At 37.9% G+C, this 263,226-nt stretch overlaps 2 protein-coding genes across 10 annotated transcripts; one reads left to right on the forward strand and one right to left on the reverse strand.

Moving 5' to 3' along the window:
• Positions 1–27,632: 27,632 nt before the first annotated feature.
• Positions 27,633–118,520, reverse strand: CLCA2 (chloride channel accessory 2; the record flags this gene model as incomplete). Its single annotated transcript, XM_081258907.1, has 28 exons — positions 27,633–28,260; positions 29,103–29,342; positions 31,960–32,130; positions 33,173–33,434; positions 33,996–34,211; positions 36,593–36,699; positions 38,520–38,694; positions 41,937–42,164; positions 42,724–42,942; positions 54,165–54,342; positions 58,350–58,455; positions 61,084–61,231; positions 61,402–61,542; positions 65,986–66,183; positions 81,524–81,954; positions 89,883–90,116; positions 93,641–93,811; positions 96,910–97,180; positions 99,420–99,644; positions 101,637–101,743; positions 102,562–102,739; positions 103,843–104,073; positions 107,455–107,682; positions 110,136–110,295; positions 111,307–111,415; positions 114,063–114,213; positions 117,317–117,454; positions 118,335–118,520. 28 exons carry the CDS (start codon positions 118,518–118,520, stop codon positions 27,872–27,874), a joined length of 5,598 nt encoding a protein of 1,865 aa, XP_081115033.1. The 3' UTR covers positions 27,633–27,871.
• A 5,651-nt stretch (positions 118,521–124,171) lies between these two features.
• Positions 124,172–180,870, forward strand: ODF2L (outer dense fiber of sperm tails 2 like). 9 transcript variants are annotated; one of them, XM_081225965.1, is made up of 18 exons: positions 124,172–124,443; positions 142,723–142,789; positions 150,480–150,652; positions 152,798–152,930; positions 153,606–153,731; positions 155,301–155,360; positions 155,488–155,559; positions 156,108–156,224; positions 160,411–160,596; positions 163,277–163,386; positions 164,444–164,579; positions 169,490–169,600; positions 170,888–170,992; positions 172,879–173,037; positions 175,028–175,113; positions 175,196–175,358; positions 177,702–177,827; positions 180,298–180,870. In XM_081225965.1, exons 3-18 carry the CDS (start codon positions 150,540–150,542, stop codon positions 180,424–180,426), a joined length of 1,932 nt encoding a protein of 643 aa, XP_081082091.1. In that variant the 5' UTR covers positions 124,172–124,443; positions 142,723–142,789; positions 150,480–150,539; the 3' UTR covers positions 180,427–180,870. The 9 variants fall into 9 exon arrangements, with proteins under 9 accessions (XP_081082091.1, XP_081082090.1, XP_081082089.1 ...); XM_081225964.1 differs by having other exon boundaries at positions 142,723–142,785; XM_081225963.1 differs by lacking the exon at positions 142,723–142,789.
• Positions 180,871–263,226: the final 82,356 nt, after the last annotated feature.

Raw genomic sequence — 263,226 nt, forward strand, 5'->3', positions numbered from 1 at the left:
CAGAGGTGTTAATATAGCATGATGTCTACATCATGCTATGGGTAGCTATATTTTGCCTGGTTGGTTACACATTGGGGTATGGTAGTGGACACTGTTAGTGCTCTACCCCCCCTTCCTCATATCTCTTTACTATTCCTGTATACTTCTTCTCTTTGTGTCAGGGGACTTTCTCAGTGGCTCACACTGGCAACTCTTCTCTGGAGGATAGCACTCAGGCTACATGAGCTGCTTTGTCTGTTTATGCAAAGAGCCAGTGGTAGCTTACATCGTACCAGGTGGTCCTTAGTCAATGACTGACAAGTGTAAGGATGTGAAATCTTAGTGCCTTTGCTTCAGGTTGGGACAAGTTCTGAAGAGTAACTTATACATTAGAGCTCCCTGTGGGAATCAACCTGAAACAACCACCAAGGGACTCCACCTGTAATCAACACCCCACTTGGCTTCTTTTCTTTCCTTGTTCTGGTTTCTCTCCTCCCTTGCCATTTTTTCTTTGAGAACTTCCTTAATAAATTGCTTGTGCATAAATCCTTGTCTCAGGGTTTGCTTTTGGTGAATCCATTCTAAGATACAGTGTCATGTCTTAAATTCTCAAATAATATTTATTAAGTGCTTACTATATGCCAAGCACTATGTGACATTCTTTAAATCTATTAACTCATTGAATCCTCACAAGAACCCCATGAGTAGATACCATTTCTCATTTTACAAATGAGAAAACTGAGCCTTAATAGCTTCCTCAAAGTCACCCTGCCAGTAAGGGTCAGAACCAAGCTGAAACCCTGGTCTGACTCCAAGCCATATTCATAACCCCTATGCTGTACTCCTCGAGGACACATCATTTCACCTGGTAAGGAAGCCAACTCATAGTCAACCCCACCATCTGTGGAAGAATACAAAAACAAATGATAAAAATTCTAGTGCAAAAACCAAATTATCACATATTTTACAATTTTCTTTTCCTAATCAAGAAGATCTAGATTTCTGTAACTGGGGAGAGCAAGAAATCTTGTATGGACAAAAAATATTATATAGCATGTCATATAGTCTTTAGACTAGTCCCTTGAATATTTATGGAGTATGCTTTGCGATAAGCTCAGAAGAGAAAAAAGTGCTTTCCCTTAAGGAATCCACAGTTTAGTGAAGGAGACTGACCTATGAAGGTCTATAATACAACCTGATAAATGCTGTAATAAAAGTATATGATAGCAAGGAGGAAGGAGCAAAGAATTCTGGGTCAGGATTTGAGATGGAGTTAGGGAATGACTCATTTAACATGAGTCTTAAAGAATGGATAGGATTTTAATGTTTTATTTTATCTCATTTTAATTTAATTTAATTTTACTTTATTATTTTACAGTGGAAGAATGAATACCAGAATTTTGTTTGAAATAGAGACCAAAATCACAGAGGTAGAAAATAGCCTATATCTCTACTTCTAATTAAAATTCTAATACAAAGACCTAGATCCCATGTACTTGCTCTGGTGGAAAGAGCAGTAGTGCTTTTTCTCTGATTGACTGAGAGTCTCTTTAAAATGACACAGAATTATTTTACAATTAGAATATTCACTTTCAAGCAGTGATCACTTATATTCATAGCTATTCACAGCTATATAAAACGTGGTTCTGAAATGGAGGTTTCAAAATTTCAAATGTTTCTAATATGGAGATGTGAACTTGGACAAATTAATGGCCACGCTAGGTAAAAGAGAGTGATTTCCAACCTGTGGATTAAGACCCTCAGGGACTCAAGTTTATTGAAATGGGCGTTCAAATTCATATGCATATATGCATTCCTTTTCCAAGTTACAGACACTAGAGCTCTTATCTGGTGGGGCAGTGATAAGACAAAGCGGTTAAAAATATAAGGGTTTGGAGTTTTACTGTCGGAGTTCAAACTCCAGCTGTATCATTAAGTGGATGAACTTGGTTAAACTACTTGACCTCTCTGTGCCTCAATTTCCTCATCAGTTGAGTGAGGATAATAATAAACCTGCCTTGAAGAATAGTTATGACTTAAATGAATTAAATATATATACATATGGGACATTTAGCACACTGACACATGGTAAAAATATATTAGTTATTATTATGTATGTGAGTTGGGAAAGCACATCACTGACATTCTTTTGACATTAAAATAATAATCTTACTGGACTATTTCTGAAAAAGTTGGGGATCACTAGTCTACAGTAGATCCTTGCCTATTCAAAGAAGCTTATCTCAGTGGATTACCAGGTACTTTGCTCCTCCTTCCGTTCCCTTTCCTGCTAGCTTTTTTGTCCCTACTTCACACATTAGTATCTATAGCCTATATGTATTCATTAGAAGTGTTTTCAGTTATAAAACTTAATAATAGTGGCTTAACAGAATATGGATTTATCTGTCTTACTAGGCAGTCACTGGTGTAGTGGCTTACTGGTGGCATAAAGGACACAGGCTCTTTCTAAATTTCTTCTCTACCAACTTTGGATGTGTGACTTTTTACTCGTGATCGTGAGAGGTTGCTGCACCTACAGATCCCATATTTATGCTGTAAGTAGAGGAATGTGGTAGCCCCTACACTATCTGCTCTTGTATCAGAAAAGCAAAAGTTTTACCAGAAGTCCCTGAGATTTCAGTTTCCACCTAATTTGCCAGATGCTCTGATTGTGTGTACATCATGCTATTAAAAATGTGGATATGGACTACCTGTATTGACATCACCTGGCAGCTTGTTAGAAACTGCAGAATCTCAGGCACTATCCCAGACCTACTGAATCAGAATCTGCTTTTAAACAAGATTTCCAGAAGACACATGTGCACATTAAATTTTTTTAAACATCTTTACTGGAGTATAATTGCTTTACAGTGGTGTGTTAGTTTCTGCTGTATCACAAAGTGAATCAGCTATACATATACATATATCCCCATATCACCCCTCTTGCGTCTCCCTCCCACCCTCCCTATCTGACCCCTCTAGGTGGTCACAAAGCACGGAGCTGATCTCCCTGTGCTATGAGGCTGCTTCCCACTAGCTATCTATTTTAAATTTGTTAGTGTATATATGTCCATGCTACTCTCTCACTTCATCCCAGCTTACCCTTCCCCCTCCTCTAAATTTTGAGAAACACTAGTTTTCATCATATTAACCATAGTTAACACATTTTGACTCTATGTATATGACTTGGATGCAAATACATTATTATTAATTACCTCTCTGATAAAGATGTCGGCCCTGGCACTCACATAATCCTTCATGCTAAACCTAGTTTCTTTGTGAGACATTTACACCTTTGTATTTCCTTGGTCGGCATGGCCTTGGTTCCTGGTACAGAGTCAGATTTTCCATTAATGTCTTATTAGGCTTTTAAATATTCTTGTAAAACCTGCTCAGATGCTTCCCTTGTCCCTGCCACCTGGGGAAGTGATTGTTGGGAGGGGAGGTTTCTCGTTCAGTGAACTACTTGCTCAACTAATTATTGGTTGCGTTGCTTGTTTTTCTTCTTTTTACTTCTTCAGAGTTATTATTGAGCTCCTTATTTAGTGAGATGTGTAGTTTTGTGCATTGGGTTTTTCCTCTATATAAAGTGCAAAAATTTAACCTGTTCCTGTATATTTTGAAATATTTTATTCAGAAAGTTGTCAAAGAACAGATCAATTTTAATTTTCTTTTAGGAAAAGTGCTTTTCACTTTTATTGACATGAGTCAATAAAATATCTGTTTCATTCCTTTTTAAAAGTAAACTTCCTTGGGATGGTGATTAAAGGGAATATATCTGTAAGGGAAAAAACTTCATAAAGTTATGATGACAACAGCATAATACAAAATGTTTTAAAATTTGCCCCAAGATTTTTGAAAAATGCAGTTTGTAAGTAATATGTTTCTTCAGTAACATGCTGGTGACTCTTGGGTAGGGTTGCCTGAAGAGCTGGATAAACAGAATGAAGGTATAAGCAGAATAGGTCAAAATGAACTCTACATAGAGGACAAATACTAATTTAGAGTTAACACAGTAGGAAAAAAATTTGTGTATTAGCCACAAAATTTCAACTATTTCAGCACCTCTATATCATTATGCATAAATGCAGAGAATATTATCCTGTAGGAAGTGTCTCTCATCTATGTTTTCAAAGAAATTTCCCTTCAATTTAGGGCTCAAGAATAGTATGAGATATAGACAGGATTTAGAGAGACCAGAAAGATAAATGCTGGTCAAGAAACTCGAGGAACTTCACAATGAGACATCACTTCACACCCATTGGGATAGCTATCATCAAAAAAACAGAAAATAACTGTTGGCGAAGAGGTGGAGGAATTGGGACCCTTGTGCATTGCCAGTGGGAATGAAAAAAGGTACAGTTGCTATGGAAAGCAGTATGATGGCTCCTCAAAAAAATTAAGCATAGGATTGTCATGAGATCTTGCAATTCTACTTCTAGGTATATACCAAAGAGAATTGAGAGCAGGCACTGGAACAGATATTTGTAAACCCATGTTCATAGCAGCATGACTCACAATAGCCAAAAGTGGAAGCGACTCAAGTATCCTTCAATGGATGAATGGCTAAACAAAATGTGGTATATCCATACATCCGGCTTTAAAAAGGGAAGCAATTTTCACATGTGCCACAACAAGGATGAACCTTGAAAACATTATGCTAAGTGAAATAAACCAGTCACAAAAGGACAAGTACTGACTGAGTCCACTTATGTGAGGTATCTAGAATAGTCAAATTCATAGATTGGTGATTGCCAAGTCCTGGGGGAGACTGGAGGGGAAATCATTGTTTAATGGGTATGGAGTTTCAGTTTGGGAAGATGAAAAAGTGCTGGATATGGATAGTGGTGATAGTTGCACAACAATGTGCATGTACTTAATATAGCAGAACCATATACCTAAAGTGGTTAAAACTGTAAATTTCACATTATGTATATTTTACCACAATAAAAAATCAGGAACTTAAGAGGATGAAAGTTTAACATCTTTCTATTATTTTACATGTTTAAATTAATAACTTTAGCACTTAGCACAGTATTCTTTCCTTTATTAGGTAGCTTGACTGAAACTGGGGTTGCCTGTAGTTCAACAAACATTTGTTCAGTCCCTACTGGCTATAAACCCTCACTGTGGTAGGCCTTAGGGATATAAAAACAAATTAAATATAGTCCTTTGCTTTAGTGAAGGCACAGATTAGCATGGGAGACAGACATGGAGATCGATGATTGCAATTTATTTCAATGCAATACCTAACAGAAATATATATGACATTGTGGTTGAGAGCATAGGTTCTACAACCAGACTTCCTGAGTTTGAATTCTGGGTTGATCGCTTTTACCAGTAGTATGATCTTAAACAGTTTGCTAAATCTGTTTGCGTCTCTGTTTCACCTTCTGTAGAATAGGAATAATAATGATTCTTGGCTCATAGTTGTTGTGAAGATTAAATGAGTTCATATTATAAAGCACCTAAAATGGTGCCTGGAACATGGTGAATTCTTTTTATATTTATCCAGCTTTGGCATCATGTAAAGAGCAGTAGTAGTAGTGGAATATAAGGCAGATATTTTGTCTTTTTATTCACTGCTAAATATCCAGTACCAGGAAATTATCTGACACATAGTAAGTGCTTAAGAAATGTTTTTTTATTTTACAAATGAGGAAAGTGAGGCTCAGAAATAGTACAGGGAAGAGAGTTTGAGGCTGATGGGGTAGGTGATTAGAGAAAACTTCAAGAGGAAGCAATGCCTCAGTAGGGCTTTGTCCGATGACTGTTTTCCTGATAACAATGGTGGGGAGTGGGGCAGGCATTCCTGACAGGGGAAACAGTATGGTAGCCATGCAGGTGAACTAGCACTGACTGTCTGGGGAACAATGATAAGTCTGGTGTTGTCAGATTATGAAGGATAAGGTGAGGAATGGCCTGAGAGGATGCTGGAAAAATAGAAAAGTTTATTTTTGAAATTTATTTAGTTATTACTATATACCTGGTACTATAACATGTGTCAGCATAGCAACCACAACACAGTTCTAGTGTTCAGGAGCTTATGTGAAAGACCTGAAAATGCCATAAAACAAGGATTAGACTTTATGGAGTCAACTGTGGAGTTGCCGAAGAACCTTGAAAAGCTTTTAAGAAAAGACATGACCTAGATAGACTGTACAGATGGATAGAACTCTGGTAGCATATAGAGGATAAACTGGGAAGGGGCTGGAGGGCTCCTGCTGCTGGTGTTGCTTGGAAGACAACTAGTGATCAAGTTCTGTTCTAATCCAGACAAGAGAGTATACTGCCGAAACTAAGGTGGTATTGGTAGGAATAGAGAGGAAGGATATGAATTTAAGAGGGAATACAAGATATAGTCTCTAGAACTTGGTGACTGAGGGTGAAAAGAGAGAGAGAAAATCAGATGACTCCCAGTTTTCTGACTTGGCTATCTTGGTGGAGAGTTGAATTCCCATTCATTCAAGGAAGAAAATAAGAAAAAGAGAAAAAGTGGGTTGGGGAATGGGAAGCAGAAAGAAATTTAGTAATTCAGTTTTGGACAAATTGAGTTTGAGGTGTCAAAGAACATCTAGATAGAAAAGACCTGTAAAGAACTACACACACACCCCACAGATACATAAATGTGTGTGTGTGTGTGTGCGTGCACACATGCATACCTTGGTACTTGGAGAGAGCTCTTAGAATCAGAGATCTGGGAGTAATAAGCTTATAGCATAGAATACATATCTTTTAAAATCAAATCACTCTTGTCCCACTGTGTTAGTTTCCTCTTTCTGTTGTAAGAAATTGCTTCAAGCTTAGTGATTTAAAACCACACAAATTCATTTTCTTATGATTCTGGAAGTCAGAAGTCTGAGGTGGGTCAGTTGGGCTAAGGTGTCGACAGGGTTGGTTTCTTCTGGAGGCTCTAGGGGAGAAGCTCTTTCCTTGCCTTTTCTGGTTTCTAGAGGCCACCTGCATTCCTTGGCTCTTAACCTCTTCCTCTATCTTCAAAGCCATAAATATATTATCTACAAGTCTTTCTCTCTGTCTCTCTGTTTCTGACTTCTGTTTCCATCATCACATCTTCTCTGACTCTCCTGCCTTCCTGTTTCCCTTACAAGGACCATTTTTATTACACTGGACACACCTGAAAACCAGGATAATCTCTCCACCTCAAGGTCCTTAAGTAAATCACAACTGCAAAGTCCCTTTTGCCATGGAAGGTAACACATTCACAGTTGTGAGCACTAGGACATGGACATAGTTGGGAGGCAATTATTCTGTCTTCCACATTCACTTTTACTTGTAGAGTTTAAATTCAAATTCAGTTTATTCACTTTTGGTGTTTAAATGCCTCTGCAATTTGTCATGACTGTTGCCTCCCTAGCTCTCCAAAATTGATCTGATTTTGTCCCACCTCAAGTAAGGCCAAAAAACCTTCCTTGACCTCTGGTCCAAACAAATATCTCTCCTCTGAACTCCTACACTGCTTCCATTTGTCGTATTCATTTGTATTAATCATTCACTCATGTGAAGTCTCTGTTCCATTAAAGAGAAATTTACCTCAGATTGACTTAAGGAATTAAGTGGAATTTATTGACTCAGGGAATCCAAAAAAGGACTAGACAAGAAATTATGGGAAGGTCAAGATGCAGCTAGTTTTCAGGAAGAGCCAAAACCAAGGACTTGAACATTTTGTCTCCTTCCTTTGTTTCTAATTCTCTCAGAGACACTTTCATTCTCTCCTATGGAGGATGATCTTGTCCATATGGCAAAAAACAGGGCCAAGAACAGGAACCATGTTTTATACTTTAAGGCTTTTCTCATCAGACACACAAACCAAGACAGACTTAAGAGAAGAAATGTTGCTTAAACTCCCTTCAAGTGTTGTGAAAAGACACAGAAGAGTCAAGATGCTGGAAGAGGAGGATGTGGAATTTGTCTCTCCTCACAAGTATATCAAGTATATACATCTACAAATGGAACAATTCTCACATAGCACTTGCTGAATATTAGTGGAAGACTTGAGACACCGAAAAGGACAGGAAAAATCCCCACCCAACTGGGTAGGATGAAAGAAAGAAAAAAGAAAACAGGAATTAAAAAAGGGACCAACTCTAGAGGAAAGCTGAAGGTATCCATCTTGACACCAAAACCCAGCTCTACCCAACTGCCTACAGGCTCCAGTGCTGCACACTTCACACCAAACAACCAGCAAGAAAGGAACACAGCCCCACCCATCAGCCGACAGGCTGCCTAAATTCATAATAAGCTCACAGAGACCCCAAAGCACACCACCTGACATGGCCCTACCCTTCAGAGGGAAAAGACTTTGGTAAAGAACTCAGAGTAATATAGTAAAGATGATCCAAGATCTCGGAAACAGAATGGAGGCATGGATTGAGAAGATACAAGAAATGTTTAACAGAGACCTAGAAAAACTAAAGAACAAACAATCATTGATTGTTCACATTAACATTGATTGTTCACATTAACACTGATTGTTTACATTCACAATAACTGAAATGAAAAATATACTAGAAGGAATCAATAGCAGAATAACTGAGGCAGAAGAACAGATAAGTGAGCTGGAAGATAGAATGCTGGAAATAACTGCCACAGAGCAGAATAAAGAAAAAAAGAATGAAAAGAATTGAAGACAGTCTCAGAGACGTCTGGGACAATATTTAACACACAAACATTCGAATTATAGGGGTCCCAGAAGAAGAAGAGAGAGAGGGGATCTGAGAAAATATTTGAAGAGATTATAGCCCAAAACTTCCCTCACATGGGAAAGGAAATAGTCATGCAAGGCCAGGAAGTGCAGAGAGTCCCATACAGGGTAAACCCAAGGAGAAACATGCTGAGACACATATTAATCAAACTAACAAAAATTAAATACCAAGAAAAATATTAAAAGCAGCAAGGAAAAAAAACAGCAACTAATAACATACAAGGGAATTCCCATAAGGTTATCAGCTGATTTTTCAGCAGAAACTTTGCAGGCCAGAAGGGAGTGTCAGGATACATTTAGAGTGATGAAAGGGAAAACCTACAACCAAAATTACTCTACCCAGCAGGGATCTCATTCCTTTTCTTGAGAGAGAAATCAAAAGCTTTACTGACAAGCAAAAACTAAGAGAATTAAGTACCACCAAACAGCTTTACAACAAAGGCAAAAGGAACTTCTCCAGTCGGGAAACACAAGGCAAGAAAAAGACCTACAAAAACAAACCCAAAACAATTAAGAAAATGGTAAGAGGGACATACATATCAATAATTACCTTAAATGTATATGCTCCAACTAAAAGACAGAGACTAGCTGAATGGATACAAAAAACAAGGCCAGTATATTTGCTGTGTACAAGAGAGCCACTTTGGAACTAGGGACACATACAGACAGAAAGTGAGGGGATGGAAAAATATATTCCATGCAAATGGAAATCAAAAGAAAGCTAGAGGAGCAATACTTATATCAGACAATACTTATAACAGACTTTAAAATGAAGACTGTTACAAGAGGCAAGGAAGGACACTACATAATGATCAAGGGATCATTCCAAGAAGAAGATAAAACAATTGTAAATATTTATGCACCCAACATAGGAGCACCTCAATATATAAGGCAAATGCTAACGGCCATTAAAGGGGAAATCGACAGTAACACAATAATAGTGGGGGATTTTAGCATTCCACTTACGCCAATGGATAGATCATCCAGACAGAAAATTAATAAGGAAACACAAGCCTTAAATGACATATTAGACCAGATAGACTTAATTAATATTTATAGGACAATCCATCTGAAAATAGCAGAGTACACTTTCTTCTCAAGTGCACATGGAACATTCTCCAGGATAGATAACATCTTGGGTCACAAATCGAGCCTCAGAAAATTTGAGAAAATTGAAATCATACCAAGCATCTTTTCCGACCACAACACTATGAGATTAGAAATCAATTACAGGAAAAAAGCTGTAGAAAACACAAGCACAAGGAGGCTGAATAATATGCTACTAATTAACCAGGAGACCACTGAAGAAATCAAAGAGGAAGTTTTAAAAAAGACCTAAAAACAAATGACAGTGAAAACACGATGACCCAAAACCTATGGGATGAAGCAAAAGCAGTTCAAAGAGGGAAGTTTAGAGCAATTCAATCTCACCTCAAGAAACAAGCAAAATCTCAAATAAACAATCTAACCTTACACCTAAAGTAACCAGAGAAAGAAGAACAAACAAAACCCAAAGTCAGTAGAAGGAAAGAAATCATAAAGATCAGAGCAGAAATAAATAAAATAGAAATGAAGAAAACAATAGCAAAGATCAATGAAACTAAAAGCTGGTTCTTTGAGAAGATAAACAAAACTGACAACCCTATAGCCAGACTCATCAAGAAAAAAAGGGAGAGGAAATCAAATCAATAAAATTAGAAATGAAAAAGGAGAAGTTACAACTGACACTGCAGAAATACAAAGGATCATAAGAGACTACTACAAGCAACTATATGCCAATAAAATGGACAACTGGAAGAAATGGACAAATTCTTAGAAAAGTAAAACCTTGAATACTGAACCAGAAGAACTAGAAAATATGAACAGGCCACTCACAAGTAATGAAATTGAAACTGGGATTAAAAGTCTTCCAAAAAACAAAAGTCTAGAACCAGATGGCTTCACAGGAAAATTCTATCAAACATTTAGAGAAGAGCTAACACTGTTAGCTCTTGTTGACAAAATTCAACATCCATTTATGATAAAAAGTCTCCAGAAAGTGGGCATAGAAAGAATCTACCTCAATATAATAAAGGTCATATATGACAAACCCACAGCAAACATCATTCTCAATGGTGAAAAACTGAAAACATTCCCTCTAAGATTGGGAACAAGACAAAGGTGTTCACTCTTGCCACCATTCTTCAACATACTTGTGGAAGTCCTAGCCCCAGCAATCAGAAAAGAATAAGAAATAAAAGGAATACAGATTGGAATAGAAGAAGTAAAACTGTCCCTGTTTGCATATGACATAACACTGTACATAGAAAATCCTAAAGATGCCGCCAGAAAACTACTAGGGCTAATCAATGAATTTGGTAAAGTTTCAGGATACAAAATTAATGCACAGAAATCTTTTGCATTCCTATACACTAACAATGAAAGATCAGAAAGAGAAATCAAGGAAACAATCCCATTTACCATCACAACAAAAAGAATAAAATGCCTAGGAATAAGCCTACCTATGGAGGCAAAAGACCTGTACTCAGAAGACTATAAGACACTGATGAAAGAAATCAAAGATGATATAAACAGATGGAAAAATATACCATGTTCTTGGATTGGTAGAATCAACATTGTGAAAATGACTATACTACCCAAAGCAATCTACAGTTCAATGCAATCCTTATCATATTACCAATGGCATTTTTTACAGAACTAGAACAAAAATTTTACAATTTGTATGGAAACACAAAAGACCCTGAATAGTCAAAGCAATCTTGAGAAACAAAAACGGAGGTGGAGGAATCAGGCTCCTTGACTTCAAACTACACTACAAAGCTACAGTAATCAAGCCAGTATGGTACTAGCACAAAAACAGAAATATAGATCAATGGTACAGGATAGGAAGCCCAGAGATAAACCCACACACCTATGGTCACCTAATCTATGACAAGGGAGGTAAGAATATACAATGGAGAAAAGACAGCCTCTTCATTAAGTAGTCTTGGGAAAACTGGACAGCTACATGTAAAAGAATGAAATTAGAACACTCCCTAACACCATACACAAAAATAAACTCAAAATGGATTCAAGACCTAAATGTAAGGCCAGACACAATAAAACTCTTAGAGGAAAACATAGGAAGAACACTCTTCGACATAAATCACAGCAAGATCTTTTTTGATCCACCTCATAGAGTAATGGAAATAAAAACAAAAATAAACAAATGGGACCTAATGAAACTTCAAAGCTTTTGCACAACAAAGGAAACCATAAACAAGACTAAAAGACAGCCCTCAGAATGGGAGAAAATATTTGCAAACGAATCAACGGACAAAGGATTAATCTCCAAAATATATAAACAGCTGATGCAGCTCAATATTAAAGAAACAAACAACCCAATCCAAAAATGTGCAGAAGACGTAAGTAGACATTTCTCCAAAGAAGACATACAGATGGCCAAGAAACACATGAAACACTGCTCAACATCACTAATTATTAGAGAAATGCAAATCAAAACTACAATGAGGTATCACCTTACACCAGTTAGAATGGGCATCATCAGAAAATCTACAAACAACAAATTCTGGAGAGGGTGTGGAGGAAAGGGAACCCTCTTGCACTGTTGGTGGGAGTGTAAATTGGTACAGCCACTATGGAGAACAGTATGGAGGTTCCTTAAAAAACTAAATATAGAACTACCATATGACCCAGCAATCCCACTACTGGGCATATACCCAGAGAAAACCATAATTCAAAAAGACACATGCAACCCCAGTGTTCATTGCAGTACTATTTACAATAGCCAGGTCATGGAAGCAACCTAAATGCCCTCTGACAGACAAATGGATAAAGAAGATGTGGTGCATGTACACAATGGAATATTACTCAGCCATAAAAAGGAGTGAAATTGAGTCATTTGTTGACACGTGGTTGGATCTAGAGACTGTCATACAGAGTGAAGTCAGAAAGAGAAAAACAAATATCGTATATTAACACATGTATGTGGAACCTAGAAAAATGGTACAGATGAGCTGGTTTGCAGAGCAGAATTTGAGACAGAGATGTAGAGAACAAACATATGAACACCAAGGGGGGAAAGCTGCGGGGGGGTGGGGATGGAGGTGTGCTGAATGGTGCGATTTGGATTGACATGTATACACTGATGTGTATAAAATTGATGACTAATAAGAACCTGCTGTATGAGAAAATAAGTAAAATTTAAAAATTAAATAAAAACTAATACTAAACTTTCTTTGGGTTATTTGTATGGAAATATGTTAATATAAATGTTTCAGACATTACATGAAATTCCTAAAAATCTTAAATGTTCTGGTATAATGTTATAAGTCATAATTCTAGTTAGTACTTTAAAATGTATATCTCAGAAATAACTAAATTTCCTCATCAGTTGCATTATTATGAACTTTCATCAAATCTTTAACGGGTAATTTTTAAGTGTTTTGTCATTTACAGACAGTTCTGGGTGCACTCTGATGCTTTTGCAAAAATGTTCCTATAAAAGGGTTTCATCTTCAAGGAATTCATGGAGAAGACTCTGACAAGTGCAGGTTTCTGGTAACTGACTATACTGCTGAACTGAATGAATAAGCATTTTCAGAACTCTAATGGAAAACTGATGAATTCATAAAAGTGCTAACAAAAGATAAAAATGAAAAAAAAATTATTGGCATGGGACTGAGTGAACTGATGAGGATGATTATAATCTTTGTGACTTTCTGTTTGAATAAAATAAATAAATAAATAAATAAAAATAGAACTACCATATGACCCAGCAATCCCACTACTGGGCATATACCCTGAGAAAACCAAAATTCAGAAAAGAGTCATGTACACCAATGTTCATTGCAGCACTATTTACAATAGCCAGGACATGGAAGCAACCTAAGTGTCCATCGACAGATGAATGGATAAAGAAGATGTGGCAATACATACAATGGAATATTACTCAGCCATAAAAAGGAATGAAATTGTGTCATTTGCAGAAACTTTGATGGACCTAGAACTATCATACAGAGTGAAGTAAGTCAGAAAGAGAAACACAAATATTATATATTAAATGCATATTTGTAGAATCTAGAACAATGGTATTGATGATATTTTTGCAGAACAGAAATAGAGACTCAGACGTAGAGAACAAACATATGGATACCAAGGGGGAAAGAGAGGGTTGGCATGAATTGGGAGATTGGGATTGACATACATACACTATTATGTGTAAAAGAGATAACTAATGAGAACTTGCTTTATAGCACAGGGGACTCTACTTTGTGCTCTGTGGTGACCTAAATGGGAAGGAAATCCAAAAAAAGAGGGGATATATGTATATGTATGGTTGATTCACTTTGCTGTACAGCAGAAACTGACACAGCAGTGTAAAGCAACTATACTCCAATTTAAAAAAAGAGTTTTGAAAAGGCATATAATGTTTCAACTGCATGTTTAAGAACCTATTATTTGCTCTAGGAAGATGTTTTTGTTATTTGACCTAATCTAAAGGGATACCAATAATACTGATCCTCTATTAACTCACCTAACTCCTTATCTATCAGCAAATATCCTTGATTTCTACTTCACAAAGAAAGCAGAGGCTACTAGATGTGAACACCCTCAAACACTCTTTATACCTATAAATATATCTTTATCTGGACTGTCGCTTTCCTCAAGCCTCAGAAAACACTGATAATTACTTTTCTGAAGGCTGATCTCCATGCGTTTGTGCTATCCTCCAGTCTCCCCCAGTACCTTAATGATGCATTATTTGTCCTGTCTCTTTTATGTTTCTTACTCCCTACTGTCTTCCTGCTCCTCTCTACTCCCTCTCATCAGCATTTGAAAGTGACACAAATCTTTCTCATCCTAAAAAAGAAAACACAGTAACTTGAGTAGGAACAATTTGGTGTACTTAATCTTACTTGACCTCTTGATAATATTTGATGTTGCTATTAATTCACTCTTTTTTGAAATTGCCTCCTTTCTTGGTTTACATGACATACTCCTGTTTATATTTGCAAATATCTGGCTATTCCTTCTCAATCTGGTTCACAATGCCCCTTTCTTTATCCCTCACTTACATTTTGGTTTTTCTCAAGAGCTAGTTCTTGGCTCCTTCTCTTCTCCCTCTGTGTGTTCAGCTGGTGATCTCACTCACACACATGGCTTCAGTTATTCTCTATATGCTGATGATGATCAACTTCACAGGTAGCCCAGACTTTTCAACAACAGCCATAGGTACAAGAAACAACGGAAAACTATTTTCAAAGTATTAAGAGAAAAATATTAAACCTAGTATTTAAAATTATCGCTTAAATATAAGGTGAAAAATATAATGTCAGGACTACTAGGTCTCAGATCACCTGATACACACTGTAAAAATACTCTTGAAGGAAATTCTCCAGCAAGAAGCAAAATAAATAAAGTCAGTGAGAACTAAATGTGAGTAAATAATTTAGTAAAATTTCTTGTCTAAGCAAGCAATGAGCAACAACAACAAAAATCTATCAATTCATAATTTAAATGCTAGGAAATACCAACATGAAGGAGGTTGGTATTGGAGTCCAGAGAGACACAAGAGCCTGCTAAGGCATTTCTGTTGGAAGTAAAGGGGAGAGGGGACTATAAATATTGCTTTCCTATTACTGTAGGAAATAAATACATAAATAATAAATATGAAAATGGGTCTTAATTAGTTGAAATAACCACCAGAAGACTAAAATCATAATATGTGATTTTCAAACCAGAAGAGTAAAATTCAGTTTATCTAATGGAAGTTAGTAAAGGAGGGGAAGAGAAGAAACAAAAACAATATGTAAAATAGAAAATATGAAGGAAGATGGTAGAAATAATTCGTAACAAATAAACCTATGTGAATTCATTAAACTCACTTTTGGTAAGACAGGGAATCTCAGCTTCGATTTTGAAAAGATGTAATAATATGCTATTCATAGAGATACACTTAAAATGATAATGTTATAACCATTGCAAAATTATCTATGTGTAAAAGAAAATGTAAGAAAGGTAGGATATTTGTAACAGGTAATGAAAAAGACAAAATCAGTTGATCCTGAATGATTTTATTTTACATCATTATAACTTTCTGTGGTAGCTCACTAGCTCAGAGATTGCAATCTCTGTCCTAACAGAACCCCTTGTCTTTACCCTAATTCCACCCAATATATTCTGCACTGATTTTTCTCAATAAAACATGATCTTGTCCTGCTGCAGCTTTTTTACTATCATTTCCCAATTGCCTGCAGGCTAAAGTCCAGGATCTTTGGCATTTTCTTCAAAACCTCCCTCTGAGGCTTAGCTACTTCCTCATTACTTTCTTAATCCTCAATTTCTTGCCCTCTCCTCTTCTGGCTTTGAATATACAGAAATGTATATTTTATTTTTTATTTTTTATCCTTTTATGTTTTTATTTTATTCTTTATGCTCCCATAATTACATGATACCATATCACATCACATTAAATTACTTTGTCTCCCTGACTAAATTGTAAACCCCTGGAAGAGCAGGGACCATGAAGTTCCAGACTCCAGCAAGATGCCTGTCATACACTACAAATTGTGCTCAATGAATAAATGAATCCGAGTCAACAAATATTATATTCCAAGAGCTAGACAGTGTTAGACTCAGACCAATAAGCAAGAAAAAAATTTAGGAATTAGGTTCTTGTATAAACGTTACAATGAATGTTTCTTTTTCTTCAGCTCAAAAAAGATAATTATTTTCTAAAGTATTAATTATAATGTATGAATATTTTAAACAGCACTCTTGTTGCATGTGACAGAAAACCAACTCACATACGTTAGTTAAATATTTATTTGTTTGTTTGTTTGTTTGAAGGATATTGGGCATATCTCACATAGCACTGCAAAGGTGAGGTAGCCCTAAGAGAACTCAGAACCAGCTCTACTGCAGATTATCCAGGAACCAATACAGAATCAGTTTTGCTGGCAACTTTGTATACCTAGATCAGATTCTGAAAATATCTGGGGGATGATTTCCTAAAGTCTGAGATGGTCCCAAGGTGAAAACACCCTGTTTGGCAGATGCATTAGGCTGCTATATAGGCTGTTTGGGGAGAACCAGTCTCAGCCAATCTGATATTCCTTGTTATTATTTGTATGGGTGTATGGTAGCCTTGATTGTCTGGCATCAATCAGGAATTAATACTGTCATGGAACTTTCCAGATAACTGAAGCCTAACTCATTTAGTTTGAAAACTTAATTTTAACTCTTCATGCTTATCTTTCTAAAAGAGAATATATTAAATAGAATGTATTGAGGATAACTTGGGTAATGTAATGAGGCATGAGTGAATGCAGGTGGCAAGAGTCTTTATGGATGCCCGCCAGTGGGCACCAGCATCATATACTCCAATCTTTATCCAAAGGGACAAATTTTTATTAAGGCGCACAAATATTTTCACAGAAGGGAAGTGCCAGATTTAAATTTTTTTAGTAATCAATTCCAGATAAATTAATACAGTAATCAGTTATAGGGAAAGGGAGAGAAGAAAGCTCATATGCTTGTTGTCCTCCCTGAGTGTTTTTTGGGCTTGCTTCTCTGTGACATCTCCTATTTCATATTAGAATCAGTTTAATTGCACGCTTCGTATCATCATTCTGTAAATCAACTTTGAGCTCTTCTCTGGAGACCAATACAAGGTACTTGGAAATTTGCTAATCTCTGTAGAGGTGTGTGTATTGGCCCCCGAAGGCACTGCTGAGATGTTGTGCATATGCTGCAGAAATGTATATTCTCCATTTTCCTCATTTCTGGCTCTTTTCTGCCTTCCCAGGGCCCATTCTTTGTTGCCATTTTTTTTTCTTTTGGCTGCCCTGTGTGCCATGTGGGATCTTAGTTCCCCGACCAGGAATTGAACCCACGTCCCCTGCAGTGGAAGTGTGAAGTCTTAACCGCTGGACCAACAGGGAAGTCCCTTTGTTGCCATTTTGAGTTTCTGGCATCACCTTTCTTTTTTTGTTTCTCAACATGTTTTGGCATTTGTATTATGTAGATTTTTTTTCTAATATGTAAAAATCTTTATTTCTGATTATAAATAAGTGTTTATTGTAAAAAGAAATTGGAACACATTAAAGGTTTAAAGAAGGAAACTTTAATCACCTATTACTATTTGAATATGTGTGTGTGTGTGTGTGTGTGTGTGTGTGTGTATAACCATGCTGTGTAGTCAATTTTTCAATTTTGTAAACATTTAAAAATGGTAGGTATTATAAGCATTCTACCACAGAACTGTTTTGGAGGCTTCTCTGCGGTCGCAGTGGTTAAGAATCCGCCTGCCAATGCAGGGGACATGGGTTCCAGCCCCGGTCCGGGAAGATCCCACATGCCGCGGAGCAACTAAGCCTGTGTGCCAGAATTACTGAGCCTGCGCTCTAGAGCCCATGAGCCACAACTACTGAAGCCTGTGTGCCCAGAGCCCGTGCTCTGCAACAGAAGAAGTCACCGCAGTGAGAAGCCCGCACACCACAACGAAGACACAACACAGCCAAAAATAAATAAATAAATAAATAAATGTGTGTGTGTGTGTGTGTGTGTGTGTGTGTGTATATATATATATATATATATATATATATATATATATATAAAATTAAAAAAAACTGTTTTGGAATGAGAATGAAGATGGAGATGATGAGATAACTAATACTGACTTCGTGATTCTTCTGTTCCAGGCCCTCTTCTAACCACTCTTCTTATATTCATTCAGTTAATCTTCACATCAATCCTATGATGCCTTCATTTTATACTACAGGTAAAGTAGCTGTAGTACAGAGAGTAACTTGGCCAATGTTCCGTAACTAGTGAGAGGATATGTATTTTTAAAGCCTTTTCTTATATCAAGAAATATTTCAGAAGCCCAAATGATTGAGTAAATTTTCATCACACGAATACAACATAATTTACTATTATTGTTAGACATTGATATTATTTCCCATTTGGGTATCTTTCAGAGGATGCTGCTGTGAATAACTTGGTTGGCAATTTTATTTATTTCCTTATGATAGATACTGTTTGTAAACTGATGTGTTAAGGGGAGAAAAAAATTTTTGGCTCTTGACATTGCCAATTGCTTTCTAGAATGTCACTGCCCATTTATGAAATGGTATATGAGAGTTCATGAAATGGTATATGAGAGTATATACCTCATTACACTTTACAAATAATATACATATAAACACTATATATATATATATATTTTTATTTAGTAGCAAGGATTTTATTGTTGTTGTTGTCATTGTTGTTACCAGTCGACGGGGTTGCTCACAGCACTTCTCTACCCTCATTCTCAGATGAGGAAATTGAGTGAACCCTAGTGCTTACGATCTTCTGTTTGTTACCCTTGGTTACCTTTGTTACTGTTTATTATTCAGGACCACTGATTCACTACCAGGTATGCATATTTGATACCTGTTTCCACATAGATCCAATTCTATCCAGTAGTGAAACAGCAAGAAAACTAACTAGACAACTAGGTCATGCTATGCTAGCAAATTTGATCCACATACTAACCAGCATTAAAACAAAAATCAAAACAAACAAGCAAGCTAGGCAATAAACTCTGTACTTTGGTAGCAAATTTGATTGACACTCAATTCCAAAGTTAATAGCCGTGTTGAGAATAGTCCCTTCTAACCGTTTAGTGAGTCAGCAGGGTTTTCCCCTTATTTCCTGGTTCCTGGCCTTACTGTATGTGTAGATAAGGAAGGTATATAGGACATTGAATTAAATATAAAATGTTTCCTGCATATGGAACCTTGGCTACATGATGAAAAAAATTAGGTCTAAAATGGGAGCCTTTAAAAATTATTTTCTGGAAAGTAAAAGGTAAGAAAAACTGGTTAATGTGGGATATTAGTTATGAACTGGTTAATGTGGGATTTTAGTTATGTCTGATAAGTGAAAATGCTATTAAAGTCCCCTGTACTATTATTCTAAAAATATTTATTGATTGCCTTGTCTGGATCACTTGGCTTAGTTCCACCTGCCTGCAAGTAAACCTCACTAATATAGCGGTGGATCTATATATAGAGAGAGATAGATGGTTCAAAGTAGCAAAACTTCCTGGGTTCACCACAGCTGACATCATACTCAATGGTGAAAAGTTGAAAGCATTTCCTCTAAGACCAGGAACAAGACAAGGATGCCCACTCTTGCCACTTTTATTCAACATAGTTTTGGAAGTTGTAGCCACAGCAATCAGAGAAGAAAAAGAAATAAAAGGAATCCAAATTGGAAAAGAAAAGTAAAACTGTCACTGTTTGCAGATGACATGATGCTATATGTAGAAAATCCTAAAGACATTACCAGAAAACTACTAAAGTGCATCAGTGAATTTGGTAAAGTTTCTGGATACAAAATTAATATACAGAAATCTGTTGCATTTGTATACACTAACAATGAAAGATCAAAAAGAGAAATTAAGGAAACAATCCCATTTACCATTGCAGAACAGTATGGAGGTTCCTTAAAAAACTGAAAATACAGTTACCATATGATCCTTCAATCCCACTCCTGGGCATATATCTGGAGGAAAACATAACTCAAAAAGATATATGCACCCCCAATGTTCATAGCAACACTATTTACAATAGCCAAGACATGGAAGCCACCTGAATGTCCATAGAGAGATGAATGGATAAAGAAGTTGTGGTATATATATGCAATGGAATATTACTCAGCCATAAAAAAGAATAAAATAATGCCATTTGGATGGACCTAGAGATTATCACATTAAGTGAAGTAAGTCAGACAAAGTCAGAGAAAGACAAATATCATATGATATCACTTATAGGTGGAATCTAAAAAAGTGATATAAATGAACTTATTTACAAAACAGAAATAGACTCACAGACATAGAAAACAGATTTATGCATACCCAAGGGGATAGTGGGGATGGGGGGAAGATAAATTAGGAGTTTCAGGTTAACATATACACACTAATATATAAAAAACAGATAAACAAGGACCAACTATATAGCACAGGGAGCTACGTTCAATATCTTGTAATAACCTATAGTGGAAAAGAATCTGAAAAAGGATACATATTTTTATATATATATAAATATGTATGTATTCAGTTATATATATTTCTGAATCACTTTGCTGTACACCCTCAAACTAACACAACATTGTAAATTAACTATACTTCAATGAAAAAGGTCACACAGTATTAAAGTAGTAAATGTGAATATGAATAAACTTTAGATTTTCCCTATTTTGTGGACAAAAAAAAACACAGAAAAGAAACAACAACAACAACAGAAACCTTCCTGAGTTCAAAATTCTGACTCTATCACTAGCCAGCTGTGTGACCTTACTAAATTTGTTGGCCCCTCTTTGCTTCAGCTTTCTCATTTGTAAACTGTAAATAATAATATTACCAACCTCAAAGGGGTTCTGTGAAATAAAAATAATATAGCAGAAATTCTCAGAGCAGTATCTGACACTTAGTAAGAGCTAAGTAAGTGCTAGCTATTCTTATTATTAGTATCAGATAATAATAAATATTATTGTTATTATTATTATTATATGTATTCTAATTATTACTGCAAGGAAAAGTTGCTTGCAACTTCTCTCTTAATCAGGCTGTTTTTTGAATAGCACGAGTATAATTGCAGCTGTGTTTCTAGAGCCAACCTGACAAAGAATCAACTTGGAAATGCTTCTTGGCTATGGGAAAAAGAATACCTGAAAATCTGAGGCTTGTACACTACTGGCCCAGTTCATGTAGCTGGGCTTCTGTTCTCCAGATTGATCTCCAGATTTTGACTAACTCTGGTTTAAATACTGCTTAAGTCACTTACCAACTAAGATTTCAGGCAAATTACTTAACTCTGAGCCTTAGTTGCTCATCTGTACTGCCTTTCAATATGACATCCTTTCCCTTTAGAGGGCCTTGCTCTTGCCCTTTTCTGGCTGTGCCTTTCCTAGGGCTAGCTTCATGGGCGTGAGACCTGTGTAGTCATATATGGCCATGCACTCAGAAAAGTTCTATGCTTGATTTAATGCTCTGCTGTAGCTGTCTTAAAATTCTTAATTTTTGTCTTTGAACTTATGTTTTGTAAGTAGCGTCTGATGGAACAAATGGATCATGCATTTAAGCAAAAGAGATACATGCAATATGTGTGTCCACCATTTCTTGCCACTCCATTTGTATATAGCATTCATGATGTCCATGAGCAAAAATTCAGGTGAGCTCACAAAGCGTTGGATTTCAGCAAGACTCAAAGTGAGTATAAGGTAAACACGTTATGTCTATGACTAAGTAGATGGTGCCCTGACAGCCTGAAGAGGCTGTGCTTTCAGTTTAATCCAGAACTTTGAATGCAGAAAGAAGGCAGTGACATTCCAAGAAACACAAACAACCAAGAAACTGTAGCATATCCTTTCTTATTCATGTTATTTCCCTTTGTTAACCAACTACTTATATTGATAAATGATGACAGAATGAAAGGGGAAAATAGAACAACCCATAGTTCCTTTTCCTTTCAGTCCTTCCTTACTCACCAGTGAGCCAAAGGTAGAGAGCGTATGGCAAGCAAGATGTGAGATAAAAACACTTGAGTTAATTTTGTGCAGTGTTTTAACTATTTTGGCAAGAGTGAAATGCATATGTATGTATGAATTATAAAGTACAAATTGTGTAGTCCACATACATGTTAAATGCTCTTATATGTGCATTTAGAACCAGCATTGCACAATATAAAGATGAATGGTAAAAGTCACATGAATACTTTACAATTGTAATTTTTAGAATTTAGAACAGCTTTAAATAGCGAATAAAATTACCATGACAAGCCAAGAAAGGTTATGGAAGAAAGGAAAAACTTTATATTTTAGTAGCTTTAATAATAAAGTTTTACTGCTACTTAAACAAGGGGTCCTGCATTTCCATTTTGCACTTGGTCCTCCAAATTACGTAGCTCATCCTTTCTGTGGAGCAAGGAGTCCACAGGGCCAAGAGATTGTGCCCATCCAGTGAGTAACCCCCTTCCCCCTCCCCTTCTAGAACACACTACACATGCCTGAACTCTGAAAATCCCTGATAAATAACCAATCTTTCTGCCATGGTCTGCATGGGCCAGAACTAACTTGGGTGCAAGGGTCAGTTTTTCCCAGGGCAGACTGCATCCAATGTGTGTGCATTTTCAGTCTTGAGAGAAGAATGAATGACAGCTGTTGATGTGCTGTGTGGGTTGAGAGGGCCATACCCTTTTACGTGAGGTCCCTCAAGGTGAGGATTGGAGTTGGGGAGGGTAGGAACAAAAAAGGGTTCTCCATCGCCCATCTGTTCCTGAGCTGCCATGTTCTAGCATGACATTGAGAGGGGTCTAAGAATTTTAAATTTGAATCTGACCTTTCATGTCATAATGAAAGTGTATTTGTCAAGATAGGAGATAAACACATTTAATAGATTGCTAGCCTGATTTATATTTGCATATTTAGAGACTTGGTATGTGGATATCCATTTATACTTTTGCCTTCGCCTTCTCAAATATTGTGGGGGTGGGGTCTGGATGTAAATATGTAAAGCACTTTGTGCCTGACATTTAGTAAAAACCCAGTAAATGGTGGCTATTATCATTATCAGATAATATACCAAATAATGATGTTAATAATGTAACATCATTCTCTTCTTGGAAAAGCCCTACTCACCTGTGCCTGCCCTTACAACTCTTCTTTACCACCCAGTAGGTGGAGTGATAGTGGTAGTGGTAGTATTCTGCTTTCCAACCCCTAGGTACTAAGGCCTTGCTCGAAATAGACTGATTGCCTAGATCCTTAACGTGCTGCCTCAGTTCCCACAGTCATGCCCTGTGAGTAGGATTAGCTGAGGCCCAGTGCCTACCTGAATCATGCATGAGCTTGTTATGCCCTCTGCAGTTTGAACTGCGCTGTCCATTCTGCAGCTCCTCATATGTTTTGTCTTTTTTCCTAATGAATTTGGAATTACTTTGAAATTTAGGAAAATATTTATCTCTGTGATAGTTAAAATAGGCTAAGAAGAACCACTTAACATTTCCCTTTTTGCACTGGACGCTGGGAACCAAGTAAAATAGATTTTTCTCAATTACTATAACTATGAATTGCTTAGGCTTTCTAATTCAATGATTTTCCTGTCCTCATTATTTAGTTCTTACCTGGATTGTCATCTTTGTTTCTGTGACATTTTATTATAAGCCTCCTTGAACACTGTTTTGTTGTTTAATCTTCTCTTTCTTTGTTTTAATGAATCATTCTAACAAACACGCTTTGGAAAGCATGTTATTTGGAAATATTTTGGCATTTCTTCAAAAGTCTAAAATGTAGAATTGTTTTGGGGCAGGTGGAATCCATTGACGTCATATGTCAGGTAGTTTTTTTAGGCATAATTTTTAAAAACATAGTGCTTATATTCTCTCTCTCTCTCTCTCATTCTTTTGCTGGTATTGATATCAACAGAATATCAGTGAGTGAATGAAAAGAATTAGATCCCTAGAATCACCCCAGAGTGCATCTGGCAGTAGATTTTGCCAAACATGTAATATGTAGTAGTATTTGGAGAAACAGAGATTTGATTAAGGTCATTTTGCTTCTTTTCTTTTGCTTGGTTTTCCCTCTTTATTTTGTACTTATTGCCAGACATCATGAAAGTGGAAGCATCACTTCCTCTGGCAGACACTACATGTGAATTAGCTACAAAACCATGGATTCTTAAAATAGATGCTTCCGCTAAAATAGTGCCTACATACTGTGTATGTTAATTGTCTACTTGCTTGTTTACATGCTGATCAGCTATAAAATTCTTGAGAGCAAAAACCGTACCTGGCTTGCTTACCCATTTTATACTTGTCATCTAACAGAGTGCTTAGGATACAATGTAGGTACTTTAAAATATATGTTGAATGGATAAATGACAGTCTCAAGCACACAGACAATATGCTTATTGCAAAGCTAGGGATTTTCAGAGAAGGTGTGATGAGAAGATAATTCAATAAGGGAGTTGAAGGGGTTGTCAAGGGAGGACTTGAAGTGACACACCAAGATATTTAGGGGCTGAATAGAGAAGAAGATAATGGACTAGGTAAAAAGAGGCAATCAAAGGATGAGAGGTCATCATAAAATTATAAAGCCAGTTCCATGGGGTAGTAAGTAAACAACTCAGAGGATGTGTGACTAGACTAAGATATGAGATTTTAAGATTTCATAGGTAGAGCTGTTCTAGGTCATTACTTTGTCTAGATTGTGTCCTTGGAAGTATTAGGTCAAACCATATGGAATTGCCAATATTCTCCCATTTTTTAATTTATGATCTAGTCCAGTAGTTTGTTAACATTTAATGGAGATGGGGTGAAGATCAAGGAATTTTGAAGCTAATATATTGATTGACTCATTCATATAGACTCTGATACCAGGCAGAGTGATTTTAGGAGGTAAGGAGGAAAGAGTGTTGTAACTCAAGGGTCTGTCTTGGGTGAGACTGATAGATCACAGTGAAACCAAAGGATGAAGGATGGCATAGATCAATGACGAAGGATGGAGGCTTAAAAAATGATACAGTAAGAGTAATGGCCTAGTTTGGAAGTTGCAAAGGGGAGCTTGGAGAATACTTCTCTCAATCAACCCCTGATACTTGGGTATTGGGAGAAGGAGCAACCTCTCATAGAGAAAAGGGAGTCCTCCAATAAGAGTTCAGGCTCAGTTAAGTAAAGGAGACAGAGAAGACATTCACAGAGGAAGCAGGATAAAGCTGTGGTTCCAGAGGAGAAAGTCTAGGAAGGACACAGGCCTTTATTTGAAAATCCTAAGAGACCAATGCCTAGAATATATTCATCACATTTACCCACCTACTTAATTCACCGATCAGAAACTAAAAAAAAAAAAAAAAAAAAAAAAAAAAACAACTAAGGTCATTGTAGGGTAATGATGGCATAAAGCAAGATTTTGGTTTATTTTTATCACGTATGACAATGCATATCCATTTTGCAACAAGTTGCTTTTTAATCCAGAACACATAGGAATGTTTTCCTCACTGTTCTCTATTTAGTCTTACCTACATGCTGACATTTACCTCTTTTCCTTGAAGTATCATCATACATTCCTATGCAGTTCCCCACTGTATCCCAAGGTGCATCCCATTAAATTCACCCAAATGGGAAATTACCGTCTCAACGAGTGACTTCTTAGAAATTTTCCAGGCTAAACTGATGGCAACCATATTCTGTGGGGCTGAATTGGAGGCCTCAGACTCATTTGTCCACATGGGGCAGGTGAATGGCCCTCTAGTCAAGCATATGTCCTAGTTTCATTTCATAACTTCAAGAGAAAGACTACAAGCTGATCCTCTGTCCATTTGGTTGACAAAGCACCTGGATGTGTCCTCAATAAACAATACTGAATTTTAGGATATCACTGTCTTCCTTGCCTCAGAACTCTCTGCTGTTCTATTATAACAAACATACATAAGAAAAACTAGTCTTTCTTAGACTAAAGGACATACAATCCATTCATTTCAAATTTTGTCTTTGGAGCAAACTCAAGAGCTATTTGCTAGTTTTATATTGTTTGGGCCCCTGTATAATAGTCTTTCCTGAACAATGCCAGAGTGTATTGTAACACCACAGTGAAGTGTAATTACACTGAAAGATGTGATCAGTGCTATATTAAACTTGTTGTGATTATTATATGGGTGTTCCTGAGGCTACTGTCCTTAACACCACAGTATCCTAATTTATTGAGGATCTGTAGATGAAACTTCACATGGGTCTCAACTAGAAAAAGCCATGCTCCTCCTGACCCTATGGTTTGTTTTTCACTTTAGACTCTGTAAATCTTTGATGTGTGACCTGCCGATAGCAATTGAACAGGACATTATATTTGGCCTTGGATATGCTGAAGCTTCCTCTAGTTTTTATTATATATTTACTTCACTCCATTTCTTTATTTTCTTAGTTTTTAAACACATTTATTGTATGTATCTCTAAGGTGCCTCAAATCCTATTTTGAAATCTTTGAATCTTCCTTTAAGGAAAATCTATAAGTAAAGAAATAAATTTGGAGTCTATGTAGAAACAGTCTTCTAGATATTTTGTATTCAGTCAGAGAGTCACCCACACTTTAAACTCATTATGCTAATGAACTGAGAACTTGAAACAACTTTCACAAGAGTACTTGCCCTTGGAGGCACTGGAATGTGTGATTAGTCCTTGATGGGAACTGCCGTACTGCTAAGTCTATATGTCCTTTTTCCTTTTTCTTCTCCTTCCCCTTTCATCTGTCATGACCATAGCCTCTTCCACTTTTATTTAGTCCTTCATGAACTCCTCAAAACCTTCCTCCTCCTGATACTTCTCAAGCATAACACTGATTTATCCTCAAATGTTCTTTATTACCTATAAGAAAAAGGCCAAATCTTGCTCATCTTTTTGTACTCAGGGTCTAGCATAAGCCTGGAATATAGTAGTCATCTAATGAACATTTACTGAATGAACCGAATTGCATTACATAAGGTAATGCATATAAGGCATTAGTAGAGCACTTGGCACAAAATACAAAATAAATGTTTATTTCTCAATCACTTTCCTTCACACCTGGCCTGAACCTACTTTCCTACTTCATGTCCCACCACTGTGGCTTTAGGCATCATCAACTCTTGTAACTGCATGCATATTACATACATTTCTATGCCTATGGAGCCCTTACCATGCTGTTATTTCTTTCTACAATGCAATCCCTTTCTTAAATGCATCATCTTTGCCCAAATCTAGTGAAAAGAAAACATAATTCTGGTGATGTTGGTCCAAATCTCCTCTATAACAAGCCATGCCTTTTATATTTAAATAGTTTGACCTGGTTGGGCCTTTCTGGCATCTTTCACATAGAATTACATGTTCTTTTATAACTGGTGAAGTTCCTTAAATCAAATTAAAACATACTTCCATTTATTGATGCAAGCACCCCTACTTTCTACTACTCAAAATCATTAATAAATGAGCAATAATTAAACTTTTGGATTTGACTAAGTAGTTTTTATACATATGTATCTGGTTGTTTAGCATTTTATTTCATTAAATTGCCTCATACAGGAAGTCTAAAATACATTTTATAAATTTTTATAATCAGAAAAAAGATGGATGATTTGTTTATTTTGGGGAAAACTCAGCCCAAGGCTACTGATAGCTGTAATTCCCCTAGCCACTTCCACATAATTTTTAAAATGTGAATGCCAGGAATGGTGCTGTTGATATTAATATCAGGACAAGGAAGAGAAGGACTAGGTGTCTCTGGAGGAGTCTCTGGGGGAATAAACAAAGATACTTGTGCAATGTTAGAGATTTCTGACTTCAGGTTGACCTTATCAACAGCCTGTACAGCAATGAAGAGATCTGTGCCATTTGTAAAAGTGATGTTTTCTGGTTTAAACACAAAGACTTCCTCTGAGTTGGCCTCCTTTGGGATGAGGTCAGTGGTGTTCACTTGAAGTGAATCATTGAACTTGTCTCTGAGATCAAGAATATTTGTGCTTATTCCAATGATGTACTTGTGAGCTTAAAAAAGAAAGAGAGAAAAAGGATGTGACTTGTAATTCTCAAGCCTTAAAGAAGTTTTTAAAAATCTGTTAGAAACAATATCACCATCTCATAAAATACCAATAAATAAATGTAATTGACGGTCCATATTTATAAGCATTAGTATCTTCTTTTTACATCCTTATTTTTATATCCCGACAGAGAGATAAATGTAAAACTGGATCAGGCTTGACTTAAATAAAGCTTAGGTCAGTATTTCTGGACATAGCACCTGACTGAGAGAGGAGGTTAATTACTGCTTATTATTTTATTATTTGTGATTCTCAAACTTGACTGTACATACACATCATCCAGGGATCTTAAAATGCAGATTCTGTTTCAGTAGGTCTGGGGTGGGTCCCAAGGTTCCACATTTCTAACAAGCATTCATGTGATGCCCATGCTGCAGTCCACAGACCATACTTTAAGAGGAAAAATCTGGTAGAACCTGAGATTTCTTCCAAAGGACAGCTCTGCTCCATAGATATCTATGATCTTTTCCCCATTCTCTCCAGGAGTCATTACTAAAAACGAGGTTTATTAAAGCAGCAAGCAAGATTGGCAAGATTGCCAAGCAAACGGCTTGGCAAGATTTCAGAAAAAAACTGAGGATTGCCTGTTCCTGGTTGAAACATCTTACACCCCTTTGGGCCAGTTTTTCAGATTCTAAACTTCTCATGTTTAAAAATCTTAAGCTTTCATTTCAGAGGATGTTCAAGATCCCTCCACATGCATCACAACACGCCTGCCTGCCTCACGTCCTCTGCCCCTCTGCTTGGCTGCTAAACTCTTTTACAGGGCCCACACCACATTCAGCTTACCTCTTCCATGATCATAATCATCCCCAGGAGCCGTCCAAGTCAGATTAATGAGACTGTACCCTTGGATTTTTGCCTTCAGGTCAGTGATTTTACAAGGTGGAAAGAGATCAGGTATGGGAGCATTTGGAACATCGGAGGCCACAAATGAACCTCCCGAGGACGTTCTGCTGAAACACACTTGCTTGCCTTGAAGATCATCCTTATTAATTTCAGGTCTCGGTGGATTCCATTTTACTTGACCTGCATTTAAAAATTCCTCAGTGCAAGGTAAACAACACCATGAAATGGCTATACTTCCCTCTTTTTTATTGTATTACCCTCTTTCTACTCTTTCCTTCTTTCCTCCCACACACAAAACTTACTTTAACCATTTGTTGTAAAGCTCCCAAATCAGGTTGCATCAGATGGAAAAAAAGCAAAGAGAGAATCACAGTTCTTTTTGTTTTTTTTTTTGGCTGCATTGGGTCTTCGTTGCTGTGCATGGGCTCTCTCTATTTGTGGTGAGCGGGGGTTACTCTTCATTCTGGCGCACGGGCTTCTCCTTGTGGTGGCTTCTCTTGTTGTGGAGTGTGGGCTCTAGGCACACGGGCTTCAGTAGCTGTGGCATGCAGGCTCAGTAGTTGTGGCTCACGGGTCTAGAGTGCAGGCTCAGTAGTTGTGACATACAGGCTTCATTGCTCTGTGGTGTGTGGGATCTTCCCGGACCAGGGCTTGAACCCATGTCCCCCTGCATTGGCAGGCGGATTCTCAACCACTGCGCCACCAGGGAAATCCCAGAATCACAGTTCTTTATCTCACATATATTTATTTCCTGGATATTTAGTGGAATAGCTTTCATAATTTATTTTTTTGCAAATATACTTGTCCTGGAATTGTTTTTTCCCCACCTTTTTGCTATCCTACACTAACCTGCCACAAGGTCAGTTTAAATACTACCTCTGCTTTAAACCTTCTCAGACTTCCTCAAGCAATATCTTCCACCTGGGGGTTTCATTATCTTTCCTATTTATTTCTTAATCAATTATCTGGGCCTTCAAGAATTGCCTTGCTTAATAATTCTGTGCATATTTCTCTTTTTTCTCCATGTTTGTGTTTTGTCTTTCTTATTAGATTGTAGTTTCTCACAAAATGTTTTATGTTAGGGGTTCTACAATTGTGTGCTTCTGAAAGACTTGATTTTCTCAATGAATGCATGGAAATCTAGTTCATGTAGCAATCCCAATTTGCTTCACATTCTTGTTGAAAGGTTGTATAAAAGTCATCCTGAAATTCTAAAACTACCCTGGCCTGCTCAATCAGTGGAGTTCTCAGGCTCTCTTTTCAATAAAAATATTCTGGAATACCTTAACATGGCATTACTCTGGTTTTACTTTCTCATAAACTCTTCTTCTTTAACCCTTATAATCTTTTGTCTGTACAGACAGATTGATCTTTATACCCATTAATCTGGTCTTGGGCAAAGATGAAATGAATACTTTAGCAGGTTCAAGATTAATTCAATTCACCAGTAAAGACTGTCTCTCTTGGTATCAAGGCTCATCAAGGTATAGGGGGAAGAGCATAGCTTCCCAGTGCCAAGTCAGATGCTATCAGTGTTAGTAATGTGGACCAATAACCTCTCTAGCCTGTTTCTCCATCTGTAAAATGGGATAATTAGGAGAATGAGCTATATTAATGTACGTGTAACACTGAGCATAATGCTAGATATAGCAACTATACCAGTCTTCTCCTGACTTCTCTCTCTAACTCAACAAAAAGGGCAAGTGAGAATAAAATAAGCTGAAATATGTAAAAGAGCTTTGGAAGCAATGGTGTCTTTTAAAGCATTTTTTCCTATTATCACTTTTGCATGATGACACACCACATGTCCCAGAATCCTCCCTTTACTTATCACACACTCAAGTAAAGAGGACAGTGTGAAGCTTCTTAGAAGAGCTTCTCTTACTACACACCAGCACTAGGACAAGACCTGTCCAGGACAGAATGGAGATTGATGGAAAACAAGTCCTGGAACCCATCAGGACTCAGTCTTGGACCTGATTCCAGCTCTAGTCCAGGACAAGTGTTCATAACTAAGATTGGTGTGGGACTGTCTGTTCCTTGGAGCGTAATTTTTCCACTTGCTTACACGTGGGCTCAGTATGCTATCTGTTATTAGGTTCATCTACTATTCTCCCTAGTCTGAGTAGGAGAAGAGAGGAGGAAAAGGAGACAGTGGGCTTATGGTGATACTGATGCAGATAACAAGCCCCAAATTGTTATTTTTTGATTCTGTGGAAATGCCTATATCAGTAGAAAGAGCTTTATTATGAAATGTGTTAAGATTTATTTAAAATAATAACAAACATTTATTGAACACTTCTTATTTACCAGCAATAGCTTATTAGATGTATTTTCTTGGTTATTCCTCATAACCATCCCATGAGGTAGTTACCATTATTACCTATTTTACAAGTGAGGCAAATGAAGCACAAGAGATGACCTAAAATACTTTATTTGGTTGAATCCTGGAATTTGAACCAGGGCGGTCAAAATCTACGTTCAGTCTAGTGGTTTTCAACTGGGGGCTATGTTATTACCTAGAGGACAGTGAATGATGTCTGGAGACATTTTTAATTGTCATGACTGTGGGGGCCACTTCTGATATCTAGTGAATAGAGGCTGGAAATGCTGCTAAACATCCTACAATGCACAGGACTGCCCTTCACAACAAAGAATTATGTGGCCAAAATGTCAATAGTTACCAAGGTTGAGAAACCCTGATTTAATTTTGTACCATTCTCTCCACAGGTTTAGTGGTTTTCACTTGATTCCAAGCCTTTTACTCAAGCCAAGGATGTTATTATAGATGACTTACCATTCTCGATCCAGCCAGGTATATACATGGCTCCAGTCTGCTGGGTTATCCCCTTCTGAGTGGCTGTATTGACACCTCCCAGAGCCCACACTTTTACACTGTATCTACCATTTGTATCGTAAGCTGTAAAATACCTTGAATAGACACCATCATCCTTAGTAGCATCGGCACCTTGACAGGGAAATGAAGGAATTAATGAATATCCTAAAGGTAACTGGGCACTTGTATATTTCCAACTCATATGTGGATTAAATTTTTTTAAAGCAAAGATAATCCAGTGTTATCTCCAAGAGAGTTTAGGATTTGACTACGTTAAGGATGAGGTATACTTCTTTTCCGTGTGTGTGTGTGTGTGTGTAATTTCATATGTGTACATCTTGTCTTCCTGAATTGTTGTCTTTTTTTTTGAATTCAGAGATCAATCATGTGCCTCTGTTACATCCAACATAGCACAAGGTAACTACTCAGTATGTATCTGTTGAACTGAATTCAATTACTATATGTTACTGGTGAGAAAAAAAAGTTATATGATTTTTTTTTAATTTATGGCTTTCGCCAGAGTAGATTTAGGTGGGAAATTCATTTACAGAATTTGTTTTAATAAGGTTACTTGTTTCACAGTAGTCAAGTTCCTTCTAAAAATAAATGTAGAATTTTCTTTTTCTCTCCCTGTTTGACTTCTTAAATATAAAAATAATAGGTAGAATTTTCCCTTTGGGTGCAGGATAATATAGAATCTACATAGATATGGGGGTCACATATAACTATACTTTAATCCAACTCTGCTGCTTTTTAAATGTGAAAGCCTGTTTCTTCATCTGTAATGTAGGGATAATATCTCCAGAGTGTGTGGTGAAGATAAAAAATGAAGATCTATCTATCTATCTATCCATCTGTCTAATCTTCACACAAACTCCTAACACAAAATATCTATAATTTTCCTTCTTCATTTTTTGGGGGGTGTGGAATACCCACTGACAGCTCCCTAGAGTCTGAGACTTCGGGGCTTTACAAAAGCTAAAGGTAGTCCCTTCCTCATGTTTTCCAACAATTTGAAATATAGGAATTGTGGGGTGGCAGAAAGCTCCCCCAACCAGAATCCCAGTGCTGGACTCCCTGCTTCTAACTGTCCTCACCACAACATGCCCTCCTGCTGTTCCCTGCTTGCTTCTTGGAAAAGAAAGATATATTCTTCAATTTCTTGGGTGGTTACCTGCTCCGTTGTCCAATAATTCCAAAGTAACTGTTTTTCCATTCACTGATTCTATCAGGGCTGTGACCTTGGCCCTGAGAATTGGCAAGGCTCCTTGGTGAATCTTTGCATAAACTACCATAGGGCTAGGGAATTTGCCTGTGTCTTTGTTCATTTTAGAGGTCACTGTGACTGGAGGCAAGGTACCACTTGATGCACGGGAGGTGACAGTCAAAGTCAGGGTTTGTGACCTTGCTTGTAGGCTGTATTTCCAAAAGCCGACCTAGGCAAAAATAAAATGGAGACATTTCCACTTAATAACTTTAAGTGACACAGACCTGACTTCAATGCCACCTATAGGAAGAGCCCGTCTAATACAAGTACATTACAAGTATATCTAAGAAGATTTTTGATACTCTCTCAGCCATGGGAAACTTTGGTATGTTTGGACTAACTACATGGTTCTATTGCCAAGAAAATCCTAGTTGGAAAAATGCGGTCTGAAAGTTGTGTCCTTACTATAGCCTTGGTTTCTCAAGAGCAGGATCAAATCAATAGATTCCTGGGGTAGAGGAAATAGTTTTCATGATGCCAAAGCCCTAGCTGCTGTGTAATTTGAAGGTTCTCCTTTTAGTACCTGGAGAAAATATCACCAACTTCCTTTTTCTTGACTTGCTGTCATACTGAGTGATTTCCACTGGATGGAGAGTTTTCCTTGTTCTCTCTTTCATTCAATACTGACTCTTTTTTTAGCACCCACCCTCATTTAAAAAGCTACAATTATTCTGTAAAAATTTTATATTATCTTATCAAATTGTGAAAAGGAAAAAAGATGGGTCCATACCTTGGCAATGCCTGGGATTTGGAGGCTGGCCATTTTGATGTGTGTGTCCACTAAAAAGCCATCTTGTTTCTTTCCACTGGGATCCCAGAGAAGGATTTGGGGTGTGTCAGTTGTCCAGGTGATGAGAAACAAAGTGTCTTTCCCCACAGTACTGTCCACAATCACCGTGCCATTCAACCACTGACTGTTCTGGAGGGTTAATCCCCTGCTCTCAAGCTGTTAAGAAAAACAACTCTTTACTTTCTGGAGAATACAACTCCCATCACACAGTCTCTTCCATTCTGTCTCCAACTCTCAGTCATCCCATTAAAAAGCCTTCAGTGATGCCTGAGTCCTTGGTTTGATATTTAGGACCTATTATGATCCAATTTTAAATTACTTTTCAAGCCTTAGCTTCCATAATATTGATTTCTATATCCAAACCAGACCACTTCCCCATATGATCCTCATGAATCCCTGACTCTCTGACTATCATACTCTCTGCTTTTCCTGGAAGTCTATACATTCATATCCATTTGTCTAAGCCTTACCTACCCTTCAAAATTCAATTCAAAAGTCACTTTCTCCATGAAGCTTTCTCTGATGTCCATCTCACTGTGGAGAATAATCTCTCCCTCCTTTGATCTCCCATAAAATCTTGTTTCTATCAATCCTTTGATGTCCTCACATTTGTGTTTTGCTTTATACCTACTGGTGTACACAGCTCATCTCACTACTAGACTATAAACCCTTAAGGAGACTAACTAGGACTTATTTTTGCCCACATATGGATTGTTTGAATTGCAAATAACTAATTCGTGGGTCAATTATTACTGCAGTCCTTGTGAAGATAAATGAAATAAATCAATGGCCAAGGCTGATTCGTTGTCTGAAGTAGAATGAAGGAGCTGTGGAGCAGGGGTTGAGGTAGGGTAGGGCTAACCAGACTTTGTAGAAATGTTATTTTTGAGGATTATCTCCTAGATAATTATTTATGGTCCTTAAATTGATATCCATTAGAAGATAGGGTGGCCTGGTCATGGAACCAGACTTTCTAGTTTTGTATGTAGATTATGATCTGGGATGTGAAGAAAGCTAGGGGCCCTTAGATATGATTCTTATGGAAGGTGGGTAAATGAGTCCTGCTCATGTCTCTATCTTTCTCCCTTTTTGGTTTCTTAAATATAAAAATAATAGGCAGAAACTGCCTGGCTGTAAACTTGCCCTTTCATCACTTTAATTACTTTTCTAAGACACATTCCTCCCACGTCCAAACCGGGCTCTTGGGTTTAATATTCTAAATCTGAACTAGGATAACCCAAACGAGTATAATTGCTGTCTTCTTTGACTGAATAAATGCTGCATCGATAGACTAGAAAGCCTATTGTTTTGAAATCTGTCATTATTTGGCTTTTTAAATTCTTTTTATTGGAGTATAGTTGATTTACAATGTTGTGTTAGTTTCAGATGTACAGCAAAGTGAATCAGTTATACATATACATATATCCACTCTTTTTAAGATTCTTTTCCCATATAGGCTATTAAAGAGTACTGAGTAGAGTTCCCTGTGCTATATATTAGGTCATTATTTGGCTTTGACACTACATTATTCCTTTACTTTTTTCTTTTTTTTTTCTGTGGTACATGGGCCTCTCACTGTTGTGGCCTCTCCCATTGTGGAGCACAGGCTCGGTACGCACAGGCTCAGTGGCCATGGCTCACAGGCCTAGCCGCTCTGCGGCATGTGGGATCCTCCCGGACCAGGGCACAAACCCATGTCCCCTGCATCGGCAGGCGGACTCTCAACCACTGCGCCACCAGGGAAGCCCCCTTTACTTTTATTCACAATAAAAGTTACAACTTACACAAGTGTGGTGCTGATTGTTCATTCTCTCTAGTTTAAAGATTCATGTGAAAAACTTTTACAACTATTAGAGAAGAGCATTAAAAAATATATTTGTCCTTTTTTTATTGTCCCAAGAGTTTTGAAAGAAAATTTAGTTTTCTTGAAATTTTAGAAGCAGAAGGGCCTGTAGAAGTTTTCTGGTTCATCTCTGGCTGAGAAGCTGAAGCTCACAGAAGTAAAGTTCTTTGCCCGTGGTCACAGTTAATGGCAGACCCATGAACAGGATCCAGGTGTCTGGACTGACAACATGGGCTTTTCACAGTACAAATCACTTTCCATCCATTATATGAAAATCTTGGCAAATATCAGGGATTTGAGGTAATGGAAAAATAGACTAAGTAGTCCCTGAACAGTTGTCCCAGAAAATTTATACTGAGATGATCTACTCTGAAGAAAATTCTGAGCCAATTACATTGCTATGGGTGCTTGTTAACAGATGTTAAAAAAGAAGTCCTGGACCCACTATATTTTATGTTGATGGTTTCTAAGAGGAAGTCACTTAGTATTGTTTCCAAACAAGAAACACTAATTGCCTTGTTTAAATGAATAGTGTTGCATTTTAGGAATAATGTCTAATATCAGGCTGAAATGTCTATTTTAATTTTAATTCATTACTAGAAGAATGTAGAACTTAAAACTTTTAACCATTAAACTCCCCATCTTGGCTATGGTTATTTATAAACATGAAAAACCAAGGAGGAAGAACTCTGACCTGAATGGAATGCTGGGAGACAGCTCCATTTCCTGATGAAAGGGCCCCAAAAGCATCCATGAGGCCATTGTTCTGAACCTCATCTGAAGCATATGTCTGTAAACCTCCTAAAATGCAATTACATTATCAGAAGTTATTTTCTAGAAAGCAAGTATTTGCAACATTTTAGATATTGTAAAGATAACAAAATACATATTATACTGTTTTATTAAAGTACTAATAGATTAACATTAAATATGTGTCCAGATTAACTCAGAAGCTGATACTAACTTTTAATCCTGTTAAATAATAACTTCAGCAACATAGTCATTTGGCCACTTCAGCTCTCTGCAAAGCAGTCAAGAATCTCCGACAGACCAAAACTAGTAATATAAATCTCGTGTTTTAAAGGTCATGCACTTTCATATGAGTCATTAAACCTTACTGCAAGTGTATTGATTTATTCTTATTTTAGACATAATCTTAGCAAGCTTGACTTTCAAGTTTTCTCCTAAATCAGAAAAGATGTGTATGTTACAACAGTAAGAAATAACAACTGAGAGAGGACAGTTATAGAAAAGTATTATGTGTAGTAAACAGGAGATGATATACAAGGCCATGTAGTCTTGAGCTATTTAGAATAGGTGTAACTGAGATAGTTGATATGAAAGCACTTTTAAACTGTTAATGACATCCAAAATCTAAGGAGAGTATTTTGGTCATCCTACTGGTACTTCACCCAGATCCCCTTATCTAGGCTACTGCATCTCTCACCAGCTGCTCTAAGTGTTAGATTAATGGCATATAGCTGCCTCCTATTCAAGAAAATTTCTTTACCTAATGGGGCCACCCTAGCTAAAGACATAACATGCCCCCTTACCCCTGCTCTGCCCTGACAGTCTATAACCACTGACTGATGGACACAGTGGTACAAAAGGTCAGCCTTCTCTTTCAATATTGTACCAAATCTGTGATGCAATCCCAGATCCAGAGCCCCCTGTGGCACTAGGCTTCAGCTAGCCTCTAATTTCACATCTGTGCTTAGCTTCTTCCCCTGCCTGATCTTACTCCCTACTCTCTCTTTCTCCTGAGAGCTCTCCCTCTATAAATCACATGCACTTAAATCCTTTTCTCAGGCTCTGCTTCTAGGAAACCCAGCCTAAGACAGGTAGTATTAGGAGCAAACAGTCCTGTCATTTTATCTGGCTTAGATGGCAACTCAGCATAATAATTGATATCCATAATGCTGGCTCTAATTTTAAAAAAATTAAAAAAAATAAAAACCCACTCTGCTGAAGAAACCAGGTTCAGATGGGATATATTTTAACTGTATGTGTATGGAAGGTAGAAGCATAATATATGAATGTTTTACAAAGAAACTGCATTATATTCTATATTTTCAGGGTGACCTTCTGTTTGGTTCAGCAGGCCCTTTGCCCTTCCCCTGCTATTTCTTGTTCAAGCCCCAATTCAGGTGTCACCTTCCTGTACACTCCTTCTTCCCCAGATAAAATCTAGGCTCCCTTCTTTGTACTCATTGTACCCTCTATTACTAATAGAGCACTTGTATCATAGGATTATATAGTTAGTGGCTTGTCGTCTGTGTCCCCTGGGTCTCTTGGCCAGCTGCCAACTGGAAGTGAGTGGTTCCTGGCTAACTGATTAGATTCTTACCAATCCTTATAAAGTGTCTGGGAAGAGAGTCCCAAGTTCTCCCTAGGGTGCTGTGCTGGTCCCATCTTCTCCAGACTGCCCTAATCCTAGAACCAAGGCTTTAAAATAAATGAGTGGAGTCAGTTCTAAAAGTCATTTGTGGTAAGGGCAGCTAGTTAGTCAATAAGATAACCCCATTTCTCCCTACCCCACCCTTCCCCTACTCCCCAGTGCACTGGAGCTCACAGTCCAGTGGAAGAGAAAATACAGTAGGACTTAGCAGGTCATCCTTCACCTGTCATTTTAGACAGCTCCTCTAGTTCCTTTGCTGCAGACGGCCCTAGGGCGACTGTATGGATGATGACTCCACTTTGTTTCACCTCATTAAAGCATAAGCTTATAGTGTTGTCCTCCCCATCGGTCAGTAACACAATTTCAGATCCATCTGTTGCGTATTTCCTCCTAATCACCTAAGGACATAATTCAGGCATGAGATGTCATACTCAGGGTAGCCAAAGTGTTTGGGAAAACTGCAATTAAAGGGAATGAGAAGAGAAATTCCAGAGGGAATAAACAAAAGTGTCTAGGAATGGTCAAATAGCTATCTGTCTTGCAATGATACAAGACCATGGAACTTGACAATGGTCTTTTCTCTTGGTTAACCTGTTGCAGAGAAGGCTCAATAAGGTGGGATGCAGGGCAGTTCCAGGGATGGACAGCACTAAGCAGAAAAGAAGGTTTTTCTAGTTTCTTTCACATGATCTCTCCTTGACAGGCTTTCAGAGGTTCCCAGATGCCTTCAGAAACTACCCTCACTTAATGGGGATAATACTGAGGACTAATATATTACTATAATAATATTAGACTTGGGGCAGATTTAAGCTTGTGTGATATTCACCAGTCTTACCATAAGCTGTTTATGGCTGGCCTTGGTTCTGATTGGTCAGTCCCCAGATCACATGGGTTATTAAAAATTTTAATATCCCTCTGATTAAAGCAAAACATTTTGTTCCTATTAATCCCCAGTTCCTAGTTGTCCTATGACACCTATGTCCCAACTATTCCTGGGAGACACAGTTTATAGCTTTTTACATGGTATAGAGAGCATACGCCTTATGCCAATGTTGGATAAGATTATGATAGAAGGAAAATTAGATAAAATAATAATGTTTATGAAGAGGAAGGCAAGAGTTCACTCTTCCCTTAAAAAAAGTGGAAGGGAGACCCAGAAATAGAGGAAACAAGTAATCAAACCTAAGTAACTCCCCTCTCGGGACCAGACTCTCAGGAAGGGAAGGCTCTCTTAAGTAGGTTGAAAGGGAAGCTGAGATCAGAGGAGACTTCCACCCCACTTCTTTTGAGAGGGGGCTGCCCCACAAGGGAAGAGAGCAGAACTCTGATTGCTGCCGTGTGAAGAATTCTGGAGCCCAGGAGGCTGTCAACTGTGGCTGTAGCCTCAGTCTGACCAAGCTGCAGGGCCTGAGAGGCCAGAGAAAGGGCTCAATTTGGATTCCCTTGTCCCATTCCCCATCGCTGCTATGTGTCATGGAAAACATGCAGAAATCTCCATGTATCCATACGGGAAATGGATGGCAGCTGACTTGAGAGCTGGCAGGCAAGAAGATAGTTTATCTTGCCATAGAGGCTGAGGGGTGTACAGCCTCCCAAGGGTTGGATGCAGGACATGGGGGTGCTCAGGGATCTGCTCCAACAGTGAGAGCTAGAGTGTGGTGAGTCAGTTGGGGAAGACCAATGGGCCATGATCAAGCTAAGAAAACAAGCAAAGCCCAATGGCCACAGCTCAACGGATACCCCTGCCAGACCTGACCAGGGTCCTGCCCCAGGGACTAGTGGGGAAATTGAGACAGTGCAGGATCCAAGGCCCTTTACCTTGTCACCCTGAAGTCACACACAAGCTCCTCCCACCCCATACCCGGGCTCTGTTGGACATGAGGAGCACCTAAATTCCAACTGTGTTCCTCACATACTCTCTCACACCATCGGAGTGGAAAATATAGAACCAGAAGTTCCCTCTTCACCACCAGGCCATCTGGCATTAGTCATTCCCCTCAGGTTTTGTATAGCAGGAGTTTAGTACGACATGTCAGTTTCCCTCCCTTACTTGCTTCTTTAATCAAAGCATGGGTGAATGGCAGAAGCAAGAGAACCCAAGTGCACACAGGCATCTGGAGAAGGGTTTTGCAGCTGACTGCATACACAATAAAAACCACTTTTAGGGAACTGACCTTCAAAGTGGAAAAAAAGGGCCAGAGGGACAGACAGACTGCATAAGGGAATTGTTGAGTCCGCTGTCAACATGAAACAGTGTGAGCTGAAAACTAAATGTTCCTGCTGCTGCTTGGAAATCAGGAACAGCCCCATTGATGTGTTACGCCCCAAGCAGACAGAGGGCAGACTTTCCCAAGACACTGCCTAGATTCTGAGACCTTAGACTAGCCAGGTTCCTTCAGCCTCTTATTCTTTATTTCATGGATCTAAATAGCCTCTAAATAAATATAGAATATTCTATTCTATATTTGGAGCATTTAAGCATCAGGTGTAATCAAAGAACTCAATTTAATTTTTTTTGAGAACCTCCTATAGAAAAGATATTGTGCCAGCAACCTGGGAAGTTAAAAGGTAATTCCTATCTCTGAAGAAGTTTTGTTTGAGCAAAGAACATGACAGGAAATAAGACAGAAGAGTCAAAAGTCATAAGAGATGTTTAAAAAAAATAGAAAAATGTTCTTAGGATTCAGAAGGAGGAACTCTATACAGTTGAAACGATCAGGAAAGATGTCAATAAGTAGTAGTGTCTATGATGATGTATGAAGAATGAGTGTGATTTGAGGTACAAAGGTACTCTAGATGGGGAGCTGGCCTGGCAAAGGTGTGGAAGCTGGCTGGCAAGGGCAGGGGATCTAATTTGCTTAAACATAGAATACCTGGGAGAGACTCCTGAGTACTTGAGCCTGGAAAGGTAGGTAGGGGCTATATTATAAAAGAACTTAAATATTAGAGAAATTTTACTTAGTTTTGTTGAAAATGGGGAGAGATTGATGTCTAAGTAGAGGGATGACATGATTGGATGATCAGATGGGATCTTTGGATACACCCCCAATACAATTAGAGTTACAGTTCCTAAGGCCTCCTATTTCAATAAATAAACCTTTTTTTCCCAAAAAGGAGGTCCTGTATACCCAGAAGTTTGGAATGTTAATCTACCTCAATATTTAACCATAACTCAGAGTTCACTTTTTTCTTCATAGAAGATAACCTCTTAGATCCCTGTGTACCTTTCTTCATAGCAGTCATTAGCGTATGATTATACACTTATTTATGTGACTATGTAGTTAATGAATCTCCCCCCACTAAGATTATAAGCTCCACGACAACAGGTGTAGTATGTTTGGCCCTCGTGGTATTCTTAATGTGTATCACAGTGCCCAGCATGTAGAAGTAACACCACGAATGTTTCAAATGCATGCAGAAAAGCATGAATGCACAGATGCAGAAAAACACAAAAGCATGAATGAATTAGTTAACAATAGCTTTGGGGGCCTATGTTGTTGCATCATTTGAACGGTTGCTCTGCAATTGGTTGTCTAATTCAACTAGACACTAGGCATGCATGGAAACACTGGAAAGGGGAATTTCTTAGGAGACATAAATTGTAAACATTGGCAAACTATGGTAGGGCAACTTGTCTCACAGTAAATGCTGATTGAATCCCAGAGCAGATGGACGTTCCTCCTGATGCCGCTGTGGGTAAGCTTCTGGTAAGTGTGTCTCTTTCAGTGGCACTGTTTATCTGTACAAGTTCACTTTTTACATAGGCAGCACTGTCAAATGTCACCATCCCAACCCAGGACCCTTGCTCAACCGTCTGCAGAAGGAAAAGTTTGCCTGCTTGATTCAGTCGTTTAAGGCGGTCACCAATCTGAATGGAGAAGCAGAAGAAAAGCAGTCAGGTTGGGTTTAGATGGGCAGACTAAAAACAGAACAAGCTAGAGGGAATTTGGAAATGGCTGCCTCATTGTAGAGTAAATGACAATAAGCTTACTCAAGGCATATCCTTCTATGGAGGAAATTTTCTCCTTTATATTTAGTAGTATCTTTGGATAGGATTATTTTGTATAAATAGCCCTAAAAGATAAAGCCGAATTTGGCTTTAGTTCAATCATTAGTTCAATACTCTAGTGATAGTTCTATAAACATACATACGGTCAGTGAAACATAAAAAATGTTAATTCTATATAATTCATCAGATCTTTGCTCACAAATTGAAGGCTAATTTAATTTGGCAAATGAGACACTTGATGCTGAATTTTTGTTGAATAAAGTTGAGGTGGTGGGCAATTCTGATGGAAATGTTTTTCCTGTAACCGTTCTGATCCTTGGGGTTGTGTTTATTCCCAGCCAGCTCCAAGTTGTGGTCCAGATCATATCATATACAAATGTGACACTACCATCCAGAAGCCAAGACTCAATGAACGTACCGTCATGCTTCCAGACTTATCAAGGACTAAACACACAATTCTTTGTCCAATCTGCAACAATGAGAAGGTGGGCTTGGGTGGCTGTGTTGTCATAGGAGTGGTTTTCTTAAAGTCCTCCGAATCTTGGATCACTTCCCATGTGCTTCGGAGATTGCATTTTTTGTTTTGCTGGTTTGGGGCTTTTTTATTGTGGTTTTTTTCTGTACAGAATTCAACCACCTGAAATTGTCAATAAAATGATATAGATAACAGTAAACTACTTGTTAAAATCTTTAATAATTTGATTAAAATATTTTAAATGCAGATTTACATTTATGTGCCCCCCTCCCCAGACTGCCTTGTTACCCCATAACCTTGGCTCAATCCCACAATCACTGCAGAGCACTGCTGGGAAAATCATAGAGATAATTCAGAGTTTCTATCTCAAAACAAGTCTTTGACCTCAGGGGACTTTTAGTGCTCCTCAGCAATCATCTATTTACCTGCTCTTGGCTTCCCTCCTACTTCTCAAATTTGCCATTTTAAGCAATTGCCACTATCTTTAAGCCACCTACATTTCAACATTTCTCTCCTGGTACCATTTTCTCTCTCCATCCTTTTACTTCCTGCTCACTTCCTTACTTCCCACTGACTTACAAACACCTTGCGTTCCAACTTTCAATACTCAACATTCCAGCTCTCTCCAAAATCCACTTGGATGTCCCATAGGATCCTTAAACTTCAGGTTTTCATAATTGAACTCATCACCTTTCCTCTGACTCTGCTCCTCCCCAACACCAAGTATTTCATAACTTGGTGTCACCACTATCTATTCAGTCACCTAAATAGGAAACTGAGAGTTTTCCTACCTTCTTCCCTCTATGAAATAATAAGATCAATACATTTCTCTCTCTCTCTCTCCAGTTCATCATCTTTTCTCCTTTACCAATGGAATCTCCATCATTCAAGCCCTAATGGTCCCTCCCTCAGATTATCTGACTTTTCCATCTTGCTCCCTCTTTAATTGGTCCACTCCACAGCTGCCAGGTACATATTCCTTCTTATTCCTGTACTTAAGATCCTTCTGTGGCTCATCATTGCTCACACACTACAATCCAGACTACTTCACATAGCTAATAGCAATCTCCATGATTTGCGTTTTCACTTTACTCACAATCTTTGCTCTGGCTGTGCATTCCAAGTCTCTAATTTCCCCCACTGTAGCCTATAAGCGCTCAAACTTGCCAGACTGTTTTATATCTCTGTGTCTTTGCTCATGATTCCCACTTTGTCAAGGAGCTCTTCCTCTGTCTTCTGCATTGTGAACTCTACCTTCATGTTTCAGCCAAAAGGTTATTTTCAAAATGTTTTCCCATTTCATACCCTTCCCCTAAAGAATTTCCACTCAACCTTGTGGCCTCACAGACCCTATAAGAAATTTCAGTAAGGCTCCTTTAACATTGTAGTGTACTTATTGGGATGAAAATCCATCTATGACAGAACCCTGACTCATTAAATTTGCTTCCTCAAAACTTAGCCCTATGTCTGATAGACAAAAAAAGCTCAATATGTTTGTTGTTTTTTTAGTAACCTTTACCAATCTGTACATCAGTGTTTCTTTAAATCTACAAAATGGCAGTAGTTGTTATGCAAGAATTATATGAGAACGTATGCAATAAGGACAATACTAACACAGCCAATAAATGATAGTGTCTTCCCCTTTCTTAAGTTTATATCCCTAGCATTTGGGAGATTTAAAAAAGAGGCACAGTATACAAAGAAGGTGTAACCTAGCTCCTCCTCTCGGTGATTTTACAGTATTATCATTCAATTAAAAATCCTAAATATCGGGCTTCCCTGGTGGCGCAGTGGTTGAGAGTCTGCCTGCCGATGCTAGGGGACATGGGTTCGTGCCCCGGTCCAGGAAGATCCCACATGCCGTGGAGCGGCTGGGCCCATGAGCCATGGCCGCTGAGCCTGCGTGTCCGGAGCCTGTGCTCCGCAACGCGAGAGGCCACAACAGTGAAAGGCCCGCGTACCGAAAAAAAAAAAAAAATCCTAAATATCTGGGAGTCAAGTAATTCAGAAAGTAATCATTAGCTGTAAAACACTTATTTTTCTCTTTATTTGCATTTTTCAGATGGTTTTGGTAGTGTTTCCGTATTATCATTATAGCTACTTTTTAGGAAGGGAACCTGGAAAACTTTTGTGTAAACCCCAAGCAGAGGCTCCCAAACATGACTGTGCAGGAAATTAAACTGGTTAATTTAAAACAATCTCAGAGAGACCTTCAAGGTGGCAGAGGATTAAGACGCAGAGATCAACTTCCTCCCCACAGATACATCAGAAATACATCTACATGTGGAACAACTCCTACAGAACACCTACTGAATTCTGGCAGAAGACCTCAGACTTCCCAAAAGGCAAGAAACTCCTCATGTACCTGGGTAGGGCAACACAAACAAACAAACAAACAAAACCCCAGAGATAACAGAATAGGGACAGGATCTACACCTCTGGGAGGGAGCTGTGAAGGAGGAAAAGTTTCCACACACCAGGAAGCCCCCTAGAGGGCGGAGACTGCGGGTGGCGGAGGGGGGAAGCTTTGGAGCTACGGAGGAGAGCGCAGCAACAGGGGTGCGGAGGGCAAAGCGGAGAGATTCCTGCACAGAGGATCGGTGCCGACCAGCACTCACCAGCCCGAGTGGCTTGTCTGCTCACCCACCGGGGCAGGTGAGGGCTGGGAGCTGAGGCTCCAGCTTCAGCTAACCAGGAAGGAGTCCAGGAACAACTTTGGACCTGCCTAAGATGCAAGAGACCATTGTTTCAGGGTGTGCGAGGAGAGGGGATTTGGAGCACTGCCTAAACGAGCTCCAGAGACGGGCACAAGCCACGGCTATCAGCGCGGACCCCAGAGACAAGCATGAAACGCTAAGGCTGCTGCTACAGACATCAAGAAGCCTGTGTGCAAGCACAGGTCAGTATCCACACCTCCCCTCCCAGGAGGCTGTGCAGCCTACCACTGCCAGGGTCCCATGATCTAGGGACAACTTCCCCAGAAGAACACATGGCATGCCTCAAGCTGTTGCAACATCATGCTGGCCTCTGCCGCCGCAGGCTCGTGCTGCATTCTGTACCCCTCCCCCCACCCCCGGCCTGAGTGAGCCAGAGTCCCCTAATCAGCCACTACTTTAACCATCTCCTGTCTGGGCGAAGAACAGATGCCCTCCAGCGACCTACACACAGAGGCAGGGCCTAAACCAAAGCTGAAGCCCAGGAGCTGTGAGAACGAAGAAGAGAAAGGGAAAATTCTCCCAGCAGCCTCAGGAGCAGTGGATTAAATCTCCACAATCAACTTGATGTACCCTGCATCTCCGGAATACCGGAATAGGCAATAAATCATTCCAAAATTGACGCAGTGGATTTTGGGAGCAACTGTAGACTTGGGGTTTGCTTCTGCATCTAATTTGTTTCTGGTTTTATGTTTATCTTAGTTTAGTATTTATAGTTTATTATCATTGGTAGATTTGTTTGATTTGGTTGCTCTCTTCCTTTTTTTATATATAGATATATATTTTTTTCTTCTTTTCTTCTGAGTGTGTATGTGTATGCTTCTGTGATTTTGTCTGTATAGCTTTGCTTTTACCATTTGTTCTAGGGTTCTCTCTGTCTGTTTTTTGTTTGTTTGTTTGTTTTTGTATAGTTTTTAGCACTTGTTGTCATTGGCGGATTTGTTTTTTGGTTTGGTGGCTCTCTTCTTTCTTTCATTCTTTTTTTATATTTTTAAATTTCTTTATTTTTCATAATTAAAAAAATTTTTTTTATTTTAATAACTTCATTTTACTTATTTCTTTTTCTCTCTCTCTTTCTTTCTTTCTTTCTTTTTTTCTCCCTTTTCTTCTGAGCCATGTGGCTCACAGGAGCTAGATGCTCTGGCTGGGTGTCAGACATGTGTCTGTGATGTGGCAGAGCCGAGTTCAGAACATTTGCCCACCAGAGACCTCCTGGCTCCATGTAACATCAAACAGCGAAAGCTCTCCCAGAGATCTCCATCTCAACGCTAAGACCCAGCTCCACTCAACGACCAGCAAACTACAGTGCTGGACACCCTATGCCAAACAACTAGCAAGACAGGAAAACAACCCCACCCATTAGCAGAGAGGCTGCCTAAAATCATAATAAGGTCACAGACACCCCAAAACACACCACAGGATGTGATCCTGCCCACCAGCAAGACAAGATCCAGCCTCATCCACCAGAACACAGGCACTAGTCCCCTCCACCAGGAAGCCTACACAACCCATTGAACAAACCTTAGCCACTGGGGGCAAACACCAAAAACACCAGGAACTACGAACCTTCAGACTGAAAAAGGAGAACCCAAACACAGTAAGTTAAGCAAAATGAGAAGACAGAAAAACACACAGCAGATGAAGGAGCAAGGTAAAAATTCACCAGACCAAACAAATGAAGAGGAAATAGGCAGTCTACCTGAAAAAGAATTCAGGGTAATGATAGTAAAGGTGATCCAAAATCTTGGAAATAGAATGGAGAAAATACAAGAAACATTTAACAAGGACCTAGAAGAACTAAACAGCAAACAAACAATGATGAACAACACAATAAATGAAATTAAAAATTCTCTAGAAGGAATCAATAGCAGAATAACTGAGGCAGAGGAACAGATAAGTGACCTGGAAGATAAAATAGAGTAAAGAAAGAACAGAGCAGAAAAAAGAAAAAAGAATGAAAAGAATTGAGGACAGTCTCAGAGACCTCTGGCACAACATTAAACACAACAACATTCGAATTATAGGGGCCTCAGAAGAATAAGAAGAAAAGAAAAGGACTGAGAAAATATTTGAAGAGATTATAGTTGAAAACTTCCCTAATATGGGAAAGGAAATACTCAATCAAGTCCAGGAAATGTAGAAAGTCCCATACAGGATAAATCCAAGGAGAAATGCACCAAGACACATATTACTCAAACTACAAAAAATTAAATACAAAGAAAACATATTAAAAGTAGCAAGGGAAAAACAACAAATAAAATACAAGGGAATCCCCATAAGGTTAACAGTTGATCTTTAGCAGAAACTCTGCAAGCGAGAAAGGAGTGGCAGGACCTATTTAAAGTGATGAAACGGAAAATCCTACAACCAAGATTACTCTACCCAGCAAGGATCCATTCAGATTAGATGGAGAAATTTAATCTTTACAGACAAGCAAAAGCTAAGAGAATTCAGCACCACCAAGCCAGCTCCAAAACAAAGTTCAAAGGAACTTCTCTAGGCAGGAAAACAAGAGAAGAAAAAGACCAACAAAAACAATTAAGAAAATGGTAATAGGAACACACATACAGATAATTCCCTTGAATGTAAATGGATTAAATGTTCCAACCAAAAGACATAGACTGGCTGAATGGATACAAAAACAAGACCTGCATATATGCTGTCTACAAGAGACCCACTTCAGACCTAGGGCCACATACAGACTGAAACTGAGGGGATGGAAAAAGATATTCCATGCAAATGGAAATCAAAAGAAAGCTGGAATAGCAATTCTCATATCAGACAACACAGACCTTAAAATTAAGACTATCACAAGAGACAAAGAAAGACACTACATAATGATCAAGGGATCAATCCAAGGAGAAGATATAACAATTGTAAATATTTATGCACCCAAAATAGGAGCACCTCAATACATAAGGCAAATGCTAACAGCCATAAAAGGGAAATTGACAGTAACACAATCATAGTAGGGGACTGTAGTACACCACTTTCACCAATGGACAGATCATCCGAAATGAAAATAAATAAGGAAACACAATCTTCAAATGATACATTAAACAAGGTGGACTTAATTGATATTTATAAGATATACCGTCCAAAAACAACAGAATACACTTTCTTCTCTTGTGCTCATGGAATATTCTGCAGGGTAGATCATATTTTGGGTCACAAATTAAACCTTGGAAAATTTAAGAATATTAAAATCATATCAAGTATCTTTTCCAACCACAACGCTATGAGACTAGATATGGATTGCAGGAAAAAATCTGTAAAAAATGCAAACACAAAGAGACTAAACAATACACTACTAAATAACCAAGAGATCACTGAGGAAATCAAACAGGAAATCAAAAAATACTTAGAAACAAGTGACAATGAAAACACGACAACCCAAAACCTGTGGGACGCAGCAAAAGCAGTTCTAAGAGGGAAGTTTATAGCAATACACTCCTACATCAAGAAACAAGAAACATCTCAAATAAACAACCTAAACTTACAACTAAAGCAATTAGAGAAAGGACAACAAAAAACCCCAAAGTTAGCAGAAGGAAAGAAATCATAAAGAACATGTCAGAAATAAATAAAAAAGAAATGAAGTAAACAATAGCAAAGATCAATAAAACTATAAGCTTGTTCTTTGAGAAGATAAACAAAATTGATAAACCATTAGCCAGACTCATCAAGAAAAAAAAAGGGAGAAGACTCAAATTAATAGAATTAGAAATGAAAAAGGAAAAGTAACAACTGACACTGCAGAAATACAAAGGATCATGAGAGATTACTACAAGCAAATATATGCCAATAAAATGGACAACCAGTAAGAAATGGACAAATTCTTAGAAAAGCACAACCTTCTGAGACTGAACCAGGAAGAAATAGAAATATAAACAGTCCAATCACAAGCACTGAAATTGAGACTGTGAGTAAAATCTTCCAACAAACAAAAGCCCATGAGCAGATGGCTTCACAGGCGAATTCTATAAAACATTTAGAGAGGAGCTAACACGTATCCTTCTCAAACTCTTCTAAAATATAGCAGAGGGAGGAACACTCCCAAACTCATTCTACGAGGCCACCATCACCCTGATACCAAAACCAGACAATGATGTCACAAAAGAAGAAAACTGCAGGCCACTATCACTGATGAACATAGATGCAAAAATCCTCAACAAAATACTAGCAAACAGGGGGCTTCCCTGGTGGCGCAGTGGTTGAGAGTCCGCCTGCCGATGCAGGGGACACGGGTTCGTGCCCCGGTCTGGGAAGATCCCACATGCCGTGGAGCGGCTGGGCCCGTGAGCCATGGCCGCTGAGCCTGCGCGTCCGGAGCCTGTGCTCCACAACGGGAGAGGCCACAACAGTGAGAGGCCCGCGTACCGCAAAAAAAAAAAAAAAAAAAATACTAGCAAACAAAATCCAACAGCACATTAAAAGGATCATACACCATGATCAAGTGGGGTTTATCCCAGGAATGCAAGGATTCTTCAATATATGCAAATCAATCATATTACCAAATGGAAGGAGAAAAACCATCTGTTCATCTCAATAGATGCAGAAAAAGCTTTCGACAAAATTCAATACCCATTTATGGTAAAAACCCTCCAGAAAGTAGGCATAGAGGGAACTTACCTCAACATAATAAAGGCCATATATGATAAACCCACAGCCAACATGGGTCTCAATGGTGAAAACCTGAAACCATTTCCTCTAAGATCAGGAACAAGACAAGGTGTCCACTCTCACCACTATTAATCAACATAGTTTTGGAAATTTTAGTCCCGGCAATCAGAGAAGAAAAGGAAATAAAAGGAATCCAAATCAGAAAAGGAGAGGTAAAGCTCTCACTGTTTGCAGATGACATGATACTATACATAGAGAACCCTAAAGATGCTACCAGAAAACTACTAGTGCTAATCAATGTATTTGGTAAAGTAGCAGGATACAAAACTAATGCACAGAAATCTCTTGCAGTTCTATACACTAATGATGAAAAATCTGAAAGAGAAATTTAAAAAACACTCCCATTTACCATTGCAACAGAAAGAATAAAATACCTAGGAATAAACCTTCCTAAGGAGACAAAAGACCTGTATGCAGAAAACTATAAGACACTGATGAAGGAAGTTAAAATGATACAAACAGATGGAGAGATATACCATGTTCTTGGATTGGAAGAATCAACATTGTGAAAATGACTATACTACACAAAGCAATCTACAGATTCAGTGCAATCCCTATACAATTACCAATGGAATTTTTCACAGAATTAGAACAAAAAATTTTACAATTTGTATGGAAATACAAAAGACCCTGAATAGCCAAAGCAATCTTGAGAAAGAAAAACGGAGCTGGAGGAATCAGGCTCCTGGACTTCAGACTGTATTACAAAGCTACAGTAATCATGACACTATGGTACTGGCACAAAAACAGAAATATAGATCAATGGAACAGGATAGAAAGCCCAGAGATAAACCCCCACCCACATGGTCACCTTATTTTTGATAAAGGAGGCAAGAAAATACAATGGAGAAAAGACAGCCTCTTCAATAAGTGGTGCTGGGAAAACTGGACAGCTACATGTAAAAGAATGAAATTAGAACACTCCCTGACACCATACACAAAAATAAACTCAAAATGGATTAAAGACCTAAATGTAAGGCCAGACACTATCAAACTCTTAGAGGAAAACATAGAAAGAACACTCTTTGACATAAATCACAGCAAGATCCTTTTTGACCCACCTCCTATAGAAATGGAAATAAAAGCAAAAATAAACAAATGGGACCTAATGAAACTTCAAAGCTTTTGCACAGCAAAAGAAACCATAAACAAGATGAAAAGGCAGCCCTCAGAATGGGAGAAAATATTTGCAAATGATGCAACTGACAAAGGATTAATCTCCAAAATTTACAAGCAGCTCATGCAGCTCAAAATCAAAAAATGAAAAAATCCAATCCAAAAATGGGCAGAAGACTTAAACAGACATTTCTCCAAAGAAGATATACAGATTTCCAACAAACACATGAAAGAACGCTCAACATCACTAATTATTAGAGAAATGAAAATAAAAACTACAATGAGGTAGCACCTCACACCAGTCAGAATGGCCATCATCAAGAAGTCTACAAATAATAAATGCTGGAGAGGGTGTGGAGAAAAGGGAACCCTCTTGCACTGTTGGTGGGAATGTAAATTGATATAGCCACTATGAAAAACAGTATGGAGGTTCCTTTAAAAACTAAAAATTGAACTACCACACGACCCAGCATTCCCACTACTGGGCACATACCCAGAGAAAACCATAATTCAAAAAGAGTCATGTACCACAATGTTCACTGCAGCTCTATTTACAATAACCAGGACATGGAAGCAACCTAAGTGTCCATCGACAGATGAATGGATAAAGAAGATGTGGCACATATATACAATGGAATATTACTCAGCCATAAAAAGAACCGAAATTGAGTTATTTGTACTGAGGTGGATGGACCTAGAGTCTGTCATACAGAGTGAAGTAAATCAGAAGGAGAAGAACAAATACCGTATGCTAACACATATATATGGAATAAAAAAAATTGTTCTTAAGAACCTAGGGGCAGGACAGGAATAAAGACGCAGATGTAGAGAATGGACTTGAGGACACGGGGAGAGGGAAGGGTAAGCTGGGACGAAGTGGGAGAGTCCATGGACATATATATACTACCAAATCTAAAATAAATAGCTATGTGAAGCAGCCACATAGCACAGGGAGATCAGCTAGGTGCTTTGTGACCACCTAGAGGGGTGGGATAGGGAGTGTGGGAGGGAGATGTAAGAGGGTGGAGATATGGGGATATATGTATATGTATAGTTGATTCACTTTTCACCTTGTTATAAAGCAGAAACTAACACACCACTGTAAAGCAATTATACTCCAATAAAGATGTTAAAAAAAAATCTGGTTCCCCTCTTGGAAGTTTCTGAATTATCCTGGAAATAGACTGCAAAGCCAGACTGAAGGATGGACCTAGAGAACCACGATGTATCACATTTTCTAAAATTATGCTATAGTGTTATAGACAGAGTCTTGCAAGTTACTTCGCTCTTACTCTGAAAGGAAAATATAATTTTATGAAAGAGACTGGAAGATAAGAGGCACTCCCTACTAAAGTATATTAACTGATTCATTTATCTTAGTTTGTGCAAATTTGCTGATGTATATGTTTGACATTAATAAAGGTAGTTTGTCAAGTTTATTTTATGACCAGTTGGTCATTTAAAAAATCATTGAGGGCTTCCCTGGTGGCACAGTGGTTGAGAGTCCGCCTGCCGATGCAAGGGACACGGGTTCGTGCCCCAGTCCGGGAGTATCCCACGTGCCACGGTGCGGCTGGGCCCGTGAGCCATGGCCGCTGGGCCTGTGTGTCCGGAGCCTGTGCTTCGCAACGGGAGGGACCCCAACAGTGAGAGGCCCACGTACCGCAAAAAAAAAAAAAAATCATTGAGAAATTCAGTCTCCATCTTACAATGGTTCAACTTATGATTTTTTTGACTTTATTGTGGTGCAAAAGCAGTGCACATTCAATAGAAACCATACTTCGAATTTTGAATTTTGATCTTTTCCTGGGCTAGTGGTATGCGGTATGATACTCTCTGATGATGCTGGCTATCGGCAACGAGCCAAACATAGCTTCTAGTCAACCACAGGATCATGAGGGTAAATAACCAATATCCTCACAACCATTCTGTTTTTCACTTCTGTACGGTATTTAATAAATTACATGACATATTGAACACTTTATTATGCAATAGACTCTGTGTTAGATGATTTTACCCAATTAAAAACTAATGTAAGTGTTCTGAGCACGTGTAAGGCAGGCTAGGCTAAGCTATGATGTTTCATAGGTGAGGTATAGTAAATGCATTTTCAACTTGAGATATTTTCAACTTACAATGGGCGGGAGGAAGATCTGTATTTTAAAACTACTTAAAGCTATTAAAACTATGTACAAACTCCCTAAAGGCACCAACACTCTTAAAAAGATAGAAAATTTTAGTTAACAACCAAAAGCAAATATGCAGGCCGAAAAGAAATCTCTGAAAGTTAAATTAAAGGCTACTGATCATGTTCTTATTACTAATAAAAAGAAGTGCCTGGGGCTCCCCTGGTGGCGCAGTGGTTGAGAGTCTGCCTGCCGATGCAGGGGACACGGGTTCGTGCCCGGGTCCGGGAAGATCCCACATGCCGCGGAGCAGCTGGGCCCGTGGGCCGTGGCCGCTGAGCTTGCGCGTCCGGAGCCTGTGCTCCGCAACGGGAGAGGCCACAACAGTAAGAGGCCCGCGTACCAAAAAAAAAAAAAGAAGTGCCTGTTCCCCCTGGATAAATTTCTTGTTTAACTAATTCTTGTGCTTGTCTGCCTTTAAGGATATTTGAAGTAGTTCTAAGCCCTTAAACTAAAAGCTAGTGGGAGGGAGATGATGGAGGAGCAAAAAATGGACCTAAGGAAGGGGTCTGAGGAAGATAGGACTTTATCCCTGATTTTGTTCTCCCGGCTTGTCCCACAGAGATCAGCTGCTCACTGATGACTTCCTAACATTTGACCTTTTCTTGCAGCATCTGGGATAAAAACCTCACTAAATTCATAAGTGTCAAGAAAAAAAGAAAAACAAAAGGAACAAGGCACTTACAGAACGAATACTTTGTGAATACATTATGGAAGCCTTCTCAGTCTGAACTTCATCAGGTATGAACTCACATCCTTTTTCGTACAGTCCTGTTACTCTGTCGGATTTGCATAATTGGGTGACACAGCTTCCTCCTTGACACTTCTGTAGTACATTCCTACCAGTAATAGTTGCCGGACATCTGAAAATATATTAAGGTTAGATGTTTAGGTGTAGGTGATATAATTTAGAAGTGTTGGACTCTGTGGTCAGGTTCTACAGATGGCTTTGTGTACGATTTCCTTTCATAATTCAAGAAATAAACACATCCCCTTAAATAGCAAAATTATTAAATTCTCATTAGAGTAATTTCTGTTTGCCAGAAAGTATCTGAGGGGCTCCCCAAATGATATCAGAATGTGTTTCTATGCAGCAGAAAAACTAAGGCTGGCTTACAGCTACTGTTAAGAATTAATAAGGACCAAAGTCCTAAGGCATTTCCTAATCTAGTCCCCTTGTCCCTGGAAAATCAGGAGCCCTCTTTTGTTTATCTTAAAAATTTTGCTGACATTTTTTGTTTGTTTGTTTTGATCTAACTAGTTTACATCATACAGTTTTTGCATAGTTCTTGTGTGTTCATAGGTATATTAGATTTTTCTTTACACGCTTGTGACTTTTGTCACTATTATAAACGGAGTACTTTTCACCCACATCTTATTTTATGAGTATATAAATAATATATGAACACTATAGGAAATTTGGAAAATAGCAAAAAAGTATAAAGAAGAAAAAAAAATCATGTCCCACTGTCAGAGATAAACTACTGTTAGCATATTGAAGCATTTCTTTCTCTATGTATAAGCATAACATTCTACGTATAGCTTTGCTTCTTGACCTTAAAAAACTTAGTGTTTTAGTACATTTAAATTGTATTGTTATAATTCATAATATTCTTTCAAAATGTGATTTTAATAATTTCATATTTTGATACTACAACATGAATTAAGCCTAATTTACTTCATTTTGTTCTCCCCCCCCAAATTTTTCAGTGCTAAAAATAAAACTTCCATGAATAAATAAAATGTCACATAAAATTTTGACCCTGTTTCCAAGTTTGCTGCATGACTGACTCCCAGAATAAATGCTCAGACCCAGAAGTTTGAACATTTTAAAACCTGTTGATAAGGCTCATTCTATCATTTCCTTTAAAATGGATTGTTAAACATGAAATTACTGGAGCAAGAAATAGAAAAAATTTTTAGAGATTTGATATGTGTCACCAATTTTTTTTCCAGAAAAGTTATGCTGGTTTATTCCTCTAATAACCATCTACGGGATCACTCATCCCACTGACAGTCACTTACTAGGTAATAAACGATTCTCATCTTTGTCAAATTTGCACCCCTTTGATTACTAGTAAGTCTGAACAGTTTTACATTTTTACTGGACATTTTTATTTCTTCCTTTGTAAATTATTCTTCTCCTGCGTCTATTTTTCTATTAAGGTGTTATTGTTTTCCTACTACTGGTTTTCAAAAGTTCTTTATGTGTTATAATACTAAGTTTTTAAAAGCCTTTTTTTTAATTTTTGCAAATATCCTTTTCTGTTTCTTATTTTTTAATTTAGCTTATGTTTGACTTGTATGCAACAAAATTTTTAATTTATATGTAGCCAAATTTATTATTATTTTAGCTATGTCTTTTTCCAATTCTTGAATGTATAGAAAGACCTTCACCATATAGAAGTTTGATATGTATTAATGTTCTTCTAGTTTTCATTACAGTTTTATTTTTTATATTTAATGAGTCTATCCAATTGAAAGAGAGTCTGTTAATTTTTTCCCCCCACATAGTTAAAAATTGTCCTGACATCTTAAGAAATATTGTCTTTCCTTGTAGATTTATAATTCTAGCTGTATTAAATAGTAAATTATTGTGTAAGTGTCTGTCAGTTCACATTGTTTTAATTAACATAGGTTTATTGTATATTTAAAATTCAATGAGAAAAATTTCCTTTATACCTATTCTTTTTCAAAAACGTTCTCAGGTACTATCTACTGAATAAACTCTGGGACTTTAAAATGAGGTAAAAATAGAAGTACTTTTGATTAGAATTTTATAAAACCTATATATTAATTGGGGTTGGATTTACATATTCCATGAATTGAAAATCTCTTGTTTAATCTTGATTTTCGTTTAAATCCTTTAGAAGGATTTTATGCTATGGTTTTCTTCAAATATAACTTTAACATTTCTTAGAGTTTTCTTCAAATATCTCTGCTTGCCTTATTGACTTCCCTTATCAATTTTAATTTCTATTTTTTCCCTTAGGCTTTCTAAGTGGGCCACATATCATCTGCCTAGAAGCAATTTTCTCTCTCCCTTCTAGTAGCCCCCCCTCTTTTAACCTCCCCAACATGTTATTGCATTGGCTACAACTTTCTAAATAAGATTAGATAACTGCTAACAGTGTCCACTCTTATCTTAATCCTGGGAATGCCTAGTGATTCCCTATTAAATATGAGGTAGGCAGTTGGTTTTCAATTGATGTTCTGCATCATATTAAGGAAGCCTTCTATTGTGGGCAGTACTGTCATTTTTGTAATTGTTTCTAGGCCTTAAAAGTAATTTAAAAATTTGGTAGATAAGCAATAAATGCTATTTGTATGTCATAATAAGATTTATTGTTAAGAGGACATGTCAGTTTTGCAAATGTTATCTGTGGAAGGATGAACATGCTGTATATGTAGATATTTCTGGAATATCCCTAGGAAGGAATAGGTACTAGTCAGCTTTTCTCTCAAGGAGATATACAGTGTCTGTCTGGAAGCTTAACAAGAAGTGGGAAAGGCAGATATCAGGGCTGAATGGTATTTGTGGGCTGAGATTTGAGAGGTCCATCCAACATATGATCATGTCAGGGAAGTGGCCCTGGGGAGTGGTCTCTGGGGTGCGGAGGGAACAAGCCAATCAGATAGGCTGTGTACGGCTCTGGGAGGCACTTAGTGTCTTTTTATACCTAAAGTGACATAAGAGTGAGGGAAAATGTCATGGTAGTGGACCAAGCTGAGAGAATTTGAATGTAATAAAGAAAGGGGAAAATGGAGAGCAGCAATGTTCCTGTGGGAGGAAGGGGAAGCCAAGGCTGAGCTCTGAGCCCAGTGCAGCTTCCCTTGGAAACTGTGGTGAATAAAGACAGTAACCAAACCAAACCTGAGTGCGTCTCCTTAAACAGCCATCAGGGGAGTAGAACTGGAAGCAAAAGTGAAGAGGCGTGTTGTGTCAGCTCTAGTCTTTAAAAAGAGGTGGTTGTTTTTAACTGAGGCATAAATGTGCAAGCTTATCAAATTCCTTTTCAGATTCTGTTGGAATAATCATTTAATTTTATTCTTTTACTTGATATACTATATTAATTACTTACCTAATATCATAGCATTTTCAGACTTCTGGAAGACATCCTTCTTGGCCTTAGTGTGTTTGTTATTCCCTTAATTATGCCAGGTGTAACTTACTTTCCTTTTATTTAAAACCTTTTTAGAAAGCTGTATCTACAGAATTCTTTTTCATGCCATCTGTCAGGTTTTAGTATCTGAATTATGCTAGCTCTCTAAAATAAATTGGGAAGTTCCCTTTTATGTTTGTACTAAAGCAGTTTGTTCTCTGAAACTTTTGATTGCAAGAACTCACCCATAAAATCACAGCAGCAGAGGTACTTTCTAAGTGTTCAGTTTGCTTCCTATTGACACCATACAAGGTTTTATTCAAATTGGGAGAAGTTTTCTGTTTTGTTTTAATATTTGGACTGTCTTCCAGCTAAATTCCACAGTCTCTCCCAGGCCCATTCAAACTGACATAGTTCACACAGATAGTATTCTACCCTCAAGGCACTGAAGCTTTGTTTTTGTCACTGATTATGATACAGGAAGATGGACATACTGAACATAGCACCTGTGGATTTCTTCTAGTTGTACACACACACACACACACAAAGAGGCAAATGATTTGTAGCTGCAGAGTAGAGAATTCAACTAATTAAGACACTTGTAAAGTGAACAAAAGTAGTAGTTCTATGGGAATCTGAAAAAGACTGCACTAAGAGTGAGAGAAAGAAAATAAGACAAAAGACTGACATTTTTAAAGTAATCAATTCAAGACAAAATTGTTTGCAATTTAAAATAGTTTGTGAAAAGTTAATCAAAATATACATACATTACTGGTTTTTTTCTTTTATTGGATAAGTAGAATTTCTGGTCATTATCATACTCATCAAATACTCCCCATCGTAGATGAGCCCATTCATGGACAAATACCCTTCCTGTGAAAAAGTATTTTAAACACCTGATTACAATAAGAATGGTAAAATTACCCTCTTAAACTAAGAGAAAGTAATTCTTCTGAATGTTATTACGCTTTTCTATGTTTTTATTTTAAATTAAAGTTTCGATTTCCTTAGAAGGAACAATCTGATACAACAATTGCCCATTTCTATAAAATATGACTATTTATTTTGGATTATCAAGTGTCAATTAGGCACCTAGTAAGTGCAAGGCAGCTATTCATACAATGATAAAACAATTGCCCTGTCCTCACATAGCTCATGGTCTAGCAGATGACACACATCATTTTAGATAACTATAATCCTTAGGGGTGCAAGTATAATGATGGAGGTCAACACAGACTGACCTATAGGGCAGCCAGGGCAGCATCTCCAATAGGTCCTTCTCCCTAATGACTCATATGTGGACAAACCTCAAGCCCTGCCTACTCCACATCTGCCTCTTTTTTCTTTGACCTATTCTCATCTTTCCAGTCTCATTGCCAGTTACTTCTGAACTACTGCAACACTCACTCAACTGGCCTCCATGTCTCCAGTCTTCAATGACTCCACTATGTTGCTCAGGGTTAAGTCCAACTTTTCAATATGCGTACAAGGTCCCTGATGATTCAGGCCCTATTCCTCTCTGCAGCCATATTTCTTGCTCTTCTCCACCCACTTCCAAAACTCCATAATGACAATGAATTCTTTTTTTTTTTTTTTTTTTTTTTTTTTCTTTTTTTTTTTGCGGTATGCGGGCCTCTCACTGTTGTGGCCTCTCCCGTTGCGGAGCACAGGCTCCGGATGCGCAGGCCCAGCGGCCATGGCTCACGGGCCCAGCCGCTCCGCGGCATATGGGATCCTCCCAGACCGGGGCACGAACCCGTATCCCCTGCATCGGCAGGCGGACTCTCAACCACTGCGCCACCAGGGAGGCCCTGACAATGAATTCTTGAACTCCTTTTACTTTCTAGAGCCACATCATGCTCTTGCTCATCTCTGGTCATTTTTACATAATTTTCCTCGACTTGGAATACTCTCTCCCTATCTCTGATTGAATAACTCCTATTCTTCTTTCAAAATTAGGCTTATATCCACCTAGAAGCCTTCTCTGACATCCTCAAACTAGTCCAGGTACCCCTCCTTATCACTTTCATTATATTCCATTATGGCGTTTATCGTGTTATATTGTCATTGCTTCTTACTTGCCAGTCTCTCACTACAGACTCTTGTCTCCATGAGAACAGGTACCATGACTTCTTCACTGTCATGTCTTGGCACATACTGTCTAGAACTTAATAGATACTTAGTATTTGTTAAATTTGGATGAATGTTAGTGACTTATGTACAGCTCAGTTTTTCTGGAATGTAAATTCCCAGGTAGGCTGACTTTGGAAGGTGAAGTGAGGAGGTGCATGCTAAGTAACCCTAGTATCTCACATTAAGGATTTTAGATTGTTCTCAGTGCTAGGGAACAACTGATGGTCTCTTAAAGGTAAGGGAAGATTGTGAAGTAGCAGGCGTGGAGTCATAGTACAGAAAGGAGAGAGTATAAAGGAATGACATTGTATATGGTGACCTTGATGGCTGGAGTGGGCCCAAGAGTGGGTTGGAGCAGCTAAGTAAATCAGTTCAATACATATTTATTGAGCTATACATTGGCAATTTTCTGTTTGTGTTATGGAGGTGTAAAAGAACAACAAAGAGGTGTTTTTGTTGGACACTTCTTTCTGATAAGGTCTGTAAAAGTGCTCTAGGGTATTTAGGGGTGGGGCATGCAGGCACCAAGCGCTATTTTGTTTGCTTGTTTGTTTTCTCTGCCTTGCCTATTTAAATGAAGAAAATCAAATTTGTTCTAATCTTTTCAAAATGGTAAAGAAACCTCGTACAAGTTATTAGTTAACCTAATTAGTTAATACTGATCACACTTGATTATACTTGGAAAGTATACATATTATATATATGCCATTGCTGGTTTCTTTTAATCTTTTCTCCAAAGATTGCTCTATTTGGCTCATATGTGAATGCTAAATGATATTTTGTGAAGGAAAATTTGATTTTTTCTTTAGTCACATATGTTTGAGAGCTGAACAGCGAGGATATTCTGTCTGATACTCAAAATGAGGTCCAAGGTCAGGCAGTATCAGCATCACCTAGGAGCTTGTTAAAATGCAGATTCTTGAGTCCTACCACACACCTACTGAGTCAGAATCATTTTAACAATCCGTTTATAGTATGAACACACATTGAAGTCTGAAAACGTTATGCATCTCTGCCATCTGGTAGCCACTACCTGAATTGCAGGCAGGAGGTTTAATTTGTTCAGGTGTCTCCCCACAGAGCAGTAGAAACCCAACATTACATATTAAACTATTTTAGAGTTATTATCTGATACTAATCTGAAAATTAAAAATATTATATTTACACATATATATATGAAGAATATGAAGAAAATAAATTTCTAACTGAGAAATGCACTATTTGGCATCTGTTTTACATGAAAGAAACATACTATAATAGTCTATTTTATGTTCTTACTCAGAAAGATAATGCTATTGTTGATCCATTTGCAACATAAAATTATTACATTATGAGAAATATAGCAGAATATTTCATTTCTACCCATACCTTGTGATCCATATTGAAGCAACTTTTTTCCTGCTAGGAACCCAGGAGTCAGATAAATTTTATTACCCTTTTCTCCACAGCCTCCCATATGCTCAGTATAGGGTCCATCGTTACCTGTTGGGTTAGGTTCAGCAACCAGAACATCAGCCTGAAATTTAAGAAAAAGTTTTCGTCATTACAAAATTTCAGCAAATGAATTGACCTTACTTCACACCAGCATATTCTGAAACAATTTTATTTGATTCTAGAATATTTTGATGAAAAAAATCTGAGTCACAAAAGAAAACCAAATTTGAAAAAAGAGCTTGATATTCTCACATTTTTGTAGGTCTCAAGTTTGGGTTTCACATAGTCAGGTTTTGTGCTCCAATTTTGAGGAATCAAAATGGCAACATTTTTGAAATAGAATCTTTTTTCTGTAGCTTCAAACAGATATGGAGATGCCTCGGTCACCATATCCTGGTCGGGGGAGGGGGAAACATAAACAAGAGCATTTAATGACAGAAAAAAAGATGAAATTACCAATTATTCAAATTTACATCTGTATCTCACATTTCCTAAAACTAGCTATTTATCAAGCTTGGAAGAGGAGGTTATTTTGTTAATAATAATAGCTAGCCTTTTTTGAGAGTTTTTACCGCATGTTCTATGTCACAGTGTAATGGTTGACAGTGAAGACTCCAGAAGCAGACACTAATCCCAGCTTATGGTGGGACATCAGAAATTTCCTTGAGGGAGTTCCCTGGCAGTCCAGTGGTTAGGACTCGGTGCTTTCACTGCTGGGCCCTGGGTTCGGTCCCCGGTTGTGGAACTAGAATCTCACAAGCCTCGTGGTGTGGCCAAAAAAAAAGAAAGAAAAGAAATTTCCTTGATCCCTCCTGAGCCTCAGTTTCCTCATTTATAAAATGGAAAATATTACAGTGACCAGCTCATAAGGTTGTTGTGAGGATCAAATGAAGTCAAGAAAGCATTTGAAACCATGTTTACTTAGCACAAGTGCTTATCAAATATTAGCTCTTAGTTTCATTTTATATGATCCTTTGAGGATCAGTGAACCTTTAAGGGAGAAACTGAGAACTAGAGAGTATTAGTCTCAATATCTCTCACCAAGTAGTTAGTGGAGAGAAACTCAAATTAAAATGAATACAACTTCAACACCTGCTGACTCCTGTAATAATTTGGGGGCTAACTAAATGTTATGATAGTACTTGTTTTTAGTATATCACTAAGTGTTAGATATAAGGAAGTGGCATAGGTAGATAATCTCTTTTCACATTATGCCTAAATTTATTTCTCTAAAACAAAAGAGCTGTAGCATTAAATTATAAATGCCTCTGCAGATTCCCTGAGATGCATCATGACAAGATAGTATTGATAGAAAGGGTATTACAAGATATTTATTATAGAAAGGGAAATAGAGTCTATTAGGGCTGAAAATCATTGAGAAACACAAAAGTGAGTGTAGACAAAGGGAAGAAGAGGCCTGAAGACTGAGCTCCAGGAGCCCCAGTATTCAGAATTGGGAAGAGGAAGAGCCAGCAAAGGAAACTGAGAAGGAGCAGCTGGTGCACGGGAAGGAAATCAGAAGGCATAGGGTGAGAGTGTTTCAGGAAGGAGAGAGTGATCATCCGAGTTGAATGCTGCTGAGCAATCAAGGAAGATGAGGACTCAGAAATGAGCAATGAATTTGGCAACCTGAGTAAACCATTTTGTGGAATGGAGACAACAGCTCCATATGAGTGAATTCAAGAGGGTGGGAGGTGAGGAAGCAGAGGTAGTGAAAACAGACAGCGGGTCAAGAAGTTTTTCTGCAAATTAAAAGGAAATTGAGAAATGAAGCAGTAGATGAAGGAAGACTACAGGGCAAGGGAGTTTGTTTTTTAAATGGTAACTATTATATGTATATGCTAATGGAAAAATAACCCTGATAATGCAAGAGAAAAAAGGGATCATTGCTGGAGGAAAGTGCTTGCTGGAATAGACCAGAGTGACTAGGCTCCGATGTCTAGGAGGTTGGCCTTAGGAGCAGAAACAGTTCATCACTGTGTGGGGAAATAGTACTTGGGTACTGATGCAGGGGTGAATCCTGCTCTGTTACTTGCTAATGGGTTAAACTTGCGGAATTTATTTTGTCTCTCTGAGCTTCAGTTTCCAACCTTTCACATGGTGATAATAATGGTTGCCTTGCTAGTTTTATAAAAGCTCTCCAAATGATTTGCATTTCCTTCCAAAAAAAAGCCAGATTTTAAATAATTGCTAGGAGAATTTAACATTTTATAATTTTTTAAATAAAAATACTGAGCCAATATCACCAGAAAGTTGAAAAGTAGGTATAAAACTTCCTATGTTAGAGTATTATATTACAATTTGACTTGTGAAATGTAAATTTTCAGTGTCTCCTAGGAAGACGACTAAGCAGCATGAAAAGTCTTCTATGTTTTAACAGAAACATTAATAATGAATGTTTGCTTTGGCATCTGTTCCATATTTTGAGAAAGTGACCTCATATCCAAAAAGACACTTAAGCTTTTGGGGTTTGAAGAATATTGAGGATGAAGTTTATAGGATGGGCTGGTAATTCCTTAAGGATAGGGATAGTATATTGTTCACCACTGGATTCCTGGTACCTGAAATAATGTAAATGCTCTGTAAATATTTGTTGGATTAAGGAACAAATGAATGAGTGAAGAGGTTATAATGAGGGGCAAACTGTCCAGGAGCACCAAGACCAAAGATGACTCGGCTCCCATACATTGAGGAGGCCCCAAACGACTCCTGTTGTTTATCTTTCTTGTGTGGTGTGTGTGTGTGTGAGAGAGAGAGAGAGAGAGAGAAAACACTTCTCCCTGATTCTCACTCCCTCATCTTATGACCTGTGCTCCCACTGCTTATGCAATACTGATGAGAGTGTAGTCTCCCTGGATGGAACTGCTGCAGTGCCACCCACCGGTATTGTAGGTGGAGAGACATTCGGACTGCCCTGCTGAAGCAAGTACAATATTTAAGAGCTGACTTAGAGGCTTCTGCTCACACAGGGACACCAGGGGAGAGTCTCCCCAGAAAGCAGAGACTGAGGGATGACCAGGAAAGTGGCAAAACCCACAGCGAGGTCCCTCGACTGCAGGTCTGGAACATCAAATAGGGACTCGCTTTTATTAACTACTCAGTTAGGGACTCTGAGCACACTATTGCCCTTAAAAGTGCTCCTGTGACAAAGAAACATGGAAACCAACCTCTCTCATACCCAACTCACTTAGGACTCATACCAAAAAACCAATTTGATAATTGTAGGGAGAAGTATATTTCTCAGGAGGAACCCCCCAAAGAGAGTGAGGTGAAAGTCCTTTTGCTTTTGCTCTAAAGCACCATATAAATCCAAATTACCATTGTCCTTAGAGATGCTAATGTGCTCCTTCCCACATGTCCCTGAGCACAACTGACTGTCCAGCCGGAGACAGAAACATACTGGTCACATTTTCCTCCAACACTTTCCTAGTCTCTTGATCCAAGTGGCTATTCCATTTTTTTCTGATGCCATTCCTAAGTTTAGAAGCAAAGACTCACCCAAGTTTTCTGATTGTTAAGAAATTTCAGAAGGCATGAATTTCCCTTTCACTGATGGCAGTAATATCTGATGGTCTTCTGGTTTAAGCAGGTGAACTTCCTCTCCCCCTCAACTGCTGTACTTCTCCAGCCCCAAACTCCTCTTGGTGGTAGAGATGGTTCTCTCCCCAAACTCCATCTTTCTGGGTTTGCTCCTGTTCAGAGCAAGGAACCTTTCGAGGAGACCCTTCGGGCCCTTGCACTATTAACTTCTGAGCTCACACTCAGGAACTTTGCCCAGAAACAAGTCTCAGTCCCTTTGGCTTGGTGAGGAATGATGAGCCCTTTCTATCTGGGATTAAAAGTAGACCTGGGGACTGATGACTTGCCTACCATTTATTGAGCTCTTACTGTGTACCAGGCACTCTGCATGCATTTTTAAAGTTTTTCTAAGTTTTTGAGATTATTTTAGACTTAATAGATTACATGCAAAAGATGTACAGAGTTCCCATATACCTTTCACCTAGCTTCCCTTTTATGCATGCATTGTTAATCCTCACAAAGCCCTGTGAGGAAGATACTTATTATTATCCCCATTTTATAGACCAGTACTTCTGTTCATTATGCAGTACCACCTCTGGGCGTGCTACAGCCGCTTTCCAGGGTGGTCTTTTATAAGATATTTCCCTCTTATTCTTTGCTGTTTGTTGTTGTACAAAACCTCTCTAATCCCTCTATCTTACAACAGTTAGATGCCTCTGCCTGGAGAGGAAGAGTCCTCTTCCCTAATTTTTCCTTCCCCTACAGAAAAAGCAACAAGTGAAGTGATGCTGCTCAGCAGCCCCGAGAGGACACTTTGCATTGGGGCTGGGAAAATGCAGGGTTTCCTCACACTGTAAGGGTCAGGCTTGTTCTTAAGTTAGAGATTTGCATCTTGGACTCCTATATTAGAATTGCAGAGAAGCAGGTTACAATTAGGAGGATAAAAGGAGACTCTGATATGAGCCAGTGGTAAAATCAGGCAAAGGAATTACCCTCTGTGCATCTCACAATATCTGCCAAATGTAGTTGGCTCTGCTTTGGTTGCAGAACTAAATAATTTTCAATGAGATCATTTATTAAGTGCCAACAATATATCAAGCTCTGAATTATGTGCATTGCATTTATTGTCTCATCTCTCAGAAGAATCATAATGGTTGTGTTATTATTTCCATTTTATAGCTGAAGAAATGAAGACACGGGTATAAAAAAAAACTTGCCAGTGTCACGCAACTGGAATTAGAGAACTCACGTTTCCTCTATCACAATATTATGCTTAATTTTTCAAAAAAGCATGGTTAATTACCATTTAGGACTTACCTTTATTTGTTGAATGAGTGTTTCATCTTCTGGCACATTAGGGTCAACTGCAATGACAATGCCTTCATAGCCATTATTATTCAGCTGAATGAGTGAATCACTCAGGACCCCTTCCAGAAGGTGAAGGACCAAGATGAAAACTGAATTCTTAAATGACCCCATTGTTGTACATCTCCCTTTGAGTTCTTTCTTTGGAAAATGTTAGTTGTGGAGGCATCTTTCTTTACCCCTATATATATGGATATATAAACGCCCATTTTTCCAAGTTATCAGAGGTGGTTTATCACAGGACTTTAACCCCTTGACCCCAAATTGTTTCACTATTGGATTTGTCACCACTATGAGGAATGGTAAATATAGCTATCATTATGATAACTATAATTTCATCTCAAATTTTGTGTACTCTTAAATATTTTATTTTGAAAAGTATATTAGCCTTGCCTTCAACTTTGCCATTTCCTGGGAGCAAGGGTGGGGAGCCACATGTGGTTCCCTGGAAGGACTCACAGCTGACAAGCAGCTTTGCCATTGAAAGATGTTTACTTCTTACAAATGTTTGTCCAGCCAGGGACAATGACCCACCCAACTCCACCCTCTAACCCCTGCCTGCCCAGTGGAGGCCTGACTGTTCTGCGTATTCAGTATGCATTCATTAAGTATAAACGGTATATCCAGTTATCCCTCATGGTTGTCTTTATTTTTATCATCTTCGATCTTTATGTAACCTCAGCACCTCTCGTTACTCCCTTAGACAATCTACTTGCACCGAAACATTAGCAAGCCACATTAGATATTATTGAATATTCTATAATGAAAAAATAAAATTTATATTTCACTGTGCAAGGGCAACTCCCTCAAGTTTCCTCATCAAACCTCTATTTCACTATTCCATAGCTTCTACTGCCCAGTAAAATTCAAATTAGCATTCAATTATTTTACTGAAATTAAATGTCTCTCGAAACATGAATAGTGGACTGCCAGCTACTGAATAGATTCTTTTAAGTTTGCCAAATCTCAGATGAAAACTCAAATTGGCCTACCAATTCAAATTGGTCCTATATTCAAATTAGTTGAAATATCCCTTCATCCCATAACTTCATTTGATCTTCACACAGCGGTAAGCATCAATTTCATCTTGCCTGTCTTTGACACTCACTCATAAAAATTAAATTGGTACTTGTTGCTAATAATCAGTACTTATTGCTTAAGTATGTAATCTTTAATCAATCAAAAGTGAAGCATTGGAATAGAGTGGAAGTACCTAATGATAAAATAGTTGTCCAGATAATCTAAATATACTTTTATTTATTCAATTCTTATTGAATAAATATATGCATTTATTATACATATGTCATAAAAAAATTTACATTTTAAAATATCTCATACCCCACACCCCACTATATGTGTCTCTCCTGGGTTCCCTAGAAAAGAGAGCCTAAGACAAGCTTATGTGAAAATGATTTGCAAGCTTAATCTCAGAACAGTGAGAGTGAGAAAAAGGGGAAATGATTCAGGAAAGGGAAGCAATGAAAGGTGCTTACTAAGCTGGCTCTGGAATAGTAAACAGACCCAGCAGGCCACCCTGCAGGTGCACCTGTCCTGCTTTCTGGGATGTCTCCTAATGGGCTATAGGAGGAAGGAAAAGTGTTTGGCCCCTTCTCATCTCCTACAGGTGATCCCCTGCAGGTGATCACCCTTCTGGCTGTGTCACCCAGCCCATTCAGCAGCTTCTTAGAAAGAAAATCCTATGCCCTGTGGTGTATAAAGAGCCAAAGATTCCAGGTGGTGCCTGTTGACCTCTGGCAGTAGAACCACTTGGGCCTACAAGGAGTAGGTAGTGACTGAGGAGGAGCAAGTGCCCACTGGGTCAGGTGGACAGGTGGGGCCAAACAACCCTGAGGAGCTTCAATAAGATGAGTCCAATACAATTTACTTCTTGAACTGCTCAGATCCACTCACGTCCTTTCATTCTATCTAGCTCCAATATTATAAGTTAAGACTGGAATTGGGGGCAGGGGCACAAGCTGTCTCACTTTTTCCCTGAGAGAGGGTACAAGCCCTCTCATAGAATCATTCATAGAATCTCCTTCGAAGTGCTGGCCAATTGCAATCTCCTAAAATACCCAAAGCGACAGAGTTATTGAAATAAATCACAGTGCCTGCTGCTATAGCTGGTCTCAAGGCCATTATAGATACCTTCTTCCTTCATCACCAATTTCCCTCATTTTTAGCCAGCATTTTGACTGATCTGTGTTTGTTTGTTTGTTTTTTTGCCTGTTGGTATAACCCAACCTTTCCTTACTAAGGGGTCTGAACCTTTAGTTGCCTTGCCCTTGCTGGGCTGTGTCTGGTGCATGTGCCTATGACAGAGGTCACTGGTATGACAGATCAAGATTAGGTGCCTCCTTATATTTTGTGTGGCCTTCCCTGCTGGCTGGGCCTTGGCTGCTCCCTCAATGGAGAGTCCTTGTTGCTGCCTCGGTCGCCTCATCTCCTAACACCACTGGCTCTTTGCTTCCCCAGGGAGAGGGCGGAGTTTAGCATGGCCTCCACTGGACAGGGTGTGGTGGCAGCCGCACTCTCTCTGGTGCCCAAGTTCAACCTAAACAGATTCACAGAGGCTTTGGCTCACATAAAGCATCACCCCATGGCACCTGGGATCCAACTTTGTCAGAGGCAGTGCAGATGGGCCAAATGACACAAACCAGAGGTGCAGGGAGTTAGCACCCTGAGAGACAAACTTTCACCAAAGTTTGTATTTCCAACATCCCAGAAGTCTTTGTTGTGTTCCCTTCTAGTCAAAAACCTCCAAATGATAATTGTGATACTGAACTCCATCACCACGCTGATTAATTTTACCTGTTTGTGTACTTTATATAAACAGAAATATAAGTATGCCCTCTTGTGTTTGGCTACTTTCACGTAACATTTTCTGCATGAAATTCAGCCATGTTGTTGTGTGTAGCAGTAATATGTTCTTTTTCCATTGTATTTCTTTGTAAAAATATACCACAATTTACTTACTGCTTTTGATGAACATTTGGATTATTTCCTGTTTGGGGCTATTTAAAATAACACTGCCATAGACATGAGCATTGACTTCAGTTGGGTACATACCAAGAGTGGAATTGCTGGGTCAAAGGGTATACGTATGTCTAGCCATAGTCGATCGGCCAAATACTTTTCAAAATTGTTGTATTGATCCACATTTCTACCAGTACAGGTACTGCTGCTCTTTACAATTTTATCCACTCTGCATGGGGTATAATCATATAGTACTGTGATTTTAATTTGCATTTTCCCTGATGACCAATTTTGTTATACACCTTTTCATATAATTACTGGTCATTTGGATATCCTCTGTTATGAAGTGCCTGTCCAAGTCTTTTTGCCCAATTTTTAATCAGGTTAGTATTTTCCTTGTTGATCTAGAGGAATTCTTTATATGTTCTGGGTATTGAGTTCTTTATTGGATGTATGTATTGCAAATATCTTTTCCCAGTAGGTGGCTTGCCTTAATGGGTCTCTTGGATGAACAGAGGTTCTTAACTTTAATGGAATTCAATTTAATTTTTTATTTTATGGGTAACGTTTTTGGGGTCATATTTAAGACAGCTTTCCCAAGTTCGTGAAGATGTTATACAATATTCTATTCTAGAGCTTTATTGTCTTATCTTTCACAATTAGGTTTGTGATCTATCTCAAATTATTTTTGTGTGTATAGTGTGAGGTAAAATTCAAGATTTTTCTTTTGTTTTCCTCTCTGGATAGCAATACAAGCAGATCATTTATTGAAAGGACCATCATTTCCCCCCACTGAAATACAGTTGTGCTTTTGTTGTGAATGAGGTGACTGCAAGTGTGCAGGTCTGTTTCTGGACTCTATTCTGTTCTATTGGTCTATATGACCAGGCTTACCTCAATACCATATTGTCTTAGTTACTGCTGGTTTGTAAGTCTTGATGTCTGGTAGTGTAAACACTCCAGATTTGTTTTTCTTCAAGATTATTTTGGCTATTTTTAGTCCTTTGCATTTAAATATAAAATTTAGGATCATCTTGGAAATTCTACCAGAAAAAAACTCCTGGATTTGACCAGATTGCATTAAATTTATACACTCATTGTAATACATTAGCTAAATGACACACCCATCAGTGCCATGACAGTTCTGAGGCCAACCATAAAAGGCCAAAAAGTGAGCGGTGGCCCAGCTCCTGGAAATCTCCACCCCTTCTCCAAAATAGTTGGAATAATCCTCCACTCATTAGCCTATGAAATTACCCAGCCCGTAAAAACTAACCACCTCATATTTTGGGGCCTCTTGCCTTCTGAGATAGCCCACACTCTGTCGGTAGAGTGTATTTATTTCTCCCAAGGTCATTCTTGCCTTTTTGAGATGGACTGAATTCTATGGAATGTGTATCTCTCTAAGTAAGTCCATTTCTTACCTAAAAAAAAAAAATTTATACATCAGTTTGGAAAGAATTGACCTCCTTATAATTGACCTCTTTATATATTGAGTCTTTCAATCCATGAACCTGGCATATCTCTTCATTTTAAGTTTATTTACTTGATCTCAACCATGTTTTATAGTTTTAAGGGTAAAAGTCTTTTGCACCTTTCATTAAATTTATTTCCATGGTTTTTAAAAGTTTGGGGGTGCTATTATAAATGGTATTTTTATAAAATTTCATTTTCTGATTGTTTATTGCTGGCATATAGAAATATATTAGATTTTTATGTACTGACCTTTCATCCATGGATCTTGCTAAATTCATTTATTTCAGGTAGTTTGTAGATTATTTTGGATTTTGTGTTTATAATTATGTCATCTGTGAATAATAACATGTTTACTTCTTCCTTTCCAATTTTATATCTTTTATTTTGTTTCCTTCTCTTATTACACTAGCTAGGACCCCCCAGTACAATGTTGAATACAGGTGGAAAGAATGGGTGTCTTTTTTCTTGTTCCCAATTCCAAGTGAAAAAGCATCCTATATTTGGCCATTAAGTATGATATTATCTAGAGATATTTTGTAGATATCTTTATCAGACTAAGAAAGTCTCTTTGTATTCCTAGTTTGCTAAGAGTTTTCTTTTTTAAAAATCATAAATAGGTTTTGAATTTTATCAAGTGCTTTTTATGCATCTCTTGAGATTACCATGTGATTCTTTTCTTTATTCTGTTAATATGGGGAATTACATTGATTGAGTTTTCAATGTTAAATCCCCCTTACATTCCTAGAATAAATTCTTGAATTTATTTATTTATGGGCTATATAAAAAGAAGTGTGTTGCTTAATTTCCAGACACTTGGGGAGTCTCTAGTTAATCTATTATAGATTTCTAGTTTAATTGCACTAGAGTCAGAAAGCATACTCTGAGATTTAAATCATTTGAAATTGGTTGAGTCTTATTTTTTGCCTCAGCTTATGGTCTATTTTCGTAAAACGTTCCATGTGCTTTCAAGGAAAATATTTACTCTGTAGTTGTTGGGTTACAGTGTTTTATATATATTAGGCCAAGTTAGTTAATCATGTTATTCAAATTGTCTCTTTTCTTACCAATTTCTTGGCTGCTTGTTCTTTTAGTTGCTGAGAGAGTTGTATTAAAATCTCCAATTATATTTGTGAATTTGTCTATTTCTTTTTCTTTTATTCAGTTCTATCAACTTCTGCTTTATGTATTTTAAAGCTATGTTCTTGGTGCAGGCAAATTTAGGATTGTTATAGAATTATCATCACAAAATGTCTTTTCTATCTCTAATAATACCTCTTGCATCAAATCTACTTTCATTGATATTAGCTATGGTATACTGGTATTTTGAATATTGAAAAATTAAAAAAAAACAAATATAACACAGGTAGCACAATGCCTGACACATGGAATTTATTCAGTAAAGTATCTTACCTTTACACTTCTTCTTCACTCCCACTTACCCAAACCTTAGCCTTGAAGGGAAAAATTGGAGAGGAGCCAACAAGATGGAGAAAGCCAGGGTTTTGCATTAGATGGCATCAAGTAAGAATGACCAAGGTATATTTGTAGGATATTGATGTTTAAGAGGTAGTTTTAAGTTCTCTGCCATGTAATACTTCAATATGACTCCGGTTTCCACCCCCTAGTTCATTACCTCCTTTAGTAATGATAATAAGGCCATAAGGAAACAGGTAATCATACATTTCTGATATTACATATACAAAGAACAACTCACACAGGTGCATAAGAGTATATGTACAAGGGTAATATAATTTGTCCCTCAAAGCATACTTTATAATAGCAGGAAGTAGAACTATCCAAATGTCCATTAATAAAGGAATAAATAAGCTTATTTGTTTAACATCTATTTTGTTTATCACTTCTTACTTAAACCGCTGTAGTTTTAATAATAGCATGTATTACTTTTGTAATTGAAATAAATTTATACATAAAACTAAAATATTGGACTAAAGACTATCATTTGGAAATCCTAACATGTCAGTATTGGAGTGGTAGTTCTGTCTTTTCTACTCTTAATTTCTAATCTAGTTTTTCTTTACTCTTCCATTTCACACTCTTCTTTTTCTTTTGTCTTCTTCATGCTCTTGCTTCTTTTTTCCTATACTGGTGTGATGTAAGGTTATACCACTTTTTTAAATGTTCCTTTTGGATGTTTACTAATTTATATTGCTTCCATTTCACAAGCCAAGGATATCTTTCTATGGAAAGCAATTGCCCACTGTACTGAATAGCTTCCTCCTTCTTGTGCCCTCGAGACAAGTGTTCCCAGAAAGCAGCTTTTCGGTAAGACTTAGCAGCATGTAGCTTAGAGGGAGTGGGAAATAAAATTGGCCACCATCTGGGTCACTCTCCACCCATCCAGGGTATCATCTTGCTGATAAGAGCTGTGTAGTCTAAGTGCAGGAGGGATTTATGGAAGGATGCATTTCTTTTGACCTTTGGGGACCAGCTCTAATTACCTCCATGCATATGAGCTTCTGTTTCTGTGCCTTTGAGTACTTGTCTCTCTATCATCATGTACTCTATAATTGTATCCCTAACTTTCATATCTTATTCTCTCTTTGTGCCTGAGCTGTGCTTTTTCTACTTCCTATGGTAAATGCAAACTAAATCAGATTCTCATTTCTTCACAGCCCACTATTTATCTCACTTGCCCTCTGCTTCTATTCCCTGTTTCCCTGTATTTTACATTCACAGATCGTAACACAGATCTTAACATATAATGCAACATCCTCCCACCTTTATATCCATTCCTCTTCTTTATTTTTTATCAGTTAGATTTTCTACCAGCCTTATGAATTCAGTCCTCTAAGATAGACCATCTTCACTTTATTTAAACTATTTTTTTTTCTATTCTTTTTGTCTTCTATACTTCATTTAAATCTGGTTCAGTTTTGTTCCCCCTTTCCCCTTCACTAAGGCCACTTTTTCTTGTATTCAGGTGTCAAATGTCCTATGAATGATGCCTTTCTCTTCCTCCCTATAAGGCAAGGTTTCTCAATCTTGGCACTATTGACATTTTTGGCTAATTCTTTGTTGTGGGGGCTGTCTGGTGCCAGGTAGGATGTTTAGCAGCATCCCTGGCCTCTACCCACTAGATCATACCCCAAACTATGATAATCAAAGTAGCCTGCTGACATTGCCAAATGTCCCCTGAGAGAGTAAAATTACTCCTGGTCTAGAACCATTGCTTGCTAAAAGGGAAAGATACGATAAATTCATTCATAGTGTTTCTTTTGATGTAACATGTAAATGCAATAAAATGAACAGATCAAGTGCAAATAGGTAAATGAATTTTGACAAAGGTATACATACCCAGTCAACCACTATTGCAATCAATCCCTATAGCATTTTCATTGCTCCAGAAAGCTTTCCAGTGAATGCTCACACGTTTGCTCTGAGACAACCACTATTATGATTTCTATATCCAGAGATTAGTATTGTTCTTGAACTTTTAATAAATGGAATCATACAGTCTGTGCTCTTTTGAGTCTGACTTCTTTAGCTCAACATAATGCTTTTGAGATTTCAGGTATGCTGTTGCATGTATTAGTTGTTCATTTCTTTTTGTTGCTGGGTGGTGTGCCATTGTGGATTCACACAAATAGCAAAATTTTGTTTTATCCATTCTTTTAATAGAAACATTTTTTTTTTACAGCTTGGGGCTATTGTGAATAAAGTGGCTATAAAATTTTTTTTTTTTTTCGATACGTGGGCTTCTCACCGCTGTGGCCTCTCCCGTTGCGGAGCACAGGCTCCGGACGCGCAGGCTCAGCGGCCACGGCTCACAGGCCCAGCCGCTCCGTGGCACGTGGGATCCTCCCGGACCGGGGCACGAACCCGCGTCCCCTGCATCGGCAGGCGGACTCTCAACCACTGCGCCACCAGGGAAGCCCAGCTATAAAAATTCTTGAGCAAGCCTTTTGGTGGACATATCTTTTCATTTCTCTTGAAGTGGAATTACTGGGTCAAGGTTTAGATATATGCATAACTTTTAAGAAACTGCCAGGCAGTATTCCAAAGTTGTTGCACACTCACCAATATAAAAAAATTATAGCTGCTTCACATCCTTGTCAACATTTCTTAGTGCCAATATATAATTTAGTTGTTCTAGTGGGAATGAAGATGTATTTCATTTATAGGTATGATTTTCAATTTGTTGATTACTGATGGTGTTGATTGCTTTTTTATAAATTGAAGTATAGTTGATTTACAATATTAGTTTCAGGTGTTGATTGCGTTTGTATGTGTTTATTGGCTATTTATATATTCTCTTTTGTCAAGTGTGTAAGTCCTTTGCCCATTTTTTGGGGTTCTTTGTCTTTTTATTACTGATTTATAACATTTTTATATGTTCTGAATATAACTTCTTTGTTAGATATATTTGTTGTGAATATTTTCTTCCACTGTAGCTAAACTTTTTATTATTTATTAATGGTGCCCTTTGATTAGCACAGATATTTAGTTTTGATGCAGTCCAACTTATTACTTTCTCTTATGCTTAGTGTTTTCTCTGTTCTAAGAAATCTTTCTACACTATAGTTGTAAATATATTTTCTTTTATTTTTTCTAGAAGTTTATATATTAACTCATATTTATATCTATGATCCATCATGAATTTATATTTTTACAAGGTAGGAGTAAAATTGCTTTCCCAAACATGTGTCTAGTCATTCCAACATCATTTATTTTAAAAAAAACCTCTTCTTTACCCATTGACTTGACTCTACCCATTGATTTGCACATACCTTTATGGAAAATCTATTGACCATATGTGTGTCAGTCTATTTCTGGACTCTGTATACTGGGATGTGTTTTATGCCTAGCATAAACATGAGCACTTAAAAATGATATGTATTCTGCACTAGTTGCTTGTAGTATTTTTAAATGTCAAGGTCAAATTGGTTTATAATGTTGTTCACATATTCTCCATTCTTACTGAATTTTTCTGTCTAGTTACTCTACGATTGACAGTGGGAGATTTAAATCTCCAAGTTTACTTGTTGATTTGTCTATTTCTCCCTTAATTCTGGCAGTTTTTGTTTCTGGTATTTTGAAGCTCTATTAATAGCTACATGCACATTTAAGATTGCTATATCTTCTTGATGAAATTTTTTATTATGTTGAAATGATTCCTCTTTTTCTCGCCTTTTTCAAGGTCTATTCTGTCCTATAATAATATACTAACACCAGCTTTTTTATGCTTGGTGTTTGCATGATATACCACTTTCCCTTTTCCCACTTTCAATTTCTATGTATTTATATTTAAAGTTCATCTGTTGTAAATTCCATATAGTTGGGTCTTGCTTTATTATCAAGTCTGAAAATCTCTTTTTAGTTGAAGAGTTTAGTCCATTTATATTTAATATAATTACTAATTTAGCTGCTTTAAGTCTACCATCTTGCTATATGCTTTTTGTATTCCCCTCTGTTCTTTGTTCCTTGCTCTTATCTTCTTTTGTATTAATTAGGTAGTCTTAATGTTCCATTTTATCACATTTATTAGCCTTTTAGATATACCCTTCCCTATTACTAATAGGTGCCAAAAGGGGTTATAATATGCATCCTTAATTTATGTCTACCTTGAATTACTATCATATGTATGATGTAAGTACCTTTAAACAGGATAATTCCATTTGTCACCTTTCTTTCCATTCTGCTCTTATTGTCATATATCTTACTTCTTTATGTTATTTATGCCATAATACATTGTTTTTATTTTTGCTTTAAATAATTTATTGTTTTTTAAAGGCATTAAATAAAGAAAACCAATAATGTATTATATTTACCTAAATATTTATCATTTCCAGTGATCTTCCTTTCATGCTGTAGATCTGTATTTACACCAGACATCATTTTCCTTCAGCTTAAAGACATTTCTTTGGTACTTCTTGCTGGTGAAAATTATTTCAGCTTTTATTTATCTGCCTACATTTTTAAAGATATCTTTGCTCAATATAGAGTTCTGTGTTGGTTTCTTCTAACACTCTCTCATTTTATTGTTTTCTGGCCTCAATTGTTTCTGATGAGTAGTTAGTCATCTTTCCTATGGTATACCTAGGTGTTATTTTCTTTGTATAGATCCTATTTTAGGTTCACTGAGCATTTTATTTTATTTTTTTTATTTATTTATTTTTTTTGCGGTACGCGGGCCTCTCACCGCTGTGGCCCCTCCCGCCGCGGAGCACAGGCCCCGGACACGCAGGCCCAGCAGCCATGGCTCACGGGCCCAGCCGCTCCGCGGCATGTGGGATCCTCCCAGACCGGGGCACGAACCCACGTCCCCTGCATCGGCAGGCGGACTCCCAACCACTGCGCCACCAGGGAAGCCCCACTGAGCATTTTAGACCTGTGGGTTGGTAGTTTAAATCAAATTTGGAAAAATTTCATCCAATATTTCTTTGAATATTTTTATGCCTTATCGTCCCTCCCTCTACTTCTGGGAATCATTTACATGTAATGTCACACAGGTCATTTGGGCTTTTTCTTTTCTTTTAATGAAATGCTTCTGTTTAGATGCTTTCTATTTTCATATCTTCAAGTCATATGATCCTTTCTTCTGTAGTACCAGTCTGTTGTTGTTATCCATTACAAATTTTTTTACATACATTGTATTTTTCAATTTTTAGGATTCTCACTTGCTTCATTTTAAAGACTTTCACATCTTTCCTGAACTTCTTCCTCTATTCATCACTTATATTTATCTTTTCCTGTAATTTCTTTATCTTATTTATAATGTTATTATAAACTAATTATCTGCTAATTCCAAATATGGATCATCTTTTATTGACAGATTTTTATTCTTATTAATTATGGGACACATTTCCTGCTTGTCAGCATGTCTATTAATGTTTTATTATATAGTGGATGATACGTTGTAGAGGCTTTGTATTATGTTATCTTTCTCTGAGTTATGTTCTAGCAATAGTTTAATTATTGGTGAATATAATCTTGATTCTCTAGAGACTTGGTTTTAGACTTTTTCAGAGAAGATCTATTTCAGTTTTGCCCTTGGTTCTAGGGCATAACACTTAGTCTGTGGGTATGATACTTATCCCTAATCTGGAGTTTCAATGGAAACACAAACACCCCCTCTAACTTGGGTGAGGTTGTATTTTGGTGCAACCAATTTTAATCTTTGATTTAGAAAATGAAATCACAATACCAATAGATATGTAACAAAATGTTCACAGGAGAATTATTCATTATATCCCAAATTGGCTATTACTCAAAAGCCTATCAATACTAGAAAGGATGAATATATTGGTATAGCCAAGCAATGGAATATTATACAGCAATAAAAAATAAGATCTACTGGTATACAAAATGTGGATGAATATCATTAATGTAATGTTGAATGAAAGGAACCAGACACAAGAGAATACATACCAGGCTTCCCTGGTGGCACAGTGGTTGAGAGTCCACCTGCCGATGCAGGGGACACGGGTTCGTGCCCCGGTCCGGGAAGATCCCACATGCCACAGAGCGGCTGGGCCCATGAGCCATGGCCACTGAACCTGCGCGTCTGGAGCCTGTGCTCCGCAACGGGAGAGGCCGCAACAGTGAGAGGCCCGCATACCGCAAAAAAAAAAAAAAGAAAAAAATAATACATACCAAATGATTGAATTTTTCTGAAGTTCAAAACAAGCAAAAACTAAGCCATGGTGCTAGAAAGTCATTCTGTGGTAAACATTGGGGAGGAGATACTTGCAGGAAGAGGTTAAGATATAAGTTTCTGAGATTCTGGAAATATTCTTTCTTGATTTTGGTGTAATTACCAGAGAATGTTCACTTGTGATAATTTATTGATCTGTACACTTACAGTTTGTGCATGTCTGTATATATGTTATACTTCAATAAAAAAATTTAAAACCAAAAAAAAAAAAAAACTTGGGTGAGGTTGAAGCTTAAATTTTCTCTCCTCAGGACTGGGCAGTTGCTGAACTCTCTGTTCAGCTCTTTTAGGTGCTAAGCTCTTATTTTCCATTAAATTCCTTTGCAGTTTAGGACTCATCCAAGGATTGAGAGGATGCAGATTTGGGAACTTCCCTCTTGTAGTTACTTCCTTCCTTGGATTTCCTCCCTCAATATTCCACTGCTTTAGCAACCCAGAACTCTTACTTCTGGCTTTTCAACCCAGTAAGACAGCTGCTTTCTGCTTGAGCTCTTTCCAGATGCTCTGAGCAAACTGGTAATGCCTTATGGGGGAAAAGCTGGTTAAATGTGGATCTCACCTAGATTGCTTTCCTTTTTTCAAGGGTCATAACTCCTCCAGGTTCTAACTGCTTTTCTTGGTGTCCAGTGCCTTCAAAGAGCTGTGTTTTATATTTTTTCCAGAGTTATTACCATTATCAGCAAGAAGATTAGTTTGATATGAGCAACTCTGCTATTAGTGCAATTGGATTGATCACATTGTTTTAAATAAATGATATAGTTAGGAACCAACTCTTCCAAAATAATTACATTATAGCAGAAGACAAAGCCTAAAGCAAATAAAATAATTTTTGGTAGACTTTCTAGTACTAACATGCAGGTGCAAACATACTTTTGGAGCAGTCAGCATTGCAAACATAAACAGCAATCTGCTCAGTGAATTCGTCTCCTAAAAATCTTCTCTCTCCCACTGAGATTTAACTTTCTTTTACTATCCATAAAAAGAATCGGGTAAAAATGGAAAGGATATTGTCCTCAATTTTCAGAACAAATTTCTATATACTGATAACAACAACCATCCTGGCATGTGAAGGTAATAATAGTACTTGCCTGTGTCACCTTCAATCCCTAGACTTCTCTTTCCTCTACCAGATAACTGAGCATCTGTCTCATATTTTTTCCTCCTCTTGCAATCTTGGATCAAATCTTCAGTGATGTCACTATTCATGTGGTATTCCACTAGTGACCAATGCTTCACAGTTCCTCGTTCTCTTTGACTCAACTCTTGTCTATTTCTATTCCTTATCATTTGTTCAGGATCAATGTCACCTCCTTTCCAGTGGCTCCGTTCTATTGACGATTTCTGGGGTCTCAAAATCAGTTATCTTCCCACATTTACCACATATTTCTTGTTGTCTAATGCTTCAATCCCTCACAATCACTGAAGCTTGTTTACCCTATTCACTTGATGAGATCACCCTTTCAACTCTGCTATAATATATTTTAGTTTAACATCCTTAACTTTAACATCCTTAATCTCAGTCTTACCTCTTCCAATTTACTGATTTCTGGACTTAAAGCCATTTGTTCATTTCTATACTGACAAAATTGGAGGAAAAGAAAAAAAAAAAGCCCTGTTCCTTCAGCCTAGACCTGTTCTCCTGCTTATTAACCTTGAAGATTTAAATATTTCTAGGCATAATCCCTGGCATCTTTCCACACCTTCTTAAATAGACAAGAGTGAAGGAGCATTATGACAACCTGACTCTACTCCTATATACTCTGCCTTTAGCCAGCACAACACTTTAGATTACTCTGTTAATCCTCTATTTTCCTGTCTATAAAATGAGGAAAACATCTGAAGACTTAAAGCCCACCACATCCCATCTCAGTATTTTACCAGCCCATTGAAGCTACAGAGAAGCAGATCCCATGCTACCAGGCTCAGTGGCAGTAGAGAGAGGAGGGACTGACTGCCAAGTGGGGACTTGAAGTTCCAATCTGTGAAAATTTAGGCACTACCAGACTCAGCATGTTACAGGCCAGACCTGGGATGTAGTATGAACAACAAGGAGGCAGCCTAGGTAGATGTATTTGCTGGTCATTTTACTCCCCAGCACTGCTCTGAGTCTCTTCCTCAAGGTTTCATGCCCTCTTTTCATTCTTATTCCAACTCCCCACAATTCCCTCCCCACCCCACCAAAACTTAATCTAATTGTCATTCTTAGTTGGTCCTAGTTATAAAGCAGTTCTATTCCACATTGTTGTTTGTATTTACCCAATAAAGTTTTAAGTTCCGTAATATGAAAAGCATGTGATTTTATTACTCAGTAATCTTTAAAAAAATAAGATCAAAATTAAATAAAAGATAATTTTTATTTCCTTGTAACATGTGCTTGCCTCTCTCTAGTCACCCTCCACCCCTGTAAGTTAACACCTGTAGGTAAATCACCCTTTGTGGGAAAAGGATTCCTGGAGTCTTATTTAAACAAAAAAAAACAGAATCAGTTAAAAATTTCCAAAGGTCAGCCTCTCCCTGTGACCTCTTCCTTGTTTGAATTATATAGCCTATGTATTGATATGTGTTAAAATAAGCTCAGAACTATGTCTTTCATTCTTTACCTAAAGTCTTATGAGAACTATAACCATTTTCCTTGAATACCACCCAAGGCAAATAACTTGGAAAGCTGCTTTGATGAGAGTAGAAAGTTATAAACAATAAATTCAATAGGCCTCTGTTATAAAACCAGTATCAGGGGACAAGGATAATACCTACATTTTAAGGTTAAGTCTTATAGTGAACCAACATCTCTTTGTGCATTATCAGTGGGATCTATCTGTAATATAGTTAACCAAATGGAAAGAGGTAAAGAACTTTACAATAGGCACTTCATATGTAAAATACAGCTTGATCTTTAGTCATTAACAAGCAACCTGTTCTGAACAGATAAAGGGAAATTAAAAATTAATCATAGCAACTAAACAATTGCTTCACATAGATAGTTATACTATATAATTCAGGCCTAACATCCTTTTCTCTACTTGGGCTATTTTTTGTCTTCAATAAGACAAGCTTTTATTGACTCTGATTCAATTTTGCCATTGCCTTTGCCTTTAAACACATTACCTTAGAGAATAACTTTTATTTTTTTGTCCATAGCCAAAGCTTAAAAGTTTTCTAATTCCCTTCTGCCTCCATTAGTGTTATAAAAGATTTTTTTGTCTATTTACCATGTAAAAATCTGATCTATACTACACAAAACTCAAAGCATTTTTAATAATCTGATGTTAATTTGACTTTATTGGCTTGTTCTTGTAAAGTGCAAAAGCCATGGGTCTTATATTTAAGAAGGAAAGTACTCTGCACATTTGTTCATAATAATTTTGTTTCATTCTCTTTCTTGTCTGCTCTCTTTTTCCTGTTTAAAACATGGTGTGTTACAGCTATGATGAGGCAAATGATTCCTATAAAACCCATTGCTGTCAAAACTCCTTTCAATATAAGATAATCTCTGGCAAATACAGGAGTATAATTTGGGGGAATCAACAGAGATGCCTGAGCAACATTAGATACAGCAGACTTTAAGGAGTTCCTATCTACTGCTCGTATTGCCACATAAATTCTGTGACTTTTTTGTGTCTCTCCATCAGGTTGATGTTCAGGTCCATTTGTGAAAAGCTCTGATGAGAATGTAAATATCTCCTTGGTACCAGCTTGTTGAGGATTTAACTTTGATGTATTCACTAAAATGGCATTGTTAAAGTCATCTTGAATATTCTGTAGACTTTTACTCACTCTTATTTCATAGCTGTTGGCTGAAATTAAAAAAATACAAATGGGAAGTTAAGTGATTTTGAGTAAGCTTTCTAGTTTATTAGAAATGGCTTAATGACAAGAGCAACAAAAAAGTCAAAATACCTATGAATAAACAAAGCAAGAAATATGAAAGTGAAAAAGACTTTAAGACACTACATAAGAACTCATACTAAAACCTGAATAAGAGGAAAGTTTTATTATGTCTTTGAAGAGCAAGATTCAACACAATAAAGATGTTATTTTTCCCTAAGTTATTTTGTAAATTTTACATGATTTTATTAAAAGTGCCTCTAGTTTCTATTTTAACAAGCTTATTGTAAAGTTTCAACAGAAAATAAATAAGCAAGATTAGCCATATAATGTTAAAAAATAACAAATTTTTAGTGGAAGGACTGACTTTATCAGATGTAAAAACACTGTAATGCTTCAGTAACTGAAAAACTGCAGTACTGGTGCATGAATAGATTCATGTATAAAAGTAGACCAAAATACATTTAGGAATTTAGTGTATGATAGAGGTAGAACCCAAATTAATAGGAGAAAGTACAAATTTCTTGATAATGGTGTTATGAAAATTGGGTAAAAAGCTGGAAAAAATAGGATCCATACTGCAAACCTTTATTCTTCAGGATAAACTCCAAAGTAAATAAAAAGTTTGATGTAAAAAAAACTATTAAGTAGTAGGAACCAATGAATGAATTTCTTTATAAACTTGAAGTGGAAAAGGACCCTCTAATTAAGACTCAAAATTCACAAGGATAAACATAAAAATCCATAAATTTATATACATAAAATGAAAATTTTCTACATGGGGAAAATCTCCTAAGCAAAATATAAACATATATGTTAAGTAACTTAAGTCAAAGATAAAGTTTAGTTCTGGTAATGGTTGAGTGGCTTCTATTGGACTAACTCACCAGCAGGTAACAAGTATAAACTCTGAAGAAAGAAAGGGCAATAAAAACAAACAGGAACCAGAGGAGTTACAACTCATAAAAGAAGAGAACCAGGTTGGGACTGATTCATGTTTATACAGTTTTTCCTCCAAGGGCACTTTCCACTTCAGTACAGATAGCTGGAACTGATACAGAAAGCCACTATCTTCTTGGTTTTAAAAATCAGAGGACTGAGTGTGGGATTTCCAAGTGGTTAAAAATTGAGGGAGCCAGAGAGGGATGAGCCCCAACTCTGTGTATTAACTTCTCTCAAATCATTGGAAGACCTCTGAATTGTACATGTCTGGGTGAAAAATCAAGGGCTCAAGGGAAAAACAACAGCTAGACAGCTGAAAAGTGGAGCAGAGTTTTATGCCAGTGCCCACCACAAGGGAGATATAGAGTTTGGAGTGTGAGTCTTGCCACATCAGAGGAGCTTGGTAAATATCTTGAGATGTCCATTAAAACACTAGAAAAGCTGTGCCTTAGGAAAAAAGATTGTGTCCCAGAATTAAGGGATATGCCCTAGGATTAAGAGCAAAACTGAAATAGACAAACTCTAGACAAAAGTAAAACAAAGTCTCCTCAAATTCCACGTGATCCAAGGTAACTACTAGAAAATTTCAAAACTCTTCAGGGGAATATAACAAAGTCCAGAGTCTATAATTTACTACCACATGTCCAATATACAATAAAAAGTTACTAGACATGTGAAGAAACAGAAAATGTGATATATAGTCAAGAAAAATATCAGCAAATTAAAACAGTCACAAATGACTGAGGTTTGAAATTAATAGACAAGGACCTTAAAATAACCATGATGAGTATGTTAATGGTCTACACACAAGACAAGCTGGATATAGTGAATGAAGAGATGGAAAGTTTGAGGAGAGATATGGAAACTTTAAAAAGGAAGCAAATGGAAATCCTAGAATTGAAAAAGAAATGCAATGAAAAAAATTCATTTGAGAGGATTAATAGCAGATTGGACACAATGGAAGAAAGAATTTGTAACCTTGAAGACAGGTCCATTAAAATCATCCAAACGGGAACTTCCTTGGTGGCTCAGTGGTTAAGAATCTACCTGCCAATTCTGGGGACACAGGTTCAGGCCCTTGTCTGGGAATTTCCCACATGCCTCAGAGCAAATGCGCCCATGCGCCACAACTACTGAGCCTGCGCTCTAGAGCCCGTGAGCCATAACTACTGAAGCCCACATGCCACAACTACTGAAGCCCGTGTACCTGAAGCCTGTGCTCTACAACAAGAGAGGCCACCACAATGAGAAGCCCACTCACCACAATGAAGAGTAGCCCCTGCTCGCTGCAACTAGAGAGAGCCTGTGCACAACAATAAAGACCCAATGCAGCCAAAAATAAATTAATTAATAAATTAATTTTTTGAAAATTAAAAAAAATCATCCAAACTGAAGGGCTAAAAAAAAGGTAGAAAAATTAAACAGAATCTCAATGACCCTTAAGATCCACTGATATATCCACTTAGTGTGTGTGTATGATGATATGATATGATATGATATACTATACTATACTGTACTATAATACTATATAATATAAATATTACCCAGGAAGAAAAGAAGAATAAAACTAGAGCAGACATTTTTTGAAGATGTATCAGCTGAAAATATTCTAAATTTGATTAAAAGAACACTCCACAGACTCAAAGAGTTCAGTGATCCCCAACAGAATAAGCATCAGAAAAGCACACTGAGTCACATCATGGTCAATCTGCTAAACACCAAAGATAAAGAAAAATAACTTAAAGCAGCCAGAAGGGGAAAAAGACACTTTATACTCAGAAAAACAACAGTAAGAATGATAGCTAACATCAGAAAAAAATTGGGGCCAGAGCACAATGAAATGATATATTTAAAGTGCTGAAAGAAACACTTGTTGCCCTAGAATTCTACACCTAGTGAAACTGTGTTTTAAAAATTAAGGGACATGTTTCAGAAAAATTAATATTGAGAGGATTTGTTACTCAAAGACCTCAACTACAAAGGAAATGATGCTAGATAAAAATTCTGACCTCCAGGAAGAAAAGAAGAGGACTAGATATGGTGACTATACTATACAGGTAACTAAAAAGGATAATTATTTTCCTCTTTAAAATTTCTTTAAAAGACAATTGATTGTTTAAAACAAAAGCCATAACAATGCAATGTGGGGCTTGTAACAAACGTAGAGGTAAAATATATGACAGCAAGACCACAAAGGATGGCATAAGGGTAAATGGAATTATACTTTTGAAAGATTCTCACATTATATGTGAAGAGGTATAACATTAATTCAAGGCAGATTGTGATAAATTAAGAAAAATGCATGTTACAGAACTGCAAAATTTGGAGTAGATGAGGACAGAATTTTGTTTTGATTTTCCTTATACTGTTTTGAACCTTTAAAATTATGGCAAAATACGTATAACATAAAATTTACCATTTTTTAAAGTGTATAGTTCAGTAGTGTTAAGTACATTCATATTGTTGTGCTGCTGTGAGCTTTCAAACTGTATTAATGTATTATCAGCTCAAAAACAAAATTATTGGTAACAAATAATTGCTAGATGCAAAAAGAAAGCCACCTGTAGTACTAACCCACTCTAATAATATCATAATTCGTATCTAAAATGGCTAAAAATAGATTCAACAATGAACAGAGCAGCTCCAAAGGAGGATTTTGTTCTCAGGAATAAAAACCATGAGACATTCTGAGTTTTAATTAAAAAATGAAAATATTCTAGTGACTAGGTTTTGAGCATTTTCCAAATCTATAATAAGTTTTAATAATGAGACTATTTCTATTCCTGAGTAGTAATTAGAGTAAAGCACCCTTAAAGAAGGTTGTCAAAACAAAATAACCTTCATATTCAAATTTATCAATCAGCCAATTTCCTCTGAGTGAACCCACTTGAGTTGCTTTCTACTGTGGTTCAAATATGATGGGACAGATATGGATGAGAAGCTAGGCTGACCATCTGCTCTACACTCACAATGGAACATGTTCATTGTTCCTATGTCCCTTGTTCTCTATGGAGGAAGCCCTCCCCACGGGGCTCTCCCAGAGTCGTCTCCTGGATAATGAAACAATATTCCATAAGCCTTAGCATTTACAAAGATTTTCTACATACATAGCTCTCCCTCTGTGAAGTTGACCATCCCATGTTAAAATAAAAGAGCCTGGGACTCAGGAGGTTAAATGTGATGTCCGTGGTCAAGTTAGGAAGCTGTAGTGCGGGAAATGAACTCATTTCTTCTAACTCCAAATGTCATATACTTCCTACTGTGAACAACTATTAAAAATGATGCAGGACAACTGTGTAACTACAAAGACTCCAAACTAATTCAGCTCATACATTCATGAAAGGTTTCCTTCCATTTACAACAGTTGTAGTCTTCCCCTTCTCCCTGTGAAAAAGAAAATGGGCTGGTTCTGCATCTTTGACCTCTTAGCTATATCTCTAGTTTTGACCTCTACCTCTATACTCCCAGTATATTTCAGCCATGAACGTAGCTCTAAGGCCCTGGGCAAGACACTTAACCTCTCAGGGCCATTCCCTTACATTTAAAACAAGGGAGTCAGACTAGTGTATCTTTAAGACCCCTTCAGGCTCCAAAATGTTATAAATGCTGATATTTACTGAGCACTTAGTATGGACCAGACACTGTTTTAATCCCTCTCTGTGCCTTTTCTCATTCAATTCTCTCAACAACCCTCTGAGATGGGTACTCTTACTATCTGCTTTTGCAGATTAGAAACCAGAAGTTTAGAGAAATTAAGTAACTTGCCTAAGTTACACAGATAAAACGTGGTCTGTCTGATTCCAGAGCTTAATACCCTAACACTATGCTCTACAGCCTTCTACTAGGCTACCCTGTCTCCTATTTCCTATTTCCCAATAATTGCTACTTTTCCAGTTACCAAGGTTTACACTTTCCTTAGCATCTTTATCAATAAATTTCTAGTATGGAAAGCCCTGGGCTTGGATTGAGGACATGCAGAGGGAATCAAAGACTTGACCCCATCTTTACCAGTGGGAACAGTTCCCACTTCCTCTCTTCATTTGACATCCAAACCATCCCCTAAGGATTATTATAGATTTCTCCTACATTGAGCCTTCTTCCATCCAAGAAGCATAACTGAGGGTTGGGGGTGGGGGAAATGGGAAAAAATTGCTGTCATTGAACAGCTTTTTCAGAAGCAAATTTTCAACAATTTGTAAAGATAATATGTTCAATGACAGTTGTATAACATGATGAAAAGATATCAGAGGAAATAGTGTGAAAGTCAGGCTGTTAGACACGTAGGGAAGCTACTGAGTGCAAGGAAGGAGGCTCAAGATTGGTGCTTTTTGTGGTCTGTCACTACTCCAAAGGCTCTGCCCAGGCCCCTGGCATTAGAAACTGGCCTTTGCTCTGCTTCCACCCACTCTACAACCTTTTAATACCTGTAGCTCCCAATGTCTGAATTATACAAATGGCATTGTGTAATACATAAAATAGTTTTTTGGCCATTTTATGCCTTTTCTCTCTCAGCCTAGGATTATAAGTTCTTGGAGTGTGATACCATCTTAAATTACTTTTATATAATGTTTAGCACTGTGCTGGGCACATAATAGTTCCTTAGTAAATAATATATCTTCACTTTAATTTCTGGAGAAAACACAAAGGAAATTAACTTTATAGGAGAAATACAGATCATGCCTGGTACTCAGTTTTAACAGTTATTTTACCCACACTCTTAATGAAAACCTAAGGAAATAACCCATTTCCATAATGCCTTGTCTAAATACATTCCCAAACATAATAATGATCTGGTAATATTTTGCTTATTCCATATACTTTGTCATCTTTTACAGTATATTGTATATGGTGAAGAGTTGGTACTGGATATATATATCGATATGCTTGTGCATATATGAGATGTTCATTTATTGCTAATAAGGTTTTTAAGAATAGTCAAATTTTTCATAATTGTAAAGCCAGAGACATACCCTTATTGTTTCTAACTCTGGCCATAGAGGATAGTATAACACCTTCCTAGACAACAATTTGTAAAAAAAAGAGGTGATGAAAGCACATGTTTATGAGTTAAACAGACACCTACTTGCTAGTTGGTATACTCATAGCTAATTGGTCAGTTTTGCCATTGCTGGGTCATCAAGTCAATTATGACTGAGTGATGTCAGCAACTTAATACACACCCAGCCATCCCCCACCTCCCAATCTTTTGTCACTTGAGGTTTCACATTATAGCAAGCTTGATCTGTTTCAGTCATCCTGCTCATAAGGGCCATTTATGTGAATGTATGAAATCCTCTTTTCCTTTCTAAAACCCTTTGTAATACCAATTCTAAACTAAAGTCCCATTTGGTTGTATTTCTTCTTTTCAAGCCATTCATAACCACTGATACTTCACATTCACTTTGTTTCTACTCTTCATTCAGTGTTGTAGTTGAAACCACCAGAGCTCTTGAAAAAAACAGTTCCCAGTAGTAATGGGAGTCTGAGCTTGTGTTTGTCTCTTTTAACACACAACTGTGCTTCTGAGGCAGTGAGGAAAGAGGAAAAATACTGGGTGGCTGGCACCATGCTTACTTTTACATAAAGATGGGAATGAGTATTGGTGGCTCCTTACTTCAAATAAGAAGCTAGAGAACTCTCTAACAATGCAAACCAGGAGCCCAGAAAACTTACTGGGCCCACTTTCTCTTCCATTTTTTATTTTATATGTCATCTCAGTTCATCTTTACAATACTTTATGAAATAGATAGTTTTAGTCCTATTTTCCACATACGCAACTGAGGGTAATAGAGTTTAAGCAACCTGCCAAAGATTAAACAGCTGGACTTATAGCCAGAGTGGGAACTACTTTTTTTCTAAAGTTAAGTTACAGCTGTTTCCATTATACAAGTGATATGCCCATCCCACAGTTTCAATCATTTCACATCTCCAAACTTTAAATTAGGAAAATCCTTAATTTAGAATGTAAAATGTTTCACTTCCTTCCTATCTGGCAAGAAGAGATAGATTGTGATAACAGAATTTTAAGACAAAACTACAATATTGACTGTTTCTCAGCAGTGCATAATTATTTGTAATTAAGATGTCTTCTGGAGAGAGTAGTAAACAGAACTATAAGCCAAAAAAAGATGATCCAAGTTGAAAGCAAGACTGGGAAAGGCCCATGGTGGTCACTGTTATTGACCAATATTGATGAATTAGCTCTCAATAGAGAAGGTTGGTTCCTACAGAAATCTTAATCAGACGCATCAGGAAATAAACCATTTAATGTGTAATCAATGATAATCATGTTCTGGTAATGGCAAAGATGTTGGAAAGGTTATTCTTTTAGAAAACTTTTTCTGTTGAGTTGCTGTGGGGATCAAGAGATGAGGTAGGTGGAAGCCTGAAGGCTGGCATAAAAGCATTAGAAAAAGGAAAGTAGCAAAGGAACTCATCAATGCCCAAGCAAGGGGTAGAAAGCTTCAAATCAGGGAACTGGTCCCAGCCTCCCTAACAAAAATGATGACCAGAAGTAGGAGAGGACAATGCACCAAGTATTTCATGACTTATGGGAATTATTCCCTTAAACTTGACTTGTAAGCCCTTGAATAAACACCATCTAATCTTCAGAAAACTAATCACCTTCAGTATTTGAAAGTCCATGCTCTGTAAAGCAGAACCCATTGCTTCTGACTAGACCACTGTTACACGTGGTATTTATGTTTCCAACAAAGGTTTCTGTATTAGTGTCAGTCAGTTTACCAGGGCCTCGTCAATCCTGGGGGAGCTGATACATTCTCTTCCTAGACTCCAGGATACATGGCCTTATCAGCAACTCAAAGCTTTCCATACAATCCTCTACAGCTTTGTCATCTGTAAGCCCTCAAAGCTACTTTTTACCCAACTAACCCCTGACATAGTTATTGGAAATGCCACCTTGTAGAAAAATAGGTAATGAAAGCAAGAAACCTACCCTGGCCCTGATCAAAGTCTTCTCCAGGTGCTGTCCAAGATAAAGTCACCTCTTCTTCTGCTTTTACAGCTTCCAGGTCAATAATTTTGCATGGCGGAAACACATCAGGATGTGGGCCAGCTGGAATGCCCAGCACAAAAAAACAACCCCCTGAGCTTATTCGGCTAAAGCCCCACTTTTGCTCTTCCTCTCTCCTGCCCACCGATTTTCTTGGGGCATTCATCTGAATATTACCTGTGATACCAAAGAAAAGAATAGCCAAAACAACAAATTACCATCTCCTGAATAGCTTGTTTTTGCAGATTATTGAGAGACATTTTAAGACTTTTTTTCCTTTGCTACATCTTTAGAATAACAGTTTGTTTATTCAACAATTCATTCATCCATTCATTCATTCCATAAATATTTTTAGGGCATATGCTATGCCAGCAATCACAGACAAAACAGTATTGCTCATGGAATTTACAGTCATATTTATAAACATATATTTATAAATTGTAATAAATGTAAGAAGGAGAAAAGGAAGGGTACTATGAATGTAAATAACACAGTAATATAATTTAGAGTGGTATTAAGGAAGTAACATTTAACAATTTCCTAAAGGATGAATAGAAGTCAGCCAGATAAAGAGTGGAGGTTAAGAATATCCCCGGCAGAGGGAAGAGGTTGTGTAAAAACTTCTGAAGTGTGGAGAAGAGCTTTGCAAATTAGAAAAATTTAATTAAAGCAAGGAGGAGAATAGTTTGAGATGACACAGGAGAGAGAAGTTCAAGTAGGACCTCGTGGGCCATTGTAGTGGTTTTAGAGTTTAATCTTAAACGTGCTGTGGGGAAGCAGGGCAGTGACATGATCACATTTGCTCTCTGACAGGTCACTCTGGCTGCTCTCAGTGGAGAATGGATTCTAGCACAGGAAGCAATGAGGCCACTGCAACAGTCCAGATAGGAGAAGATGGTAGCTTGGGTTGGGTGATAGCAGTGGAGAGGAGGCTAGTAGGCATTTCGAGATGCATTTTGGAGAGAAAATCAGCAAAAGCTGGTGATGGATTTGAATATGGAATGATGAAGAAGGGAAAGATGGTGAACAAAAAGAATAGCTCCCAGGTTCCTAAAATGAGCAAATGGGAAGAGAAACAGGCTATGGGGAGGAGACTAACTATTTAAGTTACAAGGTTTGTGATTCCTATAAAACATCTAATTGACGATGTCAAGGAGCCAGTTAGATATGGATTTTAAGCTCAAAGAAGAGGTTTTAGCTAGATTTAATAATTTTGAACCTATGAATTAGGAAGTTATAGGCATATAGATGTTATTAAAGCCATATAGGTTGGGCCTCCCTGGTGGCGCAGTGGTTGAGAGTCCGCCTGCCGATGCAGGGGATACGGGTTCGTGCCCCGGTCTGGGAGGATCCCACATGCCGCGGAGCGGCTGGGCCCGTGAGCCATGGCCGCTGGGCCTGCGCGTCTAGAGCCTGTGCTCCGCAACGGGAGAGGCCACAGCAGTGAGAGGCCCACATACCGCAAAAAGAAAAAAAAAAAAAAAAAAAAAAAAAAAAAGCCATATAGGTTAATGAGATTACCTAATAAGAATTTCAGCTATAAAAATAAAAAGTATTTACTAAGTGCTTGCTATGTGTCAGGCACTTTTTAAAGTACCTTATATTATCAACTATTTAATTTTTCAGCAATGCTATGAGGAGAGTACAATTATTGTCCCCATTTTTACAGATGATGAAACTGAAGCACACAGAGGCTAAGTAACTTGCTCAAAGTCACACAGCTAGTAAATGGAGGAACTAGGTTTCAAACCCAGGTAACGTGGCTCCAGATAGAAGAGTGAGAAGAGAAGGTTAAGACTAAACTTTGATAATTGCCGACACTTAGAGGCTTGGTAGAAAAGAGAACCTGGAAAAAGAGCCTGAGAATAAAAATTCCAGAGAATAAGAGGTAAGCAGGAGAGTGTGTTATCATAGAAACCAGGAAATGGCAAAGGAGAAATCAATCAGCTGTGTCAGGTACTGCTGAGATCAGGTAAAATGAGGACTGATATGTGTCCTTTGGATATAAGAGCAGGTAGTCATTGGTGACTAAGGCCAGAGAAATTCCAGTGGAGTGATGTAGGTGGAGGTCTGACTGCAGTGAACAGAGTAGTAAACTGGAGGTGAGAAGGTATAGTCGGCAGATTTAGATTTAATTTCAAGGAACTGGATGACAGGGAGTAGACAGGTGGACAGTAGCTTAAGGGGGAGCCACCAAAATTTCTTTTAATATGGGAAGTAATAAATCATGCTTGAATGCTCTTCAGAGGACATGCAAGGGAGAGCTCTCAAGGACCCTTGATAAGCAGGCTGGGTAGCATCCAGAGCAGATCCAACAGAGGTACTAGGGAGGAGAGGAAGGAAGTAGATGCTGCTGTGCCTAGAGATTTGGTGGTGTGAAAACAGAGCAGCTCACATTTTTCAATGCAGTGTACTCTCAAGGTCATCACCTGAAAATGAGCTGATAAATGAATGTTATGTGAGGTAGTCATGCCTAGGGAAATCTAAAATTTTCTTTCTGTGCTATCAAGGGCCTATATGAAGTACACAGATAAAAGCAGAGTTGGATATGACTTTTCTATTCTCAGTGTACACTTGATGTTGATATTTGCATCTTTTAAATTCATGGCTTTAAAAAAGATACTAGATCAGTGAGTAGCCTGTAAGCTCCTTGATAGGAATCAAGTCTTATTCTACCTGGTATCCCAAGTTCTTAGGACTAAACCTATCACCAAGGAGGCCTTCAAAAATGTTTGATGTATAAATGAAAGAGGGAATATCTACTTAGAATTGAAGTATTACATCTAGATACAAAATCATATCTTTGTAGTAAAACTGTGTTACCTTGCAAATTGATTTACATTGGTTTTGAAATAATCCAAATTATTTTAAATATAGGTGAGAGTAAATTGTGTTCTAGGCAACATTAAAAATATCAGGAGATGCAAATCCACTATAGCATCTTAATTGTTTTCTACTGAAAAGTACATATAGTACAAAAATATAGAATCATGTTATGGTATGGTCCAAATGATTAGTTATAGCTGCTAAAATACATGAAAAATATTCGTAAAGATTCTGCAGTTTTGCAAATAAGAATGATTCGAAACATTTTTTGAAATTATATTTAAACACTACAGCATATTTCTGTTTGTTATACTTTAACCACTGCTTCCCATCAGGAACTATTATAATAATGGTGTTTAAAAAATATGTGTATCTTCTATGTATTTGGCACTTTTATCTTGAAGGAAGACAGAACATCTTCAGGAAGCCCTCAGTTTCCTGTAATATCCACACACATATTTTTTCAGGAACTCATTTCCTGTGTGGATTATTTGGGCTATTTGCTTCCTTCTTTAAACTGCTAACAACTTTTTGCCTCTTGCTCTTTCTTCTGTAGAGGACGTACAGGCGCTGGAACTAAGAAAACTCAATAAATCTCTTTGCCTGGTAGTAATTCTAATGAAACAGTCACAAGAAAGAGGTCAAAATAATGACTAAAATGAAGGTAGGAGAAATCTGTGGGAATTACCTACTACCTTCCTTTTATCTACTATCATGAATCACTGAGGATTAAAGAGATAATCAACAAATTATGCATTGATTTATATAAAAGAGTTTTGAGATTCACCTCTCCCTCTGATACATACACACACACACTCATCAGAAATATAGACATTAAATAATGTTATTCAAATAACAGTTTTAATGATTCTTACCATTTGTTATGTAACCTGGTATGTACATAGCATGACTTCCTGGAATAGTGTGGGCTAGGGCACTTATGCTGGGAGAATGATTGACATGCACTTTCAAGCTATATCTACCATTTACAGCAAAGGAGAAAAAATACCTCGAGTAAATTCCATCATTTTTTATAACATCAGCACCTGTTAATATAAAAAAACCTCAATGTCAATACTTATCACAGTTGATTACTAATATTTAATTAAATCATTAAAAATAAGATTTATTCCCCTTGTTCTTCTAATTTTAGCATATGCTGTCATGCTCATAGCTACTTTTGATATTATCAGGTGATTAAAATTCCAATGGCTCCATAATTTCTCCTTGTGATTCCTTAACCTCTGAAAAATTATTTTCTAAAGCTGAATGAGTTGTACCTGCTTCAGTGCTAATAAAGCATTTAATAATCACCTTTAGCGCTCTCCTTCCTATCACTGAAAATAATACTAGGTTTTCATAGAAACCAAGCACATTCTTAAGCCTATTTATAGTCACACATCCTTTTGAAATAAAAGCTACTCTGCTCCCAGTGAATAAATATATACGTACATATACATACTTTCATGCAATTTCAAGGGGTTTATGAACACCCTGAAGCCCTGATGAAAAAAAAAAAACTTTGGTAGTTGATATAATAGTGTGAAATTAATTTCCTCATTAGAGGATACGTGGATTGTTCTAGATTCGAAGGTGCTCACTGACTTGGAGTTTGACAGGCTTTGGTTCTGTCCACTTCAGGAGGATGTGCCTTGCTTCAGGAGGCATTCTAAAAGCTTGCCTAGTGCTAGACTTCTTTCCTTTTGCATTGGTCCTCAGAGAGTCATTCAGTTCCAAACCAAGCCCATGACTGAATGGCAGCAAGGCCTAGATTCCAGGGCACCCATGGGAGATGCAGCTTAGCCCAAGTGCAGATCACATTCACTCTTCAAGTGCAGGTGGCCACATGGGGCAAGCAGCTTGTCCTATTCTAGGGTCAATTCACTTCTCACACCTCACACCCAGCCCTGTTCTCTAGCATTGCATCATTACTAAAGTGCTCTAGAATCCTCACTAGAGAGGCAGGTCTGCTCCTTAACATGAGAAAAATAGGAGTATATTTTATTAAAATAAAAAACACTAAGCACCTTATGATCACAGTAGTTTTAGAAACCTTTTTTATCTACTGGAAAGAAATCAGATCTTGATATTTAGTGGTTTAATGATTAATAAGGTCTATCTTTGTTGAGAAATGATAAAGGAAAATCTCTTCCTGCCACAGTTAGCATTGCCACCTCTTTTAATCATTGAGTCAGAAAGAAATGGGAAAGAACACTGGCTTGAGTGTCAGGGGATTTGTTTTAAGGTCTGGATCTGCCACTTAGTAGCTGTGAAACAATCCCTCTGTGCCTCAGTTTTCTCATCTATAAAATGGGGATAACATCTCACAGGGTGGTTGTGATGATTATTTGAGAGTGTGCATGAGAAAGTATATTTAAAATTATAAAATATTTTACAAGTATAAATTTTATTATTGTTCATTAATTTTATTAGCAGATAAGTACTATTTCCATTATAAACATAATAAGTATTAGACAACTATGTGCATGTGTGTTAAGTACGGGGGAAAAAATCTAAATTTACACTTCGGTGTTTAAACAACCTTTTCATTGTTTCTTTCATCAGGGTATAAATTTTGACATCAAACAAACTGAATGGTTCCAGGGAATAAATATAAAAGCCTATTGAGGTGCTCTTTCCTAAGACAGCAGGATCTGTTCCCAGGCCAGCCCACAGGCTGGGGCTAGGGAGGAACATTCTGCAAAGTGTATTTTTGGACTATATACAAAAAGTGAAAGGTGTGGCCAGGGATAAGCAATCAGAGTCTGAGAAGTTTGTTTGGACCCATTCCAGTAGGCAAAATAAAAGGACTTCTCTAGTATCCTCTGAGGTGGACTTGAACTAAAATCCTTTAAATGAACTTTTGTTTCATAAATGTCATACAAGATTGCCATGGCAAGATACTAATGGGTTGCCAAACATAAGACTCTTTTTTTTAAAACTTTTAATTTGTTTATTATTATAATTGCTTATACTTAATTGGTATATACATTTATTTCTTTAATCTATTTATTATTCTCTACAAACAATGCATTGCCTCATAGCCTACACGTAGGGCAGACCACATTAAAGCACCGCAGAACAAAATTCTGCCTGAAGTTATGGGCTCAGGAGAATCACAGCAAAATAACCTACAGAGATTTTTCACATAAATTGTCTTGTTTTAAACAAACGTAAGACTCTTAAAAAATTTTTATCTTTGAAACAACAAAGGGAAGGAATATGATTTTACTGGTAGATCAAACATTGGGGCTGCCAACATAAACTCTGAAGTCTATTGTCATTCTGAGAATTTAGTTTAGGAAAAGAACAGAACAGAAAATATAAAACAATAAAGGAGCTTGTTTTTAAAAGTTAAAACAAGTTAGTCAGAAAGAGTCCAAGTGCTGCTCTTTGCCCAGATTGATGCTGTGGTATCTGTGAGGTATGATGATGAAGTTCTGAGCTCTCTCTGTGCAGAATGAGTGCTTTGAAGTAGGGTTTTGTTTTATTTTACTTTGTTTTCCCAGTGGTGAGGAAATCTCTATCCTGATTCCACTAAGCTTGCGGCTTGGTCTTCTCGTGACCAAATAACACATGTAAAAGGCCATGGCTCTGCTCTCTCATCAACCCAGCTACTTGGCTAAAGAACAGTCTATGGTCAACTCAATTTCCAACTTTCTCTTTAACAGCCGGGCAAAAGAAGAAGAAATGGATTAACTGTCATTGCATCTCCCTTTTTGGGTTTTCATTTGTTATTTTAATTGTCCAATATGATTATTTCAGTGAATAGGAAAGCTGGTGAATCCTAAAGGAATGTGGACATGCCTGTTCCCAAGTGGCCTTACTGAGTGTGGTCAGTGTCACTGGACGAGTGGAAGCCAAGACCTAAGTGTTGGGCGACTTCCTCCCTCCATTCTGCTCATGCACAGCCACTCTCCACAAGGAGACTCTCTTTTCCCAAGTTCACATTTGCTTTCCCTGAACAGGTGGAGACCTGTAGCTACTTAGTATGTCAGTGAGTCCATGAGAATTTGAGAATCTCATAAGATTGGGTGAGAAAAATAATTGAATTGGAAGAATTTTAAAGATAAACTTAATATTGATACTGCAGCATCAGAACAGCTCTTGAGAACATGAAACATTACATGATATTCCTTGTTACCTGCTCCATCATCAAAAAGTTTCAGCGTAACAGGATCTGCAGTCTCTGACTCAATTGTAGCAGTTACAGTGGCATTGAGAATGGGATAAAACCCCTTTCTCACAATTGCATAAATTGTCACAGGATGGGGAAAATGGGTGCTGTCTCTTTCCACAAAGGCTTCCACAGTGGCAGGGGGCACGGCTGAGCGGGAGGCACCAGAGGTCACTGTCACTTTCAAGGCTTGAGGAGAATGATGGGTATTGTTCAGTGTGTAGGTCCATAGCCCGGGCTGCAAAACAAAGACTTCGTTTGTCAAGTGTGAAGAAAAAGATCAACCCTCATTTTAAAGTGTAAACTTAACTTCGTAGGGTTTTTTGTTCTTGTTTTGTTGATATTGCATTTTCTAAAATACTACAAAAGAATGTCAGGAAGAGTAATGTTGGTTAAGAGATAACTAAATTCTGTATTTACATGGCTTTCACTGTACAACCCACTTTCACTGTTAGGTAACTCTTTAGGGAATTAGACCCTGAATTTATTTTGGGGGAAGGACACATCTTGATTCACATTTTTAGAGGATAACAATGTGTCCAGCTTCAAAGTACTTGGCAAATATTAATCTGAGCCCCTTCACCCTACAGGAGGTTCAACGTTTTTATACCTTTTATATAATGGAGAAAATTACAGCAAATTAAGTGGGCAATTATGATTTATGTCGATAACCTGGAATAAAAGGCAACAGTATCCTTCCTTCCCTCCACTTCTTTCAATACTCCCATGCCCAGAAATCTCAAGCACAAAACCCACATACACTATTAGGGACCAAGAAAAGGAACACTATTTTAAATAGATCAGGATTGCACAATGTCTATGTTGAGCAATTTATAGAAGTATTGCTGAATGCCATTTTCCTTATCTGTCTGGGCTGCCTGGGGGAAACCTGCAAACGAATGTCTGAAAGAAAAAAGCTTAAACTACAATGTAGCAGAAATTTGTTCTTTTGATAAAAGTGTACATAAGTATTCCTTTTTTCGGAACTCCTGTTGCTGCTCCTTCTTAAATCCTGGAAGTAGCAGGAGGAACACAATCAAGCAGGATGAAGAAGAGAGAAATCAGTGGGTTAAGGTTTGACTCTGGAAAGTTAAGATGCCACACCCTATCCAGTCTTCTTCTTGGGATTCATGTGCTTTACCATTTTCCAGTGAAGTCACAATTCAAGCATCAAGATTATCTACCTATCTGGGTTTTTTCTGTTTGGTTTTGCTTTGTTTTTTGTAATCATAACATTAGTAACAGACACGTGGTAGAAACCTCCACGTGAAAATTCCTCTGTGGGTGTAAGAAGTATTTTGATACAGGGTACCTAATCCAGACAAAGAGGTCAGGCAAAAGCAGCAAGAAGTAGGTAAAGTGTTCCTGGTCCTTGTGCACAGGTGTGAAAAGAACATGATGCGTTTGGAGAAAAGTTAAGTAGGGGCAGAGCACAGGGTGTTTGGGAGAAGGGTTAGGAGATAAGTTTGGGGTTGGGGAGTGAGAGGTACAAACTAGGGTGTAAGATAGGCTTAAGGATGTATTGTACAACATGGGGAATGTAGCCAATCTTTTGTAAAAACTATAAATGGAAAGTAACCTTTAAAAATTATATAAAAATAAAGCTTTTCTAAATTAAAAAATAATTTTTAAAAAGAGCTAAGTTTGGGCAGAAGCCAGAATATGAAGGGCTTAGTATATACTAATAACCCCATGGATTTTATCCTGAGACCATCAAAGAGTTTTGAGTAGGAGAGAGGTTTGATCAGATTTGTGCTTCAGAAGGATCACTCTGATAAAGGTGTTTGAAGAGAAGGATGCTAGGCCAGAGGAAGAAAGGCCAAGCAGAGGATATCAACAGTGATGGTGGGGGGAGGGAGGGCCAACAGACCTGAAGAGGGATTGCATTCAGGCAAAGCACAGCCTTCCTGTGTAGTTTCTTCTGTCCAGAATGTTATTCACACCTCTGGCCCCTTAGGCCTCCACATTTACATTTTGATGTCTTCACTTCCTGGAAGCATTCTCCTTCCCCCAAGCCTGCACATGCCTCCTGTGTGCTCTGAGTACCCTGTTCTTATTCTTATTATGGCACTTTATTGTAAAGCACCTAGAACAAGACCCTGCACATAGTAGGTGCTCAAAAACATATATATTGCATGTATTTATATTATAAATTCTAAGTAGAGGGTTTTTTCTAAGTATTCGATATAGATTTTGTAAAGAAGGAAGTAAGCAAAAAGAAATTATTTGTACTACATAAATACTAATTTCCACTGTTGAAGTGAGAAGGCTTTGGTGTCCATTATTTAAAGTTTTGAACATACCTTAGTAGTTCCTCTTAAATTTTGAACATTCAAAAAATCCCTCATAAATTTAAAGTAAAATTTTGATATATCAGAATAGGATTTCCTTTACACAATGCATTTAATTCTGTGATCCATTTGAAAGTCATGTAGTTGACTAAATGTTGTCATTATGAACAAGCTTACAATACCTACCTTAGCAGTTCCTGGAATCCAGAGGCGAGCAGTCCGAAAAGCTAGATTGGTGGTAAAATCATCTGTGTAGTATTTTCTTCCATTAGGATCAAATAATACAATCTCAGGGGGACCACTGGTCTGCCATGTGACTAGAAAGGTAGTGTCATTGCCCACACTGTGATCCACAGTCACAGTGTTTTTCAGTTGATGGTGAGGTTTAACATATTCACCTATACTTTCAAGCTGTTCGAGAGAATAGACATGTGAAAGTTTCTAGCATATGCATAATCATTCCATTTTTCCTTTATTTTTACGACAAATAAAAATGAATCGGCAAAAATAAAAAAAACTATTTAACTTGGACATGTCCTATATTTACACAAATTATTTTTCATGTAAAAGTACTTTGCTTAAGCAAAGTGTTATAAGTACAGTAAATATAAAATGTTTTGTTATAGCTAGTACATGTCACTTCATTAATCTTTATCAAGAGATTTTAGCTGTTCTCATACTTCTCTCTTATCCAAATCAACATTAACCTCAGAGCAGAAATTAAAACAAGCTTTTTTTTTTGACATTTTTTTGTGAATGTGCTCTAATTAATTTGTGTATAATCTGTCCAGATACCTTTATGTATTTTAATAAGAAATCAGACATTGGGTTTCAGCAGGGTTTAGTACATTAAAAAAATCATTTAGTCATGATTTAAGCTGTGTGCACTTAAATAAGCTGTGTGTGCACTTGTGTGTGTGTGTGTGTGTGTGTAACATGCACAAAGTGCAAACAGATGCCGGGCACTGTGCTAAATGCTTTATATGTATTATCTAACCCAATCCTTATGAAAAGCCTCTGAGATAAGTGCTATTGTTACCCACATTTCCCAGATGAAATGACAGGCTTAGGGAAGTAAGCTGTCCAAGGTCACATAGCAAAGAGGTGAAACAGTCATAGAGCCCAGGCTGGCTGACACCAGAACCCCTGCGTTCAATCGCTGTGTATTCACAAAGAATACCAGTCTATAAATAACTTTGAAAAATCATATTTATTAAATAAAACATTAGCAACACTGTAAAATTGCTCAGACTTGTAAAGAATGTAAAATTCTGTTGGTGGATGACAGCAAAGACATTGTGGATTATTTGTTCAACTCAATTGAACAAGTGTCCGTGGACTGCTGATTACTGTGCCACGTTCCATGCCGGGCTCTGAGCTGTTGAAGGGGATTAGATGTAGTTTCTGCCCACAGTCTAGAGGGGCTAATGACATGCAAATAACTGGGGAGAGGTGGCCAAGTCTGGGAACCAATTTGAGTCATATGAATAATGTTTTGCTAAATTTGTTTTACTTTTTTAAACATTTCTTTTTATTTCACATTATTAAAGAGAAAATCAAAGGTAGAAAGATTATTCAGAAGAGCCAATTGTAGTCTAATCTAAAATATACATTATCATTTAAAATTCACCTTTTTCCACTTCTAATGACAGAATAGTGGTTATTGACTTTACTCTGTACATATAATTTTCATGTTAAATATTTTCTAAGAATAATTTACTGATTTCATTGCTCCCATCAAGCCATTAACTTGGCAGGTTCACTTACCATCTGTGAGGAAACAGCAGGTGAAATTTTATTCAAAACATTATTCAGTTATATTCAAAATATATTTAAAGTACTTTGAAAGAAAAAAAAATTGGCCCTTTGGAAAAAATGGCTTGATTAAAGGAAGATTTTGTGAGCAAAATCAAATAAATTGTGGTAGTTGGAGAGATCTTTAGGAATTTCTAGAATTGAATGAAATGGTTGATACTTTTTATATGAGGGAGGAGCTTCAAGGAAGTTTTTAAAGAAGCAAAGTAAAGTGGATTCTGATTGATGGCTAGTTTGAACTAAAACTAAAGCCACTGATTCTTATTTTAATTCTGGGCCTTACCTCTACCCCATGTCCCACCCCCAACCCCATTTTGAGCCACAAGGAAGGAGCAAACTCTTCTATAGACCTTGAAAAGCTGAAGTAGCAATTACAGAAAATGACTCCTAGGGCTGAGAAGTAGACATCAGGTAAAGATGAAGCCTGGTTCTGGTGATGTCAAGAAGCTCAGTAAAAAGCCTTCTTTTAATGTAACAAGGACTGTTACATATTCAAAGAAGGTTAATGAGACAGCACAATTCATCTATTTTCCTTGCTCCCCCTCCCCTCTCCCCTATCTGTAAATATAATATTGAGGAAATTCTGACCTGAATATGTTGTTGAAAAATGTCTCCGGTTCCAGAGGAAATTCTACTGAAAGCATCAAGCATGCTATTGGAGTTGGATTTATCTGGAACAAAGAACTTTAAACCTCCTGAAATACACAATTGGGATGCTAGCTATAAAATGTATAAAGTAAAACAAAAGATAAAATGATAGGCCTTTTCTAACAAACTTCCTTTGTTTAAGAGGGTGAGTTTGGGGAAAGTAGGAGCTGTGCTTGACTTGCTTGGCATGGCATCCTATAAGACCACATGGTGAGCAGGCACCCCAAGGCAGGTGGTTTTCTTTGTTCTATTCATGGCTGTAATTGTAGGGTCTAGAGCTCTACCCAGTATGCGATAAAAACTCAATAAATATTTAATTAAGGTAATTCCTAGACAATCTAGGTTAATTGCTACCCATTTATATTGCTATATATTTACATTTACATTCTGAAAACATTATTTTCAAACATAATTCAATAAAACCTAGCTTTCAGTTTTCAAGTTAGCATATGCATTTTTTATTCAATGTGAGGAATATAAGATAAAATTATTCTGTGCCTCATTTAGAACAAAAAAAGATATGTGTGTAATCTTGTATGTCTCCTTATCATAGAAGTTAGTGCATTTAAACATACTTTTATCTTCATGATTATACATGCTCAGGCTGGTTTAACAAAGAAGTAATAATAATATTTTCATTAGATGTATATAATTGGCACTTTCTAAGGAAAGTATAAAAAAGTCAGCAAATTTTTGACAGAATTTAGCAATGATTTTTTTTGTGTGTTTTTTCTTAAGAAAACTGTTTATAGTTTTTTCAATTAAGCCATGTATTCTGTTGACATAATCTGAGTTTCATGGTGGTTCTTTGAATATTCAAGTCGAAAGGAAATGCTCTAAAATATGTTGCTAGAAATTTACCTACCTGTAAGATGTGATAATTCCTCCAGGTTTTTGACCGCAGATGAACCCAGGGCAATGGTATGAATAGTTGAACCACTGTTGAGCACAGTGAGGAAGCAGTTGGTGATGTGCTCATCATCTCCACTGGTCACTAGTATCATCACAGAGCCGAAGGCTTTTCCATTCAGTTTTTCAACCATCTGAACACAGGGTATCATTCATTTGGAAGGAAATGTGATTCAGATTGCCTTATTGAGCAGGAGAATTCACTCTCATTCCAAATTCCCCACCAGGGGTCATATTCCTCTTCCAGGTCCTTTGTAACTTCCCACAGTCTCCATGACCATCTCCACTCAGTCCTCACCTCACCCCATCACAGCACTTGTCACCCTACATGCCATTGCCTGCTTACTCATGGATAGGGCTTCTTCCTGTTCAAGTCACTATGAGATACCCCTAGCTTAGAATAGTGTCTATCATAGAGGATGTGGGAGAACATTATTATGTGAGATCCTTGCTTCTGAGATCCAATAAGTGGCCAATAAAAGGACCTAGAGCAGTGGTTCTCAACCTTGGCTATACATTGGAATTGGATGAGAACTTAAAAAATTTTTAATGGCCAGCTCACACCCAAGATCAATTAAATCAGAATCTCTGGGGGTGAGATGCAGGCACTGGAATTTTTGAATCCCCAGCTGATTTCAATGGGCAGCCAATGTTGAGAAACACTTGGCTGTAGGCAGTAACAATTGCAATTGTGTTCTGCCTGCTACCAGATGTTTAACACATGGCTGTATCCTCAATGTCGAATCCAAACTTATGCTGATTTAGGTGAACTCTGTTATTCTTGAAATACCTCTGACCTTAACTGATACTCATATGTTTGAGGTCTAGTATGACTATAGGCAGGAGGCCAGACATGCTGATTTTGATTGGAAAACCCAAGGGTAACAACAGCCACAGATGGAACAGTCCCAGATGGATAGGGACAGTGTTAGAAATCTTTCTGATGATGCTGAAGTCCCCCAGCCTTGATCATTGTATTCACTTATTTACTCATTCCTTCAAGAAATTTTTCTTAAGCAACTATTACATGCCCTTTACTAGACACAGGGGATTCAGTGGTGAGAAAGTCGTGGTCCCTGACCTTAAAGATAATCCATCATTACTTTCCTATACTTGAGACTCATGACCATATTGTAACAGATTGCCCCAATTCAGAAGCAACCTCAGATACAAAGTGAGGGAAAGGAAAGTGATGGGAAAGGAAAGTGATGGTGAGGCTTGGGGTGCTCTACTGTACCTCAAATCCCTTCCTCAGCCCTGAGCAGATGCTGGTTTCTGCTTCAGCTGACACAGTGGCAGGCAGATAGGAAACCAGCAGCTTTCGGTCATCATCATTGTTAATTTGGTGCAGCTGGGCTCTGATTGTCCCTTTGCTATTAAAACTAGCAATGCCCACAAAGGTATGAATTTCAACAATCTGTGTCAAGTAAAATTCTGCTGCTTGTTGCAGTTGAAGGAGTCTGTCGGCCTATGTTGCAGAAAGGAAAAAAGAAAGGTAACAACATTTGGTTGGTAGACAAAAGTATAACTAAGTAACTCAATTAGCAAATATCTCTGTTAATTCTTTAGAGATGTCAACCTGTGATTTTTTGAGTTGTAAAGATTGACACTATGCTAGAATATTGTTTGATTAAATGCAGGCTCAAAAATGAATGCTTTTCGGAGTGGGGGGTATTGGTTTGGAACTCTGCCCCTAAGAAGCTGTTCATGATTTACCATTCCATAAGAACACATACATCCACCATTTCTCTCCTACCTGATTCAAAGATCTGTAGAAACAATAGAGACTTGGTTTGTAATTGCTTCTTTTAAAATTCATCCTGGGTAAGAGAAACATTGCAAAGATCTTATGGTAGAGAGGAACAGCAGTCAGGCATCTATCCTGGCACTACTCTCTGTTATCATGTTTATCTTAGGCTGGGCATTCCATCTGTAAAGTGAGGGTAATAATAATCTTTCTTACTTGCTAAAATAGAATTACCATGAGGATCAACTGAGATATGTATATAACAATAGTTACACCTTGCATAAGTATAAAGTAATGTTAGTGACCATGTTTGGGTAGGTGATACTAGTGATGAATTCATTAGGGTCACTTGTTTTGAAGGCTGTGGGAGCAGCAAGCTGAGCTTCAATGACCACCTGTTCAGTGATGATTGTGGTCTCTATCTCCAACCTAGACATCTCCCTTAACATCTGGACCTGCATTTCACACTGCTTAGGAAATACCACCAATTTAACCTCTCACAGGTATCTCAAACTCTATACACTTTGAATTCATTGCCCCCCTTCCCAAATATTGTTTCTCTTACAATATTGAGAGGTAACTTGGTAGAGTGGATAAAACAAGGACTTTGAATCCTGCCTTCAACTTTTACTAGTAATGTGACCATAGAGAAATTACTTATCTCTTTTAGCTTCAGTTTTCTCATCTGCAAAATGGGTACATAGTAAGTACTTAGTAAATACTAAGTATTGCTAACATCATGGTCATGACCTCTACTCCTAACTAGTGAAGCCAGAAACCTGGAACTCTCTTTTATTACTCCTGTGTTACCAGCCTCCATATCCTTGAACAGGTCATATCAATACATCTTAAATTTCTCTCAAATTCATACCATCATTCCTTTCATCACTCATTTTCATCTTATCTGTCATTTTTCTAGCCCAAGCCATTGTTACTTATATCCATACCAATTGATGTACTTCCCCTGAAAAAATTCTACTAATTTTGCCTCTCAGCCACCTGCATACACTCTCTTCACTGGAATGCCTTGCCTCACCTCACCCAACTGGCAAATATCTACTTAGGCTTCAAGACTCAACTCCAAGTTCATCCTCTCAGTGAAGTCTTCCTCAACCACTCTCCTATAACCCAGATGCTGCCAATGCCTCCACAGCAATTCACACCTCTGTGGAGCCTTGTCACATTGTATTGTGTTTATTCACATGTTTGTGTTGTCTCCCTCATGAGATTGTGAGCATTTCAAAGCAGACTCTATTCTGTCATCTCTGTATCCCCCAAGCCAGCACAGTATAGGCACCTGATAAATGAATGGATGGTCATGATGGTTCAGTGACACTATTGGCAGGAAAAGGGAGAGAAGTTTTCTTTGCCATGAGCTTGCTACTTTAGGCTTATTTCTCTTCTACTTCTCTCAGGTCTTCTTTCAAGTACAACTGTCTTTCCCTTTCACTCCATCTGTTCTTGCTCAACAGAGGCAGATAGTCAATATAAATTACTCTGAGATCATATTTGAAGATCATACCCTAGTCAACTGCAGGGAGGCAAGATTACAAAATTATCTAGATGCTGAATGTGTTAGTGATATTCCTCATATTTTAGAGACAAGCCAAAAAAGGCAAATTTTCCAGGACTACTGATCCAGAGAATACAAGAGGATAAACTCTCCCCTAGGACAAGTACTATAATAAAATAACAGTTGCCACTTATAAACCAAAAACTTCATATTCAGTATCCCATTTTCCCTTTCAACAACACCATGAAGTAGTTAGTGGTGCGCTGGTAAAAGTTTAAAAACTGGCTTTCTGGTAAAAAGAGAGAGAGGGAGAACCCTGGATTTGTTGCAATTTCTATGGGGTAAATATTCTCACTGTGGCTGATTTAAGCTGTCAACCTGACATCGCTGAGTGCAAAGTTGGGAAGAGATATGTAGGAGCAGAGTCATAGAGATGATAGACCAGAAATAACCTCAGGAGCCCAGATCGGGGATCAGCAGACATTTTCTATAAAGGATCCGATAGTAAATATTTTAGGCTTGGTGGGACATATATTGTCTTTTACAACTACTCAACTCTGCTATTTAAGTACTGAAGCAGCCATAGATAATATGTAAATAAATGAGCATTGCTCTCTCCCAATAAAATTTTACTTATGAATGCTAAAATTTTAATTTCATATAATTTTCATGTGTCCTGAAATTTTATTATTCTCTTGATTTTTTTCTAAACCCATTCTTAATTTTCAGGCTATACAAAAGCAGGTAGTTACTGACTCTGGGCATAGATAATAGTAAGAATAGTAGAAAAATAATTAGGAAGTAATGAGTTTTGAGCATTTATTATGCTTATTTCAATATATTTTATTTAATTATAACTCTACATAGTTTATTTTTTAATAATGGCTATATTTACAACTGGCCTGCAAATTTCCTGAAAATTTAACAATTGATTCCTGTGAGCCAGTATGAACTGGCTCTGTCACAACAATGAAATAGGTATAGTTATCTCTGTTTTACAGATGAAAAAACTCAGAGAGGTTATTTGCTCTTGATTACACAGACAGTAAATGAAGGAGGCAGGACTTAAAGCACATCTGCTTGATTCCAGAGACTAAACCTCTAATTACTGTCTAAGAATTCTGGAGCTTTGGAGAATGGGTTTCTAGAAGGCTGCCAGATTGCCAGATGAGTGAGATATGTTTCTCTGTACACAGTGACATAGAAAATACACACATAATGGATATGCACACTCACTGCAAACTCAGTCTATTGCCTCGGCCATGGTTGTTTACCACTGAGTGGAATGTGGTCAGAAAGGAGCCTTCCTCTACATGTCAGAGTTTTGGAAAGGGTTTTGGTTGGAAAAGGTTGCAATTAGTAGCAATAGTGAAGGCTGGGAATTACCTGTGGATTTCATTTATCTGCGTTATCTCAATATCTGGGCCATATTCTGAATTTGTTTCTCTCATACCCAAGAAAAGATAATGCCCATGACTATTCCAAACGTTTGGCCTCACCCTTCCCTTCCCTTACCCTCTGAAAAGAAAAAGAATTAAAAACTGATAGAAAAAAGTGATGGTTTACAACTATTTTGCTTCAAATGTTACCTTTGCCATCTTGCTGGACACATCCAGCACTAAACAGACCACTTTGTCGCCAGCCTGTAGGAGAGAGAATGTGGGAGGAGGCGGAAGCTCAGTCCCTTTCATGGGAAAACTGTTATTAAAGTCATCAGAGTCTGTGATTACATCCCACGTACTTCTGAGGCTGCACATTTGGTTCTGCAGGTTTGGAGCCTCTTGGGTGTGGGTACTTGCATTACAGAATTCAACCACCTCGAAAAAGAATAAAATAAAAGTACTCAGAAAATAATCAGAAAATAAAAGTACTCCTCTCATACTAGACATACTTCTCATTCTCAAACAACTAAAGGTAAGAGGAAAGGTGAGCTGAAACATGAGAAATCAGAAGTGCTACAGCTATGTCCTTCTTTACTTCAAGAATGCCATTGAATTTACAGATAAACCTTGGCACCCTTTGCTTGAAACTCTGGCACCCATGTGGTACTGAGGTCAACCTCTATTAAAGTTTTTTTGCACTTAGCTAACAGAGAGTAGACCGTGTATAAATATCTTAGGCTTTAAAAAAATAAAACAAACTCTCATCTTCCTTAGCATGATAATGTGTTAAAGAAAACACCCCAGGAGATGTTATCTTGATCAGCCTATTCCTTAGAATCATATTTAATAACCACTGCACCTTTATCTATTGATCAATAAACCTATATTGAGCTAGTTCAAATATTGACCCCTGTAAGACTAGGATAAGGAGAAAACCAACTTAAATCTATTTCCTGATCTTTCTCCCCATTTGGAGATATAGCCATAATTCATACAATAAAACCTAGGCAGCACCTCTTTTAAAGGCATGATTCGCATTGCCAAGTAATGTGTTATCTACTTCCCAGTGGCTATATTCCTATGAACAGTAGATGCTTCCTGCTAACAGAGCTATGGAAGCTTAGAGGTAAAAGAAATCTTACAGATTCTCTAGCCCCAACTCTAATTTCTTAGAAAAGGAAGCTGAAGCTTCAAAAAGTTAATAATTGCATAAGAACATGAGTTTCTTAGTAGGATGGGGAGATATGATAGAACCTGTTTTGTTGTTGTTGTTTGTATGTTTGTTTTTAACTCTTTTCTTTATATTTCATGACTATGGTTAGGAGATGGTAAAAGTTTTCTGACTGGATATTAATGAGTAGGTGTTTCAAATGACCACAAAGATAGTACCTAGCCACAAACAATGTGGATGAAATAACATGGAATTAGCTTGGCTTCAGATATTAAAGCTGTAAATTAAATTAAAACCATAATGAATTGGACAAGAAATATGAAAAAGCACCTTAAAGTTACAGAATGACTCTTAGCCTTGACTAAAACCAGACTGAAGAAAAAAACTATCTAAAAAAAGTATGTGTCAATCCAAGGAACATTGGGTTAGTCATAGAAACAGAAAACTTCACAGAGACACTGCCCACAGTGTTCCCAGCTCAATGGAGAGGACGTGACCCACAGATGTGATGAAGCTGGAAAAATGTATCAGGTTATGAAGGCTGATGTGACTAAATCTCTGCATCTCCTAACTCCCTCCTTTCTGACTCCACATTCTCAAAATAAGCCTCTGGGTAGAATTTGGCTGTTCCGTGCTGCTTCTGTCAGAGAGAAAATGAACTGGCTAGAGAATGCGAGTGTCAGATCTCCATGACAGAGTACTCTTTTTAAATAATTTTAAAAATGTGTTCTGGATTCCTACTCAAGTCTCTTGTCAGTTAACGTGGAATACTGACAAGATTGAGTTTCTGAGCCTGCAAAGCTAAGGGTTAGTTGACTTCCCTTGGTAACACCTGTCTTTTCTTTTTAAGTTCTAGAATATGCAAAACAAGGGAAAGAGAATTAGAGAATTCCATTAAAATAAGAGTGGTTTGCTACCTTAAATGAAGAAATATAATCACACGTTACATCCCTGTCATTAACCCGGTACACTTTCCTGTGAAAGGATATAGGAGCACCACCATACGAGCAATTTATTTTGAAGACTCCAGGTTTCCCCTTGTTAAATCACCTTCCCTGGAGAGCAAATAATCACTTTTCTAAAGGAAACAATTTTTACTGATCAGCTTGGACTGTCGAGGGGGGGCGCTGAGTTTTTTTTAATCTGTAAAGTAAAAACTAGATGAACTGTAAGGTTCCCCAGGCTCCAAAACGTAGTGAATCTTTTTTCTTTTCTTTTTTTTTTTTTTACCACATCGGATCTTAGTTGTGGCATGCGGGATCTTTCATTGCAGCGCACAGGCTTCTCTTTCTCTAGTTGTGGCATGCAGGTTTTCTCTCTTTAGTTATGGTCCGTGGGCTCCAGAGCACATGAGCTCTGTAGTTTGCAGCACACGGGCTCTCTAGTTGAGGCACGCGGGCTCAGTAATTGTGGCATGCAGGCTTCTCATTGCGGTGGGCTCTCTTGTTGCAGAGCACGGGCTCTAGGAGCGTGGGCTTCAGTAGTTGTGGTGCACGGGCTTAGTTGCCCCTCGGCATGTGGGATCTTAGTTCCCCGACCAGGGATTGAACCCTCCTCTCCTGCATTGGAAGATGGATTCTTTACCACTGGACCACCAGGGAAGTCCCAAATGTAGTGAATCTTAATTGTCTTTTTGTTTAAATACTTAAAACATACCAGTCTATCTTGGGAAAAGATGGAATCTTGTAAGAGTTTGTTATTCTAAGGCCATACTTACAGAAGGTAAACTTTGCATGAACATTATCGATGCAGTTGCATTTTGGGTGCTATTGTATATAAACATGCATCCTTCTTTGAAAATCTTGCTAATAATACAGTTTTCTTGGGGGCAAGGGCCTCTTTCACACAAGAAAATGCCTGTGATGTCAGATGAACACCTAAAATAGGAAGAGACATTGGGTCTGTTTTAGAAATGCTTATGTTTCTTTCTTATTGGCTCATAAAATAATTTGTTTCTAGGATCGTAGATTGCTAGATACACAGAAGACATTTGAAAAACTATTAAGAAAGGTCATTAATTTACAAATGCACTCCACTTGATTTTAAAGCATTTGATTTTGATGAGAGGCTCTGTATTGCCAAGGGCTTTACCAGCTGAACAGGGTCAAAGCAAAAGTCACCGAGAAATCAACATGAACTTTTGGAGGACCGAGGAAAGTCATGAGTGGTGGTATCCTGAACTAGGGCTCCTTTGAGTTCATTGCCATTGGACATCAGAGGAAAAAGAGAATGAACATCTAATGATGATATTTAAAAGGATTCCTTCCTATATAAGCAGCCTCAAATGCTGTCAATGGGATAAAAAACCATCTAAATTTTGGGAGAAGAATCAGTCAATAGCTACCAAAATTACAGCTAAAATTACCCTATGACCTGGTAATTCTTGGAAGCTATTCAATAGATATACAGATCTGCCTGCATATAATGGAAATAACTTATTTATAGCATTATGACTTGTAGTAATAACAAAATATGGTGAACAACTCATTTGTTCAACAATAAGGGACTGGTTTAAAAATTATGGTATATCCATACAATGGAACACTATGCAATTAAAAGAAAAAAGAGTGAGGAAAAATATATATTCATATTTATTGGGATTTTCCTGAAGAAACACAGAAAAAATAAATGAGAAACTAATAAAAATGGTGATCTAGAGGGGATGAAAGGGAACAGGGTGAAGAGAGTGGTGGGAGTATGCTATATAAGAGTATAACATTTTATATTGTTTTGGCATTTGACCACATAAATATTTACCAATTTTTTAAAAAATCCAATAAAAATTTTAAACTGAAAACTGTCAGTTAAGTTTTGCAGCCATTATAAACTCTATTTTAGAGTAAAAAAAAGTAAACAGTGAATTTTAAACATGCAAAAAAACCACTAACCTTGTTACTTTAATTTGATTTTGCCCATTTATGTAGAAAGGTTTCTCATTATTATATTCATCAAACACACCCCAACGGAGATGAGCCCATTCATGAACAAACACTCTGCCTGTGGAAGAGAGAGTTTTTGTTTTGAGTTCCTAAACTTTCAGCAATAGACCTTGCTAATCAGTGAATACGTAACATCACCTGACTATATATACTCATTCCGAAGGGTTGACGTGCAATTCTTCCTTCCACTTTCCTCTTCCCCACCCCGTTCCCATCTCCTTCTGCTTTACCCCCACCATCGTAAAAGAGGCAGTGTGAAAATATGTTTAGTCCTGGAAGTGCAGACCAGTGATTTACCTGTTGCATATCTTTTTGAAATTAGTGAGGAGTCTCACATTCTCTCATTTCCCTAAGGAAGCTGCCTAAGGGTTTCTATTTAGCTTTATACATGTCCATAAGTTCAGGATTCTGGGAAAGGAAAAGAAGCATATGGACTGAATGTTCAATTCAATGGACTGAATGTGTATGTCCCCCCAAAATTCATATGTTGAAATCCTGACCCACAATGTGAAGGTGTTAGGAGATGAGGCCTTTGGGAGTGATTATTAGATCATGAGGATGGAGCCTTCATAAATGGGATGAGTGCCCTTATAAAAAGACCCCAGAGAGTTTCCTTCTTTCTGTCATGTGAGGACACAGTGAGAAGATGGCTGTCTATGAACCAGGAAGTGGGCCTTCACAGACACCAATTTGGTTGGTGCCTTGACCTTGGACTTCCAGTTCCCAGAACTGTGAGAAAGTTCTGTTGTGCATAAGCCTCCCAGTCTATGATATTTTGTTATAGTAACCCAAATGGACTAAGACACCAAACCAGCAAATAAAGCTTTCCTATTCTTCAGTTTGTGTTATCCAGGCATGCCTGCAACTTTTTTTCCTGTAGATAATTCTCCTGTCTACAGCAATGATTGAAACCCTGGGGCCAGGGAGGGAAGAAGGAGCAAAAAGGATCATAGAACCTCCTCACCAGCTTGGGTGCTCCTTTCTCTTTCATTTTATTCCTGATTCTCCATGTTTATCTTCAACTCTTAGCTCATGAAAATCCTCATTGTCAGCACCAAATTCTTTACAAGTTTATCTCTACCTCTCTAAATCTTGTATTTTCTTCAATGTTCAGCTAAAAACTGACTTCTCCCCAATAGAAATTTTCCAGATTAATTCCCCACCCCAAGTACACTTTTCTTTCTGAATTCTTTTAAGATCTGGGACCCCAGGAAATGTTTGCTGAGTTGACTCAGGCTATGGCATATTATGCAATTTTTGGACCTTGGAACATAGGAAGGAGGGGAACAGTCTAAGCCGAAAGTGCTAAGGAAAAGTTTCTGCCTGCTCATGGAATTTAGAAGTGCTGGTGAAGTGATATATTTGTGCAGAGATTATCAGCACCTCAGAGTTACCAGGAAAAAAAGCCATTTTTATAAAGTTTTATAAAGTGTTTTATGAAGTGTGTTTTATAGAGTGTGTGGCTCCACTTCCTGCTAGTTATTCAGAGGATAATAAAATCTATTTAGATTTAAATGGGGGTAAAAGTGAAAACATCATTTGAAAGGCACTGCTGTACATTAAAATAAAAAAAAATATTAAGAATTGGATAGTTAGCCCTTGACCTACTCATTTTTTCTCACCACAGTTTGTTTCTCAGATCTCATCCACTAAATGCCAATCTCCAAACCTATGATGCTGGCTTCACTGTCAAACTCTAGTCACCCTTCTTCCACCACAGGCTGGGTCTTTCCACCAGCATAGTCCACTTTCTTCACAATCACTTGCCTAAATCCAGACTTGTGGATTTTCCCTTTAAACTGGTCCCAAACCTGGTGTGTTCCTTAATGCTGCCCCCCCCCAAACACACACTCCTTGAGTTTCACTATGAAGCAGTTCTGACCTCTGTTTCAAACTTTTCCCCCTCTGGAATATCTCTCATTACTTAGAGTTGTTAGGATTAAGTTGAAAAGCAAATAGCACAGCACTTGGCACATAGAAAATTCTCTTGTTCTTGTTACTCTCTTTCTTGTCCTTCCCATCTCACTGCCTTCAATCTTACTCAAGTCTCATTGCCTCATACCTGGACTTCTAGTTATTCTCCTGATATCCAGTTTCTCCCTCATTGATCTGAGGGAGTCAGATTATCCTCACAGCCAGATTCAGCTTCTGAAAACCCTGCTTGGATGGTTTCACTCCTATGTTTATAAACCTTAAGTTGTGACTTGCTAATTTGGGCATTTGAGGCTCTCCATAACCTACCCCATGTGCATTTCAGCATTTTCTCCCACTATTCACTTCCCACAGTCTTTCTGCACCAGCAGTGGGGTCTACTGTGCCCATCTCTCAAATATGCCCTGGATTCTTCTGCTGCCACGGTTTTATTCATACTTTTCCCACTCTTCTCTCCCTTCTTTCCATTTATCAAAATTATATTCAACCTTAAGATCCTCTTCTTTGTGAGGACTTTTCTGACCACCTTTAGCTCAAAATGCTCTCCCTCTTCACTGAATTCTTATAGCATGCCCTATCTAGGCCACTAATCTGGTGCTTAACCCTTTCTGGCTCACTTTGTCCCTCATCTTTTCATGGGCACGTGGCCTATCTCCTCATCCCAATGGTAAGTCCTTGGCAGGTTTCAGGTTCTCTGAGTCCCTTTTAGCATTAAGCACAGAATACTGTAAATAGTGCTGTCCATTGTCTATTTCTTGATTGGTCAAACTTACCTCGTGATCCATAGCCAGCTGTTAAGTCATCATTTAGTAGAAAGTCAGGTGTGAAATGAATGTATTTTCCCTCTTTTCCACACCCTCTGTATTGCAAGGTATATGGATCATCTCCATGTGCCCCATACCAGTCAGTCACTATGACATTTGCCTAAATTAAAAGAAATGCCTTGTAATACTCTACATCTCGACTGTAATGTTGGTGACATAAATATCTACATTTGTTAAAACACTTTGAAGTGTACATTTAAGATATGTGTCCATTTTACTGTATGGATTGTATCCCAATTTTAAAACAGATTAAAAAAATAGGGCTTCCCTGGTGGCGCAGTGGTTGAGAGTCCGCCTGCCGATGCAGGAGACACGGGTTCGTGCCCCAGTCCGGGAAGATCCCACATGCCGCGGAGCGGCTGGGCCCGTGAGCCATGGCTGCTGAGCCTGCGCGTCCGGAGCCTTTGCTTCGCAACGGGAGAGACCACAACAATGAGAGGCCCACATACCGCAAAAAATAAATAAATAAATAAATAAATAAATAAATAAATAAATAAATAAATAAATGCCTTTAGATGGAGTTTAAAATGCATTCACAACTAAATATCAACAAAACTATCTGTCACTTTCAAAAGTGTATATATTTTAAAAGCTTATCAAATTTCCATGGAGCTTCATCACTTTCTTTCGACCTTCCCATTTTCCAGGTTAAGATTTTCTCAAAAGTCAACACTGTAAAATTCTGACATTATAAATCACGATAAAACGTAATTAAAAAGTCTGAAGAAATTTTAAGAGCATTTACACATCATTCAGAGCTGTACTGTAAAATGTTATAGCCTTTTGTGAACAACTTTCTGTGGGTTCTTTCATCAGTGCAAGACAATAAGATATGTTTCTTTTAAGCCTTGTCCTTTTATTCCCATAACCAATCAGATCAGCAAAACAATTATTCTATTGAAGTTATATTTCATACTGTACCCTTACCATTTCAATTACTATTTATAAAACACAATATTTTAAGTCAGAAGCTAAAGTAAATATCTATTTAAATAACCATCTAGAGAACACAGTTTTATATACAACATTGTTCCTTTTATTTTGAGGAAGAAAGATAATATGTTGTCTCAAGACTTGCCCTTAGAAGTTAAGTATGTTGTTAACTTTTTTTTAAGTTGATTATGGAACAATAGATCTAATATGATCTTATAAATATTTATATAACGATCACTATCTGTACTACATGTGTACTGGTGTGTGCGTGGGGGGTGGTGGTGCACACACCGCTGAGGAATAGTGGAAGGTAATATTTTCTTTTTATTGTCCTTATTTCTACATTGTCTTTTTGCAACAAGCATGAATTATTTTTATAATAATTAGCATTATTTTTTAGAAAGATAAGAATTCAAGCCAAGGGCTTTGCAAGGCAACACCTGTGAAAAGGGCTACAGACATCATGCCCTTGAATAGTCTTCACTTAGACAAAACCTCATTTCTATGTCTGGAAAATTGTCCTGAAACAAAAAGGAAAGAGTACACTGCATGTGATAGAATACTCAGGCTGTTTGGAGTTATATACTACCTTACAGACCATAGTAATACAGCTCTTATGTACGTTTTTCCTCCCCCTCCCCCTCTCCCCTGCATCCCACCTACATTAGACTGTAGAGTCACAAGGAGAGGAACTATCTTGCTTTTCCTTGTGTCCTCTGCCATGCCTAGCATGGTTCCTGTATGTAATGATCATTTGCTAAGTGTTTGCTTGATTGACATTATGAGGTTAAAAGAGTTGGTATCTAGCAGATACATGAACAGCCTTCAGTGACTCTTTCCTTTAATCTTTCTGTTCAGTCATTTTTGCTTTAGCTATTTATTTCTTTCTTCTCCACTAGGATGAGGAGTAGCACCTGGTTTTGGTGTTGGTTATCTCCAAGACTTTTTGTCCCACTAAAGGCCAGATTGATTAATGACAACTATGTAAGGTGACTAGAGACAGTATAGCTTAGAGCAAAGAGCATAGGTTTTGGAATCAAAGAGGCATGAATTCAAATTGCTCTTTAATTTACCAGCTGTTTGACTTTGGATAAAATCCTTACCATATTTGAGCCTCAGTTTCCTAATTTGCGATAATAGCAACTAATTTTAGGTGTCTGAGAATTAAGCAATATATGCAGAATGCCTAGCATTTAGTTGAAGTTTAATAAACAATAGCTCTGTTCCCAGTTTATCCCAGTTCGTCTATCACTCTATCTCCATGCCCAAGCATCAAATGCTTTCACCTGGTCATAAATCAGATAGTTTTAAGGACCCCTTTAACTTCTTCAGGACACTGGGGTGCCTTTGAGATTGCTATATCATTCAATAACTTCAAAGGAGATCTAAGAATTAAAACAATCTTAGGAAAATTCATACCAAGTGACACTAATAAGGAAAAGGGGAAACTACCACAGTCCCAGCCCTTCTATTCGAGCTGTAATTACAGATCTTGAACCCTCTCCATTGCTGAAGCCCTGAGCTATATTCTCAATGCCTCTGCTCCTGCCCTTTCTGGTAGCTGCTAGGACTCTTGCTCACAGTAATTTCAAACAGTCATTTGCCAAATTTATTTAACATTTATTTATAGCATGCATACCAGTATGTGCCAGACATTATCATGGATGCTTAATTATAATCTACAGCTATGAGAGTCCTTTGAAGGTTCTTTTTTTGGTTGGAAAAAAAAAAGGTAGCCATGCCTCTCTTCCCTGCTTTCTGCCTTGCTTCTTATCAACATACTCCTCAAAAACAGTGTCCTGGACTTGGGCTAATGTGAAATTCTGCTAATTTGCACTCTTGCAGGACAAGAAAGTCATATTTTTACATGCATGGGTGGCTTAGGTTTCTGTCTGTACATGTATGTTTACTGTCTCTGACAGGGTGGAAAATGAGGATAGTCATAATTGAAATTATTCCCTTTACAGCTCATACTCAGTAGAATAAAACTAGTTCTTGGTCCTTAACCAAAAATTTCAGAAAGGACTCTGTAAGTTACATAGTAAAGAGATCTTCTGAGGGGCCGCTTGGGCAATGGCATTTTGCTTAATTTTTACTCCATAATTTTCACTCATTTATTACATTTCCATACATTTTGCGCAAACACTCTTTTCAATAATATTGTTTGAGTATTAATATTAATTTGTTTTTGTCTAAGTTCTCACTTTTAAAGTTTGAACACATTATATTTTTTTCTTGAGTTAAGCACATTTAATGAAATCTTGAATTACCTTTTCATATGATTCTTGTTTTACTTTGCTGTAATTATTAGCTTTCCATGTGGCAGGTATTAAAATCTTTATATTTCTGAAAAACACTCTTCTCTTGGTAGCATTGAATAAGTAATAAGAAGCTTCAGTTATCATTTCCTGTAACCAAATAAAAGAAAAGCTTATTTTATCACTTGTAAATTCTTAATGTTTTGGTTTTCTGGTTATACTTGAATAAGCAGTAATAAAAATAATGAAGGTATTTTGAAGGAGCCCATTTCTTTTAGAGACAGTATTAGATTTTTGGGAAAACCTAGGAGCAAAATAAATAAACTTCAAATGGTTATCTGGAAGAGATTTTAGGATAATAATTGTGTGTCAGGGTTTGCCTATATAATTTTCCAAATTTTGTGAAACACTTTTAAGCTTTTACCGAACAAATTCTTTTCACGTCATGCCTTTCCAAGACCACACCTTACGACAATGCTAATTTCACTAAAGCAATACCAAAAGGAGACTCAAGTAATGGAGCTATGGGCCTGCCTTACCATATCAAGGTGAAAATAGTCAACTGCTTTACAGAACATTCAGGTGAAAAGAAAGAATGTTGCTCTTTGGCACTCCATTCAAACTCTCACTCTTTCTGTCTGAGAATTCCCATCCTCAGGATGGAATCCAACAACATAATTTTAATAGGCATAATCATGCTTATTCATCAGTCAAACATCTGGTCTTTGTTGCCACAGTGAATTATTTTTTAAGTTGCTACCACAAAAACAGCCATGTAGTTAAACACAAAAGCTAAAATTAGTAGTAACCAACAACAACAAATAAAAGAGGGCTAGATCAACAGTCTGTGAGCTGAGACTACACAGAATTAGGTGAACGAACTGGCTTGGCTGTTAATTATAATTTTTGTTGCTATTTTTGAGAAACATCATTTTCCTTACTGCTCAAATACAAACCAGGCAACTCCTTAAAGAAGGCTACAGGTCTGCTCGAATAAGCTAATGGTTTTGACTCCATACTTGCCACTCACCTTAATGTTTGGGATGAGGTTCTGATCCTCGGATACCTGAGGATTGATTGCAACAAGTAATCCATTATACCCATTTTCGTGAAGCTGCACTCCAGCTCCCAGGAATAGGAGTTCTGGACCTAAGACCACCAGGAGAGTCACAAACTTCAGGCTGCAAACAGGACCTGCACTGTCCCCATGGGTCATGTTGCAGAAAACTGTCTGCTTTACTCACACTGGTCCTGCTGGGCACATGGTGCCAAGCTGTCAATGGCGGAACAGGTAGTTTCTTCCTGAACTTGGAAGGGCTTAGAGCTTGTGATGAAGGAGGTGACTTCTTGGCAAAATCTGGGGTGGATCTTTCAGAGACCTGTCCCTACAAGTCTTTTTTCTCTGGGCGATGCCACACTTGCCTGTTCTGTGGCTGAGCTTCCTCCTGAATCATGGTTTGGCAAGAAATCTTCCACCCCTTACTCATTTTATGTCTTCTCAAATGGAAATAAGACAAAAGGAGCTTAAAAGAGGGAAGCCTGGCTGGCTGGGCTGAAAATCAGAGAATCTGGGTTTTTCCATCCACTTGCAGTAGAAGCACAGAAATATAGAAATACTTGACAACCTCCTCCATCATTCAGAGGAATTCCTTCCCTACTGCACTCTTCATTTTTTGTTTGATGTAAGATTCCTTTGTCTGCTTATTTTGAAGATTTGGAAATCCATCCTGCAGCCCTGTCCCTGGGGCCTTGCATCAGGTAGTCTGGGAGAGCTCTCAGCTGATGGCTGGTGGGGGGAAGGTATCAGATATCCCCCAGAGAGGGCCAAGCGCCAGGAACTTGGATGCCTGTGCAGAGGACACAGAGGCCTCTCCTTCTGTCCTTGCTGCCTTTTCTCTCTTGATCAAGGAAAAGGATGAATTTCTCTTTCAGCACCTCTCTCCTGAGAGCAAGGCTATGCCTCCATCAATCTTCCACTTCCGGGCTTCCCTGGTGGTGCAGGGCCTGCCAGTGCAAGGGACACGTGTTCGATCCCTGGTCTGGGAAGACCCACATGCCGCAGAGCAGCTAAGTCCATGTGCCACAACTACTGAGCCTGCACTCCAGAGCCCGTGAGCCACAACTACTGAAGCCTGCGTGCCTAGAGTCAGTGCTCCACAACAAGAGAAGCCACTGCAGTGAGAAGCCTGTGCACTGAAAAGAAGAGTAGCTCCCGCTCGCCACAACTAGAGAAAGCCCGTGTGCAGCAACGAAGACCCTATGCGGCCAAAGATTAAAAACAAAACAACTTACATTTCTGCAGTAACTATCACAGGATCTGGAATATGGTGGGCCTCACAAATATTTTATGAGTGATTAATAATATTACCCAATAATTATATAATGCTTTAGAGCTTACCAATGAACCCACCTAAATGTCAGTTCCCAGATACAGGTATAATTTTTTTATTTCTATTTTTCAATGAAGACACTGAGTCTCAGAAAGATTATGAAAATTAGCCAGAGGGGGAAGGTGCTAACTTTTATTGTGTGCTGGGTTTTATCCTTCCTATCTTATGGGTGACAAAACTAAGGCTCAGAAAATCTAAGTAACTTGTTCAAGGCTGTGTGAGTATTGTCATAGGGCTAGAATGAAACCAACTGATTCCAAGTCCCATTGTTTTTCAATGTATCATGTCTCTCATGTTCTCAAGAAACTAGAAATGAAGTGTTAAGAGCTGAAATGTTGAGGGATATTGAAGGGAATTTTCCTCTTACTGTCCTTCTGTTTGGAACCTTTTCTCCCACTGCTTCTAACCTGTTTTCCTTCAAATTCCTGTTCTGTCCTGGAAGCCTGAGCTGAGCTCCCTACCTAGTTCAAATCCCCTCTTTCATGCTTTCAGTGCATCAGATACTTCTCCTTTGAAGCATGATCATGCCTACAATGTCACATTCATGTTGTGTAATTGGTTGTCTCCTTCACGCTGAAGGGCTTATGTGAGAAGGACCCTGTCTGTTTTTATCACTACCCTCCCAGCACCTAGATCAGTAAACACTCAATAAATATTTGTTGAATGAATGAATGAACAGAATCAGGAAGTCAATTAAAGCAGATTACGAAGAATCCCTGGATTATAGTGTGAAAATGATCTCCCCAACTTTGAAAGTATCAGTTCTAGAAGGTATCTCTTCTGCTCTTGAAGGAAGTTGCTTGGGTTTTGGTTGTTCCCCTGGGGGTGTTGGAGAATAGAATATCGCTGGTCACCATGTGACTGCCAGAGTTGCTCATGCTACAGCTCAGAGGTCAACTTATTCCCAGCCCTGGGTTTTTTCCCCTAGTTCATGCTGTGTCTACAGAGTGGAAGCTCCAAGGCGTGGCAACTCCAAAGGCTTTGCCTGGAACTGTGACTCATTGGACAGAACAATGCACTTTATTTTCAGCTTTCCTTGGCAGTTTATTTTCTTATGCTAATCTCTTGTGCTTTTAAGAAAAACATTCCCATCAGCTAAGCAATATACTAAAAAATTAAACTCATAAGCCACACCAGGAGAGTAGCTTTTCACCACAATCAGAGATGTTTCTTCTTGCCACCGTGCACACTTATATAAGTTAACTGGCTGAGGGGGCCACTGAGGACTGACATCCAGCTCTCTCTCTACTTGTTCTTGTCAACAGTTACAATGGCTCCCTTAGAATGTGGGGTAGAGAGTGCATGCAGCTTTATAAAGAACAGCCATAAATGAACAGTCTTGTCCAACTTCACTTGGGTTAAAACCTGAACAGGCACAGTCGGGCTTTGCTCACCCTGGGCTGAGAGTTCAGGCATGACATCCATCCCTGTCTATCTACTTTTTGGTTCCTTGGTTCTGGAACCTAATCCCTGGGTCTGGCCACTTGGCTGGACTCCACCTGTCTTTACAGATTCCCGGACACTGACCCATTTTTTCACTATGTCTTGGGAGTCATATTCACTCCTGAAAGCCCTTTCCTACCACTTCTGTTCTGACCTACCCTGAGAACCCTTTCTGCTCTCAGTAACCAGGCCTGGGGTCAGGCTAGCTGAGGATCTCTTCTTCCTGCCTTCTCTTCGGTCAGGCTGACCCTACAGGAGACAAAACTAAAAAGCTGGTGAAAACTGACTTAACTAAATAACTTAAAGGCATTCCTGAGCAGAGTGTCCACTTCTGATAGAGTGTGAGACTTTGTCAAAAAACCCACCTTATCCTTTCGCTCAAAAAAACTCACTGCTTCTGCCTATAGATTTTATGATATCTGAAAAATGAAACATACGTAAAGTGAAGAAATATGGGAATACAATGTTCAAGCATTTATTTCAATATTATATAAATTCTAGGAATCTGGTCTGTTTTTATCTGCTTTCAAGAAAGTAAGAGTTATTCAATTTCAGTAACTGAAGAATCTAAAGCACATCTTTGTTCATTGTCTGAATCTGCAGTTCAACCTGAACCCAGAAGGCCTCTTTATTTTTTTTTTTTTTCATGGAGTCTGTAGGTAGAGACCCAAAATCAAAGTGAGTTAAACATGCAGTTGGTGTCAGAGAATCAGGAGATTTGACATCTTGAGGAGTCCAAGAAAGTTCTGGATTATTTTCTTTCAGGCTTTTATTTCAACACATCAGCAAACCCATTTAGAAGAGGAAAGTATAATCCAGTGTGTGGCTTGGCTGCAAAGCTGATGGGCCACTTTCGTTTTGCAATGTTTATGAAATAAATCAAAATAGAAGGTTAAAAAAAATTGTAGGCTAAGAATTTGAATAAAATATAGAGCTTGCTAAGGACCCAGATGGCACATTTTATACCTCCCTTATCCCATTTTCTTTATAGTTATACTCATTTTCAAGGCAAAGGAGTGAAGTGGATGGTGCAGATAGGGTCTGGGAAGTCATTTGTGTTTGGTGAGTCACCACCATGCCAAAGCATTGAGCGCTTACACTTCGTTTCTAGTTTCTTGAATTCTCCCTCTGCAGTCTTTCATCTCCGGGATTTTGCTAATAAGCCTTCTCCCCACCCTCATGGTGGCAATAGCAAAGATGACTTTGTGCACCAGAGAAACCTCCAAAATTTGCCAAAATGAATGGAAATGTTGTAAAGAGATGTATGGGGAAATGTTGTAAAGAGATGAAAATAGCCAGAGAGACTCAGAAAACAAGAAACAGAAGTAGAAGTATAAAATCTTGACTCTGTTTCCCTTTCTGTTTTCTTCCTGCTCTGGTTCTGTCCTCAGTACCTCTCTGAGGCCCAGGGCTCTGCCAGATTGCCTGGCTTCCTCCATTCCCACAAACAGGGGGCAGCAGGTTTTTTGGTTTTCCTTCTCTCCTTATGCCGCTTCTACTAGTCCATTTAACCCCGCCAGCCCTGCAAAGAACAGGAAGCAACTCCAATTAGATCTGGCAATTGGGGGGATTAGGGCTCCCCCTTCTGTTTTTGGGGTGTAGGTACATGGGGCTCTGAATTCCCAGACAAAACTCTCAGCAAACAGAATTAGCCTGCAGGGACCTCCTTCTAGACGACAGCAAAAACTACTTAGCATAGTGCTTTTCAAACTTAAATATCCCTAAGAATCACCTGTTCAAATGCAGATTCCGACTCTAGAGGTCAAGGTAAGGCCCATATTCTGCACTCTTATCAAGCTCCCACGTGATGCTGAGGCTGCTGGCCTTTGAGCCACGCTTGGAGCAGGTTTTATATCAAGAGCTCCGGGGGAATATCCACGGATTTACTTCATGATTACAGCCTTCACACTAGAAAAAGGCAGTCTATGTAGTCCTTAAATATATTTTTAAATTTTCTTATGGGAAAGGCCTGTGTTTTCTTCAGAACTCAAGAAAAAAAATATTGCATTAATTATGGATTTTACAGTGACACCATTGTTTATTCTTTGGAAAGAAACAACTACAGAGTACAGAGTTAAAAACAAAAACAACAACACCTATAAATGGGTTTTAGATTCTCAAAAGCCATAATCATCTCTCTATTATTAAAGCCCTTGCCTCAAATTCAATCTGTTTTCTTTTTGGTCATTGTGTGAGTCATTATAAGATTGTTTTAATGACCTCCGATAGATATCTAGCCTCAAGCAGTAACTCCCAAGAAGGTACCTTATTTAAACAAGGAACTGCTTCCTTAACTTTTATTTCTCTCTTTTTTCCCTTGCTCATTTATTCATTCATTCATTTATTCACTCAAAAATAAGATTGTATCAAATGTATCTCAATAAGCCTGTTGAAAACATAAACTGTGTTTCTACTAGATGTCAGGCACTGTTCTAAGTGCTGGATGTAAAATGAATGAAATGGACTAAGTCCCTGTCTGCAGGGAGTTTACACTAGAGGAGAGAGAGAGACAACAAACAAATATAATGGGATACCTAGTGAAAGTGTTATGAAGAATAAGAAATCCAGTAAAGGGGAAGAGGCAATGAGAGAGGTTTGTTATTTTGTATCAGGTAGTTGGGCAAAGCCTCACAGGTAATATTGTCAGGAGTGAGGGAAGGAACCATTCGACCACTTGAGAGAGAAGTAGTGCAGGCCGACAGATGGGCAAGTGGGAAGGCCCTGAGGCTGGAGGATGCTTGGAGTGAAATGAACACAGGAGAGAGCAGTGAGAGATGCTGTGAACTGGAGGGAGCTGTGCCTAGAACACAGATCACATAGGCTTTGCAACTGTAAAATTTAAGAAACAGAAACCTCAATTAAATAAAGTTTGGAGACCAGAAGGGGGAGCTCTCATGTCCTGAGATGATAGCTGAGCCCAACAGGAAAAGGAAAGACTGCTCTTCTTTTTATGAGGACTCAGCCAATGAACAGCCATGGATTCTGGGTTTACTCTAACTTTCCCAACTTCCCTTTCCTCTCTACAAAGTCTCTCTTTCCCTTACTGTGGGGGACTTGCACGTGACTCACCATGGTTGGAGATCCCAAGTTGTAATTCTCTGCCAATCCCAAATCAACCCATCTTTTTTGGAGAAATACCTGGCAGTCTATTTGGTCAACCAGAGCTCGTGGGAAACCTGGAGTTTACCCATGAAAGGGAAAATCAGTGGTGGATGTGGAGGAGTGACGTGATCTGACTTTCACATGTTTTGTGAGGAGGCCAAAGGTGGAAGCAGCAGCCAGCAAGGGGGTTATTGCTGAATGCAGGTGAGATGGACAGAGCCCAGACAACAATTTCACTTGTCTTCTTTTAGCCTTCCTTCAGCTTTCTAGGAGTCTCCTTTTCCCTCTCCATTGAATATTTTTGCTAGAAGGTAAAATAAAAGCCCTTCAGCTAATAAGCTTATCAAGAGAGGAATTAAGGAATACTTCATTGCCCAGAAGTGACGAGCATGATGCTAACTGCCAACAGAAGAGATAAAATGAGAAACAATGACCTGAAAACAATCTGAGATCTGTAGTTACCTGTAGTTAAATGACATAAAGATATACTCCAAGTTTATAACATAAGGCTATGGTTCTTGATGCTTTCTCCATAAGTGCTCTGTAAATGGTAGCTATAGTTGTTATTATCAATATAATTCTCAGTTATTGTCAGCTGGAGTCCCCTTACTCCTCAGAGCCCTATATGTAATTGGTTGTATCTATGTCAATTTCATGGCTTGTGGAAGATCAAGTCCCCCTCCTAGACATCTGCAACTGCTTGGACACTTCTTTTTTTTTTAACATCTTTATTGGAGTATAATTGACTTGCAATGCTGTGTTAGTTTCTGCTGTATAACAAAGTGAATCAGCTATACATATAAATACATCCCCACATCTCCTCCCTCTTGCGTCTCCCTCCCACCCTCCCTATCCCACCCCTCTAGAAGGACACAAAGCACCAAGCGGATCTCCCTGTGCTATGCAGCTCCTTCCCACTAGCTATGTGTTTTACGTTTGGTAGTGTATATATGTCCATGCCACTCTCTCGCTTCGTCCCAGCTTACCCTTCCCCTCCCCGTGTCCTCAAGTCCATTCTCTATGTCGGCATCTTTATTCCTGTCCTGCCCCTAGGTTCTTCAGAACCTTTTTTTTAGATTCCATATATATGTGTTAGCATACGATATTTGTTTTTCTCTTTCTGACTTACTTCACTCTGTATGACAGACTCTAGGTCCTACCACCTCACTACAAATAACTCAATTTTGTTTCGTTTTCTTCCTAGGCTGAGTAATATTCCACTGTATATATGTGCTACATCTTCTTTATCCATTCATCTGTCAGTGGACACTTAGGTTGCTTCCATGTGCTGGCTATTGTGACTAGTGCTGCAGTGAACATTGTGGTACATGTTTTGGGTTTTTTTTTTTTGTTATTTATTTATTTATTTTTATTTTTGGCTGCATTGGGTCTTCGTTTCTGTGTGAGGGCTTTCTCTAGTTGCAGCAAGCGGGGGCCACTCTTCATCATGGTGCACGGGCCTCTCACTATCGCGGCCTCTCTTGTTGCGGAGCACAGGCTCCAGACACGCAGGCTCAGTAGTTGTGGCTCACAGGCCTAGTTGCTCCACGGCATGTGGGATCTTCCCAGACCAGGTCTTGAACCCATGTCCCCTGCATTGGCAGGCAGATTCTCAACCACTGTGCCACCAGGAAAGCCCCCATGTCTCTTTTTGAATTATGGTTTTCTCTGGGTATATGCCCAGTAGTGGGATTAGTAGGTCATATGGTAATTCTATTTTTAGTTTTTTAAGGAACCTCCATACTGTTTTCCATAGTGGCTGTATCAATGTACATTCCCAACAACAGTGCAAGAGGGTTCCCTTCTCTCCACACCCTCTCCAGCATTTGTTGTTTGTAGATTTTTTGATGATGGCCATTCTGACTGGTGTGAGGTGATACCTCATTGTAGTTTTGATTTGCATTTCTCTAATGATTAGAGATGTTGAGCATCCTTTCATGTGTTTCTTGGCAATCTGTATATCTTCTTTGGAGAAGTGTCTATTTAGTCTTCTGCCCATTTTTGGATTGGGTTGTTTGTTTTTTTTGATATTGAGCTGCATGAGCTGCTTGTGAATTTGGAGATTAATCCTTTGTTTTCAAATATTTTCTCCCATTCAGAGGGTTGTCTTTTCGTCGTCTTTATGGTTTCCTCTGCTGTGCAAAAGCTTTTAAGTTACATTAGGTCCCATTTGTTTATTTTTGTTTTTATTTCCATTTTTCTAGGACGTGGGTCAAAAAGGATCTTGCTATGATTTATGTCATAGAGTGTTCTGCCTATGTTTTCTTCTAAGAATTTTACAGTGTCTAGCTGTACATTTAGGTCTTTAATCCATTTTGAGTTTATTTTTGTGTATGGTGTTAGGGAGTGTTCTAATTTCATCCTTTTACATTTAGCTGTCCAGTTTTCCCAACACCACTTATTGAAGAAGCTGTCTTTTTTACATTGTATATTCTTGCCTCCTTTTATCAAAAATAAGATGACCATATGTGCGTGGGTTTATCTCTGGGCTTTCTATCCTGTTCCACAGATCTATATTTCTGTTTTTGTGCCAGTACCATACTGTCTTGATTACTGTAGCTTTGTAGTATAGTCTGAAGTCCAGGAGCCTGATTCCTCAGCTCTGTTTTTCTTTCTCAAGATTGCTTTGGCTATTCGGGGTCTTTTGTGTTTCCATACAAATGGTGAAATTTTTGGTTCTAGTTCTGTGAAAAATGCCATTGTAGTTTGATAGGGATTGCATTGAATCTAGCTTGCTTTGGGTAGAATAGTCATTTTCACAATGTTGATTCTTCCAATCCAAGAACATGGTATAGCTCTCCATCTGTTTGTATCATCTTTAATTTCTTTCATCAGTGTCTTATAGTTTTCTGCATACAGGTCTTTTGTCTCCTTAGGTAGGTTTATTCCTAGGTATTTTATTAGTTTTGTTGCAGTGGTAAATGGGAGGGTTTTATTGATTTCTCTTTCAGATTTTTCATCATTAGTGTATAGGAATGCAGAAATTTCTGTGCATTAATTTTGTATCCTGCTACTTTACCAAATTCATTGATTAGCTCTAGTAGTTTTCTGGTAGCATCTTTAGGACTCTCTATGTATAGTATCATGTCATCTGCAAACAGGGACAGCTATACTTCTTCTTTTCCAATTTGGATTCCTTTTATTTCTTTTTCTTTTCTGATTGCTGTGGCTAAAACTTCCAAAAATATGTTGAATAATAGTGGTGAGACTGGACAACCTTGTCTTCTTCCTGATCTTAGAGGAAATGCTATCAGTTTTTCACCATTGAGAATGATGTTGGCTGTGGGTTTGTTGTATATGGCCTTCATTATGTTGGGGTAGGTTCCCTCTATGCCCACTTTCTGGAGAGTTTTTATCATAAGTGGTATTGAGTTTTGTCGAAAGCTTTTTCTGCATCTATTGAGATGATCATATGGCTTTTTTCCTTCAGTTTGTTAATATGGTTTATCACATTGATTGATTTGCGTATATTGAAGAATCCTTGCATTCCTGGGATAAACCCCACTTGATTATGGTGTATGATCCTTTTAATGTGTTGCTGGATTCTGTTTGCTAGTACTTTGTTGAGGATTTTTGTGTCTATGTTCGTCGGTGATATTGGCCTGTAGTTTTCTTTCTTTGTGACATCTTTGTCTGGTTTTGGTATTAGGGTGATGGTGGCCTCGTAGAATGAGTTTGGGAATGTTACTCCCTGTGCTATATTTTGGAAGAGTTTGAGAAGCATAGATGTTAGCTCTTCTCTAAATGTTTGATAGAATTCGCCCATGAAGCCATCTGGTCCTGAGCTTTTGTGTGTTGGAAGATTTGGGGTTTTTTTTGGTGGTACGCGGGCCTCTCACCGTTGTGGCCTCTCTGCTGTGGAGCACAGGCTCTGGACGCGCAGGCTCAGCAGCCATGGCTCATGGGCCCAGCCACTCCGCAGCATGTGGGATCTTCCTGGACCGGGGCACGAACCCGTGTCCCCTGCATCGGCAGGCAGACTCTCAACCACTGCGCCACCAGGAAAGCCCTGTTGGAAGATTTTTAATCACAGTCTCAATCTCAGTGCTTGAGATTGGTCTGTTTATATTTTCTATTTCTTCCTTGTTCAGTCTAGGAAGGTTGTGCATTTCTAAGAATTTGTCCATTTCTTACAGGTTGTCCATTTTATTGGCATATTGTTGCTTGTAGTAATCTCTCATGATCCTTTGTATTTCTGCAGTGTCCGTTGTTACTTCTCCTTTTTCATTTCTATTTCTATTGATCTGAGTCTTCTCCCTTTTTTTCTTGATGAGGCTGGCTAATGTTTTATCAATTTTGTTTATCTTCTCAAAGAACCAGCTTTTAGTTTTATTGATCTTTGCTATTGTTTCCTTCATTTCTTTTTCTTTTATTTCTGATCTGATCTTTATGATTTCTTTCCTTCTGATAACTTTGGGTTTTTTTGGTTCTTCTTTCTCTAATTATTTGAGGTGTAAGTTTAGGTTGTTTATTTGAGATGTTTCTTGTTTCCTGAGGTAGGATTGTATTGCTGTAAACTTCCCTGTTAGAACTGCTTTTGCTGTGTCCCATAGGTTTTGGGTCATCGTGTTTTTGTTGTCATTCGTTTCTAGGTATTTTTTGTTTTCCTCTTTGCTTTCCTCAGTGATCTCTTGGTTATTTGTTAGTGTATTGTTTAGCCTCCATGTGTTTGTATTTGTAACAGTTTTTTCCCTATAATTGATATCTAGACTTAGAGCGTTGTGGTCAGAAAAGATACTTGATATGATTGCAATTTTCTTAAATTTACCGAGGCTTGATTTGTGACCCAAGATATGATCTATCCTGGAGAATGTTCCATGAGTACTTGAGAAGAAAGTGTATTCTGTTGTTTTTGGATGGAATGTCCTATAAATATCCATTAAGTACATCTTGTTTAATGTATCATTTAAAGCTTGTGTTTCCTTATTTATTTTCATTTTGGATGATCTGTCCATTGGTGAAAGTGGGGTGTTAAAGTCCCCTGCTATGATTGTGTTACTGTCAATTTCCCTTTTATGGCTGTTAGCATTTGCCTTATGTATTGAGGTGCTTCTATGTTGGGTGCATAAATATTTAAAATTGTTATATCTTCTTCTTGGATTGATCCCTTGATCATTATGTAGTGTCCTTGTTTGTCTCTTGTAATAGTCTTTATTTTAAAGTCTATTTTGTCTGAGATGAGAATTGCTACCCCAGCTCTCTTTTGATTTCCATTTGCATGGAATCTCTTTTTCCAACCCCTCACTTTCAGTCTGTATGTTTCCCTAGGTCTGAAGTGAGTCTCTTGTAGACAGCATATATATGCAATTTGTTTTTTAATCCATTCAGCCAGTTTATGGCTTTTGTTTGGAGCATTTAATGCATTTCCATTTAATGTAGTTATTGATATGTATGTTCCTATTACCATTTTGTTAATTGTTTTGAGTTTGTTACTGTAGGTATTTTCCTTCTTTTGTGTTTCCTGCCTAGAGAAATTCCTTTAGCATTTGTTGTAAACCTGGTTTGGTGGTGCTGAATTCTCTTAGCTTTTGCTTGTCTGTAAAGGCTTTAATTTCTCTGTCGAATCTGAATGAGATCCTTACTGGGTAGAGTAATCTTGGTTGTAGGTTTTTCCTTTTGATCACTTTAAATAGGTCCTGCCACTCCCTTCTGGCTTGCAGAGTATCTGCTGAACGATCAGCTGTTAACCTTATTGGGATTCCCTTGTGTGTAATTTGTTGCTTTTCCCTTGCTGCTTTTAATATTTTTTCTTTCTATTTAATTTATGATAGTTAGATTAATATGTGTTTTGGTGTGTTTCACCTTGGATTTATCCTATATGGGACTCTCTGCACTTCCTGGATTTGATTGATTATTTCCTTTCCCATATTAGGGAAGATTTCAACTATACTCTCTTCAAATATTTTCTCAGTCCCTTTCTTTTTCTCTTCTTCCCTGGGACCCCTATAATTCAAATGTTGGTGCATTTAATGTTGTCCCAGAGGTCTCTGAGTCTGTCCTCAATTCTTTTCATTCTTTTTTCTTTATTCTTCTCTGTGGTAGTTATTTCCACTATTTTATCTTCCAGGTCACTTACATTTTCTTCTGCCTCAGTTATTCTGCTATTGATTCCTTCTAGAGAACTTTTCATTTCATTTATTGTGTTGTTCATCATTGTTTGTTTGCTCTTTATTTCTTCTAGTTACTTGTTGAATGTTTCTTGTATTTTCTCCATTCTATTTTCAAGATTTTGGATCATTTTTGCTATCATTACTCTGAATTCTTTTTCAGGTAGACTGCGTACTTCCTCTTCATTTGTTTTGTCTGGTGGGTTTTAACCTTGATCCTTCATCTGCTGCATATATCTCTGTCCTCTCATTTTGTTTAACTTAATGTGTTTGGCATCTCCTTTTCACAGGCTGCAGGTTTGTAGTTCCCATTGTTTATTGTGTCTGCCCCTAGTGGTTAAGGTTGGTTCAGTGGGTTGTGTAGGCTTCCTGGTAGAGGGGACTGGTTCCTCTGTTCTGGTGGATGAGCCTGGATCTGTGTTTCTGGTGGACAGGACCATGTCTGGTGGTGTGTTTTGGGTTGTCTGTGACCTTATTATGATTTCAGGCAGCCTCTCTGCTAATGGGTGAGGTTGTGTTCCTGTCTTGCTAGTTGTTTGGCATAGGGTGTCCAGCACTGTAGCTTGCTGTTTGTTGAGTGTGGCTGGGTCTTCACATTGAAATGGAGATCTCTGGGAGATCTTTCACCATGTGATATTATGTGGAGCCAGGAGGTCTCTGGTGGACCAATGTCCTGAACTTGGCTCTCCCACCTCAGAGGCTCAGGCCTGACACCTGGCGAGATCACTAAGACCCTGTCAGCCACACGGCTTCCCCAGCTCCTATCCACCTATAGGATACATAGAGGACTCGCAAGGCTGTGGATCCTCATGCATCAGCTGCTTGTTGTGTTCTCTGCTGACCAGGGGAATTTCCATTTCAGGAGTCTGGTGATCATGGTGTCCCTTTAAAAATAATGGAAAGTAATTTGTTGGCAGTGCATGTAAGGGCAGGCTGAAGCTGCTCTGGCTTGAGATGATCGGAAATTGCACCAAGATGGAGACAACTCTTGACTTCTTAAAACTCCTTTTTCCTAGATCCACACATGTTGCTTCTGTGCTTCACATTGTTCAAATGTAGTGTTTCTGAGTTTTCCAAAGAAATATGTATGTGTTGTGTTTGGAGCAATTTAAATTTTATTGAAGAGTTCATGGGGAAGCTAAGGAAGTATTTATGTCACAGAAAAAATAAAACAAAGCTTTTACATCACTGAAGGCATCAGCATTTTAAAAATAATTTTCTACAGCTATGGAGCAACCTGGTGCTCAAGTTGCCTCAGCCTCTTTCTATTATGAGGGATCTTCATCTGTCTTCCTTTCTCTCTTTTTCTTACTTTCAAAAGGAAAACCAACTAATCAGTAGAAACAAAATCCCTGCCTGGCCTCATACAGAGCCATTGCCCTGCTCCTCTGAATCCTCAGGACCATCCAGAAACCAGGTACAGTGGGAAGATTAGGAGGGCTCCCCTTCAACCACAGACATTTATAGTGTTCTCCCCATGAGGGATTCAGGGCAATAAGAATTTTTAAACACAATTATGGCTTAGGCACTTATCTTTCTGGATGGCTTCAGAGTTCATCCCATATCCCACAATTCCTACAACCTACCTTGATCCACGTTTCCATGAATAACCTCCCATTGTAATTATTTCAAGAGTTTTGGCCATGGCTTGCTTGAAAATTCCAATGAAGACCCTGCTTAAACTGAGATCTCATTTCTTTATTTCTTATTGCTTACTAATTCTTTTTGTGTCTCCCATATGACTACTGTCTTCTCTGCCTTTTTCTATTCTTCTCCAAAAAGGCTAGGGATTAACTTTTTAAAAAAATTAGTAGTATGTATCTTTTACTACATAGCCGTTTTAATTTTTTTTCTCTATTAGAAAATAATGGGGTCTTTTTGACTAGGGATTCTTTAGAGTCATACAACTATGAAAAGAGGAAAAATCAACCAATTCTTTAATATAATCCTATAATTGGTCACTAAAATACAGTAATTTTAAGAACAAAATGTACAATAGATGATACATTTTTAGCTAAGATCAAATGCTCATATTATAAAAATATTAAGAATATTTTTCAAGCAATGGTTATAAGAAACACACATTTTTTAAAAGAAACTATTCAGGAAGGATTTCATCTGTTTTAACCAAGAATAAGAGAATTTCTCTAGTGTCGTTGTTTATCTTAAATGTCATTATATCACATACACATTTTATTTCCATGTGGATGAGTTATCACGATATAGATTATAGCAATGAGTCACACATTGTAGATTGCTTATTAAGCAGGGGATCAGCCAAAATATTAAAATTCCAGAGTCTACGAATATGTTAAAATTTTCTCTTACTTCTGTTTTCAATTATAAATTTTTATTGGCATTCTCCTTTAATCCTGTATTGCAATAATTATGTAGAAGCAGTAGTTAAATGGTTAAGTGATTGGGCTTTGAAGCTAGGCTTTCTGAATTCCAGTAAAAAGCTTTGCTTTTTACTGGCTGCATGGCCTTAGGTAAGTCATTAAACATCTCCGTGCCTCAGTTTCTACATCCGTAAAATTTGAGTAGTACATGTAGTGATTAAAACTGTGTCTAGGTCAGAGTAAGAGTTTAATAAATATTAATCCATATTAATTATGGCCTTTCTCTGGTGTGTGGCACCTGCTTGGGCACTGTTAGTTGCCTACCCAATAGTTAGCCTCCTTCTCTTTCTTGCTGGCCAAACCTGTCTTCCACCTACGACAGAGGTCAGAAATGTCTGATGCTCATTTTTCCAATCCTCCCTCATACTGGGGCACTATGTAACCCGACCCTAGCTGATAATCTAAGGAGTAGTCTCGTAGCAGGAGAGAGATGAAGGAGAAGGAGGTGATGGTGTGCGGATCATTCACAGAAAAGATTTTCCTCCCTGAAAAAAAGAGAAATGTCTAAGAAAAGCCTACCCCTCTTTCCTATAAGAGTGCCAGAGGCTGAGGGAGTCTCTGTGATCATTAGATGGAAGGTGAGGAGGTCAGCCAAAAAGTGAAGGGTAGTAAAACTGAAAGGTAGAAAGAGCCTGTGTCGCTGATGACACTGGTGACAGCCGAGCCAATGAGGGAGTACCAAACTCCAGACTTCTTACTGTGTAAACTCTGATTCTTTAAGCAACCATTAGTTAGGTATCCAGTTACTTCCCACCAAAACTCTTGCAAGTGCTAAATGTACTTTAGAAAATAGCACTGGCATTTCTAAAAAGTGCCAGTCAATGTTTGAAAACATGTACAGTAAGTGGTTTAGTTTATAAATGTATGATATTTTGATGAACGAAGTAATATTATTTATATTTCCTTGGCAAAATTTTGACCAAGCAATTTTCTTTTCTGTACAAAAGGATCATGCTTAGCTTAAATAAGCTAACAATGGGAAGACCTATTAAAAAATGCCCATCCAAAGCAGATAAGCCTAAAATAAAATAATTTTTTTTTTTTTTTTTTGCGGTACGCGGGCCTTTCACTGTTGTGGCCTCTCCCGTTGTGGAGCACAGGCTCCGGACGTGCAGGCTCAGCAGCCATGGCTCACGGGCCCAGCCGCTCCACGGCATGTGGGATCTTCCCGGACCGGGGCACGAACCTGTGTCCCCTGCATCGGCAGGCAGACTCTCAACCACTATGCCACCAGGAAGCCCCTAAAATAATTTTTTAAAAAGCAAACAGCGAAGCTAGTCCTTTAGCTTTCTTAAGCTTTTCTTAAAATGTATACTAACCATAATATGCTAACTATGCCAATTTCATATTTGTATCCCTGAATTATTAATCTTTTGTCTCCACATTCTATCTTCTTATGAATATTTTTCTTCATATTTGACACCTGAGGATCCTTTATTTTCTGAGTGTTCTTGAAATAGTTAACTAACTTTCTAATTTGTAGTTATATTAGTAGATTTTTAAATGATACAAAAATAATAAAATAGTGTCTGTACTCTCTATGACCACATCTTTATGCCAGACTTCAATTGCTTACATTTATTCTTAAAGCCTTTAATACCTAATCAGAGCCAAAGAATAATATATTTTAAAAAGGAAATTTCATGCTTTTGCATCATTTTCCCTTGGTCAGCCAAAGAAATGCTGATGTTCAGAGGATAGAATATTGAGCTTAAAATATAAGAATAAGCAGTGTTATTTTCTGAATGATATCAAAATAAACTTCTGATTTAAAAATTGGCTATGGAATACAATATATTAAATGTTCCATACATGAACTAATTTTCTGTAGTGTATGCTGAAACTTGGGCCAAATTTGACAGTGTTAACTGGTCAAACATTCTGGATTTTTGCAGGTTATGGTAATTACTGGAGTCATTCATAGCTTAGAGGGAAAAGTAGACTAACATATGCTATTACCTTTTTTTAAAAGAAAGTTCATGTTTGAAGTCTCCAACTTCTGTGGACAATATCTGGATGAAAAGCAATAATCAGATCCAGCAAACTCACTCCTTGGTATTTACCCAAAGGAGTTGAAAACTTATGTCCACATAAAAACCTGCACATGGAAGTTTAGAGTAGCTTTATTCATAACTGGCAAAACTTGGAAGCAACTGAGATGTTCTTCAGTAGGTGAATGTATAAATAATCTATGGTACATTCAGACAATGGAATATTATTCAACACTAAAAAGAAATGAGCTATCAAGCCATGAAAAAACATGGAGGAAACTTAAAGGCATATTACAAAATGAAAGAAACCAATCTGAAAAGGCTATATACTGTATGATTCTAAATATATAAAAAGGCAAAACTGTGGAGACAGTAAAAAGATGAGTGGTTGCTAAGGGTTTGGAGGTGGGGATGAATAAGGCAGAGTAGAGGGGATTTTTAGGGCAGTGAAAATACTCTGTATGGTACTATAATGGTGAATACATGTCATATATTTGTCCAAACCCATAGAATGCACAACACCAAGAGTGAAACCTAATATAAGCTATGGACTCTGGGTGATAATGATGTGTCAATCTAGGTTCATCAGTTGTCACAAATGTTTCATCTCGTAGGAGATGTTGCTGATGGAAGAGTCTATGCATGTATGGGGCAGAAAATATACAGTATATCTCTGTTCCTTCCTCTTAATTTTGCTATGAACCTAAAATGCTTTAAAAAAATAAAGCCTTTTTAAAAAAAGAGAGAGATAATCATTCTAATTTTATATCATGTGCTTTGCACCTTAAAATAATCATCGTTTACTAATACTTACCAATTATAGGACACAACGATTTATCAGAGACAGGGCTATGTGTTCTACAAATATGACCTCAATCATCATAACAATCCTATCAGATAAGTATAATTACTCTTTAAGTTTTTTAAAAGAAAACAAGGATTAGAGAAGTAAAGTAATTTACCCAAGACTCGTAGCTAGAAAACATGAATACAGATTGGTATGGTTCCAAAGCCCTTGCTGCTAACCACTATGTTACTTTAACAACCCATTTCAACTTCACCTCATGCTTATTCCCAGCCTGATCTCCAATGGTGTAGTTAGTGCAGAACTGGGGTAGCTGCCTTTCTAAATGGTTTCTGGTAAGGACCTCCTTTCAACAACAGGTACCATGTTGCCCCAAACTACAGACTAAATAATTGTGTTCTCCCCAAGTTCATATTTAAGAACCTTAATCCTCAATGTGATGGTATTTGGAGATGGAGCCTTTGGGATGTAATTAGGTCATGAGGGTGGACCCCTTATTATGGGGTTAGTGCCCTCATAAAAAGAGACACGAGAGAGCTTGCTTCCTCCTTCTCTCTCTTGTATGTGAGGATATAGCAAAAAGGTATCCATCTGGAAACTAAGAAGAGGGTCCTCATGAGGAATCAAATCAGCTGGCATCTTGATCTTGGACTTCCCAGCCTCCAGATCTGTGGGTAATAACATTCTGTTGTTTAAATCACCCAGTCGATGGTATTTTTGTTATAGCAACCCAAACTGACTAAGATGCCAATTAGATACAACTGGATAACTGTATATAACAAAGTTAACCTTGACTCCTACTTCATTCCTTACAAAAAAGTGAATTCAAGATGGATCATGTATTTAAATATAAAAGCTTAGAATCATAAAGCTTTTAGAAGAGAACATATATCTTTACAAATGTGGAGTTGTAAAGCACAAAACCATAAAAGGAAAAATATTGATAACCTAGGTGGTATCAAAATTTTTAAAATTCTGCTCATCAAAAGATACCATTAAGAAAATGAATAGCCAAGATACCGACTGGGAGGAAATATTCATATTATATTTTATAAAAATACAAAAATAAAGAACTCCTACAGATCAATAATAAAAAGATAACCCAATACAAATTTGGGCAAAAGACTTGAATAACACTTCACAAAAGATATACATATGGCCCATAACTATTAAAAAGGTGCTCAACAAAATTGTTAGTTATCAGGGAAATGCAAATTAAAATTACAGTGAGATGCCACTTCACACCCACTAAAACAGTTAAAATAAAAAGGTTGCCATAATAAATGATGGCAAGGATGTGAGGCAATTGGAACCCTAATACATTGCTGGTACAAGCACTTTGAAGATGGATATGACATTTTCTTACAAACTTAAAGATATATATATCCCATGACCCAGCATTTCCACTTCTAGGTAAACAAATGAAAAAATATGTTTATAAAATGCCTTTTACAAGAATGTTTGTATCAGCCGCATTCATAATAACCAAAAAATGCAAACTACCAAAATATCAACAGGAGAAGTGATAAATTGTGATATATTCATATAACTGAATACTACTCAGAAATAAAAGGGAACAAAGTACTAAAATATGGAACATGACTGAATCTAAAAGTCATATATATATTGAGTGAAAGAAGCTAGACCCAAAATTAATTAGAATGTATGATTGCATTTATATGAAGATCAAGAATAGGCAAATTAACCTCTAGTGACAGAAAATAGAAAGTGGTTATCTTGGTGTGCACGTATGTGTGTGAGAGGGGGTAAAGGTAGTTTTGGCTGATGGACTGGAAAGGAATACAAATAAACTTTCTAGGTTGATGTAAATGTTCTGTATCTTTGTTTTAGGTAGTGGCTTCATGGGTGAATATAACTGTCAAAACTCATATTCTAAACATTTAATATTTGTGCACTTTATTGAATGTAAATTATAACAATTTAAAAGCAGCCTGTAGTGATCAGGAAATAAGTAGTTATTGAAGGCAAACCTTTGATGAGAATGGCAGAAATGAAGAATACAAAGACTGTGGGGTGGGTTTGCTCTTTACTACTGTATTAAGAGGCTCAAAGAAAAATGTGATGAGCTCAGAGGTCAGGAGAGCTTCTATGATTGCCTTAAAAACATACCTCTAGGGCTTCCCTGGTGGCGCAGTGGTTGAGAGTCCGCCTGCCGATGCAGGGGACACGGGTTCGTGTCCTGGTCCGGGAAGATCCCACATGGCGCGGAGCGGCTGGGCCCGTGAGCCATGGCCGCTGAGCCTGCGTGTCCAGAGCCTGTGCTCCGCAACGGGAGAGGCCACAACAGTGAGAGGCCCGCGTCTATAGGTTGCTAGGATGACATATCTAAATCAAATATTAATGCTGTGAAGAGCTGACTTACAAGGTAAGTTGAATAAACAGACTGACTAGGTGAAAAGATAAGGCAATGACTGAGAAGGAGCTGGATCTTGAGAATTGTCAGTGAAGCTGTTTGAGTAGACTTAGATAATTCTATCATCTTGATAGACAGACCCTAGAGAGCTTTTTGCTTTCTGAAAAACTCCTCCTTACCTGTCTTATAAGGCTGGTCTTGTCTTCTTTGAAGATTCTGAAATAACTTTATCTGAGGAATTTACCTTATCATAACTCACTGTTTTCATTTCTGTATACCTCTAGACCAGCACCATCCAGTAGAAATATAATGTGAGCCACATATGTAATTTAAAATTTTCTAGTAGCCACATTAAAGATAGTAAAAAAAGTTAAAATTAAATTTTAATAATATATCGTATTTAACTCAATATATTCAAAATACTATCATTTCAACATGTATTCAATATAAAAATTATTAAGGTATTCTACATTCCTTTTTCATATGCAACATCAGTGTGTATTTTGCACTTAAAGTGTATCTCAGTTTGAACTAGTCACATTTTAAGTGTTCAATAGCCATAGGTGGCTAGTGACCTCTGTAGTCTCCATATCGTAACAGGGTTTCTTAATATCATCACTATCGACATTTAGACTGAATAATTCTTTTTATGTGTGGGCTGTCCTGTGCATTGTAGGCTGTTTAGCAGCATCCTTGGCCTCTACCCACTAGATGCTGGTAGTACCCCCCACACACGTGCTTCCAGTTTTGACTCCAAAAAAGAATGTCAAGAGCCACTGGTATAGATCTACAGAGTTGGTAGATGTTCCTACACAGTATATTATGCCCCAGTATATTCCAGGGCATAAGTAAAAAGTCTGGCCTAGGAAGCTTTCACACTAAAAAATAGGCAAGATTTTGCTTATTCATATTGGCAGAAACCTATGGAATATGATAATGAATTCCAAGGGTGTTAGAACAGGCATGAAAGAATATAATTTTTGTTGAGGCAAAAATTTTTAATGTGGATATACTTATCAGAGGCCTTGGATTCATCATGCTTGCCTGAGCATCTGGGAGTTGTTCTAAAGGTTTTCTTAGTTGGTTGGTTGAAACCTGGACTCAGTGGTGGCCTGCACTAAATAAAGTTGAGATGCTAGAAATCTCTCAATACATTTTAGAGGATTGATTTAAAAGACTTAGGGAGATAGGATGCTTGGAATGGATTTATCATTCCAGTCACCTATTCATTAGGTCAGTTATTCATCATGACCCAGTCACCTATGTCCAAATATGTCCTGAGAAGGCCCAGAAGACCTTCTCTTCACTAATGTATGAGAAAATAGTGAGGAGGAGAATGCCAAAATCCTTTGAAAGTACTGTAGCTTCTGTCCTCTAAGCACAGGGATGAAATTAGGAGATTATGCCATTGAATGGGATCCCCAATTCCCTAGTGGACATAATAGGATCCAAAAGTGGCAGAGACCAAATGACTGCATTTAACCATCAGAGATGAGGTAGTTGTGGTTACCATAATGGGCAGGAGCGCTAGAGTAGTAATCATAGTCATTTGACTAAGAGGGATCTTTAACAGTGGATTATTGATCATGATATCCCTACAATGAAATGGATGGACAATCTGCTAGGATCCTAATTGATCTGTATAATGAAAAGTTGATAGATCTGATAAAGAGAGACCTGAACTTCATTACCTTAGTGGAGACCTACAATATCTTGTCATTGGCTTCTTAACTCATGGCTATTAAAATAGGAACACCAGTTGGTAGCCCCTAGAACTGTCTTTTCTACAAGAAATAGTAAGCCAAAGCAACACCATATAGCTGGGGAAATTCTAATGATCAGTGCCACCATCAAAGACTCAAAAAATGCAGGGTGATGAGTCTCATCACACTAGCATTTAACCTGCCATTTGGCCTGTGTAGAAGATGAATGGGTCGCCTATGATGAATGGGTCTACATCTAGATGTAGTCTTTTTATTAGGTGAATAAGCACAATTCTTAACACCTAACATTCAGATATCACTCTAAAAAATGTCTTTTATTCATTCTAATATGCATGAAGCAACTGAAGTTATTCACTTTCATTTGGAAGTGAGAGAATGGGGGAGAATTTATTGCTTTATGTAAGGGCTTTGTTAATTCTTTAGCTCCCTGTCATAATTTAGTGTGCATGAACAGTGATGATTTCCTCACCTTATGGGACATCACTTTTGTCTACTACATTTATGATACTGTGCTGATAGGATCTAATGATCAAGAAATAGCACATATCATAGATGCCTTGTATAATAAATTGTCTTTCCCATAGATGCTATGGACCTTGACACTATCCCATTCAGAGGTGGAATGTTTTACTCTTTCCCTCAGATTTGGGCTGACTCTCTATTTTATTTTAGATAACAAAATGCAGCATAAGTGATTCTGTGTAACTTCTGTGGCCATAGAGCTGCAGCTTCTGCATTTGTTGCTTGGAACACTTACTCTTGGGATGAAGCTGCCATGAAAAAAGCTCAGTTCGGTCACACGGAGAGCCAATAGATAGAATGGAAGAGGTCCTGGCTTCCCGAGTGAACCCACCAAGTCACCAGACATAAATAAAGTCATCTTGGTTAGTCCAACTTCAGCAGCAATATGGTTTCAACTTGGTGAGAGACCCCAGCTATTGCCACATGAACCAAAAGAACCACCCAGCTGAACCCTGCCTGAACTTCTGAAAGAAGTTCAGAACAAATAAAACAGTTTTTGTTTCAATCCACTAAGTTCGATAAAATAACAAAAGGAAACTAAAACATACTGGAAAGAACACATGCAAGGGCTTCCCTGGTGGCGCAGTGGTTGAGAGTTCGCCTGCCGATGCAGGGGACACGGGTTCGTGCCCCGGTCCGGGAAGATCCCACATGCCGTCCGCGGCTGGGCCCGTGAGCCATGGCTGCTGAGCCTGCGCGTCCAGAGACTGTGCTCCGCAACGAAAAAAAAAAAAGAACACATGCAATTCAGAGTGGGAAAATGACAATTCAGGGTTCTGCTACCTTACTAAAATTTCTTGGGCCAGTGGTCTGGGATATATTAGGTTACCCCCTCAATATTAAAGTTGTTTCAACTTGCATCCCCTTGGATCACGATATTGGCTAGGGTCACTTACACAGCTGCATTCAGGGAACAAGGCTGTGCCTTGAAAGTCAACTGGCTCACAGGTCTAGTACCTCAGGTGAGTGGCTCAAACAGCTGGGATCTGGATGGGTTTCCCTCTACAGCAGGGTAATTGGATTTCTTACATGGTCCCTGGTTTCCAAGAGAGGAAAGCAGAACCTGCTAGGTCTCTCAAGGCCTAGGCCTGGAACTGGTCTAGGATCACTTTCACTACATTCTATTGTTCAAATTCAAGAGGAGGGGAAACAGACTCCACTTGTGATGTGTATACAGGGATGAGAAGAATTGTTTGTATGCCATTTTGGAAACAGTTTATTACACCACCAAACTTTTTTAAATTGCTTTTTTATTTTGCTAAGTATTGCTATTCATCCTGTATCTTTTAACTTTTTATTTCATTGTTTGCAATTTTTACATTATAACATACATTTGTTGTCATGAAGAAGAAAAACACAATTTTCATGCAACACTGCATTGTTGCATCTTACATACAAATGTCCCACTAATGAGTTTAATGATTATTAGGCACTTGATATTTTAAATGCTTTATATCGGAAGTTTGCACACCATGTCCTGTGGGCCAAACCTATCCTGGTACTTATTTTTGTAAATAAAGTTTTACTGGAGCACAGGGACTTCCTGTGGCATAGTGGTTAAGAATCTGCCTGCCAATGCAGGGGACACGGGTTTGAGCCCTGGTCTGGGAAGATCCCACACGTCACGGAGCAACTAAGCCCGTGTACCACAACTATTGAGCCTGTGCTCTAGAGCCTGTGAGCCACAACTACTGAGGCAGCATGGCCTAATTACTGAAGACCACACGCCTCCAGCCCATGCTCCGCAACAAGAGAAGCCACTGCAATGAGAAGCCCACGCACTGCAACAGAGTAGCCCCTGCTCACGGCAACTAGAGAAAGCCTGCACACAGCAAAGACGACCCAATGCAGCCAAAAATAAATAAATTTATTTTTAAAAAAAGTTTTATTGGAGCACAGCCAAGCCATGTATTTATGTATCCTCTATGGCATCTTTTAAACAACAGTGGCAGAGTTAAGTATGACAGAGGCTGTATAACCCACAGAATTTAAAATATTTACTGTGTGACCCTTTATAGAAAAAGTATGCTGGTCTCTTCTTTAAATTATGCAGAAATCCTTGGTGGAACGTTTCACAGGTGGTCAAGTGTTTAAAGATATTTGGGGAAATTGGGGGTTTTGAATGGGCTGGAATGAACTGTTATTTTCCCATTTATGTAAAACTGGAATAAGGGATCTTTCTATCCAAAAGTTCACTATCCAACAAGATTTCAGCAACAGATTAGATTTAGAGGATGAGGGATGCCGTATGTACTTTACCTGGACAATTCAGTTAAATAAGTCAATTTGAGAATCTTATGTAATCATTTTGAGATTTTGTGAATGTTTCCTCTTGAATGTCTTACACAGGTGGTAACTTATAATACCAATGCAATTTAATTAAAATAAGTATTTTTCTTAACAGCAGCCTAACTTCTGTGTACAATTATTTTTCTAATTATGGCAAGTTAGCAAGTTTAGCTAGAATCCCAGCTTAGTGCTAGAAAAATCCCAAGAATTATGTTCCTTGCCCCCAACTCTACCTGTCCTCTTCCTCTTTTCTTTTCTTTTTTTTTTTGCAGATGAGAGGACTAGCCCAGAGAAGCTAGTTGACTTGCCGAAGGTTATGATGCATCAGTGAGAGAGTATGTACGTAAATCCCCAGTTCCCAGTGCTTATTAACATTTGCATATATGGAAGCTAATGTGTTGGGGAACTTTTTTTTTTTTTCACACACACACTGTATTTTATTTTTACAAGAGATAAATAAACTGGTTGGGGAACTTTTTGCTGGACAATCATATAGCTGGGGGAGGGGGGGCGGCGGGGGGGGAAGCATTGCTGGAATTATCAGTAGAAAATATTCTTTAGTGAAACCAATAAGACGTATGCCATGGTTAAACTGCTCAGTTGATAGTGCCTCTATTTGTGAACCTAATGTGATAGCCTACGATTTTGAACGTTAGGTTGAGGCGTTGGATAACTTTTTTTTTTTTACTTTTCCAAATAGAATCTGGCCTTGTTCCGTTTATAAACCATACCAGCTGGCTGTAGCACAGATACAAATAATTTGTGACCTGAAAGATTCCTTCGAGATCACCGTCCGGCTCCCTCATTTAACAGGAGAAAATAGGCCCAGGGAATGATCTCAGATAAACAGATTTTAGCTGTTTACATTTATAACGAGCTTTCTTCCAACGTGGTTGCCTTGGCTTTTTCAAATCTCCTCCTTTAAAAAGCAAAAGCAGGACACTTGCAGGCCAAGTGTCAGAAAATTTGGAATCCATCGGCCTTATTTCCCTTTCTGGTTGAACTCAGGATTTTTTGGTAACTACACACAAATGCTACCCTTCTCGGAAAACAAACGGTCGCGGGGTCGGGGGAGTTCACTGGGAGAACCAACAGAGAGACAAAGCTCCTCTCCCGGGCTCCTCCCCCTCACTCCTGCCAATAGCAGCAGACGCCGGCGCTCGCTTTCCCGAGCTCGGCCAATTGGCTGCGCCGCTGCGAGCCCGACGGAAGGGGCGGGGCGGCCGTTGCCAGAGAAGCCACTTGCTGGTTACCAACTCCGCTTTGTCCCGCTTGCACCTTGTTGGGCATTCTGCCACCGCGAGCCGTTCTAGGAGTTCGCCTGCTTCCCGCGTCGAGTCCTTGCCTTCCTTCCTAGCTTTCACCCACTGCACTGCCCCCCGCGTCCCGCTCCGTTCTAGCCGACCCAGGGCTGGAGAACACAGGTATGCTCACGGGCGGCTTGCGCTAACATTCACCGAGCGTCAGCCTTGGCGGCCCCGGCGGACCCCTTTCACAGCGGAGCGGCGGCGGGCTGACGTCACGGCGACGTACTGACGCAGCGGTAGGGACGTCGGCGTGCTTTTGAAGCGGGAAGCAAGCTTCCTCGGCTGGAATTGCCGAGGGTCAGTTACCGCGGGCAGCTCTGGGGGCGGGGCGGTGGCCACGGTGGGTCACGGAAGTGAGAGGCCCTCGCGTCCACCCAAAACTGACCTCAGCCGCTTTCTGCGTACACCGTCCTCTACCCCCAGACAGCCTGGGCTTGGGAAAGGCAGCGAGGAAGTGTGTGGTCCCTGGGACAGCAGGGCAGATCTTAGCCGAGGTGGGCTTGTCCAGGACGGAGCCCTGACCCGGCCGGCCCCGGGCACTGCATCGTTTCTTACCGAAATAGTGCTCTCTTACGTATACGGCTGGTTTTTAAATGCCCACCATATAATGTGCCAGACTCTGGTAAGCTCCGGGGCTCCTTAAGTAAAGAATACTCCAGGCCTCGGGAAATAATTGGTTCTCCAGGGTCCTAGAGTGCAGCCTCTACTCCTTTAAGTGTGTGGTTTGGGCAGGTCACTAACGTTACTGCCTTCAGCTTCCTTATCTGTAAAATGAGGAGGATAAGTCACTTTAGAGTGGTTGTAATAAAAGAGACTATGTTAACCAGTGCCAGGTTTTGAGTAGGTGGTCAGTAAGTGGTGCTTGTTTAGTGAGGAAACCATAGCCAGACTTCGGCTGGTGTTGGGGATAAAGTCTATTGCAGAGACGAAGTTTCCCTATCACCTCACACATAGTAAGGTTTCAGGTGTTTGTGAACGAATGAGGTTCTTGGAGTAGTTTTAAGCACCACTTGGTTAGTTATGGTTAAAGGAATAGACTGCGGTAAGCTTGTCGACTTTTAAAATGTGTTTGATACCTTTCTGCTTTAATAAGATTGTCACGGCAATGTTTGTCTTGGCCCTTAACAACCAGGTATCCATTTTTTGCTTCTCATTTTCTTCTAATTTCACAATTGATGTGTATTAATAGGATAGTTTTTGCATCTCAAACACCCAGAGGTATGAGAAAATGGCTTTGTTTATATTGCTACTAATCACTGCTTAGTTTGTGCAAGTGACCGAGACCCAAGGATCTGGGTATAGCAACGAGGTTGACAGAACATCTATCCCCTTGGGCACAGTTCTGTTGGAAGTCAGTAATTGTTCTCCTGGGCTCTGGTTTAGTAGAACTCAGTCAATTTTTGACTACATTGAAAATGACTTGTAATAATTCTGCAAAGAATAGATTTTGAAAGGATTGGTTTGAAGTTAAGAGTTGGTTCTATACAGACAACTCAGGCCTGCAAGTAATTTCGGGAATGGTGATTGACTCAGGACGATTTTTTTTTTTTTAAGATGAAAAAAATTAAAGAGAAGGCCTGGTGGGAAAGCAGCCCCAACAGAGTGACCAAAGGGGTCCTAAATTAAACAAACAAAACCCCCCACCTGTTTCTACTTCATTCTGTTCAAACCTCACGACAGCTTTGGCTGGCAAAGCTTCTTCTCATTTTGTAGGAGAGAGAACCAAAGGGCTATTGAAGCTAAGGGTTGTCTGTGTCAGGTGGCTCATAAGGACTGTGAACTGATGAATCTGGCCCAGTGTTCTTTCTTTTTTATATGCTGCCTCTGGGTCATCAGGAACGGTTAAATTATGTTCAGTCTATCTGTACTCTGAGAAGGAAGAAATAATACATACTTTTAAAAGATTTTCTTCAAACTGGTCTAATTTAATTTTTGTATTTAAAGGGGTAAGTAATCATTTCCTGCAACTTAGATGTGGAGCAATCCATTCAGATGGTCATGGGTAAATGAGGGGTTACATTTGATCATTTCTTTCCATACTGATCTCTTGCTATTCCTGTATTCTAATTCCTTCATTGTTTTTCATGTTTTTTTTTTAAATCATCAGTGGCAACAACTTTTGATTTCTTCAAAAATTTTTGTTGGAAAAGAATGTTGGAATTTCATCTCTCTTGAGACCCTAATAACCTGATCACTGCTTCTCCTCTCGTCTCCTCCATATGCCTAGTCCAATTTCCAAAACACCACTGTACTTACCTTTTAAAGATGCACTTCTGATCTGTCATTCTCCTGCTTAAAATTATTTAATGGTCTGTCTTAACCTTTAGGAAAAAATTCAAGCTCTTGAGCTTGGTATACAGTGTCTACTTTCATGTGTCCAGTCTCATCTTTTGCCACGTGCCCTTTCAAATCATGTTCCGTCATGATTCCTTGTTTTTGCTGGTACTTTACCCTCTATCCGGAATGCCTGTTTTCTGTTCCCTTTTGCCAAGCTCAAACTTGTTCTGCTGGGCTCTACTGAGGATCCACCTTTGGGAAGTCTCCCAGGATCCTGCCAGTTGCTTTCGCGGAACCTGATGAGTCCCCATCATAGTCTTTAGCACACTGGATTTTAGTGTTCTGCTCACTGCTCTCTCTTTAGACTTGTAGTCTGTGCCTTCAAGGAGCTCAATCTTATTCATCCTTCATTTCCTTGTACAGAACAATTTTCTTTTCTTTTTCTTTTTTTTTTTTTTTTTTTTTTTTTTGCGGTACGTGGGCCTCTCACTGTTGTGGCCTCTCCCGTTGTGGAGCACAGGCTCCGGACGCGCAGGCTCAGCGACCATGGCTCACGGACCCAGCCGCTCCGCGGCATATGGGATCTTCCCGGACCGGGGCACGAACTCGTGTCCCCTGCATCGGCAGGCGGACTCTCAACCACTGCGCCACCAGGGAAGCCCTTCTTTTTTTTTTTTTTAAATATAAACTGAATTTATGAGAGTGCTAAAACACTCTTATAAAAGGGAAGTTTGTATGTTACTTTCAGCTGTGTAGATTCTTATATTTATATTTCAGTACCTGATGGCTTTCAGATCAAAACTGAGTTCCACCACTTTCTTACTTGTAATCTTGGTCAAGCTGTTTTGTAAAACTTGGTTTCTTCAATGGGTAGCCTTTGGATGATAATAGCAACAGTGTAGGTTTTTGGTCAGTGAATGCTGTTAATAAATGGCAGCATGTCCTCATGCTGTCCTCGTGTTGAAGGGAAGGAAAATGTTTTATGTTTATCTGATAAAGGATACTGACTATTTGGGGTTAGACAATGTTCTGAACATCTTTGGTCCTGTCTTCTTGATAATTGGGTTCTCTGTGGGGCTTCATCTCAAAAGTGTTTCAGTTTGAACAATAAATTATTTGGTGACCCTAACTTGTATATTGGAACCTAACCTATGCCTCTCACTGATTAATTTTTGAGGGTAGATGGTGATGGGTATATTTGCCCTCACAGATTTAGTAGCAAGTTTAAAGAAGAACTAAAATATTACCATTTATGGAGCAATTACATTATAAACTGTATGATTCTGAGAATATTATTAAATGTTTAGGATTCTTGGTGGGCTGGAGCAGTCAGAGGAACATTTTGAGAAGGAGGGAGGACTTGGGCCTTGAAAGTATGTATGTATCCTTTATTTACAAATCAGTCACTCTTCCTGTCAACCTTTTCCCCTGTATTATCCAATCTGCAACCCTTTTATTTTTAAATTCCTTTATTCATTGGACAGAAGCATTAGCTAATTACTTTTCAAAGTTAATCTCTCTATATCAGAAAATGTTTTTTCCAGTTTTGATAGCCTTTACTGATAAGATCAGTTTTCCACTTCTGGTTATTTTTACTCTGCCTACTTCCAAATTCCGTAAACCTTTTTTTTTTTTTCACTATGGAGTCCAAAAAGGCATACAATTACTTCTCTAGTAAACTTTTGACTAGTGTTTAGAGTAGTGTGGGAAATTAGCAACATTCCTGTATCTACTTGATATTCTTTGCTGAATATTTCATAGTGAATTTTTCAGTATAAGCTGTGTGCTTTTGTTTGAAGCCAGTGGGAACTAGTTTTCCAAGGATTAGTGTTTGGCAAAACAAATTGAAATCTGCAAGATTCATATGCTAGTCTCTTTAGAGAGATTAGTTTTGAATACATACTTGGAGCTGGTTACTTTATGTAGAACAATCTAGGTGCTGCGGAAGGTCATGGACTGTGATCTTTCTTTTCTCTTACCATGGCCAGCATCATGGTCCCTGAACAGCCATCCCTCAAATGCTTGTTGCTGGCCAAAACGGAACATAGCGAAGTGAGTGTAGCTGGATCAGCATAAACCCATGACCACACCTGGAAGAAGCTTTAAGTACATGCCTTTTGGGTAGGGGACTGATAAAGTCATTTCTATATAGGAAATTTAATTCTTTAAACATTAAAAATATTTTAAATTGCTATTCTTTAGGGATTTGATCATTAAGTATGTGTGCAGAATATGTGTCTTTGTTTCACCACTAACAAGTTATACAAAAGTATAATACATTTGTAAATTGGCAGTTTATTCTACATAATTGAAAACATTTTCTGTGAAATGTCTGCTTTTCCTCTCAAGAATACATTTGGTCTCCCAAAATTATAGCATTTTTTATAAAGGCAGGATTTTTTTTGCTAAAGAAAATTATTACATCGTTCAGCACACATATGTTTTTGGTTAAAGTATTGCCACAACACAAAAATAGTGGAGTACCTTGGAACCTCTCAACAATATTTATCCTATATTCATTTCTAGATTGTGAGAATATGATAGTTGATAATTTCTATGCAAATATTTGAGACATACCCAGTTCTCTGTTTCACGTTTTGAGAAATCAGTAATGAAGATAACATTTTAGAATGTTGGGCTAAAAGTCATTCTAAAAATCCCTATTTTTATAATATGTTAGTTTTATTTGTTTACCCTTTAAGATAAGATACAATTACTTATGTTGTATGATTTTATCATGTGACAAAACTTATAGAAAAATTATATAAGTAGCTGCCAATAGCCCACAAAGCCAAGCAAGAACTCATTTAAAGTACTGATACCAAACTGAATCTTACCTCATAAAATGTTTTCAATAAATTGAAGATCTCTACCCTCTTACACTGATTTGTGAACTTTTATTTTAAATATATGAACTATTTTTCTTTTAATGATCCCTGAAAAGGTAAGTAGAAAAGCAGCAGTCTTTATTCATCTTATTCATTAATTGCTCTAAGCCTTGAGTCCTCTCCTTGAAATATTGCTTAGCTTTTACAAGGCTTATAGGTGCTGAGGATTCCAATAAATAAGACATTCTTTTTTGAGATTCCATTGTACAGAGAGATGAATATTTAAACAAGTGAATGGACAAAAGATAAGTACCAAAACTGGACAAATGAGTAGATGATAATTTTCTTGATGGCAGTGACTTATCCAAGCATATTCTTCTTCACCTTTAGGTTTGGTTTTTCATTTGATTTTGCGTATCCATATGTTTTTAATTTTTCTGGGCTACCAATAGCTCAAAATGTTGTTATGTCCTAATAACAGATGCGTGTTTGCAGCATTCAGGTAGATCATCTTAGACTATGTGTATCTTATTCAACATTTCCATTTTGACGTGAGTTGCTAGTATTGAAAAAATATGAGGATGCTTTTCACTGGCCTGTATCCTAAATATTTATCTTTCTGGTATATAGAACCTTTGGACAAAAAAAATAGATAAATTTTTACAGACAGGAAAGGATTTCTGAATTGCTAATTAAATATAGTGAATAATTTTCAACCTTTAATTTCACGTCTACTTAAAGTATTGAAAATTCTTGAACATATGTATGTTACGATACAGGTAAATAAAAATAAATTACAAAGAGGTAAAATGTCTCTGAAAAAAATGCGGAGAACCTTAAATATGACATTTGATTTTGTATAAACAAAGTCAGGGAGACACATTTCCATATATTAGATTTGAAAAAATACAGCCTTAATGATTGCCAAAGCACTAACTCATTACTTAAAATGGAATCGTTTTGAAGAAATTCATAAATATTCACATTTTAAAAATGACATCTCCAAGTTTGAGAGAAAACAATTAGATTATTTAGTAAAACTTAGAAGTAATGCCATCTGTCCATTCATTATCACCAAAGAATATCCTAGATTGAGGTTTTTTTAAAAATATTTAATTATAGGAATAAATGAATTTAATATTGAAAAGTCTACTTTAAAAAAACAACTAATCTTCTTTGTAGCTATTGTTGCCAAATACTTTCAAAAGTATCTTAAATTTTTACTGTTACAGGCATGAATAACATACATTTCCTATTGGATAAATCTAATGCAACAGAGAATGATAGTTATTCTGTGGTTTTTATATCCATTTTCTAGTCCAATTGGATTAGGATATTATTATAATACTTCAAGAAATAGACTAATAATTTCTACATTCTTGTGAGTATGTAGAAAATAGTGGGCCTTTTGGAAACTGTATGGAAGTTGGCAATCGTTGAATGATTATGCTATGCAATTTTTATACTATTTTGAATTAGTATCACAATGAGTAGCAGTTATAATTTCAAGTGTGAAATATTATTCTTTTACAGATCTTTAGGATTTTTATCTTATTGGGTAATAGCAGGAAAAAAGAATCTACTGAAATGATGTTTAATAATTAAAATATTTCCTAGATTTCAGCTTATGTGGAGAACTTGTTGTGGAAGCCACCTGTAAATCCATTTACCAAATTTATGGAGAAGCCTACAAATGATGGAAGTCATTCAGAAGAACTCTTTTCCCATTTTAAAAGTATACCAGAGAAAGAACATTTACCACGGCATGCCAGTGAAAGTCATCTCAGCTGGTATTCTCAACAATAGCAGGGGATAGCTTAATTTTTTGATTTCAGGGTTTCATGTTTTGTCCATACTGTAAATTATTTTAATCAAACACAGCATTCTTTCAAGAATATCATCTAACAGCCTAGTAATTTATATTTATTTAATCTGATTACAGATGTACTCATTTAGCAGAATTTGCCTAGTTATTTTGGAACTTAAATGAAAACAATTAAAAATTAAAACCTTACCTATAAAAAATTTTGTAAAGTATATATCTTTTTTTTTTTTTTTTTTTTTTTTTTTTTTTTGTGGTATGCGGGCCTCTCACTGTTGTGGCCTCTCCCGTTGCGGAGCACAGGCTCCGGACGCGCAGGCCCAGCGGCCACGGCTCACGGGCCCAGCCGCTCCGCGGCATATGGGATCCTCCCAGACCGGGGCACGAACCCGTATCCCCTGCATCGGCAGGCGGACTCTCAACCACTGCGCCACCAGGGAGGCCCAAGTATATATCTTTTTAACTAATGTAAATGAAAATATAAATACTATGGAATATTGGAAATATAGTTAATGAGTACTAATTCACTGTCTTTTGGGATATTGCTATCTAACAAATACCTGTCATATTTTGCTTCTTTAGTATGGAGAGTGCGCTTGTTATTTGTATGACTCATTGCTCCCAAAAATGACAGTCTTAAAATACCATGCTTGTTGCTATGGATACTATAGTCCAACTTCTAGTTTAGCTTAAATGAAAATGATGTTTGGTCATATATAATCATTCTTGACTTTGTATACATGGTTTTTAATAATGATAACTGTCTTTTGTAGCAACCATCTTCATTGGGCCCATCATTTTAAGACATCTTAAGTGGTGCTTAAGAATACAGTCTACTTCTTAGAGACATAGCCTCTAAGATGCCATTCATGTTGCTGAGCCATTACATTATGTTCCATAAAAGAAAAAAGGTGTCAATTAAAGAAAGACACAATGCTTTCTTATTGCTTGGAATTTTATTTATAAATATTGAAAAAGCTCCTTCAAACTTATACATAGATTTTTAGTCCAAATAACTCTGCGCTTATATAAAAATAAAATGTGAATGAAATAAAGTAGGTAAGGTATTCTCAAAACTTCTTTATACTCAAAGCCCAACTCTTATGAGTCACTTTTTGACTCAGAGTTATCCTTGCTATTAAGAGTATTGGTGATATGTACTGGTATTTCTTAGGAGCATCTATAACTGAAATGAAATTTATTGGTGATGGGCTCTTACAACATACAGCAAGCCTACCTTGGGGTCTTGCTTCTAGAATGTTGCTAAACATTCCTACTTCAACAACTCCTCCAATCCCTCTCTATGACCCTTTGTTGTTACGGGTTAAAAAAGTGCTGTACCCCATCTCTGGGATATTCTTCAAAACATTGGATTCTCATTCTGTAAGTTCTGGACCTGTACAGGAAAGACAGCTCAGGACTGCTTCCAGACTGACAGAGATTGTAAGAAGCATCCCAATTTCGGGATGTAAAAATGTGAGCCCCCGTACCCAAAAATGTATCTTACAGTGATACACAGTAATGTCTGTGTAAAATGTAATCAAGAAAGCAAATATTATCACTTTTGTTTTGAATGATAATAATGTTTTATAAAGCCAAATGTGAAGGATTTTTAGATAATTGGAGAGGTTTAGTTTTTTGTGTTCCATTTGTTTAGCTTACACATTTTTCTGGAGGAATTTTTTTTGTGAAAAACAATAAGGTTCAAGAAAGCATTTTGGAATAAGGTCTAGGAAGACAAATCTTTTGGCTTTGGAGTAAGGGAGAAGGAAGGGAAGAAAAAAAGACACGAACACATTCACACAAATCATTTTACAAACCGGAGAAGAGATGTTCAATAATTATCAAATAGCACAGGAGTACATTGCTGTTGGTAGTCTTTGTGTTTTACATATCTTAACATTTTAAAAACTGTCTTTCCATGTATAGTTAAGTGTAGAAAAAATATGGAAGTACAGAAAAAATTCATTTTCAGTGACAATTTACTGTTATATTTTGCAGAGCAATTTATGGAACTGTAGTATTTAATCATGTTATGCTCTGTTTGCATTAAAAGCATAACTAGCTTATGTAACAGCTTTAACTTAAATTTTATTTGTGCATATCTAATTAGCCTAAAGCAAGACATCCTAACTGAGAAGACCAAATTGGAAGCAACATTTAAGGAAGCCGAGTTAGCAACTTGTTCTGTAGAATTACTTTTGCCATTATTTAAGGACACCATTGAAGAGATTAGTTTTGAAAATGTGAGTACTTGCCGAGTGAATGTGTAATAAAATGAGAAGCTAGGATAATACTCAGAATGCATTAACTGAGGTCTCATATCTGTAGTAGTTATGCTCACATACTGGTATTTAATATAAAAAATGCAGGTTTATTAGTGTTCTTCATTCCTATGTCATTAATTGCAATTCTTTTCCTCAAAGATAATCTCAGGCATGTATTTGATGAGACGCTAAGCTAGAAAGCACCTTGGTGCTTGCCTTACCTGAGTTGAACTAGAGTCAGCTTTTCTCAAGAGTGAATTTAAAATATTCTTCATTCTCACTCTTCACTTTCACTCTTGAGAGATGAAATATATTTTCTATAGTATTGTGTGGAATAGAAACCTCCATTCTAAAAGTTCAGTGTACTAAAGTTTGAGTTAAGGACAAAAAAATAGATTGTATTCTATTAGTTTTATTAAAATAAATGCCTGAAATACTTTAGGGTTTAAGCCCTTATTTTGATTTCATTTTACTTTAGAGCCATGTAACATATACTATTTACTGCTGAAAAACCTGGCATATCTTACTACTACTATGTGCAAAAGAATGATTTTATTACTAGGAAAAAGTATTCTTTGATAATAGTAGTATTATATTTTAGAGTGTCTTAATGCTATATCTTAAAATGTGTATGTGCTTCTTATATTTTGTCAGACTGATCTTTCTGCATCCAATTTGAAGATTTCTAAACAGAAGGAAATATTAAGAAAAGAATTAGACACTTTTAAACATTTAAAACAAACTTTAGAACATCTTCTTAGAAAGACAGAACACCAACAAGTAAGAAATACTAAGCACTATTTTAATAGTGATATTTCTCACTTGAAGGGTATATTATTTCTTGAACTGTAGAAATTAAAATATTGGTATATTTGAAATGGAAATGATTCTTTTTGTTTGAAATGGCAATCATTAACCCCCACTTTCAATGTTTCATAAATAGTTTTACATGAAAGCATATTTTTATAGAAAATATATTTTTATTTTCAATCTCAAAAACTTTCATTATTTGTTATATACTTCATTTCAGTTGATTACAATAAAATACTCTTAGAATTTAAGCCCTTGTGTACATTGTATTTATACATTCATATATTCCTTTTTTAACAGTTTCACCGAGATGTAATTCACATACCATACAGTTCACCGGTTTAAAGTATGCAATTCAGTGATTTTTAGTATATTCACAGAATTGTGTAGCCATCACCACTATCAACCTTAGAGCATTTTCTTCACTACAAAAAGAAACCCATTGCCCTTTAGAATTTTACTTCCCATCCCCACTACCCCCTCTTTAGTCCATTATCTACTTTTTCTCTATCTATGGATTTGCTGATTTCAGATATTTCATATAAATGAAGTCATACGTATGTATGACCCTCAAAATGAATAAACATTTTTCGTTCTCATTTAAAATATCTACATGGAATTCTGTTATTGATTTGCTGTAATTCTTTTTTTTTAAATTTTTATTTTATTTATTTATTTTTGGCTGTGTTGGGTCTTCGTTTCTGTGCGAGGGCTTTCTCTAGTTGCGGCAAGCAGGGGCCACTCTTCATCGTGGTGTGTGGGCCTCTCACTATCGTGGCCTCTCTTGTTGCGGAGCACAGGCTCCAGACGCGCAAGCTCAGTAGTTGTGGCTCACGGGTCCAGTTGCTCCACGGCATGTGGGATCTTCCCAGACCAGGGCTCGAACCCGTGTCCCTTGCATTAGCAGGCAGATTCTCAACTACTGTGCCACCAGGGAAGCCCCCTGCTGTAATTCTTTAAAACATTTCTTTTTGCTAGACTTTAGGCTGTTTATAATTTTTACCTGTTTACAATCAGCATTGTGAGCCTCCTTTGTATACAAGATTTTTATTTCATTGGCTTGTACTTTATGAGGCATTATTTAGAAATTAATTTAGTAAATTAACTGATTTCATAAATTGTGGATAAAAATTGATTTGGGGGGCTTCCCTGGTGGCGCAGTGGTTGAGGGTCCGCCTGCTGATGCAGGGGACACGAGTTCGTGCCCCGGTCTGGGAGGATCCCACATGCCGCGGAGCGGCTGGGCCCGTGAGCCATGGCCGCTGAGCCTGGGCGTCCGGAGCCTGTGCTCCGCAACGGGAGAGGCCACAACGGTGAGAGGCCCGCGTACCGCAAAAAAAAAAAAAAAAATTTGGAACACTTAAGCAAAAATCTTTCTGATGGTTAACTTTTTAAAAAACTGAAGTATGCATAGTAGTTGTCCATATGCATAGTAGTTGTCCATATTAATTTCTTAAGTGATGCTTATTCCATTTTCTACTTTTTTATGTAGAGAAATATAGTTTGTGAACACTGATTTACAACTTCTTTTTTCCACAGAGAGGGGACAGTTTATCCACCTTGTTAGAGAAGCTAGCTGATAATGAAAGTGAAAACACTGTAAGTCTTTTTAGACTTGGTGTCTATTTTTTTGAAATTTTTTATTTGTATGCTGGTTGGTTTTATAAAATTAGCCAGCATTATCCAAGTTGTGATATTTCTAACTTTTACATTATATTTGCTGAAGAATCTTAAGACGAAGGTACTTGAAAAGGAGACCTATATCCAAGAACTTTCTTGTTTGTTTCAGAATGAAAAGGTAAGCAAATTTTGAGCTAATTCATCAAATTTTCTTAATATTGACTCCCTCTTTCTCTTCTTTCCATCCGGGCCCCCATATCCTCATAAATACATATAGAAATATTTTTAGATTATTTGGATATTTTTACAAGTTTTATGCATCAAATATAATATCTTAATTTTTTAGAGTTTTTTTTTTCTTCTTAGATTTTTGTGGTATTTCATTCAGGGTACTTGGCCTAAGTCAGGGACCTATGTATAAATATATATTTCAATTTTAGTATAAGTTAAGGAATTTCTGTGTTTGTAGGAGCATTTTAGACATACCCATAATTTTACTTAGAAGGACAGACAGGAACTTTTAAAAAGATAATTAGGAGTTATTAAATAAAAAAGGGGAGGAGAAAACATCCCCCTGGTTTTATATAAAATCCATTTGTAATTGGGGAAGTGTTGTACTTTGCTCTTTAGCAACTTTTTAGATCACGTCTAAGTACCGTAAAGTTCAATATTGTGAAGAAATACATCAAATAACACATTTTTGCTTTGTTTTGTTTTCTCTTATAGGCAAATGCTTTGAAAGCAAGCCGTTTGTCACAATCAGTAAAAGTAGTACATGAACGACTACAGTTCCAAATTCATAAAAAGGAAGCAGAGAATGATAAATTAAAAGAACACATAAAGGTTATAAATATTCACCCATTTTTATAGTTTAATTGATAAAAGTAATGGACAACAATAAAGTCTTAATTTTGGAATTTAGTGGTTTTGAAAATTCAATTTAAGTGTTGCCATGGGAAGTACATATTTGAGGTAAATCTTAAGATTTCTGGTTTGTCTAAAGATTTGGCTCCAAATACCAATATAAAAAAATAAAATGCTGTGACTTTTTAGTACCAACCTGGGAAAGATTTATAAAGCTCGAATTACTTTAAAAATCTCTCCTATTATCAGTTAATTTATATGTATTTGGAAAATTTGTTAAATATAAAACAGAAAATTAAAATACTGAAACCATTAATATTTGGTATATAGTATTTAGTCTTTTATGCATCTATACATATACATACATACTCTCACACGTACTTAGTAAGCAGACAATATACTAATGGTAATAACGTTAAGATCAGTTAACCTAGTCTTGGTGTTTAGATAATTGAGTAACCTCCTTGTTACACAGTTTAGCAGGATAATTAAGAGGAATTTTCTGGTTTAAACTGAGCAGTTTAAATATTCTTGTGGAAGTCTCACAGTCACTTTGAGATGAGAGTTTGAGGTTGCTGTGGTATGACACAAGCTAACTGGATCTACTGTCGTTATTTTTGCCAACGGAAAAGAAGCAGTGTTCTTGCTTTTGGAAGAAGTGTGTAAAGACAAACCTCACTGAGCGTGAGGACTTCTGTGTTAAATTTCTGTTTGCTTTTATCCTCCTGAATCACGGCAGATGTCTGCAGTCCAGGCACATGTTTCAAGACTGCATATGGGGGGGTTGTTTATTTTTTCTTCAATGGCAAAAAGCTTTTGCCCATCAAAGGGACATTAAGCAGGCTTATGTGGGATATAAATTTTGTCTTTTGTCTGCCTACAGGTGCTTTTAAGCACTTTCCCCCAAAGATTCCCTGTGTTTTTTGCATCGGTGTCCTAGGGCACTGCAGATGAACTAGAGTTGAAATTGCCTTGCTCTCTCATGGTAAATACAAGAGAATACATGTAATTTAACATCTCAGATCATATACTTCAGTTTATCTTACTTACACAATTTTTAATTTTGTCCTCAAATAGCAGTTGGGGAAGTTCTTGAAAATACTTTCTTCAGTTTAAAAATAAAATATTAAATAACTTTTTAAAGTTAAGTTTAACAGTTCCTTTTTAGATAATTAGGAGAGTGAATATAAGGCTAAAATCCTAAGTTTTGCCATGATATTCACCTGTCTAATACTTTGAGTTCACATCCCCTTACAAAATGCTACTGTTTAGAAATGATTAGAAGAAGTTGCGTTAGGTCATGGATTTTTTTTACATTCTTTCTAACACACAGTTTTGGAATTTATTTAGGTTTAACAAGTTGTTTTTTTTTTCTTTAAGACTACAAACACAATGAACGAATTCAGTTTAACAATATAAATTTCATTTTTTTAGTATTGTTGATGACTCAAAAATTGTATTGCGTCTTTTAAATTTTTTAATTACATTATAATTCTCTGAGAACTACCCCAAAGGTACTTTGAACTCATTTTTCTTCCTAGATCTTTAAACTATAGTAATTAGAGTTAGAATATTTTCACATTTTAGAAGAGACAGAGAATAATTATCTTTATAATATGCTGCAAATATAAGTCTTTGGAAATAGGAAAAGGCAAATAGTTGACTCTAAATATACATCCATTCACTTGGCAAATGACTGTGAAGGGGTTATTTTGAAACTATAAAAATAATTTGATAGTTTTAGCACACTTCCTAATAGTGTTCAGGCATGGGATTTGATCAATCTAGTGGGAAAGTCTTGACTGGAACCTTGTTCAAAAAAATTTATTGCACCTTTAGTGATAAAGGATTTTTAACTGAAAGCGTAGCTGTTATTCATGATGTGATGATGACACCCTGCGGTTTTGTAGAGGAATGACAGGTGTATTTCTTGGGTTGGTGGAGAGGGTTCTTCGCTTCTCTTAAGTAGATTTTTTATACTTATTTAAAATGTTTTCCCCAACTACGTATTAAAACGTTTTGTGGGACTTTTTAGTTTAGATAGATTTTTAAAGACGATTTAGGAATGTTTTGCTTCTTCTCGTAGTCCACCAAGTTACTTTTCAAAGAGATCAAGTCTTTAGATCTTGTTTAAGATGTACTTTTAAAAAAATTTATTTACTTTTATTTTTTAACATCTTTATTGGAGTATAATTGCTTTACAGTGCTGTGTTAGTTTCTGCTTTATAATAAAGTGAATCAGCTATACATATACATGTATCCCCGTATCTCCTCCCTCTTGCGTCTCCCTCCCACCCTCCCTATCCCACCCTTCTAGGAGGACACAAAGCACCGAGCTGATCTCCCTGTGCTATGCGGCTGCTTCCCACTAGCTATGTGTTTTACATTTGGTAGTGTATGTATGTCCATGCCACTCTCTCACTTCGTCCCAGCGTACCCTTCCCCCGCCCCATGTCAAGTCCATTCTCTACATCTGCATCTTTATTCCTGTCCTGCCCCTAGGTTCTTCAGAACCTTTTTTTTTTTTAGATTCCATATATATGTGTTAGCGTACGGTATTTGTTTTTCTCTTTCTGACTTACTTCACTCTGTATGACAGACTCTAGGTCCATCCACCTCACTACAAATAACTCAATTTTGTTTCTTTTTATGGTTGAGTAATATTCCATTGTATATATGTGCCACATCTTCTTTATCCATTCATCTAAGTGTCGATGGACACTTAGGTTGCTTCCATGTCCTGGCTATTGTCAATAGTGCTGCAGTGAACATTGGGGTACATGTATCTTTTCAAATTATGGTGTTCACAGGGCATATGCCCAGTAGTGGGATTGCTGGGTCGTATGGTAGTTCTATTTTTAGTTTTTTAAGGAACCTCCATACTGTTGTCCATAGTGGCTGTATCAATTTACATTTCCACCAACAGTGCGAGAGGGTTCCCTTTTCTCCACACCCTCTACAGCATTTATTGTTTGTAGATTTTTTGAGGATGGCCTTCTGACTGGTGTGAGGTGATACTTCATTGTAGTTTTGATTTGCATGTACTTCTTAATCTCAAGTTTAGTGGAAATTAAGCATACTTATTGTTGATCAAAAAGTAGAAAAGCTCCATCTTTTACTGAGTCCTTTAATTTTTTTTATTAAAGTGTCCAAGGAATGGAAGACTAAAACTTAAATTCTGTAATAATTTTACATTCTTTTCAGAATTACACAACTTTCAAAAAATGTAAAAGCATTAAAATCTTAAGTCTTTAAGTTCTTAGATAGTTAGTACTCAAATACTTTTAAATAGGAAGTCTTAAGATAATTTGAAGTGAAAACATGAGAGTTATCACACTAAATCATATCCATCTTTCACCCAACCTAATGTTCTGTGTCTAGTTATATCCTCAAGAAATATGTAAGGAAACAGTCATGTCAATTAACACTATCAAATTCAATGGATAGAAACATGCCCTCAAACATCTTTTTACCCTTTTTTTAATCCTAACTTTTATAATCCCAACTCTTATTGAACCCTGTGTGGTTTTAGAATAATAACTTCCACAAACTTACTACTTATTAGGCAAAGTAGTACTTTTATTGTCCTTGATGTAACTCAGATGTCAAAGCATGCTCCTTAATTCTAGTAAATTAAAATTTGGTAAATAAGTTTATGTTTATCTCATCTATACTCTTCATGATCTATAGATTTTGATCATATATCCTTTAAGCATTTATTATTTTAACTAAAGAGTCCTAATATATTTGGGGAGCTACTGATTCCTTTGAGTTTTATGTACCTGTTGTTTGAATTGTCTCCAACTAAATTATGTTTTTTCGATTTGCAGTAACTAGTACTATGTATAATCTAGATGGGAAATTTTTTAAAATTCTAGTTAATCAAAGTTTTAAGGAAATTAGTGTTTTTACCATAATCACCAATATTAGTATCTTTAGTAAGAGTAGTATTAGTTTTATATAGGTTTATACTTTATAAATTTGCATTCTATAACTGGTTACAAATAAACTGGTGAAATCACCTTTCTTCACTGTTTTGCTTTTTATTAATCTTATGATTAATCCTTTTGATAAATTCTGTGTGGAAGATTTTTACATATTTTAACAATGTTTATGTAAACGTTGGCGTTCTAAAATAATTTAATTACTGCTAATATTTTTTTAGAGCTTAGAAACCAAAATATCAGAATGGAAATTGCAATTGAAGAAGAGTACGCATGAGGCTGTAATGATGAAAGAATCAAGTAGGCAAAAAGCTATAGCTCTAAAAAAGGCATCTAAAATTTACAAACAAAGGATTAAACATTTTACTGGAAACACGGAAAACCTTACTTCCCAAATTAGAGAGCAGGTAAGTTATATACATTCTTCCTTAAAGAATTGTTTTATGTCCTTAGTTTATGTAGTTAACCTCATAATGCTTAATATAATAATTTTGTTAGAAAAACTTTACTCATACATTTTTGCTTTAGCCTTTATTTTGAAAGATTACATAAAATGACAGATTTGCTTATTGAAGTATATCAGCATTTCCTTGGGGCTTTATTTAAAGGATATGTTAAGTCCCAAAGCATCTGTGGCCAATTAAGGGTAACACCACTTCAGTGCTAATAGCATATTAACATTGAATTAAAGCACATTAACATAATATTAAAGGCTCCTAGAAGGCCTTCAGAAAAAATAAAGCAGTGTCAAGGAGGGTATTGAATTCAGAGTTTTCCACCACTTATTTAACCACAGAACTCTTGTTTTACCCACAAAGCAACTCTTGGAACTGGTTCTGAGGAATACCAGATTGGGAAATGCTGTTTTATGTTATTAGACCGTATGACTTTATTCAGTAATTCTCTTCACTTAAACTCCGTAATGCATTTAAATCTACTTGCTGACGTAAACCCACCATGTGAAAGTTATCTTTGGGTGTATTAACAAAGTTGAAAAATGGACTTAGTGTTTTGTTGTTTTTGATGAATTATATTTATTCAATTACCAGTTCATAAAATATTTACTCTTTTTAATGTCTCACTGGTGTCCTACCTCTTAAGAACTTACGCTATGGCTTGTAGAATTATCAGAGGCTTTTAGAAATGAAAACAGACTTGCATAAATGCTGTATAAACAAAACAATCTAATATTTTATAAGCTCAACTGTTAACATTTTAAAACTCTTAATATTTAAACTATATTCAGAAGAATTTAATTAGATGAAAGAATTGAGCATTAAGTGCAAAATCTATAAGGCTGTAGGCCTAGTTGAATGCCTGAAAATATTCTTGAGTGGTAAAAACTGAGTCATTAACATTCTTGGGATTTTCCTGTTTAACTAGCACCATGTCACCCATGTCCCAGACTATAGTATAGGAAGACTTCTCCATTTGTTAACCTTGTGACTTTGGGTAAGCTACTTAACCTCTCTAAGCTTCAGTTTCCTTATTGATAAAATAGGGAATAATAATACTGCCTGTCTCATATGATTATAAAGAGGAATAAAGGAGAAAATATATGTCAAAGCACAGTGCCTGGCCAGACTACATTTTTGCCATATTGGCCTCCTTTCTATTCCTCTAATACATGGAGTGTGTTTGTTTCATTGTTTTGTGCTGTTGCCTGTGGCTGTAATGTTCTTCTCAGGCTCAATAATAGCTGATTCTTTTAAAAATCATTCTGGTATCTTTTTACTTGACATCTCTTCAGAGGGGTCTTCCTTGACTACTCCTTTAGAAGTAGTCCCACAACAATTAATTGCATCAATGTCTTAAATTTTCTTCTTAGCCCTTATTTTATAGGTAAAATTTCTAAATATCTTAATTTATATTCTAATATAATTGCCCAACTTACACTTTATAATGCATATTAATATTCATTTACATACAATATAAAAACAGAAAACTAGTCTTTTTTCAATATATTAAAAATATTGCTTTAAAAATATAAACAAAAAATGTCTTGCACATAATAGATGCTGAATAAATACTTGTTCAGTGAGTGCATAAATGATGGAAGGAAAGAAGGAAACACCCAATAAATGTTAACTGTTCATATCACTACTTCTGAGTCTTCTGATTAATAATTATTGGCACTGTTGTCATTCTAGTGAATTTGTTTTTCTGTAGACTGTAGAGAAGGAGTACAATGGCTACAGCTCTCTAGGTGGATTTGTAAAGAGTAGATTCATTTGACAGTTATTTATTGAGAATCTGCTTTATGCCAGGCACTGTTCAAGACCCTAGCAATGAACAAAACAGACAAAAATTTCTACCTCTGGTAGTTCACATTCAAAGTGGATAACCAACCACTACCACTCTTACTTTCTTGCTGACAGTACTAGTGTTTGAAAGCCAATGGGGTGACCTTACAAAACAGCTTGGCGTAGAACTACCATATGACCCAGCAATTTCATTCCTGGGTATTTATCCAAAAAAAACTGAAAACACTAATTCAAAAAGATATATGCACCCTAATGTTCATAGCAGCATTATTTATAATTACCAAGATATGGAAGCAACCTAAGTGTCCATCAACAGATGAATGGATAGAGAAGATGTGTGGTGTGTGTGTATATACACATACACACACACACACATACATACACACACACACACACGGGTGACTGTTACTCAGCCATAAAAAAAATGAACTTTTGCCATTTGCAACAACATGGATAGACTTGGAGGGTATTATGCTACGTGAAATAAGTCAGACAGAGAAAGACAAATAAGAGTTAAGTAAATATAAAGGGAATTATCTTCAGTAATTATGAAACATTGTTTGAAAATAGTTCCATCAACATCCTTAATATGTTAAGTTGGAACTGCCACTATGTGCATATAAAGTAATAGTATTATCAAGTCATTATTAAAATTTACTTTAAAGTTTTCCTGTGTTCAGATTTGTACACTGAAATTTTCTGTAACAAAAGTTCCATACTTTATAGGATGAGTGTTTCCTTGTTTATAATGTATTTGTTTTTAGGACCCTGGACAAAACCAGTGTTATAAAATTACAAGATGAGTACTTTATGTATGTTTTAGGAAGCCAAGTTGTCTGAAACAGTTTCAGCTTCCAACGTCTGGAAAAGTCATTATGAGAAAATTGTAATAGAAAAAACTGAATTGGAAGTTCAGATCGAAACAATGAAAAAGTAAGAAAAAAAATTTAGAGCCTTTTTACTGTTTTATAAGAAGTGTTTTCTGTTCTTTCCAACTTGAGTAGTTTGTATTTTGGTTCTTATGGATTACATGTGGTAAAGCTGTTTTCTATATGATCTGCTATTTTTGCTATTTATAATTTATAAACTTTTCTTAGTCTACTTTAAAAATACAATAAAAATGATTACCCATTAAAACTGCATTGGTGTTCACAAGTTATTGTTCCTTAAAGCGTCTTACATGCATAACAAAGAAAAATTAAAAATGCACATATTTTACAAATATATGCATTTACATATATTTATATATATTTATATATGTAGTATAATATATTTTTTTATATATAAGCAGATTTTTTAAAATGTTTTTAACAACAACATCAGCAACAACAGCAATTGTTAAAATTAATTTATTTTATTTTATTTTTTTGTTTGCACCGGGTCTTAGTTGTGGTGGGTGGGCCTCTTAGTTGCAGCATGCATGTGGGATCTAGTTCCCTGACCAGGGATCAACCCCAGGCCCCCTGCATTGGGAGCATGGAGTCTTAAACACTGCGCCACCAGGGAAGTAAAAATACTTATATTCTATGCTTTGTAATTTATTATTAAGCTAACAATAAATAACTATATATTTGTTTTTGAATGTTTTACTTTCTGTATATTTTCTTCAGTTTTATCATTGAAAACTAGTGTATATGATTTGCTTCTAAAGATTATTTATTGCCTCACTTGATCCTTTTATTTAACCTTTTCCCTGAAATTGTGTGTATGTGTGTGCACATGTGTGAATGATAGAAAGACAGACCTACCTGTGGATCATAGCTTAGATGTTCTACTGACTAGCAAAGAGAATGTTGTGTAATTTTTCATTGACACCATCAATGGATGATTATTTCTAATCAGTTACTCAGGTAGTAGTAGTAACCTTATATATAGATTACGGCTTCCTATTTTCTTTGCTGTATGAGTTCTATTAACTTTTGAAACTACCCTACAAAAATAATTTCAGAAACACACTGTTTGAATGAAAATTTCTGTGACTTTTATAAAGGCAAATTATTAATCTTTTGGAAGACCTGAAGAAAATGGAAGACCATGGAAAAAATTCATGTGAAGAAATTCTTAGAAAAGTTCACTCAGTTGAACATGAAAATGAAACTCTGAATCTTGAGAATACAAAACTAAAGGTACTATGTGTATGTGTGTATGTATATATGTATAGTATAATGACAACTTAGTCTACTTAGTAGAAGTAACTTGAAATAACAGCAAGTTTAGAGTAGTGCTCTTGTATCATTTTTTCCTTTATGTTTCTCAGAGTTTTAGAATATCATTATAATAAGTAGCTTCTAAAACTATATCTATATATCTGTATGTACACATATATGCACACATACTCATATAGAGATATTTAGATGTTTATAGTTGTATATACAAATACATGTGAAGGTTGTTTTCAGCAGTACTAAGATTTATGAAGTTGAATAACTGTCTCTTTGTCTCAACCTAAAAAAGTTTATTTACTCTCCAATTTTAGCAGTTAGGTGAATCATCCAAAATTACATTAACTTTAATGCATAAGATTATTTCTAGGTGTCACGGTTATGATAGGATATAACCTCAGGCATGGTCCGTTTGAAACCAGAAAGTATGTTCTTGGCTGCTTCATAACCGGAAAGAATTTTCCAACTTAGTCAAATCCAAGGGATGATTGGTTTTTATGTGTACCCAGAGTAAAGATGGGGAAGAAGCTTTTATGCATTCTGAGGAAAAGGGTATTTGAGTTCCTAGCCATAGATACATGTAACCTGATGAGACTTGACTAAAGATGATGGCATCATTTTCAGTTCCTTAATACTCTTTTTGGAGGACAGTAAATAGAAGACAGAAAAGAATCTGTTTATGGAAAAGAAGGCCAGAATTGGCAGTTCAAAACCAGTATGGCATCAGAGAACCTAGCTACTTTTTAGCTCTCTACTCTGCCATTCAAATGGCTGATGTGGCTCCATCCATTATAGCCAAGATTCAAATAACAGGATGGAGGGAAACGAAAGAAGAATTCTCTCCCCATTTTTCCCCATCTCCTCCTCTTTAGAGAGACTTCCTGAAAGTTCCATACCAGTCGACTCTTCTTATTTAGGTGTATGGCCCCACCTAGTTACAGGGGAGACTAGAGAATGTAGCCTTCAAGTTATCCTGAACGCGAGCCAAATACGAATACTCCTTATTTCCTGCAACTTGTTTATGTTTTCCTCTATTCCTGTAGTTTTACTGTTCTTACAGTTTGGAATGCGTTCTTTCTCAGTATATAAACCCTACCTTTCCTTTAAAGTTCAGTTTAAATGCTGCTTCCTCCCAAAGTCTTCTCAATTAGGATGAATCTTTCCTCATAAACTCCCATCTTTGTATGCACAGGATAATCAGGGGAGGTGTGACATATAGTTAGCTCTTATTCAATATTTATTGAATTAATTCTTTAAATATTTTATTCTAGAAGAGGAAGCAATTTTATTTATTATGTTTATTTTCTTAACTTCCTTAATATCCTTCAGAGAGGGAATTAGAAGGATATTTCATTAATTTTAAGTCTGGTTTTTAATTACATGGTAATGGAATTAATTTTAAATTACATATAAAAATCATTGAGTTAAAGTTTACATATTATATTTTATAAATAATTCAAAAACATGTATTTTTAACATATTCTCTGAATTTTGTTTAAGGAAAAACATCTAGGTATATTTGGCCTATGTTATGTACAATGTAAAATTGTCTAGATGTTGTATTTTGTTACTTTCAATTATTTTAGATTTTAGTTTCAAATGAAGGATATACTAGCTGATACTGTTTCTAGGGCCCCAGTGACCTCCTGTATTAAAAACAACAAAAGTTATTTGGAAGGTTACAAAGTTCTATTTGTTCATTATAGAAAGTTTGAAAAACAGAAAAGCACAAAAGGAAAAATTTAAAAATCACCTATAATCTTACAACTGAAAGATAAGTAAAGTTACTCTTTTAGCATATATATAATTTGGGGGATTTTGGACTATTTCCAGTTTTGTTTTGTTTTTTGCTATTATAATATAAATAAAAATGTGGATACTTTTAGTCTTTTTGCATATATATTTTCTTAGGATAAATTTCTGCAAGTGAAATTATATGGTCAAAAGGAAGACCCATTCTTAATGTTAGTTTTATATATTTCCAGATCACCCATCGTGAATGGGTCCCTATACTTTTTCCAGTACTAGGCAATTTTAAAACAAATCTCTCCAAATTTGATAAGTGATCTTATCTAGTTTTGGGGATTTAAATACCATCTATATCCTGGGGGCTCTCAAATTTATATCTCTAGCCTAGACCTTGCCCCTGAATTCCAGACATGTATTCTACTGCTTACTTGAAATCTCCACTTGAATATTTCATAGGTGTCTCAAAGTTATCATGTCCAAAATAGAGTTCCTATATTCCCCAATATGGTTCATCCTACAGTTTTCCTTGTCTCAGTTAACGGCAGTCATCCTTTCTGTTACTTGACTCCTTTCTCTCACACCTGCTTCCAGTTTGTCAGCAGATCTACTTCAAATATATCCAGAATTTGACCACTTCTCACCAGCATCACTGTCATCCTGGTTCAAGCCACCATCATGTCTCGTTGTTATAGTGACTTCCTACCTCTTCTCTTTGCTTCTGCCCTTGCCCCTGCGCCTGCAGTCAGCATTCAGCGTAGCAGTAAAGTAGTTCCTATAAAAATGTAATTCAGGGGCTTCCCTGGTGGCGCAGTGGTTGAGAGTCTGCCTGCCAATGCAGGGGACATGGGTTCGAGCCCTGGTCTGGGAAGATCCCACATGCCGCGGAGCAACTGGGCCCGTGAGCCACAATTACTGAGCCTGCGCGTCTGGAGCCTGTGCTCCGCAACAAGAGGAGCCAAAATAGTGAGAGGCCCGCGCACCGCAATGAAGAGTGGCCCCCGCTTGCCACAACTAGAGAAAGCCCTCGCACAGAAACAAAGACCCAACACAGCCATAAATAAATTAATTAAATAAATTAAAAAAAAAAAAAAAAAAAAATGTAATTCAGACCATGTCACTGCTCTGCTCAAAACCCTTCAGTGATACCTTGATTAATAGAGTAAATATCTACAAGGCATTATAGTATCTGGCTTTCCATTACCTCTCTGACCTCATATCCTTCCACGCTTCCCTTTGTTTTCTTGCTTTCTGCCACATTGGCCTTCTTGCTTTTTCCCCTAACTGGCCAGGCTTTCTCCCACCATTGCCTTTCTCTACAGGAATCCTCTTCTCTCAAAGAGCCATACTTACTTTTGGTGTTTACTCCAAAGTCCCTTTCTCAGGAGGCTTCCCTGGCCCATTCGCAACTTGTCCTTACTGTCTTGCTTTTGTGTATGATATATTTTACTTCTTGTTTTTTGTCTATATACCCCTTATTTGTGTCTGTCTATACGTGGAGTACATTAAGCTCACAATGGAAGGGATTTTTGCTTCTTATGTTCACTACTAGAAGACTATCCATTGCATAGAGCATTTTTTAATAACTAGTAAGTATATTTTTTCATGTATTTGTTGATCATTTACATTTCTGCCTTCTGGAATTACCTACTCATTATCCTTTACATGTCTTTTTTCCTAATTATTATATTAGACCTCTCTCTGTATTAAGGGTATTAATCTTTTGTCATAATCTTTTACTTTTTCACATTTTGTTAGGCTCTTTAGTTTTTTGAGGGGCTATGAAATTTTGGAGGTATATGTACATGTACATATGTATGTATATATATGCATGTGTGTGTTTGTATGTGTGTGTGTGTATATTATAACTTTTTTTCCTTTTCGGCTTCTGTTGGGAGTCTCACATTTCTGCACATCTGACTGCCTGTGATCCAGATACAGACTGTCTTTTCAAGGATGTTTGTATAGTGAACATCCTTGGAAGATAACAATGTTTCCTTCTGTGAAAAGGCATGCTTACTGTCTGTTATAAGAGATTTGGGTTCCCTAAACTCAGAGTTGCTTCTCTATACATCCCACCACATGTACAGGTGTCATCTGGCCCTCTTGGTGTTGCTCTTTGGGAAGTGGGGCTTTGGAAACGAACACAAATGCTAATATCTGGCTACTGCTATTGCTTTGAGTAATAAAGAAATTAAGACTCTGACCCAGGAGTTTTGTGTCTTCTGCTAGCATGCATGAAACTGTGCTAGGCTAACTGGTAAACTTGGAGGATAAAATCTCAGACTCTTACAGTTCATGATATCATCTTTTGATTTTATGCTTAGTTAGGTTTTTGCTATCCTAAAATCAAATCAAATTTTACCTGGATCTTCTGTGAAAAAATTTAAGCTTAACTTTTAAATATTTAATACATTAAAATAAATATATAATTGTTTAATATAAAAATCATGTTTGCTGAAGGCAAATAGTTAAATCTGCTTTTTTCCTAATAAATAGTTGTCTTATTACCATTATATAGTGATCCATATTTTTCCCATTTATTCAAAAACCCAACCTTTGTCATACACTAAATATAATCTTAGTGTATTTTTCTTTTTCTATTCCATAGACCTCTATATTATTATGTTAGTATCTTAATAATTTTAGTTCTTTATACATTTTAATATCTAATAAGTACTGAGATTCTCTACTTAGTATCTTTTAAAATGTTTATTAGTCTCTTTATTTTTCCATATGAATTTTAAATTAATTTTATCATATTCCTCTTCCCCTTAACTGTTATACTTTTGGTTGTAATTACAGTAAAGTTTATTGATTTGGAAAAAACTGATATGTCAAGAGTATTGAGTCCTCCCTTCTAGGAACATGGTCTTTCTATTTTCCAAGTCTTTTTCGTCAGTAAATTTTTAAAGTTTAAAAATAGGTCTTGAATAAGTCTTATTAAGGTTGCTCATAAATCTTACTAACTTCCTGAAATTCCTAATTTTAGATGGTAATTATATGCAATCAGAAATAATTAATTTATTAGCTTCGTTGATAAATGAGTTATGTTTTTTAATGCTATAGCACTGGAGTACAAATGAATTCTAATGATTTATAAAATCTATTTATATATTCCTTAATAGACTACACTAGCTGCTTTGAAGGACGAGATTGCCTCTGTTGAAAATGAGCTCTTAGAATTGCAAGAGGTAGAAAAACAACAGAAAACCCTTATTGAAGTTTATAAAACTCAGGTGATCATTGCATTTATTTTAATGTTTGTTAAATTTGGTAGATAATTTAAAACACTGCATTTGTTTATGATCTGAAAAAGCAGAACTGAAGAAAGGTAGAGTTATTATTTGTGATAAAATATGATATATCCCAAATATTTCTTAAGGTCCCAAATACTTTTATAAAATGATGATTCTGCTGATTCCTGATTTAAATATCCTGTGTTTATATTGGTTATTCCTAAAAGTATATCTAAAATTAATTACATAGGTGTAATGTGAACCTATAATAGTCCTGTTAGTTAATTTTGGTTATATTTGTCATCTTGTATTTTTAATGGTATTGATTTAGAATAATGAATCCCTTCAAGGATCATTAAAGCACAATATTTCCTCTTTCCAAATAAGTAAAGTATAATTCAGATTTACTCACATGAAAGACCTGGAAAAGAACAGATGACAATATGTATGGAATAGAGAGTGTGTTAATTGGTAATTTATAGAAAAGCTTAAGTATTGGAAAGTTTAAGAAAAACTTCATTTGAAAGATGGGACTTATGTAGGTCCTTGAGTGATGGGTAACAAACTGTCAATAAAGAGCTTGATTTTCTTGGAAGAGAGTGTTTGAATTGAAGAATAATGAACTAAAGGTTAAAACTTAAGGAGGGGCATAATGTAGGTAAGTAGGAAGCGCTCCATCCCAATGGTTTAGATAGAAAATTGGAGTTGAGACATCCAGTTAGGATATTTCAGTAATCCCAGCTGGAGGTAAGAATGGAGGCTGTGATGGACTGTGCAATGTGTTATTGGGAATGTCATCTGGGTCTTCCAGCTGTTTGTTTTGGTTTAATCCCCCATCAAGAATATTGTAGATGAGTTACCATATTCTTGACTCTGGGCCTTGTATAAAGTGCTCAGATATTTTTTGAGCAGATTTTCATTCGGAGTGTGAAATAATTGGTTTGGGAGCTAGTTTGGACCAGAGACTGATTCTTTAAAGTGACATGTACCTGCAAATGAGGATCTCTCTCTAATATTCAGAGCTCAGGTGAAGATTCTAGAAGTATTGATGGGAAAAGACAGGTAAATCATAAAAGGATTGTGGATTAGAATACAGCACTGAGTGATTCCTGTATTTAAAGAAGGAATAACATTAGATAAACATACTGAGAGTATTAATAGGAAAATGATAATGGGTTTAAAATTGAAATTTTAAAATTGAAATTCAATTTTTTAGCTTTTTATTTCATACAGTGGTCCTAATAATAAAATAATGCATCTTACTCTAATAATATTTTTTATTTTCAGATACAGAAGTTGCAAGAAGCAGCTGAAATGGTGGAAAGCAGATGTGAAAGTTTGCTACAAGAGAATAACCTAATAACAAAAAACAAAAATAAGAAATTAAAGAAGGTAAGTTTAACATTTTAAACAATAAAATAATGTTTTATGTATGTTTTGTACTTTATGAATTTTATATAAATTCTTTAATTTTGGTCATTTTCTTTAGTTTAGACCTAGAAATTATCTGTTCTCGATTTCTGTGGCAGTTTGTTTTCTAAGGACATGATGTTTCATCCAGGCTTGAAATGTTTGTTTGTGTGAATGTTTTTTTTTACTTTTTCCTAAATATTTGGAAAATAACATAAATGTTTAATTTTTCTGATACAAGATCAGACTTAAGAAGCAGAAAAAATGTTTATTTATCACTGAGCTTCATGCAAAGTTGAATACCTTTCATTTTTAATCTTACCTTTTTATTCTGGTAGTAAATCTTTTGTGTAAAAAAGCAAAGTAATTACTCTTTGCTAAATGCTTTTATGGAAGAAAAATAACATTAAAAAACCCAACATCATTTACTTTTTTTTTTCATCCTACTGCAAAAGAATGAGGGGAAGTTCAGTGTTGGCAAGTTATGATGTTTTTGTGAATATTTTTAAGTTTTTAAATGAAACTGCATCCCTTTTTGGGTCTTTTCACATTGTTTTGGTAAGGAAGCAGCAAAAGTTGTAGGACGCTGACTCCCCTGACTCCCGGCTGGGGACATCATGGGATGTTACTGGTCAGTTCCAACTGAGTGTAATAAGGTGACTGTCTCTGGGTTGTCCCCACATCTTGGAATTGAGAAGTCTGAGTGAGGCACCAATGTGAAGAAGAGGTCAGCCAGAGCAGATATTCTGCTGGTTAAAAGAGATAAAGGTAGCCTATTAAATGTGCAACTTAGAATTATCAATACTTTTCACCTATTTTTAGCAGAGCAGATAAGAAATCATTTCATACCTCTTGATCAGTTTTTCTCATGAGACATACCAATGCAAATGTCTCCTCTTTTGTAGGCAGCACTCTAAATAAATGTGTATTTAAAAAACCTTTTCAAAAGACCAATGGGACAGGAGCCTGTGGTTTTCAAATACTGTGAAGTCACAATGTCTTCTTACTGATACTAAACCAGACAAGCCATTATTTTTTTTTTTTCTAATGAAATGCTTCCTTTTTCTTCCCTACTGTTTTAAATCTCCTGGTTTTCTCATGTGCTCTTACATGTTTGGGGACCCAGAGGTAGGCTTTGTTCTACTTTTATCTTTTGTGATCAAGAATGCCAGATGTTGCACAGCAGCTCTGTGTGTTCCCTGTCTCAGGGAAAGAGTCTAGCTCTTGTTTTCCCTCCCTATGAACATCCTAAGTGCCCTATGTCTTGTTATTTTTTCTTAATTAGCAGTACAAGCATTTTTTTAGGGCTGCTTCTTGTGACATCTCCACAAAAGTGCTGCAGTGAAGAATTGCAGCAGCCAGAGATTAATATAGATACAGTTAGATTTGTTCTTAGTAACATAGTAACATTAATGATCAAATTATAATCTACTGAGTACTGATGATATTAGCTATTTTGAATTTATATACAGTAAACCCACTGATTTGGACTAAGCTGAGCACAGCAAGGCTGCTTTAATTGAAATATCCGAGTTACCAGATCGAATGACAAAAAGTCTAAAGTTACTTTAGACTGATGGCTGGACAGCAGAAAACTACCATACCAGCTTTCTTAGTAATATCTATACTTGAATATAAATGACAGGATTCAAAAAAGTTTACTTTCCTAAGTAATTTAAACAGTCTCCCTGCAAGCTAATATTACCATATTCGTTTATTCAGCAAACTTTTTGGAAACTAATCTTTTTTAAAAAACTATTATACCTAAAACATTTACTATATTACAAGCATATCTAGTATTTAAGATAGTAAAAACATTAATGCTGAATGTGTGATCTTGCACTTATTTCCCTAATGCTACAACTCAGGTGAGAGGCCAGATGGAGTCTCATCTGAAGGAGTTAGAGCACGACCGCGATTCCTTGACGGCAGCAGAACAGAGGCTTCACGAGTGTCAGGAGAGTCTGCAGCACCACAAGGGGAAATGTGCAGACCAAGCACACGTCATTAGGGAGCTTCAGGGCCAGGTGTCCAACCATCATTTTGATTTTTGCTAGATGTGTTAAATGCTTTGGAATAATTTCACCAGTTGAGGGCACTCATGTCAGGGGGTGATTATTTTACTCACATCTAAGTAAGTTGATAAAAGGTCAGTTTCATGCAAATACTATATTATTTTCAAGCTATTTTTTAAAAAATTGGTAGTTAAAATTGCTGATTTAGTTTATTCATACAAATCTGTATTTAGACATTTGAGGACATAGTAATAGCATGAGCGAAGGAACAAAGCTATGTTTACATGTATATTTTTTTAATGTTAGGATAAGGTAAATTATTGTAATTTACCTTACAAAAATTAGCATTTATTTCAATTAGAATTATGTACCAAGTTTATTTGTATTATTCTCAATTATTTTTTTCAACATATACTTTTCTTACTCCATCAGAAGAGAGATCGTGGGTGCCATACAGCCATCTCCTAACTCAATGCCTAACACATAGTAAACACTTAATAAATATTTTTTAAATTAATTATTATTATTATTATTATTATTTTTTTTTTTTTTTTGCAGTACGCGGGCCTCTCACTGTTGTGGCCTCTCCCGTTGCGGAGCACAGGCTCTGGACGCGCAGGCTCAGCGGCCATGGCTCACAGGCCTAGCCGCTCCGCGGCATGTGGGATCTTCCCGGACCGGGGCACGAACCCGCGTTCCCTGCATCGGCAGGCAGACTCTCAACCACTGCACCACCAGGGAAGCCCTAATTAATTATTTTTCAAAGAAACATGTCCAAAGGTGGTGGCAAGTCTTTTTCTTTATTTGCAGAATAATTTTAGGAAGGATTCCCTGTCTATCTTTCAAATGTAATCTGGATTTAATATTGAAATGCATCCTCTTTTTAAAAACAGGCAAACAAAACTTTGCTGAGTTTAAGTTCCTGAAAAGAGATCTTTCTAGGAAAATGTCAAATCACATAGATAACCTAAATTACTAATTGAAATTGTGAGAAAAATTCTATTTTTTTTCAAAACGTCATATGCTAACACATATATATGGAATTTAAGAAAAAAAAATGTCATGAAGAGCCTAGGGGTAAGACAGGAATAAAGATACAGACCTACTAGAGAATGGACTTGAGGATATGGGGAGGGGGAAAGGGTAAGCTGTGACAAAGTGAGAGAGTAGCATGGACATATATACACTACAAAACGTAAAGTAGATAGCTAGTGGGAAGCAGCCGCATAGCACAGGGAGATCAGCTCGGTGGTTTGTGACCACCTAGAGGGGTGGGATAGGGAGGGTGGGAAGGAGGGAGACACAAGAGGGAAGAGATATGGGACCGTATGTATATGTATAACTGATTCACTTTGTTATAAAGCAGAAACACACCATTGTAAAGCAATTATACTCCAATAAAGATGTAAAAATAAATAAATAATAATAATAATAAAATAAATAAAATAAATTGCATAGGAGATTTAAAAAAAAACTATTTAAATATAGCTTTTGAAGCAATGGGAAGAATATTCTGTCTCGGCATAGGCAGGTGTGTCTTTGGTTGATTTGCTTATCTATTTTATTTTGCTTCTCACAAATATGGTTTGTACTCAGAGTTACAACTTCACAGATATTCAATTATCAATCACTATCTGTAAGAGAAACAGAAAACTGTAAGAGTAACCCTAAGTATCCAACAATAGGAGATTACTGTTTAAAATCTTCACATTTACTTAATAAATGTTCTTTTTCAATAAAACATTACTCAGAATGTTTTAATTGCCATCTTTCAGTAAAATTTTTCGTAGATTTTCTGTGAAGCAGCATAGTTTTTTAAAAATTAGCCAGAAATTTAAGAACTTGTGTTTTAACAATATAATATTTCTTGGTGTCTCTCTGTATAGGAGTAATAATATTTATACTTTCTTCTTTTTTATAATTGTTCTAATAATAAACTATATAGATTTCTTTGGAAGTTGATTATAAAGAAAATAACCAAGAAAACTTTTTTCTCCTTTAGTTTGATGAAAATCATGATCTTCTGACAAAGCTTTCTCTGGAAGAGGAAAATTATCTTATTCAGCTAAAATATGAAAACCTTAAACAGTAAGTATTAAATTGACTTAAAGTTGGTGTTACCTTTTTTTCTACACACTATAATTTAAAAATATATGTCTTCTGTAAAAAGAAAATTAGAACAGATGGATGCAGAAAATAAAGAGCTTGAAAAGAAGCTGGCAAACCAAGAAGGATGTCTTAAGCATACCAATCTTGAGTTTAAAGAGAAATCTGCAGAATATAGAGCATTGGCCAGACAGCTGGAAGCTGCTTTAGAAGAAGGAAGACAAAAGGTACAGATGGCCTTTATTCAGAAACTTTTAAATTAGTTTACCAAAGAGTCATCTTTTGAAACAGACAATATCTCATCTTGCCAAACCTACAGTTATTGTTTTTATCCTGATGACAGGGTGAAGGGAGCAATTACATTTTTGTTTTTTACTTGCTTTTCCCTTTTGGAGCTAAACAGATAGATTACTGGTCCAGAGTTACTTCACTAAATAAATGATGATGTGGCAGGGTAAAGGGCAGAGATGGAAAACACTTTAAAGTAGTCCCCCCTCTTTTTTTTTTAAATGAAACCACAACAAATATGCAAATTATTGAACCTTTTGGTTTTGATCAGGATTCAGTGAGCTATAAAGCTCAACTCCCTTTTCTTTTGGCAAATGTTGTTGTATAAATAAATACAGACAAGAATTAATTTCCGGTTAAATCCATCTGGATAACATTTAATAAATATCTCACTGTCTGTCAAGCATTCTGCTAGTGCTTATGATGCAAAGATGAATAAGACCTGGCCTCAGCTCTCAGGACACTCACAGTCCAGTAGGGAGATAACATGTGAACAAACAAATGTCATCCAGCAAGTAGGTGCTACAATGCAGGGAAGATACAAGGTACACCGAGGGCGTGTGATTAGTTCATTCTGGAGAGGAGGGGAAAATGATTCAGGAAGATCTCAAAGAAGAGGTAAATTTATCAAGTGATTTGAAAATGTAATCTTGAAAGACACGAGGTGGGCTTTGGAATCCACAAGAAGTAGATTTGAATTCTGGTTCTGACACATTATACCCTGACCCAGGGCAAGCTACTTTCTAAACTTTAGTTTTTTAATTGATAAAATGGGGATAATGAATTTCCTCATAGGATTGAATGACGCCAAAAGGAGATTGTCTATACCCTGATAACTCTCAGAAGTGTATCTCCATCCCAGACTTTTCTCTATCCTGACATCTAAATTCATATATTCTGCTACTTATTTGACATCTCCACTTAACATAGGCATCTCAAACTTAACATGTCCAGCACCAAATTTTGAATCTATCTCTCTAGACTCTCTTCCACCCATGGTCTTTCCCAAGCCTGTTAAAGGCAGTTCCACAAGGGTGAGATAACATCTGATATGCTTGAAATGTGGCTCTTAAATCGTGCGTGTCATATAGATATATTTTGATTTTTTTTTAACTCCAGGAAAGCAATTTAAATTGACTTTGAAAGACACATCATTGAATGAAAGCTAAGTAGTAAAATGTACTGCCAATGATAGAAGTGTAATCCAGATTTCTCAGTCCCAACCTTTGGGAGGAAAATAAGAAGTGACTTTATCCTGGGTTCAGACTAAATGGACTTTGGAAATGCTAGATGCTCTCAGATTCCTTCTCACAAGAGTTCAGTCCCCAGAGATGTGTCTGCTCTCTCCTTTCTTTCCTGCTACAATGGAATATGGGGTTGTCTTTAGTTCCTGCCATATGAGGAGTGCCATCACTGCACTGTCACCATTGTCTACACTGCTGGACGTTGTAAAGGACACAGATACTTGTCCTGAGGGCCCTTTCTCCCACAGCTTCAAATCCTGCTATCCTCTCAATTGCCCTTGGAATTTGTGCACAAGAAATCTTTGTAAATAACTATAATAACTTAGAACTTAGTCCATGGGAGTGAGATTAGAGGACAATCCTTCCTACTAGCTCCTTGCTCCTGAACTAGTCCCTGCGTCCACTGTCATTCTTATGGATCCAACCCAGTATTCCTGCAAATAGGCTCCCAAGTATCTGAATCCTTGGATGAATGTAGCTAAGCTAGACTTTCTGCTAAAATAAGCCATCAGAGAAATATGAAAACTCAAATTCAGAACATTTTGGAAGTGAATGAATGAAAAACCAATCTCGTGTGTGTGTGTGTGTGTGTGTGTGTGGTGTAAATATCACCTACCCTGCTCCCAATTCTGTCCATCCAAGTCTGTAATCAGTGTTGGTTGTGGACTTTATATGTCCCACCACCACTCCAGACACCATGGTAAATATAAATACTATAAAACATGGCAATTGGTCTCAGCAGGTTATAGAAATATAGTATTGGGGAAAACCTACCAACGTCACAGAGCAGTGCAAATACGTATACCTCTTCCACTTCAAGCTAATTTTTCAGGTACTTACACAGCAAAGGGGAGAATACATGCTTACACTATGCGTTTCTCAAGATAGAACATCTTTAAACACTTTCTAATTAAATTGTCTAATATCCAAATAATACCTATTTGGAAAGAAGAGATACAGTATAACTATGTCAAGGCTTTAAATCATATCTTAAAGAAAGCACATTTAGTTTTTTTATTCTTTTAATTAAAATTACAGGTTTCTGAAGAAATAGAGAAAACGTCATCTAGAGAAAGGGCTTTACAAGTTAAAATATTAGAACTGGAAACTGAGCTTAGAAAGAAAAATGAAGAACAAAACCAACTTGTTTGCAAAATGAACAGTGTAAGTATTAGTATGGCTTAATATATTTTCATTAAAAATAAGTTAGCATTTAACATTCTTACCATGGAGTTTAGTTATAAACAATTAAAATACAAAGTGAGGGGAATCAAGGCTATTGCTTTACTGATAGTATTAAAAATAACAAATAATATAAATCATAAAAAATTAAAATGTCAGCATTTGGGCAAAGAATTATTATCCTGCATCCTTGGTAGCATCTATTACATTTCCCCCGAAGTCTCATCAGGCCCTTTCCCTGCATGTTACTTTTACATGACAAATGCTTAATGAAAGTTACAGATATCATTGACTTATTTTCTTTCTAATATGAATTTTTCAGTTTTTAAGATAAACACTATTATTATGAGTTAGATTTTGATATGTCTTAAATAATGCATATTATATTTTAGAAAGTTATAAGTTGGTGTTAAGTAAACATTTTATATCTGCATGTGAAGTGGATGCTTTGGTCCACTCAGCCATGAGATGAGAATACCAAATTGGCTGTGTTTAATTAGTCTTCTAATGTTTTTTCCTAACTATTCATGAAACAGTCAGATGACATAAACTGTGAAAGCTGGCACTAGTTGTGACTGAATTACTTGAAAACTATCTACTTAACAGTGACACAGGAAATAATACTTTATTTTTTCCAGGAGCCAGACTCCATGAAAACTATTTTTTCATTCCCAAGCATCTAAATCATTGAAAACCTGAAAGGTTCAAACGTTAAATGAGTTTTGACGTGCAATATTTTAATTTTATTGCCATCAAAAGTTCCTTGGCAATAATCAGAACAAAACATTTCTCATCTTTAATTTAGCACAGGCCTTCCCTTTATTTCAAAACTCTTTTTTTTAACTCACTGTCAGACTTTCTGTTGTAAAATATGTGTGATATTCTTTGTGTAATTGAAACTTCTGAAAAAATAAAATAAGTATATTAAGATGAGGTGTGTTTGCTATAATATTCCCAGTACTTGGGAATATTAAAGCTGCTAAAATAGGTAGATTTAAGATCTGATGTTTTGTTAAACCTGATCATTTTTACAGTAGTAAAAAACTAGAATTCTAACCATAGATTTAGACATTGCTGAAAAATGGGTTTATGAGTTTTTTCCCTTCCAGGGGCAGTTTAGTTGGCAATTCAGTATTCGTTTTGTATACAAGCCTTAGCTCCATCTGAACTGTAAGCACCCTGAGAGGCTGTCTCATAGTTAATTGTATGCTGGTGTCTTCTAGGGTGCCCTGCCCACAGTGGCAGGCCTCTACAGATTTTTCTGCCCAGGTGCTCCGGGGGAGGGCGGAGTGCTTGCACAGACCCAAGGGTGACCCTCAGCAGCTTACCTCAGATCAAGAAGCCTGAAATGTCTTTGGAGTCTTATATATTATACTAAAATCCATGTACATTTTGCATTCTACCTTACAATATGTGTGTTTGTATTAATATTTTTCCCTCCCAAGTTGTTGAGTAAAATCAATGTTCCTCAAAGATTCACTATATTCATTCTGTGACTTTGTGTAGCTCAGCCTAGCAAGTTGTTTCATACCACCCACCACACTTCCCCTGGGGGCATCACTCAGTTTCAGAAGGTATCGGGTGTCACTGAACACCTGATAGGAAGAATATAAAAGATTTTTCTTCTCAAGGTGCCTACATTTTAGTTGGAAGCTAGATGATATTTGCAGCCTGTCTATCTAAAGTATTTTCAGTGAACAGATCTCTTGGGAATTTATATGCAGCTGAATATTTTTAAAATACAATACATTTAAAATTTTTTCCTCAAAGAATACCTATGATATTGAGTTCATTTTATTTTTTAAAAGATTCTAAAAATAAAATATTCATATTATCAAAACTAGAATTCTATCAGTTTTTAAGATAGCAAAAGTCATTCTTTTAGGCAAAGAAAATGGCAAAAACTCGTATTAAAATATGTCATGTTAAATGTAATAGAAATTAATTGTGACAGTTTTAAGTAAAATCCATTTGAGTTAATCATGTTACATATGTAATAATTAGGGGCTAAATGAAGGTGTATTACAACAAACTCACAGTAGAGATCAACCATGTATGTGCTTTATTCTAGATTTTAAAGAAAAGTGAGCTCTAAGTTAATTATCAACACATCAGATGTTAGGATTCTTTCTTTAAAAAAATTTAAAACCATGTATTCAATTATTGTGTATATAAATTTTTTTTTTTTTTTTTTTGCGGTATGCGGGCCTCTCACTGTTGTGGCCTCTCCCGTTGCGAGGCACAGGCTCAGCGGCCATGGCTCACGGGCCCAGCCGCTCCACAGCATGTGGGATTTTCCCATACCGGGGCACGAACCTGTGTCCCCTGCATCGGCAGGCGGACTCTCAACCACTGTGCCACCAGGGAAGCCCTGTGTATATAAATTTTATATTATGACTATCCTTTGATATGAATGTCATTATTAATTATCTTTATTTCTTTTTTTATTTAGAAAGCACAACATCAGGAAGTATGTTTGAAAGAAATACAACATAGTCTTGAAAAGTCGGAGAATCAAAATGAGAGTATTAAGAATTATTTACAGTTTCTTAAAACTTCTTATGTAACAATGTTTGGATAAATTGTTGGATTTATTTTCTATAAGCAATAGGTTTTTACTATGAGTCTAAAAAGTAATTAGATAAAAATTAAATATACTATCTGTTGCTATATTTTATGGGTGTTACTATTAGGGTTTTTATGTAAAGATTTTTGAAACATAATTTATTATCCAATTGAAACTTTAAAACAAGATACATGTTAGTATTCCTTTTTTGCTGGATAATCTTCACTTAGCTCTAGATTAATATCTATTTAATTTATTTTGGTTTTTGGAATATTTTACACACAGAAAAGAAGCCAGAATCATTCTTTGTGACTGTAGCAACCATTCAAGTGAATTTGTAATAAACCTAGGCCAATTATGAGCCAAATACATGATTTTAAATAATGTATATAATTGTTTTACATAATGGTGCTGTATATTTATATATTAATATAATAAAGGAAAATATTCTGGATATTATTTTTAATAGTGATATAATTGCTTACTTTCTAAAGATACCAAAGGTCTCAGTGTACTTAATATTGTTTCAAATATGCTGAGATGCCATTATAATTTCTGTGAGGTTTTAAATATAGAATTTTAAGTCATGGCTACTAAATGCCAACTGACGGTAACAGGTGAAAATATGTTGGCATGCATTATTTCTTTATAAAGAATAGGCATTTAGGCTTTCCTATAAATTCATCGTCTCTTTTGTTCTTCATCTTATGTTAGTGATTGTCTGATATTATTAGTGTAGACATTCTGAAACCCCTGAGTTAAGTGAAAGATTAAAGGGGAATAACTTGTCCCACCCCTACCCATGGCCAACTCACATGGGATGATCAAAATAAACACTCTTAATCCCAGGAAGCTTTAGAATAAGGTGTTTGTTATTGGGATGACGTAGAAGAGCTACCAAGAACATGTTCTCTGTAACCTCCTACCCTATGTGTCAAGGCAGGATACTCTAAAAGGGGATGGATGTAATTGACAAGGGATCAAGTAGTAGTGACTCCTCTCAGAGAAAGGCTTGAGAGCTGTTTATTCAAAGAACACTCAGGTCTCAAAAGATTGTTCAAAGAGGCAAGTTGTGTACTACACAGTCCAGCCTGTGAACAGAGCTCAGTCCCCCCAAGGTGTTTTATCCACTTCTGACCAGAAATGGGGGCCTGCTTATCTCTGGTCCCCTCACTCCTAAGACTGCCATATCACCTGCAGGGGCTTACTTCCCTGTGACCTAACTGCTTCATAGTATTTTTCTTAAAATAGCAAAATACAGTAATTTCAGAAATTGGCCACATTTTTTTCCCAACAATTGTCAACAATATTAGAGTTGGCTTTTAATTTTAAATCATAGTACTTGTGGTACTAAAACACATGCTTGACCCTTGTGGTCCTTTCTTCATCTCCGAAGGCAAAGACAGCCTTAGGAAATACTCACGTGAAAGAAAACTAAGGTTCTTGAGTATTTCCCACTAGACTGTGAACTCTTTAAGGGCAGAACTGTATCTTATTTATGATTCTGTTTCAGCCACCACATAATACCTGATATGGATACTCAGTTGATGTTTGTGATTAGGTAGATAGATGGGTGTTAAAAGAGGGAGGTATTCATATTCCTGTCTTAGATATGACAAAATGTAAGCATAGAGGGATTAACTTCTGTGGCTGTGATATAAAACTCTTTGGGTTTTAAAGTTGGCATTTGAACTCAAGCCTTCTGACTCCAAAATTAAAGTTCTATGTACAATACTTTTTTCCTGTTGTAAGCAGTGACAGCGGCAGTAGCCCAGCAGCAGCATTGCTGTTATTTATTGAGTACTAGTCTGTGCCAAAGTTCTGAGTGTAGTACATGTATTAATTCACTTAATCTTTATGTCTGATGAGAAAGGTGCTATTAATTACATTTACTCTTCAGGAAACCAAAACACAGAAAAGTTAAGTAACTTGCACAAGGTCACACAGCTGGTAAGTAGCAGGCATCCAGAGTCTCTGCTGTTAACTATGACCATACTACCTTCATGTATATTTCATAAATAAAGGTAATGGTTTCTTTTAACAATCATGCATTGCTTCATCTATGAATACTTTCTCTTTTTTGTATTTTTATTTTTATCAAAGTAATTTGTGCATATGGCGTTTAAAAATTGGTCCCCACAATATTTCAGCTGGACTGTGGAAGGAAAAGACTTACTGCAAAGTCCCTAAGGTTAGTACTCAGATGCTAGTGACACAGAATAACAAAGGAAGTTTGTTGGAGCCAGGAGAACTGTAACAATCTCTGTGCTTAATGTTTCCATGTGAAACATTAAGCACAGACATTCTGCTCTTCTGGCCTGTGAACCAAACTCAGCATCAGGGAGGTTCAGAGTCAGTCCCCTGGAGTCCCCAAGTAGTGTTTGCTTCCAACTTCCCATCATCCCAGAAAACCCTTGTTCCCACAGTACTAACAGGCTGGCAGGATCTTCCTTTTATGCTTGATACTCAGGGCCTCATGACTTTCTTAAGTTCTAAAAGTTTCCTTCCATTATTTATGGGATTATTACCTCTCCACATGTTCCTTTCCTCTTCGTTGATTTATCTCCTGGATCTGACCTCCACGCAGCTTACCTTTTCCCTCAGGGTATCTGTCACTGGGTTTCTTGTGAGATATTTCTTCCACCTAATTTTTCTAACCACTTACATGGTTCTCAAGGGCAGTCATTCTCTTTTTCTGTTGGGTACTGAATTTCTAAATAAGAAGTCATGATTGATTTTTAGTTCCTAAAAGTGTTGGGGTATTTTTTGTTTTTCAGCACTGTAATTCCATTCTATTTTCATTAAAATTCTCTTGTTTCTTCCATTGGTTCTACCTCAGTAGGCATCTCCTGTTTCTATTGTGTTGGCCATCTTTCTTTCGAGAGCCGTAAATGAGTTTTAATTTTCCTCGCCTGCTCATGGTTGTGTTTCCCTCAGTACCTGCCAGCAGCCTGCCTTGCACATTTCTGGGGCAGTATCAAACTAAGTGGTGAAAGGCATGATGGCTTCAATACTCATGGGCCTGAAACCTCTTACTCTCCGCTGCGATGCTGTGAGCAGCCATTCTGCTCCCAGACTTTTTCAGTCACAAGTATCAGTGTTTTTCCAACTACCAGTAATGGAAGCACTTTACTCCACTGAAGAGTCTCCTTCTAGGTTTTCTGGGGTCAGCAAGTTTGTTGCAGAAACAAGTGAAGTTCACGTTGGAGGGGAATCACAGGCAGCATCTGTACCTGGAACAATGTGCAGCACTTTAAAGAATGAATTCAGTCTATATCTACTGGCCTGAGATTTGTGCATGATTTTTATTTTTAGGGTAAAAAAAGTCACAGAATTTTGTATTAGGTATGATTCCCTTTTTGTAATCAAAACAAGCATCTCTCCATTTGTGTATATAAGTTCACATATGTTGGTATGGGCATGGAAGAAGGCGTAGAAAAGCCTACATGCCTTGGTAAGGGTGGAGGAAATAGTAGTAACTTTTCACTTATTCTGATGAGATTATATTTCAATTGTTTTTTCTAGTCAGATAATAATTTAAAGGTTGAAGGACAGGCATGGTAGGTATAGAGTGGAAGAAGAGTAGGCTTGGTGAGAGGTTATGGCCTGAGAATGGAATACTGGAATTTGATTTTCAGAGGTGGAGTAATTTGGGACAAGGAAAAAGTGGAGAGAATCCTGCTTGAGGAGGAGCTGGAGGTCACTGGAGTCCAGGATGTTGAGCTGAGAAGCCTTGGGTGTGAAGCTTTCTGGGATACGGAAGGCGTTGGGTAGAGCTGAAGGACAAGCATCCTGGTTAAATGTGAGTGGATGAGTAATGACTCAGGGAGGAATGAAGGCTTGAAACTCTTATCAGTGGTTTCTGATTGCACTTAGAATAAAATCCAGAGTCCTCAACATGACCCTCAAGGCCCTGCATGTCCTGGCCCTCACATTCATGGCCTCAAGGCCTTGTCCCCCTCCTCAACCTATCAGACAACTCTCCTCACCCACTTGCCCAACTGCACTTGGTTTCCTTGAAAACTGAGTTCATTCTGTCCTTTTCTCATCCTGAAATGTTCTCTGTCACTCTTGGCCTGACTAAATCCTACTGATTCTCTTGTATACCTTCTTATTCTTTTCTTTCATAATTGACAATTATTTGTGTAATTATGTTTCATATTTGTCTTACTAGATTTTAACCCTTATGAGGATTTACTGTTCTATAACCTATAGCTAACACAGTGCCTAGCACGTAACAGGCACTTAAGTACATATTTGTCAGATGGATAGATAGATGATGGGTTAGTGATATTGCCACTAGATCTGATATTCAAAGTAGGGAGAGGGGATTTGCCTACTAAAGGGAAATTATATGGAATCTGGGAGAATGAGTAGCTTTCATTCCTGAGGGCTGCAAGGGAAGCAGTTTCCTAGGTGAGGGGTCAGGTTTCTGTTCAGGCAGAGGTAGAGACTGAAGAGATGTAGGGTGTAGAGACCTTGTTTATAATCAGATATGCTTTCCAGAGGCCACAGTGGAAAATGGGAGGGAGCTGGTATTGGGAGTCGGGAAGGTATTCAATAGAATGGGTTCACTTATAGCTGTTTGCTTCAGATAATTTAACTGGAATTTCTCTCTTTTTTTCTTGTCTAAGAATTAATAAAAAATCCCATATTTGTCTTCTTTTCCTTTGATGCTACTGAATTGGGAAATTGATTAAATCCCAAGTGTAACTTAGTAGTTTTGATTTATTTAACATTACAACTAGTTGCAATACTTTCAGATACACACACACGCAGATGCACGCACAAACATTTAAAAATAATATTTTCCTTGAAATTTAAGATTTCCTTAAAATCTTAAAGTTTAGTCTTATTTTTAAAAATAACTTTAGTATCTTCTTTTTTTCTTATATAGGCATAGTTTGGGGTGGGCACTGGAGGGAAGAACTGTTAGGAGCCCTTATATCTAGAGCCCTTTATATCTAGTTTGTTATTAGTAGATAAAGTTAATATTGACAATTGATTATGGCTAAAACTATAAAAAGTAAACCTGTGATTAGCTATCATACATTATTTGATTAGAAACATTTTAATTATATACTGTGAATGCTTTTGGCAAGCTTAAAGTTTATTTTTTGCAGCTTTTTTGTAAAATAGATATCTTTCCCTATCATTTTAAAAAAAAGAACTAACTAAAGAGGACGTCTAAACCCAAGGTGGTAAGGCATGTGTAAATGGTCCTTAAGAAAAAATAATGATTTCATTTTAATAATTAACCTTCTTGAATAATAAAATAATAAAACTTCTTGAGTTACCTGAATGTAATACTACCTAAAAACTTTTTTATTTTTAAAAGATTTGCTTTCACTTCTACAGATAAGCACACTTAATTACCTTAAAACTTTATAAAATTTCATTTCTACAGATAAGCACACTTAATTACCTTAAAACTTTATAAATTTTCATTTCTATGCTAGAAGTCAATCTTGGCTTTTACTATTTTGAACTTATCTTACTTGAAAAAATGTATTTTAACCTTTCTGATAGTATCCATGAAGTTGAAAACTATCAGAAGTTGAAGCATCTTAAGAAACAGGAATTGTAATTTCAAATGATCTGATTCATGCTAAAACTCCAAGCATAACACTTGAGGGTAAAACAGACGCAAAGATTTCTATACTTTCTTTTTCCTGCCCAACATATAGAGAGCTGTTACAAATTAATAAAATATAAAGGTCCATCAGATAAAATGGCCAAAGGTTAAAAACAGACAACTCATAAAAGAAGAATTACTAATGACCAATAAACATTTTTACAAGATGTTGAGATTTATTAGTAAAGAATTGTAAATGAAAATTAATCTTTGTTCCCTACAGTAATTTAAAAGAGGTAATCCTAGTATTGACAAGATAGGGTAAAATGAGAATGATCACACTACCAATAAACTTACTGTCCCATTACCTCTGGATACATCATAATATATTAATTATTGTTGGATAGTTGTTTCCATGTTTCTGCAGTGAATATCATCAAGTACAATTCGTTGTCTTGTTAGCCTGTTTACCACCTCAGTTTCTCCTCTGTTCTCTCTGCATGTTACATATATTTTTTAATATTTATTTTTTTATTTTATTTATTTGGTTGCGCTGGGTCTTAGTTGCAGCACGTGGGCTCCTTAGTTGTGGCAGGTGGGCTCCCTAGTTGTGCTTGTGGGCTCCTTAGTTGTGGCATGTGAACTCTTAGTTGTGGCATGCATGTGGGATCTAGTTCCCAGACCAGGGGTCGAACCCCGGGCCCCCTGCATTGGGAGTGCGTAGTCTTATCCACTGTGCCACCAGGGAAGTTCCCATATTTTTTTCTCTTCCAGGGGAACACATAGTTTACATTGTATGGTGTGCAGTGTGGTTTGGCTTTGAAATAGCTGGGGTAAAGTTATCATTTGCAATGGGAAAATGATTGAAGCAAAATAATATGTATGGTTGAGTTTTACACTTATTTGTAATTTTATTAACTTTTTAAATTCTAAGTCTGTGGAGAACTTTTTTAGTATTTTACAATTGATAATTGCAGGTTCTCTCTACAGTTCTCAGAAAACCTCTTGCTTTATTAAAAATGTAAGCTTATGTCTAGTCACAAATGTTTTATTTAATTTATAAATAATTGAACCAATAATAAATTGAGAGTTTACTGTGATAGCTGATGATGTGCAAGATTATTAGAATGTATTCACACATTAGAGTTTAATTGATTCAATGTGATGTCCTTTTATGGGATGATAAATATGTAAAGAGAGCAATAGCCTATGATTATGGCATTAATTCCTGCTATAAGTAGATTATAATGAGACAGTAATTCGCTGTAAATGCTCAGTTGGGGGTAACTGGAATGGCTAGGACAACAAGATTCCCTAAGCTGATTTACAGTCACGGGGTTGGTGCTGATGGTGGGAGCATTATAAATGATGGGCTGCTATGTGTATGTTAGTTGTGAGCATTAGCCAAGCAGAACTATGTTTAATGAATCTAGGCCATAGGAAATAATGAAGACTTTGGCCTCTATAGGCTGCAATAACTTCCTAATAAATAGTTCAGAAATAGATTAGCAAACCCCAAATCGTTAAAGGCAAAAGGATCCAGTTATGATTCTCTGTCCAACTACTAATAATGAGGCAATTCTGTAACCATTTACTTCAGTTAATGATTTTGGGTTCCCAAGTAAAGGGAGACATTTTTACTAAAAGAAATGAATAAGTTACCTATCATATGTTATTGATTAATGGATTGATAAGAGTAAAGAATGAGGTGTATGGTAAGATGGAGCACATTTAATGTTTAATGATTATTAAGGCAATGGGAGAGAGTATAAAATGGAGTTTCTTAACGCTAGTTCCCAATTAATTTAAGTATTTGTATCTATCAGTATAAGTTTTGTAGTTTTCTTCAAACTGCTTACACATATTTCCCTGTAAAATTATTTCTAAGTATTTGGAGTTTTTGTGTAGCTATTAAGAATTGTTAGCTTCTAACTACTGACAAATAGTATATACGAATACTATTAGTAATAATTTTTATATTGTTTTTAGTCACATTACTAATTAATTCTGTTAGTTTTCCAGCTGATGCTCTTGCCTTTTCTAAATAGGCAGTATAAGATTGTAATTAACAGTATTACTATTTAACACTGTACTTTTGTTAAGTATCATTTGTGTTTAAAATGTCTTTTTACAAATGACTTATTTATATCAGGATACAGACAAAATCCACACATTGTATTTGGTGGGCATGTCTCCTAAGTCTATAACAGTTTCCCTTCCTTTATTTTTCATTTATTTATGGAACATTTGCATTTATTTATGGAATACATTGGGTCATTTGCCCTAGAGAATTTCTTACAGTCTGTACTTGGCTGATTATATCCTCATGACATTATTTAACATGTTTCTCCATCTCCTGTCTTTCCTGTAAACCAGTAGCTAGGTCCAAAATCTTGATTGAATTCAGCTTTCAGTCTTTTTGGCAAGAGCACTTCATTGGTGGTGCTGTATGCTTTCAATTGCATCACATTAGGAGCAATGTAATATCTGGTTGTTCTACTATTATTAACATTAAAATGGATCAGTGGATTCAGATGATGTCAGACTGATTCATTCATTAAAAAAGAATTACATCAACTTTTTATCGAATGCTTTTAAGCAGCCATTGATGATCACTGACAAGTCCGTTATTTTATTAGAAAATCTTAATATGGTGATTTTCTAATTTTATTATTATTATGCATTTATTCGTTACACCTTTTCTATTAAAAAAATACTTTATCTCATCAACTGTTTAATTATCCTGACACAGAAAGCTGAAATGCTTGATTCAAGTTTTAGAATAATGAGTGAGTGCCTAGCAGCCTCCAAAAGTGACAAATAAGGTTTTGGGTTCTTCAGTATATTCTTACAGACAGATTATATATGTATATATATGTCTATTTTAACCCATTGCAGTAATTTATTTTTATTCTGTTTAAGTAATGAAAGACTCTAACGCTTTCAATTTATATCTGGCCATTTCCTGTACTAGTGAGTGAGGTGTGTAGGTGTGTGTGTGTGTGCCTGGTTTGCATTTTTTGGCTTGTTTGTATTTTTCTTATTTCATATATGTGTTCTTAAAGATTTCCGTGCTTTCATTTTTATATTAGAGTAAAAATATGGTCTTTGTAATTTCTGCTGTTGGGAATTCATTAAGTATCTTTTTTACTTCATTATTAATTTTCTAAATCTTCCTTATTTTGTCCATTTTATCTGTCATAGAGTAATGCTGATGTACACTAAAGTCTTCTACTGCATATGTACTTCTGTCCATTTTTCCTTCTGCATGAAATATTTTTGTTCTATGTAATTTAATGTTGTTATTTGGATATTATCTACGCCTGTTAAATGATGGCTAAGGCCATTCACTTTCTAATCCTTTCAGGATAGCCACAAGGTTGATGACTTATGTCTTTATTACAAATTATACTATTTAAATAGGTTTCATTGTCTTATTTTATTCTTTTTTTGCCTTGAATTATAATTAGATGGTATAAATATGTACCTCTGCATACTTTTTTCTTCATATTTGTCTGATAAATTGTGCCTATTCTATTGGTTTTATTTTGTTTCAGTGACTTTTCATGGAAACAAGGAATTTGCTACTTTTCCCGTCCTCTCCCCTTCTCAATCCTTGATAATTTAGTCCGGGATTGTAAACTCCATCATTTATTGGTCTTATAATAGTGCAATATAAAATTACTTTAAAAATAAAACTTAATGTTGTAAAATAATCAGTTAAATTAATTTTTTTATCTTTAACTGACTTCGTAGGGTCCACACCTAGCCTGGAAACCCTGAGTCTCGTAATAAAAGCATGTTAATGAGACTTCAAAATTACTATGAAAAAGGTGAGGAAAATGCTCTTTCCTTTTGTTAACAGGTAAACTGTTAGTAAGAAGGAATTTGGGGTTTCTTTATTTTTAGGATAGATTTAAAAAAAAAACTGTAACATAAAATAACATGTAATCATTTCAGTTTTTCTGTTTGTTCTTAAGATAATTCTAGATCTAGGTTGGGCCTTACTGTTTTGAAACTTGTTCTTATATATGAAGATCCTTTTCAAGTTTCAGTCAAGGTAATTCTTTTTTTTTTTTTTTTTTTTATTTACTTTTGGCTGTGTTGGGTCTTCGTTTCTGTGCAAGGGCTTTCTCTAGTTGTGGCAAGCAGGGGCCACTCTTCATCGCGGTGCGCGGGCCTCTCACTATCGTGGCCTCTCTTGTTGCAGAGCACAGGCTCCAGACGCGCAGGCTCAGTAGTTGTGGCTCACGGGCCTAGTTGCACTGCGGCATGTGGGATCTTCCCAGACCAGGGCTCGAACCCGTGTCCCCTGCATTAGCAGGCAGATTCTCAACCACTGCGCCACCAGGGAAGCCCAAGGTAATTCTTTTTCATGACTTCTTTTTCAGTTTCTTCAGTGATTGTTGGTCTCACACAGTTTTTAACTTAATTTTATCATTAATAATTTAATTATGAAGATAATATGTTTGTTTAAAAACAAATTCAGAGGGTACTGAAGAATATGATGTGAAAAGTATTACTTCAGCTGCTTCTCATCCCAGATTTCACTCCCCAAAGTAGCCACTGATAATAGTTGCCTAATCATACTGTTTAACCGTTAAAAGATAGCCTAATTCTTTAAGTAATTTAGTCTAAGAAAGAAACAGTATCTGGTTCTTTTATAAGTAACAAAAATTAATTTTCAGTACTTTTAAACTTTAGTAACTCACAAAGCTAGAGATTACTGAATAATATTTAAAATGTTAATGCTGAAATGGCTAAGTAAAAATTTTTCTGCAATTTCCTTTGTTTTGAGTAAGCGCATAAGCTACCCTTTTTAAAAAGATGTTTTTCTATATTTCTAATAGGTGTAGCAAGTTTCACTATTCATGTGAAATCAGTGTAAAATTTTAGTGATTCAAATTCTATTTAAAAATGAAAGTATGGTTTATTAGTGGCCTTTTACATGTTTTTCATCTTAATGCAATCCTTTTAAGGCCATACATTCCAGTATCCAAGTTTTAAAGTAGTTTGTATACACCCAGCAGGCAAGGCCATGACTTTAATCACTTCCTCACCAGAACTTCAATTATGCGAAGCACTTTTTAATTATCCAGCTGCCCACAGTCTATTCTTAGTAAACAGCCTGACTTGTACACAGGCAGTATATTCCTCTGTGGCAAAATTCAACTCACCACTTTGCACCCCACCCATGAAAAAGCTCTGTGAATTAAAAGCTACTAAATTAAGTGTGTATTTTTAACAGCTTCAATTTTAAAGTCAATTTTGGTATGAAAGTAGAAGACTTTTTTTTGAAGTACAAAAATGCTATGTTGGCCTTTCATGGTATTTTCAGAATGCAGTTTGTTTTTCTGGTTGTCTATTTACAAAGTTAGTTTCTTCTAACATTTTTTTTTCTGAAGGGAATATATTTAATCATCTTGCCTTATCACTTTTATTTTTATGTTATTTAAGAAAGAAAATTCTGGACCAAAAAGAACAATTATAGAAAAAGAACTTATGTCTGAGAACAAGGCTGTAGGGTAGCAGAAAAGATTTGGAAGCCCGGGAGTGGCGGGGAAGCATAGAGCTGAAGTGTAGCTGGGCTTAGCATTTCATGCACAGATCAAAGCCTGAAATAAAGTCCTAAAATTAAGAGAAAAGTAGACTACATAAAATTAGTGTGTTTTTTTACTTCCTAGTAATGGAAAATCTATTTTTCCCAATGAATGGAAATAGAATACAAAGTCATTTCAGGAAAAGCTTGTATAGGGTTAATGCTTATATAACATATTCACTCAAGAAATAATTAATAGGAACCTGTTACATGTAAGGCCCTGTGCTTCTTTTATGTCATAATGTAGCTCCTATAATTTTTTGCCTCGTTATCTAAAGAAAATGCAGCATTCAAAATCTGAACTTAGGAAACATGCTAGAAACTTGTGACCTCCATCAGTACAGTTTCCCTGGCTTTTCTTGCCTTCATCTACTATGGAGGCTAGAATATCTAAAAACTCAATGACCCAGCTTGCCTTACAGCTAGAAGTTGCGTGATGGGATTATGGCCAATGAGGTGTAAAGGGAAGGAAGGCTGCTGGTGCCACATGGTCTCTTTCTGCCAAAGGGCTCTGGAAGTGCTGCTGTCATCACTAAGGGCGATAAAGCTAAAAGCCAGGAGCCTGGGTCCTTGAAGGTATCCTGGACCACCATACTAGCTACGGACTGCCTACTGTGGGACTTCTTGTGATGTGAAATAAAGAAACCCCTTCCTTGTTTAAATCACCATTGGCTGGGACTCCTATTACTCCTAGCTGCATGCATTACTAACTGACTCAAGGAAAAAATTAATTTGGCAATAAGCATGACAGTGGTCTTCATATTCCAGATTGCGGTGGCCAGTCTCCAAGATGGCCCACAATGATCCCCGCCTCCTTCACACCCTTGTGCAGTCCCCTCCCACAGTCTTCCAGGGTTGCTGCTACAGCTCTGTGACACGGTAAAAATTACAAATTTAACAATAACTTTAAGATCATTTATATTTACTTTCTATGAATGTCACATTTTTCTTTTTACATATGACATGTTTTCTGGTCAATTACATATCTTTTTTTTAAATTGGAAAATAAAGAAAATTAAAAAAAAATAATTTCTAAAATTCACTTATATAATACTATATGTCAGGCTCTCTTCTATCTTCTTCAACTTCATTAACCCACTTGTTTTCTTCAAATAACTTTTTGAGATATTATATCAACCACAACCACTTTGCATTTGGAGAAACCAGGCAGAGAGGTTAAAAATCCTGCCCAAGGCTACATACCTAGGAAGTGGCAGGGCTGGGATTTGAGTCTGTAGATAGGCTGGTTCCAGCATTTGTGATCTTCTCACCACATAAAAATCACCTGTAATCCTGCTAACCAGATAAAACTGGCCTCCTTTCTGTAGATATGCTAGAGCAGTTGTACTGTGTAAGTTGCTTACTTCTTTAGCATAATAGTTCCCTGGTGGTTCAGCAGTTAAGACTCCATGCTTCCACTGCAGGGGCTGCGGGTTTGATCCCTGGTCAGGGAAGTTCCCACATGCTGTGAGGTGTGGCCAAAAAAAAATGAAAAAAAGGTCAGTTCCTGCTGGCATTCACAGTTCCTCAAGTATCATTGCTTCTCCAATTTTTCAGCACTTATGACACTGCTGAATGCCATCTGTATTCTGCTGGTGAAGCCAACTCTGTCATTCATTGTCCACTCAGGCAGTGAGGACCAGTAGAGGGAATACAGTACAGAAGAGTGGTTGGAAAGATTGGAGGAGCAAAAAAAGGAAGGTGTTAAGTTTACCTAAAGAATAGTAACTGCTGGCAGCCACTGCCACGCCTAAGACGGGAGAAGCAGGAAGGAAGATGCTGCTGCCCAGACCCCAGCCACAATCACATGCCTTGAGGCTGCTGGAACCCCACTGCGGCTGACGTACAGGGAGCAGGGAGTTGTGCAGCATTGGAAATGAAGCTAAGCAGCCTTTATAACATCCTACAATGCGAAGCATTTTATTCCGCTTGTGCAAGCCATCGGGGTTATGTTTCAATCATGATGACTGATAGGCTAACTTCAAAACAATGGCATCGAGAGCCCCTCTACGCTTCCTTGGTTATGTATTTAGGATAGAACCTTTTTCTTAATTGTCCCTTGACCTGGATGGAAATAAAATGTAGTTAAAATTAAAAATGAAATGAAACAAAACATCCTGCCGATGTTACAGGATTCTAGGAACCCTCCTGTTCAAACCCTGTTGCTTGTCAGGGGCTCAGGCTTACCTGCTGCTGCTGTTTGTGGGAGCTACCTCCAGAAGAAGGGAAATCCTCCACATTTCCACTCTGCCAGGAAATATGGAAAAGACTGGTGTATACAGACTTCTGGCTTCCTGCAGTGGCGGGGTGTTTCCGGAGGGGGGTGGGAAGCATAGAAATGTGGAAATGCAACCACAAGCGAATGGCCAACAAGCAGACCAGTCTTTAAAACATTTATCTTCCCTTCACACGTTTTTCTCACGTGAATATTTTCACATTGTTAAATAGTCTTCCACAATTAATGGCTGCATCATATTCTTTGTTAATTATTAATGTTCTGGTTGTTAAGTTTATTTGCTGTGTTTCTTAGTGTAATTTTCCTCATTTTCTTTGAAATTTTAGTTGAAGGTTTATCTTGTGTGGGTGTTTCATCCTCCTCCCCTCCAAGCTTCCATGTTTATCAGTTTTTTGGTTGCCTGCACCCTTTCTTCCCCCGCCATCTCTAGCCCAGGATATGGTCTTACTTGTAGCTTGAGCTCTTGTCCCTCGCTCTGTGACTGGAGATAATTGGAGATCTAGTCATTGAGCTGGAAAAGGATAAGACTGTCCTTGCCTCCAGCTTTAGGAAGGGGGCCATGCTCTGTCACCCCACACAAGTCCAACGCTGGGCTGCCTGAGGCATCGGCTCCTGCATATTGCTGCATGTTCTCTCTTATCCTGCTTTTGAATGTGACTATGATTTTTCTTTACATAAAAAATCTAGCATTGCTATGTTTACAGTAGAGGGAGGAATGTAAAGCACGAATGCATAGTGTCATAACAATGATAAATCTGTCTTAATACATTTAGTTGACTTGCTTGGGTTTTCTAGGTAAATAATCATGACTCAAGAACAACAAGAACTGGAGCCACCATTTAATCAGGACTTACTGCATGGCAGGTACACCCTGCCAGGCACTTTGTCTACATGTCAGGACTTGGAAGTGAGCAAAGAGAATTACTGGTGTCTTTCAGTGGAGTGCTGGGCATTGGCCAGGCGACCCTCAGGGCATTATCTGATTCCAGGAATATGTACCTTCAATTGACTTTCTTTTGCTAGATTATTTTACAGTTCCATAGGGGTAGCTGTTAAATTGCAAAAAACAAATACCAATGCAAATAATTCCTGTTCATAACAAGGCAAGTGCAATTTGACTGGTAAATTATAAAACTTTGTTAAGTCAGATTCTCATTTGAACAGGTCTTACCATCTTATTGGTTCCCTGAGTAACTGAAGAGTTGAATAAAATCTTTGATACATGTCCATTTTATATTTATATGAGTCATGATTTTACTCTTTTGAAAATTATGCTTTAGCATACATAGTATCTTCTAATAGGCACAACCTGAGAGATGGATATTATTCACATTTAATAGATGAGAAAACTGAGAATCAGATCAAATGGCTTATCTGCTTAATGTCAAATTAACTAGTAAGTGGCTGAACTGGGATTTAAGTACCAAATTTTGCTGTCTTCAAGATCTATGCTCTTATATATTATTGCCTGCCTTGGAAAAACTCCATCAAAAATATATTAACATCAACAAAACAGTAATAATATCTAAGTGTTTGCTCTATGCCATGCATCAAACTACATGTTTACATGAATTAACTAATTTAATCAACAGATGAGAAAACAGCCTATAGAGGTTCAATAACTTGTTCATGGTTTTCCATGCTATTTCTGTTTTTTTCCCTTCTTTGTCCTAATGCAGCAGTACCCAGCATTAGCTGCACATTAGAATTATCTAGAGAGGTCTTAAAAAATCAGTTTATCAGAATTTCTTAAGAGGTTCTTAGGTGACTCTAATATGTAGAATCACTTTATAAATGAGCCCATTTAGCATCTTGCTTCCCTATCTAGTTGATACTTAGGAGAATTAGACAAACCTTTTTATTTTTCCTGATACAGCTTGGAATGGGAATAACGGGGCTGAGATCTGTGCTGTCCTGAAGGCTGAGTGTCTAGAAGTGTCCAGGGTTTAAATAAAAGCATTTGAAAAATCGAACTCAGCTGAAGGTCAAATCATAATAGGACCTTAGCATATTGAGAAACCATCTCAGTAGTAAGTAATGACTGTTACATTGACTCTCTAAATCAATAAAATCTGCCTTGTACTGCTAAACAGTAACACTTATAAAAGTCAATATTTGCTAAGGAAATGTTCTGTTCCTGTGATTTAGAATATTTGGATGGCCTAGTAATATTTTTTTAATAAACTTCCTTTCTCATCTCCTTGCCCACAGAGGCAGACAAGGCAGCTTAAAAGCCATTCACAATCTTTTGTTCTTGCTTTTTTCTACACAGTGGCTTGAAAGCTAGAATACTCACCTTTCCAACAATCTTTCCACTAGAGCTGACCATATGACCCAATTCTAGCCAGTAAGATGTAAGTTGTTGGATGAAACTTGGAAACAGCATTTTAAAAGGAATAAACTAAGCTGCTCTGGTTCCGAAGGGAGATGAGTAATGAGGTGGTACAGCAGCCATCTCATGACCATGCGGGGAAAATCCACCTGCCAAGAATAGTGGGGCAGGAGGAGGAGGACCGCCTCTGGGTTCTTTTTTTTTTTTTTGCGGTACGCGGGCCTCTCACTGTTTTGGCCTCTTCCGTTGAGGAGCACAGGCTCCAGACACGCAGGCTCAGCGGCCATGGCTCACGGGCCCAGCCACTCCATGGCACATGGCATCTTCCTGGACCTGGGCACGAACCCGCGTCCCCTGCATCGGCCGGCAGACTCTCAACCACTGCGCCACCAGGGAAGCCCCTGCCCCCTGGGTTCTTGATGGAATCAGGGAGTTCATGTACCAGCTCTCCACAGCCTTACATGAGACATTTTATTACATAAAAATTAGCCCCTTCATTATTCAACAACTTTTAGTTGCTTTTTGTTGTTGTTATTGCTTGCTGCTGAAGAAGAAAAAAAATTAGGGGTGGGGGGAAGGATACTTACAAATCATTTGACTTTTTCTTCAGTTTTACTGAGGTATACTTGACAAATAATTGTAAGGTATTTAAAGTGTGCATCATGAGGATTTAAAATGTATATACATTGTGAAAAGATTCCTCCCATCTATTCTAGTTAATTCCTCCCATCCATCACCTCACATATTTATCTTTTTTTTTTTTTGGTAAGAACAATTAAGTTCTATTCTCTTAGCAAATTTCAATTATACATTGCAGTATTATCAACTATAATCACTATTATACCTTAGAGCCTCAGACCTTATTCATCTTACAGCTGAAAGTTTGAGAAAGTTTTCTTATATAATTGTTACAAGTCTACAATTTCAGCCTTTTCATAAGAGGAGAGATTTTACTTCTCAGAAGTGAGTAAACTGTATATAAAACACATTTTGATTGATGCAAGTAACTCATCCTTTTCTATATGGATTGACCTTGTTATGTTGATTATGGATGGAGAGGAACACAACCATTACAGTTTTCTCAAAGGAGATGGGTAAGCTGTGGTCAGGTGTTTTTGAATGAACATGTCATTTCATCATACGAGCTTTATTGAACATGTGCACTAATGTCTTGCACCCGTGGAATTTTATATCTGTCAGAATCCATGATCCCATTTAGTCTACGTGAAATATAGGTTGACAATATCAATGATGCCAGAAGAGACTCTTCAGAGGATTGCACTCCACCCTCTACAGAAATGTTTCCTTGATAAAGGAGCTATGAAATTCCTTTGGCGTCATCTCATGGGGTGAGCTTTGCATATATAGTGAGCCATTTGTTATAAAATTCCTTGATAGGGAGATCAATTCTCATGTATTATTTTTAATTTTTGAGCATATATTACTGCCATTTTAAGAGTTTAGGTATTACTAGGTCTCAGGAAAACAAGCACAAAGCATTACGTTGTACTGAACACCTCTTGGTCAGCAGGGAAGGGACAGGGAGCAGTGAGCCACATAAAGAGCTTGACTTGGGTGTGGGCAGGCAAGCCCAGGATGAGGTCCAAGAGAAGTAAGAGTCTCAGCCCTAACTGCAGTAAAGTGTGGGCATGAGTATTCAATAGGTGAGTTGGATACAGTGTTTGGGGAACCAACTTCACAGAGAGAACTGAAGAATGAGACAAGAACTCTCCAGCTTCCATTCCACCCACTGGCTCATGTGTGTCCAACTCATCCTTCCTTGCATCACTTCCACCACACTGTAATCACTCTGCCTCACCCTGTCTGAACCTAACCCCCCCACTGGGCCCTGAATCCCAGCCCTTTGGTGCACGCTCAGACCTTGCTCAGGAAATCACCCCTCCTCTCTCCTCTGTCTTCACTTCATTCTCTACAGCATTTAAATGTATTTAAAGTTGGTCAGTCCCACGCCTTGCCTCTCATCACCATCCTCTCTCCCCTTTCTAAAGCTAGTTTTCTTTATTCAGTTTTGAATATTTGCCTCCACCTGTGTACCTCCCATTCTCTCCTCAACCAGCTAAGCCTGCCTTCTGCTACCACGGCTCCACTGCAACTGCTCAAGCCACACTGGCCGCGCCAGCTATCTCCTCATGAGGCTTGCCAGCCCGTGTTCCAGCCCCTGCTCCCCCTCAGGCTCATCTCCTGCACTCTCCCCACTCGCTCCGGCTCATCCAACCCCACCAACCTCCTTTTTATAATTCAAACCCCACAAACCCTTGTCCATTTCCAGGCCTGGGTACTTGTTCTTCCCATAGCCCTAGATTCTCTCCCCCAGCTCTCACATGGATGGTTCATTCTTATACCTCAGGTCTTGGCTCAGATATCGACTCTCAGAGAGACCTTTCCTGAACAACACATGGTGTGTGACCTTGGGAACACCACTTAACCTCTGTGTGGTTCAGTTTCTTGTCTGTAAGGGAGGAAATAATTGTACCTCTCCCCTATGGCTGTTATAAGGATGAAATGAAATTATACACATAGTCTTTAGAACAAGCCTTGACACAGAGCAGTAATTTAGGATTAATTATAAATAGCTGCTTACTATTATGGGCAACATTTTTGTCATCTCCCTATTTTCTTCCTTTGTCGCAATTATGAGCTGTGATTGCATTGTTTATTTATTCATTTGTTGTGTGTGACATGATAGGATGCAAGGTCCAGAATGACAAGGGACTCATCTGCCTTGTTGTTTTTTTACCCTTTACATCTTGCTTGAGACTACAGCATGGTAGGGCACAATACGTTAGGCACTTCAACAGCTCTTTTACCTCGTGCTACATTTGTCATTGTTGACCATGCTTTTCTTTCTGAAACTCTCTCTCCCTTTTCTTTCACTTCTTTGTCTTTCTCTGTTCATACCTTTAAAATGCTAGGACAGGTCTGAGAGGGTCCAGGACAGAACAGGAGTATGGGAATGGGTGGATGAGATTTGGGTGACGTGCCACTGCCCCACACAGTGAGCTGGGTTCACAGGAGCTCTGGTAAGAGGAGGGAAGGATGGGTGGAGCTGCTGATTATAACTGAAGAGGGAAACCTCAGACTGAGCCTTCACGGGGTGAAGTTGGGAGCAAAGGGCTTGGGCTTCCTCTGAAAATTCTAGATTAATTCATCATGTATCAAGCACCCCATGTGCCCAACTGAGTTAGGTGTCAGATTAAAAAATATATACATCAAATATATAGATGTGTAAATAAGCACTAGCAGTTTATTATGGGAAGTGCTATGCAGAGGTGTGCACAAGGTACAAATTGGCAGTGGGGGGGTGATCAGTTGTCTGGGGGTGCTGGGAGATTCAAAGGAGAGTAAAAATATGAAATAGGCCTTACATTTATCAGATAAAGCAGGGAAAGAAATCCCAAGTTGAGGTAATAGCACATGCAAAAGTATAGGAAGATTTCTCATCAATATTCAATATGGTGGTTAGAGCTGACATGAAGACCGGCCTTCCACTGTTCACCTCCCCAGCCAACCAGAAATATGTAGCATCCCTGTGATTGTTATACAGTTGAAGCAACTTTTTGAGGAGAAAATTTTATATGGATTTTAGCCTAACTTTATTTTGGAGTAAATTTCTAATCTATAGCTAGCTGTGGTAGATGGCTACTAGGCAATCTTAAGGCTTCTGAATATTAAATTCCAACTCATAACAGTTCCAGTTTTAGAAGAGAGAAAGGTTAGAGGGGTGAGTGGGAGGGTGGATGGGTGAATTGACTGGATTGGAGCATGGACAGGTGGGAGGATAGGAGATGGATGCCAAGGAATCCAACAGAGAATCGGAGTGATGTTGCTTTATTTAAAGTTTTGGTTGGGTGATGTGACCTGGGAAAGCCATCCACATGTTTCTATACAAAATTTTGATTTTATTATAATAATAACAGTAGTTTTACCGAATATATACTATGAGTTATATACTGAATATATACTATGATATTATTGCAGGTTCTTTTTATATATTATCTTTACCCTGGAAGGAAAGTAAGAGGAACCTGAGACTTGGAGAAGTTAATTTACTTACTCAAGGTAATAAAGCAAGTAGATCTACTTAAATCTAAAGTAGATTTTTTTCATGTTTTCTTACCATATCAGGGGGACAATTTGTACTTCTTTCTTAGCAAAGACACAATTTACTTAGATTCCCCACTTTCAAATCTAATCACTGCTCTGCTTCAACAATCCTCTCCAACTCTTGTGATATAAAAGGGCAGTGAAGAATGTCACAGCTGTTCTATTTTAATAATGCTTCTCCCTTAGTATAACTGGTTTTTCTTCTAGCACAGAATGAACTTCTCCAATATGAAGTGCTTTCTTTTGTGCCTGAACAGTGGCCACTGCAGTCAATTTATTCCTGGAATCTTCCTATTTCATGCCTTTCCAGAGAGAATGCTACTACTGTACCCATTGTGGTTCCTGTTGTTTGCAAGTGAACTCTCCTGGTTGGGCTAAGGGAATTATTGACAGTTATTTGATGGTTTGTAAAATTAATGAAGGGCTATAGGAGGAAGCTCTAGGCTGAGTTTCTAGGAACAACTCCCAATTTCCAAAATCACACAGCTTCTGCGTGGCCAGGAACTTCACAATCTCCTCTTGAAATTTGCAGGAAACTGGTGACAGGAGAACCTTAAATTAGCCTTTGCCCAAATCCGCAGGCACAAAATGAAAGCCTCCCACCTTTTCTCTCCGCTCAGGACCAGCTTCATAAACACAGAACCTGTGCTGCCAGTCGAGGTCCCACCCTTAGAAGGGCGCCACTTTTGTAGTTTAACACTCCGAGGTTGCCATCCTAAAATTCTTGATTTAAAATTTGTGTTCTGAGGAGAAGTCCTTTGGGACAGTGGATTATGCACGGGGAGCTTCGAGCCTCAGCTCTCTCCTCCTGCCACCTCCCTGTGACAAGTTCTCGGCCAGCCTGTCCGCTATGACCTAGCACCCCAGGGCTCTCCTTCCCTGCCACTGCCCAGTGACCATCGCCTCTCCGGCCCTGGGGTTGACCGGGCCCTGCGTGCGAGGAGGATTGGGATTGGTTCGCGTCAGGCGCATGCGCCCCTCGATCGCCGATAGGACAGCGCCGCACGGTCCGCGCACCTGGCGGGTAGCAGCGCCCGTTCTTAGTTGCAGGGAGAGGTTCTTAACTTACCTCTATCCAGGTGCCTAGTGCATCTGGGCGTGGAGGTGGCAGTACTTTCAGAGTCATCCCTCCTCCGTGGGTTGGGGTGCCAGCCTTTGGGAAAGAGAGATGTCTGACGGGACTTCTGGAAGCTTCGGTCCGGCAGCTGGTGGGAGAGGAAACCCAGCAGCCAGTGGGTCGCAAGTGCACGCCCAGTTGTGGGCAGGGACCCTGGGCCCGGTGAGTGTCTGCACGCGTATCTGAGTGTCCTCGCTTTCTGAGATGACACCACGAAATAGCAAACAAAAAGAGGGGCTTAAAAAAAAAGAAAGAAAGAAAGAAAAAAGAAACCACCTTGATAAATTGTGGAAAAGACCACAAAAGGAGGGTAGAAGTTCCACCCCCTGCTTTCTGTACAGGGGCCTCGTGCTTTCATTTTATACTGGGCCCCACGAATTCTGTAGCTAGCCCGGTCTCCACTTAATTTAGTTTTAATCCAGGTCTTTGAAAAGTGCACCTGAGTAGTGGAATCCAAATCACATACTAAACTCATTTACAGGGAGTCTGGAAAGTGTAGTTTTTAGCTTTCTAACCTGAGTAGGACATGAAAGTACTGCAGTACAGGAAGGAGGTTGGAATTCGTATTAAGACATGCTGCTCTACCTGCCACAATCACCTGCATCGTGAGTCTGGCAAGAGTGGTACCTGGTCTGTACACTAGGCTCCGTGGGGCAGGGGCTGGATTTGGTTCATTCACTCCTCTGTCCCCAGTTCAGAATACAGGGCCTGTCGCATAGTATGATCCCAGTATTTGTAGAACTGAATTGCTAATCACCATTTTTTGTATATTCTAGTTATTAACCTATACATCTAATGGTATATTCTTTCTTGCTGTAGTTCATATTAACTGGAGATCTTCATGGCTAGTGACAAATTCATATTCAAATGCAGTAGGTTAGTAAAAAAAAAAGAGGCATATGGATTATACCTAGTGATTTATTTTCATGTACTGGGCATAGCTAATATGAACATGGTACCATATGTCTACTGTGCTTAGTGAATTAAATCACTTACTATGCCATTATGAAAATATTAATAATGTTTACCCAGCAACAGAAACCACCAATATGAAATTACATTCCTTCTAGTCTTCACCTACGAATTTCACAAACTGGAATTAATTTCAAAGGGAATGTGTCTGGCTGAAGTGTATTAAGAGTGGGCAAATCACAGAATATTCTATGGAAAAATTAGTTTGATTTAAAACAGGAATGCCCTGCACAGAATCAAAACTTTTCATATACTTCTCACCATCTCCAAAATGGAAAGTAAAAATATTTCCACAAAAGGTTTTAATTAAAAAGACTTTTGGCATGTGTGTGTATAAAAATGTTTCAATTACAAAGATTAAAGTTAAAGCTTATACGTGAGATTTAATTAGCAGTCTAAATTGTGTAGCTATGGATTGATGACAATGAGGACAGTTGGGAATATGTTAGATGATCAGATCATCTAAAGCAATTCAGGAAGCAAAGCTACACCTTTCAGAACTTACCTGGCTATCCAGAAAGTGGTGTAGGGTGGAGGGCTTATTCCAAAACTTTGTTAAATAAAATAGGTTAAAAGACGTCTTTGGGATCTCCATCCTTAAATGCTCTTTTCAGGGGCTGCATCATGGAAATCTGGCCTGACAGTTTGACAGTTTCTGAATTAAATCTAGTTATAACTCAGAGCATATGAGTTACTTATCGGGAATCAATAAGGTAACTGTGTGAGTAGCTGCTTGTGATTGCCTAAAGGCACAGTCTGCCCTTTGAGCCAGAGAAGGGAATAATGGAATTCTGGTTCATTCAAGAAAGGCGGAGCAGAGAATATTGACTTTTATAATCCAGGTAATCTTGTCTTTCACATCAATTTGACTGCAGGATTTATCCTAATCCATTGTGTCTCTAAATTAAATAGTTACACTGACAAAGTGTTACTATGATACAACTATAAATTATGGCAACAATAAAAGTTATCCACCCAGATAATCCAGGGTAATCTCCCCCATCTCAAAATCCTTAATTATATTTGCAGAGTCTGTTTTGGCCATGTAAAGGCAATATTCATAGATTCCAGGGATTAGGACACGGTATTTTTTGGGGGAAGGGATATTATTCAGCCTAACATGCAAGTTGTCTGAAAATTTGCTCAAACTCAAATCTATTTACTTCCTACTATCTCTGAACAGAACATCATAGGATGGAGATTCCAAAGACCTACTTTCGTTATGACTAGCAATCATAAACCTAGGTTTCTTTTATTTTAAAAGAGGGCTGTTTGGGGGAACATCTGACAACATAATTTCTGTTTTAACTGTCCAGACTAATAGATATAGTCTTCAAAAATCCTGAGGGTCAGATTTGAATTAAATTTTATTGTGGTCATTTTGTATGTTATTGAACTTCCTAAATTATTATATGCTTCTGCATGTTTTTGATCAGCCATGTGGCAGCTGTAAGACCTTGAATCTGGAATGATTCAATATTATTTAATTTTTATCACCTTAGGACTGACAGGTTATACCTTGAACTAGATTATGGCTGAATTAATATATTTTTTCAATGAATTTACACCTAACATACCATTTAGCATATCCGGACTCTGAGCATAGTTATTGAATTATTATTGTTGTAGTTTGAAAGAAGTGGCAAGTGCCCTGTTTCGGGACCCAAACTTTAAATACAAGGGCTATCTCATCTTTTTTCCTTCTTGTGACATTCTGAATACTATGTACCTCACTAAACAATTTTGTTTGTCCTTTTTTTGTTAAATATTTTGGTTAATTAGAAAATGTAACCTTCAGAAGCCCCTCATAATCTCTCTTGGACTGGGACTATTTTCTGCTGTTGTTTTCACTGTTAGTTATAACACCCGTGACTGTACTTGAGACTTGTAGTTCTAGTTCTTTTAGTTGCAAAGTGCCTGTGATATACTTAGCACTCCTACTGAGCACAGAATCGATGCCAACCACAATGCCAAGGGGAAGGTGAATATAAAGAGGTCTAAGACTTGTTCTGCTTTCTCCAGACTGATGTCTGCACTGAGTCCTGGACTTATTTTACCTTAATTTCCAGCATCTTTTTTTTACTTTCCAGCACATAGTCAGCTCACAGTAAATGTCTGTGTTCTATTTTGTTTAAAAATTTTTTTAATTGAGATATAGTTGACATTATATTAGTTTCAAGTATACAACATAATGACTTGATATATGTATGTATTGCAAAATGATCACCATAATTAGTTAGCATCAGTTAGCTATACATAGCTACAAAAATTTTTTTTCTTGTGATGAAAACTTTTAAGATCTACTCCCTTAGCAACTTTCAGACATGCAAAGCAATATTATTAACTATAGTCACCACGCTGTACATTATATCCCCAGGACTTACTTGTTTTATAACTAGGAGTTTATACTTTTTGACCTCCTTCACCCAATTTGCCACCCCTCCTGTAAATGTCTATTTAATGAAAACATTTTGTTTAATAAGTAGTTGTTGAATGAATAAACAGTTTAGAGATTGAGCTACTTCTGAAATCAGATAACTGGGATAAAATGCTTCTGTCTTCAGATCACTTCTAAGGGGTGTGATGGAAGTGTGAACAGAGTGTAATGGGACCCACCACTTCAACCAAGGAGAGTCAGAGGAGACTTTGTAGAAGAGCAGTCACGTGAGTGAGGTCTGGGAGAAAATGAGTCCAATTTGTGGAATAACCACTTCTATGAATTTACTTGTTTCATTTCACTACTTAGAAACTAGATGGGCTAGTTTTCATTTTGTCTCTATAATAGCACTCGAAGGAATGTTGGGTTTGTGTCTGCCCCAGCTCCTTCTGCTGGCACTGGAAGGAACAGGGAGGGAATGACTACTTGGGAAGAGACAGGGAGCAGAGTCAGCATATAGCACGGCCCTCCCAGGGAGGAAGGAGACTACAGAGATGAGGAGAAATGGGGCGAAATGTATGGGGAAACAAGGGAGGAACCTGTGGGCAGCTTCTTATTTAAGAATGTGTTTATAAAAAGTCATTGTATTTGAGAATATATTCTTTGTGAATATATGGTCCATGCATGTATCCTTTGTATTTTGACCACATCTTGCCTCTCTCTGGGAAGCAATGAATACTGACCCTCCTCTTCATCTTGCCCCTAGTAGAAGTCCCCTTTCTCTGTCCCAGCTCTTTCCAGCTGCAGCAGCAGGAATCTGGGTAGAGACAAATTAAACATTCCTTAAAATGCTGTTATGAAAACTGGTAAACTAAAAGTTTACATAAATTTTTAAAAGCTATTAAAACTATCCCATCCAATGTAAATTGTTGTAAACTTTATAAATAGTTCAAAGGAACAAGAATATTCGGCAAATCGGCCTTGTGGAAGGTTGGCTTTCTGCAGTTGACTTTTGGCAAATTGACCTAGAACCAGTTTTGAAGAATTAACACACATTCACCTAGAAAAAATGGGAAAGGACATTCCAAGTACAGAGGCAAGATCAGAAGAAATAAGTTTGGCAGGAACAGGTCTGTTCATTTATTCACCAAATATTTTAGAGCACAAAACCTGCCCTTGTGAAGTGAACAGTCATACCCTCATGAAGCTTATGTTGTCTCTTTTACATAAATGTCTGCCAAATTATTGGTTTTAACTCCCTCCTTCCCTCTCTCTCTCCCTCTCCCTCTCTCCCCACCCCCTCCAGAGAGAAACATTTTAGATATTGGATATAAGTTGTGATAGTTAGGGGAACAGTAGAGATGGAACGTAGAATGAATATAATTGAAGTGAAACAAACTAAGCTTTTGTCTGAAGAAGCTAGAGTAGATCCCAGAAATTGAACAAAATTGCAATAGAAGGATAAAAAGCATAAACTGAATAAGAAAGCAGTAAAGCAAAAAAAATTAATAAGTAATATAAAGAGCCAGTTTTTTATAAAAGTCCATTAAAATGTTGTGTTTGGCAAGTTCTGACCAAGAAATAAAAGTTAAAAAACACAAATGCAAATAAATGTTTTGAATGATGAAGGATATATAACCATAGATAGAGATTAAAAATGTAATGAAAATGATGATGCACAACTTTGTCATTAAAAAAAAAATTTTGATAGAATGGATTGTTTAAGCTAACCAACATTTCAGCACTCTAACCCAAATTTAAAGCATCTTCTTAATTTAAAATTTTTTCTCTTTACTCATTTTCAGTTATTGGTGAAGGGGTAACAAATAAGTTTCTGTAATACTTACAAGCCAACACAATCCAGTGGCCATAACAAATTGGTCAGAGTAGGCACATCAGGAGAGGAAGTATTTATTGTCTAGTGCTAATTCAATCATTTCCCTTTATTGTTAGCATTGTTTGCTACAGATGGAAAAGGAATCCTGCATTGGTTAGAATCAAAAGACACAGTTCCAAAATGACATAATATAAGAAAAATAAGTGAATTAGAATAGCTAAACTTTGACTAAAAAGGTTTGATTAATGACATAATTTTTTTAAAAAATGCATTACCTTAAGGCTATAAAACAATGGTCAAAAAGGAGAGTGGGAACATCTACTTCTGAGTAAGATGGAGTAATAGGGACTATATTCTCCTTCTTACCAGAAACAACCAACCCCCCCCAAAAAAAAAAAAGAAAATGTAGGAAACAGTGGTTTTTAAGACACTGGGCATCAGTCAACAAAGGATAATGATCCCTGAGAGACAGGAAACAAGAACAAGATGAACCCTATAATTACCCTGCTTACCATTTGAGAGAGTTTTCAGGCCACAGTACTGGGAGGGGGAGCTCAGGAGAGTACAATGGACTCTGTGAGTTGAGGAGATAAAGCTGAAAGTCCAGGGGACTGAGATGGCTAGTGTTCACAGGGCAGAGTACTGGACAGGAGAGAGCTGCACAGAGAGAACTGAAGAGATCTGTAAAGGGTCACCTCAAGTATTCAGCTGAGTAAAGATTAGCCCTTGCCTGTGAGCAGACCAGCTGGGGCTGGAGAAAGAAACATCTAAACATATTAGAGGTAGCAGTGCCTGGTGTTCACACAGGGCAAAAAATAGTTACCCCTTCCACCAGCCAGACTAGAAGACCCCAGGATTCACAGCACACTGGGTCCAGTACACAGAAAGATCTTGCCTCAGTGGTGGGGAATAAGCTCTAGAGTAATCATTGCTCTGGGCCAGTCTAGCAAGATGTAAAAAGGATAAAACTATTTCCAGGTAATTTAACTGCATCCCAGAACAAAGCTCTAGAAAAGGAACACAAAGATATGCACTACCCAACAAGATAAAATTTACAATATCTGCTAGTTAATAAAAACCATGCAAAGAAGCAGGAAAATTTGAACCGTAGTGGGAAAACAAATCAATTAATTGAAACTGACTCTAAAGATTTAATGCAATCTCAGTCATAATCCCAGCAGGCTCTTTTGTAGAAACTGATAAACCAATTCTAAAATCGTATTGAAATTTAAAAGACCTAGCCAAAACAACTTAGAAAAAGAACAAAGTTGGAGGACCAACATTACTTGATTTAAAGGTTAATATAATGTTGCAGTAATCAAGACAGTGTAGCACTAGTGTAAAGATAGAGAAATAGATCAGTGGAGCAAAATAGAGTCCAGAAGCAGACCCACAATTTTATGGACAACTGATCTGCAGTTTTTTGAACAAATGGTGAGGGGGAAAAAAGGAACCTCAATCCATATTTTACACCATTTACAAAAATTCACTCAAAATGGATCATAGACCTAAATGAAAAACCTAAAGCTATAGAACTTCTAGAAGAAAACATAAGAGAGAAGATTTTTGCTGCCTTGGATTAAGCAAAGATTTCTTAGATACATCACTGAAAGCAAGATCTATAAAAGAAAAAAATATATGTACATAGATATATTTGATTCCTTCTTGCTGTGTCCTCATGTGGTTTTTTTCTCTGTGCATGCCCATCCCTGTGTGTCTCTCTGTGGACAGCAGCCAGACTGGATTAGGACCCACCCTAATGGGCTCATTTTAATTTAATCACCTCTTAAAAGTCTCTTTCTCCAAATATAATGTCCTATTCTGAGGTAATGGGGCTTAGGACTTCAACTTATGAATTTTAGGGGAATACAATTCAGCCCATAACACCCTACAAACACTTGTATATCAAAGTGTAGCAGCTTTATTAGTAACAGCTTAAGAACTGAAAACAACCCAAATGTCTATAAGCAGATGAATACACTGTGGTATAGCTATATAATATACTACTACTCAGCAGTAAAAAGAAATGAATTGTTGATGTATGCTACAGCATGGATGAATCTCACAATAATTATGCTGAGTGAAAAAAATGACCAAAAAAAGAATACATGTTGTATGATTACATTTATTTAAAATTCTAGAAAATGCAAACCAATCTATAGTGGCATTAGGAGATCAATGGCTTCCTGAGGATCTGGGTTTTAGGATTACAAGGGAATGGAGGAAACTTTTGGGGGTGATAGACATGTTCATTATCTTGATTGTGATGATGGTTTCATGGGTGTGTACATATATCAAAACTTACAAAGTTGTACACTTTAAACATATGTAGTTTATTGTATGTCAATTATACCTCAACAAAACTGTTTTAAAAAGAAGATTGTAACTAACAGCGTAGTATAACCACTTTCTTTTGGAGGTCAGATTTCTACAGTTCTCAAGTCTCTGGTGCATAGATTATACACCCAGAAAGTTTTTGAAAAACACGCTGGAATGGCTTTGACAAGCCAGCACTCTAGCTTACCAGAGTAAGTAAATTCCTTCCTTCCTAGATGAACTTAGAAACCCTCATTCAGAGCCTGCTTGATTTTACTTAACACACAACTTGAATTAAGCTTGATAAGCTGTAAAAAATATTTGAAAAGAGGAGGTGGCATCCACATATTTGATGGAGTATCAGTGAAAAGTGATTGCCAGTACAATAGGAAGAGAAAAGAACTTTGAAAAGTACTTAGAATTTCACTCTGCAAACACTGACTGGTGATGAGTATTCATTGAGATAACCGAAGACAGTATCTTTTGTTAATAAAGCAGGTAAGAATATAGTAGACTATAGAAAAATTTCTTACAAAAATGAGATGAAAAATGTTTTAAATACACAAGAGGTAATTTTCAGTTATGTGAAAAATCTGTGAAAGTAGATACCTTGCTGACTCACAACACAGTGCCTTTGAGGAAAGTCATAAAAATTACAGAAAACACTGGACTTAAACTAAGTCAAACATTAGAAAGAATGCAAAAGAATATCCCACCATTAAAAGTAAAATAGAGGGCTTCCCTGGTGGCACAGTGGTTGAGAGTCCGCCTGCCGATGCAGGGGACACGGGTTCGTGCCCCAGTCTGGGAAAATCCCACATGCCGCAGAGCGGCTGGGCCCGTGAGCCATGGCCGCTGAGCCTGCACGTCCAGAGCCTGTGCTCCACAACGGGAGAGGCCACAACAGTGAGAGGCCCGCATACCACAGAAAAAAAAAAAAAAAAAAGTAAAATAGACAGGTCCACTCCGGTCTTTTTCCTTTACAAACATTCATGTTTCTTTGTTTTCCTGAAGTGCTCAGGGTGTTTAAATTGAGAGTGGAAAGAACAAGTCTTAATGTTTATGGCTCCAAGATCTGGTTTCCAGTTAATTCACACATGGCTCAGAATGTTAATAATTGAAAGTTGATCTATTTTGACTCCTTGCCAACTTTATGACTTAAACATATTCTTTGACCATAAATCTTGTCCTTTCAGGGACAGTTCTGGAATTAGGCTCAGAATTGTGACAGGATGACTCTTCCTTACTGAAAATTACATTCCACTGTTTAAAGCATTTTATTATGCTAAACCTATAATGAAAAATTTTGAAAGATCATGTTTCTAGGAATCCCTAAAGAAGAAGTGAGCCGTTAGTGATATCACTGAGAGCAACGGAAAGCACACTGCAGCAGACTGAAACAAAAGCTTCTTTACAAGAGACTTTGATCCCAGAAAGGAAAGAGAGCTAAGAAGATCAGTATGTTACAGTCAAAGCCCACCCTGGCATGGCCTAGAGAGGACAGGACTCAGTTGAGCTCTATGGGCAGCTCCCATGCTCATCTCTCACAGTCCAACAAGAGTCAGCATAGAATCCAGCGAAATGGGTGATACGTTGGGGTGCTCTGTATAGCGCGCAGGCAATAATGGGATTTCCTCTGGAATAAGCCTGTAGTGAGTTGGACGTTTCTTCTGTCTGCATTGCTCTTGACAGTGTATAATCCAAGATAGTTTCCTTGGCATTCCAAAAAGCTACCTAATAGACTGCAATAAATCCCTTTCTTCTTAAACTAGCTAGAGTGGATTTTGTTATTTGTAAAACATCCTGCAACTAAGAACCACACCTGTAATTGTTGCCATTTTAAGGAATAAGCTAGCCACTGTAAGAAAAGTGACTCCAAGTACAGTGGTTTAAATGGTTTAGAAGCTTCCTTTCTCTTCGTATCACAACTCAAGATGGGTCATTTGGTTGTGCTCTACAAAGGCATCAGAGGACCCAGGCTGGTGGGGCAACTCTGCTATCTGCTGCATTTGGCTTTTCTCTCTGGCGCTAAGGTGTTTGCTCCAATTGTCTTCAGCTGCACTGCTCTGTATGCACATTCCAGGCCATGGGAAGGAAAAAGAGAAAACTTGGAGGGACAACAGCTTTATTTTGAAGGACATGAAGCAGAAGTTGTTGCTAAAACCAAGTAGCTAAAACCAAGACTCAAAGCCTCTTGAAGATTCAAGGGAAGATGGAAATTGTAATTTCCAGCTGGAGTGGTCATTAGCCTGGCCAAAACTCGTGGGGTGTGGGGAGTTCTCTTAGTAAAAGAAGAAGAGGAGACTGGATATGGGGAAAATTCCAAAACTTTATTCAAGAGCACATCATCATGCTTTTGAAACCTCAGAGATCCCCTGCAGTTGGGCTCTTGCTCGAATCCTTTCTCCCAAAGCAAGGATACAGGCAAGAAGCAGCACAGCAGTTGAAATGTCAGAAAACATTTTTCTCAGCCCCTCTAAATGGCAGTATAACAGTGAGATATGTCCATGGTTATTGTGACTCTGAATAAAGCGGAAATAAAACATGTAGGTTTTAAAACATACCAACTCCTTCACTGAATGTAATGAGTACCTGTTATATGTCCACACTGTAAGATACAGACATAAACCAGACAACCTTGGCTGCTGCCCTTGTGATGCTTACATTCTAGGAAGGAAGACGTACACTAAAAAGTTTATTATGAATTGATTATTTAATTATGATAAATGCTTCAAGGAAATAAAGGGGGGGACATAAGTATGTATATAAATATAGGAAGTTGGCCTAGGCTGCAGAGTTCAGGAATGCATTTTCTTCTTAAAGTGATATTTATCTACAAAAAATTACGGACAGATTTACCAGTAAAATAAGTTTATCTCTGCAAGTTGGAATATTGTCTACAGACCATCCTATTTCACCCTTTGGTTATAATTAGATTTTAAAATATGTATTAAAATTTAAAATATGCATTTTTTATTGGAGTATAATTGCTTTACAATGTTATGTTAGTTTCAGCAGTAGAACAAAGTGACTCAGCTATATACATACCTATATCTCCTCCCTCTTGAGCCTCCCTCCTACCACCACCCCACCACCCAGGTCATCACAGAGCACCAAGCTGAGCTCCCTGTGGTTTACAGTAGCTTCTCACTAGCTATCTGTTTTACACATGATAGTGTATATATGTCAGTGCTACTCTCTGTTTGTCCCACCCTCCCCTTTCCCCCACTGTGTCCACAAGTCCGTTCTCTAGTCTCCATCTCTTTTCCTGCCAGGCAAATAGGTTCATCAGTACCATTTTTCTAGATTCCATATATACGTCTTAATATACAATATTTGTTTTTCTCTTTCTGACTTACTTCACTCTGTATGACAGACTCTAGGTTCATCTACATGACTACAAACGACCCAATTTCATTCCTTTTATGGCTGAGCAATATTCCATTATATATATGTACCACATCTTCTTTATCCATTCATCTATCGATGGACATTTAGGTTACTTCCATGTCCTGGCTATTGTAAATAGTGCTGCAATGAACATTGGGGTACCTGTATCTTTTCGAATTATGGTTTTCTCAGGGTATATGCCCAGTAGTGGGATTGCTGGGTCATGTGGCAGTTCTATTTTTAGTTTTTTAAGGAACCTCCATACTGTTCTCCATAGTGGCTATATCAGTTTACATTCCCACCAACAGTGCAAGAGGGTTCCCTTTTCTCCACACCCTCTCCAGCATTTATTGTTTGTAGATTTTTTGATGATGGCCATTCTGACTGGTGTGAGGTGATACCTCATTGTAGCTTTTTTTTTTTTTTTGCGGTATGTGGGCCTCTCACTGTTGTGGCCTCTCCCGTTGAGGAGCACAGGCTCCGGAAGCGCAGGCTCAGCGGCCATGGCTCACGGGCCCAGCTGCTCCGTGGCATGTGGGCTCTTCCCGGACCAGGGCACGAACCCGTGTCCCCTGCATCAGCAGGCAGACTCTCAACCACTGCGCCACCAGGGAAGCCCCTCATTGTAGTTTTGATTTGCATTTCTCTAATGATTAGTGATGTTGAGCATCCTTTCATGTGTTTGTTGGCCATCTGTATATCTTTTTTGGAGAAATGTCAATTTAGGTCTTCTGCTCATTTTTTTTTTTTTTTTGGTACGCGGGCCTCTCACTGCTGTGGCCTCTCCCGTTGCGGAGCACAGACTCCGCCGCGCAGGCTCAGCGCCCATGGCTCACGAGCCCAGCTGCTCTGCGGCACGTGGGATCCTCCCAGACCAGGGCACGAACCCGTGTCCCCTGCATCGGCAGGCGGACTCTCAACCTCTGCGCCACCAGGTAAGCCCCTCATTGTAGTTTTGATTTGCATTTCTCTAATGATTAGTGACGTTGAGCATCCTTTCATGTGTTTGTTGGCAATCTGTATATCTTTTTTGGAGAAATGTATATTTCGGTCTTCTGCCCATTTTTGTATTGGGTTGTTTGTTTTTTTGATATTGAGCTGCATGAGCTGCCTGTATATTTTGGAGATTAGTCCTTTGTCAAGTACTTTGTTTGCAAATATTTTCTCCCATTCTGAGGGTTGTCTTTTCGTCTTGTTTACGGTTTCCTTTGCTGTGCAAAATCTTTTAAGTTTCATTAGGTCCCATTTGTTTATTTTTGTTTTTATTTCCCTTTCTCTAGGAGGTGGGACAAAAAGGATCTTGCTGTGATTTACGTCATAGAGTATTCTGCCTATGATTTTCCTCTAAGAATTTTATAGTGTCTGGCTATACATTTAGGTCTTTAATTCATTTTGAGTTTATTCTTTTGTATGGTGTTAGGAATTGTTCTAATTTCATTCTTTTACATGTAGCTGTCCAGTTTTCCCAGCACCACTTATTTCTCCATTATATATTCTTGCCTCCTTTATCAAAGATAAGGTGACCATATGTGTGTGGGTTTATTTTTGGGCTTTCTATCCTGTTCCATTGATCTATCTTTCTGTTTTTGTGCCAGTACCATACTGTCATGATTACTGTAGCTTTGTAGTATAGTCTGAAGTCCGAGAACCTGATTCCTCCAGCTACGTTTTTCTTTCTCAAGATTGCTTTGGCTATTTGGGGGCTTTTATGTTTCCATACAAATTGTGAAATTTTTGGTTCTAGTTCTGTGAAAAATGCCAGTGGTAATTTGATAGGGATTGCACTGAATCTGTAGATTGCTTTGGGCAGTAGAGTCATTTTCACAATGTTGATTCTTCCAATCCAAGAACATGGTATATCTCTCCATCTGTTTGTGTCATCTTTAATTTCTTTCATCAATGTCATAGTTTTCTGCATACAGGTCTTTTGTCTCCTTAGGTAGGTTTATTCCTAGGTGTTTTATTGTTTTTGTTGCAGTGGTAAATGGGAGTGTTTCCTTAATTTCTCTCTCAGCTTTTTCATCATTAGTGTATAAGAATGCAAGAGATTTCTGTGCATTAAGCTTGTATCCTGCTACTTTACTAAATTTATTGATGAACACTAGTAGTTTTCTGGAAGCATCTTTAGGATTCTCTATGTATAGTATCATGTCATCTGCAAACAGTGACAGTTTTACTTCTTCTTTTCCAATTTGGATTTCTTTTATTTCTTTTTGTTCTCTGATTGCTGTGGCTAAAACTTCCAAACTATGTTGAATAACCTTGGTGAGAGTGGGCAGCCTTGTCTCGTTCCTGATCTTAGTGGAAATGGTTTCAGTTTTTCACCATTGAGAACAATGTTGGCTGTGTGTTTGTCATATCTGGTCTTTATTATGTTGAGGTAAGTTCCCTCTATGCCTACTTTCTGGAGGGTTTTTATCATAAATGGGTATTGAATTTTGTCAAAAGCTTTTTCTGCATCTGTTGAGATGATCATATGGTTTTTCTCCTTCAATTTGTTAATATGGTTTATCACATTGATTGATTTGTCTATATTGAAGAATCCTTGCATTCCTGGAATAAGCCCCACTTGATCATGGTGTACGATGCTTTTAATGTGCTGTTGGATTCTGTTTGCTAGTATTTTGTCAGGATATTTGCATCTGTTTTCATCAGTGATATTGGCCTGTAGTTTTCTTTTTTTGTGACATCTTTGTCTGGCTTTGGTATCGGGGTGATGGTAGCCTCATACAATGAGTTTGGGAGTGTTCCTCCCTCTGCTATATTTTGGAAGAGTTTGAGAAGGATAGATGTTAGCTCTTCTAGAAATGTTTGATAGAATTCGCCTGTGGGGCCACCTGGTACTGGGCTTTTGTTTGTTGAAAGATTTTTAATCACAGTCTCAATTTCAGTGGTTGCGATTGGTCTTTTTATATTTTCTATTTCTTCCTAGCTCAGTCTCAGAAGGTTGTGCAGTTCTAAGAATTTGTCCATTTCTTCCACGTTGTCCATTTTATTGGCATACAGTTGCTTGTAGTAATCTCTCATGATCCTTTGTATTTCTGTAGTGTCAGTTGTTACTTCTCCTTTTTCATATCTAATTCTATGGATTTGAGTCTTCTCCCTTTTTTTCTTGATGAATCTGGCTAATGGTTTATCAATTTTGTTTATCTTCTGGAAGAACCAGCTTTTAGTTATTGATCTTTGCTATCATTTCCTTCATTTCATTTTTCATTTATTTCTGATCTGACCAATTATTTCTGATAATTTCTTTACTTCTGCTAACTTTGGGGTTTTTTTTGTTCTTCTTTGTCTAATTTAGGTGTAAGTTTAGGTTGTTTATTTGAGATGTTTCTTGTTTCTTGAGGTAGGATTGTATTGCTGTCCTCTTAGAACTGCTTTTGCTGTGTCCCATAGATTTTGGCTTGTCGTGTTTTCGTTGTCATTGGTTTCTAGGTATTTTTTTATTTCCTCTTTGATTTCCTCAGTGATCTCTTGGTTATTTCATAGTGTATTGTTTAGCGTCCTTGTGTTTGTATTTTTAACAGTTTTTTTCCCCCTATAATTGATATCTAGTCTTACAGCGTTGTGGTCCGAAAAGATACTTGATACGATTGCAATTTTCTTAAATTTACCAAGGCTTGATTTGTGACCCAAGATATGATCTTTCCTGGAGAATGTTCCATGAGCATTTGAGAAGAAAGTGTATTCTGTTGTTTTTGGGTGGGATGTCCTATAAAGATCAGTTAAATCCATCTTGTTTAACGTTTCATTTAAAGCTTGTGTTTCCTTATTTATTCTCATTTTGGTTGATCTGTCCATTGGTGAAAGTGGGGTGTTAAAGTCCCCTACTATGATTGTGTTACTGTCGATTTCCCCTTTTATGGCTGTTAGTATTTGCCTTATGTATTGAGGTGCTCCTATGTTGGGTGCATAAATATTTACAATTGTTATATCTTCTTCTTGGATTCATCCCTTGATCACTATGTAGTGACCTTCTTTGTCTCTTGTAATAGTCTTTTTTTTTTTTTTTTTTTGTGTACAGGCCTCTCACTGTTGTGGCCTCTCCCGTTGTGGAGCACAGGCTCCAGATGCGCAGGCTCAACGGCCATGGCTCACGGGCCTAGCCGCTCCGCGGCATGTGGGATCTTCCCGAACCAGGGCACAAACCTGCGTCCCCTGCATCAGCAGGCGGACTCTCAACCACTGCGCCACCAGGGAAGCCCTGTAATAGTCTTTATTTTAAAGTCTATTTTGTCTGATATAAGTATTGCTACTTCACCTTTCTTTTGATTTCCATTTGCATGGAATATCTTTTACATCCCCTCACTTTCAGTCTGTATGTGTCCTTAGGTCTGAAGTGGGTCTCTTGTAGACAGCATATATATGGGTTTTTTTTTTTTGTATCCATTCAGCCGCTGTATGTGTTTTGGTTGGAACATTTAATCCATTTACATTTAAGGTAGTTATTGATATGTATGTTCCTATTACCATTTTCTTAATTGTTTTGGGTTTGTTATTACAGGTCTTTTCCTTCTCTTGTGTTTCCTGCCTAGAAAGTTCCTTTAGCATTTGTTGTAAAGTTGGTTTGGTGGTGCTGAATTCTCTTAGCTTTTGCTTGTCTGTAAAGGTTTTAATTTCGCCGTCGAATCTGAATGAGATCCTTGCTGGGTAGAGTAATCTTGGTTGTAAGTTTTTCCCTTTCATCACTTTAAATATGTCATGCCACTGCCTTCTGGCTTGCAGTTTCTGCTTAAAGATCAGCTTTTAACCTTATGGGGATACCCTTGTATGTTTATTGTTGGCTTTTCCTTTGCTGCTCTTAACATTTTTTTGTGTGTTTAATTTTTGATAGTTTGATTAATATGTGTCTTGGCATGTTTCTCCTTGGATTTAACCTGTATGGGACTCTCTGTGCTTCCTGGACTTGATTGACTATTTCCTTTCCCATATTAGGGAAGTTTTCAACTATAATCTCTTCAAATATTTTCTCAGTCCCTTTCTTTTTCTCTTCTTCTTCTGGGACCCCTATAATTCGAATGTTGGTGCGTTTAATGTTGTCCCAGAGGTCTCTGAGACTGTCCTCAGTTCTTTTCATTCTTTTTTCTTTATTCTGATCTGCCGTAGTTATTTCCACTCTTTTATCTTCCAGGTCACTTATCCGTTCTTCTTCCTCAGTATTCTGCTATTGATCCAATCTAGAGTACTTTTAATTTCATTTATTGTGTTGTTCATCGTTGCTTGTTTCACCTTTAGTTCTTCTAGGTCCTTGTTATCTGTTTCTTGCATTTTGTCTATTCTATTTCCAAGATTTTGGATCATCTTTACTATCATTATTCTGAATTCTTTTTCAGGTAGACTGCCTATTTCCTCTTCATTTGTTAGGTCTGGTGGGTTTTTATCTTGCACCCTCACCTGCTGTGTGTTTTTCTGTCTTCTCATTTTGTTTATCTTACTGTGTTTGGGGTCTCCTTTTTGCAGGCTGCAGGTTCGTAGTTCCCGTTGTTTTTAGTGTCTGTCCCCAGTGGCTAAGGTTGGTTCAGTGGGTTGTGTAGGCTTCCTGGTGGAGGGGACTAGTGCCTGTGTTCTGGTGGATGAGCCTGGATCTTGTCTTTCTGGTGGGCAGGTCCACGTCTGGTGGTGTGTCTTGGGGTGTCTGTGGACTTTTATGATTTTAGATAGCCTCTCTGCTAATGGGTGGGGTTGTGTTCCTGTCTTGCTAGTTGTTTGGCATAGGGTGTCCAGCACTGTAGCTTGCTGGTCGTTGAGTGAAGCTGGGTGCTGGTGTTGAGATGGAGATCTCTGGGAGATTTTTGCTGTTTGATATTATGTGGACCTGGGTGGTGTCTTGTGGACCAGTGTCCTGAAGTTGGCTCTCCCACCTCAGAGGTACAGCACTGACCCCTGGCTGCAGCACCAAGAGCCTTTCATCCACATGGCTCAGAATAAAAAGGAAAAAAAGTAGAAAGAAAGAATTAGTAGAAATAGAAAGAAAGGAAGGAAGGAGGGAGGGAAGGAAGGAGGAAGGAGGGAAGGAAGGAGGGAGGGAAGGAAGGAGGGAAGGAAGGAAAAAAAGAAACAAAAAGTAAAAACAAAGTATGATAAAATATAATAAAGTTATTAAAATAAAAATTAATTATTAAGAAAAAAAAAAGAAAAAACCGACGGATAGAACCCTGGGACAAATGTTGGAAGCAAAGCTATACAGACAAAAATCTCACACAGAAACATACACATACACATTCACAAAAAGAGGAAAAGGGGAAAACATCATAAATCTTGCTCTCAAAGTCCACCTCCTCAATTTGGGATGATTCATTGTCTAAAGGAGGGAATGAAGGAAAGAAAGAAAGAAAGAAGTTAAAGTAAAATAAAATAAAGTAAGATAAAATAAAACAAAGATATTAAAATAAAAAATAATTATTAAGGAAAAAAATTGAAAAAAAAAAAAAAAGATGGATAGAACCCTAGGACAAATGGTGGAAGCAAAGCTGTACAGACAAAATCTCCCACAGAAGCATACACATACACACTCACAAAAAGAGAAAAAGGGGAAAAAATCATAAATCTTGCTCTCAAAGTCCACCTCCTCAATTTGGGATGATTCGTTGTCTATTCATGCATTCCACAGATGCAGGGTACATCAAGTTGATTGTGGAGCTTTAATCCGTTGCTTCTGAGGCTGCTGGGAGAGATTTCCCTTTCTCTTCTTTGTTCTCACAGCTCCCGGGTCTGAGCTTTGGATTTGGCCCCGCCTCTGCATGTAGGTCGCCAGAGGGCATCTGTTCTTCGGTCAGGCAGGACGGGGTTAAAGGAGCATGCGCTTCGGGGACTCTGGTTCACTCAGGCCGGGGGGAGGGCGGGGTACGGAGTGTGGTGCGTTCCTGTGGCGGCAGAGGCTGGCGTGACGTTGCACCAGCCCAAGGCACGCTGTGCGTTCTCCCGGGGAAGCCGTCCCTGGATCCCGGGACTCTGGCAGTGACAGGCTGCACAGTCTCCCCACAAGGGGGGCATGGACAGTGACCTGCGCTCACACACAGGCCTCTTGGCGGCAGCAGCTGCAGCCCCAGCGTCCCACGCCCGTCTCTGTGGTCCGCCCTTTTAGCTGTGGCTCACGCCTATCTCTGGAGCTCCTTTAAGCAACGCTCTTAATGCCCTCTCCTCGCGCACCAGGAAACAAAGAGAGAAGAAAAAGTCTCTTGCCTCTTCGGCAGGTCCAGACTTTTTCCCGCACTCCCTCCCGGCTAGCCGTGGCACACTAACCCCCTGCAGGCTGTGTTCACACCGCCAACCCCAGTCCTCTCCCTGAGCTCCGAGCTCCGACCGAAGCCCGAGCCTCAGCTCCCAGCCCCGCCCGCCTCGTGGGCGAGCAGACAAGCTTCTCGGGCTGGTGAGTGCCGGTCGGCACCGATCCTCTGTGCGAGAATCTCTCCGCTTTGCCCTCTGCACCCCTGTTGCTGTGCTCTCCTCCACAACTCTGAAGCTCCCCGCCTCCACCACCCACAGTCTCTGCCCGCGAAGAGTCTTCCTAGGGTGTGCAAACCTTTCCTCCGTCACGGCTCCATCCCACTGGTACAGGTCCCGTCCCTATCCTTTTGTCTCTGTTTATTCTGTTTTCTTTTGCCCTACCCAGGTACGTGGGGGAGTTTCTTGCCTTTTGGGAGGTCTGAGGTCTTCTGCCAGTGTTCAGCAGGTGTTCTGTAGGAGTTGTTCCACGTGTAGATCATTTCTGGTGTATCTGTGGGGAGGAAGGTGATCTCCGCGTCTTACCCTTCCGCCATCTTCCCTGAAGGTCCCTGCATTCTTATTTTTAATGTGCTGCTGGACTTACTTAGGAGTCTTCTTCAGTATTCATACATGAGATTGGAGATTGTTTTCTCTTATATGTGCTTTGTCAGATTTTACCATCAGTGACCTGCTTGTTTCAAAAAAGAATCTGAAATTCTTTTCTATATTCTAAACTAGTTTTAAATAGCATTGGGAATATCTGTATTTTGAAGGTCTTGTAGAATTCCCATGAGAAATCATTTCTACCTGGTGTTTCAACTGGGAAAAATGTGCAGTAGCAAAGTAGTAGGTCTTTGATGAATTTCTGTTTCTTTTATGGAAATTTTGCTGTTTCGATCTTATCTCTTCTCTAAGGTCAGTTTTGGTATTTTTGTTCTTGAAAAAATAATCCAATTTATTAATAGTGTGTCTTTTTTTCATTTTTGTAGTTATTTCTCCCTTATCACTTAGTTTATTAGCACATTAAAACTTTTTTTCTTGACTAAGGTAGCTAGCAGTTTATCCACTCAATTGACTCTTTTCAAAGCACCAGGTTTTTAGTTCTTTTCTTCCATCTTCTTTTTTGTTTTTTTGGGATCTTCTGGGAACATGGCTTGAACCCATGTCCCCTGCGTTGACAGGCAGGTTCTTAATCACTGGACCACCAGGGAAGTACGTGCTTTGTTTTTGTTTTTTTTTTTCATTTTTATTGGAGTATAACTGCTTAACAATGCTGTGTTAGTTTCTGCTTTGTAACAAAATGAATCAGTTATACATATACATATGTTCCCATATCCCCTCCCTCTTGTGTCTCCCTCCCACCCTCCCTATTCCACCCCTCCAGGCAGTCACAAAGCACCAAGCTGGTCTCCCTGTGCTATGCAGCTGCTTCCCACTAGCTATCTATTTTACGTTTGGTAGTGTATATGTCCATGCCTCTCTCTCGCTTTGTCACAGCTTACCCTTCCCCCTCCCCATATCCTCAAATCCATTCTCTAGTAGGTCTGTATCTTTATTCCTGTCTTACCCCTAGGCTCTTCATGACATTTTTTTCTTCTTAAATTCCATATATATGTGTTAGCATACGGTATTTGTCCTTCTCTTTCTGACTTACTTCACTCTGCATGACAGACTCTAGGTCCATCCACCTCATTACAAATAGCTCAATTTCGTTTCTTTTTATGGCTGAGTAATATTCCATTGTATATATGTGCCACATCTTCTTTATCCATTCATCCGATGATGGACACTTAGGTTGTTTCCATCTCCGGGCTATTGTAAATAGGGCTGCTATGAACATTTTGGTACATGACTCTTTTTGAATTATGGTTTTCTCAGGGTATATGCCCAGTAGTGGGATTGCTGGGTCATATGGTAGTTCTATTTGTAGTTTTTTAAGGAACCTCCATACTGTTCTCCATAGTGGCTGTACCAATTCACATTCCCACCAGCAGTGCAAGAGTGTTCCCTTTTTTCCACACCCTCTCCAGCATTTATTGTTTCTAGATTTTTTGATGATGGCCATTCTAACTGGTGTGAGATGATATCTCATTGTAGTTTTGATTTGCATTTCTCTAATGATTAAAGATGTTGAGCATTCTTTCATGTGTTTGTTGGCAGTCTGTATATCTTCTTTGGAGAAATGTCTATTTAGGGCTTCTGTGCATTTTTATATTGGGTTGTTTGTTTTTTTGTTATTGAGCAGCATGAGCTGCTTATAAATTTTGGAGATTAATCCTTTGTCAGTTGCTTCATTTGCAAATATTTTCTCCGATTCTGAGGGTTGTCTTTTGGTCTTGTTTATGGTTTCCTTTGCTGTGCAAAATCTTTTAAGTTTCTTTAGGTCCCATGTGTTTATTTTTGTCTTTATTTCCATTTCTCTAGGAGGTGGGTCAAAAAGGACCTTGCTGTGATTTATGTCATAGAGTGTTCTGCCTATGTTTTCCTCTAAGAGTTTGATAGTTTCTGGCCTTACATTTAGGTCTTTAATCCATTTTGAGCTTATTTTTGTGTATGGTGTTAGGGAGTGATCTAATCTTATACTTTTACATGTCCCTGTCCAGTTTTCCCAGCACCACTTATTGAAGAGGCTGTCCTTTCACCACTGTACATTCCTGCCCCCTTTATCAAAGATAAGGTGACCGTATGTGCGTGGGTTTATCTCTGGGCTTTCTATCCTGTTCCATTGATCTATCTTTCTGTTTTTGTGCCAGTACCATACTGTCTCGATTATTGTAGCTTTGTAGTATAGTCTGAAGTCAGGGAGCCTGATTCCTCCAGCTCTGTTTTTTGTTCTCAAGATTGCTTTGGCTATTCGGGGTCTTTTGTGTTTCCATACAAATTGTGAAATTTTTTGTTCTAGTTCTGTGAAAAATGCCAGTGGTAGTTTGATAGGGATTGCATTGAATCTGTAGATTGCTTTGGGTAGTAGAGTCATTTTCACAATGTTGATTCTTCCAATCCAAGAACATGGTATATCTCTCCACCTATTTGTATCATCTTTAATTTCTTTCATCACTGTCTTATAATTTTCTGCATACAGGTCTTTTGTCTTCTTAGGTAGGTATATTCCTAGATATTTTATTCTTTTTGTTGCATTGGTAAATGGGAGTGTTTTCTTGATTTCACTTTCAGATTTTTCATCATTAGTGTATAGGAATGCCAGAGATTTCTGTGCATTAATTTTGTATCCTGCTACTTTACCAAATTCGTTGATTAGCTCTAGTAGTTTTCTGGTAGCATCTTTAGGATTCTCTATGTATAGTATCATGTCATCTGCAAACAGTGACAGCTTTACTTCTTCTTTTCCAATTTGGATTCCTTTTATTTCCTTTTCTCTGATTGCTGTCACTAAAACTTCCAAAACTATGTTGAATAAGAGTGGTGAGAGTGGGCAGCCTTGTCTTGTTCCTGATCTTAGTGGAAATGGTTTCAGTTTTTCACCACTGAGAACAATGTTGGCTGTGTGTTTGTCATATCTGGTCTTTATTATGTTGAGGAAAGTTCCCTCTATGCCTACTTTCTGCAGGGTGTTTATCATAAATGGGTGTTGAATTTTGTCAAAAGCTTTCTCTGCATCTATTGAGATGATCATGTGGTTTTTCTCCTTCAGTTTGTTAATATGGTTTATCACATTGATTGATTTGTCTATATTGAAGAATCCTTGCATTCCTGGAATAAGCCCCACTTGATCATGGTGTACGATGCTTTTAATGTGCTGTTGGATTCTGTTTGCTAGTATTTTGTCAGGATATTTGCATCTGTTTTCATCAGTGATATTGGCCTGTAGTTTTCTTTTTTTGTGACATCTTTGTCTGGCTTTGGTATCGGGGTGATGGTAGCCTCATACAATGAGTTTGGGAGTGTTCCTCCCTCTGCTATATTTTGGAAGAGTTTGAGAAGGATAGATGTTAGCTCTTCTCTAAATGTTTGATAGAATTTGCCTGTGAAGCCATCTGGTCCTGGGCTTTTGTTTGTTGGAAGATTTTTTATCACAGTTTCAATTTCAGTGCTTGTGATTGGTCTGCTCATATTTTCTATTTCTTCCTGATTCAGTCTTGGCACGTTGTGCATTTCTAAGAATTTGTCCATTTCTTCCAGGTTGTCCATTTTATTGGCATAGAGTTGCTTGTAGTAATATCTCAAGATCCTTTGTATTTCTGCAGTGTCACTTGTTACTTCTCCTTTGTCATTTCTAATTCTATTGATTTGAGTCTTCTCCCTGTTTTTCTTGATGAGTCTGGCTAATGGTTTATCAATTTTGTTTATCTTCTCAAAGAACCAGCTTTTAGTTTTATTAATCTTTGCTCTCGTTTCCTTCATTTCTTTTTCATTTATTTCTGATCTGATTTTTATGATTTCTTTCCTTTTGCTAACTTTGGGGTGTTTTTGTTCTTCTTTCTCTAATTGCTTTAGGTGCAAGGTTAGGTTGTTTATTTGAGATGTTTCCTGTTTCTTAAGGTAGGATTGTATTGCTATAAACTTCCCTCTGAGAACTGCTTTTGCTGCATCCTATAGGTTTTGGTTCGTCCTGTCTCCATTGTCATTTGTTTCTAGGTATTTTTTAATTTCCTCTTTGATTTCTTCAATGATCACTTCATTATTAAGTAGTGTATTGTTTAGCCTCCATGTGTTCGTATTTTTTACAGATCTTTTCCTGTAGTTGATATCTAGTCTCATAGCATTGAGGTCGGAAAAGATACCTGATACAATTTCAATTTTCTTAAATTTACCAAGGCTTGATTTGTGACCCAAGATATGATCTATCGTGGAGAATATTCCATGAGCACTTGAGAAAAATGTGTCTTCTGTTGTTTTTAGATGGAATGTCCTATAAATATCAATTAAGTCCATCTTGTTTAATGTGTCATTTAAAGCTTGTGTTTCCTTATTTATTTTCATTTTGGATGATCTGTCCATTGGTGAAAGTGGGGTGTTAAAGTCCCCTACTATGAATGTGTTACTGTCAATTTCCCCTTTTATGGCTGTTAGTATTTGCCTTATGTATTGAGGTGCTCCTATGTTGGGTGCATAAATATTTACAATTGTTGTATCTTCTTCTTGGATCGATCCCTTGATCATTATGTAGTGTCCTTCTTTGTCTCTTCTCGTAGTCTTTATTTTAAAGTCTGTTTTGTCTGATATGAGAATTGCTACTCCAGCTTTCTTTTGGTTTCCATTTGCATGGAATATCTTTTTCCATCCCCTTACTTTCAGTCTGTATGTGTCTCTAGGTCTGAAGTGGGTCTCTTGTAGACAGCATATACATGGGTCTTGTTTTTGTATCCATTCAGCCAATCTGTGTCTTTTGGTGGGAGCATTTAGTCCATTTACATTTAAGGTAATTATCGATATGTATGTTCCTATTCCCATTGTCTTAATTGTTTTGGGTTTGTTATTGTAGGTCGTTTCCTTCTGTTGTGTTTCTTGCCTAGAGAAGTTCCTTTAGCATTTGTTGTAAAGCTGGTTTGGTGGTGCTGAACTCTCTCAGCTTTTGCTTGTCTGTAAACATTTTAATTTCTCCATCAAATCTGAATGAGATCCTTGCTGGGTAGAGTAATCTTGGTTGCAGGTTTTTCTCCTTCATGTCTTTAAATATGTCCTGCCAGTCCCTTCTGTCTTGCAGAGTTTCTGCTGAAAGATCAGCTGTTAACCTTATGGGGATTCCCTTGTGTGTTATTTGTTGTTTTTGCCTTGCTGCTTTTAATATGATTTCTTTGCATTTAATTTTTGAAAGTTTGATTAATATGTGTCTTGGCGTATTTATCCTTGGATTTATCCTGTATGGGACTCTCTGTGCCTCCTGGACTTGATTAACTATTTCCTTTCCCATCTTAGGGAAGTTTTCAACTATAATCTCTTCAAATATTTTCTCAGTCCCTTTCTTGTTCTCTTCTTCTTCTGGAACCCCTATAATTCGAATGTTGGTGCATTTAATGTTATCCCAGAGGTCTCTGAGACTGTCCTCAGTTCTTTTCATTCTTTTTTCTTTTTTCTGCTCTGTAGTAGTTATTTCCACTATTTTATCTTCCACGTCACTGATCTGTTCTTCTGCCTCAGTTATTCTGCTATTGATCCCATCTAGAGTATTTTTAATTACATTTATTGTGTTTCCAATCGTTGCTTGATTCATCTTTAGTTCTTCTAGGTCCTTGTTAACTGTTTCTTGCATTTTGTCTATTCTATTTCCAAGATTTTGGATCATCTTTACTATCATTATTCTGAATTCTTTTTCAGGTAGATTGCCTGTTTCCTCTTCATTTGTTAGGTCTTGTGGGTTTTTATCTTGCTCCTTTTCCTGCTGTGTATTTTTCTGTCTTCTCATTTTGCTTATCTTACTGTGTTTGGGGTCTCCTTTTTGGAGGCTGCAGGTTCGTAGTTCTCGTTGTTTTTGGTGTCTTTCCCCAGTGGCTAAGGTTGGTTGTGGGTTGTGTAGGCTTCCTGGTGGAGGGGACTAGTGCCTGTATTCTGGTGGATGATGCTGGATCTTGTCTTTCTGGTGGGCAGGTCGACGTCTGGTGGTGTGTTTTGGGGTGTCTGTGGACTTTTTATGATTTTAGATAGCCTCTCTGCTAATGGGTGGTGTTGTGTTCCTGTCTTGCTAGTTGTTTGGCATAGGGTGTCCAGCACTGTAGCTTGCTGGTCGTTGAGTGAAGCTGGGTGCTGGTGTTGAGATGGCGATCTCTGGAAGATTTTCGCCATTTGATATTACGTTGAGCTGGGAGGTGTCTTGTGGACCAGTGTCCTGAAGTTGGCTCTCCCACCTCAGAGGCACAGCACTGACTCCTGGCTGCAGCACCAAGAAACTTTCATCCACACGGCTCCTCAATTTGGGATGATTCATTGTCTATTCATGTATTCCACAGATGCAGGGTACATCAAGTTGATTGTGGAGCTTTAATCCGCTGCTTCTGAGGCTGCTGAGAGATTTCCCTTTCTCTTCTTTGTTCTCACGGCTCCCGGGTCTCAGCTTTGGATTTGGCCCCGCCTCTCCGTGTAGGTTCCCGGAGGGCATTTGTTCTTCACTCAGACAGGACAGGGTTAAAGGAGCGCCAGTTCGGAGACTCTTGGCTCACTCAGGTCGTGGGCAAGGGAGGGGCACGGAGTGCGGGGCGAGCCTGCGGCAGAGGCCGGCGTGACGTTGCACCAGCCTGAGGCACGCCGTGCGCTCTCCCGGAGAAGCCGTCCCTGGATCCCGGGACCCCGGCAGTGACGGGCTGCACAGGCTCCCCGGATGGGGGACACGGACAGTGACCTGCGCTCGCACACAGGCCTCTTGGCGGCGGCAGCAGTAGCCCCAACGTTCCACACCCGTCTCTGTGGTCTGCGCTTTCAGCCACAGCTCGTGCCCGTCTCTGGTGCTCCTTTAAGCAGCGCTCTTAACTCCCTCTCCTCGCGCACCAGGAAACAAAGAGGGAAGAAAAAGTGTGTTGCCTCTTCGACAGGTCCAGACTTTGTCCCGGACTCCCTCCCTGCTAGCTGTGGCGCATTAGCCCCTTCAGGCTGTGTTCACGCTGCCAGCCCCAGTCGTCTCCCTGCGCTCCGACCGCAGCCCGAGCCTCAGCTCCCAGCCCTCCCTGCCCCAGTGGGTGAGCAGACAAGCCTCTCGGGCTGATGAGCGCTGGTCAGCACCGATCCTCTGTGTGGAAATCTCTCCACTGTGCCCTCTGCACCCCTGTTGCTGTGCTCTCCTCCGCCACTCGGAAGCTTTCCGCCTCCGCCACCCGCAGTCTCCGCCCACGAAGGGGCTTCCTAGTGTGTGGAAACCTTTCCTCCTTCACGGTTTCCTCCCACTGGTGCAGGTCCCGTCCCTACCCAGGTACGTGGGGAATTTCTTGCCTTTTGGGAGGTCTGAGGTCTTCTGCCAGCGTTCAGTAGTGTTCTGTAGGAGTTGTTCCCCGTGTAGCTCTATTTCTGGTGTATTTGTGGGGAGGAAGGTGATCTCTGCGTCTTACTCTTCGCCATCTTCCCCGTAAGTCTCCATCTTCTTAAGTTCTCCTTTTATCTTTATTGATTCCTTCCTTTGGCTTTCCTTCATTTTGTTTTGTTTCTTTTCTAACTTCTTAAAATGAATGCTGAATTTATGTATTTTCATTCTTTCATGCTTATAGTAGAACTATTTTAAGGCTATGATTTTCCTCAGAATTGTGTTAGTAATGTGTAGTTTTCTTATTTTTTTCCAGATGTTCTGCAATTTTAGTTTTGAGTTTTCCTCTTTGATTCAAGAGTTCTTTTAAGTGAGTCTTTAAAAATTTCAACAGATATAAGCTTTCTATTTTCTGATTTCATTGTTAATTTGTCATATTGCATATTGATCAGAGAATGTTGTTTGTACTATTTCTACTTTTTGTAATGTATTGAAGTTTTTTTGATATTAGTGTATAATCAGCTTCTGTGAATGTTTCATGGGCACTTAAACAGAAGGTATAAACTCTTTTTATTAGGATATAGGGTGAGATTTTTTTTTTTTTTTTTGGTAGTACACGGGCCTCTCACTGTTGTGGCCTCTCCCATTGTGGAGCACAGGCTCCGGAGGCGCAGGCCCAGCGGCCATGGCTCACGGGCCCAGCCACTCCGCAGCATGTGAGATCTTCCCGGACCGGGGCACGAACCCATGTCCCCTGCATTGGCAGGCGGACTCTCAACCACTGCGCCACCAGGGAAGCCCATGGTGTGATTTTTATAATCAGATTGGTCTAATTAATTGTATTAGGTTTTCTATATCATATTCTTAGTTAATTTTTTTCCCTCTTGATCTGTCATGGCCTGAGAGAGGTGAATTATGTTTCCTATTGTTAGTAGGTTTTTGTTTCTCCTTGTGTAACCTCTAATTACTTGGTACATAAATAATCATGCATGTTATATCTTTACTGTGAATTACGCTTGGTATTATAAAGTTATAGTTTCCTTCTTTGCTTCATTTAATGCTTTTTAACCTGAGTGTTCTACCTTCTCTGATATTAGATTGAAACCTTTGCTTTCTCTTTCCCTCCCCTCCCCTCCCATCACCTTCTGTTCCTTTTTTCCTTTCTTTCTTTCTCAGAGCCTATCAGCCTTCTGGAGAATTTTGCCACACCCCAGCAATGTATCTTCACCTAGCTCATGCTATAACTGGGTTTTCAAAAGCTCATGCCACCATTTTATCAGGCCAGCTGCTTTAGGATGGTGGGGAACATGGTAAGAATAGTGAATGCCATGAACATGTTCCCATTGCCTCACTGTTTTGCTGTGAAGTGAGTTTCTTGATCAGAAGCAATACCGTGTTCAGTACCATGCTGGTGGATAAGGCATTCTATAAATCCATGGAATGTAATTTTGGCAGAAGTATTGCATGCAGAAAAGGCAAGTCCATATCTAGAGTGAATATCTATTCCACTAAGAGCAAATCATTGTCCCTTTCATAATGGATGTCATACAGTGTAATCGACCTGCCATCAAATAGCTGTCTAATCACCCCAGCGAATGGTGTCATATTGGGTACTCAGTGTTAGTCTCTGCTGCTAGCAGATTGGATGCTCAGCGATGGCCATAGCCAGGTTGGCCTTGGTGAGTAGAAGTCTATGATGCTGAGCTGATGCATAACCTCCATTCCTGCCACCATAGGCACCTTGTTCATGAGCCCACTGGGCAATGACAGGGGTGGCTGGGGAAAGAGACTGACTGGTATCTATAAAATGGGTCATCTTATCCCCTTGATTATTACAATTCTTCTCTGCTAAGGTCACCCTTTGGTGAGTATTCACATGGGACACAACTTCTTCATGGGGATTTTTGTTCATTCAGAGAGATATATCCACATACCTTTTTCATCAAATTTCCCCATCACCAATTTTCCAATCATGTTCTTACCAAGTTCCTGACCAACCAGCCAGCCCATGAATCTGTGTACAATTGCACATCTGGCCATTTCCCCTTCCAAGGAAAGTGAACAACCAGGTACACAGCTCAAAGTTCTGCTCACTGGGAGGATTTCTATTCACTGCTGTCCTTCAGGGATATCCCAGAAAGGGGCTGCAGTGCTGCAACTGTCCACTTTCTAGTGGTGCTTGCATACTGTGCAGAACCATCTGTCAGCCAGGGCTGGGTCTTCTCTCCCTCTGTCAGCTGATTTTAGGGAAGCACAGGTGCAGGCTGGGAGAGAGAAGGCCGTGTAGCAGAAGGCCTGTTTTCTGTTTTCTTCATTTTGCTTTCTAAATGTGGTTCTACTGAGATTGAGAAAGGTTTGCCATTTTGTTCTATTACTTTGTGATTATAGCATTGTTTAATAGTTTTAGTTCTTCATAAACTTAGACATTGTCTATTAGTTCTGTTTTATGAGCAATGATAAAATTAAAAGCTTTCCTATTTTTCCTCTTTCCCTAGCTTGTCTCCATCACCTGGCTTTAGAATTTACCTTTGTATTGTTAAATATTAATACAGATATTACATAGCATGTTCTTTAAATGATATCCTTTTACTACAGATACTACCCAAGGGAATCTATGTACTTTTCCTCCCACATTTTCCCCCTTTTTCTTGCAATTTTTGTTAATGGTATAATTTCTACTTTGTTAAGGCATACAGTATTTACGTTCTCTTACGTCACTCTAATCTCCACACTTGTTTTAGTCTTAGTTCACATTTAAGTATATTAAAACTCATGGCCAGTCCTTTGTCTTCAGAAGTTTAGTCAAGAAAGAATGGGAACAATATTCTCTAAATTCTTGCATGTTGTAACCTGTTGTCTGTAGCCTGTAAATTTAAAGCCCTGTTTGATTTGATATTAAATCCTCAGTTCTTGCTTTCTTTCCTTCAGTATTTTCTAGATTTTGTTACATTTTCTGGTGATGAATATTACTCTGGAGAAATCCAAGATCACCCTGATTATTTCCTTCTCTATAACACACTTGATCTTTTTGCCTGATCGCCAAAAGTGTTCTTTCTTTATCTTTGAAGACAGGTAAATATGCTAGATTATGTCTCCATGTTGACTGTTTTGTGTAAGTTCACACAAAATGGTGAAAGCACAGTCTGTGGCCTTTCATTATATAGAGTTTACTTGAATTATGTCTTTAAGTATTTGTTCTGTTCCATCATTTAGATTTTCTTAGGGATTCTAGTTATGTGTGTGTTGGATCTCCTATACCTGTCATCTATAGCTCTCATTTTCTCTCAGTCCTTCTTAGTTCTTCCTTTATTTTTATTTTACTGCATTTGCTGTTCTAATTTTATCTCCTATATCCCTTGTATATTTTCCATAATATGTTGCCTCTGATCTTTCTTCAGTCTTATTCTAATTTCTGTGGTGGTTTTAGTTTATTCCTCTACTTCTCCCCTCAGTTCTTACAGCTCATGCTTCATCTTCTCTTTCTCAATATTTCCTTCTTAAGATCTTGCATTTTTGTTTTGTGGCTTTCTCTTATAGAGGAGGTTGTTTTTATTAATTCATGGCAAACTTTTACATTCACAACTTTATATGCTCTGTGGCAGTATTGCTCTGGTGAATGGTTTTCTCTGTTAATAAATTTGCCACTTTATTCCTTGTTTTTATAGCATCTTTGTATTGATGCTGTGCTATTTATTAAATTTTCCTTATTGAATGTATTGAATTTTGATTCATACAGAGATTCTTCAGGAATGTATTGAATTTTCCTATATCAGCTCTTTGCAAAACTTTCCTAAGGTGGGAAGAGGCCAGGATGATCTTCCACATCAGTGGTTTTAACAAAGACTCTCCACTTATTAGCTGACTAGTGTTTTTTTTTAATTTTTTTTTTAAAGCTTCTGTGAATATAGCTTATCTGTATGGTTTTTAGCTACCCCTGATTCCTCTCTTTCTCTGAATGAACCAGCTTCAAGGGGGCTTCTTTTGATATTCATCTCATCTCCATTCTTGCACCTTGTGGGTTCAGGCAAGGGATATAGCTTCTGCCCCTTAGAACGTGTCTCTGAACTTCAGGAAGTGTTTTTGTTTGTTTGTTTGTGAATTTCTGATATTTGCCACTGCTGTGCCCTCTGTCTCCTGCTGTGCTCTCTGTCTCCTCCCATGGGGCTTCTGTGCAGACTCAGTTGTTTTTGGTGAAATTTACAAATATTTTGGAGTCTGAGCTGGTTCCATCAAATATAGGTTTGAATTTTTGTTTCCTATACTTTCCGCTGCCTTTGGATGTGTTACAGGAATAAAGGGGGACTACTGAGTGTATGCAACCCTGTTCCTATAGGATCTCAGTGTTCCTTTTGTTAGTTGCTCAGGAATCTAATGACTCTGACATTGATTGGATATTTTATATATAAACCTACTTTCCTGCCATGTATTGAGTCATTTATGGATGAGTTTATGAGAATAATTTGTAGGCATCCAGTTATATGCACTTTAAGCAAAATTAAGTAAAAACATCAGGAAATTATAAACACAATGAAATAAGATTGAGCTCATGAATCCAGTGTTTTCAAAAGAAAGATGAACTAAAACATTTTTCTGGCAATAATTCTTTTCATTTGGTCTTTCATGTTCTCTTTCCAGAATGCAAAAAAAAAAAAAAAGCAACCAAGAAATCAAAAAACAGCTATACAGTATCATCAAATCCATGTTAAATACACATATGGTTTGGAAGTATTTGAGACCTATAAGCAAAGGCAGATGCTGAACATTTTTTTCTTTAGTTGACAGTATCAGCATTATTTTAACTGTTGGATGATGGTAGAAGTACTCTTAGCTCTACCCACTGGAATATACCATTGTACCTTAACCCAATATCCCAGAATTGACATTCACTTTTACTTTCAGATCCCAAGAACTAGCCTACAGTCCACTGGTCTTGACAAGAGGAGTGGGCTTCTGAAGCCCATTCCAATCCAATCTTGTTCTTTGGTATCTCTGCAGCTGGTCTGGCTACCAGTGGTGTGAGCCAAAGTTCTCTAGATGTTTGCTGAGTCCCAAAGTGGCCCTAATTTTTGTAGCTGTTCTGACATTTGGGCCACTTCAAGAGGAAGTTCTGGGTGTATTTCTGTATGCTTATTGCTACATTTTTGTATAGATCACTTTACCTGTCTTAGCTCTTAAAATTTTAATAGTAATGCTTTCCTTGCTAGTTTCACAAGTTCTATTTTATGTGGATGTGAGGGTTAAATGAGCAATGCATGTGAAAGTACTTTGTAAGCTGTACATATTAAACAAACAGGAATAGCATTATCTAATTTTGTTTGGCAGCAGGTAGAAGGGGGGAGGTAGCACAAAACCACTTGTCCTATAATCTCAGTGATGGAAACCAGTGGAAGAGAGCACATGATAAGCTTCTAAAAATTGTGTTTAATTTTCTTTATTCAGTTACATGCTTCCAAGTGCTAAATGTCCAAGTCTCTCTTAATTATGCATCAGAACTGGCAGTATAGCTTGACATTTGATCTACACACCTGGCCTGGAGAGAATATCAATCCCAATTATATTCTTAGACTTGCTTTCCTGAATGACTTTTTATCAACACATTGGCACCAGCTGTGGCTGCAAAAACATTCAAAGCAGCCATATTTAAATGCTTTAAACTCTAGTGAATAGTTTTTATTGGACCTAACAAAGCTATTGCCAAATGCAATGTATGATAGCGAGACAAACTTTTGAACAAATTTTTAAACACAATGTGTGTAAAAGATTTTCTAGTCTCGCGAATTATGACAGTTTGATCAGTGTGTCATTGGAATCTTGATTCTGATATTCAGAGCCAACTGGATTATAATTCAAATAGGCCTAACACATGAGTGAAATTTTCCTTTGGCACCAGACTTGGGCTACACTGATTTGCCTTTGAACATCCACTAAGTTGCTGAGAAAATGCCCTCTAGTAGACAACCCTCTGTTCCCTGTTAAGGGTACTCTGCACCATGTTCTAGAAACAGGGTTGACTTTCCCAAACTAAGGCACAAGCATTGGATTGGACTTGCAAATAGAAACCGGGAGTCCTGTAGAATCCTAGATTTTTAAGATTCTCCTCAGATCATTTATGGGGTGCAGTGAGAGTGGACCAGTAAATCTTTAGTTTTCAAGATGTGCAAGGCTTTGGACTGCTAGCCCCCAGAAATCCCCTTGAACACATACGATGGTAACAAAGACAATTCAGATTGAGTATTCAGTCATTCATTTTCTAGAATTTAAATTATTTATAAGGATATTTTGGTAACACTGCATTTACTACTGTGAGTCAGGCAGTGTCCTAACTACTTGGCATATGTTATCTTATATAACAACCCTGTGAAGTAAGTGTAATTATTCCACTTCACGGATCACAGAGACACAGAAAGCTTAAGCGACTGGTAAGGTCTATCTACAGAACTTGTTTTCTTAATCATGATGTTCCTCAGTTCTTTCATCTAAGCATGACATCTATTGTATTAATTTAGGCTTTGTAATATTGTGGCATGGCAGAAATTCATCACTTTTCTTTCAAAAATTTAAGAATTATAAAGCTTTAAGTAAATACATGTGGACAATGTGGACATTTGGAGAACAAATGCTGACTTTCAGACTTTGTGTTGGTATTTTTCTTGAAGAATTCTTCTGAGATACATATATATGTATAACATTCTCTTCTGAGATATATATATGACATTAGGCCAAAGGTTGAATTCTCCTAATTCCCAGTGGGTGACAGCATTTCACAAACATCCATTTGACACACAAACATGCTGAACTCAGGAGCATATCTAAGACGAAAACTGTGGACAAAGAATCACCCAAGGCAGTTGTTTATTGTCATCTCATCTAACCAAACGCATTCCTCCTAGAAATGCAATCAGTTCTTTTTTTTTTTTTTTTTTTTTTTTTTTTTTGCGGTACGCGTGCCTCTCACTGTTGTGGCCTCTCCTGTTGTGGAGCACAGGCTCCGGACGTGCAGGCTCAGTGGCCATGGCTCACGGGCCCAGCTGCTCCGCGGCATGTGGGATCTTCCCGGACCGGGGCACGAACCCGTGTCCCCTGCATCAGCAGGCGGACTCTCAACCACTGCGCCACCAGGGAAGCCCGCAATCAGTTCTTTAGGTAAAAAGAATTTCAGAATCCTGTATTTGCACACCAGCAGCCTCTCAAGGATAGAAATCTCAGTTTGCTCACAGCTCATGCAGTGGTGGTTCAGTCTCTGAATGAGCTTAGCCAATTCCCATCTTGGTATGTTGAGGGTAACTTGAGTTTGAAAACTAGTGTCAGTTTTACTGATTTTATATTTGAAAGGGACATGAGGTAGTTCTGTTTTATTAAGTTTTTAATCTTATAGAGTTGATATGTTCCTGCATATAATCTGATTAACTTGAAATAAGATTTCCCATAAGTAATATTTACTTTTATTTGATTTACTATGTATTTTCAGTTCAGTGTTGACATCTGTTGAAGGTCACTAGTCCCATGGATATATGCAGACATAGTCTTGCTTAAAGCTGAGCATATATGAAAGTCAGGCAGCAGCTTAATAAACTATGGTGCATGCTGCCAGATGAGTTCTTTCCTGAAGTAGGTTTGAGAGGGCAGTTCTGTGTTCTGTTACCATGTACATGTTAAATATAAGGCTCATATGACCTATATCCAGATGTGGAGATCACAAGGTCTCACTAATGATTAAAGTGTAATTGCATTTCAATGGATGTTTTCTATTCTTTTTGTCATCAGTAATAATTTTGGTTGTCCATTTGATAGGCAGGTCATCTTACCCCCATAACTGACTTTGGAAATGTAAGGGATTCTGCCATTTAGAAAAAATAGGACGGAAGACCTGAACTCCTATACATTTAAAAAGTTACAGTATTTTTAAGTCTTAAGCAAAACATACACTATTTCTGGCAATACGCAATGACTATGTATACCAAAAGCAATACAGACATACCTTCCTTTATCATGCTTTGCTTTATTGCACTTTTCAGATAGTGCATTTTTTACAAATTAAAGTTTTGTATCAATCCTGTGTCAAGTGTGATTTTTCCAATAACGTTTGCTCACTTTGTGTCTGTGTCACATTTTGGTGACACAGTGTTTCAAAAACTTTTAATATAAAATCATTGTTTTATATGTTATGGTGATCTGTGATCAGTGATCTTTGATGTTACTAATTGTCATTGTTTTGGGATTCTGTGAGCCAGTGCACTCATATAAGATGGTGAACTTAATCATGTGTTTTATCTGCTTCACCAATGGGTCATTTCTTTGTCTCTCTCCCTCTTCTCGGGCCTCCCTATTCCCTGAGATATAGCAGTATTGAAGATTAGACCAATTAATAGCCTTTAAGTGTTCATGTGAAAGGAAGAGCCACACATTTTTCACTTTAAATCAAAAGCCAAAAATGATTAAGCTTAGTGAGGAAGGCATGTCAAAAGCTGAGGTGGGCTGAAAGCTAGGCCTCTTGCACCAAACAGTCAGCCAAGTTGTGAATGCAAAGGAAACGTTCTTGAACGAAATGAAAAGTGCTACTGCAGTGAACACACAAATGATAAGAGAGTGAAAAAACCTTACTGCTGATATGGAAAAAGTTTTAGTGGTCTGCATAGAAGATCAAACCAGCTATGATATTCCCTTAAGCCAGAGCCTCATCCAAAGCCAGGCCCTAACTCTGTTTAATTCCATGAAGGCTGACACAGGTATGGAAGCTGCAGAAGAAAGTTTGAAGCTAGCAGAGGTTGGTTCATGAGGTTTAAGGAAAATAGCCATCTCCATAACATAAAAGTGCAAAGTGAAGCAGCAAGTGCTGATGTAGAAGCTACAGCGAGTTATCCGTAAGACCTAGCTCAGATAATTCATTAATATGGCCTCATTAAACAACAGATTTTCAATGTAGATGAAGCAGCCTTATATTGGAAGAAGATACCATCTAAGACTCATAGCTACATAAGGCAAGTCAATGCCTGATTTTGAGAAGTCAAAGTTTCAAACTACAGGCTGACTCTCTTGTTAGGGGCTAGTGTAGCTGGTGACTTTGAGTTGAAGGCAGTGGTCATTTATCATTCTGAAAATCATAGGGTCCTTAAGAAGTAGGCTAAATTGGGCTTCCCTGGTGGCACAGTGGTTAGGAATCCGCCTGCCAATGCAGGGGATGTGGGTTTGAGCCCTGGTCCGGGAAGATCCCACATGCCGTGGAGCAACTAAGCCCGTGAGCCACAGCTACTGAGCCTGCACTCTAGAGCCCACATGCCTAGAGCCCGTGCTTCACAACAAGAGAAGACACTGCAATGAGAAGCCCACGCACCGCAACGAAGAGTAGCCCCCGCTCACCACAACTAGAGAAAGCCCACCTGCAGCAACAAAAACCCAATGCAGCCAAAAATAAATAAATAAATCAAAAAAAAAAAAGTAGGCTAAATCTACTCTGCCCATGTTCTATAAATGTAACAACAGAGCCTGGATGACACCAAATCCGATTACAACATGGTTTACTGAATATTTTAAGCCCACTGTTGTAGGAATTCTCTGGTGGTCCAGTGATTAAGACTCGGCACTTTCATTGCTATGGCCTGGATTCAATCCCTAGTCAGGGAACTAAGATCCCGCAAGCCGCACAGCGTGGCCAAAACCAAACAACAACAGCCAAAAAGGCCACTGTTGAGACCTACTGCTCAGAAAAAAAGATTCCTTTCAAAATATTACTGCTCATGGACAATGCACCTCATCACCCAAGAGCTCTGATGCAGATGTACAATGAGATTAATGTTGTTTTCATGCCTGCTAACACAACATCCATTCTTCAGTCCATAGATCAAGGAGTGATTTCAACTTGGATGTCTTATTATTGAAGAAATACATTTTGTAAGGCTTTGGCTACTGTAGATAGTGATTCCTCTTGGGCAAAGTAAATTGAAAATCTTCTGGAAGGGATTCACCATTCTAGATGCTGTCAAGAACATTTGTTATTCATGGGAAGAGGTCAAAATATCACTGTGAACAGGAGTTTGGAAGAAGTTAATTCCAGTCCTCGTGGATGATTTTGAGGGGTTCAAGACTTCAGGAGAGGAAGTAACTGCAGATGTGGTGGAAATAGCAAGAGAATTAGAAGTGGAGCCTGAATATGGGACTGAATTGCTGCAGTCTCATGATAAAACTAACAGATGAGGAGTTGCTTTTTTTTTTTTTTTTTTTTTTTTTTTGCGGTACGCGGGCCTCTCACTGTTGTGGCCTCTCCCATTGCAGAGCACAGGCTCCGGACGTGCAGGCTCAGCGGCCATGGCTCACGGGCCCAGCCGCTACGCAGCATGTGGGATCTTACCGGACTGGGGCACAAACCCATGTACCCTGCATCGGCAGGCAGACCCCCAACCACTGCGCCACCAGGGAAGCCCAGGAGTTGCTTTTTATGGATGAGCAAAGAAAGTGGTTTCTTGAGATGGCATCATCTCCTGGTGAAGATGCTGTGAAGATTGTTGAAATGACAACAAAGGATTTAGAATATTACATAAACTGAGTTGATTAAGCAGCAGCAGGATTTGAGAGGTTTGACTCCAATTTTGAAGGAAGTTCTACTGTGGATAAAATGCTATCAGCATTGCATGCTACAGAGACATCGTTCATGAAAGGACGAGTCAATCGATGTGGCAGACTTCATTGTTGTCTTATTTTAAGAAATTGCCATAGACACCCCAGCCTTCAGGAACCAACCACCCTGATCAGGCAGCTGCCATCAACATCGAGGCAGGACCCTCCACTGGCAAAAAGATTATGACTCACTAAAGGCACTGACGATAGCGTTATTTTAACAGTAAAGTATTTTTAAAATTAAGGTATGTACATTGTTTTTTTTAAGATCTAATGCTATTGCACACTTAATACACTACAGTATAGTGTAAACATAAATTTTATATGCACTGGGAAACCAAAAAATTCCTGTGGCTTGCTTTATTGCAGTATGCTTTATTGTGGTGGTCTGGAATCAAATCCACAATATCTTTGAGGTACGTGAAATCAGGATTTTTGTTGTTGCTGGTGTTAAAAGAGTGTGGGTTAAAAGACTTACCCCAGGGGCTTCTCTAGTGGCGCAGTGGTTGAGAGTCCACCTGCCGATGCAGGGGACGCGGGTTCCTGCCCCGGTCCGGGAAGATCCCACATGCCGCGGAGTGGCTGGGCCCATGAGCCATGGCCGCTGAGCCTGCGCGTCCGGAGCCTGTGCTCCACAACGGGAGAGGCCACAGCAGTGAGAGGCCCGCGTACCACAAAAAAAAAAAAGAAAAAACGACTTACCCCAATAAATTATTAATTTCTGCAACTTTTCCTGCACCTCATTGCCTTCTCAGAGGTTTGGGGAATTAGCAAGTGGAGCCCGTTAAGTAGGAGGCTGGCTACTTCGTGGAACTCTTTGGCATTGTAAAGCGTCTTGGTGCCAAGTGCTGACACCTTCTGTTGAGATGATCCTGTCAACACAGTGTTCCATCTGTGCAAGACAAGGATGAGTTAAAAGTACAGAAGCCCCACAGACCAGGCTTCTGCCCCTAGCATGTTTCACACAATTCCAGCTCAGGTCAAGAGATGTTACTGGGAAGAACCTTTCTGACCCTCAGTAACTGTAGGAAGTGTTAGTGGAGAAGAGCTTGGTCTCTGTTGGCTGATATAGAGCAAATAAATTAAGCTCTAAGCCTCAGTTTCCTCTTCCAAAAATAGGGTAGATGATACATAGGTATCATAGGGCTGTTTGAGAGTTGAATGAAAAAAGCATGAAAATACTTAGCACAATGCCTAACATATATTAAGCCTTCACTAAATGACACCTCTACTTCATATTTTAAATAAAGACATACTGTGGATCAGCCTTTGGGTGGTCTGTGAAATTCTTGTTCTTGCTGGAATCAGTCAAACTGGGAATAGTAATTTATTGCATGGGGCATGTGTCAAATTTGCTGTGGGGGAAAGTTTCAGAACACTGTCTGGTACATCAGCAACAACGATGACAAACCCAAAGAAGCAAAATGCACGAAATTTTCATTATCACGTCCATAACCACCCTTGGAAACCTTTACTCGTATGGCATATCTCCCATATTAGTTGTTAATAAGTCATCTGTGCTGGAAAAAAAATCACTTGTTTGCTATCAGTAAATGCATTCCATGATTTATCTTTCATTGCATTTTCTCTAGAGAATAGCTTCAGAAAATTGTTTTTTGTTTAAAGTTCAGTTTCAATTTACACTCTAAAACTGTAAACAGGCAAATGAAACAGTAAAAATCCACAGCCCTACTCAATGTATTTGGTAAAAGAAACAATTGGGCACTTGACAGCTGTGGTAATAATGGGGTAATGTGAACTGTATTTCTGTTTGCTAAAAGTCCACAGATTGCCAAGAGCTTATCAGGAAGCCAGTAGTATCTCTTAACTAATATTTCCTGAACGTTCAAGGAAGGCCTGCTGTATCATATTATACCGTGAAATCTACAGTCCTTTGATAAAGTATGGTTCCTAATTTCAAAGCACTCATTTCTGCCAACATGAAATCTCAGACTACACTGAGAAACAAATCTCTAGAGCAGTGGTTCTCAAATTGGCTTCATACTAATCGCCTGGGGAACTTTAAAAAATCTTCGTGCCTCCAACACCGTTTTGGGGTGGGAAATTCCCCATCCCCACATAAGAATTTGGGAGCTTTTATGTCATCCTCAGGCTTCCTGGCCTCAATCAGTAGGGGTCAGGAGAGACCCACTTGCTTGGAGTAAGGCCACTCCACTCCAGGCTTGGGGATTTCACTTGTTGCCTGGAAGATGATGAAAAGGGTAGATGAAAGGCAAGAATATGTGTCATCAGAATCATGCAGCCACTCAAGAAATGTTCTAGGTATCCCTCCAAGTCACATAATGAACCAAGGGTCTGTGGTGTTACCTAAGTATTTTTGAACAGCTTAAAAGAAATTGCATCTGTCTGAGTTTTCCATATTGGGCTGTCATACCTATTTGTAGTAGTCTCTTCCTGGAATATTAGTAGGTCTTAATTAACATTAGGGATTATATTTATGAAAGATAAATATTAGAATGGGGACAGGAAAATGAAAGCATGTCAATGACTTGTGTGTCAGCTACTAAGAAGAGACAAAGGAAGATAATTTTCTATAATTACATTTCTTCTCTTATTTTGAAAAATTACAATCCTTCAGAAAAGTTGAAAAATTGGTACAATGGAACCCCTATGCCTTTCACATCGAGTCACCACTTTTAAATATTTTGCTATGTCCTCCCATTTTGTTGTTACTGTGGAACCACTTGCAAGAAGAAGCCACCATGGCACTCCACCCAATACTTCAGTACATGTCATCTGAGAGCAAACACGCTCTCCTGAATAACTATAATAGCATTATCGTGATGAAGAAATTTAATATATGAGACATATTCGAATTTTCCCTATTGAAATCAAAATGTCTTTTACAGCTCTCTATATTGACAGATTAATTTTTTGCATTTATTTTTAAATTATTTATATTTAAATTGAAGTGTAGTTTACTTATAATATTACATTAGTTTCAGGTGTATAGCATAGTGATTCCATATTTTTATAGATTATACTTCATTTAAAGTTATTACAAAATAATGGCTGTATTTCCCTGAGCTGTACCATATTATCCTGACACATTTTAAAAGAGACTCCTGTTTAGTTGTGAGGATAGATTTAATCATTCAAATTAGTTAAATATCAGTAAGTCCTGTAAGTTGACAATTCTTAAAGAGTTGTATTTCTTCAATTAGCAGAGTGGAGTTAAAATCTTTGTGCTTTTTTCCCCAAATTTATATATAAAAAAAAAAAAACTACAATTAAGATACAAGTAACTTTGCCTTGGATTGAGTAGTATTTATTTAGGGATTTCTTATCTTGGGCCAATTTATCATAATACCAGGATACCATATCTACTAAATAGATTAAAAGAACTCTAAAAGAATATTATGTGTGATGATATAATAATCAGTTTGAAAATCTGGAAGAATCATACGATTTTCTATAAAAATATAAAGTGCCAAAGTTGTTCTAAGAAAAGGTGAAAAAACCCTGATAGACACATAACTATATACTACTAGACTGGAAAGACAATTAAAGATTTCCCATAAGGAAAAAAAAAAAAAGATATGCCACAGAAGCATGTACCAAAACCAGACACTTTTATAATTGGGTTCTATTTAATCTGTCAAACCAGGTAATACCTATATTATTTGCGTTATTCCAAGCCATAGAAAAAGCTGGTAAACTCCCTGATTCATTTTAGGGAGTTAGCATAACTATAATCTTAAAACCTGATAACAGCAGTACAAACCATAGGAACAGTTATTGAAAAATGAACTCAAACCTATAAAAAAGGATCAATGGGAACCATATTTGCAACAAATATATAAGAATAATATCAAGATCCCACTGGCCCGTGGTGCTGAGACAAGTTAGGTGGAAAGCACTCCATAGTGTCTTGAGTAGGAAATCCTGGGATCAAACTAGTAGACCTTACCTGGGTCAATCCTGGAGTGTATTGCTAAGATGAAATGGAGAAACCAAATTTTATTCAGAAGGTTTAGTTATCACTAGGAAAGTTCAATTCATAAAGGCTTCCTGACATTATTTTTATCTTAGCTGAAATTTACTGAAACCTGAATATGTGCCAAGCATTGGGCAGAGTACTTTCACATTATTTTCTAATTTAATCCCCACAACATCCCCATAAGGTAGGTACTATTATCCCCATTTTGAAAGTGAGGAAACAGACTTTGCAATGTCATACAGGAAAGGAAGTAGCAGAGCCAGATTTGAATCCTGATGTGAATCCAGTCCTGAACCACCCTGGGTATGTTCTCCCTAAATCCACCCTGCTGGCCTTCTCATACCCACCGTCTTTGTACATGCTATTCCTTTTGCCTGGAACACTTAACCAAAATAATAGTAGTGGTAACAATAATAAAGGTTATTATTAAAATAATGGCTACCATCTATTGAGTGGTGAGGATGTTCCAGGCACTGTGTTAGGCATTATATACATTATACACATTGTTTCATTAAATCCTCCTAAAAACCCTATGAGGTAGTTATTATAAGCCCATCATTCAACAAAATATGGTGGACTATGTGTTCCAAAAGCACAGTGGCAGGATTTGGGAGAGCAGTGGTAGGTGAAGATTGGTTCTTTCATTTCTGAAAGAAAATGCTTGGTAGGCAGCACCATATTTTATCAGCCTAAAATACTTCCTAACAAGAGTAAAAAAAGAAAAGAGAAATGTCAATTTCTCTTTTTAAATTAATTTTTATTGGAATATAGCTGATTTACAATGTTTTCTTAATTTTACCTGCTGTACAGCAAAGTGAATCAGTTATACATATACACATATCCACTCTTTTTTAGATTCTATTTCCATATAGGTCATTACAGAGTATTGAGTAGAGTTCCCTGTGCTATACAGTAGGTTCTTATTAGTTATCTATTTTATATATAGTGGTGTGTATATGTCAATCCCAATCTCCCAATTTATCCCTCCCCCCATCCTTTCCCCCTTGGTAATCATAAATTTGTTTTCTACATCTGTGTCTCTATTTCTGTTTTGTAAATAGGTTCATTTGTACCATTTTTTTAGATTCCACATATAAGCGATATCATATGTATTTGTCTTTCTCTGTATGACTGACTTCACTCAGTATGACAATCTCTAGGTCCATCTATGTCCTTCAGTTTCTAAGATTATATTTTTACATATAGTTTTACTACCACTAAAAGATCACAAATCAAGCTAAAAGAAGCTGTTGAAAAGTCTTGGTGGAGTAGGATTAAAAATATTTTACATGTAGCCGTGGAGATACATGAATCAATTAATCATAAAAGAAAAATCTGACCTCATTAGCTATGTTCTCACATAATTTCAGTATCTTCAGGTAATGTTAGAAACTAATACAGCAGAAGATAACTACTACATATTAATTGTTCAATACTCCACATATATAATTTCCTGTCTTCCATGGATACCTGTCTTCAGTATCTATGGTATCTTTCTCATTGCTAATCTCATGTGTTTTTGTTTTGTCTTTTTTTTTTTTTTTTTTGCGGTACGTGGGCCTCTCACTGTTGTGGCCTCTCCCGTTGCGGAGCACAGGCTCCGGATGCGCAGGCTCAGCGGCCATGGCTCACGGGCCCAGCTGCTCCGCGGCATATGGGATCCTCCCGGACCAGGGCACGAACCCGTATCCCCTGCATCGGCAGGCGGACTCTCAACCACTGCGCCACCAGGGAGGCCCTGTTTTGTCTTTTTAATGAGACTTACTGGGTCTTTCAGTTTTTAATATTTTCTCCCTTTTTCTTTTTGTTAGTTTCTATTTCATTATCTTAATCTTGTATCTTTATTAATTCATGTCTCCTGCTTTCTATTGGTTTATTTTGGTATTTTTCTAATATTTAAAGTTAAATGATTTAATTTGAGTCTTTATTTTGATAATAAAATTATTGAAGGAATAAATTTTCATCTGAATTTAGCCTTAGCCATATCTCACATATTTTAATATGAAGTGGTCCTTTGTTACTGTCTAAATAATTTGCTTTTACTTTGGCTTAAGATTATATAGAGTGTTTCCAGTAGTTAAGTTTTTATCCTCTTTTTATTGTTGATTTCTAGTTTTATTGGACTATAATCAGAAAGTAAGGCCTGGAAAATTTTGTTTTCAATAGTGTATTAAGGTTATTTGTAGCCAAATATGCAATCAAGTATCACAATTGGAAGAATATCTATTCTTTGTAATGTAGATATTTCTATGTATACATCTATCAGATATATACATATATTATTATGTTTCTAAATTTGTCCTTATTTTCAGTATTGTATTTGGGTTCATTAGCAGCGAGGAAACCAAGAGTTTCTTTGGTGCTAATGTTGCTTGGCATAAAAATGTTGTATCCTGGTTGTGAATGATTCCTTTTTTCATTTCATAATGTCCTCTTTCTCCTTGAATTCTTGTTTAGTCTAATGTTAATACTGTAGCTACGTTTTCTCTTTGTGCATGTTCTGCTGTTTTCAGCAGTCACTTATATTTGCCTTTTCCTTGTTCTTTCCTTTCAGGGGTGTTTTTTATTAATAATATTGAGCATTTAGGGAGCAGATGCACTTCTCCTGGGGAACCTGCTAGCGACCACTGACCTAGTACTTGCACCAAGCTGTAGTCTCTCGTAGGTTTCAAGAAGGGTAGGTTTTCCCTGTGGCTGGTCCTTTTGCTCCCACCTGAGTCCACAGAGAAGGAACTGAATCTGATGAGTCCCTGGAGGTATTTGGGAAATACGAAGGCTCAGACCCATTCTGAGTCACCAAGAAACCTTTTGTTTTGTTTTGTTTGTTTGTTTGTTTTTTACATCTTATAATTGCTTAACAATGGTGTGCTAGTTTCTGATTTATAACAAAATGAATCAGGTATACATATACATATGTTCCCATATCCCCTGCCTCTTGCGTCTTCCTCCCACCCTCCCTATCCCACCCCTCCAGGCAGTCACAAAGCACCAAGCAGATCTCCCTGTGCTATGCGGCTGCTTCCCATTAGCTATCTTCCTTACGTTTGGTAGTGTATATATGTCCGTGCCTCTCTTTCGCCTTGTCACAGCGTACCCTTCCCCCTCCCCATATCCTCAAGTCCATTCTCTAGTAGGTCTGTGTCGTTATTCCTGTCTTACCCCTATGTTCTTCATGACATATTTTTTCTTAAATTCCATGTATATGTGTCAGCATACAGTATTTGTCTTTCTCTTTCTGACTTACTTCACTCTGTATGACAGACTCTAGGTCCATCCACCTCATTACAAATAGCTCAATTTCGTTTCTGTTTATGACTGAGCAATATTCCATTGTATATATGTGCCACATCTTCTTTATCCATTCATCCGATGATGGACACTTAGGTTGTTTCCATCTCTGGGCTATTGTAAATAGGGCTGCTATGAACATTTTGGTACATGACTCTTTTTGAATTATGGTTTTCTCAGGGTATATGCCTAGTAGTGGGATTGCTGGGTCATATGGTAGTTCTATTTGTAGTTTTTTAAGGAACCTCCATATTGTTCTCCATAGTGGCTGTACCAATTCACATTCCCACCAGCAGTGCAAGAGTGTTCCCTTTTTTACGCACCCTCTCCAGCATTTATTGTTTCTAGATTTTTTGATGGTGGCCATTCTGACTGGTGTGAGATGATATCTCATTGTAGTTTTGATTTGCATTTCTCTAATGATTAAAGATGTTGAGCATCCTTTCATGTGTTTGTTGGCAGTCTGTATATCTTCTGTGGAGAAATGTCTATTTAGGTCTTCTGCCCATTTTTGCATTGGGTTGTTTGTTTTCTTGTTATTGAGCTGCATGAGCTGCTTATAAATTTTGGAGATTAATCCTTTGTCAGTTGCTTCATTTGAAAATATTTTCTCCCATTCTAAGGGTTGTCTTTTGCTCTTGTTTATGGTTTCCTTTGCTGTGCAAAAGCTTTTAAGTTTCATTAGGTCCCATGTGTTTATTTTTGTCTTTATTTCCATTTCTCTAGGAGGTGGGTCAAAAAGGATCTTGCTGTGATTTATGTCATAGAGTGTTCTGCCTATGTTTTCCTCTAAGAGTTTGAAAGTGGCCTTACATTTAGGTCTTGAATCCATCCTTTTTTGTGTGTATGGTGTTAGGGAGTGTTCTAATTTCATACTTTTACATGTCCCTGTCCAGTTTTCCCAGCACCACTTATTGAAGAGACTGTCCTTTCTCCACTGTACATTCCTGCCTCTTTTATCAAAGATAAGGTGACCATATGTGCGTGGGTTTATCTCTGGGCTTTCTATCCTGTTCCATTGATCTATCTTTCTGTTTTTGTGCCAGTACCATACTGTCTTGATTATTGTAGCTTTGTAGTATAGTCTGAAGTCAGGGAGCCTGATTCCTCCAGCTCTGTTTTTTGTTCTCAAGATTACTTTGGCTATTCGGGGTCTTTTGTGTTTCCATACAAATTGTGAAATTTTTTGTTCTAGTTCTGTGAAAAATGCCAGTGGTAGTTTGATAGGGATTGCATTGAATCTGTAGATTGCTTTGGGTAGTAGAGTCATTTTCACAATGTTGATTCTTCCAATCCAAGAACGTGGTATATCTCTCCATCTATTTGTATCATCTTTAATTTCTTTCATCAGTGTTTTATAATTTTCTGCATACAGGTCTTTTGTCTCCTTAGGTAGGTGTATTCCTAGATATTTTATTCTTTTTGTTGCAATCGTAAATGGGAGTGTTTTCTGATTTCACTTTCAGATTTTTCATCATTAGTGTATAGGAATGCCAGAGATTTCTGTGCATTAATTTTGTATCCTGCTACTTTACCAAATTCGTTGATTAGCTCTAGTAGTTTTCTGGTAACATCTTTAGGATTCTCTATATATAGTATCATGTCATCTGCAAACAGTGACAGCTTTACTTCTTCTTTTCCAATTTGGATTCCTTTTATTTCCTTTTCTTCTCTGATTGCTGTCACTAAAACTTCCAAAACTATGTTGAATAAGAGTGGTGAGAGTGGGCAGCCTTGTCCTGTTCCTGATCTTAGTGGAAATGGTTTCAGTTTTTCACCATTGAGGATGATGTTGGCTGTGGGTTTGTCATATATGGCCTTTATTATGTTGAGGAAAGTTCCCTCTATGCCTACTTTCTGCAGGGTGTTTATCATAAATGGGTGTTGAATTTTGTCAAAAGCTTTCTCTGCATCTATTGAGATGATCATATGGTTTTTCTCCTTCAATTTGTTAATATGGTGTATCACGTTGATTGATTTGCATATATTGAAGAATCCTTGCATTCCTGGAATAAACCCCACTTGATCATGGTGTATGATCCTTTTCATGTGCTGTTGTATTCTGTTTGCTAGTATTTTGTTGAGTATTTTTGCATCTATGTTCATCAGTGATATTGGCCTGTAGTTTTCTTTCTTTGTGACATCCTTGCCTGGTTTTGGTATCAAGGTGATGGTGGCCTCGTAGAATGAGTTCGGGAGTGTTCCTCCCTCTGCTATATTTTGGAAGAGTTTGAGAAGGATAGGTGTTAGCTCTTCTCTAAATGTTTGATAGAATTCGCCTGTGAAGCCATCTGGTCCTGGGCTTTTGTTTGTTGGAAGATTTTTTATCACAGTTTCAATTTCAGTGCTTGTGATTGGTCTGCTCATATTTTCTATTTCTTCCTGATTCAGTCTTGGCAGGTTGTGCATTTCTAAGAATTTGTCCATTTCTTCCAGGTTGTCCATTTTATTGGCATAGAGTTGCTTGTAGTAATCTCTCAAGATCCTTTGTATTTCTGCAGTGTCACTTGTTACTTCTCCTTTGTCATTTCTAATTCTATTGATTTGAGTCTTCTCCCTGTTTTTCTTGATGAGTCTGGCTAATGGTTTATCAATTTTGTTTATCTTCTCAAAGAACCAGCTTTTAGTTTTATTGATCTTTGCTCTCGTTTCCTTCATTTCTTTTTCATTTATTTCTGATCTGATTTTTATGATTTCTTTCCTTTTGCTAACTTTGGGGTGTTTTTGTTCTTCTTTCTCTAATTGCTTTAGGTGCAAGGTTAGGTTGTTTATTTGAGATGTTTCCTGTTTCTTAAGGTAGGATTGTATTGCTATAAACTTCCCTCTTAGAAATGCTTTTGCTGCATCCCATAGGTTTTGGGTCGTCCTGTCTCCATTGTCATTTGTTTCTAGGTATTTTTTAATTTCCTCTTTGATTTCTTCAATGATCACTTCATTATTAAGTAGTGTATTGTTTAGCCTCCATGTGTTCGTATTTTTTACAGATCTTTTCCTGTAGTTGATATCTAGTCTCATAGCATTGAGGTCGGAAAAGATACTTGATACAATTTCAATTTTCTTAAATTTACCAAGGCTTGATTTGTGACCCAAGATATGATCTATCATGGAGGATGTTCCATGAGCACTTGAGAAAAATGTGTCTTCTGTTGTTTTTGGATGGAATGTCCTATAAATATCCATTAAGTCCATCTTGTTTAATGTATCATTTAAAGCTTGTGTTTCCTTATTTATTTTCATTTTGGATGATCTGTCCATTGGTGAAAGTGGGGTGTTAAAGTCCCCTACTATGAATGTGTTACTGTCAATTTCCCCTTTTATGGCTGTTAGTATTTGCCTTATGTATTGAGGTGCTCCTATGTTGGCTGCATAAATATTTACAATTGTTATATCTTCTTCTTGGATCGATCCCTTGATCATTATGTAGTGTCCTTCGTTGTCTCTTCTCGTAGTCTTTATTTTAAAGTCTATTTTGTCTGATATGAGAATTGCTACTCCAGCTTTCTTTTGGTTTCCATTTGCATGGAATATCTTTTTCCATCCCCTTACTTTCAGTCTGTATGTGTCTCTAGGTCTGAAGTGGGTCTCTTGTAGACAGCATATATATGGGTCTTGTTTTTGTATCCATTCAGCCAATCTGTGTCTTTTGGTGGGAGCATTTAGTCCATTTACATTTAAGGTAATTATCGATATGTATGTTCCTATTCCCATTGTCTTAATTGTTTTGTGTTCGTTATTGTAGGTCTTTTCCTTCTGTTTTGTTTCTTGCCTAGAGAAGTTCCTTTAGCATTTGTTGTAAAGCTGGTTTGGTGGTGCTGAACTCTCTCAGCTTTTGCTTGTCTGTAAACATTTTAATTTCTCCATCAAATCTGAATGAGATCCTTGCTGGGTAGAGTAATCTTGGTTGCAGGTTTTTCTCCTTCATGTCTTTAAATATGTCCTGCCAGTCCCTTCTGTCTTGCAGAGTTTCTGCTGAAAGATCAGCTGTTAACCCTATGGGGATTCCCTTGTGTGTTATTTGTTGTTTTTGCCTTGCTGCTTTTAATATGATTTCTTTGCATTTAATTTTTGAAAGTTTGATTAATATGTGTCTTGGCTTATTTCTCCTTGGATTTATCCTGTATGGGACTCTCTGTGCCTCCTGGACTTGATTAACTATTTCCTTTCCCATCTTAGGGAAGTTTTCAACTATAATCTCTTCAAATATTTTCTGTTTCTCTTCTTCTTTTTCTCTTCTTCTTCTGGAACCCCTATAATACGAATGTTGGTGCATTTAATGTTGTCCCAGAGGTCTCTGAGAGTGTCCTCAGTTCCTTTCATTCTTTTTTCTTTATTCTGCTCTGCAGTATTTATTTCCACTGTTTTATCTTCCATGTCACTTATCCGTTTTTCTGCCTCAGTTATTCTACTATTGATCCCATCTAGAGTATTTTTAATTTCATTTATTGTGTTTCCAATCATTGCTTGATTCATCTTTAGTTCTTCTAGGTCCTTGTTAACTGTTTCTTGCATTTTTTCTATTCTATTTCCAAGATTTTGGATCATCCTCACTATCATTATTCTGAATTCTTTTTCCGTTAGACTGCCTATTTCTTCTTCGTTTGTTTTGTCTGGTGGGTTTTTATCTTGCTCCTTCTCCTGCTGTGTGTTTTTCTGTCTTCTCATTTTTCTTTTCTTACTGTGTTTGGGGTCTCCTTTTTGCAGGCTGCAGGTTCGTAGTTCCCATTGTTTTTGGTGTCTTTCCCCAGTGGCTAAGGTTTGTTCAGTGGGTTGTGTAGGCTTCCTGGTGGAGGGGACTAGTGCCTGTGTTCTGGTGGATGAAGCTGTATCTTGTCTTTCTGGTGGGCAGGTCCACGTTTGGTGGTGTGTTTTGGGGTGTCTGTGGACTTTTTATGATTTTAGGCAGCCTCTCTGCTAATGGGTGGCGTTGTGTTCCTGTCTTGCTAGTTGTTTGGCATAGGGTGTCCAGCACTGTAGCTTGCTGGTCGTTGAGTGAAGCTAGGTGCTGGTGTTGAGATGGAGATCTCTGGAAGATTTTCGCTGTTTGATATTATGTGGAGCTGGGAGGGGTCCTTTGGACCAGTGTCCTGAAGTTGGCTCTCCCACCTCAGAGGCACAGCACTGACTCCTGGCTCCTCAATTTGGGATGATTCGTTGTCTATTCATGCATTCCACAGATGCAGCGTACATCAAGTTGATTGTGGAGCTTTAATCCGCTGCGTCTGAGGCTGCTGGGAGAGGTTTCCCTTTCTCTTCTTTGTTCTCACAGCTCCCGGGTCTGAGCTTTGGATTTGGCCCCGCCTCTCCGTGTACGTTGCCGGAGGGCGTTTGTTCTTCGCTCAGACAGGACAGGGTTAAAGGAGCAGCCGCTTCGGGGACTCTGGCTCACTCAGGCCAGGGGGGAAGGAGGGGCACAGAGTGCGGGGCGAGCCTGCGGCGGCAGAGGCCGGCGTGACGTTGCACCAGCCTGAGGCGCGCCGTGCGTTCTCCTGGGGAAGCCGTCCCTGCATCCCGGAACCCCTGTAGTGACGGGCTGCACAGGCTCCCCAGAAGGAGGGCGTGGACAGTGATCTGCGCTCGCACACAGGCCTCGTGGCGGCGGCAGCCGCCCCAGCGTCCCATGCCTGTCTCTGGGTTCTGCGCTTTCAGCCGCGGCTCGTGCCCGTCTCTGGAGCTCCTTTAAGCAGCGCTCTTAATCCCCTCTCCTCACGCACCAGGAAACAAAGAGGGAAGAAAAAGTGTCTTGCTTCTTCGGCAGGTCCAGACTTTTTCCCGGACTCCCTCCCTGCTAGCTGTGGCGCATTAGCCCCTTCAGGCTGTGTTCAAGCCGCCAGCCCCAGTCCTCTCCCTGCGCTCCGACTGAAGCCCGAGCCTCAGCTTCCAGCGCCGCCCACCCTGGCGTGCGAGCAGACAAGCCTCTCGGGCTTGTGAGTGCCGGACGGCACCGATCCTCTGTGCGGGAATCTCTCTGCTTTGCCTTACCCAGGTACGTGAGGAGTTTCTTGCCTTTTGGAAAGTCTGAGGTCTTCTGCCAGCGTTCAGTAGGTGTTCTGTAGGAGTTGTTCCACATGTAGATGTATTTCTGATGTATCTGTGGGGAGGAAGCTGATCTCCGCATCCTACTCTTCCGCCATCTTCCCCGGAAGTTGACCAAGAAACCTTTTGGAAGGAGCCATACTTTTGTCATGTTGAGATTCTGTCACTAATTTCAGTAGCTGTGTAAGCTTGTTCAGGTTAATGTCTGTGAGACTGAGTTTCCTTATCTGTAAAATGCAGATAATGACTTCACAAGGTTGCTGTGAGGATTAGATGAGATGATATATCTAACAGTGCCCAGAATGTAATAGTCATTCCCTGTTTCCTTTTTCACTCCTCAGGAAAATCTGCCTGAACAATGGTAGCAACTGTTTCTGGGGACAGAGGGTCTTCAGAATTCTTCTAGGCCAGGGAGCATGTCACAGAACTGTAGTATAGGTTTGCTACAATGCTGTCACCCTAATGTTTATGTGAAATATCTAGTGGCTTGAAAAGGAAGAAAATATAGCAGACTGTGTCCTTCAGAAGCCTATAGCCATCCAACCAAGGGATGGTGCTACTGGTGGTCAGACTATCTGAGTTAGGAGGCTTCTTCTTTCCTTAAGTCTTGCTAGCCCATAAATGGGCCCCAGGGCGGCCCCCCTCTTCCCTTCAAGCTGGGTTCACTTTCACTGTCTCCCCAGCCGTGCACATCTGACAGTTACTTCAGGCCTCAGACACGCTAGAAACTTGAATTGTTTTATGCAAGTCATTTGAAAACGCAGAGTATCAACTGTTCTTTCTTGGGTTTTCTTGTAAATCTGTTTCAAATTTATCTGCTTTTCTTCTATCCAATTGGTGCCTAGGTCCTACTATAGATTCTTTGGAAATAAATAAAAGACTATCTGTAGCCATTTTTTTAAAATGAGCATTTAGAAATATCCTATTGTGAAATAAGATTCCTTTGTTCTCTCTAAACCTCAGTTCATAAAAATCATCCCCAAAGAGTTATTCTATCAAGCAGCACTATTTATTGATATATATCTAATCTTAAACTAACAGAAGCTTTTTGCTTAGGGATGACTACATTTGTACACATTAGTTAAAATAGGACTCTCCCCCTAATCTGGCCTATGTAGTCCCTTACGTAGAATATGACTTCTTTTTTTTTTTTTTTTTTTTGGTCTATTATCTTTTGGTTTAAATGTTTAATGTGCTGTCATTGAGGGTTTTTTGTTTTTTTCCTTTCATAGAATCGTTAAGACCTTACATCAAATATATCATCTCAGATAAAATTTTTGTTTTATTTTTAACTAAACCACATTGAAAGAACAGATGTGAGTTAAGGTAGGTAGAGTTAAACTAAATTAAAAGTACACTGGATTACTGACTCTGTTGGAAATTTTTCTAAACTGCATGATGTCAAACAAAATCATTAGCTCTCTTTTTTAAAGTAAACAATCTCTACATATAAATTACACTGAGCAGTGTATGTGATTATGAAGTATAAATAGAATTTCATGGCATTTACAGTGGCACACACAAATATCTATATACAAATGTAGGGTGGTACCAAATGCCCTTTCATTTAGCAGTTGGAAATTGAGCCTGTCAGGGGTGATAAATATTGGAATTAGGGTCTTGCTAGCAGAGCATGTAGAACATTTCATCTTCTAGTTAGGATCTGAAATGCAATCAAACTGAGCCATGTTTCAGCCTCCAGGTTGATGCTCACCCTCTGCTGTTGCATGTTATGCCACCAAAGGGGAAGCAGCAGCAACCTCACAGCCACCTTCAGGATGAAGGCAACATACTGGCTCAATTTTGTGCTGGCAAAGGGCAAGGCTGGTGGCTTAGCCCCGGAAAGTGCAGGCCTGCTGTGATATCTCCAATGCATGGACAGCACTAAAAAGGAACTGGGTTTCTGCATGAAAATAATTTATATCAAAGTGCCTTCTAGGAACAGCATTATTTTGATGAGTACTTGGCTTCTGATTTCAGCCTCTTTCATTCACTTCAAAGAACTTTTAAAAAATGTGTCTGGACTTTGTATTTACCAGAGCACCCCAAGGCAGGCAAGCCCACAAAGACCAAAGCTACAGAAGGCACAAGCATGGTACCAGGCACGTGGAAGTGCTCAACAACAGTAGCCATTATATTATGGGAGACAAGGGCAGATGTAGAAGTGGTCTGTAGACTTAGTGCCAAGCTAAGATTTTTCCATTTCATACTAGAATTAGTTTTACTAACTGAATTCTCATGGATAGAGGTGAAATCTACACACTTGCTTGGATTCCAACAAACAAGTCTATCAGAAATTTCAACCATTCGCCTCTCTGGGCTTCAGTCTTTCCAGTATTCATTAAAACTCCCCACACAGTTGTCCTCTCTGATTCTTGTTCCATCTGCCTTCCACAGCTTTTAGCACTCATTGTTTCCACTTCCTTACCATCCACTCTGGCCTCAGCTCTACCTCCATTGCCCTTGCCTCTGTCTAACTAATTGTCAGATTCTTATCTTCCTTGATATCTTTGTAGCAGTTGACACAGTGGATACTCCCTTCAACTTGAAACTCTGTCTTGGTCTCCATGAAAGCACATGACGTTTTCTCTAACTCCTCCAAAGGTTCTGCCTCCTCCTTTTGACCCTTAAATATCTGTCCTCAGCTTTCTCCTCATTCTGCATGCATTCTCTTAGCAATCTTGTCCATGTCCATGATTTCAGCTACCACATACACACATGCTGATAATTCACAGATCTCCTTGGCAACAAGAGAACTCTAAATCTTTACATCCAAGCTCTTTTTCAACATCTATACTTGATTTTTTTGCAGACACCACAAGCTTACATGTTCAAAATGGAACTCATCATCCCACTTAAACCCACTCTTACTCCAGTTTCCCAAGCCAAAGTCTTCTTGTACCTCTTCCTCTGTGCCCCATAGCACCTTCCATATAATTTTTATACTATATTATGATATCTTTTTTCTTAACAAGAATATTTTTATCATTGTTTCCTTGAGATGTAGCATAACGCCTATTACAGAAGAAATCACTAAATAACCTCAGAATATAGGAATGCTAGAAAATGTTTCAAACTACCTGGGTTGTATTCAATTTAAATTGAAACACTCAAAATACCCACTTGAAGTGAAAAGTCATGTTTGAGTTCATTTAGCAAACTCTATTTGTAAAAAAATGCAACCCAATAATTTATATGTATATTCAGCATTCACTTTGATTAAACATTGTTTCTTGGACTATACTGACTTCGGTGCCTCCAGGTTCCTTCTTGTCATTGTCTTAGAGAGACCTGCTCTCATCTCCAAGAAGAGTAGTTCAGCCAGCCACCCAATCCCTTTACTGTCTTCAAGTACCAAACTGTATTTGATATTTCATATTCATTTATTTAGTATTAAATACTACATGCATTGAAATATTGAAATATTCATAAAAATATTTTATTGTCTGGATCCTCACTTCTGGAATGTAAACTTCAGGAGAGCTAGTACCTACCTATTCTATCTTGTTCATTGCCGTATCTTTGGCACTCAATCAATTGATGGTGCTGGGGCCACAGACATGTGTAGGTGTTCAATAAATACCTGGGGAGTGAATAATCAGTTGATACATCTGTTATTAAAAACAACAAGCACTAAGTCGCAGAGACATGAAACATCGTAGCCTATTCCAGGAACTGCAAGTTATTTAATGTAAGGGCTGTTGCTGAGGACTGTGTCAACGATAACAGTGTTCATTTAGCACTTTTGTGTCTGCTGCTATCTAAGCTTCACTTACCTTATATCATTGAACCCCTATGACAGCCTTGGAGATCAGTACTATTATTATCCTCATTTATGGATGAGGAGGCTGAGGCTCAAAGAGATTAAGGACAAATAGCAGTCAATGACAGAACCCAGAGAGAGAAATTCCCAGACCATCAAAGGCTCTTAGAAGGAATTTGAACTCTCTCCTGTGGTCAGTGACAGGACATTGGAGATTGGCAGGCAAGAGCCGACTTGTGTTTTAGAGGGATCAACGTGGGGCAGCGTAGAGAGAAGAATGGAAGAGAACAAAAGGGAAGTCAGGGAGCTCAGTGAGGAGGCTGTGAAACACTTCTAGCAAGAGGTCATGGCAATGACTCCAAGTAAGGCAAGTGGGTTCAGATTTAGAGGATTTCCAGGAGGCAGGTAGAATTTAGCAGCCAGCTGGTTGTGGGTATAAAGCAGGGAGGCACTGAGCATAACTCAGGGGACAGGGTGTGATTTAGATGTCTGCTATCTGGCATCCCTCATATATTCCCAGTCCTGATGTTTGGGCAGAGGCTCCCAAAGCCGTATTGCTCATGCCTGCAGTTCCTCTGTAAGGTGGGAAGGCCTGAAAATCAGCACATGAAGTGTTTGGGCTGTTGGTGGTTAATGAGATCACGCTGTACTGTGGAAATAAATCAGAGACAAATAGCTTCCTTCTATCATAATTCCACATTGTAGACTTAATCATGTTTTCACTGATGTTGCAGAAGTAGCGTTTCAAGTCTTACTCCTCTCCCATGAAACCAGGGCAGAGGTTAAGGGTGTGTGTGTGTGTGTGTGTGCGTGTGTTGTTTTATTTTATTTTTAAAGAATTCTGTTGGTAGATTTTTTAAAAGCTGCACTAGAGATTCAACTAGTTCATTGTCCGTTAGTGATTTACTCATTCTATGCAGCCCATATCTCATACAGGCAGACCTCTGAGAAGGAACTGAGCCCTTTCAAAGGTCTGTGTTGTGGTGTGCTCAGCAATGTACTTCTGGCAGCCTTGTGATGGGAGTCAGAGCTCAATTCCTCACAGCTGTGGCCTCCCTTTCACTCCACACAAAGCAACACTGCCTTTTTGCCTGGAGGACTTTCTTGAAAGATACTTCTGAGGCTCTGCTCAACACAGAGATGCTTTTGACTCCTGAACATGAATCAAGGCAATCTCCTACCAGCAAGCCAGACTATCCTATGACACAGCTCACAGTACACATTCTGGGCATGTAGACCCTGAAATTGAACTCTTCACTCTTTTAGTTGTTTCTATTGTCTCCAGCCAGTTAGTTGGTTGAAGGGAAATGCTAAACCAACAAATAATGGTTTCCAAAGGAAACCTCCCAGTTCAATGAAAGAGTGTGCCTTCCTTATTATGGGAGATGCTGTGTCACAAGTGGGTGTTTTGTGCTCGGTTGAATTAAAAAAAAATAGATCGGTCTTAAAAACTGTTAATGATAGAACACATGGCATAAATTATACTGTAAACTCCAAACAACTCGGAAATTATAAACTTGGCTTAGTCAAGGCTTTTCTTTTAACGATGCCCTGATGTCTCTGGCATAGCCCAGAGATAATACTGATTTCAGTCAGTATTATTTTATTTGAAAGGAGGAATTTCTTTTCCAAAAAAAGTCTCTCTAAGAAAAGCTGTCTTCCTGGCCAACTTCATGAAACATCTTGTGCCTATGGCCTGTATCATGTCTTGCCTGCGGCCAGGGCCAGACAGTATGAGATAGCACAGAAGGTTAGGGGAAGGAGAGTCATGTGATGAAAAGAAACTACAGGCTTGGTCCTGACATAGGCAGGAGGCTGACTCAAGTCAGTGGGAACTATGACGAAATAAAGACTGTCAGGACTCTGTGCCAACATACTTGAGACCTGGTCAGAGTAAGCAATTAATTTAGAAGATCTTCCTTGGTTTGCCTTTCAGAACAGCTTTCCAGGGGTGGGGAAGTGGAGAGATGTCTTTTAAATGATGAGAATAATATTTACAACTTTTTTATTTTTTTTCAACTTTAAAATTTTTTTTCAAATTTTTAATTTTCTTTTCAACTCTTTTTATTTTTCAACTTAAAAAATTTTTTTTCAAATAATTTTTTCAATTATTTTCATTTACAACTGTTTTTATTAAGCACTTATTATAGGTCAGGCATGTGTCCAGATACTTTATGTACAATAGCTTATTTAATCTTAACAACCTTTGAGATAGGTACTATTTTTTTTTTTTTTTTTTTTTTTGCTGCAGCACACGGGCCTCTCACTGTTGTGGCCTCTCCCGCTGCGGAGCACAGGCTCCGGATGCGCAGGCCCAGCAGCCATGGCTCACGGGCCCAGCCACTCCGCAGCACGTGGGATCCTCCCAGACCGGGGCACGAACCCGCGTCCCCTGCATCGGCAGGCGGACTCTCAACCACTGTGCCACCAGGGAAGCCCGAGATAGGTACTATTATTACCTCCTTATTACAGATGGTAGCTGGGACTCAGAGAGGTTAAATTTTTCCCAAGATCATGTAACAGGTACAGGGAAGCCAGGATTCTAACCCAGGTCAGAGCCTACACAATGAACTATTAACAGCTATGTTATACCTCTTCCCTGAGGATTAATTAAGAAAATGTGTGTAAAAGTGTTTTGGAAGCAGCAAATGCTGTAGAAGTGCTAGTAGTGGGTTCTGGAGTCAGAAAAGCAGACCCATTCCACCTCTTAATAGCTCTGAGTATAAGTTTTGTTAATACTTTTAATCCCAGTCTTACAGTATTGGAGAATCAAGTTGGAGACCAAAGACCAGCTCATCTTTGGTCATCATGATGAGAGCCCTTTCTTTTGATACTGGTCTTTAACAAGTATTCCACTTTCCTCGAGCCTAATTTAACTAGAGCCCCCTTCATCACAGTCTTTTCTTGCATGCTCACCCCAGATTACATTTTTACTTGAGGCTTGTCAACCTGTAAATCACACAACTGGTTAGCAGAGGAAAGATGAGAGGGTGCAAAGGTTTGATCCAGCACATCCCACGGTTGGAACAGAGATGTGTGCCTGCCCTCTGGTTTATGGAAAGGTAGCAACATATCTATAAACAAAAACTCTCTGTGATATGAAAAAGAAAATTTAAATGAGCAGGAATATTATTTCTCTAATTCTAGGAGAACATTTTTTTCTTGGCCAGAAATGGATTAGGCAGTTGATCTAGCCAGTGAACCTCTCCAGTCTGACAGATCCCTGCCACATGGGGATGCTTTAGCACACATGTTCCATGAGTCTCTTAGTTCATTCACATGGCAGATCTCCCTATGCCATATTCATTCATTCATTCAGTAAATGTTCATTAAACCTGTACTCTGTGCCAGGTGCCGTGTGATTTAGATGATAACCAGTCCTGGCCTCAGAAGGGGTTACAATGTAGTGGGGAATTATAGTATAAACAAAAAAAATCATAATAAAACATGAATATGCTATGAGAAAACTGTGAATAAAGTGCTAAAGAAATGCAGGAAAAGGAGCCTGTAACTCCTCTAACTCAGGCAAGATAGGGTGGGGTCAGGGTAGCTCCTTTCTGTGTTAGTCCAACAGCAGGCCTCAGAGAAGTAGGAGGTAATTTGGCTCCTAATTTCTGATTCGTTTCTCATTCTCAGCAGCAGACTGGGGCGTGTTGAAAAGCTAGAGAAATAGATGTTTAAGTAAAATTCGATATTTTCACGCATTTGAATTTTAATGAACGATAAGTTGGCAGTCACAGAGCCCATCCCAGGTGTTGTGGCCTCAAGGGAAATAGCTGCCCTCCACCTTCCAGGTGGTACCAAAACCAGCACTGAGCCGATGCAAAAGCTTATGTTCCAGTGGCACAGCACAGTCACATAACTAATAAGAGGCCGTTTATTGTCTAAAGAATTACTTGTGAAAAGCATGGCTGTGTCATAAATACAGCTCATGCTTCTGAATCAACTCCATCACTTAGTAGCTGTGTGCAAAGTTGAGCGAGGTGGTTTGCTGATCCTCAGCTCCCCCGTGTGTAACAAAGATAACAAAAGCCACTTAAAGAGGTTTAAACGTGGCATAGAGAGGAAAAGTATTTTTCAAACTTTAAAATGTTATACAAGCAATAATTAACATTAAGTATCTCTTTCAGCTAGTGATTGCTATTTATATTCCCCAGAGACTTTTGTACACAAAATCCCACTAAGGAGACCAATGGTGGACAGGTTGGTCTTTAGAAGATGTTTTGGAAAAGTATATCCAATACAGAAGCTCTGAAATGTGAGCTCCTCTTCTGTCCACATCCCATTTTCAGCAGGTTCCAGAATAGCAGTTCCTGATGTCTTCCAATAGTTGATCTGGACTATTTAGAACAATGATCTTTGAAAAAAGGTGCCTATGACTGTCACCAGTAATAATTTATAATAATTTGGACTTCTGACTTTTTTCCTCTTTCTACTTGAAAACTTAAAAAAGCCTTTGTGGAGAATTTTTTTTTTTGCTCCTGAATATGAGAATTGTGGCCAGAATTCAATCCAAACCAAATTTCAAATGTGGAATTATAACCCCTACCTCTGCATGGAAACCATGGAGCCCCTTAGCCAGAGTGGCAGTTGGCAGTTCTCCCTTGTTCTCCTAGGACACATGCAGCAGGATGCCAATGAAGAAAAAGAACGGGCAAGGAACATGAGGGGAAATGCTAAAACCATCTGTACAGAGTTGGGTTTTATATGCTGCTGGTACGACAGGGTCCTTCTTGTTATCTTCACTAGAGTCCAGTCCCCCTCCCATGACTACAATAAAAAGAAGAAACAGTAAACCTCTGACCGTATTGATTTCAGAGAGTTAGTGTGGTTCAGTGGAGGGAAAATCAGGGTGGGGGTCAGGAAACAGGGTTCTAGCCTGGCTCCGTCATTAATGCACCCTTGGCATTTATGGAAATCCTATTAGAACCCTTTGCAGTAGGCCCCTTGTCCTCTCTCAGACTCAGAGGCATCATCTGTAAGCTGTGGATGTTTACAGTTATAGCCACTTCAGAGATCACGGTGAGGAAAACACACTGCAGTGTATATAGTATTACTTCAGGCTTTCTGCACTAGAAGGAGAGACCCAGGGCTAGCCTCTACAGATACTCAGACTCTGGGGTGCTGGGGAAGAGAGAACATAATTGTCCTGGAGCCCACGTTTATGACCTGTCTTCTATTCCTCTTTCCCTAGGCCATGTCTAGAGGAGAGGAGAATTATCTTGAAGTGCGGGCACTACATAATTCTTCTGGGGTCTGTGCCCATCACCCCTGCCTTCAGACGGGCCAGACAATGCCAGAAAGACAAACCTGTAACTGCCTCACTCCCATCCATCCATGTCCCCCCTGGTGCTGGGGGCATGGCCCTGCACCTGCAGACTGGATGCTCTTTGCCTCTGCCAACCTGTGGTCTTGGTCGTGGACCAGCTCCTGTAACTCTGGTCTACAGTCTCAGTGGGTATTTTTATTTTCCAACAACAGTCGCCTGTTCACTTTGAACTTACTATTTTCTGAAACACTTAGACAAAAGGGTGTTCAAAAGTTGGTTATAATGAGCTTTAAATAAAGACAGAGAGATAAATGGAAAAACAGATAAGTGGAAAATCACCAGATAATTTAAAAATTATAAATAATGTAAAATTTAAAAGAAATAAAAATTGAAGCAAAAATTAACAAGTATGTCTTCTATCTGAATATGGAAGATTTAAGTCTCCAGTTGCAGTTGTGTTACAGCATAATCATTCTGGTTTGTTGGTTTATTGTCCCTTCAAGTGGCCAGTAATATGCTCTTTTATGGGGCATGGGTCACCACGGGGTGGCCTTAGCTGAAGATATGCTTTAGCAATAACTGCTCAGTGAAATGGCTTAGATTTCTTATTATACTGTCCTCAGGTCATGGCATCTTTCTTTTACCTTTCTTCCAAAACGCATTTATGCATAACTTGTGTGTAGTCTTCAAAGGAACCTAACTTCTAACCAGTACAGGCATAGGTACAAATAGAAACTGCCCTAGTATTTACTTGTGGATTATTTTCTACATTTTTCCATTTCTAAATCCTCCCAACAGACCAATTTTCTTTAGTAACAAAGAATACATTTCTCTTTAAGTTTGTAAAAGGAGCTACATAAAATTCTCCAGACACATGTTTAAAATGTGTGGTCAAACTGGCATCTGTCCTTGGAAATGGCCAGTGGTGGAGAATTTTTAAGTTTGTCTGATGATACCTCAAAGAGATTTTTTTAATGGAACATTAGGCCCTCAATTATGAATTGTTGCCACATTTCAGATCTGCCCAGCGGACCTTTCAACTTTATGCTGTTTTTGTTGTTAATGAAAAACTCCATTCATTTATGAAGCCTGGTTCTTCTTAGTGCTTTGACTTTAGAGAAGGATTTAATTTAGAAATTTAACCTGTGGAATAAACTAGGTTTCACGTGAAACCATTTAGAGACAAATGGGTTTTTGTAATGCTATGAGATCAATTTATATTTCTCCAAAGAATTGCCGTATTCAATAGACTCAAAAGGCATACTGTTAATGCAAAATTTAAGCTATGGAAAACTTGCTTGTCCAAACACTAAGAAAGAATTTCCCCTCATAGCCTGGAGTCCTCTGCTTTGTTGATCTAAGATGTCAAGCACTGCTGCAGTTACCTGATGCAAGATAAGATTAAAACACAGCTAACACGCAGCTGAAGCACAGCTGAAGATTAAAAAACACTGAAGCACAGTAAATGATGGGAAACTGAATGACTGAGGCAGGAAGGAAGAAAATAAACTCACATTTCTATGAAGTTATTAAAGGAAGGAATTGTGGGAAGTTAGGTAGTCTATTTCACATGTCAGACTAAGCCAGAATTAGTTTGCTTAGAAATCCACAGGCAGACACTAGGTGCAGTGATTATGAACCTGGGCCTTGCTGCCAGACAAATATGGGTTCAGATCCCTGCTCTTTAGAGTGACCCTGGAGTTTTATTTATTTTCTCTGTGGCTTTTTCCTTATATGTAAAATGGGAAAATAATTCGTACACTGGAGAGTTATTGTGATAATTAAATAAAAATGATCCTCTTAAAGCTCTTAACACAACACCTGACTTATTTCATGCTTAATTATAGGAGGAAGTCCAGAATTTTTTAGTTTTATTACAGTTAAGAACTATAGAACAATTTACCCTTTACTATTTGTTTAAACAGTGTTATGTTGAGACATTATTTAGATACCATAAAATTTATCCAATGTTTAAGTGTATATTTCAGTGATTTTTTGGGGGTAAATTTATAGAGTCATTCAGCCATCACTGCAATCCAAATACAGTTTTAGAACATTTTCATAGCAACAAAAAAATTCCCTCATGTCTATTTGAAGTTGATCTATGCCTAGGCAACCACTGATCTGCTTCCTATCCCTACGTATTTACCTTTGCTGAACATTTCATATAAATGCAGTTGTATAGTATGTAGTCAGTTGCAAATGTGTTCTTTCACTTAGCCTAATTTTTTTTTTGAGATTCACTCATGTTGTGGCATGTGTCAGTTCCTTATTCCCTTTTATTGCTGAATAGAATTCCATTACATAATGGTATTCCCCGCTCTGTACAGTTTGCTTTACTCTAACTTGATTTTACGAAAAACCCACATTAGTACCTGTTTTTGCTAACCAAAAGAAATCCAAAGAGGATGTTCGCTTTTGCAAAAATAGTGTTCAGAATTTGCTTTGCAGGGAGCCATTATACAGTCAGCACCAACCCAAGCAGCAAGAGTGGCACTGCCAAGCTCCTTTCCCAGGAACTACACTCAGCATCAAGCCCCCATAGCTTTGAACTGTGTCTGTGAGCATTTATGCTCTATCTTGATTTATTTTATGCATTCAGTTAGTAAGATGTGTCCTAAGGTAATTGCTTCTTTGCCTGCCACCATTTAGGCTTACAAAAGTTTTCTTAGAAACCCACTACTTTTGGATAGTGGAGGAAACCCATATATGGACATAACACATCTTGTGCATCCATTCACCAGTTATTGGATTGTTTTTAGTCAGTTTGGATTGTTTCCGGTTTGGGGCTATTATGAATAATGCTTCTATGTACATTTACATACATGTCTTTGTGTGGACATATATTTTCTTCTTTTAAAATAAATAAATTTATTTATTTATTTATTTATTTATTTATGGC

This window comes from Mesoplodon bidens (assembly GCF_964165515.1).
Source record: "Mesoplodon bidens genome assembly, chromosome: 2".
Classification (NCBI taxonomy): domain Eukaryota; kingdom Metazoa; phylum Chordata; class Mammalia; order Artiodactyla; family Ziphiidae; genus Mesoplodon; species Mesoplodon bidens.

Bases quoted from the DNA above. Each gene is read 5' to 3' on its own strand.
- ODF2L (XM_081225962.1), top strand. The intron at 175,359-177,701 runs GTACAGATGGCC...TTAAAATTACAG, and splicing joins TAGAAGAAGGAAGACAAAAG to GTTTCTGAAGAAATAGAGAA. The intron at 177,828-180,297 runs GTAAGTATTAGT...TTTTTTATTTAG, and splicing joins TTGTTTGCAAAATGAACAGT to AAAGCACAACATCAGGAAGT.